Source organism: Mchenga conophoros, linkage group LG7, assembly GCF_057382185.1.
Source record: "Mchenga conophoros isolate Kocher_MC1m ecotype Shallow Benthic linkage group LG7, M_conophoros_male_GT1.1, whole genome shotgun sequence".
In the NCBI taxonomy this organism is placed as follows: domain Eukaryota; kingdom Metazoa; phylum Chordata; class Actinopteri; order Cichliformes; family Cichlidae; genus Mchenga; species Mchenga conophoros.
The window spans coordinates 6949056-7237413 of NC_140532.1; the positions used below are offsets into that span (position 1 = coordinate 6949056).

At 38.4% G+C, this 288358-nt stretch overlaps 1 protein-coding gene and 2 long non-coding RNA genes across 5 annotated transcripts; 1 reads left to right on the forward strand and 2 right to left on the reverse strand.

Annotated features, from left to right (window-relative positions):
• Positions 1–65605: 65605 nt before the first annotated feature.
• Positions 65606–68382, reverse strand: LOC146569452 (uncharacterized). The gene is made up of 3 exons (XR_014893311.1): positions 68234–68382; positions 67691–67783; positions 65606–67401 (listed from the first exon to the last, which is right to left on the reverse strand). It is a non-coding gene; the product is annotated as an uncharacterized LOC146569452 (long non-coding RNA).
• Positions 68383–76468: 8086 nt separating this feature from the next.
• On the forward strand, positions 76469–225687 carry lrrc4ca (leucine rich repeat containing 4C, genome duplicate a). Of its 3 annotated transcripts, none has more exons than XM_085281770.1 (3): positions 76469–77140; positions 209277–209349; positions 220151–225687. In XM_085281770.1, exon 3 carries the CDS (start codon positions 220202–220204, stop codon positions 222143–222145), a length of 1944 nt encoding a protein of 647 aa, XP_085137896.1. In that variant the 5' UTR covers positions 76469–77140; positions 209277–209349; positions 220151–220201; the 3' UTR covers positions 222146–225687. The 3 variants fall into 3 exon arrangements, with proteins under 3 accessions (XP_085137896.1, XP_085137897.1, XP_085137895.1); XM_085281771.1 differs by lacking the exon at positions 76469–77140 and adding an exon at positions 161745–161833; XM_085281769.1 differs by lacking the exon at positions 76469–77140 and adding an exon at positions 174217–174864.
• On the reverse strand, positions 133409–173977 carry LOC146569454 (uncharacterized). Its single transcript, XR_014893312.1, has 3 exons — positions 173846–173977; positions 157818–157941; positions 133409–133863 (listed from the first exon to the last, which is right to left on the reverse strand). It is a non-coding gene; the product is annotated as an uncharacterized LOC146569454 (long non-coding RNA).
• Positions 225688–288358: the final 62671 nt, after the last annotated feature.

The following is a 288358-nucleotide window of genomic DNA, read 5'->3' on the forward strand; positions in this document are numbered from 1 at the left end:
GGTGAAAGATACTCAAATGCATTCATCATTACTGGGATACTGAATGTATAATAATGGAGTTCCATTGGATAGCCTCTCATTACTTTTTAATGATGTGTCTTCAGATATGGCCTTAAAAGCTGTCTGTCTCTTTGGGGCTGCATGCTAATTGAACAGAGGTTTCAATCTGGAATGTGAAGGCCAATAGGGATATTTCTGAAAATAACCCCATTTTAATGAGCTTGTTCATTAAATATTTCCATATAAAATCTAGACAGAATTTCATACAGAGGGTGATCACATATAATGACAAATTAGAGGATGGGAAATAAGTGACTGGCATAGCAGAAAGGCATTTTACGCTTTCATATTTGGCAGACATTGTATTCAGTGTAAATACCAAAAAAATGTGTAGCTTAGTACATAATATAACTAGAGAATTAAACAATATAGGCATTGAAAAAATAACTTTTATGTACCTAATTTAAATCTCACCAACTACTACAAGTGATAACCAATATTTTGGTGGTGTTAGTTTAGTCTTTAACTGGATTAAAGCCCTCATCACATTTTATAATGCATTTAGATAGGTGTAGATATTTGAAGCACAGACACATTCGTTGTCTTGCTTTGTCTACAGCAGAGGAAAAAAAATAACAATAAAGGCCAGTTCTGGTAAGTGTCCCAGTAGAATCCAGCCATCAGTAATAAATCAGTGATGAATCAAACATATCTTCTGTCAACAAAACCCTAAGCACTTGGTTCTTAAAGTTTTTCTGCTATGTCCCACTCAGAAGATTAAAAAAAACACCTCACGACTCACAGATCTCACATTTTATTTACATAACACAATAGCATTTTCATTCAAGAATATAATATATTAAATATTCTTATTCATTCTACTTCCTTAGATTCCAAGGATTACATCTGGTCATCTGTGCCTCACCTTCAGTGGCTGCAATAAAAACACTAGGCTAATTTACTTTATGTGATGCAACAATCTGAATGGGACCTTTACTGTTATTACTTACTTTTCCTGCTATCCTGTTGACTGTTAAATGGATTGAAGAATAACTGCACGGCTCATCCTTGTAGTTGAGACAGTAAATATAAGGCAGCAAATCAAAAAAAAATCAACACGTGAAATACGTATGGCAGTCAGCTGTTCATTTGTGAATTCTTGCAGATTGCGGTTAACAACTTACCTGTAGTGTTTTGTTTTGTTCCCCCTTACTCGTTTTTCAACCCAGTATTAAGAGTACATTTTGATATGTCAATTTGAGACCAGACAGCAACTTAATCACCTCTACTCTAACTTAACATTTGAAGACATTGTACCAAATTGGAAATAAGTGCTGTCTGAAAGGCCTAATTTGAGGTAAGAAAGGAACCTTAACCAGAGAAGCATTTTTCTTCATTACTGGATCATAGAACCAGACAGTGGCGAAAATTCAAAGTGCCTGGAATATGTATAAAAAGACTGAAGATGCTATACTTTTCAGCGTCTTAAAAAACTTACTGCACAAAATTACAAATACAAAGACTTTCATTGACATAGAATCAAGGTACCAGGTGCTACTGGTTGTGGTATTCCCTGCGCATACTACACCAGCACAAAGCAAGAATGATCAAACTAACAATAATGTATAGATAATTAGGATTACTGTGGCACTGTATATGAAGTTTCAGTGATACTGGCAGTGGAAATGGCACAGAGGGTAGTTTTTATAGTTTCAAGCATCTCCTCTGATGGGACATTGTCAGTGAACTTGAGACTCAAACTCTTGGTTGGGTGGCTACCTTGGGTTTAGCCATAATCTTCAGCTTCAGCTTAGTAGATGTATCTGTCACTGTATTTGGCTGGGCGTAATTTAATTCAGTTCCACTGATTGCTTCTACCAGGCTTGATTCACTATTTCCATACTGCTCACTATTATTTCCATCCACTGCAAAAACTCAAAATCTTACCAAGTATATTTGTCTTATTTCTAGTCAAAATTATCTCATTACACTTAAAATAAGACACAATCAGCTACAGGGCAACATTTCAGTAAGCTAAAGGAACTTGTTTCAAGACAGTGAATCTTGAAACTAGAGAAAAACTAGAGATTTTTCACTTGTTCCACTGGCAGATTTTTTCACTTAATACAAGATATTTTAGCTTAAAATAAGTGAAAAAATCTGCCAGTGGAACAAGTGAAAAATCTCTAGTTTTTCTCTAGTTTCAAGATTCACTGTCTTGAAACAAGTTCCTTTAGCTTACTGAAATGTTGCCCTGTAGCTGATTGTGTCTTATTTTAAGTGTAATGAGATAATTTTGACTAGAAATAAGACAAATATACTTGGTAAGATTTTGAGTTTTTGCAGTGATACTGTGGCTTTTCAGTCTCCAGCTTCAATAGTAACTGCCTTCTATTCAAGTTATTGCACTGGGCACAAATAAGGACACTGCTAACAGCAGTTACATACAAACAGACTAACACAGTACAGAATTGTCCTGATCATAAAGGATCTCCCCAAAGGTAATACAACATAGGCCGTATCTAGCTCACCACAACATGAAAATTCCTGCCATCGTAACAACCAACCCGAGAAGGCACGATACACGAGCACAGCTTAGAAAGCACTGGAAATAACACCTGAGGGCCAAAACACTAACTCCCGATTGATAAAGCAGTACACCTGAACTCTAAGACATGGCAAACCAACCTGACCACCAATAACATTCATCAGAAACTCACTGAGACTATGGCAGACAATGCAAAGGCAACTGCACAGATAAACAGATTATACCATTAAGATGCACAAAGGTCAGTCATAAGACCTTCAGAACGTAAGACAAGTGCTGAGAAGAGATCTGAACAGTAGGGATAAGATCCAAGCTGTCAATTCAGATGCCATACTGATCATCAGATACCCAGCTCTGAACACTAGAAAGAGGGAGGGCAAGAACTAGTAAGATTGTGCCAGAGCCACAAACATGGATGAAAACTGGAGCATCTGCAAATACATCAGGACAATGGCTTCCCAAAAATGAGCTGCTAAGAAGGCCTCAGGCAGCTGAAGAGAGACACTGATGGGGAACAGGAAGAGGAAGTATCATGGATAACCAGGATTCATAATGGTTGGAGTCTACCACAACCGACAGGACCTAAACTGTAGACTGTGCAAAGGTGCCCACAAAAAAGTCCTAGTGTACCCCCAGATGTAAGATCCACAACCAAGTGGCTGGAATACTATAAAGGAACATCTGTACCACATATGGACTAGAAGTGGCGGACCACCAGGTGGATCAGAAGGTTGCGTGTTCAACTTACGTCGGAGTCACCAATGTGGAGGTATGTAATAACGACAGGAGAGGTCTCAGTGTCTCACTCCAACTTTATTAACTGACTCTCAGAACTTCACATATAGTAAGTGCCAAAATCTCCACCCCAGCACTTCCCTTCAACTTGGGTGTGAGTGGAGCCACCTGGTGGTCCGCCACAACACCATCAAAGGTGGTTGAAAGCAACAAACAGAGCTAAGTTTCTGTGGGACAGATAAACAGTTGCTGACCAACCAACCAGACAAAGTGGTGGTTCACAAGGAGCAGAAGCCTTCATTTGTGATCAACATCAGGAAAAAGGACCACATCACAATAAAGATGTTCCAGTGACTGGAGCAGATGTAGAAGATAAAGTCCAACAAGGTGTTAATGTTAAACGGAGCATTAGAAGCACATCAGACATGTCAGTATAAAAGAGTGCAGTCCTGGGAACTATATTAGAACAGGTCTAAAGTTTTGTGTCTTTCCATGTTTGTAATTGTCTGAATGGAAAAATTTTAGATGAATACAGTTACAAGCATTTTCTTTTTTTTTTGCATAAATATGACTAATAGCATGAGCTGATTTTCACTCAAATCCTAAAAGTAGAGAGATAGCCAGCATATTGAAAATATTAAACTTGCTTACTTATCAGTGAGCAAAAATTAAAAAAAAAATAATATTACAGTTTATTTCACAATCAAATCATTTTCTAATTTCTCTCTTACACCTGGTCATGTTACTCAGTATTAACATTCTCACATTATCAATACAAACACCAAAGCGATGTGTGCTAATGATGTTGGACACTGCTATTAGATCCACTGAGTGTCCCTTCCTTTTAGACACGTCACTCTATGAGCACACTTTCCCCATTCTACCCATTTCCTAGACCATTTATTCACTCCAGGTCTCTATATCTCACACAGCTAATGTGACATTTATCCGTAATTAGACTCTTACATATTTTAATAGAAAATGATATCCCTTAAGGTCTCCCTGTCATTTGCATGGGCAGCTCTGATGATAATCGGGTCCTAGAAAAAACATTCTCGATGACATGGGCTGTCATCCCAAATTAGCAGGCGTGAAATCCTTATCAGGGGAGTGACCTTCCAGAGCACTGCTCAAACTTGGGCAGCATGTGTGAAGAGAATGGTCTGTAAAGACACATTTCTTATTTGCTCTTTGAAGCCTATTATATTAGATGTCCAAGACCACTGACCACAGATGTTGTATTGCACATTATTGTACAGTGCAATTTGCTGTACAAAGAACTATTTTTACTTTGATATATTAGGCATATATTCATCATATTGCAGGGTGCTGGTTCAGCTTTTAACCAACTTTATTGTGCTCAGCTGAGTTAAGGCTCTCATTTTAGTTGCACTGTTCTTTTCTCTTCTTAAATTAGGCAGCAATTTGTTTTGTTTTTTTTTGTTGACAGTTTGTTTAGGGTTGCTCAGTATGCTTTTTCCATAAAACTATTCTTGTGAAGGCTGCATTCTTATGACCAACCACTAGTGAGATACATTAGTTGTAATGATTAAACATGTCGCTTACTTATTAGACTATGATATGGTACACAGAACATGACTTGTTACTAAGGAATGAACTGATAATGAAGCATTAGGTAGTTAATGACATTAAGCAGCAAATGGTTATAATCTACAGGCAAACAGAGGAGGAGAATAGGAAAAAGACAGAGGTCTGATTTTAGCTTTGGTATGGCTATGTTTATGCTTATTGGTGTAAGTGTGGAATGCCAACAAACACAATATGAGGCAGACTTTAGTGTGCAGTGATATTGTCTAGTTTGCTGATGTGGATGTATTGTTTCAAATTCCCTTATTTTGAGCTCCGTTTCCCTCAGATCTCAGATGTAGTGACACCATACTCAAGTTGACCATGTTCCAGTATTAGTGGGAATAACAAGATTTCTGTCATTCACACTTGTAATATCTAAATGCAACACCTGTTTTTTGGTTTTAAACACACCTCTGAAGCACATTGACAAGTACTCTGATCTGGTCAGTTTGCTGTTTATGGTTTATTAAGGGAGCACAGATAACAAAATCTAGAGTTTTTCTACGGTTTACACTCGCAGCTGACATCTTAAATTGTGAAGTTGGGGTTGGGATTTCTGACTTTCCCCTTCAAATGGAATGTAGGATAACACACTTGTCCCAATGCAACACAGGGCAAATACATGAATGCATACAGTACAAGTAACTGTGTAGTAGATTGTAGCCCAAAAAAGAAATATTTGCATCTTTCACCCAATAAGTGCACCATTATTCCAAAGAAAAATGAAGATATACATTAGTGTGCAGTGGCAAAAGCTTCTGGTCAGATGATTTTTGTCACAGTATACATTTCAAAGAAATAAAAGGAGCCATTTAACTATATTATTATCATCATCATTTACAGTAGAAATTGAGAGCCTTTATGCAAATTACACATTCATATGGTACATTTTATGTGGTCAGTGAAGGTTCTGTTTTAAAATGACTATACCTGTTATATTACAATGGCTCCCTTTAAACAGTGAAAAATTCTAACTGTGACATATTGTGATAAGTCTTTCTATTAAGTCCATCTGATAATATCCTCTGCTTCACTTCTGTACCAGCTCTTTTGTTTTCTCCTGTATGTGTCACACTACTCTCTCTCCTTCAGTTCTCATCTCCCCATGATCCTGGTCATAAAAATGATGCAAACACTATATCACTATATTCATGTGCTTTTTTTCTTTTTTCTTTTGACGGTTAAATCACAAACACACATTTTTTTTAAATCTCCGTATCAGTTATTTTATGGTGCATTATAAATGCTTTCATGACTCAGGGTACAGGTCTTTTAACCAATTTACTGATCTTAAATCCTTTGCATAAAGAAACACACACACAAGACTCAGGGCCTGCATGCATTAAATAAATATGTTGTCAGGTTCAGAATTGCTGAGGAAATGAAAGCATCAGTTTAAAACAGGACATTGGTTGTTAAGTAAGGATTAAAGGAAAGGTTTTTGTTTTCAGTATCAACTTGCACAGGAATAAAGTACAATACTAATCCAACTTTTGTGAGAATGAGCATTCCACAGATGCATGAATTAGTGTGTCTGTGTACATGTAAGGGAGACAGAACAATTCAATATCTATTATAATTTTCTGACTAACTGTGGTAATAACAAAACATTCATATTCCCGAATTGTTCATGACTGCGTCATGTCTCCAAGAGAAAGACATTTTGCTATATCTGTTCAGGTCATTTAATTAAAAGTCCCATTGTTTCGCATTGTCGGTGTTCTGCAGTCCTCTCAAATTCTTCCTTAATTCAAATCGGAATGTTTTACTTTGCCTTTTCGAGCAGAAAGTGACTTTTTTGCACAGCTAATCCATAAATATTCAGCCTCATAGCTTAGTACAAGAACAAGCTTTGACTTCTGTAGTTTATGATAATATATAATTTTCTGCTCTATGACAACTGCACAGGAGGGATTTCCTCACTACTGTAAATTTTGTAACACTTACAGTTATGCATCATTTAAGAGAGATGTGACTATGGCAGACATGATGGTGGTACTTTCTCCTGCTGAGTGTTAATTTCTGATAAAACGTGCTCTGTAAATTGGCTGTTCCACCTCTTTATTCATTTTGTTTGAAAGATGTTATTCACTTGGCAAATGTTAGCATCCCAGTAAATTATGGACACACCTTGAAAACATAGCTGACAAGTGTTAGCAAGCCAATTCCCAAGGTCTGCTTTTTCATCCAACTTTTATGGCATTTGGCTTAAAAAATAAAGAGCTATGTAAATTTGGTGAAAGCCAAATTTCAGGCTTTACAAACAAAGTGGCTATAGAGTGGCTATGGAGGCTACATCTAAAGTCTGTGTGATTTACACAACTATAGGCGAGCCATTGTGACCCTTGAAAATGTATATTTTCATAAATGATGTGCATTGTTCGAGAACCACTAAATATAACCATGGCAGCACTCTGCCATTCTTTCTCTCCCTCTCTTCTCTCTTTTTGAGTATACTTGACATCCTTGACTGAAGTATTGCCAAACTGAATTAGACATCTTCCACTGCCTCGTTTACCAACAATGATAACCCTTGTAAATTGTGCATACCCTCTCTCATTTCTTTGCATTTGAAGATGAAAGTTCTCTTACAAAATCATGATGTTGCATATTTCTAATTACTTATAATTGGATATAACTTTATCCTTGAATTTTATTATGGGGCGATCGTGGCTCAAGAGTTGGCAGTTTGTCTTGTAATCGGAAGGTTGCCAGTTCGAGCCCCAGCTTGGACAGTCTCGGTCATTGTGTCCTTGGGCAAGACACTTCACCCATCGTCTACTGGTGGTGGTCAGAGGGACCGGTGGCGCCAGTGTCCGGCAGCCTCGCCTCTGTCAGTGCGCCCCAGGGTAGCCGTGGCTACAACTGTAGCTTGCCTCCACCAGTATGTGAGAGTGAATGAATAATGGAATTGTATAGTGCTTTGAGGTTCTCGAAAAGCACTATATAAATGCAATCCATTATTATTATTGAATGTGTAAGTTATATGTTTCTGAATATTACTCAGACAACACCTCTGCTAGTATGTATTATAAATATAAAGATGGGTACTCAGATACTCAGGATTGAATGGTTAATTGTTTGTTTAATTTGCTCTCATTTAAGCAAATCCTAATATGTTTTACAGGTGTTGGTGTCACTTTTATAAGAAAACAATTATTATCAAAGCCTTCCATCCTTCCATTTTTTGCAGCAAAAAGACCCACTGCTATTACTTTTTAAAAGTCAAAGATGAAAAACAAAGTAAAGCTAAAGATTTTTTAAAGGCTAAAGAGATTGTATACAAATTCTAGATCCAAAATAGAGCTGTTAGTCTCCAGTGTTTTTATCTTACTGTATACATGCCAACTTTTTAAAAAAATTCATTCTCCACTCTGTACTATGTCTCGTTTCTCTTCAATCTGTCACTCTCTCCATATCAGGGGAACTCTTTACTCAAGAATGAGATTAGATGAGTAGGTGGCTGAGTGCAGCAGATTGGGAGTAAAAAGTGAGACAAAGCAATTGCATTTCATATTGAATTGGGAATAAGGGACAACATGGACTCCCCTTGCTCACCTCTCATTGCCTGGACTTTCTGAAGAGGCCACTGAAAGTCCATACGAAATTGAATGCCTTATCAGTTGGCCTGATAAACCAAAAGTTGTCATTTGTCTTTTAACTTTGACTTGCATTTTTGTGGAGAAATCAACGATGGGTGTAGTCCATGTGATGGCACAAATTGGTGAGACTCCCTTATTTCAAGGAGTGTTTTGGTTGCCCACATTTGTGTTTTTGTTTTTTTTTGTTTTTTTTTTAAACATATTGGGATGAGATGATGGAGTGCTGAGTTATCAGCTATAGTTGCAAGCTTGGTTAGCAAAAAAGCATTAAAAAAATTTACAGTCACACACAAACCTACAATATGGTGCTAACTGGATCATTAATGAAATACCAGAATTTCACTCGCCAACACTGAAGTGTAATACATAGCAATCCAGATTTAGTCCACATGACTTAGTAAATTTTTGAATGTGGGTTTTTTCTGGGTTTATTTATGTTTTTTGGGTTGTATTCTTGGAGTTCTTGCAGTGCAGGTCGTTGGTTATGTTTCTCCGTGTGTCATTCAGTTTTGTCTATGTAGTGCTGTCAGTGCGCCCCAGGGCAGCTGTGGCTACAATGTAGCTTGCCATCACCAGTGTGTGAATGTGTGTGTGAATGGGTGGATGACTAATTGTAGTGTAAAGCGCCTTGGGGTCCATAGGGACTAAGTAAAGCGCTATACAAATACAGACCATTTACCATTTATGTAACAGTGTAGCAGTTAGTTCCTGTTTTACTTTGGTAGTTTGCTGTCTCTGGTGTTTTTCTTTGAGCTTTACTCCCCCCCGAAGATTGTCAACATTGTCTACACCCATGTTTTATTCCCTCAGCTGTTTCCACTTCCCTGATTATCCTGTGAGTATAAATAGTCCTGTCTTCCCCTTTGTCACAGCATCTGTTAAGCCTCCCATTCTGTTTCCCTCTCTGTACACCTGTGACTGATTTGGATTTCTGTTTGCTCGCTTTTGGGGTTTTATGCATCAGCTTAAATAAAATGGCTTTCCCTTTGTTCATTTTGTCTTCTGCCTGTGTTATGCATTTTGGATGCTCTAAAAAGTAACAATCTGTCACAGTTTTTTGTGGCTTTAGATTTCTGATTGCTCTGATACTTTATTACCTTATTGTTTTAAGTGATCTATTATGGTTAGTATTATCATTTTAGTAATCATCATTTGTTGTTGAAAGTTTGTGTTTTCTGAAGCTTTTGTGCTTAACCCTTGGGTTTTTACTGTTAAAAGGTGGTTCCCTACTTACCAGGGTACTTCACCATGTTAACTTATGCTCCAGACCTCACCTGTTCTGGTGGAGATTATTTTCAGGTATTAAATCACCAACTACTGACAAATCAGTTCCACGGAAGAAGTCGTCATGATTGTGAGCAGTAAGAGGGTCAAAGGGGTTTCAAGCAGGGGTTTATTATTCTATATTTTATTTTCCTCTTGGCTGCAAATTGAAAAATGTTAATGTTTTAAAAGTTTTAATGTATGACTCTAAAACAGGCCATCTGCTTGTACCTGTTGTCCTTAGATCAAATTTGCAGACTATACCATGAAAAATGTTTTGTATTTAATCTTTACTTTATGTCCTCTCAGGCCTTCAAAAACCTCAGAAGCTGTGGCTTAAAGACTAAAAACTCAACGTATCTTACACACGTAAACATTATTTAATTCAAAACCTATTTGTAATCTGCAAGATTGCCCCTTATCTTAATGATAGGAATATGATATTGATAAATCAGTTGAAGTTTACTTAACTTCATATAGCTTAGACTCTATTAACAAAGTAGTGCTTTTCCAGTCTTAGTGACTAGACTCACATACATTCATACAGTACTTTTAATATTGCTGATTTGTTGCTTCCATTCTATATTTTATGTTTAACATTTTCATTTCTTTCTAATTGAAGTTATCTTGCTTTGTTAGTTGCTCTGCTGACAGTAGACTTACTCATGTTTGTAACTGGTCATATGCTGCCAGCACCACACCTTTCATGCAGACATGGTCAGAGCTAGATTGATCAACCCTGGGTTAACCTATTGAGCTGATAAGCACTTTCGTGTGGTTGTTTAACCTGATTGATGATGTGTAGCCAGATATGTTGAACAGATATGCTGTACAGGGCCCTAGTCACCTCATAGTCACAGTTTAAGTTGATTTCGCCATTAGAGCCAAGCTTTTACACCAGTAATCATTAAACATTAAAACAGTTCAGTAGATGTTTTTGCAGGACAAGCGGGCACACAAATATAAATAAATGGGTTCTTAAAGAGGTATTTAAAATAGCTGAGAAAGGAACGCCTGACTGATGTAAGTCTCTCACCTCTGGTGTAAGCTGATGTGACCCTTGATTCTTTTACTGCATATTGATTAGATTTGGACCTAATTTTACCCCCAGCCCAGAATTCTATAATCATCAGCTCATATTTTCTTGTAAACTTTGTTTGAAAACAATAAAACCGTTATAATTCAAATCCTGTCAATTATTAACATATCATCTCCATATGAGTAGTATTGTAATACAAGTATATACATAAAGAAATCTCTGCACACCTGAATCAATGCCAGGTGCATAGAGGAATACTATTTAAAAAAAAAAAAAATATGGACTGACGTTAAAAGAGATGCAAGCTTCATACTGCTGACCTCTGTTGTGATGTTGCCTTAGGTTGTTATCTTACAATCCGTTTCTGGCTCTTTATCCTGTAACACATCTGTCATGGGTGTCATTGGAGACTGACAAGGAATGAATACAGAAAGAGAGTTTTGCAAGATACTCTGTGCCACATCTGTGACTGATCTGGGAAAATCCCTAACATTTTTTTGTGCAGTTCAAAGATGTAGGGTCTGTAGCAAGAGCTAATTTTGTCACCGTTGCTGGCCTCACTCTGAGATCAAGAGTGTAGCCTACAGGTCTGTCTGCATTGTCCCACTGCACTATAAGGGAGCAGGAGAACTGACCATTCTCCCCCAGCAAGAGAAGCTCAGAGAACAGAAGCTGTACAGTGTGAAATCTGTGTCATGGTCAAATGTTTACACCTCTGTCAAATGACTGGCATCCTACAGTGTCAGGCTGTCAGAAGGCATGTACCAAGATATATTACATATAATACCAAGTGAGCACCAGCAGTGTATTTCAGAAACCTCCTAGGTAAGACATCACAAAAATAAAGGGTGGACATTATAGAGGTTGTGAAATTCAATTATTGTCAACAGTTTTAGAGAAATATGTCCCGTGTTTACAAGGGGATCAGAGAATCTGTGAAATAGTCAGCAGCACTGACCTGACATTAGTACTTTGTGTTGTTTTTAAATGTTGCTACAGTACAGACAACATTCAGAACAACTCAGTTTTGCACAGGAGGACCAACACTGTAAATTGGAACAAGCAGAAACATAACCACAGCAGCTTGGAGGTCTCTCCATCTCAGGACAGCCAGGCCAGTCTTTATCCCACTCTTTGCTGGAGGCCTTTTTAGCTCAAGAACATTTTTTCAGAGGAAGAAAATCTGAAATGTTGCCTCCAGCTGAATGTACTAGACTGCACTCTTCCCTTTCACTTTTCCTGTGTGGGAGATTGTGTTTCTGTAAACACAGGAAGGCCAAGGCTTCTAAGAGAGGTAATGGAATTTAAGTCATGTCACTCTGCTTTTGTGCCTCAGTTTGTTTAGTTCTTCTGCATCTTTTTCAGAACTGAAAATTTTAAAGTGGAAAGTAAGTGTGTGAAGACTGGACCATTGGATGAGTTTGTATCATGTCTTATTTTAAGGTTTTAAAGGATGGAGTCAGGGTGGAGGGTGGTCTATTCTTTATTTAAATAGCAGTGTTAAAGGGATATCAGGAAACAAATGAGACTTGATTGGGCAGGTTGCCTGTTGGCTTAATCAAGTGTCTTCCTTTCTAAAAAAATATCTCTTTCATTTATTTCCACAGAAATGCTTTTAAATGTTTCTGTTCATTTCACTTTGGCTTGTATTACTTAATTTTAATGAATACACCATAAATGTAGGAGAAATGTATGTGAAGATTCATTTTTACAGTGTCACTATTTCTACTTACTGGAAGTAAAGTAAAGAGACTGGGAAGCACTTGGGGTTCATCTTATAAAACTACTCAATGCTATCCACTGTCACAAGTAATATGTGATTTGGCTTCATTGAATCCGGTTGCTCAAAGTAATTTATATTTAATATTCAGTGACTTTTAATGCAACCATAATTCTATCACATCAGTCTTACCAGTCTTCCTCTCCTTCTTTCCTTTCTTGGCTGTCAGAGGCCTTGTTGACCTTATTATGAATAGTTTGACCTTTTCACAGGCTGACTTCCCCAGTTGTGGACAAGGGCACATTACAGGTAAATGATCAGCCGAACAGAATGGCTGACAAGGGCTCAGATGGACAGGACAGTAGGTGGTAGAGTGCTGTAGTTGGGACATGGGCATGGAAAGCTCTTGGATGTTAGAAACGAGGGCAGGGATGAGGGGAAAAAAAGATGAGATACACAGAAGAGTCAAGACACCCTGGCATGCTGTTCACTGTCCAGATGACCTCTCTCACTTTTTCACAGCAGAAGGATAAGCCTGCCAGCAACTCAGTCCATCATGTTGACTCCAACAGCTGAGCAACATCTGTTCATTAGACTTGACAGATGAAAGAGGAGCCCATGAAGATAAAAGAGAGCACATCCAACATAATATATCTCACATATAATTACGAGGACCTTGTATTACATAGCAGCCCTACTGCATTTCCAGTCTCTTGCACATGTGATCTGCACACCAAGCTGCACAGATAGGTAGTGAGAAAGGGAATTGTGAGTGGTAATCGAGGCGTTTGCTTCATCCGTCACGCTTCTTTCAGCTCTATTGTACTGTGCTGAAGGTCTTTCTCTCCATTACATTGTTTTGTTGCTTTTTTCCTCAGCCTCTGAAATGTCACAGGGAAATGGGCACAAAGCATGGACATGGATGAGAACCGATAAATAATGCAGCATACATTAATATCCCCTTCTCCTTTACCCACATCCACCTCGTTCCACCTGCAGACAAGACGGTATACACTTGCGCGCACGTTCCATACACGTGAAGAAACATGTAGAAATCATTTTTATTATTTATAATCAAAATGTTTAATATGCGTCTAAAAATGATCAGTAGAATTAATGTTCTGCTGATGTAAGAACTTTCTAATTTCTTTACTTTTTTTTCTATATTTTATAAGTCATTGAGCATCTTTCAGGTTTTTCAGGCAAATTTAGCTCTGTTGCACCTGAAGAGGACATATGTCATTGTTGCGATAAGCTTGCAATTGCGGGTAAAGCCGTATCCACACAGAAAGCTTTTCAGCTGTAATTTTCAGTTGTCCATTTGACAAAAAAAGATGCACTTCAATTTTAATTATTCCAGCTGCCTAAACTGGTGCTATAATGGCTCGAATTTTACCCACACTATACGCACTTGTACTTTTGCAATTCTATTTTCCTGCTTTCAGTGTGAGGAGCTACAGCGACTGTGTATTGGGCTCTGAGTGTTGTCAAAATGTGGGTGACCTACAGCTCAGTGTTGTGTCTGAAAAAATCCTGATACAGGTGCCTCGGCTGAATTGTTAAGGGGAGGCTCACTATGCCTTCTGCATAGTTTTTAAATATAGTTTAGTGCATTGTGTAAACAGGTTTTGCACCCATTTTATGCATAATTGTTGATACATTATATTTTGTCTAAAACACTAGTGAAAAAGTAGGTAACACAGATGTTATTAACACCTTTTAAGGAAGGATGTGCACGTTTTACTTTATGCATACAAAATACAGATGATTGTCTCTGACCATTACCCATCTGATCATCCGCATCATCTCATTTTGTCATGTGGAATACATCAAGGAACACACTCGTCAGCACAGCTTTTCTTGGCAGCCAATTCTTATAGGTCTTATGGCCATGCTTCAAACATCAGAAACACAATCCCCTGTCTTGCAAAAATTCTATTTTCTCCTTGAGTAGTTTGCTTCTCATCTTTCTACATTACTCTCACTGAGGCTCTCCTTTACAAAACAGACCATTACTTCAGAACAGTGAACATTTTGAACACTCGCCTAAGCGTGTTCTGCACAGTTGGTGTGCATAGTACTTCCCACCATGTTGACATTTTCATTTGTGATTTAAGCTGTGCATGCATTGTTTGGTTATGAAACTTGTTTGCAGAATGTTCAATCAAAGATTAGATGCGTGGTAGTTTTGGATCTAGTCACAGAATTAATTATAATGATAATATATAAAGTAACTACAGTGTAAATCATGTCGCTGGGAATGCATAACAACTTCTTCCATATTCAATGTCCAGAAACAAAAAGTGTAAAACCTGCAGTACAGGTTCAGCTTCTCATGGTTTTAAGTGTTTACGAGTAACAATAGAGGAATTAGAATTTACACTGCTGGCTTTACTTTAAAAATATGCTAATATATGCTAATGTATTCCCTTAGTAAAACCTGAAATGAAGAAGTAAGGAGTTCAATATACTGTGCCAAGGTTCTACAAAAATATTTTAATGGCTGCAGTTAGGTACATTGATTCCATGTCTATCTCCTTACTCAAATCTCAAATAAATAACTTGATAACCACCAGTGTGAAACAGTTTAGGATGACTGCAATATTTAAGCTGAGTAAAGTCACATAAGAAAGCAAATAAAATATACAACTTGCTTTATAAGACATGCCCCAGATCTACAGTGCGTGAAATTATTATTTGATTCCTTGCTGAATTTGTAAGTTTGCTCACTTATTTAGAAATGAAATGCCTTGGATTTTTATGATAGTGTCATTTTAATGGAGAGAAATAGAATATTACCAACAATTTATAAAAATATATAAATGTTCACTGGCAAACTTAAGATGGGCCTATGCATGTTCCTTCTTAAGTAGAAGGACATTCTGAAGGGCTGCAAGATTTCAGTCATTAAGGCGTAGTGTTGTGTTTTGGGGACTGTGGTCTCAGCTGCTTTCAGGTCATTAACAAGGCGTTTCCATGTAGTCTGGGGCTGATCCACCATCTTTTCATGATCATTGTCACGCTAATAGATCTTCCATGCAGCTCCAGTCCAAGGACGATTAATGGTCATTTTATATTTCTTCCATTTTGCACCAACAGTTGTCACCTTTTTCATCAAGCTTGTTGCTGGTGGTCTTGTTGCCCATTTTAGCCTTATGCAGGTTTACAGTCTTGTCCCTGATGTCATGGTGGTGGAGAGGCTAGATTGGAAGAAATGATTCTGTGGACAGGTGGGTGTTATTTACATAATACACTGAGATCAGGAGTATCGATCGGTTGGTCGGTCGTGTGCCCATGTGGCCCACATGGGCACACATCCAGTATATGGGAAAATGCAATTAAATTCATAAACTTTTTTTGTTTTTTTTTTAATAGACACTGTTAATTTCTTTGTAAGTGAGCCAACTTGCAAATTCAGCTGGGAATCAAATAATTATTACCCTCACTGTGTCACGGGTAGTACTATAATACAGCATGCTCGCTGTTCATTTAAAGAAGTGCTCATTTACAGTAAATAGATACTGTAGGAGTGAAAGTGAGTAGGGATAATACACCAGATTAAAAAAAAAGCTGTGTTATGTTTAGTTGTTTTAAAACTGGAAACAAGTTGCTGGATATATATGCATACTTCAGAAAGCTTAGAGGCATTTAAACACTTTCATCCATGACTTCTGTTGATCTTCCTTTGTATTTCTTTGCATGGCCAAATTAGATACAAAAAATTTTTCTCTCACTGTTGATGATGCATTTACCATATATGAATCAATTATTTCTAAATGTTCTCTTTAACGTTTTTTCTTTCTACTTTGTCACTCTCAAACATCATCAAGTTGTCTTTAAGTAGTGTGAATCATGTTTCTGTCAAAAATACTGTAGTTTAGTTCTAGCCCTAAATAACAAAAACAAAGAAAAAGAGATGGAAAAAGAGGAAAAGGAAGACAAATGCACTGTTTTTTGTTACCCTAGGAGGCACTGTTGTTCCTAGATTGAGGAAAGCTGATTTGCAGCCACAACTGATCGCGCCAGCCCTCTTCAATATGGAGACAGATTAAACATGAAGGAATTCAAGGATAAAATGTTGGGGAGATGTATGAGAGCCACTGGTTCATTCAAACATACATAAATTTTGTACATACCAGTGGTGGCTGGTGACACAAGAAGGATCAGCTCCTGTGGAGGACATGAGGAGTGAAAAGCTCCACAAGAGGTTTTAAGAACAATTTGGATAAACCTCCTCTTTAAATAGTCCAGAAAAAGTTAATGCACAAAAACAGCAGAACAATAATCTGAAATACTGGAAATGCTTACTGTAAGTTTATGGCCCATGATCACACTTAATATGTGGATCATTGCTGTGAACAGATGTGACAGCTCACCTGTCTGATGGTCCTGATTGATCCTGTATTTGTCTAAAATAATTATGAATATTAATAATATAAAACTATGAATGTTCTAATTAATAATAATATAAATAAATATGCTCGAAAGCATAAAAGCATCTATGAAGCAACACAATTTTGTGACAAAATAATATATGCACTTTAGGTCCTATTTTTATCGTTTGATGATTACTTTCATTGGTTTACCAATAATGCTCTGTGTGATACGTTTGGAGAAGTCTTTGTGCTAAAATGTTCAATGTTAAAAAACAAAAACTTACAAATTGATTCCAATTGATTCATTTGTTGACAAATGAAATTTAGCACCAGCAGCAATTCAGTGTTCCAGCTACACACATGAAATACGTAAAACTGTTATGAGGAAGGGAGAAGGGAGAAAAAGAAACAAAACCTCTCTGTCTCTGGGTACCCTCCATACACCCCCCCGAGCTCATGTGCCAGGCAGTGACAGGCCTTAGCTCTAACTGATCTGTGAGTATGAGTGGCAGCCACTGATCCTGCCTGGAGTGGCGCCACAGTAGAGCTAGCATTGCCCAATTTCTTTCACTGAATAGGTTAAATGTTTAGCTATTTGCAAACGGGTAACCAGCAGATCTGTTTCAAGGTCTCAAACAGGGGGTAGTGATCGGCTTGTTTCCAGGGCATGATCCTAGCTGGGTGTGATGCAACAAGCTGGAACATTTTACACAAGCTTTTATTCATCACCAGGAATGAGTCTTAAATAATCAATTCTGAAGGTAAGATGTTTTTTAGAACATATATTCTAAATGGATGTTGTATTGCTAATATAGCAATCCAAGTCAGACTAAAAAAACAAAAACATTACCTTTTTTTTTTTCATTACCGATCACTGCAGGGACGTGTATAGGCCCTGCATTTTTGTAATACATCTCTCACACAGCAATATAAATTCATTAGTTAGCAAGTTTTCCCATTTATAAATTAATATAGTGAATATAAATTTTATAACACCATCAGCCATCACCATCTTGCCAATAGTCTTTACGTGACTGCACGATCTATCCATCCAGCCTCTTCCGCTCATGCTTATCACAGTCGGGAGAGGAGGGGCTAGACCTATTACCAGCTACCATAGGGTGAGATGTGGGGTACACCCTGGACAGGTCACCAGTCTGTTGCATAACTAACACAGAGATACATTAATACACAGTTAATCTAAGGGACAAGGTGAGCAGTTCCATGTAGTAGTTAATACACACACACACATAAGCTTCATGGTTTGAGACAAGGGGGAGACTCATGCTAAGCCTTAGTGAGTTACAAGCTAATGTACTTCAAGTGATGGTCCCAAGCAAAATCAAACATCCAAATTAATCTGCTGTGGCGATCCCTTGGAAATAGAAGAGTAGCTGAAAAGTACCTAAAATACATTCACTTTAAACTCATGGCATACAATGATATACTAAAAATGTGTAGTTCCCATGTATGCATCTGTGTGTGTGTGTGTGTGTGTGTGTGTGGGGGGGGCAGGTTGGGGTGCAAAGCTATTTCTACACTGTCAGAAAAGAGGGCAGTGGTACCTGTTTTACAGTCTTGTTCTTGCTTTCACACTGTAGTGTCTTCCTAATGGTATGAGTGTGAACAGTGTCTGTCGAGGGTGGCTACTGTCCTTCTGATGACTCTACAGACTCTACAGATGTTGGTTAGGGCTGTTTCAGAGATGGGCTGCTGTCACCACCCTCTGCAGGGCCTTACTGTTCAATATTGTGCTAACAGCACGTTTAGAAATGGTACAACTTAAATAAGTAACCAGTTATAAATTAAGCAAAACTTTTCAAATCTGGAGACTGATAAACCCTTAGGTGGCATCTACATGGTGTAGATGGCATCTCAGTGGCAGATTGAAAAAATTTCTTGCTTTGCATGAATTCACTTTACTGATGTAATTGAAAATCCAATTCTGAAAGTAAACAAATAAAACAAATGATGATTTCAGTCAGCTAAATGAGCAAATTTGCACTCAAAAGACAGTTAAAGAGAATTTATATCATTCCATCTACAAAATCTTTACAGAAATAACATTTTTAAGAGCAAGATTTCTCAGAACATGATACCATATTTGTAAATGTTACAGTTTAAGTACTGCTAAATATATAGTAACTCCCCTAATGCTGAAACATGTGCCATATGTTCATCTAGAAAGACATCTACCCAAAGTTCTTATTAAAAAATGGTCTAGTTTTCAAGTTATACTAAGACTATAGACATATCCTCAAAGAAGGGAAATGCCCTGATGCTTCACTTGTGTTGGTGTAGATGGTGTATGGGCATCTCTGCCGTGTGCTCCTGCACTGAACAGGAGTGTCAGTAGCATTTTGTCCAAAAATCTCCACTGAGGAGAGGTACGTGACAGGGAAACAGTGCAGCTTTGAGATTTAAGTTGGCTTATATATTTTTTAAGTGAAGGGTAGTTCTGAAACAGTTATTGGTCACTGCTCCAGTTAACACTGCATGGTTTCAAATTTTATTTTATAGTAGATCTTTAAGTAACATGAAATATGACGTGATGATAGAGTAGAGTTAGTGGCCCATCTTTTTTTTGTGTGTCTTTTTTTTTTATTGACCATCTGATGTTACAATCAAGGTCATCTTCCCTAACCTGCTCACCACCTGAGGAATTTCAAATGCTGGCTGCTCCTAATTACCTCCTTGGACAAAGAAAAGAAAATTGCAGTATTGCAGTGCACTTGGGACTTGCAGTTGATGGTGGAAAGTTTTAACCCTGTAGACGTCTTGAGCTTTTGAAGTAGCTGCATGAGGATTCACCGCATCTTCCATGTTTTCTGTGTCTGACCTGTCAGCAATAGTTCACATGAATAAAAGGTGAACTGTTTGATCTGTGTCTCTGAGCTGCGCTATTCAATCCTGTTTTGTTTTGTTTTTTTTAGTTGCGATACTGAGAGCTTACTTTGATGCCTTTGTTTGCCTGCTTGAGCTCCATTCAAGGGTTCCCTTGGTCCATTACCTGCTGCCATATTCATGATACACCTTACTGTCATACCCCCCATGATCCTATTGGCACACAGATTACCCACATCTGCTCACACTTCCTCCTGGGCCTGACAACATCAACATTTGCTTTGGTGATTTAGCTAAATGCCAAGTGAGGAACTGTAGCATTTTATGTTAGCTGGCATGTGAAGCAAGACTGTCAATAATATCAGCTCTTAGGAAAAGACGAATGTTTGCAAAATATGGATCTATTTTTTTATTATTAACAACCATCTGATTGCACTTCATTTTCCATCACATGGAATAAGTAAAATTCATAACAAAATAATGAATTTGAAATTAAAGTTTGGACAAGTAAATACATTTTTTATTTTGTTGTTTTTTCACAATTTTTATCTTGGTATGCAGTTTCCTCTAGCAGTGACATCGTTATCGGTTTTCCTCATGGTTACATACTTTGTTATAGGTTAGGGAATTCCACTGTGCAACATCACTGGGATAACACAAAGAATCAACAATTAACCTGACAAGCATATCTTTGAACTACAGGAGGAAACCACAGCACCCGGATAAAATGCAGGCAAAGATAAAACATTCACACTCCATAGACAAAAGATCTGTAGCATGAGGTGACAGTGCTACACACTGAACCAAACAAGAAATATAATTAGTTTTTCTTCTGTTATCCAAGCTGTCATGGGGTGAGAGGCAGGGTATAGGGTCCTGGGCAGCATGGTAGCATGGTGGTTAGCACTGTTGCCTCACATGCAAGAAGGTCTTGGGTTTGAGTCCATCATGTGGACTATGCATGTTCTCCCCATGTCTCTGTGGGTTCCCTGCATGTACTCCAGTTTCCCCTATAGCCCAGAGACATGCAATTAGTGGGGTCAGGCTAATGGTGAATCTAAATATCCCATAGGTGTGAATGTGAATGGTCTGTCTCTTTGTGTTAACTCTGTAACAGGCTGGCGAGGGTGCACCCTGCCTCTCGCTCTATAGCAGCTGAGATAGGTTCCATTGCCCCCTCTTTGACCCTGAATTGGTATGCTGATAAGCTCCAATCAGTGCCTCTGGTTCTTAAGACATAGCTTTTAAAACTGAAAACAAAAACATAAATAAAACTCTAATAATTTTAGAATTAGTAGAATATATACAATCACATTTTACCAGGGTTTTTTTTTTCTTAATTCATAGTCCAGAAGATGCACTTTTGCATGTTGGTCAGTTGTGAGTAGCTTTGAATTACTCTGCCACATGCAACAGTATTGTCTTTCAAAATGAGCCCTTCAATATCGCTGCCTGAAAGAGTGAAAAACATATCCTCCTTGCTTGTTTCTGAATATGTTTGACTAACTGCCTCACTGTATTACTGTTCTGGGAAAAGTCAACAAAATAAATATCCACACTGCCTGAAAATATGTGATTCAGTTCAAAGATTCACAATAACCATCAGCTCATGGTTTGTCTTCCTGGTATTAAAGTGTAAGCCAATATGAATGTTTCCTGGAACTGGAACTACACACAACATATCAAATGTTCTCTGCAAGTAATCTCTTTTGGAAAAATAGTAAAACATCTTTAACTAAATGAAGGATAAGATACCTGAAGAAAGTAAGACTGCAGAGATACTACACTCGTTTAATCAGTTTGAGCTATCCAAAGATAACCACTCTTCAGAACATCTAGTTTTTCAGAGTCTGTAACTGATCATTTACCAACCGATTCATTTGCAGCCTTTTATTCTTTCTCATTTTGTTTTATCTTGGAGGCATCCACATTTTAATCATCATCACCATGATTGTAATTACCATTCACATAACTATAATCCTAAAGACATTAAACAAGCTGCTGGTAATTTCTCATGACAAAAAGCATGGGTGCATTCAGTAGCCTGATTGTCTCGCTTGCTGAAGTCCCAAATGAGGTTGGTACTAAGAACTGACAGGCCCTTTTAACCTTACTATTGCAATTAAATGCAAATATGTACTGTAATTTGGTGAGCCGTCAGTCTGACATACTGTAAAAAAACAAAACAAAAAAAAAAAACATAGAGAACTACAGTATTACACATTTGTGCCAAATAAGCGAACATGTCAGTGTGTTTGATGAATTTAAGAAATGAATATGGAAAGCAGGTCTATGCATCATGAGATTTCCTGAATATTGATGGTCACTGTCTTCTTGTCAAAATCAAGCTTGAACCAAGTGCATTGTACAATTGGACGCCAAGAATTCCACTAATGGGTTTCTGAGAAATAGCAGTACATAGCTGAATGTGCCTTTTTCTTTGTGAGCATAGTCACCACTTCATCTTATCTTTTCTCCCTGAATAAAACATTTACGCTTAAAATACTTAAATTGCTCTTTCATATCCCTTGCCATAACCCTGATCGTCTAATATGTTTTTATTATTATTATTATTATATTAAATGATTAAGTTAAGGTAAAAAACACAAAAGCAGTCATTATCGCCAATGAGAACCTTAATCACTACAACACTTGAGAAATGCCCCTTTTTGTAATAGGGACAGATGAACAACATAAAAAAATGTATATGGTGTGAGAGAAAGTGGAGGTATGTTTGCAGTATTATTTTCTAACTTACTTAGAGTTACCAAAATTGTCTTACTCATTTGCACTCTGACAAAGCACTCCAGATGACATTACATTAACCCGCATAATTTTTTAGAGCGCTGGACTAACTTTACCCCTATTTTTATCACTTGCCTTAATTCGATCTTTGCCATAATTGTAACATAAACCAAAATCTACCTTTGCCCTAACAATTAAAAAAAAACAAAGCCTTTTATCCTCCAAGACTCTCTATAAAAGATGGACAGAGATAATAATGTCTCATTTGATTGTTGACTGGTATTTTGAAGTTTAGCTTTAAGCTCAGATATGTCTTTAATTTTTGAAGCAAAGAGTGATCATATTTAGATCAGACGTTAGACAGATAAGTCCATCCATTCATCCACCCATCGATCTGTCATCCATTCATCCATCCTCTTCCCCCATCCAATTCAGGGGGGCTGTAGCCTATCCTAGCTACCATAGGGCAAGAGATGGTGTACACCGATGAGAGGTTGTCAGCCTGTCACAGGATTCATGCAAAAAGAGAACCACTCGCATTCACACCTATGCGCACTTAGGAAGCAGAAATACCCGGAGAAAACCCAGGGAGACACAGCTAGAACATGCTAACTAAACACAGTGAAGTAGAGTGATTTCTAAGTCCCTCATGTTGCTGTCATTGGTTTTATGCACACACAGCATGAGTAACACAAATGCATAGCACATCTATGCAGACAGTTTTATTTTATTTCTTGTAGTTTAAAATGTTCAGAAAATTTTGGCAGTGTTTCATAGTAATTATATAATGTGATTTGTGCGAACGTTTAAAAGGTTATTTTGAGGATGCCAGTTTGCGTATATAGCGACTTCTTGATTTTGGATTAATATCCTGTAGGTTTTCAGTGCTATGTCATTGTATAACCCAACAAATCCTTTACAGATTTCCATACCCTACAGATCAACATTATTCATATGTTTGTTCAAAAAATCTGATACTATACATCATACAAAATAGTCTGGTCCAGTACACTTTATGTCAGTACACTTTATAGTTTGTACTGTGGCAGTGCAGGCTATAAAGTCTGTAATGCAATGTAGCTTCTCAAAACGAAGAAACAACATGACAGAGATAAACAAAAAAATGTTATCTCTGAGCAATGTTTCTGTGAATTATGCAATCGCACACACTGTCAAGGAACAGCAGAAGTGCTGTGAGGTCTGCTTCTACTACCTTTGGGATGCTGAGGAGGCATCACTCCAAACTAAATGTGGCAGCTTAGATAGATGTTGATTTATGGTGCCCCTCTTGCCCTCTGCACCTCTATCTGTCTTTACCATCAGGCTGCATTTGCAAGGTTTGTACTCAATATGAAGTGCCAACCACCCATACACCCATCTTTTTCACTGTGCCAAGAGCACTGACCATGGACTGCTGCAGGTCCAGATGTAAGTGTGGTAGACTAATTAATTTAGTTTGTGAAACTCTATTTTAAAACAAATGAATTGACAACTATCCAGCTGTGCTAAAGCCATTTTAAGAATTAACTTAACTGTTATCGGGCAGAAACAGTACTTAGAGAGAATGGAGATTTTACAGTTAAAACATTCATATCAAGCTATCAAAACCATTTGTGGAAACTTTTTCTGATCTTTTCAGTCTGCTTTAAACCTGCAGTTTCTAGCAACTAGGAGAATTTTCCTATTAATAATTTTATGCAGGTTTAGCTTTACAAGGATGTTGCATCAGTGATCATTTCCAAGAATGTGACAGGAATAAAAGCTAGGGGTTTTCTAAATTAAACCTACAATTAAATATATTACAAATTTGTCAACATACACACAGCTTAGGATAATATGTTCTGGGTTAATATTTTTTCACATATACAAGGAGATTCACAAATCAGCATGCACTGCCCTTGACACTCTGCATTGCGTGATTAGTTTTAGTGCAGCATGTTCAGGGTAATGCAAATCACATTTCTTTGAATAAGACATAAAGTTGGGTTTTCTAAGTCTTTCTTTGTATATGTAGGTAAATACATGCACTTCTTACCACACCCTGAGTCTTCTTCATACAACTTGAAATTTAATTCTGGCTAACAGCATGGTTTCTTGTTTCACAAAATAAATACATTTCTTCAGCTTTCTGAACATAGACAAATACATGATGGTGGGCTGTTGAGGGAAATGTACGGTAGACTACCGAGCAATAAACCTGAGCACAAAGCTGTAGATGAGAATTTCCTTCTTTTGAATTTACTAGAGAAAAAGATACCTGCTCTATTTAGTTTTCAATATCTATTTATGTGTCCTATTGCAACAACGGAAACAAAATTATCATGAAGAGTTTACTTTCGCACAACCTCTGTTGAAGCTTTTTATTTCAGTTTGAGATCCAAACTCTCCAACTGGTGCTCTGTTACTTTTCACTCAGTCAGTACACAGGCTTGTTTGCTTTCTGTAAGGCAGTGGTTTCAAACTTTTTGCAATAAGGCACATGCCAAATAACCCATACCTACATTAATTTCTCTTCAATATAGAATTATGCTATCTGTTACGTTATGGATTTTTGTTTTGCTTCTATGGTGAGATGAAACCATTTTTGACAGCCCATTCTAAACATCTGTGCTATGAAAAATTATTCCAGATTTCTTCTTTCACAGCTAGATGTTTCAGATCATCAAAAAATATTAGACAAAGATGACCCCAAAAAATACAAAATACAGCTTTTAAATTACTTTATTTATTAATGGGAAAAAGCCATCCAAATGTACCTAGCTTTGTTTGAGAAAGTAATTGTAATCTTAATAATCCTAAAGACGTTTGGGAAAAATATTTTGTGGACTGATGAGACAAAGTTGAACTTTTAGGAATGTTTGCATCCCGTTACATCCACCGTTACATTTCATAAAAAAGATCACACGAACAAGTCAAACATGATGATGGCAGTGTGATATTCTGGGGCTGCTTTACTGCTTTAGGACCTACATGACTTGGCAAACTCTGTTCTCTAACAGAAAGTCCTGAAGTAGAATCTCCAGTCATTAGTTGATGCCCCAAAGCTCAAGTGCACTTGGGTTGTGCAGCAGGACAATGAGCTTAAACACGCCTGAAAACCAAACTCTGACTGGATCAGAAAAAACAAATGAAGGTTTTGTAGTGGCCTAGTCATAGTTCTGGGTTAAATCAGATTGAGATGAGTTGACATGGTCGTCATGATCCCTGGAAATCATCATCACTTGAATTGAAACATGCAAATGTGACAAATATAGAAAATATTGTTGTCTTGTCCTATGATTAATAACCGCCTTGCATCAGAGAAAGACTTGTTTTTTGGGGGTTTTCGTGTTTTGTATTTTTGTTGTCGTTTTTAGGGAAAATAATTATATATGAAGTGCTAATATGGTGAAATAAATGGTAATTAGTGATTCTTTGTGGAGTTATTTGTTGCAATACTGATGAATGGTTGTCACAAAATCCTAAAACCAGCAGTACTATTCTCCAGGTTTTTGATACTTAGCTACTGCAAAAACGCACTCACTTATCTGGTCCATGCATAACACAACAATTTAACTACTCAAGGTTTGAAATACGGCAGTTTGCCAGTTGTGATGTAGAAGAAAAGCTTTAACTATATTGACTGTTACCCTGGATATTTTTATGTATTTGTTTATTAATTGTATAATATTATAATAGTTGAGAGGAGAGTTTATAGCTTTGCTTGTTTTTCTATATATTTATTTTGTACTTTGCTTTTTTGTTTGTTTGGGTTTTTTTTAAGTCCCTGCTGTGAACTGGTGCTATATATATGTCATGTCTTGGAAGGTTGCAGGCTAGTGCCCAAATGCAGGACACAGACGCAGAGTTAAAAGCTAAATGCAAACCTTTAGTATGACTGGTAGACTAAATAATAAATCCAATAAGTCCAAAATACAGTGCCAGAAATCCAAGAAACGAACAAAGGAACAGGCATCAAGGGAAAAAGTACAACACGACAAGCAAATACAGGAAAACTAACACTACTTACATACACGCAAGGTAATGATGTAAGTGGAGGCAGCTGGAGCAAATTAAGAGAGGTAACAACTGACAATCAATACACTGAGGCAGGGAAAGAAGTGAAATAAACCAAAATCCACAAGAGAGAAAAGATGACCAAAATTAAAAAGGAAATGAGAATAAGTAAACCATAAATGCAGACACAGCACTAAAGGAGAATTGCAACAGGAAGAAAAGGACTAAAGACTGAAAACGTTAATGAAAACACAAAAACTTACAACAGGCAAACTAAGAATAACACAGAAAATACTAAACATACAAATACACAGAGCTTGAAAAACTCAAAATAAGACCCAGGACCATGACAACATACCTAAAAGTAAAATGAACATAATTTTTGTTGGTAGCTTTTAAATGTTTTTGCACATTCGATTCAATTTTGAAATGAAACACTCAGGCTTAAGAGGCAGAAACAATTTCTTCACACGCAGGAGATCTTATGTTCCTCAGAGAAATTAGCATTAGCTGATTGTGAATAAATTTTGATTTAGCAGGACCAAACTGAAATCATAATTGGATTTCTATTTCATTTCCTTCCCTTTCTCTGAGTTATTTAAACATTATTTTCCTATTTTGTTTCATCTTTTTTTATTAGTTGACAGCTCTTTGGCACTGTCAGCCAGAGCTCCAGAATCACCAGATTACTAAAAAGCTTGGTCATCTTTTCTCCCAGTGGGTTCAGAAGCCATGATGAGAGTCATTTTACTACACATATTGTTACCTCTGGGTAGAAATTGTAGTGAAAAACACTTTGCTAACAAGAAGCAATGTACATAGTTAAACTAAGGGTATTTTTGTCCAAATGTAAATTCCAACCTATTTACTTAAAGTGCTAATGAAAATAAAATAAAATCTGGCTTGGTACAATATGTTGTGTTAATTATACACCATGCTGTGACTGTGTTCTGCATTTCCCTGAACCTCTTCAGTCTTCACTGTGGCATGGTGGCCTGTGTGTGCCCTCCCAGCAGGTGGGCATGTGTCCTGTCTGTGTTATATCTGTAGTTATTCATGGCAGCAGGTGCTGTCTCTGACATTTGTGGGGCGGGTCTCCAGCCTTTGTCTTCCAAGCCCTGGGGGAGAGCAGCAACCCTGACTTCCTAGCACCTGATTCCCTCTATGGCATACGCATTGCCCCATTACTCTCCCACACTCCCACACCACTGCAGGACAATGACTGTAATCTGGAGGCTGTATTATTAGCATGCCGAGAGGCATAGGGACTTCTTGTGTATTTTCATAGGAAATAAAGTTTCTGGAACAAAATGTAACATCAGACTGCTCGATTAATGTAATTTCCGCTTTGATGTTTATGCTCAACATTCCAAGGAGACAAACTGTGGTGGAGGCAGAAGGGACTCAGGAGACAAAATGCTATTTGGTCTATCCCACTGCTAGCAATGCATTTCATTAATGCACTACATCTAGGCTGAAGAGTAGGGTAGGTGTTACATTTATCCATAAGAAAGCTTATGTTATTTATATTTTTAAGTTGGCATCTATTCACACTAGTTATAGTTGTCCTATACCATACCGGTGGATGACGGCCCCACAGGCCTTCACTCACACTGTACTAACTATCCATGCACCTATATGCTCTGTTTTGTCTAAGGATTGCAACACTTTACTTTAATATATAGTTCTAGTCATTACACAAGCATTTGAAAAGCCCTCTTGCATAGAGATGTTTTTAAATGTATAATTGTATGCATTTAGTGTGTTAATTGGAGCAATTTGTGGATTTTTGCATCATAGATTTGTTAACCCACTGAGTTTTAAGGCACTGTAGGAGGTAATGCAACGCAAAACCTAACCTCCAAGCCTGCTGTAGAAAATGTTCTTTGTTCCTTGACTGCAGAAACCTGTGAGAACAATTTAATAAAAACACATTTTAAAAATTGCATACTCTGGCTGCTTAGGTTTTGATTTATGGTTGGGATTAAGCTTGAGGTCCTCACCCACAACTTAGACCTCAGAGGATTAATTAACAGTGTGATTTTAACTGAGGCCTTTGTCTTTGATAAATCTTATTAGATGAATAAGAGTCCAACTGAAATGTGCCTGGGGTCATCACTTCAAGTTGGAAAGGGCAGGGTATGCATAGCTACAGTGGCTTGCAAAAGTATTTGGCCCCCTTGAACTTTTCCACATTTTGTCACATTACAGCCACAAACATGAATCAATTTTATCGGAATTCCACGTGAAAGACCAACACAAAGTGGTGTATACGTGAGAAGTGGAATGAAAATCATACATGATTCCAAACATTTTTTACAAATAAATAACTGAAAAGTGGGGTTTGCATAATTATTCAGCCCCCTGAGTCAATACTTTGTAGAACCACCTTTTGGTCTTTTAGTGTATGTCTCTACCAGCTTTGCACATCTAGAGACTGAAATCCTTGCCCATACTTCTTTGCAAAACAGCTCCAGCTCAGTCAGATTAGATGGACAGCATTTGTGAACAGCAGTTTTCAGATCTTGCCACAGATTCTCGATTGGATTTAGACACCAGACAGGTCAGGGATAAAGTTATTGAGAAATTTAAAGCAGGCTTAGGCTACAAAAAGATTTCCCAAGCCTTGAACATCCCACAGAGCAGAACTGTAAACCTACCGAGACAAGGCTGTCCACCTAAACTCACAGGCCGAACATGCACGCACACACACACACACACACACACACACACACACACACACACACACACACACACATATATATATATATATATATATATATATATATATATATATATATATATATATATATTTATATATATATTTTACACTTAAAGAAGTGTAAAATCTTGCTGCACTATATGATCACTGCAACCGTAGACCAGCAGCGCTTTCTTATGAGGATGTTCTGGAGGATCTTCCTCTGTCTAGCATGCAGTGCAATCATGTGAGCCTGCCACCATGCTGCAGTCACCTTCTTCATTAACCCTTTCTTTTTACCTTTTTATATTACGGGCGCTCGTTGGGAGTTCGCCTTGTAATCGGAAGGTTGCCGGTTTGAGCCCCGGCTTGGACAGTCTCGGTCGTTGTGTCCTTGGGCAAGACACTTCACCTGTTGCCTACTGGTGGTGGTCAGAGGGCCCGGTGGCGCCAGTGTCTGGCAGCCTCGCCTCTGTCAGTGCGCCCCAGGGTGGCTGTGGCTACAATGTAGCTTGCCATCACCAGTGTGTGAATGTGTGTGTGAATGGGTGGATGACTGAGTGTGTAAAGCACTTTGGGGTCCTTAGGGACTAGTAAAGCGCTATACAAATACAGGCCATTTACCATTACACAACTTTAATAATGTTGCTATTTCAAGTTTTTATTAGGGTTGAGAAAATAGAAAAACATTGTATTAAGAAAAGACACAAAATAATGTAACGGCTGTTTGAGGATTGCATTGGTCTCTCTCCTCTCTCTGCCTTTATATAGCTCCTGACCCCAAGTTCAGACTCAGAATATGACATGCTCTGCATTCCTGGAATTGATTTGATGTGGATACACTCAAAGGGTTATGTCAAATGGACTACTGAATCATGTCAGACTGGTACTGGAGATGGTGACATTTTTTTACCATAAAAACTCACTTGAATGAGTATCTGCAATGAACTCATTAGTTTTTTCCCATCCTAGTTTACTTTCTATTTTCATATTCACTTTTCCTTCCCCATCAACAAAACATGCCAGCCTCAGCTGCAGTAACATATTTGCATGAAATAATATTCAAAATAAATTATTACTCCCTATGGACAGAGAAACTTACATTAGCTCCTCAGTAAAATATTCCTTGGTTTTTTTTGTTGTTGTTTGTCGCTTAGAGTTGTGTATTGTTGACTGCTGCTGGCAGGTTCTGACGAAAATGCAAAGTTTGACTCAGGCTTGGTCTCTGTAATACACTTCAGAAATGCTAAGGGGGCTAAATTATGATTTATCACTTTAAATCTCAAACTGCTATTATAGTGGGAAAAGTCAAGATGGGCATGGCAGTCAGGTAACTGAGTATAAAAGGGAAGTCTTATTGTATGTTATTTGATTGATGGGTTGTATAACGGGGCAGGAGTACACCTTTAAAAACAAAAGTATTCCACAAAAAAATATAACAAAGTTGCTGTGTCTTAATCAATGTATTTTTAATCAATTTTTCTAGACATTTCATGAAATTGCTTCTATATTATTGTCCCCCGACTATTTCAACCCAAGCTGTAACATATATAGTGGGGCAAAAAAGTATTTAGTCAGCCACCGATTGTGCAAGTTCCCCCACTTAAAATATTGACAGAGGTCAGTAATTTGCACCAGAGGTACACTTCAACTGTGAGAGACAGAATGTGAAAAAAAAATCCATGAATCCACATGGTAGGATTTGTAAAGAATTTATTCGTAAATTAGGGTGGAAAATAAGTATTTGGTCACCTCAAACAAGGAAAATCTCTGGCTCTCACAGACCTGTAACGTCTTCTGTAAGAAGCTTTTCTGTCCCCCACTCGTTACCTGTATGAATGGTACCTGTTTGAACTCATCATCTGTATAAAAGACACCTGTCCACAGCCTCAAACAGTCAGACTCCAAACGCCGCCATGGCCAAGACCAAAGAGCTTTCGAAGAACACCAGGAAAAGTATTGTAGACCTGCACCAGACTGGGAAGAGTGAATCTACAATAGGCAAGCAGCTTGGTGTGAAAAAATCAACTGTGGGAGCAATCATCAGAAAATGGAAGACATACAAGACCACTGATAATCTCCCTCGATCTGGGGCTCCACGCAAGATCTCATCCCGTGGGGTCAAAATGATCATGAGAACGGTGAGCAAAGATCCCAGAACCACATGGGGGGACCTGGTGAATGACCTGAAGAGACCTGGGACCAAAGTAACAAAGGTCACCATCAGTAACACACTACAACGGCAGGGAATCAAATCCCGCAGTGCCAGACGTGTTCCGCTGCTGAAGCCAGTGCATGTCCAGGCCCGTCTGAAGTTTGCCAGAGAGCACATGGATGATACAGCAGAGGATTGGGAGAATGTCATGTGGTCAGATGAAACCAAAGTAGAACTTTTTGGTATAAACTCAACTCGTCGTGTTTGGAGGAAGAAGAATACTGAGTTGCATCCCAAGAACACCATACCTACTGTGAAGCATGGGGGGGGGAAACATCATGCTATGGGGCTGTTTTTCTGCCAAGGGGACAGGACGACTGATCCGTGTTAAGGACAGAATGAATGGGGCCATGTATCGTGAGATTTTGAGCCAAAACCTCCTTCCATCAGTGAGAACTTTGAAGATGAAACGAGGCTGGGTCTTCCAACATGACAATGATCCAAAACACACCGCCCGGGCAACAAAGGAGTGGCTCCGTAAGAAGCATTTGAAAGTCCTGGAGTGGCCTAGCCAGTCTCCAGACCTCAACCCCATAGGAAATCTGTGGCGGGAGTTGAAAGTCCGTGTTGCTCGGCGACAGCCCCAAAACATCACTGCTCTCGAGAAGATCTGCATGGAGGAATGGGCCAAAATACCAGCTACTGTGTGTGCAAACCTGGTAAAGACCTATAGTAAACGTTTGACCTCTGTTATTGCCAACAAAGGTTATGTTACAAAGTATTGAGTTGTATTTTTGTTATTGCCCAAATACTTATTTTCCACCCTAATTTACGAATAAATTCTTTACAAATTCTACCATGTGGATTCATGGATTTTTTCACATTCTGTCTCTCACAGTTGAAGTGTACCTCTGGTGCAAATTACTGACCTCTGTCATCATTTTAGGTGGGGGAACTTGCACAATCGGTGGCTGACTAAATACTTTTTTGCCCCACTGTACCATAACAGAATTCTGAAGGCAGCACATTCACCTAAAATCTGAACATGAAAAATAATTGGTCAGTGAAGACGTCACTCTCCCTTGCAGTTTAACTCAGCTTCTTTTCAAACTAACTTATAGCCCTTATCTGCTCTATGCTACATTCCATCCCTCTTATTCCTTCCCATATGCCTCTTTTCTCCTCTGCTGATCCAGCATCTGAGCTCCTCCTCTGTCTGTTCACCCCAGTCCCTCCATACCTTGTCCCTCCATCCATGCTAGCTCCTCTGACACCCAACATTACTCTAGCAGCAATGGGCACTGCTCCTGGACTGCTTCCCAGCATACAACGTCTCCAAGGGGAGAGTCTATGTGTCACAGCAGATTAATGCCTTGCCCACTGACTGATCAAGTCCCGCTGGTCTGGAACCTGAGTGTACTCTGGCATGGCCCAGATAGGGAGGTGATGCTATCCCGACTCATTGCCACTGAGGTGGTCCGGCCTGGGAAACTGTGATCCATACATTTAATCATCCCGACAGTGTCACGATGAAGTGGTCAGATGCTGTTGTGCAAAAGCCTTTGGCAGGTCTGCAAACACTGGAGAGTTGTGAGTAGGAGGTAATCAAGCTAAGTGGCTGTTTATGAAGAAAGAAAATGGTGAGGTCACTACTTGTGTAATTTAACTGCAAATGCAACATAAACGGTGTTCTTGTGTATGTGTAGAAACATAGAAATATATGGTGACTTTAAGCTGTGCCCTATTTTTATGTGCAAGGCTGTCTAACAATATGAGGAATATGCTTGTCTATTTAAAGCTGTTCATTTTTTACAAAGAAGCAAAGGGGGGTGGGGGGAGTGGGGGGGGGGGGGGGAGGTTGACTGGGACGGAGATATATGTTTCACCAATCATTAACTCATTAACTATATGGCACTATCCACCTGTCTCTTCCATTCAGTGTGTGGATATTACAGTTTTTTCCCCTCTTTTTTTTAAATACAAAAAATGAACACCATGTTAAAATCAGTTCTGAAATTACCACCTCAGCAGTGCCTGTCTCCTCATGCCTCTTATTAACTGTAAAGGGAAGTGACATGGAAAACATGGAAATTGTCATCTCTAAAAAGCTACTGCAATAATAAAATAATAGGGGGTCATCTATAATCGTCCCTCACCTCAAGATGATGATGTCTTTTCAAACTCAATTACACATTAGCAGGACAATTTCTTCCTTTATCTATCACACTTCATCAACTAGGTCTCAGCTGCATAATATATCCTCCTCATTAGCAGTCACTCCATCACTCACTAATAATGGCCTATCAACACTGTCTCAATGACCAAAGTTACAGCACGACAGAATGAAACATTAACTTATAATGTTAACCCAGGGTCGTGTTTTAACATTGTGGAATTAGATCTGATTTAGCTGAATATGCCCATGAATCAAACATGAAGGGGAATTTTAAACAGTCAAATTTGATTAGTAGAATAAAATTAAAAGAACAAAATCATGAGTACAGAGTGATTAAAAGTCACACAAACCCAGCACTCTAGTATATCTAAAAAACTCAACCATTTGTTTCTCAGCAGAGGAAAAAAAACTCAAACAAATCATTTAAGAACGGTTTAACATAGAGAGAGAGAGTGTGGTGAGGAGGAAAAAGGAAATAAGCAGGACCTGAGGCAGGCACCTTGGTTTATGTGGCCCACCATTACCATAAATGGATGCTGACTGCCTGCAGTCAGGACCAATACACTATCTATAAGGGTTCATTTCTCTCAAATTTACTTTGCAGCTGGTGTGACGGATGGTCGCTAGTCTTAGCAGCCTAAATCAGTTCACTTTCACATAGCTCTTCAGGCATGTCCGCACAGCCAGAGGTGCATGCAATGAGTGTCACATCTCCACCCTCTCTTGTCCACTCCTATTACCTACACAGATGCCATGGCAAATGGCTGGCTCGAGGTTACGGACAAGGGGTCTGTTGTTTTATATTCACATCAGGATAGGGGAGTATTGGGAGCATTCATTCAATAGAACTGTGTAAGAAACATTTCCTTAGGCTGGTGTAATGACGACTATAAAATGAGATGGGAACTTATATCTGTCTCTCTTGCACTGTGAAACACACACATACACACTCACACACACATAATAAATGTCTGCCAAGAAAGCACTTAAGCAAGACTGGCATGGTGAATTTTGATACTACTTGATTAGTACTTTGCATAAGTATTGCATTTTGCTCTTAAGGGCCACAACCAATGTCAAACAGACACTTGAGAATCAACAGCCATTACCGTGTCTCCTCACATAAACCTAGTTTTCATCACACACCAATTTATCCTCATGGGACCGTCTTGTTTTAGAGCAACTTAATCTATGCCTTGGATTAATTTTATGATGTACAGTAAAATGTGACACCATCTTGTTGTGCATTTTCTTCAACTGAGTCATTATCTCTCTGACGAAGCACATATATTTTCTTGCAGAGTGGTCTGATGCTCGATAATGCAAATGAGTTTTTTAATCTAAGCCTCCCTTAAACTGGTAATTAAATGCATGATTTATAGTCGTATGAGAGGCAATAACACTTTGTATGCAAAATATAACCCGATTGCTTGGATGTGATGTGTTTCTTCAATATTTTATATCAAACTGATAATAGCTCAAGCTGGAGTGTGCTGTGGAATTAGCGTTAGTTCTCCCTTACAGGGTTACAGTGTTTGTTGCTTACATAGCTGACCAGAAAAGCAATTTTTTTTACCTGAAATGCACACAGGTACCCACTCCTACCTGTAATAGGCATTATCTACTATTCAACAAGACCTTGTTCTCCATTATGAGGTCAAGGCCCCACACCTGCTTCTCCAGGTGTGCAAGAAGACCCTGATGATGGACTCGTAATGACTTGCCAGACGGAGAGGGCACTACATGCTGCTGCATACTTTACAACCACGTAAAGGCTGATTATTATCATCCATCTTGCTATATGTCAGGATTTAGAGAACTCTAGTCTAGCCTTTCTTTTTAGGAAAAACTGCTTGATATTTTTGATGATAACTAAACATGAGTGATGTATTTTAATTCCGTATAGCCAGAGCTCCAAGGAGGCATTGTTAAGGTCCCTGTGTAAGTTGTAGTTAGTTTCTATATTTTGCTGCTTTTTCTACACATTTTGGTCGTTTAAAGTTTTGTCATCTACTTCTGGTCTGGCTTTCTGCTTGTATTGAATTCCTGCCTGTCCTTCCAGTCGTGGCCCCCTGTATCTTCTGCCCTAGTCTTCCCTCTTTAGGACCCTTGTAGAAATCAGTCATGCCTCCCGGTTTGTTTACTTTTCTGTCTCTGCGTCAATCTGTATTCTATCTCTGTGGCCTCTCTCCCCAGTCTGTCAGGTCTTAGTGTTTGTTTACCTTTTCCCTGTGTTAAGTTGTCTGGGCACCATTGTCTGTGTCTTGTTCCTGCTTTTATTTTGGCAGTCCTTCATCTCATTCATGTTCTGCTTTGCTTCCTGTCTCTCATCACTTAGATTGCTTTCAGCCATCTCCCCCTGGTGTGTCTCTGCTCTGATTCCCTCTTGTGTATTTGTTGTCGGAGTCTTCCTCTGGTTTTTGCCACCTTGTTTATCTCTCCTCATGTATGTTTCCTGTTCCTTCAGCTACATATCCAGTAAGTAACCAGTTAAGACTGCGTTCGGTTTTTGTCTCCGTGCCTGGAATTTGGTTCCACACAAATTGATATATAAGAGATATTGCATCCTGATAATACGAATTAATTATTTTATATTATTATATCATTATTATTTTTTATACTATTATATTATATTTATATTATTATATTATTCAGTGAAGCAGGAAAATATATATATATATATTTAATATATATATTTAATATATAAGGATACTGTTTAGGATACAAGCAGAGTAATTGATAAAAACTTACCAGAGTATGGAAAAAGATATAGCTGGAAGCCAGGTTTGTGCAACTGATAGAATCCTACAGGTTAGGACTTAACACCAACTGCTACAGGTGGTCCAGTTTTATATAATATATTTTCAGTCCTTGTGGCCTAATTTCTCAGGAATAGACCAGGATGCTGAAAATGTCTTTGTAATAAAAAACAGTAATCCCATTCCTGCTTACAGCTACCTATCCACTGATGTTTTCCATCAGTGTTTGTCAACTGTAGCAACAGTTGTGAACATAGTTTCCCCATTTCAACATCTGCTCAGTCTGCCCTTCAGTTCAGTCACTCTGATTCTGTTGAACATTCCCTGACCTCGATGTCCTCTATGTTCAACTTGTCAGTGAACAAAGTTTGCTCCAGGCTCGAGGCACCACTGCTTTTCAAAAAGTCTGCAGCTGTTCTTATCCCAAGCAGAAAATCAATTCATGAATTAATTGTCAAGCATGTCTTGCCGATCAATCTTTTACTATAACTATTGTACTTTTACAAGGTCAGTGAACAAAATAAAACAGATGAATAAAAGAGACACTGTGAAGGAGGTTTTTTCCCTTGCAATTTTCACAATTAAGGTTATACACACTACAATGGCTGGATGTAGCTTTGAAACCCGGTTTAAAGGGACAGTGTATCCGAAAATTAATTTACATGTTGTTCCTCTGGCCTGTAGTGTTATTAATCCATGTAGACTCTTTGTTGCTGGTGGAGTTGCCCAGTTTGTGTAAGGGAACTGAGGGACACTTGTGTCATAGTGCTTGGCCCATAAAAATAATACATTTGAAAAGCAATGTCTCTTTCCAGACATCATAACACGGTCTCTTAAAAATATATGTAAAACACTATAGTGAGCATTTTTGCTTATTAACTATCTTCTCAATTACTCCTGCCTGTCTCAGCACCGTACAAAAGGAATATCCATCTATCTTAATTAAAGAGGCTTGTGCATGTAAAATTGTGGCAGGGTGTAAATATAAACGACATTCCCCGAGGCTCATTTGAAATGAGTGAGTTTGTAATGTAATTTAAGGTTCCAAAGCTTTAATTTTACACTCTTTCCATAATACCTGGAAGGTGGTTGAGGGCCGAGGGCATTTTTTGTTTGTTTGTTTATTTTTTCTAAATCGTTGGACTTACTGAGGCTGATGCTATTCTCGACATGGCAGTGTAGACCACATATATAATACTTAACATAATTTTCCCAGCACTTTATTCTGCATATTTATAATTATAAAAAAATATGCTTGCCCCAAGAGTTTCTAAATGTAATAGTCTTGTTTTGCTATGTTGTCTACAGTGACTTCCTTACTGTGTACAATTAACTATGTTTTAATGCAATGCATGTGACCTTTGACATTTTAAAATTTGAAATGCCTCAAAGGAAAAGAAAAAGTCTTTGAAGCCATGCAATCTGATATGCATATAACACACAGTTAAACATTTTATGCACTATTACCTTTTTCTTTAATGTACGTCATAAAGCTCTGATTTCTTTAATGGCAGGTCTGCACAATTGTGAAGCATTTACATTCTTATCAGCCAGCACCCCCCCCCCCCCCCCATCAGCCAGAAATGACTGAAGAAGTTGCCAAACATTTCAATCGGGTGGCTTAAAAAGAGCCATTAACTTTGTCTGCCCTACTTCATAGTGATATAAAAGAGAACAAGACCATGGCATTTTAGATGCTTCTGGAGCAGGTGTTTTCCCTAATCTGTTTTCTCTGTCATGTTATGAAACAAGTTTTTCTCATCAAAATGCAGGTCATACATTCAGCAAGCATTTAGCCCTGCTTGTGGCTACCACAGGGAAGCAGCATGAATTTTAGAGTCAAAAATAAATAAATAAATAACATCTCACAAACTCCTTTTTTCCATCTTTTATTCACACATGGCCAAAGTACAGCTTACCCTTCCTCTGCTTTGACCTTCAACACCCCTCTTTCTGACTTACCGTTCTCTCATCTGAGTGACCCTCATGACTCCTTCGCACTGCTCCTCTCTCCATTTGCACCCTGACCCTGTTCTCTTCTTCAGCAATGCTCATCTCTGGTGACAGCATCCTTTTGACATTAATGACACCACAGAATAGAAAGGCTAATTAAGACCAAATGTTCCCTGCCAACTCCTCATCACCATCTGCTAGGCAGCAGTCAGGTGACTACAAAAAGTTGACAGCGGAAAAATCTGAACTGTTCGGTGAGAAAGTACGTATTTGGTGAATATCTAAAGGTTTTAGATGAGTAGATATACAGTTAAATCTAGTAGAGCATCAGTTCACATTGCACATTGAGAAAAAACCATTAGCTTTGATAATAATAAAAAGTGTTTCTATTCAAAAGGCATAACTTATTTATTATTTTTTCAACCAACAAAGTTTGTTACTCAATTTGCGATTAAAAAGAAATTACACTTGGATGCAGGTAAACATTTGATAATTCTCTGCTGTGCACCAAATATGTCCAAAAAAGGCAACTGAGTGAAAAACCATGGCAAGCTGAGAAGAATCTAAGGTTTCTGTAAAATATATAAACAAAGTGATGACAAACCACTAAATATGGTGACTGGAGGGGATTTCAAGCTCTCTTTATCTTTTCTTTCATTTTCTCTCTGTCTTTATCTCCACTGGAATTCTCCACTTTGATCTTTGAACCTGTAAAATTCACACAGAAAGGCACTCTTGACAGTAAAAGAAGAAGCAAGTGTTGTGAGAAGACAAAGTGAGGGGGTGAGTGAAGGATTAGATATGCAGAACATGGACGTCAAGGGCAGAGGAGGCAGATACAGCTGGAGGCAGCCGGAGGCAGCCTATCTGAATATGTAGCTTTGGAACTGCTAAACTAAACAACCATGTTCTAACTGATGAAAGGATAGAGTAAACACTTGTAAACGCATCAGAAACAATTCTCTTCCTCTCATCCACAGCACAACATGATTTAAGAATCTATTAAAAAAAATGTTCAGAGTTAAAAGGTTAAAACTTTGTTAAACCAACCCAAAAAATTCATATCAAGTCTCAAGCAAGGTATCATTCTTAGTGAATTACACTAATGACATTTCCCTGAGTTTCATATAGATACTATCTACTATTAGGGTTTAGTTTACTGAGATTGTTGCAAAGTAAAATTCCCACTATATGCTTTTATCTTTGCAGCTATGAGGGGAATTTAAATTTAAGTAGCAGCCTTTGCAATTGTGAAGTTTTCATGTGTCTTAGTCTATTGTCTTTATGATCATCTTTGTTTCCTACGTAGGATGTAACAAAAAGATACTTTTTTTTTTACTATTTTTGATGTTTTTTTAATCAAGAAGAGTTTACATTATATATAAGTTACTAATAGCTGTGTTACGTGCAATGTTTTTACATGAATCAATACAAGTCCTGTTATGTCTCCTTTTATTTTGAGAAATTGTACAAATCTGTCAAAGTGGTGCTGCTTCAACTTGTTTGCCATTTGTCATTTGGAAATCTGGCTAACGTATGGTGAATGAAGTGTTGGTGTAGCAATTAAACTGTTGAGTTTTTAAGGGGCTTTGATATGCACCACAGTTCAAGGTGCTTTCACTAAATGCTCTGCATCAGTAGAAGTGTCCCTCAGTATTGTTTTAGAGAAGATATTTAAAATGCACAAGCTTGTTAATGTCCAAAAGATGATTAGCTTGCCCTTGATCTTGTTCCTCAACTTGATGCATTCCTTGGAAACTGCAGACTAATAGCTGTTGATAGCGGCTCATTTGTACCTGGAAACTAAGCTGGAATGATCAACAATGCCTGCATGTAATTCAGGTCAGTGTGAAGGAGAAGTTGCTCTCTGTGCATGTTTTGAATTCTGTGGTGACATTTCAGAACACACAGTAAAAGGCTGTAGCTGTTGTCATTAAGGTTGTCTGGACAAACCAAAGAAGGTGACCTTAAATCAACCTTAAAAGCAAGAACATCCACGTTTGAATCTGTTGTAAAAGTTTCTTCTCCTAGAATAAAAAAAAAAACTTCTCCTGTATGTTGGCATTCAAAAATTGAACACTTTCATAGTGTAATGTATCATTAAGTATGTTGTTTAGATACACTCAACAAAAATATAAACGCAACACCTTTGTTACTGCTCCCATTCCCCATAGGATGGACGTAGAGACCTAACATTCATTCCAGATACACAATATAACCATCCCTCCCAAACAGTGGTCACAAATCAGTCCAAATGTGTGGTAGTGGGCATATCTGCTATATTGAGATAATCCATCCCACCTCACAGGTGTGCCACATCAGGATGCTGATCTGACATCATGAGTAGTGCACAGGTGTACCTCAGACTGCCCACAACAAAAGGCCACCCTGGAATGTGCAGTTTTTTGCGCTATTGGGGGTCTGGGGACCCAGAACCGGTCAGTATCTGGTGTGACCACCATTTGCCTCATGCAGTGCAACACATCGTCGCATGGAGTCTATCAGATTGTCAATTGTGGCCTGTGGAATGTTGGTCCACTCCACTTCAATGGCTGTGCGAGGTTGTTGGATATTCGTGGGAACTGGTACACGCTGTCGTATACGCCGGTCAAGCACATCCCGAACATGCTCAATGGGTGACATGTCCGGTGAGTATGCTGGCCATGCAAGAACTGGGACATTCTCAGCTGCCATCTGCCCTGAACAATGTGAACCATGATTCATCCGTGAAGCGCACACCTCTCCAACGTGCCAGACGCCATCGAATGTGAGCATTTGCCCACACAAGTCTGTTACGGCGACGAGCTGGAGTCAGGTCAAGACCCCGATGAGGACGACGGGCATGCAGTTGAGCGTCCCTGAGACGGTTTCTGACAGTTTGTGCAGAAATTGTTTGGTTGTGCAAACCAATTGTTCCAGCAGCTGTCTGGGTGGCTGGTCTCAGACGATCTTGGAGGTGAACCTGCTGGATGTGGAGGTCCTGGGCTGGCGTGGTTACACGAGGTCTGCGGTTGTGAGGCCGTTGGATGTGCCGCCATATTCTCTGAAACGCCTGTGGAGACGGCTTATGGTTGAGAAATGAACATTCAATGCACAGGCGACAGATCTGGTTGACATTCCTGCTGTCAGCATGCCAGTTGCACGCTCCCTCATTGCTTGTGGCATCTGTGGCATTTTGCTGTGAGACAAAACTGCACATTCCAGGGTGGCCTTTTGTTGTGGGCAGTCTGAGGTACACCTGTGCACTACTCATGATGTCAGATCAGCATCCTGATGTGGCACACCTGTGAGGTGGGATGGATTATCTCAATATGGCAGATGTGCCCACTACCACACATTTGGACTGATTTGTGACCACTGTTTGGGAGGGATGGTTATATTGTGTATCTGGAATGAATTTTAGGTCTCTACGTCCATCCCATGGGGAATGGGAGCAGTAACAAAGGTGTTGCGTTTATATTTTTGTTGAGTGTATTTTTATATTAGCTCGCTGAATTTCTTTCATTTTCCCACTAAACAAACATTATAAACCCAAAACCCATTAAAGAAACGCACACTTCTTTTGAAAGCTTGCATCCAAACAAGTTTATAGACATGTTTAAAATGAGACACTCATTCTTGTATGATTCTGCAATACTGTTAATGAGTCAAAGATTTTCATTGCACATATACAACAGGAACTGACACGCCATCCGGATGCTCTCCCACCATTTTCAAGTTGAACCACAAATGATTGCCACAAATAATTAAAGAGTTATCTAAAATGTAGTCTTACTCAGGAGAACTAGCTTTTAGTTACAGCATAATAAAGTCCCTTCTATATTAGAAAAGTTACTGCATCAAGTAGTATTATAGTGGAATATGCATGTGAGCATCTTCACCTAAATGATAATTCAGTACATGCTGAAATGTGACAAAGACATTTTATTTCAGTCACATTTTAACATTGTTTATCTTTATGTTCACAGAACAGCATACATCATTCAAGAAAAATTTAAATGACACATTTTGCCAGTTCACTTGGTTGCTTTTGGCAGGAACTGATGCATACAGTATAACCATAAAATCCATTGAGCACGCTGTGCCAGAATATGCCGGCATGATCACCATTGAGAAGCATCATTGCTTGCCTATTCTGCCATGTCTTCACATTGTTTCTTATCCTTTCTTTCTTATTGCCAGCGGATTAAGTGGTGCCTTATACCCCATGCCAAGGCCTTTCTACAAACAAACCATTGACAAACAGAAAAAGCAATCAGGCAAATGCAGTTAGAATACAAAGAGAATGCATGTCTATAGACAGTGAAAAAGAATTTTAAGAATCACAGAGCTTGTGAGCATGATCCAGGACATGAATATTCATTCAGTGTTCCTACAGTGTGTGTTTAATTTGTTTTTCATATTATATTTTGCAGAGACAATGGAGGAACGCCATCCCTCACATTGTTATCAATACGTTTTTTAAATATATGTTGTAGTCATTATTTATCCAAGATTTGATCAAATAAATGGGCCAAAGTAATGGACCATGAGCTTAATGAATGGACAAGTTTTTTGGACACAACTGTTGAACTTGTTTCAAAACAGTCCTCTGAGGTCCTAAGAGCTACATTATTGTCTCTATTCGCTACCAGATATTCAGTTTTAAACCATTGACAGTATTGTGAATGTTGCTGTAAACTGACACATGCACTTGCACATGAAAACACACAATCACATTTCATGTCCAAACACAGTCCATCTCCACAGGGGTTTATGTATTGAGTTTTTTGTTGCACTATCACTAGACAGTCAGACCTCACACCACCTAGACATAGAAGAGCTCAGCTTGGACTGTCCAATCTAAGTGGCTCTCCAAGGTGTCTTGTTGAATTTCATTCATTTCGTAGCTTGATAAATTCTTCTTTTTTTTTTAAAATGTTTTAAGCAACAGTTGTTTAACTGTCATGTCACCTGCAGCCAAGTATATGATGCAGTGAACCAGGAGGGAATGAAAGCAGATCTGAAAAAGAGCCTGGCCAACAGATCACAAAATATAACAAATATAACACTTAGATGGAAATGTATATCTAATAGCCAGAGGGCAGCAGCAAGACCTTGGCAACACACTTGCTTTGAAGTTGTAGACAGTTACTGTCAGCTCAACAAAAATCCAGTATCTGTTGAACTGACAGTATGTGTCCTTGCTAAAGGCAAGAATACACCTTTGTGCAGATTGCTCAAAAACTCAGTGGCTGTTTGAGGGTTTTACTCTCATATTTGGTTAAAATTAAACTACTTTCTAGTGTCTTGAGGTTTGCCATTAAGCACTGAAGCAGACTGGATATAATCTACACACATTTCCATATTGCAAGTGTAGAACAGTTAAGCTTGTTTTCTAATTTGGTCAATAGGCCCCATTTGGTGACTGACCAAGCTTCTGCGCAGGTACAAGTCAGCAATAATACAAATATCAATATAATGCCAGTTTTATTTATATGTCAGGCCTTTTGTGTTTACACTTCTACGATAAGGTTTTTGGTCCCAGATGTTCTGCTTCTGGATATTGAACAAAAGTGCAATAGCAGTCCAGACAGCTTTGACCAACTTACTTTACAAATGCAGCGACAGAAGAATTTTAAATTTTGGCTTGTGTCAGGAATGCAATACACATGCACATGCATGGTCAAGCTCACACAGCTCTTCTGAAACTCCCTGCCTTTTACCACTTTGATTGTGATTTATTTTCTCCTACTAGAAACTTGGATACATTTAGCACTACATCTGTGTCAGCTAAGGTTAATACTAATTATTACCAAACACATCATCAACCTTTTGCAGTAATTAGATTGTTCTTTTTTAGTAAAATAAATGCTTGTACACACAGAGTGATTAATAGGTTTTCCAAAATTTGAGCAGTTGCTGTTAAGCACTGGTCAAACAGCATAGCTAGATTAACTAATTTGTAATGTTTTAAAACATAGATTTAATAAAACACGTAAATGACCTTCTCTACTTTTAATGCATTGCAAAGGCAACTTATAATTCATAGGATTTTCGATTTATCCCTTGAATCGGGATAATATGTTTTGAGCTTGATCAAAGCTCTTAAGACATTTCTTAAACTAAATAAATCCACACACCATTCCCCGTGCATAATCAAAAGCACAATTTCTGTTCTAAGCAGAATTATTATGGGGGACTGTCAGTTTATTCAATCACATAAGCAGTTTAAAAAGATGCCTGCTATTTTCTGTTTTGCAGCATGATTGTGAAAGTTTCTCAGATATGACAGATGGCAATGCTGTAATCACTTCCATAACTAAACTATGTGGAAGACAGTTTTAGTAGAGACACTATTTAATGTCAACTGTGTTCCGCTGAAATTTCAGAAATGTAGATCATGTTGACAACTAATACTGCACCCAGCTTGGGTTCAGACCTTGTTAAATTCATTTCACATTAAAAAAGAAGGAAGGCCATACATACAGCTTAACAACAAGAACATCTTTTCTGAGAAGGAAAATAATAATCCCAATGAGGTTAAGCATATATAAACAGACAACTGGTATAAAAGTAAATAAAAACATTAAAAAAAGTTTTACATGAAATTTAAAATATTTAAATTTTATTCATTCATTCATTCATTCACTGTATTTGTTAATAATTAAATGCTACAATTAGTGTCAGTTACAAACCTTTAAAAAAAGATCCCAAATGTTGTCTTTTTCATATGGTTTATGGCAACATCCTATGTTTCATGTCTTATTCAAATGTTTGACTCACTTAACTGCTTTGGTTTGTCTGTAGCAGTAAAAGACAGATTAGACATTTAGACAAAAAACCTCAAAAACAACCTCAAAAATTCAATTCATTTCCATTCTTTGAGTCTCTGCTGTCAAGTTGTAGGTTAATGAAATCTTAAATGTGGTCAAGGAAGTAAAGGTACTGCTTCTTCAAAATGCAGAAAAAGACGGAATAATTGTGTGGCGGGGTGTGGTTTGCGATGCTGCTGCAGGTTCGATTGACACCACCTGCACGGCATTGCAATCACGCCTTGCAGGCGTCCACACGTACATAGGTATTTTTGAAAACAGGGATTTTCCGTTTTCGTTAAAAAAAAAAAAAACCCGTCCACACGTAAGTCCACCATTGTAGAAATCTATTTCACTACCCGATCCGTACCAGAAACCCGATCGGTACCACGCTTGTGCGAAAGGCTTCTACTTCCGGTCAAAGGATAGTTACAGGTCAGAGTATCTGTTAAGATGTTAAGAATAATAAGTACCTCTTAAAATTTTTGCAATAATGAAACATTTCAATATAATGAAGACAAAAACGAAAAATAAAAAGATAGTTACGGATCAGGACTCCATAATCCTTACTGCGCATGTGCAAAGTCGGACCGTACAAATCGGGTCTGTCACTACCTGATCCGTACCGGAAACCCGATCGGTACCCCGCATGCGCGAAAGGTGTCTACTTCTGGTCGAAGCATTTTACGATAGTTACGGGTCAGAGTATCTGTTAAGGTGTTAAGAATAATAAGTATCTCTTAAAACGTTTCCGATAATGAAACATTTAATATAATGTGGACAAAAACAAAAAAATAAAAAGATAGTGACAGACCAGGGCTCCACGATCCTTACTGCGCATGTGCAGGGGTTTTCTTCTTCTTCTGTTCGTTTAATGGCAGTTTACACCCCAGTGTTCGAGGATACGGCCACCTGCTGACTGAGCGAATGAACTCTATTGTAAACTGAATTAGCGTCATTACAAACGTGTGTTAAATTTGATTTAGTGATAGTCGAGTGTGTTTATGCTTGTCTGTGTGGAGAGGATTGATTGGAATAGTGATGATGTCCGCTATCACTGTCAATTGCCAGTAAACACTTCATCTGGCTGCTGAATCTTCACGTGACATATTACAAAGTCTGTATTATTAACTCTGTAATTAGGCATCATTCTTCTTATTTTACGGCGCTGTTGTTCGGGGAACGCTCTCTGTTAAGGAGAAAAGCGTGAATTTGTTTGTATATGGATTATCCATAGTTTAAATGTCCCGGTAGTCGAAAAGGAGGCAGAGTTGTTGAAAAATGCTAGGAGCTAACTGGGCGCTAACCGTATCATTCAAATATATTGAATGTTGCAATGCTGGCAAAGAGAGGAAGTGACGTAAGATTTGCGCATGCGGGGTACCGATCGGGTTTCCGGTACGGATCTACCCGATCCGTACCACACATGTGCAGATGTTTTCTTCTTCTTCTGTTTCGTTTACTGGCAGTTTATTCTCCAGTGTACGAGGATACCGCCACCTGCTGACCGAGCGAATGAACCCTATTATAAACTGAATTAGTGTCATTTCAACTGCTTGTTAAATTAGATTTAGCGATAGTCGGGTGTGTTTATGCTTGTCTGTGAGGAGAGGATTGTTGGAATAGTGATGATGATGTCCGCTATCACTGTCAATTGTCAGTAAACACTTAATCTGGCTGATGAATCTTTACTTGACACATTACTAAGTCAGTATTATTAAGTCTGTAATTAGGCGCCATTCTTATTATTTTAAGGAGCTTTTGTTCAATCGGGGGACGCTCTCTGTTGAGGAGAAAAGCATGAATTTGTTTGTATACGGATCCATTGTTTAAATGTCCCGAGCAGTCGAAAAGGAGGCAGAGCTGTTGAGAAATAATATTAGCTAACTGGGCGCTAACCGTGTCATTCAAATATATTGAATGTCGCAATGTTGGCAAAGAGAGGAAGTGATGTAAGATTTGCGCATGCGGGGTACCGATCGGGTTTCCGGTACGGATCAGGTAGTGACACACTGAAATAATAACGTGGCGCACAGTGTGACGTCAAAAAAGGCGCACACCTTTGACGCTGCGTTTTCTCAGTTTTCCTCATCCACACGTAAATGCAAAAACTGAGTTTTTGAAATCTCCACCCTGGCAGGAGTTTTTAAAAATCTCTGTTTTCAGTGACTGAAAACGCCGTTTACATGTGGACGAAAGGTGCAAACGCATAGAAAAATCTGTCTTTTCAAAAATACCCGGGTACGTGTGGACGTAGACTAAAGTTTGGAGTTTTGGTGGCATAGAGGCATTCCATCCACATCCCAAAAATCAACTATGTGAGCAGCAAAAGCGTAATAAATTCCAAGAATTAAACTAATTCAGACTTGCATTAATTAATTTAAGTCAACACAAGTATGCACATATTATTATTTTTTTACAATAGTCCATGACTCACTTTCTGTTTTTTACTTTTTAAAAAGATTTTGAGTAAGCGTGTCTCTTGATATCATGAAAATCCAGTGTGTTCATATTGGGCACTTCTGAAATAAAAAAGGAAACGACACATAAAACTGAACCCTGGGTTGCATAGCTTTAGTACAACTATTAAAGAAAATAGCAGATGCACAGTACTCATTTTCAGGAACTGGGCTGTCAATCTTTGTAGAATCATTCCTCAGGGGACATGCTCTCTGTTTTGCAAAAAAAGAGAGACACTGGGGTAAATTCACATACCAGTATCGTCATGTATGCAGTCTTCACTGCCTATGCAGTAGGGATTTCTCTTGTCACCACTGACATCAGAAGTCAGCTTATGTACTGCAGGTGTGCCATAATACTCAACAGATCTTCAGCGTCTTACACCAGGATTAGAAGTTGTTTTGATTAAGTGAGCTTTAGGTAACTCAAGGGATAATAGTCTGCAGATGCCCTTTGCTTACTTCTTAAGATTAGAAGTTGAGTGACTTGGGGAACATTAAACATTGCCATAGTTTGAAGGTCTCTTACATCCTTTAAAGCTGCACTGTGCTAAATCTTCTTTGCCATTTCTTACAGAACTTTCATTGCCACTTTTAGGTACAAGTGTCTCATTATATTACAGTTTATTGCACTGTTGGTTGCAGGGAAGTATTTGTGACAGAAACTAAAACCCTGTTTTGCTGTTTAAAGTAGACAAAACTTTATATTTTTCACAAACGTTTTGCGAGGATGATTTTAAATGGTGGTTTATCACATTGACAAGTATTTCAGGATTACTCAAACATTCCATTACCAGCATTCACTACTTGGGTTTGGTTAGCTCTGCCCTGCATTTATCCATTTAAATCTCCCCACTAGGTCACTTGCTCTTACCTTTGCATTTCCTCTTTGTGATCATGCTATGAACAAAAATAAAGTTAAAAAAAGAAGAGAGCAAGGACATGGACGCAAATGGAATTAATGACACACAAACTAAAGAGTAAGTAATAAAGCAGTAATCATTCACAGACACTATTTGAGCTGCTATTGCAGTTCTCACTAAAGTTATTCTAAAGTTCTTGCTAAAGATCCATTGTACTGCAAACAAAATGAATATTTAAAATGAGGTATGTTGATCTTAAAGTTTTCAGTGTGACAGTAGTGGTTCTCTTTTACATGTCCAGATTATCATCATAACTTTAACCTTGTCTGTACTTTGTTGCAAACACAGACGTGAACAAGTGGAAACACAATGGTCAACTAGTCATTACGGTTATAATTCTTTGAAGTCCAGTTATACTTGTTTGAAGTCCATCACATGAGGCGCATGCACAGTTGGGGCATTCCCATATGGAAAAGAAATAGTAAAAACTTATATGATTTACTCATGAAAGTGGCCACTTTCTCATTACTTTCATATATTGTTTTAATAAGTATCCAAAACATACAAGTTTCATTATATAATTTTTCAAGGGATCTTATATCTGTTTTCACTCTTGTATGCTTTTCATACAAGTTTCACACAAGACAGATACAAACTTTATAAGATTTATATATATCTTTTCCGTATGGGTTGTAGTGGACAAGTCTGCAGTCTCAAAAACTTGTCAAACTCAGAAATTTCTACATGGACTCTCGTGCTCACCGTCTGATGATAAAAGTCTCTCTCTCTCTCTCTCTCTCTCTCTCTCTACACACACACACACACATACATATGCTAGCCATTAGTGTGAATGTGAGTATGAATGGTTGCCTGTCTCTCTGTGTTAGCCCTAAACAGATTAGGGACCTGTTTCGTTGACTCACTGACCCATGACGGATTCTTCTCAAGAATAAATAGATGTGAACGCTTGACACTGAGGTAAGCACTGGGCTGACAGCCTACACTAAAGAGCTAAAAATATAATACAACATAATACTTAATTGACACTGTGATAATATAGAAAACACACACACCACATTACACATTGAGTGTTTGTTTTTATTTTCAATCAGTTTCTAATGGAGCTTTCCAGCTACCCTCCTCCGGCTTCACACCACACACAGTTCTCTTTTCTGGTCCCAGCGACATACTCAGATGGGATGACATGATCAGATGATGGCGGTCAGGTGTGTGAGTCAGTCTTCTCTGATACCACACCCTGAATCCACTGCTCCATCTCTTATCTGCAGCTGAGCCACAAAACCCCATCGCCCAGCTTAGGCTGGGGAGACATCCGGTCTACACCCGCCCCAAACACATACATACACGCACACACACAAAACCCTGATGAAATCAACCATGACCATCTGTGCCCCTGGCCTTTGGACCACCTTGAACTTAAAAGGCTGGAGAGCCAGATGCCACCAGGTGATACGGGCGTTGGTATCCCTCTGCAGAGGGGCATGATACGACCACAGAGTGAAAAGGTGGCCCAGAAGGTAATAACAGAGAGAGTCGACTGCCCACCAGATGGCCAGGCACTGTTTTTCTACTGTGCTGTACCTTGCATCCCACTCCAAAAAGTTTCCTGCTAATGTAAAAAATTGCGCGGTCGTCATCCCTTACCTGCCAGGACAAAATGGCCCCCAGCCCTCTGTCCGAGGCGTTAGTTTGCAGAGAGCCTTCTTCCCCTGCATAAACTTGTACGAATGCCGCCTGAGACGGCTCTGTCCATTGGACCTCTGTTTTGGTTTTGGGAGGCAGGATGTGATGGCTGCTGTTTTATCTATCTGTGGATGCACCTGCTCACCTCCCAAGTGGTACCCCAGATACTGTACCTCCCTCTGTCCAGCTGCACACTTCTTCAGGTTGGCCGTGAGCCCCACCTAACTCAGGAACTTCAGGACCACAGCCACCTGCTGCACATGCTCTGCCCAGGTGTCGCTGTGGATAAGGACATCTTAATAATAATAATAATAATAATAATAATAATAATAATAATAATGGATTGCATTTATATAGCGCTTTTCGAGACCCTCAAAGCGCTTTACAATTCCAATATTCATTCACTCTCACATTCACACACTGGCAGAGGTAAGCTACAGTTGTAGCCACTGCTGCCCTGGGGCAGACTGACAGAAGCGAGGCTGCCATATTGCGCCATCGGCCCCCCTGGCCATCACCAGTAGGCGGTGGGTGAAGTGTCTTGCCAACGACAAAGACAGACAAAGCTGGGGATCGACCTGGCAACCTTCCGGTTACAAGATGAGCTTCCCAACTCCCTGAACCACGGTTGTCCCCCATTTTCCAAGTAGGCAGCAGGGACGAGACTGCTGTAGTGGGTAATTACTGGGGGCGTCAGGCCTCACAAGAAGGCTGAGTGCAGCACAGACACTACAGACACACACTGCAACAACAGGTTATTAAACCCTGGCCAATCTGTCCCCAGAATAACAGGATAATTGTGAAGATCCCCATGAGGTCCAGGTGGTCCACTACTGCTGGTGGACATCTTCAAAGCTGCTGCTCGCTGCTGTGGGCAAGCTGAGAGTCACCGGCTGGGCTTCACTTGACAGCAGCGGGAGCAGCCTCAGTGTCCACGCCTCCTCCTCAGCCCAACGGCACGCTTCTGCCATGGCCTGAAAGATGTCCAGGAAGGACCAGGGGTCCTCTCCCTTCCCCATACATAGAGGGACATGCTGGGGCCAGCCGATCGTTGGTCGACATACTTAAATGAGGAGACATGATCAGATGCTGGAGATCAGGCTTGTGAGTCAGCCTCCCTTAAGACCACACCCCAAACACACTGCTCCACCCTCCCCCCTGCAGCTGAGCCACAATCCACACTCCCACCATAGACATATATGTATATTTTTATTCCTGATTTATTTTTATGTGTTTCTTTTACACACATGTTAAAAGTGTGTACAAAAATATACAGAGATTAATTAAGAGGTTAATTCCAGATTAATGCAGAGATTAATTCCATTCTTTAAGAGACATAATGTCAGACCTCTATCAGCAATACAAATGAATACTTTTTCTAAATTATGCAAAAAGTTTTATTTATCTTTAGTCAGATGCATGCATGCTTACATTTTGTCATGAAATACTAACATACTACAAAACATGAGGTCCTGGCTGAAAAATCCTTCTTCATCATCATTCTAAAATAGTCAGATGTCTATTCATGTCTATTCATATTAATGTACAGAATTCACCTGCTTGCTGCTACTACTGCACATTCACCCAGTGTATATACTATATGTAGATATATATAATGTTCTTCCTCTACACCCCCCCCCCCAATTTTTGCACATGTCGAGGAGCGTGTCAGGCTACATTTCACTGTGTGTTATACTTGTATAACTATGCATGTGACAAATAAAGAACCTTGAACCTTGAACCTTCTACTGAGCACTTCCTCTCAAGTGTGAGAATACTGGGCAATCGGGTTCAGGGTGTTATACTTTGCATTTTAGTAAGCACATCAAATACTGTAATTCTCAGTAAGGTTACACGATGGCAACCCTTTTGGGGTACCCAGGTGAGTGCAGAAGATTAGGAAAACACAAAGAGGGTTGGAGAAATGGCGCCGCTGAGGGGGTGCTAAAACAATTAGGCCACAGGTGAAAATCCGGTGAAAAATGTGTACAGGTTTCCTCACTGTTGTTTCAAACAGATGAAAAATATATAATATATAAACAAAATATATGATTGTTAAAAATTATTTCTTTAAATGTACAGTATCAAACACTAACACTGGATAGTTTTTTTGTTTCGGGCTGTTTGTTTTCAGGCTGTTCTCTTTTTGGGGCGATCGTGGCTCAAGAGTTGGCAGTTCGTCTTGTTGCCGGTTCGAGCCCCGGCTCGGACAGTCTCGGTCGTTGTGTCCTTGGGCAAGACACTTCACCTACTGGTGATGGCCAGAGGGGCCGATGGCAAGATATGGGGCAGCTGTGGCTACAACTGTAGCTTGCCTCCACCAGTGTGTGTGCGTGTGAGTGAATAGTGGAATTGTGCTATATAAATGCAATCCATTATTGTTATTATTATGTGTTTCTTTGTAGTTGCAAATAAAATTGGCTTACCTAGAATTACCTACATTATCTCACTTTTTATGAAATTTTTGAGATACAGTTAATTTTCAAATTCCAGTGTCTTTTTCCATTTTCTATTGTATTTATTGGAAATTTATTGTAGCCAATGTAGAAAGAGGAACTTGTGGCTCAAGGTGTTGAGTCTCTCAAGAATGATAAATGATGATTCACATATGTAAGTGATAAAAACTCAGAACTGAGTTCAGTATGCTGGGCCAAAACTCAGTGTGAGACTTTTCTTTAGGTTTGCACCACCTGCATGGATATTTCCAGCAGCTGCTCTCATGCCCTAAATCTTGAAACTCTTCAGTTAGTTGGTGCAAAGGGATCTTGGACACGGTCATAACCATTACTGTTCACTTCAGAAGTAGGAGATGAAGTGGTGGCTTAGTGCGGCAAGGTTTGTATGAAGAGATCTATCCTGAGCAAAGTCTCAGACAAGTAACTAGTCAATAGTTCAAGTCATAGAAATTGTGATGTTAATGGGGAAAAGTTTAGAGCTGATGTGTTGCTTTTGTTCTTGTTTTTCCTAACAGTTTGCTTTAAGAAAAAACATTTTAACAGAAGACCGCTTGCCTCAGTAGTTTTCTGATTATTATACGTTTTTCCATGTTTTGTGTAGTATGCAGTAGTATTTTGAAAACCCCTTGGTAAAAAGATATAGAATAATACCATACAAATCTAAGAGCGGAAAATATTTATTCAGTGATATATTACAATATGTAAATAAAAAGTTGCAATTCATTTTCCAACAGCAAGGCAGACCTGAATAACTTCAGTAAATTTAAGTTAGAAACTGTGGCAGCAACAAACCAAGCCATGTCTGGGTATGTTTATCATCTTCTATTGTCTTCTGGGGAAAGTTACTTTCTAACTGTTTTTACTGCAGATTGTCTGAGTTATACTTCCAAAAACAAGATGTGCGGAAAATCCCAATTCCCTTTCGCCATCTTCTTTCTCTGTGTACTGAAAGCTCTGATTACTTGTGCATTTCACCCTATATTATATTTTTACGTTGAAAATGTGTAAAATGTGATCCACGTTCAGTGTCAGATTACTCTGGAAGAATGTGTTGATGCTTTTCTGCTTAATAGCACAAGTGTCTTCCATTCTGTGCCAATAAAGTGTGAACATACCTGCTTCAACTCATGCATGGCCAGCGTTTATAATGACTGCCTTGTCTGATGTGATTGTGTATACTCCAGATGTTGGAAATATGCAGCTCAGGGGAGCATTTAATTTTAAAATGCAGCTCTAGTTTCATCATCCAACTAATAGTTTGGTCCAGAAGCTCTTGCAAACAACAGCTGCCACTTCACATACCACAATGAGGTGACAGGTGCCACCTAACATTGCAGTTTTATGTTAATAGTTAAGCTTCTAATCAGTTCATCAAAACAGGTAGTCTTCATACGCTGGGTTGGTTGAAGATAAGGGCCAAAGAGCTAGCTGTTCAATGTCAACTGTTATTGGTTGGTGTGCAGTTTCAAGGAAGACTGCATTCAGTGCACTGTTGTGCTTTTTATAGCTTTAGTCCGGATAATTAGTATTGCCATTGTTTAGCAGACTTGTCTCACTACATTACCCCATTGTTCGCATGTATTATCAGTTTGAAATCAGAGTGTAGATTACTTCTCTAAATCTAAAGGGAGTGTTCATAAGCAGACTTGGATTTGTATATTCAGTCTATTTTTGCATACTCCCAAAGAGGCGCAACAAACCATCTGCTGTTTAGATAGACTATGACCTCTATGTCTCTCCATGCCCAAGCACACCACCAGACCATATCCATCAATACAGTCTGCCCGGTTGTTAATCTCTGAGCAAAAGACAAGGAGGTTATCATCACATGCCATTTGAAGGGATGGGCCCACTGGCAAATTCCCAATGTAGGCGTTGTCTCACTTGGTGAACCCTTTCACTGTCACTTGCAGGACACAGCATGCGATTAATACATTGCCATGCTTTAGCAGTGTGACAGTCCTGATGTCTGCACAGTAAGGACCTTTAGTATATTTAATATGTTTAAACAATTTAAAAACAGCTTTTGTTTTGTCTTTGTGACAGGATAACACTGGTGACCCGAGCTGTATTCAGTATTCAGTGGGCATTCTCGGACCGTGCGTGGTTGGTGGCCCTTTCAAGAGGCAAATGAAAAAATAATAAAGAAAGAAACTTACAAGGATTGTTTTCTCTTAAACTTTAGATCCAGAAACAGTGTGTTGTACACTTGGATACAAAGACACTTTCAGGCGTGCATGAGTTTATTATAGTTTCCCCTAAATTTTTTTTTGCTCTGGAGATACAGAAACATAAACATTTCAATTCAGCATTGCTTCACTCTGCAAGCCATCTGTGCACTTAATGACATACATGATAAGGCTTCATGTTACTCCTGAACGTATGTTAACAATATATATATATTACACATTATCATTGTCACATTTTCAATATTGTGCACATTCACATAACTGCTAATTTAGATAACTGCTGGTACTTATAGTTTTATACACGTATTCCCTGAAACACTGTTTATGTACATTAACTGCAAACTCTGACATTAATGTTGTTTACATTCACTACTCTTTAGCATGTTTCTTAACATCTGTGCTGCTTTGCCTCTACATCCTTACATGACATTTGCATACCTGCAAATACAGGAACACAAGCACTCCAGTCTGGCTGCAGTCTGCGGCATGTCCGTGCATAAAACAACACAGGACCCCTGCAGCCTTCTCTAAGGGCTCCCGAGCTGACCCCCCAGTGCCTGTGTGAGCTCCACTCATGATGATTATAATTAGCCTACTAAAATATTACAATTGAATTGCCTGTGAGCATTTTGTAAGTCAGCGTGAGGATAAATGAACATAGTACCACCAACAATACTGTCGGTCCCACACATTTTTATTGAAACACACATATACATATTTGTATTGGAACAAAATGATATCATGGGTAGAAAAAAGTAGAGGGCTGTTTTATAAAAAAAATTGTATTATTTAATTATATTAAAACATTGCATTTGCACTACCTGCAAGTTGTTGAGATAAAAAAATGACATGAAATCCAGCCTGAAGGTTACCTGTGTCAGGAGCTCACAATAGCAGTGAATTTATGACCTGAAACTATGCTTGGATATAAATGAAGGAGTGAGTTTACTGTCATCAGTAGAGGAGCTGTTGCCCTTTACAACTGAAGAAGTGAGTATCCAGGGAGGTAAATTATGCCCTTTCACTTGATCTGTTGTCTTCTTAACAGTGAATAAGGTTCACAATTATATACAGAAATGAACCTTTCACAGGGAATTGTTTTTTTTTTTTTTAATTGAGTCACATTACTTTTCATTTACACATTCAGGTATGCCATGTTTAACTGCTAATAAAAACAGACTGATCATAAAGCAAGTTGACAATCCACACCAAAGTATTTGTACTCAGGAGTCTGTAACTTGATGATTTTTAGTGACGCATACCCAGTGCTGGGAAGGTTACTTTTAAAATGTATTCCATTACAGAATACAGAATACATGCCCCAAAATGTATTCTGTAACGTATTCCGTTACGTTACTCAATGACAGTAACGTATTCTGAATACTTTGGATTACTTAATATATTATCATGCTTTTTACAACAACGTGAATGTACTATTGCTGTGTGATTTATTACTATTACTGAAGGTCCGCGACTCCGAACTGTAGTAAAGGGACCTCTGACTAATACGCCGGGGTCCCTGTCGGCTCGTAGCCGAAAAATAGCTTTACTTTGTTGTGTGGGTCAACTTTTCTTGCGAGAGACAGAGAGAGGCGTTGAAAGACTGCTCCAACGGAACTTATTGTATTCGGAGGAAAACACGAACACAGTGTACAGTCGAGTCTTAATAGCTTACTTACAACTGGGCTCGTCAGGCACTCTTCTTGGCTGCAGTGGTTATTATTATATTTACATGCTTCCAGCTCCCGTTTTTCCTCGATGACAACTCGTACCTTTCCACTCCCCTTTTTCTCCCTCCTCGCGCTCACAGACCCATAACGTGTATGGCAGTCCATTCTCCCTGCAACACGGACTACACTGCCCATGATGCTACATTCTTTAGAGCTATGCTTGTAGCATTCTGCCTGTTAGCTTAGCACAACAACAACAACGAAAAGGCGCTCTCTCACCCAGGAAACACACAGTCGCAGAGAGAGAGAGAGAGAGAGAGAGCGTCGCCCTGTAACCATGGCAACCGTAACTAGGGATGGGTATCGTTTAGGTTTTATCTGATACCGGTGCCAAATCGGTACTTTTGAAACTGTGCCGGTGCTCAAACGGTGCTCAAACCGGTGCTTAAAGAATGGAGAACACAAAATTGGTCCAAAAACCTCTCATATTCAGCTGATAACAATGTTAGCCTTTTCTGCAGCTATGGGGCATATATGGTATCACTCTTGGCTGGAAGCAGTGCTTAAACAATGGAAAAAACACAAACTTTGTCCAAAAACCTCTCATGTTTAGCTGTTTCCCTCTTTTTCTTTGGTCATTTTAGCCTTTTTGGCCAGGGTGAAGGGAGTATCTGCCATCAAACAAGAAGACAGCCGCATGTAGCTATGATGATGTTTGCTAGTTCACCTTACATGCATTAATGTAATAACGTGGTTAGCCTACTCAACGTAAATTACACACGAACAACATGAAGCTACTCACGCAGAGAAGAACGGCTGCTGCTGCCATCAAATACGGCGCATTTCTCGGCTTTTAAAAAAAAAACGCTATGCGTCGCCAGGTGTTTCATCGGATTCGAGGTGTTACTTCCTTTGACAGTATCACAGTATCAGCTTAAAGCACTTGTTGCAGGCTGCTGATTTTGCATATTTTGCTGTGAAGTACAGCCAGACTTTTGACCGCTTCGCCTTGGGCATTTTTAGTCTGTAGCTCTGCATAAAAGAACGTACGTACCTGGCCCCGCCTACTATCCTCGGAAACGTAAAATGATTGGCTAGAAGTGTATCACAGCTCAGGAAAAAAAAGCACCGAAATAAAGCACCGAAATGTGCGCTGCTTTTCGGTCTGGTTACTACCGTTTATGTCATCCCTAACCGTAACGCTGCCGCCTGGAACAGCAGAACATAGCTGTCAAACAAAACCCAAACAGTCCTGACCCGCGACAAAATGAAACAGGAAAGTACCGCAGTGTAATCCATTTATTTCAACAAAGTAACTGTATTCTGAATACCACCTTTTTAAACGGTAACTGTAACGGAATACAGTTACTCATATTTTGTATTTTAAATACGTAACGGCGGTACATGTATTCCGTTACTCCCCAACACTGCGCATACCTGGATATGTTGACGTTACATACTTATCACTTGAGCTTGGTCTTCCTTCTAGCTCCCCACATATGGATACTTGGTGAGGCTCATTACTTTACGTTTAAGACATGTGAGTGAAGTTTTTATTTTACGTCATTATGTGCCTTCAATTGCCAAACTAAATGGAGGGAACAGTAAAACATCCAGTATTAGACAATCATATGGACCTAGAGCAAATAGCAAAGATGATGAAAAAGGTCAAAACATAAATTTAAATATTATTTATAGCTCTACACACAGGGTTAAAGTGGACCGGAACAAGCCAGAATAGGGTTATTGGTGCAGATGTCCATCGGTTGTGGTGGCGGTACGTCTGCATCTAGCTAACTCTACAGAAGAGGAGCGAGCTTTAAGGGTGTAAGACGTTTTTATGTGGCAGGTAAGTTCAAATGCAACTGTTGAGATATTCAGTTTGTGTACTCAAGTTGTGAAATGTGCCGGACTGCATTATTGTTATTGTTGTTTAACTGAGACTCAATATTTTAGTTGTCACCACAAGGGGGCACAGTTTCACAGTAAAGGGAGGTGTGCTCATCGGATGATCTGATATCGTGGTGTTGGTGTTGTTCCCAGATCATCATGAAAATGTTGTTCCAGGTTCAACATTGCAAGTGACCAATCACATTGTTCTGACATTATTCTTTTGCGCGCCAAGCCATTCGTGCATTTATGCAATTCCAATGTTGCAAGGACAATATCAGTTCTGCTTACCGTTTATTAAAGGGTTAGGGTTTGGGTCAGGGTTAGGGTTAGGGTCCGTTGATCAGCGGACAGAGGCTGTTTCTCGCAGCTTGAGTACAGTTTTTTGTTTTACGGCGGTTTTTCCCGAAGTAGTAAAAGTATGACGTCACAACATTCTGATTGGTCACTTGCAATGTTGATCCTGGAACAACATTTAGTATGATGATCTGGGAACAACACCAACACCACGATATCAGATCGTGCCTCTCGTCACACTACTGACCAAGTGAGTTGGCTGCACACAGGGAAATAAAGTTTCCAAAGAACTTAAGGATATTTTTTGTTCCATTATCATTTCATTGCTGTTGATGCTGCACAACAGCAACGTCAGCTCCAGGGGTGTAATTTCCTGGGGGGTTAGGGGAGCCAACCAATCTACCCCCCCCCCCCCCTCATAAAATTATGTATTATCTTGCATAAATAGGGTGTTGATTTTCTTTACTCATTTCAGGTATTACCAAGAAAATATTTGCATGTCTAAATTTATCAACTTAGACAGAGATCTTGATAACCCCCCCCCCCCCCCAAATTCAACGTTTATACAAACTTTATACTGTCTAGCACAGAGACGGTATAAACAGTAAACTGGCAGTTTAAGGAAAGGAAATCAGCCAAGACAGTTTGTGAAACATGGGCATATATCTTGTTGAATCCACAAAGAGCAATACACATCAGACGCAGCAGGACCGGATAGCTGATCACAGGATTTGCACAAGAAAAATCCACTGGAGTTCACAATAGAAATTTTTGAGGTTCTTGAAATTATTTTGAGGTGTGTTTTTTTCCCCTTGGTAAGACATTACAACCACAAAAAATTTTTTTAATCTTTAATTCCCACATGATAATATAATTTTATTATCATATTAATATAGCACTACCTGCAGTTACCTTTGCACAAATGTCCTCCGAAGAGCTGCTTTTTACTCTCTTACATATAATTAAAAGCCTGTTCATTTCACACTTTGTGACTCAGCAGTCCATCTGCATCTTAAGGATAAAGGACACTCTTTTGAGGATGCCAATGTTCACATTTTAGACAGAGAGGACAGATGGTTTGAAAGAGGAGTGAAAGAAGCCATCTATGTCCACTGTGAGCAACAATCTTTGAACAGAGGCGGTGGTTTACGACACCAACTGTCCGCCATCTATAATTCAGTTTTGAGTTCCCTCCCCAGACGCCTTAACACCCACTCACATCCTGGGCCATCTGACCTCAGGAATTCGCATGATAAGGTGGGGCCAGGTTTCACAATGAGCTCACCCGAAACCCTGGCTGATTGGGACCCACACCCAGTTTCACACCTTGGCTCAGGCAATTAGAGGATCATCAGGGGGTCCTTTTGTCCCTCTTTGGGGGGTCACTCCCACTAGGTTTAAATCTGGGACTCCCCACCTTTTGACCTTAGAACTGAAGAAGCTTCTCGGATGAGAGGTGAAACGTCTTCAAGCAGCTTAAAGAAGTCCAGACGCTTTTCTTTGCAAACTCCTTTGACTACGATGACCTGGATGACTGAGAACCTTTACAGACATCTTAGTTTAATGTATGGGAACACTTACTGCGTGTACTATTGTGCAGATAAATGTATGCTTCACTCACACGTCAACTGAATAAATAATTCAGCCAAAATTGGTTTTCTTATGTTTGTTTTTTGATGACCCCTTCATCTAATACTATTCCCTTTTATTTATTCTTAATCAAGTTTCAATTCAGCTTGTGAAACTTGTGTTTCCTTAAAGGGCAACCACAGCCTCCCAGACACTGTTCAGAGAGGTGTACTGTTTTCCCTCCTTGTAAATCTCACATTTGATGATGGACCACAGGTTCTCAATGGGGTTCCGATCAGGTGAACAAGGAGGCCATGTCATTAGTTTTTCTTCTTTTATACCCTTTCTTGCAGCCACGCTGTGGAGTACTTGGACGCGTGTGATGGAGCATTGTCCTGCATGAAAATCATGTTTTTCTTGAAGGATGCAGACTTCTTCCTGTACCACTGCTTGAAGAAGGTGTCTTCCAGAAACTGGCAGTAGGACTGGGAGTTGAGCTTGACTCCATCCTCAACCCGAAAAGGCCCCACAAGCTCATCTTTGATGATACCAGCCCAAGCCAGTACTCCACCTCCACCTTGCTGGCGTCTGAGTCGGACTGGAGCTCTCTGCCCTTTACCAATCCAGCCACGGGCCCATCAAGACTCACTCTCATTTCATCAGTCCATAAAACCTTAGAAAAACCAGTCTTGAGATATTTCTTGGCCCAGTCTTGACGTTTCAGCTTGTGTGTCTTGTTCAGTGGTGGTCGTCTTTCAGCCTTTCTTACCTTGGCCATGTCTCTGAGTATTGCACACCTTGTGCTTTTGGGCACTCCAGTGATGTTGCTGCTCTGAAATATGGCCAAACTGGTGGCAAGTGGCATCTTGGCAGCTGCACGCTTGACTTTTCTCAGTTCATGGGCAGTTATTTTGCGCCTTGGTTTTTCCACATGCTTCTTGCGACCCTGTTGACTATTTTGAATGAAACGCTTGATTGTTCGATGATCACGCTTCAGAAGCTTTGCAATTTTGAGACTGCTGCATCCCTCTGCAAGATATCTCACTATTTTTGACTTTTCTGAGCCTGTCAAGTCCTTCTTTTGACCCGTTTTGCCAAAGGAAAGGACGTTGCCTAATAATTATGCACACCTGATATAGGGTGTTGATGTCATTAGACCACACCCCTTCTCATTACAGAGATGCACATCACCTAATATGCTTAATTGGTAGTAGGCTTTCGAGCCTATACAGCTTGGAGTAAGACAACATGCATGAAGAGGATGATGTGGACAAAATACTCATTTGCCTAATAATTCTGCACTCCCTGTAAAAACTAATGAAATGATCCTAGAAACAGTATTTCTACTACACAATGAATTTATTCGTGTTGCTTAATTTGATTATAATAACTGTCAAACAACTGAAACTACTTAGCTTATAACTCACTAAAGAAACACAAAGTTCTAAAACTCCATTTTAGACACGAGCCCTGGTACTGACCATTAAAAATGTGAAGTAATGAGGGCATTTTGCCTAGATTGCAAAATGGCCGTAACAATTTTGTGATAATGATCTAAAAACATCTGGCTCTGTATAAGCTTTTTTCTTAAGTTATACTACTCGCAGAGAGACTCTGGGTCCTGCGTTGTGCCTAAAGAACTATTGCTCTTCTCTGACCTGAATTCTCTCACTCCTGCAGCAGTGGTGTTAGTGGGCCACATTTGCATTTCCACTGTTTCTTTGAACCTCTGATGTAATTAATTTAGAAAATGGGGGGGGAATGATGTATAAACCACTTAAGGGAAACATATGTGTCCTACTAATAAGTAATTACCACACAGAGCAAATTTATAAAAGACAAAAAAAAAACATCTATTCTGCCAACAAAGAGGTTTTAACAATAGTTCTGATGGTAGCACATTGAGAAATAACACTTGCAACTGCAGCGTGCCTCACAGGCTGTTTGTAAAATCCTTTGAGAACAGAAAAATGATGAATTAAAAATAGAGTTGTCTCTTAAAGCTGCGAGTGACAGGTGTCTGGGTTTGACTTATGTTTGTGTCTGTACTGAGAGAAAGACATCTAAAAAAAGTAAAAAAATAATAGATAACTAAATTGCATCATCTAAGAAACTTTATTTAGTAGTGAATGGGCTGCAGAATGTCTTTTATGAATCTATTGTATGGTCTGTTTTAGCTCATTCCCCTTTGTAGTGTTTATTATGTTTAAAAAAGAGGATTCAGATGTCTAATCAAAAATGTCCAGTACACTGTTATAAATACTTTTTGGAAAATCAAACAACACATTTCATGTTTTGAAAAATACAAAACATTTAATTGAATTTGTTCCAGCTTCTCTGGTAAATTGTACAATTGCAGCTTAATTCAGCACCATAAAGCCATTTGTTCGTCCGATCAGTAATATTATGTTTGTCTTTCTCTCTCTGTTCGCAGTTTGGAAAGGTACTCATATGAGTACCAGTGATATCTCCCAAAAGTTATACCTGAACTCTTTCAAGGTCTCCTTGTTTGGTACTGTGGTGCTTCCAGGGCTTGCTACTTTCAGATCTCTCCCTGAAAGTCTCATTCTAACCGCTTGACTTGTGAAACTTTCAATGCATGCTGTGTCAGAACAGCAACTTTCAATGTGATTTTACTCTCCAGGAAGGGATGCAAATGTCAAATGAATGCAAATATGGCACGTAGGGTTGGTGGCTATGCAGTTCACATTGCCAAAAAATGTTTGTTTTTCAGTTGTTTGGATTAAGTGCATGATGAGGTTCAAGTTGTTGTCGCTACAGACTTGATGTGTCACCTCCAGGCAGACTCTTCCATTTAAGACCAGGGGCGATTCTAGGATCAGAGCTTTGGGGGTGCTGAGCACCCAGAGAGCTGCCCATCCAGGCAAGGTAAACTTTACTCATCACGATGAGAGTTCTTCCCTGTCTCTGTCAGTCCCTGCATCCTTAAATGTCTCCCGTTGTCCCGTGTTCCCTCTGACTGTCTCTTTGGTGCATTTAAACCCCTGTTCCTCCCTGTCCTCATCCTCTGTTGTCTTCATCTCCATTACCACACAGCAAATTCAAAAGTGTTAAATTTTTTGGTGTTTTAATAGTTAATAGTAATTTTACTCTAAGCAGAGTCACATTCTTTTAATGTAACTCTGAGGTGTAAAATGATAGTAGTTAAAATCGAGTGTTAAAAATGAGTGTTTCTATGTCAAATCTGGAGGTGTTACAATGGAAACATTTACTCTTGACCTCTTAACTCTGAACTCCTACAGGGGCTATGACACCAATAGAGTAAATTCACAGACTCCGCCCCCAGCACCATAGGCTCCAATCGAAGCTGAAGTGAAGCCGTTTCAGAACATATTTGAGTTGTTTGCCATGCTTGGTAAGTCATTTTTTCAAAGATTGTTTAAATTATTATTAGCTTTTACTTCTGTGGCTCTTTGGAGTTGAGACAAAGCTGTGTGGAAGGCATTAGCCATGTTGCTCGCTGATAGCATAATATTCTGTTTTAGCTAGCTGAAAGGTATTGTTTGCGGGCAAATACCACAGCCTTGAAAAAAAGCTTGCATGTGAATTTTCAGTCAAACTTTTGGTCAAATACACCTAAAACAATGTCTAGAATGTGAAATGTTGGTATAATGGTGCTACTTGAAGCCTGAAAACGATCGCCCATAAAAAAAAAAGCGAGCAAACAGCAGTAGCAGACGTCCTGACTGGGTTCTACGTTAGCATAGATCCCTCCAGAGTTTTGTGCACACGGTTTAGGTAAAAATGAAAAAGGTTGAGGTTTTACATTTAGTTCAGTATTACCTGTTGCCTGTGTCCTTGTCTTTTGGGAAAATACTTTACACAAGTAATGGCTCAAAGAGGATTCCTTTTTTTTTTACTGTGCTGCAATTGTTTACTGGATTATTTGTGCCATTAATTAGTGTCAGCTAATTTTTATTCAATCTCCGCACAGGATATGCTTGTGAAGATGGAATATGGGGGAGAGCAGAAGTGCGTTGAAGTTCCACAAAGGGATGAATGAAGGACATGCATATTGTATTGAAGAAATAAGTGATGAGAATGCTGTTATTTGCATTTACCAGCTCACCTATGTCAGACCTTTTGATAAACAAAATTCTTTTTTTTTTTTTTTTTCTTTTTCTTCTAAATGACATCAGAAACAGCAGTATGCGACATTACGTGATGGCAGAGCTTCAGTTCATCCTTTGTCATTTTTTTTTTTTTTTTTTTTTTTTAATAAATAGGACAGGGGGAATGAATGAGAGAAAGAGGGGGAGAGAAAGAAAGAAAACCAAAGGGGAGAAGAGACGGTGAGAAGGGGGGGGAAGAGAGAGAAAAAAAAAAAGAACTCCTGGGTCACCTGTATGGAGAAAAAAAAACAAACAAACAGAGGAGACAGCAAACAACAAAGAGCAACATAATAATAGAGAAAACAAAGCACCATCACAATAAACTAGCTAGTCATAGATATCAATATTTAATAAATAATAAACGATATTGTGCAGCACGCAAGATAGACAGCGCACAGTGTGCTTTGAGGCAGCAGCCAAGAAAGCTTTAGTCCGCGTCTGTGAATACCCATGTGTGCATACCTGTGTGGATCAGCATGCTTGCATTCCAAAGGTTTCTCCATGTAATGATCTGCTAGGGAGTGTGGGGGGGCCACAGCCCCGTCCTCCAGGGTGTGAAGTGGGTATGGAGGAGATCAAAACTCCAGACATCCAGAGGCCCCCAGAACACAAGAGACCATGGAAGACCAACAGAGGGGCAGCCGCGCCACTGTTCCAGTAAGAGCTGAGGAGAGTCCCAGATGAGGGCTTGCCCAGCAGCCGCGGAGCAGAAGTCAGGGGGAGTTGCAGTGACGCGCCCGTGAGCTCCGCCGGCCCCCAGCTGCGCCTGAGTGACCGAGCCCCAGGCCGAGAGGCCGGGGGCACCCCACCTCCAAAGGGGCCCGAGCGAGCCCCAGGCCCCAGGCCCCGACAAGCGGCCGCCAAGGAGTGAGCCGGTGTGTACCCGGACGCCCACCCCCAGACACAAAGAACCACCAACACACCGACACCTGAGGGAGTCCGCCACCGGCAGGGGAAGTGGTGGTGGGTGGAGATAGGCCTCCAAACCTTGGAGGGCCTGAGGTGTCCCCACACTCAAAAAAATGAAACGTTGACTTTAATTAAAATTATTTTGTCAACAGGTTCCACGAAATTGAATTATGTTAGTTTAAAGCAAAAATCTTTAGTTCATCTAATTTAAAAAAACTACTTAAGATTAGCAAGACATATTTAAGACTAACTAAATCAAGTTATGTTGTATGAACAAAGATGATATATTTTCAGGTTAGATAGTTTAGATTAGTTACTTCAACACATTTCTTATTTGTGGCAGTAAAATGTTAAATTTAAGTTAGATTAATTCAAATATTATATTTTCAGCCACCTTGTGCTTTATTAATTAGTTTTACATAAATCTATTTTGTCAACAGGTTCCACACCAATGAATTAAGTACATCCAACTTATTTTTTAAAATTTATTTTATTGCCAACACATTCAGTGAGCATTTGTGTAAACCCAGTCCAAAATAAAACACAACAGCTCATTAGGGTTAGTAATTAACAGTATGTAGACAGATGCAACATCAAGACTTTAAATTAAATGTCTGTATCTACCAGAAATAGAAGAGAGAGAAAAAAACGCATTGAAGATCACATAACACATTGATAAGATGACACTTGAGTTATGCACATGTGATGCTAGTAAGGTCTGTGAGTGTTTTTTTCTTTTAGTGTCTAAAATGGATAGCAAAGTTGCTATTTGCAATGATTGCTTAGGGTCAGTCCAGTAACACAATGCCAATGAAGTGCTTTCCTTTAACAATGCAAAGTGAAGTGTCCACCTCAACAGCCACAATTTAAAAAAAATTTATGTAACAACAACAACAACAATCATAATAATAATAATAATAATAATAATAATAAAAAATAGTCCACTGATATTAGCAATCAAAGAAAATTACATCACCATCCCAAATAAAACTTTAACAAAACATGCCAACATTATGGTCTAACAATAAAACAGCTTGTCAGCGTTCAGTTTTTTTGCAACAGCACAGCAGTAACCATTTAACACTTGCCACTGTCAACATTTATTTTACTAGTGTTTGGGCAAAAAACTTCAGATGTAAACATTTTAACATGGAAACAATTGTTCGTCTTTAAAAGTCCACAAAATATACATTCATCCTGCATTCCCAACTTGGATGATCTGATATCCTCGTGTTGGTGTTGTTCCCAGACCATCATGAAAATGTTGTCACATTGTTGTGACGTTATTCTTTTGCGCGCCAAGCCATTCGTGCATTTATGAAATTCCAATGTTGCAAGGACAATATCAATTCTGCTTACTGTTTATTAAAGGGTTACGGTTAGGGTTAGGGTCAGTTGATCGGCGGACAGAGGCGGTTTCACGCAGCTTAAGTACAGTTTTTTGTTTTACGCCGGTTTTTCCCGAAGTCGCAAAAGTATGACGTCACAACATTCTGATTGGTCACTTGCAATGTTGATCCTGGAACAACAGTTAGTATGATGATCTGGGAACAACACCAACACGAGGATATCAGATCAACCTCCTAACTTACCCTTATTTTTAGTATGTATTGCAATTACCTTTACAATGCACACAATGTAACACAAACTGAATATGAACATATTTCCACCTCATAACAATATGCCTTGAACGCTAATATACACACCACCCTTCAACATTTCTGGTGCAGTATCATCTCTCAATTAAATCCTTTAAATCTCAATACTTTTGATTGTCTCTTACTAGCCCCCCACAACAGTAAAATCTCTCAAATTGTAGTAGTTTACAAACTTTTCAAAATGTTCTAAATTTCTCTTAAATGTAATTTTCCCGTTATCTGTCATTTACAAATTACCATTTTATTCTCATTCAGCCTCCGAAAAACTTCTGTCCATCTGACAGAACATTCATCATCCAAATTAAAGGTTGGCTTATTCATTCAGTGTATTCTTGAGCAACTGTACCTTGGTCAAGAGTATGCTGACATACAGATGAAGGAAGAGCTTCTGAAGTACTTCAAAGAAAGCTTTCAGTCTTGAGGTTAACTGAGATTCAGTGCATATATCCCACCCATTAAGAGTGCACATGCAGAGGCCAGGTCTTCCAGGTCATGCAGGACACACTAGATGGTTATACCCACATCGGCTGGAGGAGTGCTGGCATCAGCTCTTTCGATGGTAAAGATAGCAAGGGTAATTTGTTCCAGCTCCCTCTGAACAGCTGTAGCTTAGACACAAAAACATAGAAAAATGGCATCCAGTTTTAAAAAAAGAAAGAAAAAGGGCCAAAGCTACCCTTTAATGACGTAAACACAATATTAGGAACATGCACCCCAGTGTGCCACTATTTCAGACTACAGATTCAACGATAAATATAAATAGTTTGGGTATACAAGAAGATTTCCCAAAACATTTAAACAGGTTCCATGCAAATTACAACAACAACAACATGCAACAACATTAGTTATTCAAAATTTGGTTTAATACAGATAAAAAACTAAACTAAAATTACCAACCAATTATTCTTTGAAGAGGATGCTTGGGTCTTCATTCAGGTAAAAAGGTAGTGCCCTGAGGACACACTCCCTCCCCTTTTCAATACTTTCCTTCTGTAGAGAGTGGCAGAGATACAGGAAGAGAAAACAGATATACTTTAGGATGACAGAAACTCACATTATACACAAAATGAATGACATATCCACTGCACAGATAGACGTACACAAGACCAACTAATCATCACATGGACATGAATAGTTAACCTGTTGGGCAGGGTTTCCACCACATTATATATGTCCATAATGGAGGTAAAGACAAACTAATACATCATCTTTTTTGCATTCAAAACATAACATAAAAACATTCACTTCTGGTTTAACCTAAATCAAGGGATCAGATTTTACATATGTTTAGGTAATTTAAATTTTCCAACGTTTTGAGTACCAAACTTTGTCTTGCTTAATATAAATGTAAGTGCACTGTGCAGCTACCATACACTAGCTGTTTAAATTTGAAAATGATCTTATTAGCCATAATATTTTGCTACCAACAGAATAACGCACCTGTGTGGCTGGGGCCAAAGTTTGTCTAATTTTCTTCCCTGCAACGCCTCCTTTTTTCTTGAAGACTTTTATGAGCTGGTCAGTGTATTGGTCAAGTTGTGTAAAAAGCCTTGGAACATGTGCAGCAGTAGTAATCCTCACATATTCTGCTTCCAACTGAAAATATGTCAACAAACACAACATACTGTACTGTAAATATACATACTATATGTACACATATACAAACTAAAACTAATGTAGTAAGACCTCATTAAAGCTATAATTTTAACACAAACATTTACACAAAATGCTAATAGAGCCATTACAGCTTTTATTGTTATTTATCAAGTTCCAAAAAATATTGATCACAGCTGATCTGAAAAGAATTTCATGCCTCAGGCCCTTGAACTGCAACCTTTACCATGGTTCAGATGTGGAGACGAAATAACAGGGGCATGGGATGGGTCACAAAAGAAAACTTAACTTATAAAACAGTTTTGTTTTTAAAAGTATAACAGTTCACATACCACATACAAGCTCAGCAATACCACATACACCACATCAGTATAGGAGGGAGCAGGTAAAGGCAGGATCTGAGATTTATAAAGTAAAACAAGAAATTCATTACTTAATTTCAAGAAGCAAATTATTGTTTGAATTACAACTAAATAAAATACTACTCAGAAGAAAAGCAAGAGATTGACACTGCCATGTGCTAACTTTCTATAGAAGCAATTATCACCAGGTCTGTCGACCTCCATTGTCTGTCCACTCATATGTCTTGAATAATTTTATTAAAAAAATTAAGTGTGTACTTTCACAAACTGTAATTTATAACTACATTGATATGTATAACTCCGCTAGGAAACATGCTGTATTTACAGACCATTTTTACATAATACAGATTACTGATAGAGCAGAACAATGGTGTCACAGTGGCTTTCGCCCTTGACTTTTTGGATTTTAAATGTCACTTTATGCTATCCTTGCTATCCTATTCGATATTTCCGACTCTCGGATTACAGAAAAGGAATCCCAAGAAAGCAAATGGAAAAATAACCCCTTGAAAGAATAACCCCATGAACCCCTGTAGCTAATCCCTTAATAAAACAATAAAAATGTTTCTTACACAGTCCACAAAATAAGCATGTCCAGGACCCAGTAAAACTAATGTAAAACAAGCGCACGCAAACGATATAACATGTCTTGTAAGACAAACGCAAAATATAACCATGCTGGACATATAGATACTACACTACATAGTCAAAGAAAAAAGTGGTCTTACCTCTCAAAGAAACAGCAGCTTGGCGCCAAAACAGCCTTTTTCAGTTAAATTTGAAGTCTTGCGCATGAGCAGGCACAAGCCGTGAAACCTTCTTGTTCTGCGCGGTTTCATTACAACTGTTTTTGCATTACTGCCACCTTGTGGATATACAAGGTATATCGATCCTAATTGACTTAACTTAAATGTTATGCGATCAAGTAACACATTAGTATTATGTACGTTGAATAATAGACACAATTACGTAGACTTGATTAGAAAAACATATGTTAACTTAACAAAAACATATATTTTAAGTAAAATGAAAATAAATAATTAATATACACTGAACAATCCACCTCATTCATTTTTTTGAGTGCAGAGAGGTGGCGTCTGATACCCAACCTGACATATAGACACAGATATACAGGCACACACAGACACAAACATCCATTCCCACCCTCATGCTCTCATATGCACTTACTCCACACTCAACCAACGTGGAGACAGACATAAAGAGACGCTGTACACACAATCACACTCCCCAAGCGTACTCTACAAACCGGGTCTAGGTACCCTTGTCCCTGGAGGGGGGAATTGCACCCAGACCCAGGTGGTGTTACCCTTTTCCCTGCGGTGGGGAGAGGCAGACCACCCCGACTCCGCAGCAGCAGGGAGGCCCCACACCCCAGACCGCAGTCGGACGGCCAACTCCTCCTACTAGCCCTCCCGCTCCAGCAGGCCGCAGAGAATGGGGGTGGGAGAAGACTCCAAACCTCCCTCCACCCGCTCATTGTAGTGTTGATGCATATGTGTTCTAAGGTGCATTTAAAACCCAGGAGGGCATGGAGCTACCTGCCAAGGAGCAGCAGGTAAGCGCATAGTCCCTCCTGCTAGCCCTCAATGACTAAGTGTATTTAAAATTGAGAGGTGGGCAACGACGTCAGGGGTGAGGTATACACCCTGATGGTAATTTGGACTCCGTGATTGTGCCCACCCCCAAGATCCTATATGTATGTGTAATGAGAGTGTGAATAATGTGAATGTCTAAGTTGTGGGATAAAATTGAGGCAGAGGCAGCCAGAAGGGGACAGGGGGGGGGTAGCCTCCTCTGCACCCTGGTGACATACCCCCACTCCAAGGCCCTGCATGTGTGGGTGGTTGTGGAGGAGCGGGAAGAGGGAGGCAGCTGGAGATGGGGAGGGAAGGAAGGGAGGGGCAGGTAACCCCTCCCTGGGGCCAGCTCCCCCGCTGACCCCAGTAGGCACTCCCACCCTTCGCGACCCGCCAGGGAAGGGGGGCCCAGGCCCATCAGACCGGGGCCCAGTGCAGTAGCGCCCTCCGGCTCCACAGAGCCCTGGACAGTCCACCCAACCCCACCACAGAGAAAACTGCACCCACCCCACCATCCACACATCTTCCAGACTACATAAGACGGTAAACGCCCAGGCTGAGATCTTCCTCCACCTCTCCTGTATCTCCCCCTCCTGCAGAGAGTTCCTGAAGAGAAGAAAGCTCCTGCAAGATGTGACCATCCCCCCCACCAGTTGAAGAGCCCCCCAGGCGGCTCGACGCACCCTGCTCCAGGGCCGGGCCCCCATGCACCCACCCGCCCACAACCCCGGCAACACACCAACCAGGACCCAAGCCCCCGAGGCCCGGCCCGGCCCCCAGCCCAGAGACGGAACGCCCCCAGAACCTCACGCCCATCCCGGATAAACAAAATTCTAATGAAAGTGAGAACATGTACACTGTTACATCTTTCAGAAAATGTTTTGAAATTGTGGTGCACAATTCAGAATAAATGTTTTTCAAAAACCATTGCATCTTTTTAGTAAATGTTTATTTCCAAAATAAATTTCTAGAAGTTCAGAACAGTAAAATTCCCGCTTTTTAGAATAAATTAGAAGATAACTCTTACGTAGTTAAACTAAAATACTCTTTGAGAGTTAATATATAAACTCTTAACACCAAGTGTTAAATTATCAACTCCAGACAGATTTGGTGTTTAACACTAAATCAGAGTTAACGTACCAACTCTCCAAAAAGAGTTAAATTAACACTCTCTGGTGTGGACCCATATAGACACTTTAATAGTGTTGAAATCAAATCCGACAGTGTTAATTTGGACATGCTGGATTTGCTGTGCAGTCATCATAATTTTACCATCTCTGTGCAAGTCTGCAAATTTCTTTATTAAATCATAAGATTCTTAAATTCATCAAGTCTCTCTGTGCCTGGGTCCTCGTCACAAAACATGACATCACTGTTTTGTACATTTTAACACAATTTAATCCCCACATTTGTAAAAGAAAAGCAAAACACTTTTTTGAAAAGTCTGTAACAAAACCAGATAAAGGTTATTTAAACGCTGCTAAAGACTACTACTGCCAAAGAAGAATGGATTGGAATTTAAAAAAAAATACATATCCTAACCTTAATTATGGGGGGAGAATAATGAATGATGCTCACAATGAGTAAAAAGTAAACTCAGTGCATTTTTGGACAGAGATTCACTTTTAAAGTGTATATATAATACAATACAGATACATAAAAAATACACTCCAAAAATAGAAGAGTCCTTGAAATGTTAGAAAACTGAGACACCGTGGCCTATGGTACAATGTATACAATGTATGAAAAGATCTTTACTGCAGATACTACTATGGCTTTGCAGATTTTTTCTTTTCTTTTATCCTATGTCGCCTCACCTTGAGGTTGGCAAATCTGTCTATCACATTTTGGTGGTCAAGTCTCTCAAGCATCTCTTTCTCAACTGACATCACAGCCAGGTGCTGGAGTCTGCTTTGACCCATGGTCCTTCTCAGCCAGGTATGGAGCTGACTCAAGACACTAAAAGACCTCTCACAGCTACAGCTGCTAACTGGGTTTGTCAGGGCAACCTGAATAATAGTTTTCAGTTTGGGAAAGATCTGATTATCCAGAAGATTGTACAATGTTAACATATCTGGAATGGCACCAGCCTCACTCTTGAGTTTCAACTTCCAGATTGTATGAGTAAAATTAATTGGGGTTTTTTTCTTTGCCAGTTTAACAGTTTCTGTTTTGTCTGTTAGTACTCCCTGTCTGTTTTCTTACCTGGTTCTTCCTGACCTTGTACTTTCTCCTCATGTTCCCCTCTTTCCTCTTTCTTTCTTTGGACCGACAATCATACACAAATAGATTGTATTCAATTAGATTAAAAAATACTATTACGATCACTAATAAAAAAAGTCCTCTCTCAGTGTACTTTCAACCCAAAGGCAAATAACCAAACCACATGTACATCTAATAAAGGATATATATATTGAAACACTGATCCAACATTATCCTTTATTGATGGATCATTTGATCTTACACTTTTACCTGAATGTGGCTCCTTTTTTTGAAAAAACTTCCTCATATCCATTATGAATCTGGCTGTCTCTCCGTACACACACACGCACACAACAGGAGTTATAAGGTTAATGGGCATCCAGCCAGTTAGCTAGTTAGTACCTTGGGTTCAATATCGGCACATACACATAGGACAAAATAACCAGTTTCTCTCATTACATTTCAAACAGGACGGTGATAACAACAGCAGGCTACGGACAATGTTAAGTTTTAGATTTTAAATAGGCTATATGCATTTAAATGGGAGCAACAGGACGTTCAAATGTCGCTGATGTTACTACAGAGCAGGACGGATTGAAGGGTAGCAGTCGGAAACACTTTTTCAGTATAGCAGGTTACCTGGTGTAATGTTTTTCATCTAAAAAGAAACATGGCCTGACTCCTATCTATCTATATAAAGAGTAACTGAAGGTTAAATGCAGCTAACATGTCCTGTTTTAAGCCCGGCACTTACACCTCTTCTCCACTGTGTCTCAGCCACCATCGCTCTGGCAGCAGGGGAGAGGCGAGCTGGAACGAACCACTTTGGGAGGGGGGAGGGGTTATCTATACTTTTGTTGTTAAAATGTTCCATCTTAATTAAGTACTGTATGCTTTTTATATTTTAGTAGTGTATCCCACAAACAGCAAATATTGTGAAAAAAAGTAAGAAATCTTTGGGGGTGCTTTGATTCATTCAGCAACCCCAAAAATGGGCTAAAATCACCCCTGTTTAAGACTATTATTTTCTGTTTTTAACTCCTCAGCTCTTAAACAGATTATCATCGTGAAGGTTTAGTAGTTTAGTTTAACACAAAATTGAACACTGGTCAGCATGGGACAATCGAAGCGATCCAAAAATAGAGTGATGAGGTTGGAGGCTAGCGTTTGCAGAGCTGTGCTTAAAACAAGAGCTTAATGATGGTGCAGCATGAGGGTGGCGGCTGTACACAGCTGTCTTCCTCCCACCTGCGTCAATGAACAGTGACTTTAATTGAATGATTAACTTGTGTTTTGTTTAGCTTGGCTGTCCAAAGGAAAATGCTCCCTTTAATTCTCCTACTGCTGCTCCAAAGCACACGTGGTTAACGTGCTTTGGGATTTGACTCTGGTTTCTGAAGCTGCTTGTTTTAGTAATGATGATGGACAATCAGCTACTTTGTGTCACGGAAAACTAGAATATCTTATTTAATGTGTTTTTAAAGGCACAGACATTATAAGGAAGAATCATACACACAAAAGTCCCAAATGTGTAACATGACACATCAGTTAAATTATATGTGTCAGTTAATGGTTCTGTGGCTGTTACGTGTGGGAAACTGGGGAAGTAGGCTGGACTATGCTGTGATTACATCAGGAAATCACCTTAGTTGTTTTTAAACATGCACACAGGCATGTTTATAGCATCTCTCATTTATAATGGAAATGAGAAAAGGTTTTACATTTTTAAAACATGATTTTAAATTTCTTAAGCTCTATCAATCTGTAGTATGTCAATCAGTTTCAACCAGTATATATTCAAAGTTAAAATTGCACTCATTTTTCTTAGGCTTTTCATCAGCTGGAAATTTATTTGTTTCAGTTTTCAGTTTTATTTGTCATATGCAAGTCATATGCAAGAAATGTGTTTGACGAGCAGCAGTCACTCAGCAGCATGATACAGTAGGAGAAAATATAATAAAAGAAAAGAAAATAATAAAGAAAATAGAAAAATAGTAAGGCGCAAAATATTAGAGAGACATGGTAAAAGAGAAAAGATGACTAAATATATGAATATATGTACACTAGTGATTAAATAAGAAAATCTTGAAAAGAAATATGACGGGAGGGCAGATGGGATATTGCACAGGAATGAGCAGCAGAAAATTACAGTATTGCACTTTTAAATACAAATATCAATGACAATAAAGTGGAGTGACCAGTGCAGATTCAACAGAGTACTTGTGAAGCTGCAGGGTAGCTTCTGTGTGCTGTGTTGTGTGTGTTTAAGTGTTGTGGTTGAGGTGTCGTATGGCTTGGTGATAAAAACTGTTTTTGAGTCTTGTAGTCCGAGCAGACAGGCTCCTGTAACGTCTGCCAGATAGTAACAAGGAGAACAGCTGATGTGCTGGGTGGCTGTGGTCCTTGATGATGCTGTGTGCTTTACGGAGGCATCGCTGGAGATAAATGTCCTGAATGGCAGGAAGCCCCGTGCCAGTGATGTGCTCTGCTGCCTTCACCACCCTCTGTAGTGATTTCGGCTGCTGGCAGAGCAGCTTCCGTACCAAACTGTGATGCAGCTCGTCAGCAAGCTCTCATTTGCACACCTGTAAAAATTTGAAGTGATGTTGGCATTCATGCTAAACTTCCTCAGCCTCCTCAGGAAGTAAAGCCGCTGGCGAGCTTTCCTGATAGCAGTGTCTGTGTGAAGGGTCCAGGAGAAGTCCTCAGTGATGTTGACTCCAAGGAACTTGAAGCTGCTGACCCTTTCGACCTTGACACCGTTGATGTGGAGGTTTGGAGGTTTTAAATTCTTATTTTCCTATTATTTTATTGTACTTTGGCTTTACTCTGGCCCATTTCACACTGGGCTGTTCATGGCACATCCCTGTTTTAGACTGTTATTAGCTGAGCTATTTATTAATTCAGTTTACATTGTGAGATTTACTCCCCTTCCCTGGGAAAATGAGAAAAGACCAGAGTATTTAACACCAGAACTGCCTAGATTCCAAAAACCCTGGAACTGCCACTGAGGATATTTTTACCCTCTTTCACAACAAGAAATTTCTCGAAACAAATCAGAAATCTAAAGATGATGCCATTTAATAGAATCAGATCTCAGGCAAATTTTAATGAGTAGAAAGTATATTCAATAAGTTCTGCACCAATAAGGCGGTACCATAACCCCATGTGTTACATCACTGATGTAAGATATAACTACGACTACAAGGAGCTTTGACAAAACAGCAGTGTCTAATGCTCTAGGAATGAGTTATACAATAAACTTATTATCAGGTTCATAAACACATCAAAATAATGTGATTACTTTTAAACGTATCTATTCTTTCTGTTTCATAAGTCACAGTAAGAATCTTATAAAAATGAATGGCTAGATTTGGCTGATTTCATGCTCTTGCGGCTTTGTTCAGCTTATTGTAACACATTTGTAAAGGTCTTTTCTAGCAGTGCAAATAATGCAGTTTCAACTAACATTTATTTTTAACTGAAATGGATGATACCAGTTTATGATCGGTAACCTGCAAGATTTATGCAAGACCAAGCAAAAAACCCAACAAAAACAAAACGTGGACCAGGATAAAAACAACGCTCGGTAACAGCCCAGTCCACTGAAAATCTGAATCTTGCCATCTCAAGATCACTTCTACTTTATTCACCACACTCATTCACTGTGACTTTAAAAAAAGTCATCAAATTGAAGAAGCACAATCACGTCTTTAAGAAAGACATCTTATTTGTATTCCAGACTCTCACTGTGTCTCCTCACGTGTGACTGAGGCAAGTGAACGAACAAGAGTGAGCGAGGAGGGAAGAGGGCAGAAAGAGGGAGGGAGTGCATGAATCTAATGCATTGCAGCAAAGAACTGTGACAGACCAGGCATTTATTTGAGCAGAGACTGCTGGTGTAGAAGGAAGGACGCAGGAGCAGCAGCGGCGGCAGCAGCACTCAGAACTGCTCTATCACTCAGTGCCTCTATCACAGCTGGAGACAAGGTGGACACAAAGAGGCGGAGACACAGGGATTACACACTGGGAGCACAACACCTCTCTAATGCCACCACCAGTATGATTTCTGGATTACTATATTGGCTTCTCGAGCTTTGCCTTGCAGCATATGAGTTCTCTTTTCCTTCTGACACTCTTCAGTCCATTTACTTCTTGCCTTTGGTTTGATTTCAAGGAATATTCATACCAACAGAAAGCATGGCTTAAATGAGAATTAGTGCCTGCCTATTTACTGGTCAGACATTAGTACCAGCAGAAGACTGAAGATATATAAATCTCCTGACCAATCCTCTGCGATCTGTCTTGAGTTTATCATATCACTGTGTCTCGTCCAATGGAAAAAAGTCAAGGGATATCAGTCATTAAATATATAACAGGTTCTGCTCCAAATAGGCCTTAGCCTTTCTTTTTTCACTTATTTTTTCTATACCTATATTTTATTTTTCATTTTTTGTCAAAGTTTGGTCACACAAAAGACAACAAACAGCTCCACTATTGGCTTCACAGTTCCAGTGTTGCTCAATTTTGTGCATTGCGGGGTGCCCAGGACTTTGATCTAAAACACACTGGTAAGTAATACAAGTTTCTAATGTTCATGTAAACCTTTTCTGGCTGTTGACAGACATCTGTTGAGTCTTACTCTTTGTTTCTGACATGACACTGCATAACTGTGTAATATGTTCAGTGAAATGTAATCATTTTGATATTTACTGGGTAAGGTTTGTAATATTTAATATAATTTAGATGTTCTCTGTAATTCTGGAATATTTTAATTATTATTATAATTGTATTAAAAAAGAAAATCTAGGTTTTTTGTCATGTTTGTAGCCTGCCTGCAGAGTTTCATGCATTATGCTAACAACACTGACTGGCTAACCGTTGGGTGGTCAGACTTCTTCTAAATCATCTTCTTGTAATTTTGTTGCTAGGCTACAGTTCCCTGCTGTGAGAGTAATCATCCAGGCTGTCAACAGTGACATGATTTAGTATGTTTGGATATCAGCATAACTTATTACTTTGGATCTTAAAGCTTATGCTGAATTGTTCTGTCCAGATGCACAGTGGAAACATCCATTTAGCTGTTTATGCTATACATATAGATGACAAATTAAAGGAAAAACATAAACCATTGAGACAATCTAGTAGCTGTCTTAAGTTAAGCTATCGGTCGAGTAGTACTCTAGGGAAACATGATGAAACATTCCTATGACACATTAGGCGGTTATCTAAACACCAACTTATGGAATATTGTTTTAGAAGACTAGTTGTCCATCTCGCCGGTAGAATTTTAGAGACTTGTAAATTCAATGTCAAGGTGGACTGAAGTTCTTCTAGTGGGATGAAGTGATCATATTTCCTTGTATTTCTTAGTTGTTTGTTGCTTTCTGAATTGTAATGCTGAACTGTCAAGGTTGTTTATGCTATAACAATACTGTAAGCACATATCACAGTTCATGAAAAAACAGATCTAAGCGTAACTAAGGCTATTCACCACTTAAAACATAATCACTAAATGCAGCAAAATCTGCATCGTTGTCTGTTGTAAAAGATAAATTGTCACTTTCCTGTGTGAATCCACAGGCTTCTCTGTAAGAGATTTGCAGCTCTGTTTACAGCATAAATTACTGCTTTGCCTTGACACCGTCTCGGGATGAAACAAACAAAAAAAAAAACAAGCCTCCCTTTGCATCTTATCAGGTTCATAAAGAAGCCATGTGGTTCATTTTCAAGGAACTTGATGTCAACTACGGATCCCTGCCGCTTGTTCAGTCTTCTCTAACCTCTTACTATATCAACTATAATAACACATTCTTGTAATTGTGAAGTACTAAGCAGTCTGAGAATCAAGTTCACCATACACCGGCGGCCTGTGTCCTACAGGATTTGAGTATTGGTGGTGGGCGGTTTCTATTTACTGCAATCACGCTACTCTGTTACCCATAGGCATGTTGAGATAAGAGGAGCTTTGCACACACATTTAGATTACGGAATCACTTGTTTGTATGCAATCAGGGCCTCTGAGATGCCGGACAAGTGGCGTACCCTTGAGAGAGCATGTGATGATGAGCCAATGTGCACAACCCTTGATGCCACTTGTGATTCTCGAAGCAGTAAGGTGATGATGAAAGGCTGGTAATTGCCGCTGATTAAGATATTAGAAAAGCATTCACCCATGATTAATGAAATTATATGTGTCATCAAAATCAGAGCAAACATAGTTCAATTGATACAGTCCTTTCATCAAAACAGGATCACTTAAAAAAGTGAACAGAATTTGATTTATTTACTCACAATTCAATATAAAAGGATATAGGTTAGGTCTTGTTAAACAATACTTTCGGCCTGAGCTGAATACATGAATCATTGTGGCAGCATAGCTCAATATTGCTATTGTCAAGCATGGGTTGTTATTCTTACTTTTTACTCTTTACCCATCAGCCAGTATTCATCCGACTGCATATACTCTACATATTATGGCTGGAAAAAAAAAGAAAACAAGATTGCATAATATTGGTTCTATTTTCTTCTTACAAATCCAAACTGCTCTAAACCAGCAGCCCTGTGGGGAACGGAGCATGCCAGCTCCGAACAACAGACTATCAGCCATTCTTTTGAAGCTTAATCCAGCACAAATCCCATACCAAAAACATTAGTCTCAGTAGCAAGCATATGTGCCATATATTATTGAACAAGGAAAACAATAGGAACAGCATCAAAAACAAGTGAGAAACAGAAGCACACTGGTGGACCTCAAGAGTGATCTGCAGCTGGCTTTTACCTACATAAATCTATTAATGTGTGCTGATGTGTTGCAACACTGATGACTACAAACCACATATTTTGCATGTATTTGCTGAAGTTGCTGGTTTTGTTATTCTCTGTTTAGCTTTATCTCGTCACGATTACCTGATATAATATGTGGTGTTTTTTGGAATAAAGTAGATTTATGAAATATTAACAGAATGGTTACAAACTGCTTTATTTCCATTGGCACTATTTCATCACACTCTCTAATATAACATGCTACAATAAATTCAGTTTGTGTGTCATGTAAACCCCTATTTAAAAATACTTTAATGCCAATTATGCCTTTTGTTTTGTTTAATCTTTAGCATCATTATATTCGGCTTTTTTTCAAGTCAAGAGGCATTTTTATGTCCAAAGGCCTATCAAGTTTTAAGTCAGTTCATAATTAGAATTTTAGACTCTCACCTGTGCATTTTTTCACTGTCATATTCTCACCAAAGCATTATTATTTGCCAGTAAACACTGAATTAAGAACACACGCAACATCACATCAGTATGTGATGAATAATTAGTCAATAATTAGTCCCAAAAAAAGACACTTTTTTGAACTGATGATCAAATGTTATCACAAAGCAAATTAATGCAAATACCCATATGACTTTTTGTTGTATCATTAAAGTGAAAATTTTTTGTTAGAGACAAACTGAGAATAAACTGTGCGTGAAAGACGTTTAATGGGGTCACTGGAGATCCTTCATGAGCTATGAATTCATCCAGTGACTTTCCTTTTAAACCAGACTTGTGTGTATATCAGTGGTTATCTATGCACTTCACTGACGTCTCTTACAGCAGAGTGGCAGTATGAGTGAAAGAGGAACACAACCTCACTGATCTATGCCTTGTTCATATTGTAGATCTTGGCAGTTAGAGATCAGATGCAGAGAAGTTTAGGCAGTTTAAACTGGAAGGTTTGACCAGCTGTCACTGACTTTCTAAAATACTTGTTGCAACCTTATGTGTCACCTCATAGACAGATCAACATTACTATGTATTTTAACTGTGTATGTGTTAAATCAGTGACCTCCAATAATTGAGATGAGAATAAAAATGTTTTACCTTATAAAACCTTAAAAATTATTTTGCAGGTTGATGATTTATAAACTTTTTATAAAGACATTACATTATGACACAAAGCACGTAAAATGAAGAGGAAATATTAACGATTCTGTACTATAACTCATTCAAACAAATATTGACACTTTTAACTCCCTTTTAAAAACAATATGTCCTTGATTTGTACCTTCCTTGGATGCATCTGTTCAGATAATATAATCAACTCAACTTGATCTTCAAATAAATCTTCTTCAATACATTTTTCAGCTTTTAAAATATTATGCCTCAAATTTATGCATGAAATTAATAGTGAGAAAATACATAATCTTTTGGTAAACTGACCAAATTAGTAACAAAAGATTGGTAGGACAGGTCTCGCCTATGCTAATGGATAAAAATGTCCCTTCCCCCAAAATCCTTTGTACCTGCTGACATCTTCAGTAGACATTTGAAAGCGTGGGCATGTCTGAACAGGTTGCTTCTGCCCTCATTAGTATTTTATCATAATTACAGTGAGACTACAGACTGACAGCTCTATTTAATCTGGTACAATGCTGCAGGTAGATAGTCACTAAATTAATAGAAATATCACCCTACCATTCTAGGAGATATAATAATGATAATACCTGTATTTGTATCAAAACACAAAGTTAGAAATGCTTCAGAGTGTGAACAAAATCATACAGTAAAGATAAGCATACATGTTCCAACAAACAGACACGTAATCAACTATACAGTCTGATATTTATTCCAACATACACACAGGCTTAAGAATGTTGTTACCAAGTCTGGTTGCTGCAACTTCAAAGATGTGATGGCCTCTGGTTTTAAAGTAAAAGCATGGAACAATTAAGACCCCTTGATCTGACGATATGAGAAGTCGGCTGCAGTGATACGGTCTCAGCGCCTCTGATATGGATACGTTTTAAGGAAAGTCCAAATCAGGTTAGAGATTTGAGATTCAAAATTCAGATGTTGTTCAAAGACGAAACCAAGCATTTGCTGTATTCACTAAGACCAGAGGGGTTGTTGGGCTTAACAGAAAAGTACAAATGTGCATAGTGATTTTCAGGTAGAACTTCACAAAGGTGGCTTACATAAATACAAATTGAGTATTGTTCACTGTCTTATATACATATAATGCACAGGAATGCGTGACAAGGGAATATAGACATCTAATTTTGGTAGCCCAAGTTAAGTAAAATACTGCCACAGCAAGGCACAATTTGGAAAAGAAATGAAACAAGATGAATACATTGGTAGAGGGGGGAATATATTATTGAGTTTGGGTAGGCTTTCAGAGTGTCCAATTACATTAAATCTTCTCAAAGCCATTAAAAGCAACTGACAGATTCTTAATGGACAAGGCACCGAGTCCATAATATTCAACTAGGACAGAAATAGTTTATATTCCGGTAGGTGCAACGAACAGAATTACAGACCTACATATTCATGTGTCCTTTCCATCACTGAATTAAACTGGGAGTATATTTTTCCAATTAATTCAGCATAAAACTGCATAAGTCTTTGCTTATTTGTGGACTTCTGAGATTTAATAATAAACATCACTATTATCATTAATATTATATTACTGTTTCATTATGCTGTTGTTATGTTATGCTATTGTTGTTGTTGTCTAATTGGTCATTTTTAATTGTTTTTCAAGACCTGGCTCATACTTGCAGCTTGAAAAATTACCAAACCAAACTCATCCTCCTATTATACAAATGCTGATTATATTCTAGCACTGCTTGATCAGATAATTAATGAACCAGAACCTAATTGGATAAAGTGGTGTCACACCGCAGCAGTATTTATAAAATCTCTGGCAGCCTGTCATCTACAGCTCTTGGCACAGCTGCCTTTCTGCCTTCTGTCACTTGCAGCATTAGAAGTGGCCATATATGTTTGGTTTTAATTATATAGGTTATAGTGAATGTTAAATTGTAAAGAAGGTATCCCTCAGCATTACAGCAAAGCATTACACCTGCGTTAGCGTTGATCTTATAAAGAAAAGGCAAAAAAAGGGCTAATTTTTAAGATTCAGGAGTTCCAAAAAGGACAGTTTTATTTTGATCAAAATACTGCTGACATAATAATACTGTTACGTAGCTACTCTCAAATGTGTTATATTGGTACTGTTGCAGAAAGTCACAGATATTGCCAGTTTGTCTTATTTTAGGGTCAGACTGCCAGCCAATAGCCATGTGTACTGTAAGATATTGTAATGAGGCTTAGAAAGTCATTCATTTCTCAGTAGAGGACTGCTAACAGCTTGAAACATATGGAGGGAAAACCGCAAACCAGTGTTGCTGGCAATTCAGCAGTGATTATTAAGGAACACCTGTTTAGCTGGCTGGCAAGGCGACTCAGGGTCCTGCTGAATAGCAGCAGGCTAATGAAGGTCTTCTCAGCTTAATTGTTTGGGCTATAAATAGTGACCGATAGAGGAATAGGGTGCTTCACCATTCTCATCCATTTTTTCCCCATACATACAGAGAATGCGCTATTAGAGGTTTGTTGTTGTGGGTTGTGAGTAGAGGAGGCACTCACTGTCAACATTACCAATTACAAAAAAGCCATTAACAGTAAACTGTGAAATTAAACATTGGTGCAAGGACGCATGCATAAACTAAAGGGTTAGTTTTCCAAGTGTGGGCGAGACTAATAATTTCCAATAAACACTTTAGATGTAAGCTATGTTAAAACACAACTACACCATTAATATGAATTTGATTATGAAGGTTAATAGCTGCTTTTTAGCTTGTGGCCAAAGCCTAATAAAGGTCTTTATCATCAGCAATTCAAATCATGGTGAAAATGTCTTGAGTTGGCCCACAGAGCCACCAACATTCATACTGCTTTTGCTCTTACAGAACCTAATTTTAGAGGAAATGAAATGCAGAACACACTAATTGCAACATTAGCCTGAACTATGTCTTTAAATTACTTTTTGATGGACGAACTCAATGAGAATAAAGCAGGATCATCTGATTTTCTGTTAAATACTGTTTGAAGCATTGCCAGTGCAGTGTGTGCCCTGCTGTTCAGGGGTCACCTTTGTTGATGTTGTTCAAATAAGTTTGGTTGGCAGTGTTTTCCAGGTCAACTGTTTTTGAGAGAGGGAGTGATAACTTTCACAAGCCTTAAAGTTTCACAGCTAGGACTGAAAAAAACATTCTTTTGAGCAGTCAATGAGAGAACAATTAGGTTAAAACCTGTTTTGCACTCTAAATTTTTGCAGCAAAATAAAATGACACAAAACACGTTTTCCTTGGTAATAATTAGTGTACAGATAAAAAATACTGTTGATGACATATGACGGGCTCACTGTTTCTTGCTCTTTACTCTTGCTCTTTATCACAAGACTGCCAAAACAAGATTGCCAAATTAACTTTTCCATCACAGTACTGCATCTCTATTTTAAAGAAGGTTTTCAAATTGATGGGAGTAAACCTTTATTTGACAGTGCACATTTTGGATATTAGACATAATTTTTCTTTGTCCCATGGAGGAAACTAATACATGTTGCAGTGTCTACTGATAACCGTTGATGTTTTCAAACTCACCATATTCTCTAAAGATATTTGAGAAATGACAGCAGTATTGGATTATGCAAAGTTAAAACTCTGTTAAAGTTAAAAATCTAACAAAGACTGTATTAACTAAAATATGAAACACATGAGTATACAAATAAATGTGGCTTAGTTAAAAATAACATGTGGTAAGAACAGAAATGTATATGTTTCTGATTTTTTTTTACAGTGATGAATTTTTGCTGTTGTTCAACCTTTTTGTGTTCACAGGGAAGATTTGATCAAGTAAAACTAAACTTTTTGGTCGTGCTTCAGTAAAAAACAGTTATGGTTGTCGTGTGATGTGAATATAGTAGCCTGTTGTGTTGTAAACTGTTTGGATGTGCTTGAGGAAAAAGAGACTATTTTATTGTATTTTGCAAACATATGCTTTGTCAGCTGATTGCGTGGTAATGTCCACCCTGCCTGGGGACGAAAATCTTCTCTTGTTGGTCTGGTGACTCAAACAGGCTCTAATCCACACTTTATCATCTATAAAATGTAGTAACCCCAACATTATAGCTAACAGGACCAGTAAAAAAGTAACAGCTTAAACTGATTTTTAGTTTTAGCCTACTTATATTCCACTGAGCTGTTGGTTCTAGTTAGCTAACATAAAATAATTTCAGGCTGCCATGTTCTGTATTGACACAAGATGGCGCTAAACATGTTCTATAAACTTTAAGTGCTTATTTCTTAATCCAGTTTCACAGACAGTGTTAATCTATGTCCGTTTTTGAGAGCATGGCTCTATGGTAAATTTGCCTTTATAGATGTAGTGTTACATGTCCACTCTAAAAAAATGAACATAAAAGAATCACCATCTTTTATCATCAACTTAAGAGCAGCAGGAAATTACGGAGCCCTCGCAAAAGTTTCATACATCTCCGAAAACGTCGGAGCACTTTTGCAAATATGTGATGTCTTGTAAAGCGAGCAGATATCTGACGTTTACACAACTACATTCACGTCTCAAAATATCTTAAAAGTGTATTTTGTGACCCAGAAAGAGTAATATTACAACTAAGTAGCTGCAGCCATTGTTGGAATTCAACTTTTGCAAGATCTCACAAAAGTCTGTCTTAATTTTTTTTCTCCCATGTCCCCTGCGAGGCTCCGTAGGAAATACTAGAAACACCCTTTAAAAATATGCTGCAGCAAACATCAACAACACTTAACAACAACCGCACTCCAATTTACATCAAAAGGCAGAAGGACCTGACCTATTTGATAGGACTAATGCAAAGTTTTATTCCAGATAACATTCACAAACATCTTTTTCTCTCCTCCATCGTTCCAGTAAATCATGATTTAACTTTAGCTTGACATTTAGAAATCGTAAGAGTAAATCACCTTAGGTGTTGTGGATATCATCCACTGCTTGTTGTCCCTGCACCATTGTCTTTGATACTCCAGACAGTACAAGAGTGATTTTGACATCATGCTGTATGTACCTCTACTTGCAGAAAAGCCTTCAAGGCCAAGTGATGAAGGGTTGCACAAAGTCTGGCTGGCAAGCTTTCTCCCTGTCTGTAATACTAAGTCTATTTCTTTCAGCTGAAATAGAACCATATGACATGATGACCCGCACCTATTTTTCACAGAATCCTCTGACATTCCAAATAGAGTAATGTGTGGATGAAACACTCTGTCCCATTCTTGCTTCCTTTTCTGTCTTTTCTTGCAGACTTAACTTGCCATGTTAGTGCTTTTTTACAACAGGCTTGGTGTGTAATGGCCTTCAGACTGACACAAGTGTTCTAATGTGTATCAAGGTACAGAACAATGACAGAGGTTCAGTCATGTTTTATTAACACTTTTTCTAATTATTTAATAAATTATTTACTAATTCAGTGACATTCCACCAATGCAAGCAAAGCAAAAGGTGCTATTTAGTAAAATCTAAAAATAGATGTCAATTTAAAAGATGAAAGTGAAAGCATTTTGTAAGAAAGCTTTTCTCATTTAAGTCATCCTTTAAATTAATGTGATCTTGTAGAATATTGTCTCTGGAATCACGATTAATGCTGCTTCACTACAATCCCAGTGAAATCTATATTGGCCCAGTGTTTTGAGGTTGTGCCTGTGTCCTGTTAACAATGTCTTGAGCTTGTCAAGCTAAAAGCCCAGCAGCCTTTTTCTGGTTGTTTGTGCATGCATATTGTAGATAAACATCTAGGTTTTGACAAGAATGTGATGGGTTTCCCATTATACATAGCATTAGTAGAGATAGCATTAGCAAGAAAACAAGCTTTGGTGTTTCTTCATTGTAACAGATACGTTTCCTCTTACTAACCACTGTAGTGTGAAAAAGCTCCTTTTTTAACTCCTTCGGCACATTCTTTGTTTTGATAATTTTTTTTGAGACTGTGTAAATATTGGACAATTTTAGTGTTTAGTGTCTTTTATTGTTGTACTTTTAATATGTTTTTCTGAAACAATCCTTTGTAAATGAGACATTGAGTTTCAGTGGGAAAACCTGTATAAATAGAGGTTAAATTAAGAAATAAAAACATTAACAAAGAAACCCCTGATGATGGAGAGCAGACATCAACCCCTGCCCTGTCTGGTTAAATAAGACAGGCAAGTTGAATAGGTGCAGACTCCATCAGCACTTTTAGAGTGACATATATGAGAAAATCATTTGGTTGAACAAACAAAATTTAATCGGCTCTTTTGCAAAGAAACTGTCTTAATTTTTCATTAATATTTTGAATGCCCCTGTAGATTATTGACAGTGAACCCTGTCAGATTGTACTCAAGCCTTTTAATTAGGTTCTGATTTTTAATTTGTAAACAGATATTTAATTTAAACTTTTCTAAATGAAGATGTAGGCTAGGGTTTCTGAGTTTATTAAAAGCTATTTATTCAGTGATTTGTATACATTATTATATAATATGAAAAATTATTGTACATTAACCTCCTATGACCTGAACTCTTCCATGGCATGCATTTTTAATTTCTCTTTGATATTTGGGCATATTTGGACACGATGAATATAAAAACAAAGAATTACCAGATTTGTATTTCTTTTTTTTACCAGATTTGTTTCTAAGAAAAATGAGAGCCACATATAAGGATATTTGTTTAAAATTTTGATAGAACAGTAGCAGTATAATGTCCTTGTAAGTGGATATCAAGCCCTTGTATAGCAAAATTGAGTATTTTGGTCTAAATAACCCAAATTGTGATGTCCACATATGTGGACGCCAGGTCCTAGGAGGTTAAACAGACTGTAAAGTATAAATAAGCTCAAGCTTAAACATCTGCTATGATTCCATATAAGACTGGTTAGAAACATTGTTTCTGCAAAATAAGTATGGTTACTTTTGATGATGTCTTTATAATTTGCCAATAATATGTGTAGGTGTTTTCACAGTGTTTTATTGCTTCTCTTACTAAAGGAACATTTCTTCACTACTCGCTATCGGCAGCTAATAGTAAATATTTTGAAGTAACAACTACTGAAGTAATAATATTTTACAAAGGGAGTGCAGAAAAACAAAGATCCCTAGGAAACACTGGAGAAGCATGAAGGAGTCTATCTATAGATAGATTGATAAAGCAGTTTTATACAGTATGATAATGAGCGGTGATCAGTAACTCTGAAAACTTGCAATACATTCTGCGTGTTCTTGCTCATTCAGTCTGCCTTGTGTCTGTCTGTTTATTATTTTGTGCATGACATATGTACTGTGGAATTCATCATTTAATGCCACCGAGATCTCATAAAGCACACATGGCTCTGAGTCTAATGAATTTTGAAATACAACAAAAAAGGACCACACTGGCAAAAGAATAACATACATTTTGTATTCAACATTGGCAAGCTAAAATCCGTGCTCATTAAGCTTGTCACTACCCCATAAATAGTTTTTTAAAAAAGCCACACTGCCTATAAAGTAGTTCAGAGAACACGACAGAGGTATGCCCAACACTGTTGCAAACTATTCCAAATTTCATGCATATCAAATTTAATTAGCAGCTATTTTATTCACTCTAACAAAAGGATCACTCTTCATTTCACACTAGAGATTGCAAGATGATTATTTTTTTCACTTTGGGACACAGTAATGTTAAGACAGGTATATGTGTTTCTAAGCCTTCCCACATATCTTTATATTTTACTTCCAAGGATACAGAATTTCTTCTAAGTTTTTGGTGGTCTTTGGGAATAGTTCTCTAGCATTTTCTTTGAATAGTAGTTGCTTTTTCAATCACTTTTCGCCCAGTCACTCTACCTGATCATTTTTGGAACCACGTAACACTGACCTATGAATTATGTAAGAATAAAAATGGCACCTCACTCAAGGGATGAACCAGTGTTGTGTCTATAGATGACAGAAAACTCCGTAAAAAATAATTTAAAATTGTATCAGTAAATACTGCAGCTTTTACCTGAAAAGTTGACACATGTCATTGTGGTGTGCAGTTTGAGAAAAATGAACAAAACTAACAGCAGATAAACAGTAACCTAAAGCCATGTCTTTAAGAAATAGGAAGAAGAATCCAGTAAAGGGTTGACACAGGACCTGAGAGATGCATCTAGCCCTTCAGCTAATCCAGTTACTGTTCACTGAAGCCTCATAAGAAATGGTCTCAGTGGAAGGCTGGCTGTCAAGAAGCCATTCTTAACACATCCACACATGTGCAATAACACTAAGTGCAATAATCTTTTCTGGCATCGTTGTATTTTTACTCAGTTGTATATAGCATTCGTATTCTATTTTTATCTTATTGTATATTTTTATTCTATTTTATTCTACTGTATATAGTATATTATTTTATTCTATTCTGTACAGCTGTGTACTGTATTTATTCTTATTGTATTCTAATTTTTGCGTCATAACTTTTGCACTGTCCACTTCCTGCTGTGACAAAACAAATTTCCCACGTGTGGGACTAATAAAGGTTATCTTATCTTATCTTAAGAAAGACAAACTGGAAAAATAGGCTAAGGTATGTCAAATTGCACAAGAACTGGACTGAAAATCAATGGGAACAAGTACTATATAATATACTATAATAAGAAGAAAATACTATAGAATAATGAATTAAAATTTGAAATTGTCATCAGTGTACATGGAGGAAGTTGTGGGGCTGCATTTAAGCAAGTGATGTTGGGGATCTTCATAATTCCATCTAAAACTGATGGAATTATGAACACAGAAAATTTACAGAAAAGATCTACCATGCAATGCTATGTGGTAATGTCTTCATTTTTTCAGCATTACAATTATCCCAAATACACACAATGCAGTAATACCATACTTCAATTAAATTGTATTCATATAGTGTCGAATCATAACAACAGTCGCCTCAGTGTGCTTTATATTGTAAGGTAAAGACCCTATAAGTATTACAAAGTAATACCCAACAAATGATCCTCCTTTGACAAGCACTTGGTGACAGTGGGAAGGAAAAACTCCCTTTTAGCTTGTAGAAATCTCTGGCAGTGGAGGAATTTGTTTATCTTTAGCCTGCAATTTCAGGGTTCCTTCAGTGTTGCACACTGGCCCCCGTAAGATAATTCACTATGGTGTCTCTAGCTTCACATCTCAAAAAAGAGTTGCTAATAACCAGAGCTTGCTTCTAGGTGGGTGTGTCGTCGAGTAGCAAAAAACTATTTGACACGTAAATGGGTTGGAGGTGTACCGCGGGCTTCTATTTAGGGCTACACCAACTTTTCACCATCAAGCTCCCTACCTGCTTTCCGGGCCAATCTGCTGGGGAGAGTTAATGGTGGCTAAACTACCTTCGCCCACGCTGACTACAGGGGCCTGGCCAGCAAAGGATTTTCCAGGATGTGGAGATAGATTTCTAGTTCAGTAAGCCTAGCCTCCTACAAAACAGGCTATATTTCTTACAAGTATACTAAAAGAGGCTTAAGAGTAGCTAAACATCTGACACGAATCAGGAAACTGCAGGAGGGACAAGTGAAAAAACCATGACTCGGCTACAAGCTAAGCTAAGCTCACATATATGTAAAGACAAATGAATGAATACTGTGAATAAGCAGGTGATTTCAACAGAGTGCGCTCTGGCTAAAGGACTATGAAATTCTTTATCTGAAGGTTTTTAATTAAACTGACTACACAGATAATCTACACAAAACACCACAGTGCTAAAACGTATTGTGGAGCAGGACAGGATACAATACTGCAGAAAGAGCCAACACCAAAACACTAAATAGAACCCTGTCAGTCATGGCAAGACAGTGTGGAGTTGTCTTGCCAGAGAAGAGAACAAAATGTAACCAACAACCAGAGAAGAAGTTTTAAATGTCCTTTAGGAAGCCTGAAGAACTATTCCCAAAGACTTAGACAAATTTCAGAAAAGGTTGTCTAAGTGAGTTCAGGCGGTGTTGAACAATAGAAGGAGAAATACCAAATATCGAGATTCAGTTTGTTAGAATTCTACACACTGTACACCTTTTATACTATATTTTCAACTTTCTTCCAAGGAAAGTAATTTAAAAATGAGGAATGGCTGCAACATATTTTTCATTATACAGCACACGGCTTCATAGGAATGAAAATCGCTTTTTCATGCATACAGTTATTGCGCTTAAAGCCGTATCACGATGCTGTTTCTGCTCTTGTAGAAAGCTAAAGAAATTCAGAAGGTGAAACAAAACTAAAGGCTCATGAAGATTTTGCATCACTCTGAGAGCACTTAGTAAAACAGTTTTGTCCCTGTCACTTGTAAAACAGCGCACATGAATTGTCATTTAATGCAGCTTCTTTTCTTTAATTCTTAAACACATTCTCTTTTGTATTTTGAATTGCTGTGCATTTAGATAGGTAATGGCAAATTAGTTAAATTAGTTAAACAAACCAGTATATTTTTAATCTTCAATGCCTATTCTATTTTGTTTTGGAAAATTGTTATTTACTCTCACAGCTAACAAAATCAGAACAAATTGGAATGGTTTGGAAAATAGGTTTTCATTAGAAGTGAACAGGAGATTGAAATTTAAATGTAATTCTACTTTAACTAAGACTGTCCTAATTAGTAACTATTCTTTTTTAGCCATCCTTCCTGATTTGTCATATAATCTTCTGTGAGGACCAAAGTGATGAGGCTGCAATGTAATGAGAGAAGTGGAAGGCATTTTAACAGCTCATGCTTGTGGACAACATGGCAGCCAGTCAAAATGTAAGCAACAGGCAATACCACAATGTTCACACATAAGACTGTGGTATTTCAAAAACATGCCAAAGAACATCAAATAACCAAGATTCACTGTTGAGACTCAATGTGTAAATGTGGTCAAGACCGTCCCTTTACCATATAATATGATGAGAGTTGTTGTTGTGAATGAGTTCTTAATTACGAACACACGTTCCTGCCTGATTTGTGTGCTCTCCATAAGGACTGAGAGTTTTTGTTCGCCTGCCTGCCAGTAACAAGACATACAAAAGCACCATGAAGAATTAAGAATATTCAGATGACAATGATGAATGGCTTGTTTAAAAGCATGAATAGCTCTTGACTCACACAATACTGGTGTGTCCACATAAAAGGCTGGATAACGTGGCATTCATCTTCTTTGTAAGAGATAGAGTTAATTGCAGCTAATTATTTTCAGAATATTGATAAAAATAAGTATTTTCAAATTTCTGTGATGATGTCCATGCAGTGTGTTTCTCCTTGGTTGGAAAGAAAACATTAAGCCGCCCTCCATTCTCATATTGCAGCTTGTTTTGGCACATATACAATTGAGCAAATATTTAATTTTGTTAGGAATATTAGGGAAGCAAGAAAGCAACCATACATGAATAGAACCTGCAGTCACCATCATTGCTTTTGCTTTCCCTGCCAACATTATTGATGGCAGACAGAATGTCTCCAAGGCTTCATGCTCCCATGTGTGACAGAATGAGAGAGACAGTGTTGTCTATGAGAAAATATTTCTGTTTATCAGTCAGCCCAGCTAGCCACAATAAAAGGCATTCTGTTACATACTGTACATAAATGGCATGCTGCAATGCCTCCCTCATCCTGATTGCTTACCCCTGCACTGTCCCCTCTTGTCCCTTTTGACAGAGGGGCTTGACAGATAGATCACAAAGATGCACAATCATTGCATGGCGGGGACCGGGATGGAGTGCACCCATTATTCTAAAGCAAAGCTGTCTGGCGGGGCAAGGCCTGCACGCCACATGGTGCCATGATAGATGGGGGCCATTAATCAAGGCAGGACGGGGCCCTGAGATTGATGTGTAGAAATTCAAATGCCCAAGCAGCATTTGGAAGATTAAGGCTGTGTGGGTAAGGTTAGGAGTCTACCTTTCTGTTATGGAGAAACAGGTTTAGCTGTGCCCAGGGGTGGCATAGGGGATAATTTGCCCCCAAACTGTGCTACTTCCAGTATTCTTTGCCTCAGAGCTCCTCTGTCTTTTATATTGATTAACAATGCCTAGATTTGTCATTTTCCCACTGATGACCGTCCTGGATCTTTTCAGCGGGAAACAAGACTCGCTGTAGTACCAAGCATTGAAATTAATATCAAAGATTACAGTTTATTTTAGTTATTTTTTTTCTATTTCTAAACAGATTAAGTAATAGTAATGGCAGACAAATTTAAAGAAGATCAGAACAGGCACAATTTAATCAGTCATGGGACAGTAATGCTAGTATTAAGGGTTTTCATTGATAACTGAACAACGTACCTGCAGATACTTGTTGTAAGAGGTGTTGTGGTACCTCTGTCCATCTGTCCGTTTGTTACTGACTTCATATTATCATTTCCTGTTTATGTTTGAATAAGTGCTTTTAATACCAAACTACTAGGCACTAAAAAGACAGGTAATCCCAGGCAAAAACACAGAATTGTCCTTGTCAATGTTAATACAGAAGGGATTCTTTAATGTGTTAATGTTTTGATATTTGTGCTAATCCCGTACAATCAAAGGAGTAAGGGGGCACAGATTAGCCCCCTTAGCGTGCTGCCTGCTGTAACCTATAATTTCCTTCAGGATTAATAAAGTATTTCTGAAATCTGATTTCTGAGATACAGCATGTGTGCGGTACTTGAGATAAAATCTTTAGTTAACTAAAGATTTTATCTCAAGTACCGCTTGGTTTGGTTGCAAACTAACCAAACTTTACAGAATAAGTATAATCTGTTTTTCATATAATAATATTTATATTATTAATAATTTTCTGACGATAAATAAGTTGTATATTGTCTTATGGTGTTAGTCATTGAGTAATTTAACTTGACAAGGTTCAGTGCTTTTGCTAACAAACTGCAATAGTTTTGATGGAGATGTGCAAATCAACAAAATCCGGTTTCTATATGTAATAGAATTTAAAAAAAAATTGTAAAAGATTCCCCCGTTGACAAAATGTTAAGTAACAGTACTGCATAAAGCCATGGAGAACTGTGTGTTGGAGTGTGCTGTAGAACTGGTTCGACAGCTTTCTGTGCTTTTTCTTCAGGCAAATGATTCATGCTGAAAAACACCTACAGCATTTTGTGTTGCTGCAAATGGAGTACTCCAAAGTTTATTTTTTTTATATCATTTCCATCTGCTGCACTATTTTTAGTCCCTGATTATATAAGACTTGAGGTGGTGCTGTGTGATTATGTTCTCGAGACATGGACATTTTTGTCAGAATTCACCAATTATTTATTTATTTATTTAGTGTTTTTTAAAACTATTATTATCATTATTTTTTCTCACTCATAGGGCCAAAGGAAGTTTGTGCCAGCAATACTGAAGACATGTAGATGAAATATATCTGACATTTTTTGGCAAAAAAACTGACTGCTATGTTTAAAAATTGAATTCAGTCATTCCAGTCCGATGTCAAGTTTGAAGGTTTACCTTGGAATTTTTCCTTGGACAATTCTCAGTTAACAGACGAAAGAAAATGTTGTTAAAATGCATGCCACTTATACTGTCACAGCAACCTGTGCTCATTATTGGATTTAGTATCATGTTTAGAGTCTGACATCTCATTTCTTATGACACTGTATATCAGCAGAGATGTCCATGGCAGTGCTGCTGCCATGATAATAATGATACTGCTGGCAAAAAGGTTATTAACGTGTAAGTAATGCCGCACATTTTTTTGTCAAAAATTCCAGAAATTAACAAAAAAAAGAGAGCAAAAAATAAATAGCAGATGTGGATCATTGGTGCGATGGATCATTGTTACAAATATCTGTCACTCCTTTATTGCCCTGATGGTTCCTATATTAAATTTCATAAAGCACTTAATTCCACATAGCTGTTCCTGAGAGTATGCTTTTGTCAAATAATATTTGCAAACAGAATATTGTCTAAGGGTACCACCTGTTATGTTAATATGTTTAGTGTCTGACTAGTGCACCCAGAGTGTAGCACATATCAGGAGGAATAAAACAAACAAGAAAGGCAATCTATAATCAGTTAGTTATCGATAAAGCAAAGATTTGCACCTCTAGGATCAAAAGGGGAAAAAAGAAAAGAAAATTACCCTCAAGGGACTTGTTGAGATTCTCATCTGAATATTCACACAAGGCTAGCGGTAATATAGTAGAGGTAGTAAAGAATACTATAACTAGGAGAGACAGCTTGTGAATATGACTCAAAGCTTAACCAGGGCTTTATCCAAGCGAAGTGGATTCATCTGGCTTTGACAAAATAAAATGCATCAAGAAATCACTATGAAAAAAGAAAAAATACATGCTTTATAATTTTTATATTGTTCCCATGACAAGAAAGACCTTCAGCAACTCTAAATCCATCTAGAGAAGTATCATCCCTGGCTATAGTTCCCCCCAGGGAAAACTTAAGCCATTAGAGAGGAAGGGAGAGAGAAAGATACAGAAGGCTTGATACGTATAGGAAGAGGTTATAAAGTGAAAGCAGCTAGCACTTCTGATGAATTTTTCCAAGGGGAAGTGCAAGTAGAGGTACAAACATTCATCTCTCAGAAAAAACACACCTGAGGGGGGAATCAAGGGGATACTGCTGTATTCAATGCAAAACTTTGGATTTGTTTTCCTGCCTATATCACTGATTTGCCATGTGCAATCTTACAAATAAGAGTTTGTTTAACAAAGAATGTGCTCAGCAAGTTTCCCGGTAATATCACTAGGTGTACATTTATTTTTTAGGTACATGATAGTAGTGCTGAAACAAATATTCAGTAATTTTCAAAATGAAAACAAAATGTAGTTTCTAGTTTCATAAAAATATTTATTGTGTTTGATATGTTGTACATTTGTAGACAAACTAAAAGATAAAGGCATTCAATACAAAGATACTTTTTAAAAAATTTGTGTGTGGTTAAAAATATTGCTCTATATACCACTTATCCATGTGCAGTTTAAGATATAACATATCTGCACTACTTACTGGACATGTAAGTGAAGAGTTTTGCTAGCATCATTTTTCTGCTCCACTACTTCAAGGATAGATGCAAAAAATCTTAATACGTGTAGTCCTTTTAGATTAGAGCTCTTATTATACAATAATTTAGAATATTGAGCTTTTCACTTATTCAGATTTTGACATTGTTGTATTTTCTATTTCATTTAAATTTATGTTTAGCATATTTTTTGCCTTCGTGCTTTCCATTTTTCCGAGATATTGTGTTTATTTTATTAAACTGCATTGTTTATAATGATCTACTTTAATATAATTTTCCAACTTTTCCTATGCTTGTTCTTATTATTATTCTTAGGCCCAGTTTTTGTGTTATTATAAATCTTTGATTTCATCGTGGTTTATCACTGCTAGTGTTTTGGTTTCTGTTTTGTAGCTCCTTATGTTCTCTAGTATTTCTTGATTTCTAGTCTTTAGGTTTTGTTTATGTGCCCCCCTGTGTTCCATGTTATGCCTACTCTGTGCCTTCCTGTCCCACGTTTCAGGTCTCTATGGCTGTGTCCCAATTCAGGGTCTGCACGCTTGAAGTACGCGCACTACGCATACTACGTACGGTGCGTACTATAAGTACGAGAAGTGCGGAAGTGAGACGCTTGTGAAATGGGACGGTATACGCTTCGTTGCGCTGTTCAGGTTGCCTAGCAACCATGATACTAACCGCGAGACACGTTACATACAGCATTGTTTGACAGAAATGAAGGAGGAAAATGTTTTGTTGGTCATTCATTTTTGTCATGACATCACTTTGATTAGTTGAGTATCTGAGGCTGAGACCACAGGAGTGTAAAACATGATAGTTGGGCTTCATTTCTGTGCTGAACAGTCATTTAAGATTAGTTAGTAAATAACAATTAGTTAATGTTGTTCATGAGACTAAAGTCAACTCACTGTGGCAATGTAAATATAATATGGCCAATATTATAGTATTGTCAGAATATTATGATATATATATATATATATATATACACACACACATATACATATATCACTGACTTTCAGCTTGTTGTGTTTGTGGATATATGACTGACTTTAATTATTAAACATTCGCACATAAATAAGTGACGTCATATTCAGTACTTTTGACAGTTCACTCTTCGGCCGCTCCATCTTATTAGGGAAATTCCATATATATAAATGTAAATTTCAAAACTCAGCCCCATCATTTAATTTGGTTTTGATTGAAATTGAATATTACTTAAACTCTCTTAAATTAACTTCCAATAAAAAAAGGTTTATCATTGATTGGAGTTCATTCAGAAATGTTTAAGGTATGAGTTGTGTACCTCAAGTACAAAGTTGTTATGAAGTCTGTCACATCCCCCCCCCCTTTTTTTCTTTTTCTATCCTTTATTCATTTATCCTTCTTATTTCATTGTACTGTATATTGTTACTCTTATTTGCCTTGTATGTCTACTGTACAAACTAAACTGGAATGACTGACTGTTCGCTTTATAAGTTCAATAAAGTTTTGAAAAAAAAAACCCTTTTCTGTCGCTCCCTTCTGCCTTATTTTGCGGCAAAATTATCCACACCCACCGCCGCGCTATGAATTGTGGGATATATGGGACCACGAAGCGTGCACCAGACCACGCTTGATATTTGGGGAAATCGACGGCACATTTGGAGTATGCATTTGAAGTACACTTCGAATTGGGACAGCCGTCGTCGCGTGGCGGGGACATAACCGCACTTGATATGCGTACTTCAAGCGTGCAGACCCTGAATTGGGACACAGCTACAGTTCTCGGTCTTCCTTGTCATCATTGCCTCTGTGTTTGTGTTTCCTGTTTTACTTTGAAAGTCTGTGTCAGTGTATTCTGCTTTGCCTCCTTTGTCTCAAAACAAAGCAAAGACACTAGGAGCTACTGCTGCATGTACTATTTTGGTGAGCGTACATATATTTAATGTATATTCTGTCTAGTAATTTAATGACTTAAAGCATTTCTCCATGTATCAATGTACCAGCAAAATGCAGGCAAGCCCAAATCCACTCGCTGTTTATGCAAACATGGTTGTAAATGAATTTCATAAGGCAAGCATTTCAAAAAATCAGCATTGCAAATATTTTATGGAGAAGGAGGCACATTCAGCACATTTGTTAGACCTCAAGAAAGCACACAATGGTTATGAATGAGAGACAATGAATGCAAGCATTGCTCTGTTTGGAAGACAACTCCACAGGGTAACCATAAATTCATGATAAAAGACATTACACCCATTTGACTTGTTGATTTTACGTATTAAAAACATGATTGAACATTCTTTCCAAAAGGTGTTCAAATATATGTTTTCCAAAATATTAGGTGGATTAACCCTTTGTGTGTGTAGTTCATTGCATTTGATAAACAGTAATATTACATAATTAGCCTCACTTACCCAGAAGTGTCTAGCCTCATCATTATCTTTCTTTATGATTGTACTGATATCAAGATTACACACTTCTCTGAAGTTGTAGATGCTGCACTTTACTATAGTCATTCACTTGACCTATCTCTACCATTACCAGAAGCATAAGGTCCTCTGCTACAGAAGGCAGTCTTAGTTCTGCTTGAAAGTGGGCCACCATTCATCAGGCCTTACTGTGACCTTGTTGTGCTCTCTCAGCAATATCTAGTTAGTCCAAATTGCTTCTCTTTGTTTCACAATTTTCAGCCCACATCTGTAGAAAGTAAACAATGCAGTATTGTAATGAGAAATGGCAAGCAGGGAGAAGGGGAAGGAATGACACCTTAGAGACTGTAACCCCCTTGCTCCCTCTCTCTTTCTATCTATTTCTCTGTGCAAGTGAAAACAAGTGGACTGCCAAAGGGAGAGAGGTACCAAAAATTGCTTCTGTTGAATGCACTTCTGCGCCTTTATTGCTTCCTGTAATTGCTTCTCTGAGAGGTAACTGCTCTCCTCTTGTCCTTTTTTCACTGCTGAAGGATTGTACCCTTCGAAACATGGAGCAAACCCCACCTGAGTCATGAATCCCATTTAAAGTCAATGTTGAAGGTACACGTATCAATTTGATTGAGCCTGAATGGATACATACAGCATAGTCCAACCAAACTACATTATGTGATTTAAATATTTCTATACAGAAAGTGTTCTTTACCAAACCCACCATGCCTGATCTACCAGAGTATTTTCAGTGTATACTGGTATGGTATGCACGTGGTGTGTTGATAAAAGTAACAAAACTCTGATAGTTACAAGTTTAAGATCTTGTGGGAGTAACGGTCCAATGATATATGCGCTTGCTGCATTATCAAAATGACAATATGGAGAGTATGTGCAGCGCCATATGTTTAAAGGCTAATTTCAGATGAAACAGAGACCCAAAGAATGGCTTCGTGCTTTTCTCCAGATGTTGAAGTGTTACGACCCAGCTCGGAATGACCGTAACAAGAGCGGGGTGTCCCGCGACTTCCCATGCCCAAACAGACACAGCGTCGGACTTTTAAGAATAATTTATTCACAGCAATGGCGCTCAATACAACGGTAGTGGGAGTGTATGATTTCAGGGTGAGCCAAGGCCAACACAACAAACAAAACCCAACCTAGGCTTCAGTTCCCCTTTTACCTCTTCCAGAAAATAAAGAAAGAAATGACACAGTCTGACCTCCCTGGTCTAACAGCACAGGAGAAAACGAGCAGTTACATCAGGCCGTGCCTTCCATCCACCAATCACAGCTGAGCCCCTGCACAGGTGAATTAGCATACACACATTAAGAAACAAACCAACAACACACGCACGTAACATGAAGAATAAGATTTTTTTTACATGCTAATATTTATGGATTGGATTACTCTGAATAGAGTGGGTTTACTTTTTCGACAGAGACAAGTAGAGTACTTGTAGTAAAAACAAAAAGAAAGGTAAGCTTGTGTCACATTGTGTGGTATGATTTGTTCGCCTGTGTGTTTATTTTAAAGGTCAGAAATGCAACCAAATAATGGGGAACACATGATGATGTGATATTTGCTTGTAAAAATACCAAGCTACTCATACTCATACAGTATATGGATAAAAACATTTTTTAGAAAGCAAAGTAAAGTAAAAGTAGTATTATATAAGGTGTTTCTAGTATTTCACTCTCTATTATAATAAAACATGTATTTATTTGAAACATGTCCAAAAATCCCACAGAATAACTGCATGTAATACTGAAATACATTCTCACAATAAAGTACTTTTTAGTCCACAGGTATTTGCACAAGAACACAGTCAATCAAGATGTGATCTGAAATGTAGTCTTTCAGATGTAATACCAGGGATTAGGCAACAAATACTAAATTGACTGCAAAGTCTTACCTTTTAATAGACATTTGATATTTGACTGATAAGCTGTTTTACGTACAAGTGAGGCCTGTTCCCTCATTATTCACGACAAATTAAGCAGATGAAATATTTGGAGTTGATTCCAAGTGTTTTACTTGCATTGGTAGCTTTTTACTGGAACACTCAATGTGAGGTGATATCAGTTTCAAAGAGATGTCAATGCAAGTGATAGAGCTCATCATTATGCAGAAAAACCTAAATTAATCAGTTAACGACATAGTAAAAACTTACAGAGTGGAATATATACAGAGTGGAATATATCAGAACTCTTTCCTTGGTTAGGCTTTAGCCACACACATGCGTGCCAACCTGTGGTTAATGGAGGTGATCGACAGTCAATAGTGTGAAATACGGTTAGGGTTATATGTTAACACCACATACAAAGAGGTTTATGGTGTTGTTATCATGAGTGCATTAAAGACATTGACTATCCTGTGAACATTTGCAAACTATTCGCCAAGCAGGAGCGAAACTGTGAAAGTGTGTAATGCTTTCAGAGTAAAACATTGTGCCTTTTGAAATGTGTTGGTTGTAGTGGTAAAGCACACTGTTTAATGTCATGGCAAACATTCTCCATTTGTGCTTTGTGAAACACTTTTGCAAGTTTCACTATAGTTTGGAGAGTAAAAGCATGGAGGACACTGACTTCTCTGCAAACACTAGTCAAACTGTGGGTGATTACAGCAATCTGCTTGTAAACAAAACAGGGATATTTGTCCTCTGCATATGCAACATATTTCACCTGGTGACAGCCAGTAACCTTCAACAACCACTTGTTAACTGATTATGGCATATCTATCAGTTAGATCAGCGATGGGAGTGACTGACTAGTTTCTAAGCCGTTGTCACTGAGGTTTTAAGAGAAATTCCTTCACAATATCTAGACAAGTCAAGAGTGCTGTCAAGGAGGGAAGCATATCGCTGTCAAGGTAAAATAAAAATGCATATAAATATAGATTTAGAGCAAAGTTCTACTCAAGAATTGGTATGCCAGATTATATTTTGTCTGAAACAATGTGCCCAGTTCGAGAAAGCATCTTTGCATTGAGCAAACCAAGAGTAACTTGTACCAGAATGATATCAAAAGTTATGGAAAACATAGGAAAAGTTCCTTTAGATCATGTGCTATCAAACATGGTGGAGGCAGTGTTAGGGTTATGAATAACTGCCATTGGAACTGGGTCAATAGTGTTTATTGATTCTGGTGATGTGGACAGCCATTACTCTCTGTTCAGATGTAGCAAAATGCTGCAAAAGACCCAAAGCACACAACAAAACCAGCCAAAGAGTTTTTCAAGACAATCTCAATCCAACCAAGAATGCTTTTAACTTAGAGAAGAGGTAAGGTAGAGGGACCCACAAACAATCATAGCATTTGGTGATGTCTGTGGGTTCCTGACTTCAAGGTTCAAGGTTCAAGGTTCTTTATTTGTCACATGCATAGTTATACAAGTATAACACACAGTGAAATGTAGCCTGACACGCTCCTCGACATGTGCAAAAATTGGGGGGGGGGGGGGGGGGGGGGGTAGAGGAAGAACATTATATGTATATATATATATATATATATAGTATATACACTGGGTGAATGTGCAGTAGTAGCAGCAAGCAGGTGAATTCTGTACATTAATATGAATAGACATCTGACTATTTTACAGGATAGACAATATAAACATATTTAAAATTAAAGGAATTGAAATGTACATTGTGCCTTGGTTTAGAGTGTCTGGAAGAGAGTCCTGTCTCAGGGTTCTACACTAGTATTAAAGATATTTATTTCAAATTATTATTATTGTTTTTTTAATTTTGTCTAATTCACTTTGGGCCTCTAAGAAGGATTCTATGTGTAGAAATGCTGGTAGTCCTAAATGGTTAACACAATGCTTTTATGAAATCCCCCAAAGATGAAGCACGTAAATTACATATTGACTGATTGATTTAAAACACACTGTCGTGTTTAGTGTGTTGCAGTTTGTGGTAAAATAACCACAAACTGCAATTGTCCAAAAACAAGCGTACCTTAGCGATGCATATTAAAACATATACATATACATATAATAATAATAATAATGATAATAGTAATATAATACATACTATAACAGCTCTGTGTACTCCATCTCTCATCCTATGAAAGCTATGATGGGCTCCAGCCTCACCTTAAATTGGGTACGTGGTTAAAAATGGATGGGTGGGTAATACAAAAACACTAATCATCTGCTTGGGGGTGCTTTTTTTGTTTAAAAAAAATACTCATTGTACTATATTGCAACTTAAATGTATCTGTTCCTGTTGTTCTTCACAGTTATTCCCCAAAAGTTATTCACATGTCAATCAAGCCATACACAAGTCAGATAAAAATAGTCCAAATACACTGAAATCCCAAAGTAGCTTGAAAGGAACTGTTATTTCTTGCTTTATAAGTTGGTATTTCCTTCTATTCATGTAACCTACATTTTACACTGAAATACTAAAACTCTTTTGAATATAACCATTTTATTTCAATTCACACTGAAGCACAATTCATGTGCTCGACTTATGCAAATATTAAAGTGAAATTGGACAAGTGATGTGGAAGAGTAACCTTTTTAGCACTACATCAGGTGTGGTTTATCATTCCAGTAGTTGTTTTGTCCATGGGCAAACACTACTTTTGTGTGCATGTCTGTATATGCATGCATATAAAACTTATTTATTTTTACTTGGGTTTGTGTTTTGTTGAGATTGCAAAGTCTGGAGTGGAAACTGCTGTGCCCAAATAGTTTTCAGCAGGTGGTGTTTGCACAGTGAATACACCATGTCTCTGAGTCCCAATCCCATTTAAATGCCTGGAAGCAAAAATCTACCCCAGTTCCCTGCTCACATGCCTATCATTGTTGCATTCATTCCTGCAGTAGCCTGTCACTTGCATTTTGTGTTTTAAAGCTGTTAATTTATTCATCCTTTTTGCCAGGCACACTGCATTTAATTTGTGATGAAGGAACTGGAGCAGGAGACAAAATGTTCCTATATTACGGTTACGTAAATCAGAAGTTTTTTTGCTTTTTTTTGTTCAATGTATATACAAAGATAAGATGCCTCCTGGCATTATTCATATTCTCTGTTTCTTTATATATATATATATATATATATATATATATATATATATATATATATATATATATATATATATATATATATATATACACACACACACACATATATATTGAGTCTCAGTTTCTAAATGTATCACTTTTTTTCTTGTTTTTTTTAAACTTTGCTGTTGGATTTATATATATATATATATATATATATATATATATATATATATATACGTATATATACATATGTACATGCATCTGCCATGACGGTTATAAAAATGTAGTTATTGTATGAAGCAAAATAATTTCCACTATTTGTTTCTCTTAAATTTTGACATCTGATTGATATATGTGTATTTGTATGCCATGTCATATGTCAAATACTGAAACTACTGAATACCACTGGCTTTTTTTAGTATTATCAAATGTGTTTCTGTCCATTAGCTACAGCAATAGATACTATTAATCATAATATGTATTGATTTATCTTGTACAGAAATTATATCACACAACACAGGTTGAATAAAATTGGCTTTTCTGTTTCTGATATTGGCACTCAGTGTACTCAAAACAAAAACAGACACATATTCCCATGCACTATGACACTGTTCCCCTGTCTTTGGCTTGCAATCACTCAAGCTTTCCTCCATCTTGGTCTGCAGAATCCCATTATCTCCTCATTTGTGCTTACCCTGTGACAAAACCTCAATTAGTTTTCCAACCAAACATGCTAAACCCACACTCACCACTTTAGCCATTGCCAAGAAAATAATACTTATCAATTGGAAAAATAAACACTTACCGTCGGTTGAATCTCCTTAAGCATGACCTCCAGTCTTGACAGAAAAGGATGACACACAATATTGAAATGGGGTCTCCGAACTCATTAGATAGAACTGTAGAATCCTGATTTCGCCTGTCATCAAATTTGACGATGTATATTCCTTATTGTCCTTTCTAAGCATGTGATTATTATCGATTTGGTTGTCACTGATATTATAGATAGAAATAGAAATAGAAATTGATATTCTATTTTGCATTACAACTTCAAGATCTCGGTCAGGATTTTTTTTTTTTTTTTTGAGGCAGTTACTTATCACTGATCACACAAGGGTCCCAGCACAAGTCAATAGGATTCTTTTTTTTTAATTTGGGGGACCCTTATGTTCTGATGGGGGCTGTATGGTTGAACACCACTGTCTTGCCCATGGGGGTGCTTGGTCCGGTCTGCTCGAGTCTGGACTTTCTGGTTCTTTCTGGTGCCCTGGCTCCCCCTGGGGTTGGGTGATTTCCTGGTGGTCCTCTTGGGGTGGTCCTCAGTGCTAGGCCTGCGTATTGTTGGAGGGCTAACACTTTGATGGTTGAGCCCACTTTGTTTAGCTTGCATTGGTATGCTGATCCATCCATATTTATCATACTACACCAATGTGTTTGGCTCTTCTCTAGTTTTTCTTTTTGGATGGAAAATGTGGAGAATCAACAGTAACGTGAGAGACTCGTAACCAACACATTTTATTTTAACATATGAACCATGGCATGTTTTGGATTAAATATATGTATATCATACAAGATCAACAGAAAGTCACAAATCCATTCTTATGATTTGCTTTTCTTGTCTTTGACATTGTTTTTTTGTTTTAAAGCAACATTAAAATTCAGCAACATTGACATGCTTTCAACATTCAGTGTAGGAAAGGCCAATTTTCCCACACACATATTAACAGTGTCTGTCACATCACTGCACATTTCAGGCCCATTTTCCACTTGATGCAGTATGCGCACAGTTGGTATGGGGGCACCAGGTTAGACCTCTCAGCTTTGTGTACTGAGGTGCACTAAAAAACTTTGACAAATGGCTTTTGATGGAAGCAGTGAGTGGCAGACTATATTTCCCCTCTGCTATTTGGAGTAGCCAAGAAAGCATAGCATTAAGTGAGCTGTACATTGGTGCATGCTCATTGCTGTCTTGCAAAGACTGATGGTTGAAAGTTTGAATATGAACAACACAGAGGGGGGGCAGGAATAATATTAAAGATCAGAGAATTTTTATTTTAGATTTTTAGCCATGTGTAATTAGTGGCTTTTTAAATTGTTTAATCTTGCTTTCATATGGTGGAATACACTAGATATTCTTCCATATGCTAGAAAGCCGCAGTACACTCTACACTGAGTGGTGTCTTTTGGTGGTCAGCAAGGGTAAACCAACATGTATAAAAATGTGCAGGGCAGTGAAAAAAGCTTTTCCCTCAAGGCTGCAGTCAATTCCCCTGATACAGTTCTGCTCAGCACCATTGCTCCTAAACACCCATATGTTGCTTACACTTAGATAAAAATGGGAGCTTTCCTAAGATTAGAGACACAGATCTCACAGAAATATCTTTTTCTAGAGAGCTAAATGTTTTTTTTTTTTATTACATAAACTGAAGCTGAACATTTTAACAAACTGAATAATGTTTGGAGATGTGCTTTATATGTGTACCAAAGAGTTGCCGTTCTGTTGATACTACAAGTGGATATTGTACTTTTTAGTATATAAGCTCAGTCTCATTCTTTTGACCAAATATATAGATTCTTTAAAAACGCTGTAGTTGTTGGAATTGATATGAGACATGGTATTAAAAAGCACAGCTCCATGAATGTGTTCCCTTGCAGCAGCACTTCTATCTCATTTTCAACATCAAAAAGAGAGAAATGACGCGATAAGAAAGAGAACAAGGCTTCCCTTTCGAGAAGAGGTAGTCAGACACTTATGTTTGAGAATATATCGGGCTGTGGTGGAAAAAAATCAAATTGAAAATGTATTTTGTCCGTATAACAATGTGGGTTTTTTTTGTTTGTTTGTTTGTTTTTCACTTGTTATATCACTAATGACACCATAAACCTGACCCTAGTCCTCAGAACTTTGCATTCAAGACCACAAAATGCCAAATAAAAACTTGCAAATGATTATACACCACACACAAAAACACAAACACACACACACACAGGATTCGCCTAAAGCAGCATCCTATTTATACACTTCATGATATATGTAAATTTAAAGGCCAAATATAGTTGTGTATATATAAATAAAGCCCTCACAACCTTTGATAGAAACTGCAATCAGCCTAGGGACAAATCCACAAGGTGTATGATTTTTAAGGCACCTCTTCTGATGTGGAACATGCATACAATACATACATATTTTGCAATTCTTACAAAGTAAAAGGATGAACAGTGGAGCAAATTATATTTGTGGACTACAGTTGATATGTTTTATTTGTCTTTACAAATAAAATAAATTCTTACTGTATGATTTTACTGACAAATTCAAAGCTACCCATAGCATCCCCATGATAGACACTATAATAGCGTAGCAGCGTTCATGACAACTTTAATATTTTAGACAAGTGCATGTTTTTCTTCCTTGTCCATGATTTACAATAAATAACTAAAATAACTTAATGACATAGAGGAACACTTTTACGCATTATGAAAGAAACAAGTCAGCAAATGATACACCTATCATACAAGGATGCGTCCTCGATTATAACACTTCTGGCAAATGTCTTTTCTACTCCACATGCATTTTAAGAATTGAGACATCTTTCAGCATTGGACTTTTGAGCTTTTCTTACTCTTTTTTCTTTGTCTATTTTCATTATCACCTCCTATAACTTTTATATTTTACTTATTTACTTAACTTTAAATTACAATTTAAGTAATTCAGCTGATGTTCTCCCTTGTAAAGGAGATGTCTGTGAGGTAAAGTTTTGATGCTTGATAAATAACATTTACTGATTTAATGTTCTCAGTGTCAGATATTTCACAAATACTCTCCAATAATCATCATTTTTTGTAGCAAGGTTTTTGTCTCTGCGTCTGTTAAGGTTAGATGTTGCCATTCAAGCTTTTCTGTCCACCCATGCAAGAAAAACAATCTCCAAGGTTTCTGTTTGAGTCATGGTGCCTTCTGAGTTTTAGGTCAAATAGAAAAGGAAGCAACATGAGGACACTGATGTGTTACTTTGGATATATACCAGCAAGGAAACACCTACAAAGGGAAAAGATGATATTTCCAAGTGGAACCAGTAACGCTCTCATTTAAATATTTACTATAGTACTAACATGCTGGTTTTCAATGTGTTCCTTTAAGTGGTAGAAGTGCTTTGTTGCCTGCTTGTTGTAAATTATGTATATTAACATAATTCACACAAAAAAACCATTTACATTTACTATCTAAATTTGTGTGCACTGCATCGGATTAAATTTGACTGCACAATTCAAGCAGACTCACATATTTTATGGTGTTATGCTCTTAAGGTTAAATGGAATTCGATGGCATGCAGTATTTGAATAATTCAGCTTATAACACATGTTGGACTTTAAACAAATCTAGTGGATGAAGATGTTACTTTTAAAAAATCTACAATATATAACACAACATGATCTGAACTACATTACAGAAGTATTTTTTGAATTGTGCATCAATTCAGCCAAATTTACTTAAAGAAATTATGAATTTTTAAACTGTTTCTACAATTTTTAAAATGTTAAAATCCAGCTGTTTTATGGAGTTGTTCTGTGCATACATGTTCTGTATGTGGATTAGATTCAGCATGATCCTTTTCTTTGAAGGAGCATTTTGATTGTTGTTGCAGCAACAAACTCCAATAAATGATGAATGTAAATATGTCACTTAACTACAACTGCACCATAAGATCAGTGCATTGTTTAAGATTGTAATCAGAGCATTTCAAGTATCGTGCAAGATCATTATGAACCTTTTGTACCGTCACTGATTATTTTTAGAGAGATGTTATTTAAGATGGGAGGAAATAATGTCCTGCCACTGACCTCAAACAATTTTGAATGAAGTGAACCACAAAGATAACCAATCATCAACATCCCTGCACCCTGCAAGAAGCTCAAAGGTACTTTCCCTCCATTACTCTGTAAACTGTTAAATGTTTTCTTTTCTTCCTCATTTCTTGCTCCTGTTAAGTGAACTTTTAATTCATACAGGAATAAGGAAATTGCTTTTCAAAAAGGCCAAATGTTTACTTCAGCTATGTTAGATGCATCCATACTATTCTAGGTAGGAAAGATATTTATTACCTATAGCTTTTAATACAATAATTTGATAACCAGGAATGGTGAAAACAGGCAAAATCACCTGCCCCAGTCAAAACTAGTATTCAATAAATAGTATTTCAAAATTAAATATACGTTTGGGTGGCATATCATATCCCCGCAAAGTTGCGGGGATATGATACATTAAAAACAAAAATGTATAAAAAGAAATAATTCTAGAATCTGCTATAGCCTGTTTGCTCATTTTAATTCAGCATCTTCAGGTAAACCACTGGGTAAATACAGGGATCACAGATATCATGTGCCAGTATTGATACTTATAGCTTATGAAAGCAGCTCATGATTTGCAAAGTTTGCACCATCAATATTCTTAATCTGGATACATTTTAATATCAATTAAATGTTTGTGAATTTTGTTTTCTACTGTTAGTGTGTTTCATTGTTTTATTTAATGCAACCAATACACAGAGTTGTTCCCAAGCCAGCCACGAGATGAGATGCCTCTAGTATGCCCGGGGTCTGTCTGGCAATCTGTCTCCAGGTAGGACATGTCCAAAACACTTCACCTAAGAAGTGCCCTGAATGGAACAGATGCCTGAAGCACCCCAAGTTGCTCCTTTCATTACAAAAGAGTACCGGTTCTACTCAGAGTCTTTCTTGAATGACTAAAATCCTCACCATATTTCAGGCTGAGCACAGACACTCTATAGAGAACCTCATTTCAGCTGCCTGTATCAGTATTCTCATTCTTTCAGTTTCTATCACTAATTTATGGCTGAAAGTAAAGTAGGATCACAGATCAACATCAGTGGCTTAACTTTAATGCTAATCTCTCCCTTCACCACAGCAGGTTGTGTCCAACCTCAAGTACCCCATTAGGGTGGCCTATGGGACTGCTCTGGCCTGGGCCTGAATGAGGCCTTGTGTCTTCAGGGTGGGGCTCCTAGTGGATGGATTCCATGACATCTGGAAGGGCATCCAATATAAAACTCCAAAATCAAACATGTGGAGCTGACTGCTGTGGCAACCCTTTTTGACCACAGAGCAACCAAAAGTAGCCAGTTTTATAGTTGATGCCCCAAACTGTGTTTCACTGAAGTGAATCAGCTAGAACAGCTACTCTTTAAAGAAGTTCATAAAATTCATTTTTGTTTAATTTAGTAGATTCCTCACCTCCTCTGTCTCAGACAGAAATACTGATGTAATTATTGATCTCTCTTCTCTAGTTCCTTCTTTTCCTTCCTCGTCTGTCTGCTTGGCTCTTCTGTAATTATATTCATGGTTACTGGAACATTTGTAACATATCAGCTGTTTAAGATGAGCCACTGCTCACTACATATGATTGCCAATACATGTGTCATCATAGCATCATTTGGTCCCTTTCTCCATCCAACAACATATATAACATATAACACTTATATAATTATTATACCTACAGATATGTAGACCCTCTAAGTCCAAAATGTTTTGATAACTACACCAATTTTACTAGCATAATTATTTTGCATAGCAATGCTAAATGCTAACATAAAATTTCTATCCCAGTTTTTCTAAATGTGTTTTTTTATGACTGCATAAATCAAAGTTCCGGTGCTTGTGTTGTGGGTTTTAAGCCTGATGTGTGTGCGGGATAGTGGTAATAAAGTGTCTTGACCAAAATGCAATCTGTACAGAAAAATTACCCTACATTCAGAGGAATACATGCTTTGTGGGATTTCTTTTCACATTTTATTGCAAAGTGGGAACACATTCAAAAATTTAATTAAAATACTGATATTTAATTAGAAGTATCAAAGGACTTGGCAAAGTGAGCTTTCCTCCAAATGCTTTTACAGAAACAACTTCATAGTATTTCTTTAGAGGAAATGGTTCTTGCCAAAAGTGACATGCTAATAACTGTTTTTTTTGTTCAGCAGTAAAACAAACAAATGTCTGCATAAAAAAAAAAACATTAAAAAATTTAAATGACTTTTCACCAAAACTAAGTCTAAAAACTCAGCCATCTCACTCTCACCATGTCCTTCACACATCAGTTTGTATTTTCAAAAACATCCAACTTGTCCCTTGCATGTACAATAGCCTTGAAGTGATTCTTACAGACAGACGGCACTCACTACCCCAGTAAGACACTGCACAGCAATGACTTTTATTTACACTGACATCGCACTACGGGTATGTTTGCCAACCCCGCTCTGGGAATTCTGATAAGCTCATCTAAAAGCTAACCTAAAAACAGCACGATTAGACACACTTTTCTTTGATATGAATGAAGGGTTTCTCACCTGTTTTCTGCGTTTTCTTCTTTATCTGGCTCTGTCTTAGAAAAAGAAGAGAAAATTCAGAAAAAGGAGGAGAGTGTAAATACATTCTGTGAAATATTAAACTGCACAAACGCTCGCTTTGCCACATGTAATGCCAGTTGACCGTGAGAGACACTGAGTGCATATATTGCATTTTTCCAAAAACATTCCTGTTTGCAGTGAATGTTATAGAAAACACAATATAAGGTTTATATTAACACACAGTTATTATGAGATAATGTTAATTGAAGAATTTGTGCCTAAGAATACAATTATTTGTTTAATGAATTAGGCAGCTACTATAATTTATTTTGTTCCACACCTGTGTTGGTAATCTTTATCTCATCAAAGGCTCATGCAGTTCAGAAAGGTGTGAAATGCATTAAGCAATAACCTTGTAAACTTTTTTATTTACCTGCATTCAATGTCAAAATAACAGGCAAAAAGATGGTTGTGAAAAATAAAGGTTTCACACGTGTCTGCAGTCTTGTGAGATTTGAGAAGCTTTGGCTTCGGCTCATGCAATGTTACCCAAAGTACAGCAGAATGACCACAAACAGGGCTTGTGGTCATTCTGCTGTAAAAAAAAAAAAAAAAAAAAAAGGGAATCAAAAAAACATAAAAATTGAAACTTAAAAAAATGAAGGTTTTCTGTTAATAGCAGTGTGAACTCTATTTTTAAATTAAATCGTATAAGGTAAAGAGACTTACATCTTTCAGTTTGTGTGCCCCAAAAATATAAATACAAGATGTAGAAATGGCAGTTTTGCCAGCTGTGGTCATTGACACTAATGAGTACTAATGATCGTTTTGAATATTGGAAACTATTAAATGTCTAGAATTGGGGAGTAGCTTATGGGATTCAGACAGTGCACACTTTTTATTATTATCATCATTATTATTATTATCATTATTATTTTTATTATTGTTTTTACTTTTTTATTTAAAATTTTCCATATTCCATAAACAAGACAATGTCTGATGATACAGCTTAAGAAAGTATTTGCCGTTGAGATGCTGTCAGCCCATGTATATATATATATATAAAAAATGGCATCATTTTCTTACTTGAAAAATGCAGTACATGGCAAAGTGTCTGGGTTATGCTAAAAAAAAGATAAACACATCACAGTGTTTTCCTCAAGTACAGTGGTGAGGCAAATTCAATTACAGGCAGGCTTATCCACTGGAGCTGAGGGTGGCTCTTACCCATGTGTCTGCAGGTGAAGTCTAGGGAGAGTTGAGCTCATTTTGTAGGTACCCTCAGGAGGACAGGTACTGAAAACCTACCCCACACTGCCTATTAAAAGAAGGCCCAAAACTTTGAAATAAACAGTTCTATTCCTTATAGCACTTTCTTCTATTTTTTTCAAGATACAAAAATATAAAAGGAAAATAATCAGCATGTTATTATTTGGAGTATCCATTCGGAGCTTTAAATATAGCAAGTATAGAGGTCATGAAGAATACTACTTAAGGGGTTTAAACCAATAGCAGTTTGAGCTTTAGCACCAAATATATCGAAACAGCCCAGCCCCATTCAGTTAGATTCCCAACATAAACTGCAATCACATTGTAATGAAAAGGCACAGACTGGTGAGAAGACTAGAGAAACAACCTAAGGAGTGTGAAAGTACAAGGTCAGGAATAGCATTAGGATAAAGATTTGTGTTGGTATGCAGGACTGTAGCATAAGGTTTATATTGTTAGCTGATAATGCGAATACATTTCAGTTTATAAAGACCCCTAACACAAAGGTAATGTAATATGTAGTGTAGCAAAGTTCTTTCGCTTTGAGTAATTAAATAACATACTGTATTGCTTTCAAGTTAAGTAATAAGTAATGTGTAATGATCCAAATATGTTGTAAATACTTATCTATATACAGTGTTGGGAAGGTTACTTTTAAAATGTATTCCATTACAGAATACAGAATACATGCCCCAAAATGTATTCTGTAACCTATTCCGTTACGTTACTCAATGACAGTAACGTATTCTGAATACTTTGGATTACTTAATATATTGTGGCGAGTTCAGACAAGGAGGAGACGGAGGTATCGTTTGGTCTTGCTTCCCGTGAGCTAGCCAGGGAGCACAGCCGTTTATAACATTTGCAGAAGAACACACTGCCACTAGCTAACTGCTCAGCGTGGCAACCACAACACACATAGGGCGCCCTCTGACCCCGGAAGGACACACCGTCGCAGCGAGAGGGCGTCACCCGTCACCATGGCAACATACACAAAACATAACTGTACAAGCAGAACCCCGAACAGCCCTGACCCGCTACAATATTATCATGCTTTTTACAACAACGTGAATGTACTATTGCTGTGTGATTTATTACTATTACTGAAGGTCCGCGACTCCGAACTGTAGTAAAGGGACCTCTGACTAATGCTGGGCTCACACTGTGCGATTTTTGGCCCATTTTGAGCCGATTTTTGAGTCGTGCGATCGTTTTGGCGATCGGCCCGATTTTGGCCTTCATCGTGCGTCGTGCATCGTGTAGTATACGTGGGGTAACGAGAAGCGATTGACACCTCACGACCAGCTCCCGATCATCAATCGCTTGGTCGTGAGGGTGTCACCGCAGTTTGCCACACTGCGCACGCGCAAACACAAATGTCAGCGAAAAAGACGGCGTAGCAAGGCAGTGCAGCGTGTGATCTGGACACAAGCGAGGGAGGCACAACCTGTAGAACCATCCGAGCCCTTTCGATGTGGCCTCACAAAATTATCACGACCACAACAACCGTGAAAATAGTTGGATCGACACTGCTGCTCAATCACAGCTGCCTGACCAATGTTTTTCATTAGCAATTTAGCAAAGTTGATGGTGGTGGTGTGTCTGTGTGAGTGAAAGACGGAGAGGGAGAGCGAGCGACAGAATTTCTGTTATAACCTTCATTTTTATGGACGCACAGTGTGAGCACTCAGGTCGCATCAGAGCATCGGGCCGTATAGTGTGAGACCCTGCATCGTGACCTATGAACTTCTAACCCCTGCGAGTCAATCGTACAGTTTGAGCAGGAGCTGAATCGCGCGACTGAAAAAATCGCACAGTGTAAGCCCAGCATAATACGGCGGGGTCCCTGTCGGCTGGTAGCCGAAAAATAGCTCTACTTTGTTGTGTGGGTCAACTTTTCTTGCGACAGACAGAGAGAGGCGTTGAAAGGCTGCTCCAACGGAACTTGTTGTTTTCGGAGGAAAACACGAACACAGTGTACAGTCGAGTCTTAATAGCTTACTTACAACTGGGCTCGTCAGGCTCTCTTCTTGGCTGCAGTGGTTATTATTATATTTACATGCTTCCAGCTCCCGTTTTTGCTCGATGACTGCTCGTACCTTTCCACTCCCCTTTTTCTCCCTCCTAGCGCTCACAGACACATAACGTGTATGGCAGTCCATTCTCCCAGCAGCACGGACTACACTGAACATGATGCTACATTCTTTAGAGCTATGCTTGTAGCATTCTGCCTGTTAGCTTAGCACAACAACAACAACAACGAAAAGGCCTCTCTCACCCAGGAAACACACAGTCGCAGAGAGAGAGAGCGTCGCCCTGTAACCATGGCAACCGTAACGCTGCCGCCTGGAACAAAAGAACGTAGCTGTCAAACAAAACCCAAACAGTCCTGACCCGCGACAAAATGAAACAGGAAAGTACCCCAGTGTATTCCATTTATTTCAACAAAGTAACTGTATTCTGAATACCACCTTTTTAAACGGTAACTGTAACGGAATACAGTTACTCATATTTTGTATTCTAAATACGTAACGGCGGTACATGTATTCCGTTACTCCCCAACACTGTCTATATACACCAATTCTATTGTTTCATATTTATGAATATATTATTCATGTTCAGGGAGGTTGTTGTGGTCTGTTCTTAGATCTACTAGCCATTGACCATTGCTGTTAAGGGCTGTGTCCTTCTCCTATATGCTCTTCCAGTACTGTTCTGTCTTCAGCCTTGGTGGTGCTGTTCTCATATTGTTCCCCTGCCACTGAGAGTACACCTTGGTTGTTCTGTGGAGAACGGTTGGCTTATACTCCTGCCTTCTATCTCTGGTGTACCTCTTCAAGCAGCTGGCCAAGGCCGTGAGTCTTTGCTTGGCAGTTTTCTAGGCCTCAGGTATGGACAGCCTGTTGTATTTCTCAGGCACCTTCTTCATCACACCTTTCTGCAGCTCCGATAGTTGGCTTACCTTCCACCATGCTACCGTGATCGTGGCCTCTAGTCTCCTTGTCCATGGAGGGTACTGCTCCTAGTGGCTGTTCAACTTGTAGCCAAGCTTCTCACTGATCACTGCTGCTGTACTGTAGATCAGCTAGTTAATCTTGGTAATGGTTGTGGAAGATTGTATCCGTAGTGGTGCATTCACATCACCTAGTATATCTTCTGAGGGTACTTCACATAGCCTTGGTAACTGGCCATTGAGGATCCAGGTTTCAAGCTTTGCCATGATCCTGTCTCTCAGGTCAGTTCCACTCGCACTCAACAAACTTTCTTCCATCGCACTTGGGGCTTGGTACCCAATCTCGGGTGGTGGTGATGATATCGTCTCCTTGGCCTGTCGTCCTAACTCCCCCTTACAAGAGCATTTGTGTTGTACCCCTCAATCTCTAGGCATAAGAGCAGTTCCTTCTTCCAAATGTTGGAACACTGAGCTACTAGTTGTTTCGCTGTCAATGCAGATGCTGGGTATCAAAGATTCCATAGGTCCCTCATCCTACTCATGTAACTCCATCGACTGGGGCCACTTGTGTAGTAGCATTCCGACAGTGGCCTATTTTCATCTCTTGCCCACCGATGCCGTCTTGTTCCAGTAGCCCACTCATCAGGGTGTCCTGGTTCCTCAACACCTTGTTATGGCTTCATATTTGTGTCTCTCACTCAAAGTCAGTCACTGAACTTTATCCTTACAAGTTCTATTCAAATTATATTAAGGAAAAGCAACTCCTTAAAGTAGAGTATTGCATTGGTTGGTGTTATATAAAACTGTTCTGTTTGTAGGAGATAACACACACAGCATTGTTGTTTGTCATATTAAATGTGAGACATCATGCTCCATGTATTGTTCAAGCAGTAATGCACATTTTAATGATGTGTGCATTTGTCTTACAAACCATTATTTGGCTTTTTATATTTTATGTGGGTCACGGGGTGCCAAAAACATAAACTGACACAATGAAAACATGATCTGCTTTTTTCTTTTCTCCAGTATTTCCCTCTTTATTAGCAAAGAGGTCTACCTAAATAAAGTATTCTCATTTGTTGCTGATTTTGTTTTAGGAGTAGTAGTTATTTTCTTTCTGAGAAACCTGCTACTGTATCTTCTGTATCTTCTCAACCTAGTGTAGAGATTGTTACACATGAACCTAATACAGGTGCACAGGGGTGACTTTGACAGAGATATCTCAGAGGTTAGGTAGGAATTGAGGCTACAGAGAATGAGATGCCAGCTGCAGATTTACACGCCTCCACTGGCTCACTGCACATCATTAAAGTCAGAGGCTGCTTGCAGTGGCTCCATCTCTGTCCCAGCCCACACAGGCTACATCAGGGCCCCACACACTGATTTATCTCAGCTGTCTTTCTGAACGGCTTTTCCCGCCAAGAGAGAGATGGGGGCTGACGAGATTTACGCTTGTATATGAGATGAAATTAATTTTGGGAAGAGCACATGCTTCCTCTGACAAAAAAAGAACCTTTTTTGTTTCCTTTCTCTCTCCCACCACATCTGTGACACACACCACCAGCATTTCCACAGCGAGAATCAGTGATGGATGATCACATACACAATGCCTCTAGAAATTGTGCACTAAAAATATGCAATTTAAATCACAGTTAACTTACTCTATTCTTTATTTTTTAATTGATTACTTTTGGCTTCTGATCTTACCTTATATTGCTTTTTCTACTTTTGGTAATTTTACTCAGCTGTACTATAAATGAGTTGAAATGGTCATTTGTTTTAATTGCACACAAAGTAATCAAAGTTTTACAAAAAAAAAAAGTAAAACCTTTTAATAATCTCTCAGTAGTGGCCACAATATTCTATGTGGAGCAGTATATTGGATTTGTCTAAATAACTCCCTCATCTCTAGTGCCAAATATACAATATACATGGGAATCCATCTCAACATCTGCTATATTAATATGATAATTTGGAGAAAATTCAATGCCTGAAGGAAGAAATGGTGCATTCATGTGCCCAGTAGTAAATGAAACACCTTCTTCTTCTTCTTCTACAAACTAGGTAGCACATATTTTACACACATTTCAATTTTTCTTTTTTTTCTTCTGACTATACACGTGCTTCAACACATTTAATTGAATTTCCCTCAGTGAACTAACTCTATATGCATACATATATGCAACTTACCTATTTGATGTAGTTTGACATGTTTATAGGTGTTGAATTCTATACTGCATCTACTTTTTTGTTTTAGATAAAAAAGGTTCTCTAAAGGTTTAAACTGCAGTTGTGTCATCACTAAACTTCACTGAGATCAAATCTGCATTAAAGAGGCAGGAAGTAGTGACATACACGAACTAGTCCTCTATGTCATACAGAACTAGTTAGCAGTAACTTTAAAACCGAACTTTTTATGGCACATTTCAAACAGTCTTAGAGGTCCTACATATATTATCTACATGTCTGAAGTAATGCTCAAAATTTTTTCTTGATGTTTACTGATGTTTTGATGTTTGAAGATTTCTTGCTCTGGGAAAGTTAAATGACTCTAAAACAAGTAGCAAATCTTTTTTTTTTTTTCAAACTTCAATTATGATAAAATCAGTCTGTAATCTGTTCAAATATATGTTACACACGTCTCAAATTTCTAATCTAGCTCGAGTCATTAGACTGAGGGATGGAATTACCATATACAGAATCAATTATTCACAAGAATCATTTAACATGACATTTATAAAATTAAGTAACCTCATCTTTAGAAGGAAATTTTTGTTGATTCATTTGAAGGGATTTTTCTCCAGGCCTTTTTTTTTTTTTTTTTTTACCTATGAAAGCTACCTAGTTTAGCTACCAAATCTTTTTTATCTTGAATGTACATAAAATTTCTATTAATATTGTGATAGGTAGTAGCATCTCCAGACACATCATTTGACCTTAATATAATGGCAAATGATAGGGATAGTTACCAATAACCTTAACCTGTGTGCAGCACACAGGTTAAGGTTTTGTGGACAATTCTGGATGAATAACTCTTTAACAAGTTAAAAGACAGATAGTTGATGTTAACAAAGAAGAAATCATGTGCGTCTGCTCCACAAAGCAAAACAACCTGAAAATACACTAAAAAGTGTAGTTTAATTAATTTATGGAGTCCAAGAAAAACAATACAATGTTTGCAAGCCTGTACAGAGCATCAGTGTGTCAATCAAGCTTACAAGGATGCATTGAAATCATCAATGCAATCTCATGTGGCATTTGGCCAAAGATGTATGCAGACATTGTTGGAAAGAAATGTTTCACGTACGTGATGATCCACATACTGAACAAAAGGTTATTGCGTCATACGACAATTTTTCTAAAGTTTCCAAAATACCATTATACAAAACATAGCAAGTGGAAAAAAGATGCATCTCACAACTGTCAAGTACTTTGCTATACCTGAGGTGAGTTTCATTCACCTAAGGTACAATAAGCAGAGTGAAAAACTGAACATTATTTGTTACAGTTAACATTAACCCTCTCAAGGCAGGCGTTGCCGATTTGCAACAGTTAAAGACTAACAACCTGATTACCCCACATACATATTTTATGAGTTTTTTTTACTCAGAAGTACCACTGCAGGACTTGGTTGTGCATTAGCAACACAAAGTTTAATTTGAGCCTGAGAGGGTTAAAGGTTCATTTATAGGCTAATGAACTACATGATCTTTAATAATAATGATAATTTAATTTTGTATTAGGTTTTGATATTTTTTCTTATAAGAATTGCACTGAATTTAGATAAATGAGGATGATGCATTTTATTTTGATGCAAAGCTTTGTACAGTGAAGATATGAAAGCAATGTTATGTTTAAATGGCAGAGGAATAAAAATATTTCTTTCAATAAATTCAATAATTGTAACAAATAATCATAATTATCATTATGAATAAAATTGCATAGCCCTAGCAACCAATATAACTGTTTAGGCTGGAGGATGCCATTCTAGATTCAGTAACTTGATAACACTGATAACTTCATAACGTCATGTTATTAAGTTAAAGTGAATATGTGTGATTACCTTGTGGAAAAAAAAAAAAAACAGGATTGCATTAGAATGCTTGCTCCCTCTCTGTCTGTCTTTGGCTAAGTGCATTGGAAAAATTAGATTGAAGTCTGAGCAACTGTCAGTTTAATTTACATACTACTATGTATAAGTTTCATAAGCATATAGAATTATGATAACTTATCAGGCCGTCAGGTACCAACAGATACAGATTTTGTATCCTGAACACAGACATGAGCACTTCCTATCTTGTACTTGTTCAGCAAGGGTAACCACAACACTGCTGTTTCTACATTAATTACTCCCTGAGTCTTGATAGAGCTGACAAATTACTTTTTTCCCCTTACTGCTAGAGACTTTCTGCATTCATGGTGGATAATACTACTGTCAGGGAAGTGTCCTGTGCAGTGTCTCTACCCAAACACTTTTTTCACTCTTCAATTTTCACTTTATCAGCTGAAAATACAATTTGGGGCTTAGTGGCTTGATTGTAAATTGAAATTCATTGAAGCATTTACATGACATTTAGCAATGGTTGCATAATTCAGGAATAATAAAACGTGTCAAATTGAAAGGATTCCCTTTCTGCTTGTGCCGTCTCATCATTAAGCCTACACACATAGTAATAAAAAATGTTTGTACATATTGTATGTGTTTGTACACGTGTGAGACTGTGTTATTGAGCAGAATTATATATGCATGGGTGGGGATCTGCTTGGAAGAATATTAATGCTACTGTCATGCAATGTATGCTTCACAGTAACACGAATGCATACATGGAATTCTTAATATATAGTAGACATCAAGGAAAATTCAAGTTAGGCATCAATCACACAGTCGTAGAAACTGCCTGGTAACCTCTGGTCACTAAGGGAAAATGTCTATTGCTGGTTGTTGCTGGTTGTTGCTAGTTGAAAAAAATGTAGCAAGAAAAAAGCCTTCTTGTGCTTGCTTTGGGCTCTAACAGATTGCTGTGGTTGTCTTTATGTTGCATGGAAGATGCTGACTTGTCTGCAAACACTAGCCAAATACTCACCAAGTGGTAATCAAAGTTGAAAAATTGTGACCAAATCTGGACATATTTGCTTTCATATTAAAAGTCGTGCCTTGCTGCACTTCAGTAAACATGTTTCAAAAGCCCCAGCTTTTAATTGAGATCTATGGTTCCTTGAAAGGAAGGGGGGAGGAGGAGGGAGGGGGAGTCTTTAGTCCTGCATGTCTGGGGATTTAGCAGTTGATTTCACAGCGATTTCCAGCAACCACTCGCCAACCATTTGGGGAATTTACATTTTACCATAGCAAGTAGTTTTCACCAACAAGTCCCTAAGCCTGTGTGACTAGAGTCTTAGCGTTTTATACAGCAGGATTCACCATTATAAGAAATATTGCAAGGACACTTGTACTTGGTTTTTCCTATGAAGATTGGACATCCTTAATAATGACAGCAAAGTAATACCTGAAACAAAAGGCTACTCTTACAAGCCAGGTATGTTAATAACTTTAATTGTTTTGCTGATAGTTTCCTGGCTGACCGACAGTTATTTAAATGATCAACATGCAGTCCATTGCATTTCAGTTGTGCATAACCTTTAGAAATGTGTCATGATGACTTGATCCTCCATGTGTACAGTGTATTTTGTATAGTATGTTTAGGGGACGTGTATTGTTACTAGAGCTAATATATGTTCAATCCACAAACTGTACAGCACCCAGGAACTATTTTTGAACAGTTTTACATTACACATTGTTACGTCCCTCTGCAGCCTCTAATCTGCTCAGTGTGTTTAGCTGGTGCTAATTGGCCACACCTAGTCAGGTGTGGATAAAAGCATACCTGAGGCAAGCTTCCCAGGGAGCTCACTTGTCTTTGACTTGGTGGCATCAACCATTTTAGCCAACCTGGTTTTCCATTTTAAGATGAAACCTCTTCTCACCCACACCCTGTTATTCATCTCCGTTTGTATGTTGCGGCTTTTGAGCCGGGTCCTAACACATGTACACATTTTTTAGAGCTTTTTAAAGGGACTTGGCATTTCATTTCCAAAGCCTGTATGTACAGTGGGGCAAAAAAGTATTTAGTCAGCCACCGATTGTGCAAGTTCCCCCACTTAAAATGATGACAGAGGTCAGTAATTTGCACCAGAGGTACACTTCAACTGTGAGAGACAGAATGTGAAAAAAAAATCCATGAATCCACATGGTAGGATTTGTAAAGAATTTATTCGTAAATCAGGGTGGAAAATAAGTATTTGGTCAATAACAGAAATACAACTCAATACTTTGTAACATAACCTTTGTTGGCAATAACAGAGGTCAAACGTTTACTATAGGTCTTTACCAGGTTTGCACACACAGTAGCTGGTATTTTGGCCCATTCCTCCATGCAGATCTTCTCGAGAGCAGTGATGTTTTGGGGCTGTCGCCGAGCAACACGGACTTTCAACTCCCGCCACAGATTTTCTATGGGGTTGAGGTCTGGAGACTGGCTAGGCCACTCCAGGACTTTCAAATGCTTCTTACGGAGCCACTCCTTTGTTGCCCGGGCGGTGTGTTTTGGATCATTGTCATGTTGGAAGACCCAGCCTCGTTTCATCTTCAAAGTTCTCACTGATGGAAGGAGGTTTTGGCTCAAAATCTCACGATACATGGCCCCATTCATTCTGTCCTTAACACGGATCAGTCGTCCTGTCCCCTTGGCAGAAAAACAGCCCCATAGCATGATGTTTCCACCCCCATGCTTCACAGTAGGTATGGTGTTCTTGGGATGCAACTCAGTATTCTTCTTCCTCCAAACACCACGAGTTGAGTTTATACCAAAAAGTTCTACTTTGGTTTCATCTGACCACATGACATTCTCCCAATCCTCTGCTGTATCATCCATGTGCTTTCTGGCAAACTTCAGACGGGCCTGGACATGCACTGGCTTCAGCAGCAGAACACGTCTGGCACTGCGGGATTTGATTCCCTGCCGTTGTAGTGTGTTACTGATGGTGACCTTTGTTACTTTGGTCCCAGCTCTCTGCAGGTCATTCACCAGGTCCCCCCGTGTGGTTCTGGGATCTTTGCTCACCGTTCTCATGATCATTTTGACCCCACGGGATGAGATCTTGCGTGGAGCCCCAGATCGAGGGAGATTATCAGTGGTCTTGTATGTCTTCCATTTTCTGATGATTGCTCCCACAGTTGATTTTTTCACACCAAGCTGCTTGCCTATTGTAGATTCACTCTTCCCAGTCTGGTGCAGGTCTACAATACTTTTCCTGGTGTCCTTCGAAAGCTCTTTGGTCTTGGCCATGGCGGAGTTTGGAGTCTGACTGTTTGAGGCTGCGGACAGGTGTCTTTTATACAGATGATGAGTTCAAACAGGTGCCATTCATACAGGTAACGAGTGGGGGACAGAAAAGCTTCTTACAGAAGATGTTACAGGTCTGTGAGAGCCAGAGATTTTCCTTGTTTGAGGTGACCAAATACTTATTTTCCACCCTAATTTACGAATAAATTCTTTACAAATCCTACCATGTGGATTCATGGATTTTTTTTTCACATTCTGTCTCTCACAGTTGAAGTGTACCTCTGGTGCAAATTACTGACCTCTGTCATCATTTTAAGTGGGGGAACTTGCACAATCGGTGGCTGACTAAATACTTTTTTGCCCCACTGTAGATGCTTTTTGTGTGTGTGAAATTTTAAAATAATACTAACCATTTCACTTATTTCCAGTGAAATTTGCCTACTGGTTATCACTTGTTTAGGGAATACCTCCATGCATCATTCATAAGAGTAATTTGACTATACCTTTAAATAGTTTTTCAGAGAATACTGATAATTGAGTATTTTTCCCTCAGGAATTGTGAATTTCTCTGTTGCAATGCTTAACCTACAAGGTAAAGCAAACCAGTAGCTAACATACATGCACAGTTTGTTCTGCAGTTTGTATATGCTATTTTGCATCAGTATAAGGGAAAAAAAGGGCAAGATTGAGGTGAAAAACAGAGAGTAGAGCAATCCAAGCCAAATATAAAGGGCTCTCGAAGCAGCTACAGAAAAAGCAGGTGTTTGTGCTCTTATCGGGCTGGAGACATGCCATATCAGCCACAGTCTTTGAAATATGAGATAGCATTGCATGATAAAGAACATTTGATGTTGAAATAGACTGATAGATGCACACTGTGTGAAGCAAAGGAAGAGCCTTTAAATTTGCATGTCACATCCTGAAGATCAGATTTAAGGCTTTCAACCATCTGTGATAATTCAGGGCTGAGGATGCTGAAAATTGTTATCTGTGGAATCATATGCTGTGAGTAGATTGCTTTATGAATTATTTGTATACTTGAATTATACATAACAGCATGTCTCTTTGCTAAGTTTCAACTGCCAGATTTTCCCCTTTTTTTCTGAATTTTATAAATGTTACAATAAAACAATTTTGTTAGGGGTAAAAAAAAAAAGGTTACTTACAAAAATGCATTCTCATTTAAAAAATGGTCTGGATGGGCTAGATCTACCAGTTAGATGTGATATTTCTTAAACTTGCACTTTGTTGATGACATGCACACTTTAAGCATCTTATAAAACAGAATGTCAGAAAGCATGCTGCTGATTTGAACCGAGGAGAGTTCTGTAACTCCATTTAGCTCAGTTCTGTAGCTGTCATTCTACATCTGTTAAACTCCTTTACTCAGTGTGTTCTTTCCCTCTCTCTGTGTGTATTCTGAATGAAAGGACACTGAGTACATTAAGCACTTAAATGCCTGAATGTGGATAAATCTGGGGAAATAAAAATGAGTTATGAGCTTTATTACAATCTTGTGCAATCTCAAACACCTTTCTCTCTTATTTTCCAATTCTAATTACAGTTGTTCTATATGTATGTATGTGTGCGTGTGTGTGGTTTAGATGATGTATGAATACATGGTGAAAACGTGCCTTCTACTCTCAGTAATCTAAACTGTTTTGAGTGGTCAGTGACAGTAGAAAAAGGCTTTATAAATGTGGGCATGTATGGGACTGGGTTCTCTGCTTAAGTTCATGCCCATTTCTGTATCTATCAAGGCACAAAAATCTACAAATAACGCCTCATTGTGTGCAACATATGCATGCATGAGAGCATCCAGGTGTTTGGTGTATGCATGTGTGTGAGTGTAAGCTCGTTTCATTGCAGCTGGCTCACTGCTGTATGCTCCTCTACACTGAGGCACTCGGACAGACCCCTTCAGCATTAATTACTGCAGCCATTAATCAGACCAGCACAGATAGCTGTGTAATCCCTCTATAATGCAGTTTTCTGGAGGGGGCCACCAGTGTTAATTGGATTTGATTGGATGCTAGTATGATGCTGCACACAGAACATCTTAAGGTAATAATTAGAAGATAGATCAATTGGTCCTTTGTGACACTGATCCTGTAGTCGAGGCTGCACTGCAGTTCCAAGGTCTGTTTAAATCAAGAGCGTAATTTTGGCCTTAAGTCCTAGGCTGAATTGGCTAAGATGCTTATAACCTATAATAAAATGTAGTAAATTAATGTACAGAAATGTATTTGCATCTGTACACAAATACATTACAAAAGGATAACATATAATTAGTGGTATTACATAAACTGGTTTTTTTGGCATTGGTTTTGAAGATGACATTAATGACTTTAGCTTATTATTTAACTGGGTTAGAAACTTTGTGTTTAAAGTACATGAGAAATATACATAACAGCACACCTATTCCATTATAGTACATTTATTAAAGAATTATTAATGTGTGTTTTCGGTTGTTCCTCAAGGTCCTATTCTGTCCTTTTACAGAGCTGAATTTGGGGCATACGTGAGAAGCATTCCACCCACCCATAGTATTTTACCAGTGTCTGTGTGATTTTAGTCAATCCTACCTCAATATATTCAGCTTCCTGCGCTCATGTTGTACTCTGTATGTGCAGAGCATATTATTCTAATGGAGGAAAAATATATAATTTTGTGAAACATTAAATGTATCCATAATAAAAGACATGATTTAATGCTTGGCTACTGTAATATATTATTTTACTTATCCTTTCTCCACCATGTCTGCTTTCTGTACCAGTTTTGAAATGACACATCAATCATTTGTAAAAGCCTCAGGTGTCATTTTTACATGACGTGTTAAAAATAAATTCACTCTAAATGCAAAAGAACAGCTCATGAACATTTTCAGTGCTCACCTACACAAAGGTGTTACCTTTGGTTTTGTGAAATTAAGATTCTTCAGTCTTAAGTTCTCAGACACAAACGCCACATGGGACTTTTGTGTCCCGTGCCACATTTGTGTATGTTGAGTTTGGTAGTGATGTGCGGATCGATACTGAAATATCGATTCCTCCGATACCAGTCATTTATGTTCTAGAATCGATTCTCACATTAAAATATTGATATTTTAGTAATTTAGGGTAAATTTGTAGTTTATCATTAACAGGAACACGATGGAAAGAAACTATTTCATTTGGATTGTCTACAACTGGAAGGAACTACTTCCTCTTCCGCCTTTCATAGTCATGTGCGAAATACGGCTGTATAAATGTGACAGCCCTCACATCGCTAGAGTTTGGCATTTCTTGGGGCAGTCTCGATTTGGTTGCTTCACTGGTTCTCTTGGTTCTCTCGAGTAAGAACACATAGCCTCACTTCAGATTCAATGCAGAAAAAAAGTGCAAGAAAAAAAAATAGATGTGGCTATCTGGAGTTTGGTTAGATTTGTATAGAGGCCTGTATACTCCAGTGCAGTGTGCAGGGTCCTAAGTTCATCACATCTCATGATTTTTATAGACTAATCTTTAATAAATTTATATTTATTGCAACTTAACCACACTTGCACTGTGAACTGCAATGTTGTATAACCTGCTTTTTGTCACCCTTCTGTTGCAACAGTGTTTTCAGTCATTCACTCTGAGATGTAGATATGTCTTCGCCCACTTTAAGTGTCTGGCCTTGTTTCCACTAGAAGTACTATAGTTTATAGACTGCTATTCATTCTCTGACATCACTATTAGATACCCTTCTTTTTACAGTAATCTTGATTATATGAGTCCCATTGAACAAAGCTTGTGTTAATCTTCTGATGGGGTTATCACTCTTGTTCTGATTGTGCTTCAGGTTTCTGGGTAATTGATCCAGTTTCCAGAAAGAGGTTTAGCATCCTGTGCCATACACTACTCCCATAAAAACCTTCAGTATGATCATGTCAACACTGAGAAAGCCTCTCTTTGTTTAGAAAAACAACATCTGATACTTTAAGTTCTGATACCATGTCTGACACACTATCACAACGCTACAAAAGCAATTTTGTACAAGAAGAGCCAATGTTTTTGGCTTTCTTTACATTCTGTTTATCATTATTTTTTTTTATATTAGACACTGACCATAGGGGTTGATTTGCAAAGCAATATCTTCACATTGTCTGAGCCGTCACTGTCAAACATATTTCCACTACTAATACTCAGTGGCGTGTCTAGAAAATTTTTGTTGGGGGGGCCAGGTAGGGGCACAGATTTGGAGAAGGGTGGCAGATTTAATTGGCAGATAATGTTTTAAAAAAAAATTCTACCAACCCTTAACCATAATTCAATAATCCTATAAACCTAATAACCAAATGCACTTTTAACTCTTATTAGAATGAGATTTTAACCACTACGGTGCAAAGTTTTTAGATACTGCGTTGATAAAGTACAAGAGATACAATCAGTGCTTTGTCAGTGTTTACTCAGCATTCAAGGACAGCAATATTTGCATAGTATTTTTACTGACATATACTGCACATATGTTTTGGGCAAAAACATTTTTGAATATTAAAATACGAACATTTGTAGCAAACAATTGACAAATTAGCCAGTTCCAATGTAAAACTTTCTCTGCCTGTTAAAAAAAGAAGATAATCTTCTCACAAACTGGTGTTTGATTTTGAAACAGGAAAAAAGTGGAGAAACAACTGAAAAGACTAATATTTGAATAAAACCTGAAAGCAAGTAAATACTTTCTATGCTGCCTTATGGTAAACTTTGGTAATATTGATAAAGAACAACACTGGCTGATGATGAAATCCAGTCAGCTGGCATGGTGACACTGCCAGTATAACCTGCAGGGCTGGACTGGGACAGAAAATCGGGCATTTTGACTACAGACCGACCCACCAGGTATTAAAGCCATAAAGCCTTTGAATGAAAACAAACCCTGTTGTGACAGTGATGTACAGTCTTTTTGGTATATGTATGATTTCTATACATTTTACGTCAGATAAAAACTTTGGTTGTAAGATTTAGATAATTATTTAATAAAAGCTAGATATTTTAAATGAGAATAAGAAAGAAAAGTATTTCTTTGTGCCCCCTTTCCCTGTTAATGCCCTACCTGGCCCCCTGGCAAAACTTTGCTAGACCCGCCCCTGCACAGTTACCAGCTGTCAGCTACATAAAAAAGGATCCTGGTGGGTGGTCTTCACGTTTCCCTCTCACCAGATATCCAAACCGACATCATGACCAGCAGCTTTACAGCTGTGGCTCCAGCAAACATCAGCTGATACTAGAAATTAATATTAAATAAATTCTAACAACAGCCGATCAAGCTTAAACGTGCTGCTGTTGTTTAGCGCAACATCTGCTGGTTTCGTCTTTCTGGCGCAAAGTGGGCGATAAACAAACAAGAGAGAAAAGCCGATCAGCTGATCATCGATCAGTTTCATGATTGAAGTAGCAACAGGAGAGGCAGGATGAGAGAAGAGGCAGCTGTGCAGCGTAAAGACAGAATAAATCCAGCTTTGTGTCTTTTTCCATTCTAGCTGAAGTTCGGGACAAACTGCGTCTCTTCTCAGCTCAATACGAAACGTGTAATATTTTCTCTGATTGAGGGACCATTCCATTTTTTTAAGGAGCCGTTGGCAACTCTACTAACTAACCTTATGAATAAAATAAAGTTCACTATCAGTAACATCATAGCAACCGAACAGCTGTATAAAAACTCCAAGCTGGCTAGAACGCAGTATGAGTTATTGCAACTGACAGTAAAAAGTCAGCACAACGAAAATAAACTCCACCTAAACTTGGTTTATATCTGACCCAGATAGACTGCAGGTCATAACTTCTTACCTGAAGTTCAGTTCACCAGACACTCGGACTGGCGGCTGCCTCGGGGCTCTCCTCCTGCCTCCCCTTCCCTCAACCACCTGCTGCCTCTGTGGAAGCCCCGCCATAGCCACCACCAAACAACGGAGTTATTTCTACACATCGACCTGCATCTGGCCAATCCACCACCTCTCATTGTTCATGCCGTTACAAAAAAAAATAAAAAATAAGTCAAATAAGCCCGATGGCCAGTCCAGCTATGTTAACCTGCAACCAAATCTGCAGCTCCATACAGCAATGTTACGACTTAGATTACATCTTATAACTCATAACTCTTATGTTAGCTCCCCTCTGTAGCATACTGTCTGAAATATTCCACAGCTGCAATAATTCTTTAAGTGTTATTTTTTCCTTGGTATTCTAATTTCGCCGAAGTTTACTAAACTCAACAAACTTAATATTACTTACCGGGACATTTATTCTGTCCTCATTTTCTTTCACCGAAAAATTGTTTCCTGCAGTGCCGTCTTTCGTGCTTGGCTCTCCTACCTTTGCTAACGTGATGCGCATAGCGCAGAAGCGATGCTGCATTCACTTACACTCGGATATCTGAGCGTCACCGTGAAAACATAATCGGACATTTGATATTTGATTGAATTTTATTGTTTTGCCTTTGGGGTGGCACCTGGGGTGGCCAGTCTGGTTGGGGGGGGTGGCCTGTGCCCCCCAGGCCACCCCGCTGGACACGCCATTGCTAATACTTAAAAACTACTTAATACTTGAAGTTGTTTACTTGAAGTACCTGGATGTCTGTTTAATAGTGGTGCAACGGATCGCGGTTGATCCGTAATCCGAACCGATCCCACTCCACGGTTCGGCACGCACGTGATCCAAAGATTCAAAAAAGAAGAAAAAAAAGTATGTGTATGGTGGCGTGGTGGGTCTGTCAAGCGATAGTTATGGCCAGTGCTAGCGATCCAAGTGGAGGAGCAGAGGAGTTTGCGGTGTTTAAGCAGCCCTTTGCTGCCCAATCCGACCGGGCTAAAGCTATTACAAAAGCTATTGGGGTGTTTAGCTGCAGACGGGAGGCCGTATTCCGTTGTGCAAAACAAGGGGTTTAAACTATGATGAACATGCTTGAGCCACACTATGATATCCCGTTGTGCGTCCACTTTAGTGGCAAGATCGTTCCAAGCATGTATGAGCAGGAAAAGATTTAAGTTATGGCTGAACTGTCCCAGGCATCTTCTGTTGCCCTAACTACTACAAACGGGTGGACCTCCAGGGCAACGGAAAGCTACGTGACCGTGACAGCTCATTATATTACAGCGGAGTGCGATATAATGAGCGGTATGTATTATTGTAGGGTCTACCTTACAATATAAAGCACCTTGAGGCGACTGTTGTTGTGATTGGGTGCTTTATAAATAAAATTGAATTGAATTGAGTGGTAGATACACAAAGCCCTATACTGCCCTATATTCTACCATAATCTTTTTTTTTAATAACTGCGTGGAATGAGTCTAGACTTTAATGTTTTTAACAGGCAAAAAATACTTCAATAAGTAATTAATTAAATGTTCAATTTTTGTCTCTTTTTTTGCTGATCCGAAAATTGATCCGATCCGTGACTTAAAACCGTGACCCGATCCGAACCATGAGATTTTTGATCTGTTGCACCACTACTGTTTATGATTTAAGTATAGAGCATTTATAGATTGGAAAGTCGGAGGTTTGATCCCTGGCTGCCGTTTCTCTCCTGCCCATGCTTTTCTATTCTTTTTAGGCCCCCTTGAACTGTTCCACATTTTGCCACATTACAGCCACAAACATGAATCAATTTTATTGGAATTCCACGTGAAAGACCAATACAAAGTGGTGTACACGTGAGAAGTGGAACGAAAATCATACATGATTCCAAACATTTTTTATAAATAAATAACTGCAAAGTGGGGTTTGTGTAATTATTCAGCCCCCTGAGTCAATACTTTGTAGAACCACCTTTTGCTGCAATTACAGCTGCCAGTCTTTTAGGGTATGTCTCTACCAGCTTTACACATCTAGAGACTGAAATCCTTGCCCATTCTTCTTTGCAAAACAGCTCCAGCTCAGTCAGATTAGATGGACAGCATTTGTGAACAGCAGTTTTCAGATCTTGCCACAGATTCTCGATTGGATTTAGATCTGGACTTTGACTGGGCCATTCTAACACATGGATATGTTTTGTTTTAAACCATTCCATTGTTACCCTGGCTTTATGTGTAGGGTCGTTGTCCTGCTGGAAGGTGAACCTCCGCCCCAGTCTCAAGTCTTTTACAGACTCCAAGAGATTTTCTTCCAAGATTGCCCTGTATTTGGCTCCATCCATCTTCCCATCAACTCTGACCAGCTGTCCCTGCTGAAGAGAAGCGCCCCCAGAGCATGATGCTGCCACCACCATATTTGACAGTGGGGATGGTGTGTTCAGAGTGATGTGCAGTGTTAGTTTTCTGCCACATATAGCGTTTTGCATTTTGGCCAAAAAGTTCCATTTTGGTCTCATCTGACCAGAGCACCTTCTTCCAGCCTCTTTCGAGGATGCCAATGTTCACATTTTAGACAGAGAGGACACATGGTTTGAAAGAGGAGTGAAAGAAGCCATCTATGTCCACTGTGAGCGACCATCTTTGAACAGAGGCGGTGGTTTACGACACCAACTGTCTGCCATCTATAATTCAGTTTTGATACTTTTGCAAGCCACTGTATAAAGTGGCTGCAATATGTAAACAGTTAATGCTATTACAGATAGATACATAAGGTGGTTCAGGTATTAGGTTAGTATGCTTATAGGGACAAGTCATAGGTACATTTAGGTCATATTTCAAAGGGTCAAAATACACACAAGGGTTTTGCGACTGGCTTGGGAATGCCTTGTCATCACCAGGGAGAATCTGGAGGTGGCTTGGGAGAGTTGGGCATTTCTACTTAGACTGACAAATCTGTGAATCTGACGTGGAGAATTGTTGAAAAGTTCTTTCCATCACATAAACAATTAATCCAATTATTCTGTTGAACTACTTGATTTAAACTCCAGATTTAAAGTCCATGAAAGTCTACCAGTTTACTTGTGTTTTGTCGACATGGAGAAGGAATTCAACATTTGTTTTCAGGGTGTACTTTTTGGGAGTATTCAGTATCAAGCCTGTTATTATGGGGTATTTGGTCCCTGTCTATATGTTAGGCTGCCCTTCGTCATGGATTGTGTTCTGTTCATTTTTGCAACTAATTGTTGGCACAGCCAAAGGCTGAAACCTGTCCACTGGAGTGGTTAGAAGCTCGGTGCAAAGTAGTCAGGATAAAATTAGACTCTCAGAGTCTGAGGCATAGAGGTACAGAGGTTTAGAGCTGAAAAGCCATCTTTCATAAAGTTTGAGCTTATTAAATAGGTAGTTTGATAAAGGACTCTTATTGGCTTTTAACCACACAGCTTTTGATAGCAGTTACAGTAGCAGCTGGACAATCTACTTGTCCAACATATTTCATGGCCCCAGGCCGCTGGTTGTGTCAAACCCTGATAAGAGGCAGAAGTGATTCCTCTGAAGGGTTTCTGGGCTTACCCTCAAATATAGGGTGATGAACTCGGTTATTCAAGAGGTGCTCAGGCTAGATAGAGTAGGAGTTTCTTTGCAGTGAAAGTAGCAAGTGGAGGTGGCTTGAGCATCAGATTAGTATGTTCTGGGACAGCTCTGAGGTGAGATGCCATCATTGTAAAATCAAGAAAAAATTATTTCTCACTCCACCTGGGTTAGTTTCTTTGGCCTCATTGCTGCACACTGTTTGTGTGTGTCAGAAATGGGCCAGCTTCACCGATAACAGTGGCATTTTAACTGCTGTTGTGAAAAAGAAAACAGTATTTGGGTTGAATATTTTTCTCGACTTTTAGTCACAAATATTAGTGAAATGCCCACTCTGTTCAGTCCTGCGGCACCACTAAGAACTGCAGTTTTATTTCAGTAATTTATGATGCTTCATGTAATATGAAAATAGGTTACTGATATAAAAAAAATCTGTTATTGTTGTTGCATCTGCCTGCTTGCTTTGCAGGTGAAATAATGTCACTGACCAGAACAGGACAGCAGCTGGCCGGTCTACTTGTCCGACATACTTTTTTAGTGTGTCTGGGCCATAGGTGTTGATCTATGATAACAGACTGAAGTGACTCTTCTAAAGACTTTCTGGACTCATCCACAGCATAGGGTGAAGAGCTCCGTTATTCAAGAGACACTCATAGAGTAGATAGGTAATTTCTTTGCAACAAAAATAACCAGTTGAGGTGGTTCAGGCATTAGATTAGATAGTATTCTTAGGAACAACTCCCAGGTATGTTTAGGTCATATCTGAAAGACACAGAACACATAAGAGACTTGTGACTGGTTTGGGAATGCCTCGGCATCACCCAGGATAAGGTGGAGGTGGTGACTTGGTAGAGAGATGGCACAGCATTTCTGCTTAGACTGACAAATCTATGAGTCTGACATAGACAATTGTTCTTTCTTTCCACCACCAAAAAGAGTTGATAGGCATGTGATAACACAATACCTCTCGGCAGTGATCTCCTGGTAGCCGTGGTGCTTTTTGTTTTGTTTGCTGACATTTACCAAAATAATTTTCAGTCAAATTACATTAACTTCATTTTTTTTCTTAAACAATCCTTCATCACCATTAGAAAATAAAATCAAGCAATAGAGTAATAATAATGAGCTTGAATTAATCTTCACTTTAAAACCACTTGTATCTTTTCCTTCAATTCCTTTTTTAAATAAGACCTACAATAGAAATTCTAGTGGGAGAATATGCTATCGTTTTTCAAGCGCCACTAAGTCCCCAGCAGCATCAATCAATGTAGAACGCTTTCCACAACAAACACAATCTCATTAATGTGTATAGAACCTCGTGTGAGTACAATGTGCACTGAAACAGCAGCAGACAAAGGGAACACTAACCTGTTATTTGTCTCCATCTTCCTCTATTGGGCATATCGATTTTTTTTCTCCTTTGTTTTCAATGTAGTGTAAGAATGTTAAAAACACATAAAACATTAAATTAACACTAACAAACATGTATAACATAGATATATAACATTAATAACATGTTGTTTTCTGGTACTGAGAAAGTCTCATGTATTCTGTTAGATTAACCTTTTTTAATTTGTTTATTTTTGTGATTAAAAAATAGCATCAATTAAAGTGACTGCAGTTCATCCTGAGGGTATTTGATGGTATTTGATGGCTCTCACAGGCACAAATATGAACCTCATAGTACTAGTAACGAAAAGGTACCTCAGGCAACTCGGATTTGTCATCAAGAAACCATACCAGACATAGCATAACCAAACTAGTTCCACAATTTGGATGTCCAACCATTACCCACTTTGGACGTCAATGTGACGTTCAAAGTGGGTACTTTAGACTGGACAAGTTTTTGGGCTCTACCAAGTAATCTCCCTCACTGTGCCACAAAAGGCAATTTGGTTCTCATCTGAAAACTTTGTAAATGGACAAGATCCAGAATTCAGAGGTCAGGTTTACAAACAAATGAGACAAGAACATTCAACGAGCACAAAGGGCAAGGGCTATACTAAAACGGGGATATTTTATGATTTTTTTACAACATTTTTAAATGTTAAAGCATCACCTTGAAGCATTACATACTAAATTACTTATTTTATTATTTTTACACATATGTATGAAAGAGGATGAGGGCCACTGGAAAAAAAAGTGGGCACAACTTTTTTCTCAAAATTTTTCAAAAAATGAAAATAAGAATCTCTGTGTTACGCCCCTAGTCTAGGCGTGTAGAGACGCACATAAGGTTGGAGGAGAGAGAGACAAGTACCCGCCCGGGTTCCCAAGCCAAACATCTGAAACCAGTTATGAGTAAAACAAAGGTGATTTTATTGAAGTTCAGGAAGCATAGCTCCAGGGTGAACCCAGGCCAAAATAATAAACAAAACCAACTAAGTCCCGCCAGAGGAAACTAACTAAACCCTAAGAAAGAAACAAAACAAACAAATGACAATAATATCCCTCGCTCCCTGGCTCCGAAAACAGGATAAAACTGTTCAAAAGAAAAAGGGTTAGGGTTAGGGTCACCCCTTCCGCTTCAGCCTATGCGTGCCTAAGCACTACGTTAATACACCAGTGGCGGCTCACACAGATACACAGAAAAGTATAGGTTGGAAACCAGGGCCAGGTCCTCGTCTGCTGTCAAACTGCTCACTCGCTTTTCTCTCTCTCTCCCTCTGGCGGCAGCTGTCAGAGGGGCTTTTTGAACGCAGTCACGTGTTCCATGGTCCAATCAGCAGCTCACTACTCTTCATTAGGGGAGGAACCTGCAAAGAGTTTTAAGCACATTAGAGAGACACAGAAACAAAGCAGCCCACACAGAGTCCTTATGGCCACAGCCGTAACACTCTGATATACTAATTGTAAAGGTAATAGTCACTGATCAAACTTGGGTGGATTATTTCAGTAGTGGTCACTTTCAGTCACTTCGTCAGTTTTAGCTTTACACACTGCCACCTTATAATGCGCACTCTATTTTTTTGAGATAGCATATTTTCAAGTAGAATCTATTTTTATGATGCAACTCATTTTATTTCATGTAGAAAATAACAGTTATTAAGTTTAAAGTACACTCTCAAGTTTGTCTAATAAATTCAACAAAAAAACCCCAACATTTTTTGGTGGTGTTGAAGTCCCCCCAGAAAAGTCAATAAAAAAGTCTACGCCATGCATGCGTGCAACAATGAGACAGTCCCAGTCTGAGAGAGCTGTCATGTGATGATTTAGTACCTAAGAAGCAAGGCAGTTCAACCCCCCCTTCAAAAAGTATAATATTTTGTAAAATATGAACAAAAACTGTTCCTGCCAAAGTAGGAAACAACAAGCTTGTTTCACTACTTGAGGCAAAAACACAACATTCGAGTACAAGCAGGCTATGAAGGAGGAGATGCTAGCAACTAGTGATGTGCAAACCAAATTTAAACAATTGAGCATTACTGGAGCACTCACTAACTGCACTACATATGACAGGGACAGCAGACGGTGGATGGAAATTACCAATATGGTTACATGGTGGAAAAGCAGGGCTTAAAGCAGCTGGTTAAAAAGCTTGAGGCAAGATACTACATGACAGGTAGAAAACATTTTTCAGTATGACAATATGGTGTATGATTCTGAAAACGTATACTGTTATTTAAGTTATTATTAAACTAAAGGGTTAATCAGCCATTTCATAGTTTTATTATTAAAATTTAGAGGGAAAACAATCTATGTTACTTTTGTCATTACATTTGAGTTATGCTGTGTCCCTACTTTTACATGATAGTGCTGTTGCTGACAGCGTGTTACAAATGTGACAAATGGCCCAAATCATTTCATCTTCAATAAAATGATCAATGTGGCAACTCTCCTAGGTGTTAAAATAAAGTTTATTGACATCAATAGAAAAAGTTGATTTAAGAGGTTAGCATGAAGTTAGCTTGCTAGGTTTATGCCATGCTCTAAGGAATGAGTGAGGAATTTAAAAAAAATGGTTCTGGTATTACTTTGGACATGAATAAAAACAGAAAGCTAAACAGCAGAAATGTTTGTAAGGTTCTTCAATTTGGGCTAGCTGGTATATAATGATGTGCTAGGTGGATATCTACAGACCTGTGGTTAAGGTAATATAAACACATTCAGTGTTGGGAAGGTTACTTTTAAAATGTATTTCACTACAGATTACAGAATACATGCCCCAAAATGTAGTTTTCATTCCATTAAGTTACTCAATGTGAGTAACGTATTCTGAATACTTAATATATTATTTAATATATTGTCATGCTTCTTACAACTACTTGAATGTACAATTGCTGTGTGATTTATTACTGTTACTGAAGACCACTTGCCACTGGTGTTAGCTGAGGTTAGTTCATTGACTGCTTTCAGAACTGCACATGATTATTTGCAGCTAGCAGGTTGTTAATGCTATCCATCAAGTCCAACAGTCTGCAGTCTATGAACTAACCTCAGCTAACGCCAGCTAACCTCACAGCAGCTGATGATTACCATTTTCAATCACAGTTTATAGCTTCACCTGAAAAAAGGGATAAAGAAAATAAACAACATTTTTAAGTTTGTTGTTGGAACATTTTTGTATTAATGGTTGCACCAGGCTATACAGTGGGGCAAAAAAGTATTTAGTCAGCCACCGATTGTGCAAGTTCCCCCACTTAAAATGATGACAGAGGTCAGTAATTTGCACCAGAGGTACACTTCAACTGTGAGAGACAGAATGTGAAAAAAAAATCCATGAATCCACATGGTAGGATTTGTAAAGAATTTATTCGTAAATCAGGGTGGAAAATAAGTATTTGGTCACCTCAAACAAGGAAAATCTCTGGCTCTCACAGACCTGTAACGTCTTCTGTAAGAAGCTTTTCTGTCCCCCACTCGTTACCTGTATGAATGGCACCTGTTTGAACTCATCATCTGTATAAAAGACACCTGTCCACAGCCTCAAACAGTCAGACTCCAAACGCCGCCATGGCCAAGACCAAAGAGCTTTCGAAGGACACCAGGAAAAGTATTGTAGACCTGCACCAGACTGGGAAGAGTGAATCTACAATAGGCAAGCAGCTTGGTGTGAAAAAATCAACTGTGGGAGCAATCATTAGAAAATGGAAGACATACAAGACCACTGATAATCTCCCTCGATCTGGGGCTCCACGCAAGATCTCATCCCGTGGGGTCAAAATGATCATGAGAACGGTGAGCAAAGATCCCAGAACCACACGGGGGGACCTGGTGAATGACCTGCAGAGAGCTGGGACCAAAGTAACAAAGGTCACCATCAGTAACACACTACAACGGCAGGGAATCAAATCCCGCAGTGCCAGACGTGTTCCGCTGCTGAAGCCAGTGCATGTCCAGGCCCGTCTGAAGTTTGCCAGAGAGCACATGGATGATACAGCAGAGGATTGGGAGAATGTCATGTGGTCAGATGAAACCAAAGTAGAACTTTTTGGTATAAACTCAACTCGTCGTGTTTGGAGGAAGAAGAATACTGAGTTGCATCCCAAGAACACCATACCTACTGTGAAGCATGGGGGTGGAAACATCATGCTTATGGGGCTGTTTTTCTGCCAAGGGGACAGGACGACTGATCCGTGTTAAGGACAGAATGAATGGGGCCATGTATCGTGAGATTTTGAGCCAAAACCTCCTTCTATCAGTGAGAACTTTGAAGATGAAACGAGGCTGGGTCTTCCAACATGACAATGATCCAAAACACACCACCCGGGCAACAAAGGAGTGGCTCCGTAAGAAGCCTTTGAAAGTCCTGGAGTGGCCTAGCCAGTCTCCAGACCTCAACCCCATAGAAAATCTGTGGCGGGAGTTGAAAGTCCGTGTTGCTCGGCGACAGCCCCAAAACATCACTGCTCTCGAGAAGATCTGCATGGAGGAATGGGCCAAAATACCAGCTACTGTGTGTGCAAACCTGGTAAAGACCTATAGTAAACGTTTGACCTCTGTTATTGCCAACAAAGGTTATGTTACAAAGTATTGAGTTGTATTTCTGTTATTGACCAAATACTTATTTTCCACCCTGATTTACGAATAAATTCTTTACAAATCCTACCATGTGGATTCATGGATTCTTTTTTCACATTCTGTCTCTCACAGTTGAAGTGTACCTCTGGTGCAAATTACTGACCTCTGTCATCATTTTAGGTGGGGGAACTTGCACAATCGGTGGCTGACTAAATACTTTTTTGCCCCACTGTATATATAAGCGCTATGTAAATGCAGGCCATTTATATTTTAGAGTGGGATTTGGGGCAATTATCTCAGATTTGACACATTTCAGGGTGAGTAACAGTAACAGTACATAGATGTATGAACAGAATAATTATGTTTATTAACCTCTGACTGAGCAGGAGTATACTCCAGTCCAGTATACTACAATTACCACTGCAAGAAGTCAATTACAGTTTTTTTTTCTTTCTCGGCACTAATTCATGCACACATTACTTGCACCATTTGATGATTAAATTGCATTTATGTTTAATAGTGGCCACATAGAAACAGTATTCATCCATTTTTCCGTCAGTATATAGTGTATATTATACTGTATTTGTTTACTTGCACTACTCTAATTTATGTGCAGGAAACTTGGGAAACATTGAGGAAAAGTTTAAATGAAGAGGGCAACATAAAACAACTGTAAACAGGGCTCTAGACTAACTTCTTAGGTGTATCAGTGGAAAATTTACGTGCACCCAAATTTTTCAACCGCATCCCTTAACACCGCAGCTTTACATGTTCACTTTTTTTTAAAAGAAAATTGCTGTCCATACAGACAATACTGATTTGTAAATGATTAACTAACAATCTTGTCAACACAAAGTTCTTTATTTGGAGCACATTTCTACAAGAAAGATAAGCTACCCTATTTTTCAGACCATAAGGTGCACTTGATTATAAGGCGCATAAAGCAAAACCAAACAGTCAGATAGGTCTAACTTTACTCAACTCATTCTTCTTGCTTCCTCCATTTCCGTACCATTTTGGGATCCTTATAAACACACAATACGGTAATATTATGTTGAAGCACGGTACGTATTACTCTGCGAGGCTCCTGACTACGGTACCCATAATATTCCAACAATCCATCAAGTGGTGCTTACCAAAGTCATACTAAAACATTTTGACAGCTTTTTGCGCACCATGTACCACATAAAATCAGTTCGTGGTCAGTAAGCACAACCAGAATTCATACATAAGGCACACTTTTGAGAAAATGAAGGGATTTTAAGTGCACCTTATAGTCTGAAAAATATGGTATTGAATAAGTTCTTGTGCTTAAAGTGCTTCACTGAGCTGAAATTTAAACTTAAACTATCTCAAGATATATAAAATAAAAAGAAAGTCAAAATCAAAAAATGCCTCAAAAGCTTCAAACTGAACATTTCAATATCTGAACATCTTACCTTGGGCATGGGGATCTGAGAGGTTCCGCCCTTGACTATTGCTGATTGGTTTAGACCACGATATGGGCATAATGTGTGTCTGTTGTTGACCACACAGAAACTTTCAGAGCTGCTGAGACTTTTTTTTTTATTTTTTATTTTTTTTACTCGAACCGTTGGTCGACCTACGATTTTCTTTTAGTCGCACCATTGAGAGATTAGGTCGCATTTGCGACCACATTGGTCGCACTCTAGAGCCCTGGTAAATCAAGGCTCTAATCAAATCAAGTCAGCACTTGCTCTTCCAGTTGTACAAAATAAAGGCAAAATGTTTTCACTTCTTAAGCATGATCATCCATATCAATAAGTGAAATAGAGAAAGCTCAACAAAGCAAAAAGCAAAAAAAACAAAACAAAAAAAAACAACAGGAAAGCTAATGTGAAATGTCATTAGGTATGTTATTAGCTAAAAAAAATTGTCAAAAATTTAACATTTGTGAGCTAAAATCATAGTGATTGATCAATGCAGGGTACTACTACAGCAACGGTTCAGTAGACTGTTGTAGCATGCTAGATACCTTTTATCTCATGTTCATTTGGGTTTTATTCTTTACCTTTAGTGTTTGATCACCTTTTAAGTTAGTTAAATCTTAGCTCCTGCACTTGCATTTTTTCACAAATCATCTAATACATTACCGATTGACAGGAAAAAAGTGCATTACTAACACATTTGTATACAGTGCTGACACCACCCAATTACATCTGTTCAGACAGTGAAATTGGGCTATTTTTTGAATTTCTGTACCACATCTATTTAAATTAAACTTGTCATGCTCCAAATATGATGGCTGTCAAAATGCTAGAGTGAACCAGCAATAACTCAACAAGGAAATAAATAAATAATTACATAGAAGGCTGTGGTCAGCAAAAGTGCTTACTACCACAGCCTTCTGCCTCTTTCTCTACCCTCCCCAAAATATTATTGTCCCAACTCAGCAACACTGGGCTTATGTTTTTGGATTAGATGTCTCGGAATTTAGGGATAGTCACGCAAGTAAGGCAAACCAGGTAGTGTCACAGGTGTGAAGAGAATTAGACTATGAGATTAGAGCTGAGATGAGCTACTAAGGGACTCTACCTCTGGACAGCTGCAAAGTTATAGTGGTTCTAATTTCCCTTCCCGAATGAGGAATGGTATCTCACTTGGCAGAGATTCAAGCCAGAATATGGGAACAGAGAAAGGACTGAAAACAACAGAGCAGCTTTGTCCTTATGTGCCTTTACCTTCAGTGAAGCCAGTGCGTTAAAATCTATTAGTTTTTAATCCCTTTTTCATATATATAGCATAATCTGCCTGGGATTGATAAAGATTGCTAAAATACATTGCTTTAGGAGGTCTTTACTAAATGGATTTTCAATGCCACATTTGAGATCTTTCCTCAGTTGGAATACAAATTGAATATATTTGGGACTTTTTGCACAACTGTGCTTTGCCTGAGCTACAAGATGCAAAGATTTGATACAGTGTTATAATTTCACAGTTTTCTCCAGTTGTCTGACACAGAAAGTACTGATTGATTCAGGAAAAAAACAAGGCACTTTATGAAACTACTCAAGGGTACAACTTTCTCATTAAAAAGAACCTTTCTCAGAGTATTTTATCTTGTGTCTTCTGTGGAGGGTAGAGATCTGTCTAAGTCATGGACACAAAGTACACAAACCATAGAAGCATAGATCAGAGCCATCAAAATCATGCAATTAGCATGGAAGCAGCATTTCTCAGCTTCCCATGATGATATTTCAAATTGAGTTATTTTCTGTTTTTTATCATCGAAGACCAAAACACATTTTCAGACATTCCTAAAATGGCAAAATTGTTCTTCAGCCACATGTTGTTGAAGGCTCACTCTTGCATCATCTATCTGATTTAGACGTCTTCTTCGTCTTTCAACTTTGAGGCAGAAAGTGATTCCGTTTACCGTGCTTCTTTGCTTAATCTTTAGTCTCACAAAAACATGTATTTTTTACAGGGTTAAATGAGGTATCATAACCTGCAGTCAAAAAGAACTGTGCCTTAAATATAAAGAATGTAAAATCACTTTCTGAGGATAGATTGACAACAGCGAGGCTGAAAAGAAAGTGACACTATGTAATCACTTCTTCAAATTCTATTGCATTGTTATTAGAGCAGAAAATAAAAATAGAAAAACTAGACCACAGCATAAACTATTATAAAGAGTAAATAATTTTTTGATTTTATTTTTATTATTATTCATACATCAGTAAAAGATACAGTATCAGTAAGATCAATAAGTGGAGGTATGAAGAAGTAGAAGTTTGGTGTTTTGATATTCTTTACAAACTTGGGGCAACTTTTGTAAGAACTTTTCTCATATATGTGCCTTATGAGCCAAGATAGGTCGGTGTGTAATAGTAATAGATACTGTATTATGTTTTACAATAATCTTATTGAATGGAAAGGTTATTTCAGAATGCTGCAATCAATTAAATAATAATAGAAACTTTCACAGTGTTATTTAGAGACTACTACTGGTGATTTGGGACATAAACAATTTAAGTTTTCTATTAGTCCTATTCTCCCAAGTTTTGAGGCAAAAATGGTAGAGTTCATTGTATTGATTGCTGTATGGGTTTGAAATGTTTGTTTTTTTGTATTCTTGTCTAGTATAATTGTTTATCTTAGAAGAAGACAGAGAGATCACGGCCGCCTCCAAGACTATGAGCTACTGTGAGCTTTCTCAAAAATATGGTGGCAGGTCATAAAAGGCATTCCCTTTTTTGAGATTATTTTTCTCTAAAACAATGAGTAAAGAGATTCAGAGGCCAGCCTGTAGCTACTCATCACAATTCAAATGTTCAAAGCAAAGGGCATCATGCTAGTGTCCACTGAAAATAAGGATGCAAAGAACAAGGATGATACACAGAACTCAAGATTTAAGGAGAATTGTAGATTTAGACAAATTGGAAATGTCTCATTCTGGAACTTTGAATCACAGTGAAGTGATTTTTATGCCGGATTGAGAGGGTGTGAACCATGCATAAAGCCCCTGGTTCACAAACCACACCTTCAAAACTTGAATGAAATTTGCCGCTGTCCACTTGGACAGTTCACATGCCTTCTGGAGAAAACTTCTATAAATCAGAATACTTTATTAATCTCTGAGGAAGCTGACTATGGTTAGTTATGAGAAAGATTGAGCAAGTTTACACAGTGGCAAGAGATATATTTGGAGGAGCAAATGTGAGGCTTTTAAAGAACACTTTACCAAATGTCAGGCAAGGTGGTAGCATCATGCTCTGGGGCTGTTTGCTGTAAGTTGTTCTGGTGGACTGCATAAACTGGATGGACTAATGAAGAAGAGAACAACCTCCAAATTCTTCATTGTTACCTCACTCATTAGCTTAATGTTCAACCATATTGGTTACAACTGGGTGTTTCAAAAGGACAAATACACATCAAGACTGATTTTGGTCCTGATGAAGCAGGCTAGCATTAAGCTTCTGAAAAATCTTTCCCAAAGCAAATTTATAGACTACACTTAAAAGGTCTGTGCCAGGAAACCAGCCAACTTTAACTGACTCTGCCAATTCTGCCCAGAAAACTGGTCATATAGCAAAGCAAAATTATGTCAGAAGCTTGTTGGAAACTCGTGCTCACAATTCTTGTTTTCTTAAGATTTTAAAGGAGTGTGCTGTACCATCATTTCATCCTGCAAAACCAACAGTTCAAAGAGGTCATTTAAAACCCCAAATTACCATGGCATTTATGCCCATGATGAGTGTATGTAAACATCTGACCACAACTGTAAGCCGATAATGTGTGCTGAATGTACACAATAAAACATGTGCAACTCCCATAATTGTTGGTACCATCTCAGGCTGTATATTCTATCAGCAGAGTGAACGCAAATGTGTTGTGGGAACCTACTGAAATAATATACTCTGCTTAATTTTAAGTATGCAATAATTAATGAGCTAATAGTGTCATATTAAAGTCTATATGTCTGAGCTCTTCTTTTAATAAGATAGATAAAGGCAAAATGAATAAATAAATAAAAGGACTACATCATTGCTTTTCACCTTCATAGTTGGGGGCAGAAGTGGTTCTGTGTTTCCTCCTGCTGTCATAACTGGTGTTTATACTTTGACCTGTTGGCAACAAAGCTTCTAATCATCTGACCTTAAAGAGCCTGAGGTTTGGGGGTGTTTTTGTGATTGCTGTGTAGGACAGTGAATGAGTCATACTACAAGGGCTTTTTCCAAGGCCACTTTCCCAGTGGTGGCTCCTGCGGCATATTTATATTACTTCACCACCAAAGAGGTTGTGGAGAAGAAGGAGGAACAAACATAGATCACTAGTGGTTTGGCATCATGTATGCAAACTGCTACTAAAACACACAATAATTACTTTAATATTATTATTCTATCCTTTATTTGGGAAGGATAATATTTTCTGTATAATTCCTTCAGAGAAAGTAGGTGGATGCAAGATGGATGCAAAACAATCTACAGTTTTCCTTGAAAGTCTGCCCTTTGTATTCAGTGGTATCTGTGTATAACAGCATTGTTACTTGCAAGTCTCCATCTCTTCAAGACATGAATTCTCTTTTGGTCTTTGTCAGTGACAGTGTTGATGTTCTCTGGGTTTAAGGTCAGACTTCTGGCATGATGACTAGTCAGTGGAGAATGAGAAAATTATAGAAGTACAAAGAGGGAGTCTAGCTTCAGAACTGCAGACATTGCAGTTAGTTACATAGGACACAGTTCAAATGTGTTTATTCAGCCAGCCATTTTTGACACAGGGGATTTGTATTGAAGTGACATAGAACAGAAAACCTGAAATCCTTTACCCTAATGCCACATCCACCTCCCACTCATGTGAAATCCAGAGGTATTTTGAAGCCAGTCTGGCTCTGATGGAATGGCTCTATTGGGAGATGCATGGAAGGCATCCTAATCAATGCCTGATTTACCCCCAACTGGCTCGTTTCAATGCAAATGGTCAGAATTGCTTTACTGAGCCATTTAAGCATGTTTTAACACCTACTTTTTTTTTAATTGCTAATTTTAGTCATGTGTTTTTCTTGGATTTTTGTCTCATTTATTTCATTTTTATGTTATTTTTATTTATTTCATGGATTTTAAATGTTTGTGTATTCAGAGTATTTTCAGGCAACAGTTTCCACCATTTTTCTTGAGTACTATTGTGCTGTTTACAGGTTACAGTATTTCAGGTTGTCCGCAGGAATAATAATAATTCTTTATATATCAAACTGAAAATTCTAAACTTTTAATATTTGAACACAATTGTCCAGTTTGCCCATTTTACATTTGTAGTAACTTATTCCTAAGTGTGCAGTATTATTAATATTTATATTAATTGTATTTATATTAAAATATTTATAATGTAAGAAAAATTTTTTGAAGAAAAAAACCCAAAATAAACAAAAAAAATAATGATGATGATAATGTACTTATGTTTTTGTGAAAAGAAATATAATTTCTTTGCTCTTATCTCTTAATATTTTAAACAGGGTGATAGTGTTACATTATGCTAAAAATGTATCCAACGTTGTTTCTGATTTGCTATTTCAAAAACTGTTTATGGTTGCTGAAGAAGACACAACAGAGCCACTTCGATGTCTGTGGTGACTCTAGGACTTACTGTAGTACTGTTACTTTATAAATCTGCTCTTTGTTACTAAGTGAAGTTGTGACAGATAAACAATAGCAATCTTTCTGATTGTTATTTAAATCTACATGAATCCAGGAGATGGACAGAGTTAAAGCAACATAAACTTTAACTGTAGGCCTTCATTGTTAACACACCATGTTCTGCTATCTTAAAATGTGTTTAGCCTATGGACAAACAAAACTTCTTCACCTACAAATATAATACTACAACATAGCAGAACTTAGTAGAGTCAACCTCCCATCTTGAGCCATAGTCTACTCATTTTACTATTGGAGGTGTTTGTCAGTGGAAGAAACCACGGCGTGTTCTAATAGAGACGATGAATTCGACACATAGTAATTCAACCAGACAGTCATCTTCCCTTTTTGACACATCAGTCAAAGTGCATGACATGCTATTTAGCTGCCAGGCAGTAATAGGTGGAATAAAGGTCACATTCTATGTTTAAACAAATATCGACAACCTCAGAAACCCAATTTTTTTTTTTTGCTGCAAATCATGGTGACTTAATGAAACATAAATAACAAAAGGACAGATGGATAGATTTGGCTTTTATGCACAACCAAGTGCTCTTCTTCATCCTCTTTAAAACTAAACACAAGCACAAACATATTCCAGTGGTACAGTAACTTTTTTAAGTATAGTGAAAGTACAGACTCAACCCGATGTCTTATTGCTGCTTATTGATTTTTTTTTCCTAACAAACGTCCTGTAAAATGTGAAAGCAACATATCAGTGATTACTGATTTTGGCGACTCAGATCTAGAGCTACTGAGAGCCTGTCAGTTTTCCTTTCCTGCTTCATCCTTTTATTCCTGCCTGTCGGCCAGAAGACTGGACAGAAGGTCAGAGAGTTGATCTGTGCCAAAACTCTGAGGATTTTACCCCTCCCCCTTTTCTCTCGTTCTCCCTTTCATATGTGCAGATTCTGGACCTCCTAATGAGAATATGTTACTCCCCAATACCATCTGTTCCACTTGCACTCTGTATGAGAAAATAAAGAAAATGTGACATCATTCCAACGAGACTGATTAATCAAAGTCATGGGGTATTTGCACTTTGTAGAAGTATGTCACTGTCTGTCTGCAGTATACTTTTCTGTGTTTAACAGAAAACACATGTGAATAAGGATAATGAATATGGAAAATTGAGCATCCTAAGTTTATTTAAAACAAATATGACACTTTTAGTTATCTGCACATCGCCTGGACTCAAACTCTAACTCTGTTTTTTTTTTTTTTCAAATATAGCTGCATATTTATTTAACTCTGATAACATGTACAACAATCACCATAGCAGTCCACACAATGCATTTATTGTTCTTTCATTTGAAGAACAATAATATCTTGAAATGAAAGCTTAGACTTTTAATAATGAAAGACACTCATCAAGGGGCCAAAATAATGATGTAGGCAGGGCTTTGTTATTCGCCTCTGTCTTTTAACCCTGGTCATTCTGTAAATATGCAGACTTGTTTATTTTTCTCCATTAAATCGCCACACACACACACACACACACACACACACAGAGCCTGGAAATCCCCCTAAAATGTAAGCCTTCAAACTGATTAATACCATGGAAATGGCTGTTGTGAAGAAAGACATTCATATCTACAATTTTTAGTAAAAACTAGTAGAAGATGATTTGTCTTGGTGGCTGGTTTCCATTTCTGCAGCATCGCAGCAAACATACAGTGCTGTCACTGTCAAGATGGGCATTTCTGTGAGCTCAGTGCACATGTGCACTTATTATTCCAATCAAATCTAGTCCTGTCTGTGGGCATGAACTTCCTCCCTTTCCCAAATAAGAAATGACAGCCCAGAGTGCTGCTCTGGTAGACCAATCAAAGAACAGCTTCGGGATGTTACAGTGATTACCAGGACAACCTATGCTGGACCAGAAAGAGGCCACAGGCATCAGAAAGAGAAAAGTAACTTAATAACACAGTTAGTGCCAGCGGTCATACAACCTTGTGCACAGCAGACACAGCAGGGATAAAAATTATAGAGTTACAGTTAAGTTGCTACAACCATGGCTGTTAAATGTGAAAGGTTGCACAAGACAGACATGAGCTCAGAGCAGTAAAACAGTATTTAAAGATTTGGGAGGGAATTCGATTTTAATCAAGACTGGTAACATTCTTACTGACTGTTCTTTTCAATATATCTGGCATTTAATTAAGAAAAGGCACTGAAAGAGGTGAACAAGTTCAATACACTTTAATAAATTTTAGAACTCTACTGATTCAGAAATAGACATTACCAAATGATTTCAACAGCTTCACTGCATAGACTGTACTGTAGGCTTGTGACCAAACCATGAATTCTTTACCAGTTACTTATTTTTGATGGAAAAATAGTCACTCATTAATTGTTACACTGCTCTTGCTAAAAACCTTGGCCAGGCTAACGCGTGGTGAAACATAGTATATAGTATACCTTTATACTAGGTGGTACAGCCTTGCACTGGTTAGCATGTCATCCCTGTGCATCTGCCTTCTCTCTAGGTACTCCAGCTTCTCCCCACACTCCAAAGACATGCATGTTAGGTTAAGTAGTGGTTTTAAATTAGCCATATATGGGAATGTGTTACTCCTGTGTCCAGCAGGTCCCCTGGATGCTTGTCTTGGTTATTATCGGGTATCATTAAATCATGGATGATTTAAATCAATTTGAAAAACTGGATAGCATTAGTGGGACATTGGAGTGCTGTCACTGTGTTTGGCCTGAAGCACTTTCTAAATAAGTTTAAGAGAGTTAAAGTGAATGTAATATGGTGGAAAATGCCAAGAGCAATTGCTTTAAAGGCCGTAGTCACAGAAACTAATTCCATTGATTTGGATTAAGTTGGATTTTGACTCCACTCCGCAAAGAAATAAGCATCAGACAGTCCCAGACAAAAGTCATTAAAAAAAAAAACCTAAAAATGGATATGATACATTTGAGATAATAAATAAATACAAAAAATGCAAGAAGCACATTTTCACTAATATGAAGTTAACCATAGTAATTATTTTCCTAGGCAAAAGACAAATAAGACATGTGGGATTTTTAGTTGTTCTTCATGTGAAATCTGTGTAATTCATGTCAGTGCTACCACCTCCTTACTCCTATGCTGTTCCTTGACACTCCAAGTACAATTTGTGTCCATGAAGAGGAATGAATAGATTACTATTTTAAAAGCTGCCACCAGTCAGACTGTGTTAAAGCCATTCTTCAATCCGTGTACTTAAAAAATGAAAAATATAAAAAGCGTGTTGAAACCATGCATCAAAGCTTAAACGTAGTTACTGTTTCATAAACTGCCATTTTACTGTTTTGTGTAGCAAAGCCACTTGGCTCACAACACTGAGGCACAATGAATACTATAATAGTATTCAGTTTGAAATGTGAAAAAAACTAAAAAACATAGTACTTATAGAAAAAAAATGATATAACAACATCTAACGTCTTCTTCTTAGAAGTCTGAATTGCTGGTGTAAAGACCCATTGACTGAGCTCTTCCAATCAATATATGCATTCATCTATTAGCTACAGTGTTTTGCTTTAGTTTCTGATCCAGAAAGGTAAATACAAACTAAAATAGAATAAAATTTCGCGGAAGCAGCATCTTCCAGGAATTTTATTTCCTGGTGTTTTTTTATTTTTGAGTATCTTAGTAGAACAGTCCACAATGTCTTTTGGAAATACTAGTAAGTATTGCACATAATGCCTCATCAAGTGCTTATCTCCGAATGAAAATGATATAATGTGATGAAATTCAAAGGCTCCTGATATAAATGACAAAAACATCACACTTTGGTTGTTTTTGGACTAACTAAGAAATAGATTATTTGTCACTCTTCTTGTCTGATACGTAGAATAAAGTTTTCAAGAAAAGAAGATTTTTCTTTTTTTCCTTGTGTTGATTTTTTCCCAGTATTTCTAGTCCCTATTATTTATTTGTAGGAACTACACTTAACAGTAATAGTCGATACATTTATAAGCTAACAGATATATTATGTGTTTGAAATTTGAACTGATTTGAGGAGTATGAACCTGGAGCAACAGAGCTTAAGTAAAATATTTTACTTTACACAAAGTCAGAAAGGAAAGTAAGGTGGATGTGAAAGTTTGTACATTATTGCAAGGCTGTGGTTGTGATAACTTTTGAGGGATCACATCGCCCCAGTATTCAAATATGTTCATAACCAACTTCCTAAACTTGTCTTCCCCATAACAGCAGAGGTTATTTTGACCTCTGCTGAACAATCTGTACTCAGACCAAAAAGTCTTTTAATATTCTAACAAGAAAATCCTTTAAGAATTCAATCACACTCTAACCTCCTCCAGAACAAATCTTAAAGGCACTGCTTAAGAACTAGAAAAGAAAAGATTAGGATCATATTGTAAAGAACTTGGATCTGAAGAACGGAGTTAGGAATTTCTGAGTTATGGGTATTCAGAGCGATATCCTAGAAAGCTTCCAGTATCCATTGGGATTAACTATCCAAGTACTGTATCATTGGCACCATTATTCAGTGATTGAAATGCAACAAAGACGAAAGCTCACTCTCTGTACTTCATTTGATGCCATCTTCAAAGAATGTTTGATGTCTTTTGATTTTACAGTAATGCCACCCATGACCCCACCTTTGCAAATACTTACTGATATGCAATAAAGTGCTATTTTGATATTAAATCTGATATTGCACTCAGCAGTGTGTCCCACAGTAGAAACTTGGCTTTCTCTTTGAACACACAGACTGTCTCATTTTCTTCCAGCCCAGTACCATACACAAGTGTATCTCACACACAACTTGAATGTTAAAGTAATCATTGAAACAGATGGCATTACTTGGATGCAAATAGAATGCCAAGAAATTGTTTGAACATGCTGAGTGCAAACTGTTTTATCACAGACAGGAATCTGATCATTGGGCTGTTTTTTGTTTAGTTTTTTTTTTTAGAATGCTTATATGGTCAAATCACACATCAAGACACTATCCCATATTACATCAACACGTGGCAATAACATATTTCCATCCCAAGGACATGTGCTCCTTCAGATGTTCAAATCTGAAACTGCTTTCTCAAACTATAGCTAGTGTTGATGATGCGCATTATATCATTTTAATATATTCACATTTTCTTTTTGTCTTACTGCTCTCTGCATTTCCTTCTGTAAAATGTCTGTAATTTTACCTTTTCTGTCATTTTTTGACATCCACATCTTGTATGATTAAAGGCTAAAGAAATATTCTTGAAATACAGAAAGCACACTAGTCTCTTTTTCATGCTTTTACTGTACTTTGAGATAGTAAGAGAACTGTTGTTGTCAACAAAAATCAAGGACCATCTAGTGTGAATGAGAATGAAGGTAATAATGAAAGAGAGAATAATTCATGCATTAGCTGGAAACCTTCTTGACACATTTGAATCATGAAAGTCATTTACTAGAAAGGCCAATATTGTAAAGGGAGATGAAAGTCTTATATGAATGCTTGCCCAGCTTGCTTCTCTTATATGGCTTTAGTAAAGAGAGATTTATATCCTCCCTCTGAAGCTTCCAGGAGTGTCATATTTGTCTGTTTTTTTCCTCCACACTGTCATATTCAGACTATATTGACTTGCGTGTTTTCTCAGTATGAATGCTTCTCCAATGATATTGTGTCTTTAGACAAATGGATGGCCATCTATATCCATCCATCTACCCACTGTTCCATATTGCCTAACAAAGAACCTTATTAAAAGTAGATGTTAGTTTTTTTTTTAATCAGCCTGTATTGTATATTCTAGGTTAAACACAGGAAGTCATTTAAACGAAAACGAAATAAAACGAATGAATAAAAATAGAGAATTCTGGTGAGATTAAAAAAAAAAAACAGTTAATGCACTTATGTAGCCATGGTGACCAGGACCAGTCGCTAATCAACATGATGCTAAACTAATCAATAGACTGGCTCATGTAAACTCTTTTCCACATCACAGGCCTTATCCTTCTTAAGAAGAGTAAGATTAAGGCACCGTTTAAAACAGGCATTCCAGTCATAGGATAATACACATGGAAGTGCATGTTTTACCCAGTATGTAAATGAGATACATTTGTTACTCTGATTCACTGATTGCTCAAATTTTTAGATTGCTCCATATTGCACTTACTCTTTCCACAATTTACAACAGGCTGGCAGATGCTTAAAAATAATGACCAAGTGACAGAATAAACAGAAATAAATTTCAGACTTGGAAATTATTAAACTAGCAAATATTATCAGCAGTTTTACTTCTGTTTATCTTAGCAGCAGGCAAATAAGTGTATTTTATAAACATTGACATAAAACATGAACTTAAAGCTAGAGGGATTATTTTTTATTGTATTTTGTTTTGAATATTTAGGTCTGAAATACCTATTTGAATTGAATGCTTCAGCAATTATCTGTGGTAGAAATGTTAACAAAAATGTTGATTGAAGCAGTAGCAGCGGCACACACAACATAAATGATGCATTGGAAGCCTCAATTCCAAATAAATTTGATGTACTTTATACATATCAGTGCACAGTGGGGTTAAAAAAATATCTCTCTCGCGCGCGCTCTCCTTTCTCTCGCCAATTATATTCATTAAATAAATTTAGCGATTTTTTTTTTTAATGTTCATGTAAAAATGTGGAAATCTCATTTATGGCTTGATCCTTTTCCTTGGTTGTGTTAGAAAATTATTTTCCAAGGACCATTGCTATTGAAAAACTGACATAAAATCAACAGATGGCATCATGCATGAATCTCAATTTCCATATCAGAGCACTTTCTACACTCCCCGGATGGATGGCTACGCAGTATATGGAAAGCACTGATCATCAGAAGCCTTAGATTAGACATGAAACAGAACAAATATGCAGTAGTTGTACAAATTTGTCTCCAAATATGCACTAATCATAACATTAGCGGTTTTTCCCATGGTTAAAAAAAAATAAATGGAGGGAAATAAAGTCTCTGATTTGTCAATCTGGAGAAATAGAGATGCCAGGATTTCAGCAGTTAGCAAAGCTGTGACAAATTTGCAATCTCTGGAGATTTGGTTTTATCCAAAAGAAGTTATTATTGACTGCATCATCTAGAATCAAAGGAGAGGCATTTTACTAAGTTTTAACTATAGAAATAAGGCAACATGGGGAAAAAAAGCATAATTTTATACCTTTGAGTCTGTATTGTTAACATCTGCTGTCTAATTTAAAACTAAAAAAAGGACTTGTGAACATTTTGTTCCTTCTTTGGAGTGTTTTTTAAGGATGGTATACATCACATCTTATTTTCCACTTGTCTCAATATATAATGATGAATGGCATTATTAAATTTGGAACCAAATACTTGGTATTTATACTGCGTAGTCCTGTTCACTCTACAGTTACCCCACAAAAGATGAATTTTCATGTCAGCACAGACGAGTTGAAGACAGGGAAGTAACAATCTCTTAACAAAAGAACAAGTGGAAAAAAGCAGCAACAAAATAGAACAATGCAGTGAAATTCCTTGAACACTGTTATGGTGCCATGCTGATATTTGTGCAGGAAATATTTGTATATAAAATTATAAAGACCACATGTTGTAATAGTGACATTAGGTAATGAGCAATCAAAGTCAGTGCTTATTTAATTGTTTCAATGACTGATCGGTAGACTACAAAGTGCACAACTACCAGTGTTGGAAGGAAAAAGTAATTAGTTATAGTTACTTCTTCAAAAAAGTAACTGAGTTACACTATTATAAAACTACCTAATTACTAGGAAAAGTAACTATTGTGTTACTTTAAAAAAAAAAGTTTAACCCTCTGGGGCCCAGGGTATAATTGGCTGTTTTTTTTTCTCTATCATTGATTTTACCTCTGCATTTCACCTTTAAAAACTATTTATCTTGCCTTGTTTGGTATCATTCTTTTCAGCACAACCTCACACGTTTAAATTTGATGTTATTTTTTCATTTTGACATACTATATTAACACAATTCATATAAAATCAGACAAAAAAAAACAGTAGAAAAAAAGTTACATTTTTTACTGTAACAACCACAAATATGTTTAACAAATCATTTTCATAACTTGAAATGCAAATATACACTGTAAATTTTAAAAACCTATGCAAAAGTTTTGCAAACAACAAAGTTATATGCAACTATTTACCTAAAGATGCAGCCAAGGCATTTTTTTATAACCATTTCAAACTATTTACAGAGCATTGAGGTGTTCTGCATCAAATAAGAAGTTTTACAAAGGATCTGTGCCACTCCAAAAAATTATTTATGTCCACTAAGACAGAGGAGCACATCACAAGCCTGATACCTGCAGGCCTGAATGCAAGAAGCGTATAACTCCTCCTGTTTTCCACCTGGAGACAGCGTTTACACTGCCTTTGGTGGCACTTAGACAGCCACTGTGACACTGAGTCGCTGCCTCATTGTTTTGACACACAAAACAAAACTATTGACTAGACTACACACTAACTACACAATCCAAACATGCCAAACGTCACAAATCTCTCACATCTCAAAACTCACTGTCTCTCTTGTCGACGTCACTCCTAAAACTTCACCCTCTTCCTAAACAACGGCACATGTTTCCATATAATTTTTTGATTGGTCGACATGGTACATTTTCCACCAATAGTAAAGGGGTGTTTTTTGTTTTCTTAAAATTGACTAAAGTATTTATGAAAAAACATTTTGTATTTTTTTTTATCATGACTCTGGTTTCACGTGACCTATCAACACAATTTAAAAACTGGTATATCTCAGTTCAGTTTAGTTAACTAAGCTCCATAAACACACCGGTGTGCTTATGGAGTGAACCCTAACCCAAAAGCAGACACGGGAGAAGTGAACTGATGCTCAAACAAAAAGCGAGCCATTTATTTCAGGCTGGTGTCCAAAAACAGAAAAACAAGGCAAGGTGGACAAGGGCATAACTAAACTAAAACCTAAACTGGGAAAGAACTAAACTAACTATGAAAACACTGACGAGAGACAAGAACATGAAACTGAACAGGAACATGCAAAACATAAACATGAAAAAGTCTAAACATGAGCATGCAAATGAAACTGAAACTTGGCAGTAGCAAAACAAAAGGAACAGCTAGAGACAGAGGACTTAAATACACAAGAGGGTAATGAGAGAAGTGGAAACACCTGGGGAGACACAGCTGACACAAATGATCGTGACGCCAAAGGAAAAAGTAAAACAAAAAGAGAAACAAAACAGTTGCCGACATGTCTATTCCATCAGATTTGTAATCAAATTAAAGAGAAGCTTAAATGCAAAAAGATAAAATTGGTTCTGATTCTTTGATATATGTCTGCTGTTTATTGTCTTTAAGCTGCTTTGTTAAATGTCTCTTAGGTCTCTTTGCCAGTCAGTCCCCACTTTGTGTGGGATTAGCTTTGCTATTCAATATCAAGCCAATGCATGTTTGGTGGAACATGTTGAGAAACAGGCTAAAAATGCTTGTTTAAGTTCATCTGTCTGGGCCTGCAGAGCTCCCTCCCTTTGTCTCTGTCTAATTATATGAGATCTGCAAGCTGCCATTTGGTGGTATCGATTTGTGCTACCAGTTACACACAAGGCTCTGGCCCCTCTAGATAATGTCTGTGGAGTGTTTGCCCACACTGTGTAGTAATTATTGGCTTGCCAGCTCTGTTGTTCAGGATATGAATAAGTATCAACACTACAGGTAAGCCATTATCATCCATGATGTGTCTTTCTCCTGAGATTTTGCAACTCAGAGACAGAGCAGCAGAGAGAGAGAGACAAGTGTAGGAGCATGGCAAGCTCAAGGTGTTTATGTGTTTGGGAGAGACAGAGGCATATGAAAAGGCAGAGAGGGAGAAATCACAAAGTAATGTAGCATGTAATTCAGCCATATGTTAATATTCACCTGGGGGCAGAGGCAATACCAGAAGAACATATCTATGGAACTCTGATGCCATGATTTTCCATGGCAACAGGTAAATAAAAAGCAGTGCCTCCATTTTATTCCAGTGGAGCTAGAAATATTAATGCCTGTCATTGTGGACCATGACATTTATCTTAAAAACACATGAGAGGAGAGAGGAGTCAATAAGTTAACTCTATTACATTTTATTCAGCACGCTTGCCTCATTCATCATTTACCTGACTTGAATTTCCTTTAATGGATGATGATGATGATGATAAAGGAATCCTTCTGGAATCCTACCTTATATTATATTGATACTAATGTACTTTAAATGCACTTATACGGTTGTTACTTTTTCAGTTGTACGAGCTAAATGCAGGTGACAGCAACTGAATATGAAAATATGGCTCAAAAAGAGGGAGTGTTTACTCAGTCATAATAATTTTCATTTCCAGTTAGTGTTGATATGCTAGTTTACATGTAAAACTCTTTTTCAGCAGTCTTTAATGAGCAAATTTTTATCATCACATTATTTTCAACAACAAAAATTGTCGTGATGTGTGCTGTGGCAGGCAGGAGATTGGACCCAAAAGGACTCGCAGGACACAAAGGGATGAACTAAAAGAGGCAGCTTTTATTGCAGTGTGAAAAACTCAAATACAGAAAACAAAAACAAATAATAACTATAGCTAACAAACTAAGGACAAAAGGAACTGGAAAAAAAGAAACCAGAACTAGGAACTATGGAGACCAAGAACATGAAGGAAACGCACAGCACTGAGGAGATATGACGTGACAACGAGCAAGGGAAGACTGAGAACTAAAATACACAGGCAGAAACATGAGAGGATGGGGGATATGTGGAAACACAGCTGAGACAAATCAGACATAATGAGACAAAGGAAAGCAAAACTAGATACACTGACACTGGACAAGGACTATCAAAATAAAACAGGAAACACAGAGACCGAAACTCCGACTTAGGACACACAAGCTTAACACAACAACTGGGGACAATTTGCAGTATCCACCACTCAGTGACAGAATTAACATTATGCACCAATTAAGGAAGAAATTTTCTCCCAATGTGACTGATCACTAAAAAAATGAAAAATTAAAGTTTGTTCCCTTATCTGCCTCTTTATGGAGATTTGTTTTTATTTCAATTCACCTAAAGGCACTTTATATTGTAGGGTAGAGACCATACAATAATAGAATAAGTGCATGTATTAGTGTAATTGACACTCTGAGAATTACTTTAATGTTTGCAGCGTTATTTTGCCCATAATACAAAGAATAATTGATGAATCCCAGATATTCCTACCACCACCATAGTATACGGGTGAAAGACATAGCATCTTAGATCTGTAGGTTCTCACTCATCCAGGTCATGGTAGTCTAAGGAGCTTGAAAAGAAGGCGATTGAACTTCTCTAAGTTGTTTATTTTTTGTTTTGTTTTGTTTTTTTAAGATGTTTCACCTCTTGTCCAATAGACTTGCCCTAACCCTAAAAAACACAGGATCATAATTTGTTTTTAACAGCGTTGCAAGTCTGCAATGTGGACACACTGAATCTGTGTTACGTTCTAGCAAGGGAAGGACCGCAGGGCTTCTGTTGCAAAGTGACTCAGCTTGTGACTTGGCAAGTGCAAGTACATGGCTTTGCTCTATAAAAAAGTCCTGCATGGTAGTCGTTGTGGCTCTGGGAAAACAGCTAGTATTAAACAAATCTGCTTTGTTAAGTGTGTGTGTACTTTGTTTGAGTGAATCCAGTGAGAGAAACAGAGCAAGCTATTTGTTTGACTCACCAATTGGCAAAGTAGAATATTGTGTTTATTAATGTGCCACATTTGAGGTTATATTTGAGCTGTGAAAATTACACCAGACTTGACTTTCTTGTCTTGATGGCCAAAATGTGCACTGTGAGACTTCGTCGTAGTAGTAAGACAACTATACTAAAAAAAAACACTCATTCAAAGTTCCTAATAACAAATCTGAGACTTTTTCTTAATGTTTTTTTGTCTGTTTCTTTTTTGTGTGTTTTTAAGGGGCGATGCATTGGGTTGACCGGGGTCTTTGTTTGTAGTAATATTACTTTTATTATTATTATTTGTATATTTCTCTTTGCATGTTTGAGTTTCCTTTGAGGTGCTGCTGTTCCCTTCCACATTCTTTCTTTTTTTTTTTTTTAGATGGCTTAATTAACCATAATTCCTGGGTTCATAATGCTGTCAATATGGTCTTCTGAAGTGTAAGTCCTTGTTAAAGGTGCCTTTATTGACTAGCTAAAGTGATCTAACATCCACAGATACACCTATGGATCACATAACCACCACTATGGCCTTCATTTTAGACTCACCAATTGGCAAAGTAGAATATTGTGTTTATTAATGTGCCACATTTGAGGTTATATTTGAGCTGTGAAAATTACACCAGACTTGACTTTCTTGTCTTGATGGCCAAAATGTGCACTGTGAGACTTCGTCGTAGTAGTAAGACAACTATACTAAAAAAAAACACTCATTCAAAGTTCCTAATAAAAAATCTGAGACTTTTTCTTAATGTTTTTTTGTCTGTTTCTTTTTTGTGTGTTTTTAAGGGGCGATGCATTGGGTTGACCGGGGTCTTTGTTTGTAGTAATATTACTTTTATTATTATTATTTGTATATTTCTCTTTGCATGTTTGAGTTTCCTTTGAGGTGCTGCTGTTCCCTTCCACATTCTTTCTTTTTTTTTTTTTTTAGATGGCTTAATTAACCATAATTCCTGGGTTCATAATGCTGTCAATATGGTCTTCTGAAGTGTAAGTCCTTGTTAAAGGTGCCTTTATTGACTAGCTAAAGTGATCTAACATCCACAGATACACCTATGGATCACATAACCACCACTATGGCCTTCATTTTAGATTAAGATCACGTGTACATGCTGCATGGTTGTGCTCTGGCAGAGGTGGGTCGAGTACCCAAAAATTGCACTCAAGTAAGAGTAGCATTACTTTAAAATATTATTACTCAAGTAAAAGTGAAAAATAGTTGTCAAAAAAGTTACTCAAGTAAGAGTAAAAAAGTACTTGGCGAAAAGCCTACTCAAGTAGTGAGTAACTGTTTGAAATGTCCGATTTATTTTATAAATAAATGCTATCAGACAAACAAAAATAAATAAATATACAAATTGTAGTATTTTCAAATAGAATATATGTAAAAACATCAAACAATAAGGCACAAAAATCCTAATTTCCAGATTTCAGTTTTTCACAACAAAGCTTTTTTCAGCAATACCTACAGTAAATAATATAAATATATAAACAGTGCAAACAATATACAGCGACAAGATATGCTGTAAACTTTATATTCATTTTTGCTCCAAATGGCACAGCAGCCTCAGAGAAAACATTAGAACGAGGCAACTTCAACATACAAGGCAGCTCAGTTTACCATAAATTGTATAAGTGCGCATTTATTTCTGCATATTTAGCAAAAATGTGCCATTTCTTCACTCAGTGAAGTGATGGTTAAGCTTCAGCAGCAGTTTGCTGTCAAGGTTCTTGCTGTGAAGCTGTAACTGTTTAGCAGTTAACAGGAGTCCTGCATGACTGAGAAGTCCTTCACAAGCTCCAGATGCAGGAAGAGTTATACTGATTTTAATCGACAGCTTCCTGATGTGAGGAAAGCCATGCAATAGATCCACACCTCCAGTGAATGGACATGAAAGGTACCTCTCCAGCTCCCCTGCTTCTGGCTTTCCTGACCCCATGGATCCATCATCTTAGTCGGTTAGGCTGTTGTTTGCGCTGGCCTCATCCAGCTCTGAGTCTAGGTGATGGTTGATGAAGTTGAGACCTGTGGAAAGATGTATGGTTTTCAATAGAATTAGCTCTGGTCATTATAGTGCTGTACACTGGCAAACTGCAGATGTTTGGCAAGAAGATTTGATCACACTGGAGATGTTTTTTACTAACTCTTGTCCAAAAACAAAATCTTGTCATTCATATCCCACACAAACAGTTTGCAATTAATTCCGGACTGCTAGCCAATAGATCATCCTGTTTGGCTGTTACTCTGGGCATCACTGTGTTTCTCGTCTTTTCCCATAACGTGATATAGCTCTATTTTTCTTTTGCCTGGGTGGCAGCTCTACGCTTCCGTATCCGAGGCTTTTCAATGTGGCCTCACAAAATTATCACGACTACAACAACCATGAAAAGAGTTGGATGGACATTGCTGATCAATTGCACCTGTCTGGTCAATGTTTTTCATTAGTAATTTAGCAAAGTTGATGGTGGTGGTGTGTGTGTGTGCCTGTGTGAGTGAAAGACAGAGAGAGGGAGAGCGAGGGACAGATTTTGTATGATAAGCTTCATGTTATGGACACACAGTTTGAGCACTCAAGTCGCATCAGAGCACCAGGCCGTATAGTGTGAGACCCTGCATCGTGATCTATGAACTTCTAACCCCTGACATTCAATTGTACAGTTTGAGCAGGAGCTGAATAACGCGACTGAAAAAAAAATCGCAGTGTTTGTCCAGCTTAATGCAGACTGTTTAAACTAAACAAGCTGCTGTTTCACATAATAAATCATGTCACCCGCAGTATTGCCTTCTGTTTTAACAGTTAAAGCAGTAGAGACGAGCTGTTTGCATGTGCGTGGGACTCTAGCGTCATTAACCAGGCTAGCTGTTAGCGAAACATTCTTTGTATCTGAGGCCAAGGGTGTTCATCCTCTTCAGCTCTAGTGTAGACAACTAGCTCTGCCATGTTTTCATATGTTTCTTCTTTCCGTGTGTCCGCTACTTTGAAACGCTTGGGCGGCCACAGTTTGGTAAAACAGTTACCGGAAACTCCACTGGCGGCATATTATCTAGTGTGTTAAACTTTTTTTTTTTTTAAGTAACGAGTCGAATTTTGCAAATGTAGCGGAGTAAAAGTACAGTTTCTTCTTTACAAATGTACTCAAGTAAAAGTAAAAAGTAAAAGTACATTTTTTTTCAAAAACTTACTCAATAAAATGTAACTCTTTACTACCCACCTCTGTGCTCTGGACATGGTTGTATCTTTTTTATGATTAATTTTTCACTTTACACAGTGGAGTAACCAGGCCATCAATCTAAATGAAACGAAATAAGACCAGAAACATAACCAAAATGAGACCCATATATCAATACATTTTTTTTTCTTCGTGATTTTCTGTTTTTGGCAACATTTCTAATTTTTCCATAGCTATTGGATTCATCTAATGCACCATTAGTTGAGCCCACTATAGTGAGGTTTGCATGATAGTAGATGTCCAGTTTTAGGCGACTGTGCCTCCAACCTTATGGCAATGTTGGAATAATCACATATGTAAAAAAAAAAATCAGAATAAAACTTTAAAGATGAAAGACTGTAATTTAGACTGCTATAAAGTTAAAGTCACTTGAAGCAACTCAAAGTTTGGATTTGCACTTCTGACTTTGCGTGGTCTATCCTCCATCCCACTTGTGAGTAATTTGTTTTGGCAGGGGGATCTACTATCCATCCCACTTTCTTCCTCTTCCAAACAGAAATACAATATTTTAATATTGTTTTCTAGTCACATTGCAAGTGGCAGAGATCAAGTGGCTGTTTGTGCCAACAGCTTTTTGTGGTATGGTGGAACAGAAGAGTAATACCTGCAAGCAATCTTTACATTTCATAAAGAACACTACAGTACATGCCCTTCACATTTTTTGGCAACAGCTGTTAGGTATTCACTCAAGTTCTTCATATTAATTGTCTATTTGCTGAAGTAGTCAGAATTGAAGGCATTCTTCCTTTGAAATGGAAGATTGTTTATTGTATAAATGCATAGATTGCATGTATTGCAGGAATCCTTGAATATGGAGAAAACTTCTGATTGGATATCACTGAGACGTCCTCCTTTACTTTACCCACAACCTGACATGAACATTTGTCTTGATAAAAGAACAACAAGCAGTACCTTTGAATTTTACCCAAATGTTTTTTTTTTCCACAGAGAAAGTAATTGTACTTATTGTGTGTGTGTGTGTGTGTGTTTGAAAATGTAATGACCCCCAAAAACGTTGTCCTTCAGTGTGGTATAAAGTAACACTGGTTGAATATTTTTAACCATACTATAACATTTAAACCAGTCTAGGCTAGAGCTGATATAGATTTAACATATAGATTTAACAAACTTTATTTACATCATATTGCATATAACATATGATATTATCCACAAGGTTTTACAATTGCTACAAGTTTTTTTTTACCTGACAGCTGTTTTTGAACTGCTAATTTAAAACAAAAAAAAGGTATATTTCTGATCCAGACTTACTGGAATTGCTTAGAAGACATCATCTTACCCTTAGCTGATTTATTAGAGGGTTTAAAAAGGTTAAAAAGTAATCATGAAGTAGCCATTTAGTAACTAAGCCGAGTGCAGAGGTGGCAAATTATGTTCTGGTCATCCGCTGTTTAATGGTCAGAGTTTTTTATCCCGTGTCACATCTGGCTCCATATTCTATTCCTCTTCTTACTAATCACTTTAAAATATTGTTAGCCTGCCCATTAGGCATTAACACAAGCAGCTCTTTTGAATGCTGTCATTTACCAGGCATTGATTCCCATTGTCTTACTTAACCAGGCTGTAAATGACCTTTCAAGGAGAAAGATGATTAAGGTGATCAAGAGGGAGCCTCATGGTGTTGAATTATTTTCAACCTCTCAAGGTTATACCTTATAGCAGCCAAATAAAGACTACCTAATAACACCTAATGTTGCATGTTTCCTTTCCACTTGTGCTTTTTTTAAGCTTACATTGGGATTTTGGCATGTAAGAAGTCAAAGGCATAGGATTGACTTTTAATGAGAGCCTTCTGAACAGTTTTCTCTGCATCCGTATGCTTTTTAGCTCCTTTCACATATACAATTATAGATTCTTTTGAGACAGATTTATTGATTGATTGAATCACCAACCAATGTGTAGTTTAGCCTTAATGTTATAATGATGATGTACACATTATTAAAGTCAAGTATGATTAATGGTTGGATTACTTACATCAGCTAGGTGTCAATGAGAGTCTTTACAGGGGGATTTTTACCTACTAAAGCTATTAAAATCATGTTACACAGACTACATGACATACTGGATAATGTTGATTGTATTCACCCATCACTGTTTACTGCAGATGTTACAAATGTAAATGCAGCTCACTAGCAATTCATAGTACCCCCCATGCCCTGTTTTTTCATACCTTTTTATATTGGCAATAATATATACAAACCTGGCAGGTCTTCATAGACCTATACTCAGTTTAATACATTTAATACATTTTGAAATCTATTAAAAATTAAAAAAAAAAAAAAAAGACTAAACGCAAGTATGTTAAAACTGCTATGGAAAGGTTCACACAATCTACACCTCAATCACTGCACTGAGTAAATGAATGAATCATTTTTCCAAAGTGAAACCACTGAAAAATGACATGGTCTTTATCTAACCTTAAATCTTGCTAAGTAAAAAAATGCAAACACAGATGTGCACTACTTATGTTTCTTTGGGGTTTAGTGGCCATTTACTGTTTTTTTCCCCTCTGTTTATCTGCCCTATGGCAGGCAGGTTGTGAATAGATGGCCCACTCGATCCCTTATGAGCCTGAGCAGAAATACAGCCACACAGAGGATTAGAGTGAGAGAGGATCGGCCGTCAGATCCAGATGCTGCAAATCTGCTCCCAGCCTCACATGTGAATAGGTATACCATTGTTTAGAACACTGCTTGTTTTGCAAGAACAGAGACATGGCCGTGGAGATAAATAAGCTGAAACTGAGGTTACACCAAATCTAAATCTGCTATGATACAGGATTACAAGGTTTATGTCATGCTTAAATCTTTATCCTCTGATTGTCACTCAAGATTTCCTCAGTAGCAAACTTACTAAGCCTTTAATGGTTGTGCATTAGCAGATAATTCTAACAGAAATATGGGAGCTGTGAAGAGATGTATAGCATGCTGATGATAACCAGAGATGGGCAGTAACGCATTACTGTAATCCGATTACTTTTTTCAAGTAACGAGTAAAGTAAGGGATTACTATTGCAAAAAAGGTAATTAGATTACTGTTACTTTCCCGTAAGCACGCTGCGTTACTAAAACCGTGATTTTTTTGCAAGAGTGTCTCATGACAATGATGTAAGCGAGTGAGACGTTCGTGACAACAGCTGTGTACAGATCAACAATGGATGATATAAGGAGTGCGGCAGAGAGTATGCCTGTGCAGTGTTTAAAGCGTGGAAGTACTGACCTTACTTTGAATTTGATTCTGTAAAAAGTGACAAAAACATTAGCGTCCGCTGCTCACTGCGTGGGAAGAAAACTTCTTTTTACAGCAAAAAAAATCCCCCTAAACTTCCAAGCAAGCACCGACAGTACACTGCCACGGGAATGTGAAACTCCCAGATCCTTCCACTAACCGCTACGACACACCTGCACCAGGGCAAACCTCCGCCTGCCCCACTCCTGCTATACAGGTGAAAATAGAGCAACAGGAGCGCTGACTCTTTGATTTTATTCATTTTCTGCTGTAAACACAAAAAACTATTTTATTTTATATGCTGGAATATGCAGAAATTAGGTTTAAATGTTAAACAAATTTCTTCCAGTCAGAGAATGTTGCATATAATTTAATATTTGCTTGATGCGTAAAGTTAATGGATTAAAACTAATAAAACTAGTTTCAAAAATAGACTTTTTCATTTGATTACATTTTATATGATGGATTATGCAGAAAAAATAGAACTGGGCTGAAAGATCTATTGCTTTATTACCTATTCAGGTTGTAAATCATTTTTTAAAAAAAGTAACTAAGTAACTAAGTAACTAATTACTTTTGAAAATAAGTAATCGGTAAAGTAGCAGATTACTTTTCAGGGGAAGTAATCAGTAATTAGTTACTGATTACATTTTCAAGTAACTTGACCAACACTGATGATAACCTATTGTCATGTAACTGGTTTCATGGTTATGACTCAAATTGTGCTCGTTTTGGGTAATTTGATGAAGATTCTACATTGTACACTGTATTTTATTCCAAAGACACACTGTTGCACTAATGCAGCGATAGCTCTCTTACCATAATTACAACATGAAATGCCTTCAACACTCACATTAAGGTCTGTATGGAAAAATTATTGTTAATTTTTTTTCAGTGATCATCTTAATGTGACAGTCTACAGTGTCACTATTAACACTATTAACACTGTATTAACACTATCCGCTATTAAAAAAAAGTAATGTATGATTGTGCCAGAGGCACTTCACGTTTTGTGATGAGGGCATAAAAAATATTTATTCATTAGGGGATATCAAAATTATAATGGGTGATTGGGGAAACTGATGACTAATAAATTAAAGCTTAATTTCTGACATTAAAGTAGTGGGGATAGCTCAGGATTCAGCATGATAATCTGCCAAGTACAGTAAATAATATGGTTTTTATTTTAAGGATTTGAAAAACATTATTTGAAATAAATCAACACAACCAAACTTGCTAAAGAATGTGACTTTCAGATGCATAATTTGGATGGACTAAATCACATATCATCTATAACATAAATCTGTTTTTTTCCCTTATCACCTTTTTTTCCTTTCAAATTTTACACAGCATATTTCAGCTGCCTACATCATCTTTGCATCACTAAATTCTGATACTTAGCCATAATCCACAAAAGAAGTTACACACTGGTTAAAAGGAATACATAATTTCTTAATGCCCACGCATTCTGGCAACCAAACCTCACATAACCCTGAAAGTTTGTCAGACCATATTTGCTTGGGCTGTACTTTACTGCCCAAACAGTGGCAGAGAGTCAGTTGGCAATATGGTTGGCAACAACTCGTCTGCTGTCACTTATAAAATGGTCTCAAAGAGAAAACACTGAAAAAGTAAGAATGAATCTTTGATTTTGATAAGTTATTTGAGCCATAATCATGATGGGTATGGGGAGGTCAAAATGGCTAATTTTGTACATGAAAAATGATTTTGTTAATATTCACAAAAATGATGTTAGTTACTCATTTCCACTGTACATTATTTAAACTAAAAATAGAAGGTAGCTTAAGTTTACTTCTTTGCGAAAGGAGTTCATTGCTTATCAAAAAAACATATTGACTTCAATATATTCTGAACTTCTCAAACAAATTTTGGCACATGACAGTTTTATCCAGTATTTCAAAGGATGTAATATATGACTTTATTTTATTTTTTTTTATGTAATTTTTGGCACTATAACATATGGCACTGCTTAAATTATTTATATAATATGTTGGTTAAAATCCCTTTCCTTTCTTTTCTTTGCAAGCCTCCCTGAAATCAAAGAGATAGTCTGAGGAAGCTCTGCGAAAACGTGTGCTGTCCTCACTGGAAGTATGGTTGAATAGATATGCAGTGTGCATGTAGTGTTTAGCATCTTTTAAAAGACAGAAGCGCTTAGAAATATTTAATAACTTTATGTAAAATGCTTTTTATTGGGATCTCATTACAGATTTCATTAACCTCAACTGACTCAGAATTTGTAGTGTCTCTGCAATGAGAATAAGGGCTCTCATTAATTTATTTAGCCATTCATTCATTCCATAAGTACTTCTGTTCAACCAATGTTCAAAGCACATCTTGAGCCATAATAGAGGCAAAAAGTTTAAATGGTTGTCTGCTGAAGTTCAAACCAAGGGCCAGAAAGTAAGAAATGTGACTTAAATCATGGTTGTAAGTCAGGCAGATGTTTCTTAAACTGCTGATCTACAGAGTGCTTCTTTCTTTCCAAAAAAAAAGAGAGACAAAGAAAGCATGAAAGAAGGAATTGCTTCTTGCAAGGTAATAAAATGGACAGTGAGTGTATATAATTTGTGTGATAAATGTTCATGTTTTATCATTGTTAATATCAGTACACATGCTAACAGGTACCATTTGCACATGGCAACGCTCCAAGACATGATTTGTAATATATTGGTTATTTAATGATGAACTGATTTAATAACTAAGCCAGTTATTCAGTCCCTTCACTCTAGTATCACAGTTAGAACATTTTAGAGTTCATTATTTTAAACCATGGTTTAAATTTTTTTTGTTTTAATTCCAGATACATGAATGAATCAAAAACTGAGCAAAAACTGGTTAAAGATGGAAACTACAAATTCATTCTTCTAACATGAGCCTTATGGGCCAAAGGAAGCCACTGATAAGCGGTACAGTTAGAGATTAGTGAGGATCAAAGTGGACATTAAATAGGATGAGAAACACACTGATGCACTAATTATCAAGTCTGTGAAATATGATGAATTGCTTTGGATTTCAGAAACAACTTTACTGTGGCATTAGTAAAATATTTTCCATTGGCTCTACACGCTAACCCAATTCAAAACGATTTGTGACTGCAAAGGAGTAAATATGGATGTGGACAATTACACAAGTGATCAACTAGTGAAATATGCACAGGCCTGCAGTCTTGCCTTTCTGTCCTATCTCTCGCACACCTTACAACATTATTTTATTGCTGCTGAGCCCTGCAGGAAATCACTTGTGATGTCTCGTACCCTCCAAAAACATCATGAATAATGAATGGAAGATCTCAAAATAAATAACACACATTATTAATGTATTCAGAGCCTCATTTAGAGGGGGCAGCTGTAGGTGCCACAGCACCCCTTTCTCACTAAATATGTGAGCATGTAGAATCACAAAGAACACTAAACAATGGGAAGGGTATTGTGCACTTCATCAAATCTGCAATGCAACTGAAAAATAACAAAACCAAATAATGGAGAAATGGGAATTTTAGAGCGAGGAGAAGTAGGGCGAACGTTGAGTGAAGAGTGTGTTGGAGTGGTCAAAAAACTCCTGGGCTTTCAATGGGCAGATGGCACACTCAACGTTTTAGGTCACACAAACACAATTTTCACCCACCATTTATTCTTTGTCTGTCCACAGAGGACAGATTTATAGTGCATGATCCTGTAAATATCCGCAAAAACGACAAGAATCCTTCATCCTTCACTTCCTGTTTGTCATCCTTCACTTCCTGTTTGCCATTTGTTTGGAAGTTGTGTTTTGATCGTGTCCTGTGGATTTTTGAAATTTGGCCATCAATTTCTGGAGCAAAGACTACTCACATTGTTGGAACTTTTGGTACAACCCTGTCTGGATTACGACTTTGATACAGGATATTGGACTGGACTAACGGAGTTAACGAGGTAATTGCAGGCTAGCCAACGCGTTACCAGGCTAACAGCTGACTGAGGAATCAGCTGACCGAACCTGCTACCAGGGTAACCAGATAAAATGGGGCCGAAGAGGACACCGACAGCTGAGGAAGTCGAGGACATTAAAAAGTCCCTTGACTTCATAATGGAGGAAATTTCTACTATCAGGTTGCAGCAGAAAAATATCATTGAAACTGTGGAGGAGGTAAAGCTCCTCCGCATCCAAAATGCCGAAAAAGATAAAAAGATTGCATACCTGGAAAGTAAGGTCGCTGACCTGGAACAATACTCCAGGATAAACGACGTCATCATCACTGGGCTCCATATTAAACCCCGGTCATACGCTCAGGCGGTGACCGCTGACAGCAACGAGGAACCTGGAGAGCTTGACATTAGCTCCACGGAACAACAGGTGGCTGCTTTCCTGCGGTCCAAAGGGATTGCCCTGGACTGTAACTCTGTCGAAGCATGCCACCCTCTTCCCAGGAGGAACGGCAACATACCGGCTATTATATTAAGGTTTGTAAATCGAAAGCACAAGATTACGCTGCTGAAACAAGGAAGAAAATTAAAAGGATCTAATGTCTTTATCAATGAACATCTAACCAAACACAACGCTGAAATAGCCAAAAAAGCGCGACACCTTAAGAAGCTGGGAAAAATCCAAGGCACTTGGACGACGAACTGCAAAATATTCATTAAACTAAACGGATCACCAGAGGAAGCCAAAGTTCTGACCATTAAAAATATGGCGGATCTCGAAAAATATCAGTGAGCAACACGATCTGGACGGCAAACAAGGTAACAGACAACCACACACTCACTTATGACACACACTGGAAGGAAGAACTCAGATACATCTGGAAGAATCAGCTGCATCAGTCAGACAGTTGCAGAATATGATCAATTGGAACTGAAAACATTTAACTATATGGATCACAATACACACGACTTGGAATATGAAATAGATCCAGACAACAACTTTTTCTCATCTAACAATAACAATTGCTGCTACTATACAAATAAAGACTACAATCAGAGGATTAAAACTGAGAATAAATTATCAATTATCCACTTTAACTGTAGAAGTCTCTATGCTAATTTTAGTCATATCAAAGAATATCTTAACCAGTTTTCACATCCATTTAGTGTCATTGCCTTATCAGAAACTTGGATCAATATGGAAAAAGGAACAGACTTTGAACTGGAGGGTTATGAATTCACATTTATAACTAGGCGAAACAAAGGAGGAGGAGGAGTGGCCTTGTATGTGGACAAATCCTTGAAATTTAATGTGGTGGAAAAGATGACGATGGTGATTGATAATGTACTAGAATGTATTACAGTTGAAATTTGTAAAGAAAAAAGTAAAAATGTAATCATTAGCTGTATATACAGAGCTCCAGGTAGTAGTATTGAGACATTTAAAGACTGGATAGAAGAAACATTTATTGAAATAGCTCGCAAAAAAGTTTTCATTTGTGGAGACTTCAATATTGATTTGCTAAACCCAAATAAACATAAAACCACTGAGGAATTTATAAACACAATGCACTGTATGAATCTATTCCCTAAAATTACTAGACCTACCAGGATTACATCACATTGTGCAACTCTCATAGACAACATTTTTGCAAATGACATTGAAAATAAGACTGTAAGTGGACTCCTGATTAACGACATAAGTGACCATCTTCCAATTTTTACAATCTATGATAGGAATTACAAGATCAATAAAATGGACAGTAAAAAAGAGTACAGACGAGTAAGAACAGAAGAAAGAATGAATGCATTTAAAAAAGATTTATTGAAGGAAAACTGGGGTGAAGTATATCAGGAACAGGACGTTAATAGTGCTTATAATAAATTCCTTAGAATATTTACATTACTGTACAATACCAACTGTCCAATAAAGCAATATAGTAGGAAACAGAAATATATGGACTGTCCATGGATAACAAAAGGTCTGCAAAATGCATGTATAAAGAAAAATGCTCTATACAGAGAGTTCTTAAGAACGAGAACTAAAGATGCTGAAATCAGATACAAAAGATATAAAAATAGGTTAACTAATATACTTAGATTTAGTAAAAAGGAATACTATAAGAAGCAATTAGATATAAATAGAAATAATAATAAAAGATTATGGGAAATCCTGAACAGTGTTATAAAATGTGGGACTGGACAAAAGAACTATCCCAAGTATTTCATTTGTAATGACCATGAAGAATACAATATGGATGTTGTGGCAAATAGTCTCAATGAATTCTTTGTAACTGCTGGACCAAATTTAGCAAGAACAATCACTCATCCTGGGAAAGCACAGGAAAAACCCGATACACTGATTGACAGAAATCCATATTCTATGTTTCTCACAGCCGTTGATGAAAATGAAGTTCTTGAAATTGTCAAAAAATGTAAAAATCACAAATCTTTGGATTGTAATGATATTGATATGATAGTGGTTAAAAGAGTCATGGAGGCTATTATAAAACCATTTACATACATCTGTAATTTATCATTTCAAACTGGTCGATTTCCAGACAGAATGAAAATAGCAAAAGTTATACCTCTATACAAATCTGGAAACAAACACCATTTCACAAACTACAGGCCTGTCTCTTTACTACCTCAATTCTCAAAAGTTCTTGAAAAACTGTTTAAAAACAGACTGGAAAAATTTATAGATAAACATAAACTACTCACTGAGAGTCAGTACGGATTCAGATCAAGCCGATCAACATCATCGGCACTATTAGATTCAATAGAATACATCACAAATTCCATAGACAAAAAGCAATATGTGGCTGGGTTATTCATAGACTTGACAAAGGCATTTGACACTATAGATCATGATATATTAATAAGAAAACTGGAACGTTATGGTGTCAGAGGGGTCGCTTTAGATTGGGTCCGGAGTTATTTAAGTGACAGAAAGCAGTTTGTGAAAATAAATGGTGGTTGCTCCTTATGTATGGACATTGCTTGTGGTGTACCCCAAGGGTCAGTTTTGGGTCCAAAATTCTTCAACTTGTACATTAACGACATCTGTAAAGTGTCCAAAGTATTAAAAATGGTTCTCTTTGCTGACGATACAAAAATTTTTTGCTCTGGTGATGATCTGCAGAATTTATTGGAGGATATGACTAATGAAATAAGTAAAGTGAAGTTCTGGCTTGATAAAAACAAATTATCATTAAATTTGAATAAATCTAAACTTATGTTATTTGGAAATAGTAGTTTAAATACAAATGCAAAGATTCAAATAAATGGTGTTGATATTGAAAGAGTCAGTGAAAATAAATTTCTGGGGGTAATAATAGATGAAAAACTTAACTGGAGAGCTCACGTAAGATATATTCATTCCAAAGTATCACGAAGCATTGCAGTACTAAACAAGGCAAAACAGGTATTCGACAGAACATCACTTCATATTCTCTACTGTTCACTGGTTTCACCATACTTAAGCTATTGTGCAGAGGTCTGGGGCAATAACTATAAAACCACATTACATTCACTTTTTACTCTTCAAAAGAAAGCAATTCGAATCATCCACAATGCAGGTTATAGGGAACATACAAACTCACTATTTTTGCAGTCTGAAATATTGAAAATTGACGATACAGTGAAATTCCAAACAGCACAAATTCTATTCAAAGCAAAAAATAAAGAACTGCCAGGTAATATTCAGAGTATGTTTTTTTTGAAAGAAGGAAGTTATAATTTAAGGGGTTTTTGTAACTTCAAAACAATGAAGGTACGTACTACAAGAAAAGGCTTTTGTGTTTCTGTTCAAGGAGTGAAACTGTGGAACAAACTGAATATGGAATTAAAGCAATGTCCAAACATAAAACTGTTCAAAAAGAGTTATAAAAATATGATCTTCTCGATCTATAAAGAAAAGGAAAATATTTAAATTAAGTGAATGTCTCTATTTAAAAACAAACAAACAAAAAATTCATGATGTGATATTATAGTATATAGTATATCAGAAATCTGTTCACTATTTTTATTACAAATTATATCAGTAAGGAAGCTGACTAAATATTCACTGATAATTTATGGGACAGGGGTGGGATTAAATAAGTGTATACTTCTTCCCACTCCCTTTCAACATGTAAATTAATCAGAATGTTTTTTTTGTATGTAATTTGTATAGTATATATATTTTTTTTCTCTCATTTCTTTTCTAAATGTACTTGTATATTGTTCACATGTTGAAATAAATTACCAATCAATCAATCAAAGAATCTCACTGAAGATTTTTTTTGGGGGTTCTGAGTTGTACCCAGTTCTCATGACCAGTGATCATTCTAAATATGAAGGTTAGATCAGAAAAAGAAACTGAGGTTTGCTGTTTGTGCAACCGTGAAGTAGGTGGTCAAGAGGTGAATGAGGACGCAACTTAAAAAATTTAGTCAGTCAAATGATTTCTTGCTTTTGTTGCTAGAGCTGCAGAATTACACATGGCTACCAACCTCTGAGGGTGTTTTTAGTCATCTGGCCTCTGGTTGTGCAGCGTCTTTGGGTCCTCTGGGTTATTAGGAGAATTCTTGTTTCTTGTTCTGGTGCTTGTTTAGTTTAAATCTTGGAATTTGGGAGCAAAGTAAAAATTCTGGACTTTGTGTCAAGTTGTTCTTATGCACTTTTGGTGGTGAGGTACAGCACATTTTGTGCCTGGTCTGAAATTGTGTTTAGGTGGGCTATGGAATGAAGCCAACAGCTACAAAAATGCCAGGGCTCAGAGTGTCCCAGCAAAGCATTTTATTCTGATAAAATGTTGAAAAACTTTTGTCACCGGTCACTGGTTTTGATATTTTGGCTGCTGAGTGTATAATCTATATAAAATGATACAGCTGCCAACATATGCATAATGTTTGGGCAACATTATATTATAGTTACATATGTCTACATTTTGTCCAGCCTGAGAAAAAGTTCAGGATGTACAAACATTTTCTTTTGAGTGACTGAACGAGACACGAAGAAATACCCAACATGATTATAACATTATCTAATTGCATCCCAACACATGAATTATTCAGCTCCTGACAATGCAATATTGTCATGGAAAGGAAGAGATGTTTGTGTTAAGCTGCCACTGGCACTACTTTTTCCCTCTCTTCTTACAAAACAAAAACTTTTTTCCAAGGGCGTCATTGCAAAGCGATAATAAAAGGAAGAAAAATAAATAAAATAAAGGGCAATCATTTTGAAGCCTGCAACACCACTGTGTGTTTGTGTGTGTGTAATTCATATTGTTCTTGTTAGGCAATTATCATTTTTACAATGCCAATGGTGACCATTAGTCTGTAAGGGAGCATTCCTTGCCCTTGTCACTCTGAGAATGACTGGCCCCACATGTCTTACTCTGTACTAAAGCCACCTTCACCTCTTGCCTGATATAAATAATTTCCCCCAGGGATCAATAAAGTATTCTGATTCTGATCCTGATATGTGGTCTACCAGTGGTCAGCTTGAGAACAGCTGATTGGCTTGTCCAGCCATAGATATTCCAACTCAAGCAGCACTGGTGTCCTGCTGTATGATGAAACACTATAGCTAACTTTGACCACAGAGAATGTTCCTGCATACTTGTATTATAATAATAAAAAACGTTAGAAAGATCAAAAGGAGTGAAATGATATTCTCTACTTAAACAAAGAATTAATGGCAAATGCCTTTAGTTTTGTTTTTGCAATTCACATCAAATGTGCAAAAATTATATTTGCTAAATTATACTAAATTGATTGAATTTCCCACACCTTTCTGCTTTTAGACACTCGGCATTTTCACGTGGTATCATTTTTAAAATTGAATGTGCCAAAGCAAAACTAAATAAATAAATTGTGTAACTGTGCAAATAGCTACAGTTCGTTGTGATGGTTTAGTTAAGAATATGTCAAATGGCGTGCTTGAATACTCAAGCGATTTTATACATTAAAAGGTTTAATTCATGCTCTGAGGCAAATATGTAGCAAGAAGATTTTACTGAAAAGGGGGGTTTACTTAATGATGTCTCCCTCAACTGGAAAGCAAAGAGGGCGGTGCTCTTTACTACCATATGCCAGACACACAGACAGGCAGGTCGACAGTTATGAAGACAGATGAATGATGCAACGCCTTCAGCACTGAGGGAAATGAGATCAGATGTTGACAGCTAGATCGACAGATCCCTGGTCTGGCATTCAAATGTTTTCTCACATCTCTTATTGCATGGTTCATGAATGGATACACTCTACAAGATAAGACATACTGTAACTGGCCTATCTGTAAATAAATGCTTTGCTTTTTTCCCTTTGCTCTATTATACATGCTGTATAATATACCTGAGTTTAGCATATGTGCAGTACAGCAGGTTGCCTAAGATAAACGCTTCACAAGCAATAATCTTCCTGAAGACCTGAAGTCTTTGGTGTCAGCCGCCATGTTAAAAAACTGCATCGTGTAGGCCTATTTCATAATTCATGTACAACTCAGCCAGCATTTATAAATAAGTTCTAAGGTGCTGAAGCCTGTGAGGGAATATAACACATATTAATCGACCTCCAGAATTGTCAAAGGTGTTTCTTCTCTTATCTTTCATTCTCATTTACTTTGTTTTATTTGCAGTATAGCATAGGCCCCTCTCTCCTGATGATTCTTACAGCATTTTAAAATACAAATAGACATGATATAAATAACCCAATATAAACAAAATCTAGTCTGTCATGGGAGAGCAGTCCTATGCGACAATCTGCCCGAGGCCATCATCAGAATACCATACACCTAACAGCAGAAGCGAACCAGTAGGTGGCAGTGGCGTCCCATTTGCAAGATACACATGGGAGGAATCTGTCTGTCTCTGCACTTAAGCTAAATCACTCTCTCTCTTTCTTCCTCTCTGTCGCTTGCTTGCTTGCTCGCCTGCTGGATGTTTTCTGCCACGCACGCACACACTAATAAACAACTATTTGTGTTTGTTTCCCCCTTTTTTAAACTGACCAGTGAATAAAAGGGGCGATGGTAAAGAATCGGTTAATGAATGCCAGTCTTCAGGACGACATGAACGCACACGGTGAAATTTTAGAAGCTGTAGAAGTTCAAAGAGAGTACCATGAAGACTGAAAGAGAGGGAAAACAATATCTCCTGCCCTCGCTGCTCCAGTCCTGCGGTTGACGGCAGAGTCGATCCACCAGCAGTGACTGGCGGAACAGTCTCAGTTGGAGAAAGCAGCTTGTCAGTGGGAGGTAACCTACATGATGCCCCCTCCTGAACTTATCAATTCATCGTCCGTCCGTGCTGCGCCCGGCGTTTTATTTTGGTACGAAAATGCTGAGCGCACTGAGGCACAGTAAAGCGCACCGATGGATACAGCCTGCTTGCACGTCTTGGAACGGGTTATTTTGTGAAGCAGCCTAAAACACACGGCAGTCTACAAGAGAGAGAGAGGAAGCCTGGACTTGGACAACCACCCATTTGTGGATAATAACCCTAAAAAAAAATTAAACATTAAATAAAAAAAACCTTACCCCGGTGTGTGTCACATCAATGGAGAGGCGAGGGTCGAATATCCGAAATATACAGCGGGGGCGCAGAAGTGATGACAGCCTTTGATGAACCATAACTCCCGTCCAGACAAGGTGAGATCAAAGCTCCGTTCGGAAAACATGTAAGAATAGAGCTTTTGGTGTATAACGAAGGCTCTTCACACTTGGGAGCCGCTGCCTGAATTTGTGATGGGGTTTTAAAGGCTTCTGAAGGATACCGCCTGGAATTTTTTCTTCCGATGCTGCATCCCAGAATAACGAATTTCCCTCTTAAATATGGAGAACGGAGCAATCTGAAGAGAGAGATTATCTCTAATCGTGACAACTTTATCACTTCTCCAACCTACAGGATACCCTTTCAATCACTGTACTGCGGAACTTCTTTTTATCGGTAAAACCAGGAGGGGGAAGAGAAATAAGCATCTTGAAATCCGCACTGGGCTGTGCGGTGAAATTTAATCAGGGCTGATAGCTAAGAAGCAATAGGGACTTGATGAAAAGTTACATTTGACACGTAGGCGAGCAGTCGGGTTCTTAAAATAACCCCACCTTAACAGCTCAACGTATGGATGATGGTCTACCGTAAGGTCTACATGAAAGGCTTTAAGAGCATATTATTGATATCAGAGAGAAAATAAAAAGTCGTCACTTGGAGAAAATCTTGGACCACAGTGGGCATCGCTTTGCCACGAGTTGTTTCAACAATGGCACTTGTGGGTGCCTTCTGAAATGTGCGTCTTGAAAAGGGAGGAAATATCGGATGCATTATATCACTGTGAGAGTTAATTGCATTGCATCCGGACTAATGTTTGGATTACATACAAAGTCGTGTTGAGACGTGGAAGAAAATGAGTGTGAAAAGCAAAGGTAACAAAGGATTCTCCAAAACTGCCTGAGTATTGCGGATTTTTTTTTCGATGCAGTTTTTGCGGAGGCAGCGGAAGAAGAGCTGTTCTTCGCCGGCGGAGATCTTCCAGACCTTGGCATTTCTCTGTAAATAAGTAAGTTATTGTTTATAATGTACTGGGAGGGAAAGCATATTTCTAAATGTCTTACTATTCTCTATAGTATAACTATCCTATTCAGCCCTTTCGCTCTGTTGGATGTCAAAATGCGGAAGTTTATCTTCGCTGTTTGATGATTGATATGTACAAAATCAGCACGCATCGCTCCCGAGGTTTTGCCATTTATATTACTTATACTGCGACCTCTAACGAAGAGATATTTAATTGTAGGGTGATTCAGAGCATCATGGAATGACGCGCGCTTTCGCATTGGTGTGCTTGTTTTAACTGCGCGTCTTCGAGTGCGCAGTATCAAGATTAGATGTCTTAAACTCTTAAAAGAAAAAGGGAGAGACCGATTTGAGCCTCTAAATTAAACAGGTAAAGAAGAATCTTTGTGAATGGAAGTGCACTTAAAGCATCTGATTTTGGTTTTTCACACTGTAACGTGACTAAACGGGGACACGCCACCTGCAATCCCTACACCCGCCTATCAATCCATCCAGTCTGTACTTCTGTGCGCTCAACCTACTTTCAGTATAGGAAAGTCTGCCATGTTTTAGCACGTGTTCTTGTACGCTGCAGCAACCGCGAAAAATACTTAACATGACCCAAAACATGTTCAAGTTAGATTTGAAAATCCAAGCTTTGGATGACCTAGCTGACGATTGATTAATGACCAAATATTGTGTTTTCTTCCTCTCCACCCTCCCCCTTCTTTTCTCGGGGTCCCTTACACAAAAAGCACTTGTTCACCGCCCTCCGTGGTAGCCGGAGAGGGAGCTGTCCTTTCTCCTGGTGCTGAAATTAAAAGTGGCGGCAGTCACTCATCCTCTACTCAGCTGGAAAAGGCATAGATGTTATAGATAATGGCTCAAGAATCACAACCACTAAAAAGGCTGAAGAATATCCTTGACTGTGTGCAACTAAGCAACAGATGTGATATTGGCGAAGTTCATAGCATTTCATGTGGCACAACATGTTTTGTAAATCATTTTGTAATCTGACTCATTTTACCTGCTCCTCGAATTAAAGATTAAACATTTTATTAAAGTATCAACCCCAGCACATATACATACACCACACCCACAACTCATAAAATATGCAGATAAGTACATGAAGTGCCACTGGTTGTGTGTTATGTTGGTGGTGGGCTTAAAAATAGATGTTTGTCAAGAAGGTGACAAACCAGTGTTGGTGGTAAAAGCATAAATAGAGGTGGCTGTCACTCTTGAGACAAAGAATAAATTGCATCTCTCACCTGTGAAAGTGAGAAACATGGCAGACATTATTCACCCACTTGAAAGGAAAGCCCTCCATATGATGGAGTGGCATCACCTTGGGGAGACAAATTAGACTGCTGATTTTATGTTTTTGCCCTGTCAGAGGCTTATGCAAGATAAATCCCCCCTACATTTTCCCAAGTTTGCTGATGTTTGTTGGCAGCTGGTACAGAGTGATTCATAGTAATAAGCAGAGAGACTCTTCCTCCTCCCCATTTAACACTACTCAAACCTTTTTTTCATCCCTGTGGAGATTTTCTTGGAGAGGGAAATGGGTTGTAGCTATGGGTTGTAAGGATCCAGCCAAAATAAGGAGCAAATGGGTTTGAAACTGACTGATTCACTGGGCCACCCTGGATTAGTGCTTGTTTATTTCACTACACTAGATGGACAACAACTGTATCTCCAGTGTGTCCCTATTAGTCCTTCTAAACAGTAGGAAATAGCCTTAGAGCAGGTGCAACTCAGGGACCAAGTGGGACTTTCCGCTGCTCACACAAATCCAGTCTTCGGCTGATGATGTTTCTACCATAGACATCTGTTTCATGTCCAATTTCTCTAGCCATTGTTGTCTGACTTATCTATTGAAAATCATTCCAAGCAGCCGCGTCAGAAAATTAATGAACTTGTCATCTGGGAAAGGGCACCATTGCAATAAGGTGCCAGGGTCTTGCAAAGCGACAGGCTGTATACCCATGTTCCCTCCCCACACTCCCTTTGTCATTTTTCCCCTCCTCAGCTTGTGACTCAGTTCAGATCAAGGCCAGCACTGTGTGCCTTATAATAAAATGTTCATTTTTCAAATCGGATTAATCTCTGTAAAGCCTGGCTTAGGACACCATTAGCATTCATTTCTTTCACTGCCGGGGACTTGTATCAATAATGGAACTACCCCTACATTTTTCATCTTCTCTGGGTATAAAATCTCTCAGGGGGTTTCATTCAGTGAGAAAGAGAACAGTTACAGTGATCCGTTATCTACTCCCTTTTGTATTGGAAACCAGCAGTGCAATGCTGGGGGTCTTGAGTGCTAGGCTAGATAGGAGCTGAAAGCCATAATAAGATAAGATAAGATAAGATAACCTTTATTAGTCCCACACGTGGGAAATTTGTTTTGTCACAGCAGGAAGTGGACAGTGCAAAAGTTATGACGCAAAAATTAGAATACAATAAGAATAAATACAGTACACAACTGTACAGAATAGAATAAAATAATATACTATATACAGTAGAATAAAATAGAATAAAAATATACAATAAGATAAAAATAGAATACGAATGCTATATACAACTGAGTAAAAATACAACGATGCCAGAAAAGATTATTGCACTTAGTGTTATTGCACATGTGTGGATGTGTGTGTTTGTTCAGTTAAAGTCTTTGTTGTGGAGTCTGACAGCAGTGGGGAGGAAAGACCTGCGAAATCTCTCCGTCCCACACCGTGGGTGCCGCAGTCTCCCACTGAAGGAGCTGCTCAGTGCTGTCACAGTCTGCTGCATGGGGTGGAAGACGTTGCTGGAGGTGAAAGGAGCCTTCATACGAAGATGATGTTGATAGATATGGTATAATTAATTATAATAATAATGGACTCAAGCTAAAACCATATACTTGCAGTAATAATTAATTGTGCTCTTAGCTTACGGTACATTTGGATTTTAGTATTGTGAATGTATTTTTATTAAACACCCCGTTGAGCATAACTATACATAGTGGCACAGGGTTTATGGCAATATTATATCCACATAGATATTATATTAGAGAAACTTGTAAGTGTGTGGAGCTCGAGAATAGGACAGAAGCAGCAAAAATATATTTTGAAGCTGTTGGAAGTGCATGTCTAAAATCCACAGTCATGGCTGATGACTGCAGATTTTAGACATGTGGGTGTGACATGTTGATTAATCATGCATAGCTGAAGAGGTAGGCGAGAAGAGAGTCACCTTAAAGGAAACATCTGAAAGATGCTTTCATAAGCCAGCGGTGGATTACTACTAATGTGATGGCTACTGACACAGTGTTGCAAATCTGCATCTTATGCAGCTATTGTGAGTGTGATAAAGAAGCTAACCTCAGTTTCTTCTTCTGGATGACGCATGTAATCTTTTGAAGAGAGTGCTGTGGTAAAATGTGGGAATTTGTCACAGTTTTGTCACTGTAAGTGCACTATATCAGTGGCTTCCTCATGTAGTCGTTACAGTACTCTACCACTGTGTAAGATCATCTGAACCTGAGATTTCTTTTTTATCAACTAGACACAAGCAAGCATCTTGGGCACAGCACAGCACAGCACACATGCACCATGAATGGTATCTGCAGCAGCCCTGCTCATTAGTCATCCTTTCCTGCATGTCTGTCTGAATGTTCTGTCCAAAAGAAAGAACAGCTGAGCAGGGGGACGGCCACAGCACATTCCACCATCCAATGGATTAATCAATTGGTGTTCCAGCTCAGCCCATCCAGCTCAGCCCATCCAGCTCAGCCCATCCATCTCAGCGAATAATCTGGGAGACATCATAAAAGTGCCATTCTATCATTCTAGAGGTCAGAGAGCATTGCTTCTTTTTTTCTGTCCCGGCTCCCACTCACATCGTGGGAACACTAGTAGACTGAATGAAATGTAGATAAGTGTACTCAGTGTGGCAACATTGTGCGGTGTTTGCTGGTGTTTTGAATCAACATAGATTCAAACATTTTTGCTACTGTGATTCATGGCTAATAAAGAATTCTTTCAACTACATCACAATTGCTCTGATTCGTTGCTTCCCTTGTAAAATTCAGCTAAGAGTACTGACCTGAATTCAGGATGCGTCATTACTCACCGCTTGCCTTACATCACCCACCTTACCAGTCATGATGATGGTGTCTTTTCGACTTAGTAATCCTCACCTTCCTCTTCACTGCCAGTTTCTCTTTTCTTGACCTCACTGGAATGTCACATGCTACTAAAATGAGAGTGACAGCACCCGAGGTAGGAATGATGTGATGACTCGGTTAATAATATCTTGCTTAATAAGTACAGGGCAAACACAGATACATTCTTTCCCTCTTTCTTTCGCTGTCACACACATGCATGTGCACATGCACGGATACACACACTTCCACAGCAAATTAATATGTATGCACCACAGAGGAGTCATTCTTCCTGTCTTCAGGGCAACTGGGCAGTGTCTGTTTAAAGTGATACTGGCCCTGGCCTCCACATTAATTCTTGCTCTTAAATTAAAAGGTTAAATGAGGTGGGAATGGGTGCCAGGCTATCTCTTTCTCCCTCATTTTACTTTTCTCCGGAATCTGCCTTATGGAGGTATGGATATCTAAGTATTGTTTAAAAAAAAAGACAAAAATTAAATTGACAGCAGGTTACAAAAGAAGACATTTCCCCTCAAGTGCTGTTTCCTCAATCTTTTGCTGTTGACAGTGGAATCTAAGAGTGAGCTTTGTGTGCTGGGGGCTTCATACCCTGTGCTCTAAACACTCAAAGTTAAAAACATTTGAACTGGAGATATGCCCTTCAAACAGGTTTTTAGTGGTCGCATAGCAACAGATCCATGACTAGCACATCCCAAGGCAGCTTCTAAGCTGTTAACTAAAACACAGGTTGTCAGTGGACACCAGCTTTTAGTGACAAAACTAAAATCTAAATTTGATACGGTCGGATGTTTTAAAATTAAACACCACAATTCTGTCTTTCGTCACTTTCTTAACAAGGTTTTGTAATATGCAGCCTGAATCCTGTTAGCATAATCAATCTGAAAGAGGATGATGAATGGTGGAAAAGCCATGTCTATATGGTTGCAAGTGTTTAGCTTTAAACATATACTGTTTTTGAGATTAAAAAATATATATTTATTTGACGGCTCTCTGCGGATAGGAGGATTTTTTTGTCCGGATAGTGTTGTGTCCTTAGAAATAGCAAGCTTTATCTGCTGGGTAGATGCACAGATTTTGTATCTCACTCTCCAAGACAGCAAAAATAGCACTTAACTAGGGGTCCCTTATTTTTACCCTTATTGTAGTTTTTGGAGTCCCCAGGTGAAAGCATCAAAGCATAGGAAACCTGGAAAAAGAAAGCAATGACACAATAAAAGAAAAAAAAGATTCAGCTGTTGGAACATAAATGACTTATATGGAAGAGAAAAAAAATCTACAACAAAAAAGTACAACACGGTGCCCAAACAAGCAACAACATATTCTGGCCACTGAACATAAGCCTGTTGATTCACTGACTGATAAAAGGTTATATTTTTAACATTTAATAAGCTCTTTGAAGCATAAGCTGTTTGCACACCATTACATGCAAAATCTAAACTGGTTGATTTGTCCTCAATGGCCATGCATGTGAATTTTGATTATCAAATGGATTCTCTGTAGATTTTTGCTTAGCATATGTATGTGTGTGAAACCACATGCAGGTGCCTTTCAAAACTAGTGTCTTCTGCAGACCCAAGAGTGCAGAAAGAGTGCCTGGGATCTGGACATCTGGGTCTAGCTTTGCCGTCTGTCTCTCAGATCAGCTTTTTAACTCATAAGCTCAGTCGGGCTGGCAATCAGTCTGGTCATCAGTCAAAGCCCCACAATACAACACAGCATGGTCACACACCAGTTAGTCGTCTCATTGTTAGACTTTCAAGTTATACAGACATTGCATCTTTGATCATTCAAAAACAAGCTATATATATAACATGTGTTGCTGACAACTCTAGCACCTTTAAAGATACTCTTATACTCTTATCATGCGTTTTCATTCAGGTACATGTGCATGCACGCAGAATCGTGTTTTTATTTTTTAAATAAATGATATATTTTTGATTTGTGCATCAGTGTATCAGTGAGTCTCAGTATCTTTTTTTGTTGCTTTTCTCTCACTACCCACTCACCCTGTTAGACTCTGACCTTAATGTGTCACTCATCCTAGCACCTGCATGTAGGCAAGGCTGCCCTACTATGATAGTTTTGATCTGACAAGAATTGACTTACACTTGATTTAATCCAAGTTGTCTCTATAGAGTCTTCTGTGGTACCAGTCTGTTTCGCCGCTTAGGTCAAGGCCTTGTGACAGCGGCTGTCAGTCCGCTCTGCAACTGCATGTGTGAAAAGAAATAAAAGCTGCCGAAAATGCTGGATGGAAATAAGAGAACTCATGCATGCCTGGCTAATGGCTCATCTCCCTCATAGACAACAATGGGGCTCAAGAGTTGCGAGTTCGCTTTGTAATTGGAAGGTTGCCGGTTCGAGCCCCGGCTCGAACAGTCTCGGTCGTTTTGTCCTTGGGCAAGACACTTCACCTGTTGCCAGTGTTGGGAAGGTTACTTTTAAAATGTATTCCATTACAGATAAGATAAGATAACCTTTATTAGTCCCACACGTGGGAAATTTGTTTTGTCACAGCAGGAAGTGGACAGTGCAAAAGTTATGACGCAAAAATTAGAATACAATAAGAATAAATACAGTACACAGCTGTACAGAATAGAATAAAATAATATACTATATACAGTAGAATAAAATAGAATAAAAATATACAATAAGATAAAAATAGAATACGAATGCTATATACAACTGAGTAAAAATACAACGATGCCAGAAAAGATTATTGCACTTAGTGTTATTGCACATGTGTGGATGTGTGTGTTTGTTCAGTTAAAGTCTTTGTTGTGGAGTCTGACAGCAGTGGGGATTACAGATTACAGATTACAGAATACATGCCCCAAAATGTATTCTGTAACGTATTCCGTTACGTTACTCAATGAGAGTAACGTATTCTGAATACTTTGGATTACTTAATATATTATCATGCTGTTTACAACTACATGAATGTGCTATTGTTGTGATTTATTATGGTTACTGAAGGTCCGCGGCTCCGAACCGTAGTAAAGGGACCTCTGGCTAATACGGTGGGTTCTGTGTCGGGCTCGTAGCCGAAAACTAGCTTTACTTTGTTGTCTGGGTCAACTTTGCTTGCGAGAGACAGAGAGAGGCGTTGAAAGGCTGCTCCAACTTAACTTATTGTTTTTGGAGGAAAATACGAACACGGTGTACAGTCGAGTCTTAATAGCTTACTTACAACTGGGCTCGTCAGGCACTCTTCTTGGCTGCAGTGGTTATTATTATATTTACATGCTTCCAGCTCCCGTTTTTGCTCGATGACAGCTCGTACTTTTCCTTTTTCTCCCTCCCTCGCTCACAGACACATAACGTGTATGGCAGTCCATTCTCCCTGCAGCACGGACTACACTGCCTATGATGCTACATTCTTTAGAGGTATACCTGTAGCATTCTGCCTATTAGCTTAGCACAACAACAACAAAAAGGCCTCTCTCACCCAGGAAACACGCAGAGAGAGAGCGTCACCCTGTAACCATGGCAACCGTAACGCTGCCGCCTGGATCAACAGAACGTAGCTGTCAAACAAAACCGAAACAGTCCTGACCCGCCACAATATGAAACAGGAAAGTACCGCAGTGTAATCCATTTATTTCAACAAAGTAACTGTATTCTAAATATCACCTTTTTAAACGGTAACTGTAACGGAATACAGTTACTCATATTTTGTCATTTAAATACGTAACGGCGGTACATGTATTCCGTTACTCCCCAACACTGCCCGTTGCCTACTGGTGGTGGTCAGAGGGTCCGGTGGCACCAGTGTCCGGCAGCCTCGCCTCTGTCAGATGTGGATGTGTAAAGCGCAGTGTTGGGGAGTAACGGAATACATGTACCGCCGTTACATATTAAAATACAAAATATGAGTAACTGTAACTGTAATACATTTTAAAAGTAACCTTCCCAACACTGGTAAAGCGCTATACAAATACAGGCCATTTACCATTTACAAGTAGTATGTTTAATTCTAAACATATGAAACCCTTAAACATTCAAACTGTCAGTTTGTCAGGAATTAAGACTGGGAGACAATTATTTTCTTCCTGGTTACAACTCATCAATAAAGATAATTGGAAAGCTGTAAAAAACAAACAAACCAAAAAGCAACACATAACAACAACAAAGTTCTCTATGAATGACTCATGTTTATCTGTACATCAGGGTGTAATTCTAATGGATAAAAACACAAAATTAAACTGATTGGTCTAAGCAGTCATAGAGAGAAAAGCCAAAAGCAAAACTCCTTGCACAGAGTTTTTCTTTGAGCTGTTTTTAAAAAAAAGAAATGTTTGTTAAAGAGCCATTTGGCAGCTGCCAATCTGAAAAAAATATCTGCCAGTTTTAAATGCATCACGTGAGGTGGTTATGGACAGGTTGATAAATCACATTGCTACAGCGAAATCTGGAAATATTAGGGAATGTAATTTTCCTTTTGGGCACTCAGACTGAAAAATTGTACTTGTGTCCACATAACAGAAACTAAGACATAATTCCCAGCAGTAATACACCCAACTGTTTTGTGTCAGTGCTTGCAGATGGGAAGCCTATTAGGAATCACATAACAGAAGACAACAAAGTTCTTGTTAAGTGTTTGTCATATTTTTATTGCTACTGAATTGCCACTTAGCATAACTGCACAAAAGTGGGTTGGATCTCAGGAATTTTGTCTCAGATCTCTGTGAAATAGCTTAAGGAATATATTTCTTCCTTTAAACTTTAGATTTTTCTTTACACTTCTAAGCTACTAACTCCCACACTGGGCTGAATCATAAGTAATCTACTGTCAAACATCATCACGTTTTAATGGTGATACTCATTTTACAGCATACGATGTTGCATAATATGTGATATTATTTATAATGGAGGATTTTGTGTCATGTGGAACTCAGGTGTAATATTTCTAGTTTTCTAGTTTGTTTGAATATTATGAAACAGCTGTGACCTCCTCATCGAGTCGCGCTATCCATAGAAGAGTCTCTGATATTCCTTGTATGTGACTGTGGTTTGATCCTTCCCTGCTCCGAGTCTGTCGCAGTGATATAGTGATTATGTATAGTAACAGGGGAACGTTCCAGGCTCTATGTTGACTGCTAATTGGGCTCCAGTGTAACGACTGTGTCATATTAATGACCCAGATCCAGCTCATTGTAATATTCATTAGGTGTGAGGATTGCCTTTTCTCTCTGGGGCTGCATAGTACAGAGGTTTATGAGTGTGTGTCTGTTTGTGTGTGTAAACGATGGTGTTTGTATGTCTGTGTTGATGCAAGCGTGGGTGTTGGAAACAAAGGTCGATCACTGCGTACGGCTCTTCTTCACTTGATCATTTTGTGTTTCTGGAAAGCACTATCCTTGCTTCACTGATTTGGGTTTCCTCCTTTGCAACTTTATTTTTAGGAAAAAGTGATAGGGATTCAAATCTCCACCTGACTTGCAAACAAATATTGAGCCACAAGTATGTCTCTTTGTGCAAAATTACTGAAAAAGATGATGGAAAAACAGACTTGAAATCAGGTGGACTATGCTAAACCATGCGTTTCAAAACAAAATCCAGAATAAACCTTTTTTTTAGCAGAGGCTCACAAAACCCTTCGGGAGACTTACTGTTTTTAGGACAGTGTGGACAGGTTAAAAGAATATTCTGTGCTTGATGAAACAGGTGGGACGCCTATGGTCACTGGCATGCAATCATTCCTCTTCCCCACCCCCACTGATATGGTCTGGATTTGCATAACACTAAGCATGCATGAGCATAAAAGCGAGTCAGTTTCTTTCTGTTTTCATTAGCTTCATCTCTACCTCTTTCTTTAATCTATAAGGGCCCTATCATGTCCAGGCCATCATATTGCTTTTTTTTTTTTGCTCCAAGGCACAGTTCTGCTATTCTATTTCATTTTGCAATGCTTGAATTGGAATGTGGAGTTTTGTAGTTAAAAGAGGTCATATGAATGTTAGGTGCCCCTTACAGCGAAAAAGGTTAAAACCCTTCAGTAAGGAAGTGGAATAGAAACAAGCTCTTCCTATTGTACTCTGGATAAGATCACAGCAGACATGCCTGGTTGACTGCTATAACAGGACAAGGTCTTTTGAAGGACAAAGCAGTTCCGTAAATGCAGAATGTATAAGTCATGAACTGCTGTCTTGCTATTTCCTTATCACTGTCTGTACTGTGGACAATCAACCTCAAACTTCACAGCACCCTGCCCTACGTGACTCTCTCTTAATTGGAATTCTTTCTTTAGTTTCATTTCAGTGTTCATTTTTGAATGATGAACCTTAATGGCAAATTGTGTTTCCTTGTACTGACTAAAGTGATGCATAAAAACAGGGGGTGTTAAAAAGGCTTCTGTCTTCTAAAGACAAATTAGGTTTTAATGAAGAATGAAAGTGGCTCTGTGGAGTCTCTGGCATAAAGTCAGAGCACAGTAACTTTTGTGCAGTGATGAGGTATTCATTATATCCAGTTAAGAATGGCAGCTATCAATCTGTAAATGAGCTGTATAAGTCACATCAATTATACTGCAAGTGTTGGAAGGACACCCATAAATGTCAAAAATGCAAATAGTCTTCAATGGATGGCTGGGCAAACAGGAGGAAGTCTTTTTTCAACCCAAAAAGCTCGGATACTCGATCCTCTCATTTAACGTGACAATGGAGGATTTCATCATGCTGAAGAAAACGAGATTCATTGACTTAGGGGAGATACAGTGTTCTCACTAGTGAAATAGGAGAACAAATCTTCATAACACTGTTCTGCCATTTTTGTACTCATTTGTAACAACATCAAAGGATCAGCTGCATTGTGATTACAGCCTCTGTGAAGTGGACCTTAATCCAAATTAACCGATGGAAAAATGCTGGAATATGGTAACAAGGACTATATTGTTTTGAATGCTTCAATAAGAAAGTTCTGCATAAACTTTTAGAATTAAATTAAGCATTTTTTATCCAGTGTTGTCAAGCGACTGTACGTCAGGAACATTTTAATTTCTTTCTTCATATCAAGTGTCTTGTTTTCACCCTTTTTAGTGCTACAGAGGTACAGTAACATGAAGTGGGACACTGGGTCTCTCCTTATGAATTCAATGTATAACAAAAATAAAATATAGTTTGATAACGACTGAAAACACATATCAGTATGTATATTTACTGGTAGATTTATTATTGCTAATTCCAAGTGGGCATTTGCTTGCTTGTTCATCGATGGCAAACAGTAGTGTGCAGCAGTGGAAACAGCTGTTTGGTAAAACCTCATCATCAGACCATTTTCTACTGCTTATCTGGGTCTGAATCACAGGGACACCCTAAGCAAGGAAGCCCAGACCTCACTCTCCCTAGCCACTTCCTCCAGCTCACCCGGGGTACACATAATCTCTCCACCGTGTCCTGAGAGAAAACTCATTTTAGCCACTTGTACCCATGGTCTTTTTCTTTCACTTGTGACCATAGGTGGGTAAATCGACAACTACAAACTACAACTGCAGAATGATAAATAGTCCCCATTGATACAGGTGCTATACCAATCCATGTTTCAATATCATGCTTTCCTCTCCCCTCACTCATAAAGGCCCCTATACTTAAACTCTTCCACTTGGGACAGCCACTCATCCCTGATCTGGGCTCAGACTTGGAGAGACTCATTTTTAATCCTGCCAAAACAACCATGTCATCTCTCCAAAAAACAGAGACAAGATTCTGAGGCCACCAAGGTGGAAGCTTCCTGCCCCTTAGCGCCACCTAGAAATTCTGGTTGGATGCCTGCTCCATGCATCAGTGTGATTGCAGATTGCCTTGAAGTAATGCTTCCACTCCATGAACATATCCTCAGTGAAGTCAGAAGCACCCCACCCACACTGTAAACCGGGTGTGTCGAGTACCACTTTCACCTGATAGTTTGCCAGAATCGCTTTGAGGCTGACTGAAAGTCTTGTTCCATCAAACCCCTCCCACATTTGAGTTTTTGCCTCACCTACTCCCAGAGCTACCTGCTAGTACCTGTCAGCTGCCTACGGAGTCCCACAAGCTAACCAAGCCCAGTGGGACTCCTTCTTTGGCTCGGTGGATCCCTTCACCATCTGGATGATGGGGCTAAGACCTGGTACCTAGTGGTAAAGGTTTATAATAACCTTAACCTAAAAAACAAAACAAAAAAATACTACACATAATAACAGTTTCATTGATTGTTGAAATTTCAACCTTGCTTCTCAGATGACAGATTTTGACTAGATTTTGAGGATCTGAATTTTATAGATCCAGTGGAAATATTATCACATTTTCTTTTGAATTTACACTATAAATGACAAGTTCACTGGGAAGAACACTCCATAAGAGTGTTAGTGTCATTGTGGGAAATATGTAATTCCATATTTATATTATAAATTTAACCCATGAAGTTACAAAGGTTGAACACGTATATCTAATGGTATATTACAGTATATGAGGTCCATTATTATGGGAATGTTCAACCTGCACTCACACAAATAATTTAATTAAAAAAAATGTTGTTGCTTTTTTCTAATTGGTTAGAATTTGGCTTTAGGCACTAAAACTGCTTGACTGGATATAGGAAAATATGTTAACGTAGAACCCAATCAGTAGTGATTGAATGCATACTTTAATACAAATTGGTCAGTATATTGTACTTTGGCATAATGTCTGGATAAAATGTCCACGGGACAAAGCATTATCTATTTTATTTGACCGTAAAATATATCACACATTTAGTTTAATGCCTCACCTTGAAAATGGGTAACTGGCCAAGAAGACTGCTGTTCACTCCACATGTCATGTGTGCTGAGTGTGGTTGCTGTAGCTTTTGGTGTGTCAGACCTGCTTGTGAACTCAGACAGCAAGTTAATTCCACTCACCAGATGCCTGGCTAACTTGGTGTTGTGTTTGACATTGCTGTCCCTCCTTCTCTAGCTGTGTCTTTGGTTGTCATTCAATTTAGCAAGATCAGGCAAACCTTCTCTCCTTCTCTACCCAATCAAGGAAGTCACAGAAATAATGATGCTTCTGGATTATGCAGTAAATTTGCATTAAAATGACAGTTTAATTGCAATTTCTAAAAGAAATATACATAAGGCCATACATCTCACACATTAGTTGATATTATGTCTATGAAAACCCTAAAGATGTGGGAAAAGGAAATACAAATGGAAAAAAGAAAGAAAGAAAGCTTCAGAGAGTGTGTTAAAATGGAGAACTGCACTTTGATATACCACGGTAAAGCTCTTGCCTTTTCAGTGCAGCTAGGGTCCACAGTGATTTACCATGTTTCAAACTCAATGCCCAGAGCTGTTACAGGATTAAAGTCTTTATGAAATGTGGTGGACCACATATGCTTACATATGAAAGATTACTGAGTGTTTGAGAGGGGCATATCCTGGTTAGCATAAATATACAGTAATTGTCCTAATTAGAGAAGGTAAATAAAGAGGTGTCCCACAAAGACATTAAACTGCAGATATAAATATCAGGGAAACACATTATTAGGTTATAGTATATAGTTAGTATTCAACCGAGTTGCTGCTATAAGTAACAGCACACTGTATTTCGTATAAAATGGAAATAATACTGCAAGATTTGCAAGGCCTAATCCTACTAAGGCATCGTTATGTTATGCAGTAGTAGTAGCTTGGATTTACAGGAGGATCCCAGACTGATGTGTGAGGACAAAGAAAGTCACTGAAGGTCTATTTAAACCAGTCACTCTCTTTTAGAAAACCAGGTTACTTATAGTGAATTGTCAATTAAAGTATGCTTTAGGCAGTATTTCTATTACCCTGTAGTGAGGCTTCTCAGGCAGATAGCTGAGCATTGTCTCACTGTATGAACAAGAATGTGAACATGACAAACTTCTACTGAAATATGAAGTGAACAACCAATGAGAGCAGGTACATGTCTGTCTCTCAGTGAAAACATCAAAAAGAATCTGTGCTTTTGACTTCATATACTTGACAAACAGCCATGCGATGTATGATCGGTATAATTCAATTCAAAATGTCCCAGTATGTTTTTTTTTTACTTTATAGATTTATTATTTTGGAATGTGCTTCTTTCATTTCGTCTAAGGGAATCTATTCATTTCCACTCTTGTTGAACTCTTCCAAACTCTCTTCTTCTATTGCCAGTCTAAATACCCTAAACACTAAGTGTTATATCTTCCCCTCTTATCGTCGCTATCCTGCTCCACATTTTCTCTTTCACTAATCTCATTGTGCTTTATGCAAAGGAGCTGGTTTTGAGAACTGTTTATCCACATTTTCCTCATTTCCTGGTGCCTGTGATGGCAGATCCAGTAACCTGTGTGCCTTCAATCACACAGCTATTCCAGGAGAGCAACAATACCCGAGCTGATTTCAGCTCTACTGTTCCCTTGGTAATGGGAAAGTTAAAGATGGTTGGTTGCTGGAGCATCGTGCAAACAAGGCAGACTTGTGGGGTGCACTGTTCCTCCATAAAGCAAGCACATCAGTGCTATTGTTAGCACTTAGCAGGAGATTAGCACTGATGGCTGTATGGGAGCTAGCAGGCTTGGCTGGTGTTCTGAGTCGGATGCTAACCCAGCCCACCCCTGCTGCTTTTGCCACCATGTCAAAATTAGTCTAAAAAGCTGCAGACATGATTTCTTGCCCTGATGGCAATGCAGTCAATCCATCTCCAGTGACTGTGATACCACCACTCTGGAGATCACTATCAGCATAATGAATAGTGCACCCAATCCCATCTAGTAGATGATAAAACTCCAGAATCAAAGATTTACTTGGCCATTGTTCACTGGTCTGATTTCTTTAAGTCTAACAAACTCACAGTACATCATCAAAAGACAACTCATAGGTGCCAAGCAAAAAGTGAAGTCTGCACTGTATTTTTGCAACTTGAACCTAGCTAAGTAAATGCCAAAGCCTGATTTCATTAACATTGCAATTATAGATGAGATTACTGAAACAGCAAATGGCATTCAGTCTGTATCTTTTATTCTGTGTACCTGTTTCCTAATACATATGAACACAGACTATTTTTCACTACCTATCTGACTGATTACAGTGCATGATTAATTAGCAGACAGATTGCTAAACGGTGGTGAACATGGTATGATGTGCAGAGGTAAAGAGTAGACTCTCCAAGGAATTCAGTAATGTCCTCTTTGCCCTGCTCACTCTCTCACTCTTTCCCTCTCATCCTTCTATCCCATCTATTTCTTCCTCTCCTTCTATATTAAGCTCTTCTGGGTTAATCATTCCTAGAGGACGACAGTACCACAGTGCTGCAAAAAGTGATACACAGCTGTGTGGAGTGGGGTCTTGTGCAACTACTTCCAGTGATTACAGACCCTTTCAGGGATAACTAGATATCTTACAGCCACACTGTGCTTAGCACTATACACTTCAAAAGACGTGATGGGTTTTAATGCTGTCTTTGCTTTGTCACAGAGCCAATTTAATTGACCTTATTTGTCATTTATTCTTATATTTGCCTGAACTTTTACTCTAGCATCACAAGAGGGTTTTCTAATCTCCATCTTATTATAGGGCATTTCTTCACCTCACCTAACACCCTTGCACCCTATTCTGCTCATGGATCCGGTGGGAGGGCACATGCTCTGATTCATTTGCTTGCATATGGAGGATACGTCCAGCTCTGATGGATGGCTTTGGCTCTTGTAATCCCTCAGCAGTTCACAGTTTACATAGAATTTGTTTTCAGTGTCCCAAAGGGCCACATCCTCAAATAAAGTGAAACAAATAAAAGCTCCACATGCATGCAGTGGTACAAAACATGCCGACAAGCAATTCCACGGCTATAACTAGATCTATGTACACACATACACACAATAGCTGTTTCTTTATTAAAAAAATTACATGTGCTTATAATCCATTATTCACTAATGCCTAGACATATGACTAAAAAAGTAAAAATAAAAGCTGCACAGAAAGGGGAAAAAAAAAATATTTATGGTGATGTGAGATAATTAAAGTGTTCTAATGTCCTCACATAAAATCAGAGGTTGCCAGTAACCGTTTAGTCTGCTCCATGTCCAAATTAGTCTGCATGGTAACTCTCTTAATCAATGTGGTTGCAAACTGTGATGTGATGTGACTGCTAACATGAAGTCTCTCTCTCTTCTTTACGCACACACACATACATAAACACACACAGACACACATACACACACTCGGGGGTTCTCCAGCTAAAGTTAAATGTCTGCCAGCTGAGCGTGTCCCTCAGTTGGGCTTTTGTTCATTTCCAGCTGAAGCTCTGTAATTTGTCCGCCAGTAATTTGTCAGGAACGAAGGCCTAGGGATGCCAAGTTTGTCAGAAGTTATATAAAATATAAAAATACACAGCTGAGATTTTCAATTAATATTTTTTGCTTTTTAACATAGAGAGTGAGCCTGTGTGTGTGCAAGCATCTGCTCTTACAGGCTTCACTTCTAAACACTGTCTACTTTATGGGTGTATAGGTGTGTACGCTGTCTGTGTGCAATGATTTCTGTCATTTCTTTAGTTCATGCATTGCTAAATTGCCCTCCCAAGCATTATTGTCATAGTAAGATGTTTGTTGGGGTAATTTTGGGAAGGAACTGGGTTTAATTAATTCCACTGTAAAAACCTTGAACCACAGATCCACTGAGATTCTTATCCAGATGGCCATTTGTCATTCTAAGGTTTAGAAAACAAAAGCACTTTTGGGGATTATAGATAGACTGTGAGTTTGGTTTAATGTAAATATACACATCACATCTAGATCATGATTCTTAGCAGCAGCATAACCAAAATTAATCCTGTAGTAGCAAACGGCAGAAAAACTGGGAATTGAAATATTCTGTAGGGGAAAATGTGTTGTCAATTAACAATATTATGTTCATTGTTAACATACACACAAGTGATAAGTTAAGAGAAATTGACATTAAGTCCCTTAGTAAGGTGTGTGCTCCCAGAGTGCCTTGAATTTTGTACCTTATACTTGTATCTCATCATTCATTCCTCAAGCTTCCATAACTTTATTGGAAAGATGGAACATCCCCCTTTAAAAAGATATTCCCTGATTTGGTATTTTGAAGATGATGGAGGAAAGTAACACTTCAGCCAATAACAGCCCCCACAGCAAATGCCCTGGAATGTGATTGACATCATTTTCATCAAACCATTTTGTGAGCTTTATAACCCCTTGGATGTGAGCATTCTCATCCTGGAAGAAAATACTCCCATCACAGAAATGTTTTATCGCTAGATGAACGTGATCGCTCAGAACAAAGTGATTGTTCTGAGCGATCGGTGATTTTCTGTGATCCTGTGAACGGGCCAGTAAAATACCCCCAGCTGTCAACAAGAATCACCGGATCCCCTCACTGTGAGGGTCAAGCATTCAGGTTCTCCATTAATTTGTTTCTCTTTTGTATTCATGGCTTGTTAGACAGTTGGGTTAATAACTGACAATAATTGAAAATGAAGTCTTTGTTTAATATACTTGCTGATACGTTCATTCCCTATAATTCCTCTTGCTGTGATACGAGGATATATTTCAGTCATGTAATATGAAAAACAAAAGAAAAAAGAAAAACAGGCTAAAGATTGTTTGGTTCTGAATTTTGTGTACAGCATACTTTTTCAGTATCTACTGAAAGGGTTCACCTTGTCTTGTTTGCAGATCTGAAACAAACTGTATACGCTCTTGTTTTGATCCATGCTTTTTGATGCCAAATTGAATGCACAAGCCCTTGAAAGATTTCTACATCTGTAAAACCTCAGTGACCAAAATGCCTGAGACTCTGCAGGGTAAAAGGAAGGCATGTGGCAGGAGCCATGTACTTCTTCGGTTCATTTCATCTCTCTATGCTCTCTCTTTCTCTCATTCTGTATTTCTACAGGTCTCTGCCTGACTCAGAATAGCTCTACAAACCCAAGTACTGCTTCTTAGACAAGGAGCAGCAGTAGTATTGTGGGAGAGCATTCACACACTTGTTTTATTATTAAATCCTGGTTATGTAAACCATGAACAGACATCACTAACGCATAATGATTCACCACAGTTCAATTGTGTAACGGGCCTAATTCAAGGAATCATGAGCAATGTATGTGAGGGAGAATATGTAAGGAGGTGGCTGCGTCATTTGATTGATTTCTAGTTTTACTTCAACTGTTTCTTTCAGGACTTTGATCTTCATGTGTAATTAAGTGCCTAGAAGTGGTTGGTGGTTGAACTGTATCTGACGAACTCAAAATTGTGTCATACATTCTTTGGCAAAAAAAAGGTTTTCAGTTTGTATTATATAGCACTAGTTCTTAAGTACTGGCTATTACAATTAGTTTGTAAGAGCCAATCAAAATCTGGTTAATACTGTAAAGCAGTGGTTGATAATATCACTTCAAAGCCAGATTATTTAACTTTTGATAGACAAATGTGCCAGTCTATTATTTTATAAACTGAAAAAGTTTGAATTCATCAAAACTAAAACTTCCTTTTGTAAAGAAGTGGTTTATAGCTAGACCTACCTATGTTAGCAAATCTGTAATAAAAATATTTCTGAATTACCACAGTGCTTTTATTTATTAATCTTATTTAATTTTTTGTATTATTTTAATTTTAATAAAGAGAATCTTAGTTTTATTTATTTTTACAAATGAGCTCGAGTCATTTATCAATCAAGTAAAAATGCCACAGGCAGTCATCCTGTTTAGCACGATGTTTGACTTATTCCTGTAATTAATAAATACTCTGTTGATGCATCTTGCAAATGGTTACCATATCAAAACAAGAAATAACCGATCAACCGGTTCCCAAAAGACAAAATGAACATTAAAATACAAGACTTTGAACACTACTTTTAACCTCAGGAAAATTAGCCTTTAGCATCCTAATCACAATTGAAGACCCACCTTTTGTGTATCTTACAGCCACTACTACTAGTAGATGACATTTATTTTGTTGCTACATTCTCAAATCAAGCATGACCTAGCCATTTGGGTTATAGCTCAGACCGTAGTTTAGTAAATCATAATGGCATACCTCCTCTGACAGACAATGGGTGGAATATTTATGAAAGAAAAAATATCAACTATTACAAAACCTGTAAGAACAAACTGCATGAACAAAAATGAAAGGTATTGGAACAGCCAATAACTCCCTGCAGTGGCGTGTCTAGAAAATTTTTGTTGGGGGGGCCAGGTAGGGGCACAGATTTGGAGAAGGGTGGCAGATTTAATTGGCAGATAATGTTTAAAAAAAAAATTCTACCAACCCTTAACCATAATTCAATAATCCTATAAACCTAATAACCAAATGCACTTTTAACTCTTATTAGAATGAGATTTTAACCACTACGGTGCAAAGTTTTTAGATACTGCGTTGATAAAGTACAAGAGATACAATCAGTGCTTTGTCAGTGCTTACTCAGCATTCAAGGACATCAATATTTGCATAGTATTTTTACTGACATATAGTGCACATATGTTTTGGGCAAAAACATTTTTGAAAATTAAAATACGAACATTTGTAACAAACAATTGACAAATTAGCCAATGCCAATGCAAAACTTTATCTGCCTGTTAAAAAAAGAAGATAATCTTCTCACAAACTGGTGTTTGATTTTGAAACAGGAAAAAAGTGGGGAAACAACTGAAAAGACTAACATTTGAATAAAACCTGAAAGCAAGTAAATACTTTCTATGCTGCCTTATGGTAAACTTTGGTAATATTGATAAAGAACAACACTGGCTGATGATAAAATCCAGTCAGCTGGCATGGTGACACTGCCAGTATTAACCTGCAGGGCTGGACTGGGACAAAAAAATTGGGCATTTTTACTACAGACCGACCCACCAGGTATTAAAGCCATAAAGCCTTTGAATGAAAACAAATGCTGTTGTGACAGTGATGTACAGTCTTGTTGGTATATGTATGATTTCTATACATTTTACGTCAGATAAAAACTTTGGTTGTAAGATTTAGATAATTATTTAATAAAAACTAGGTATTTTAAATGAGAATAAGAAAGAAAAGTATTTCTTTGTGCCCCCCTTTCCCTGTTAATGCCCTACCTGGCCCCCTGGCAAAACTTTGCTAGACCCGCCCCTGCACAGTTACCAGCTGTCAGCTACATAAAAAAGGATCCTGGTGTTATTTATCTCTCAGAAACAGTTGATAACTTCAACTCACTCATGTCACCTAAAAGGTAAACCTGTTTCTCCATCACCTGTTCAGCTCTGATGGTTCAGTAAGGACATCTCCTGGTTTCATCTTCATGTTTCCCTCTCACCACATATCTAAACAGACATCATGACCAGCAGCTTTACAGCTGTGGCTCCAGCAAACATCAGCTGATACTAGAAATTAATATTAAATACATTCTAACAACAGCTGATCAAGCTTAAACGTGCTGCTGTTGTTTAGCGCAATATCCGCTGGTTTCCTCTTTCTGGCGCAAAGTGGGCGATAAACAAACAAGAGAGAAAAGCCGATCAGCTGATCATTGATCAGTTTCATGATTGAAGTAGCAACAGGAGAGGGAGGGGGAGAGAATGAGAGAAGAAGAGGCAGCTGTGCAGCATAAAGACAGAATAAATCCAGCTTTGTGTCTTTTTTCCATTCTAGCTAAAGTCCGGGACAAACTGCGTCTCTTCTCAGCTCAATACGAAACGCGTAATATTTTCTCTGAATGAGGGACCATTCCATTTTTTTAAGGAGCCGTTGGCAACTCTACTAACCTTATGAATAAAATAAAGTTCACTATCAGTAACATCATAGCACCCACCCAGCTGTATAAAAACTCCGTCAAACTGGCTAGAACGCAGTATGAGTTATTGCAACTGACAGTAAAAAGTCAGCAACATGAAAATAAACTCCACCTAAACTTAGTTTATATCTGACCCAGACAGACTGCAGGTCATAACTTCTTACCTGAAGTTCAGTTCACCTGACACTCGGACTGGCGGCTGCTTCGGGTCTCTCCTCCTGCCTCCCCTTCCCTCATCCACCTGTTGCCTCTGTGGAAGCCCCGCCATAGCCACCACCAAACAACTGAGTTATTTCTACACATCGACCTGCATCTGGCCAATCCACCACCTCTCATTGTTCATGCCATTACAAAAAAATAAATAAAAAATAAGTCACCGGGCATATGCCCGGTATGCCCGATGGCCAGTCCAGCTATGTTAACCTGCAACCAAATCTGCAGCTCCATACAGCAATGTTACGACTTAGATTATATCTTATAACTCATAACTCTTATGTTAGCTCCCCTCAGTAGCATACTGTCTGAAATATTCCACAGCTGCAATAATTCTTTAAGTGTTATTTTTTTCCTTGGTATTCTAATTTCACCGAAGTTTACTAAACTCAACAAACTTGATATTACTTACCGGGACATTTATTCTGTCCTCATTTTCTTTCACCGAAAAATTGTTTCCTGCAGTGCCGTCTTTCGCGCTTGGCTCTCCTACCTTTGCTAACGTGATGCGCATAGCGCAGAAGCGATGCTGCATTCACTTACACTCGGATATCTGAGCGTCACCGTGAAAACATAATCGGACATTTGATATTTGATTGAATTTTATTGTTTTGCCTTTGGGGTGGCACCTGGGGTGGCCAGTCTGGTTTGGGGGGTGGCCTGTGCCCCCCCAGGCCACCCCGCTGGACACGCCATTGACTCCCTGACACACAAATACACCGAGCTATACACAGCTGCCAGACACAACAGGATCAACTTTAGTTAAAATACATCTCAGTAAATATGCAACATACAAATTCAAGTTCAATTCAAGTTTATTTATATAAAGCAAAAGCACAACAGTTCCCCCAAGGCATTTTATACAGTAATATTCTACAAAAATATTAGAGAGAAAATCCCAGCAGTCAGACAATCCCCTATGAGCAAGCATTAGGTGATGGTGGGAAGAATAAAATCCCTTTTGACAGGAAGATCCAGGCTCTGGAGAGAGAAGACAAAATTAAATGATATGCAGCAAGGAGTGAAAAAGGGTGAGAGACTTAGTGTATCATCTTAGTGTAGACGTTCCCTAGCAACTTAAACCTAAATACTGAGGGATGGTTCAGGGTCACCTGATCTAACCGTAACTATGAGCTTCATCAAAAAAACACTAATTTTAAGTATAATCTTTAAAGTATAGTCTCACTCTCTCTTAATAAATTACAATTATTAATCAAAAATGTTGATGATTACAAAGAGGTCTATTCATATGTATTCAATTATTTTTTTTTTTTTTTTGAAGAATGTAAGGGCAACCATTTGGCTAATCATTGTTTTGCCAAGTATAAGTGCCTTATTTTGGAATAATTATGGACAAAGGTGAATGAAGCACCATTAAGATCGGCGGCAACATCTTCAGAGAAAACAACTTTTGTGCTGAAAATTCAACACTTCCTTCTGAAATCCTCCCTAAAATACTGGAAATAGGAAAGTTTGTCAACCAGTTGTAAAAAAGCATAGTTTTAAAAGAAATGGTGTAATCAAGTAGTTTTTGCCACTTTTTTGTCATATATTCTTAATAAATAATGTGTAATAGCCAAATGAAGACTTGTGTTCAGGGACATAATATACAAAGTTTGTGTTGAGGAACATAGTAAAAAAACAGTTCCAAAAAATTGTAAATTCATGTCCAGCAACAAAAATGAATAGATTTAAAGTTATGACAATATCACGAACTGTTGGGAGGCTGGGCTGAACCGACACAATGCACTAAAAGGATTTATCGAAAAACACATACTAAAAGATAAGACTTTTAACAGACATGACAACTGAGACAGTGGAATACTGGAGGAAGATGATCCTGAAGCTAAAAAAAAAAAGACCAAGACCTCAAAACTAGGCATAGAATAGTAAACCATCTTCAAATAGTTATTATATCGTACAAAAAAACTGAGTCTGAGCATTGCTAGAACACAAGGAGACTGCAACAGGATGGTTCCCGTTGTAGTCTCCTTTTAAACTTAACCTGCAAAACATATGAATCAAAACCAACTCAGATACACATCAACATTAAATGTCAAATATCAGGGACAGCACACAGTCCTTGGGCCATGACAATATCATCATTTTAATGGTTTTTCAGATTTGAATAGACAGCTTTATTTTACCTTTCAAGTCATATTATATCTATTCATTAAAAAATAATATGAAAATAACCCTTACTGAATCTCAGGCATTTTGGTCCTTACTGAAAAAATAACTGGAATGAAATGGCTCCTCTCATCTTATCTGTTGACGTGCAACACTGATGGCCTATTTTATCCTTTCATCTTACTCTTACCTTAATTCTCTTGCTCTTATTTGGTTGATGTCCTTGATATCCTCAAGGGCTCCATAGTGATGAAGCCAAATTACTTTAATAATGGAGTATCTAGATTAATAATCTAAAATCCCGCATCATTACCTTGATATTTGGTGCACAAGCCTGTTATTTAGCAGCCATTTTGAAATGAATTATACTTAATTAAATACTTTTTAAAAAAATCAGAATATGACTGGTGAACGTTCATTTTCTTTTTTCTGATGACTTGACAAGCTGCCATTTTTAGATTATTAAATTAGATTATTCCTGATATTTTACCACAGCAAAGAATCCGCTTAAATATAAATGAAAAGCTGACTTTCCATCGAGGTCATATGTTGATGGTACACAATCAACAATGCTCACTTAAAAAGATAAAGATAAAACATTGGCAGGTCTTGCTGTGCAGTGCCATCTGACCTGGCACCCCTCCCAAAACTGAAATAGAGGGGAATCACAGCTGCTGTCTCGCACGTTCTCTCCACTCTCTGTGTCTTGCTCCCCCACAGACACACATTACCCCATCCATCCAAGCCACGTTGTGGAAAGCACCATTTTAGTTATGTTTAATTTGTTTTCCTCTGCATTCCCAGCGTTCCTGAATTAATTATCATAGTGATCTCATGTCTTGACACAGTAGGTAAGAAGATTAAGTCATGTATATAATATAAGTAGAAGATTATTTAAAAAAAATAATGCCATGGGGTTTTCAGTGTAACATTTTAATATTATTATTATTATTATTATTATTATTATTATTATTATTATACCTATTATTTCATACATTTTAATGTAACTTACCTGTTAATTACATATGACTTCTTTCATGAATAGTGTGAACAATTAAAGGTTGTCTGGAGCAACATGGACATAGAATATCATCCGGCCAGTTCATTGGTCACACCTTGCTAGTACCGGGTTGCACCTGCTTTTGCCTACAGAACTCTTTTTTTTTATGTTATTTTTATGCTGTCAGACCCTCCCATCATAATCTCAGAGCTGATATTGAAACTGATCAGTCCGAAACTTTGCTTTCCAATTTTGGTGAGCCAGAGTGAATTGTAGCCTCAGTTTCTTTTTGCAGCTGACAGGAGTGGCACCCAATCTTTGGACACTGTAGTCCATCTGCTTCAAGGGTTGATGTGTTGTATGCAAGGCATGCAAAGATGCTCTCCTGCTTACTGTAGAAGCAAAGAGTGGTTATTTGAGAGTGCTTCCTATCAGCTCAAAGCAGTTTGGCTATTCTCCTCTGACCTTTGGAATTAACAAGGTATTTTTACCCAGAGGACTGCTGATTACTGGATATTTTAGCTTTTTTGGCCCATTCTCTGTAAACCCTAGAGATAGTTTTATTAGAAAGTTTCAGCAGATCAGCAATTTCTGAAATACTCAGCCCGCTGGCACTCAAAGTCACTTAAATCATCTTTATTCCCTGTTTTGATGCAGGGTTTAGACTTTAGCAGGTTTTCTTGACCTTGTCTACACACCAAAATGACTTGTTGTCATGTTAATAGCTGGTTATATTTTTGAATTAATGAACAGATGTATGAAAGACAGTATATGATGGACTAGCAGTGATATGTGACCAAGCGGGTTTGATTATAAAATAAGACTCATTTTGCAGAATTTACATCCCTGAGAAGATCCAAACAGTGGCTCTAAGCCAGAACGTGTGTAGTGTAGGAGCACACAGTTATGTGGAGTGTAGTGAGCAATGACCCATGCTGAGGTTCTGCTTCGATAATTAAAGTTCATTGCTTTTCCATTGCGCTTTTTTTATTTATAGTGTAATTTAATTTGGCATACGGGGACAAAAAATAAAGTGCACTTTAGAGTCTAATTGATGCTCGTTTCTTCTTAGTCTTGCCTTCTCAGCATTCTTCCTCCTCGACCAATGAAGTTAACTAGGCAGAGGATGGAGTGCAGGGGAGAGTTACAGGAGAAGGAGGAAGTCATAGAGAAGGCTAGACGAGGAAAGAAATAAGAAAATAAGAAGGTTAACAGGTGGGGGTGGGTGGTTGGGGGGTGCAAATTTGATTTCTTCTACACCCATTGTTAGCTTGTGGCTTTGAGAGGCAGTGAAAGCAGAGTCCATTTTCTTGTTACAGTCGTGAGGGAGATTAGCAGAGACTGGGCTTGTTTCTATTTGAGGAATAATGAACAGTCTCTCTTTCTATACAAGCCCCACTCTTGCAGCAGGTCCCTTATTCATCTCCCCCGTCCCTCACACCCGTCGTCTCTCTCTCCATAGAAATGTAGAAGCATTTGATGGTTCGTCATTCCTCATCATGTTTTCATCCAGCTTATGAAATCTGACAGTAGATGGGGATTGTGTTGTGCCACGACAGAGAGAAAAGCATCACACGGAAATAGCAAACTCCTGGGGTCACACACCAGCGCCAGGTGAGAATTCCTACAGGGGAGCGTCACTGCTAAGGAGCACTTTGCTGTAGCAACAATGTCAACTTAATTATGTAGTTGCTCAAAACTTGCACTGTATAAAGGCTGAAACCTTCCCTGGATGATAGAAAGGGGAAGGGGTTGTCTCAAATCACTCTCAAAGTATAAGCTGCCATGCATACTTTCTGCTGCACTTGTATTTTTAGCATCCTGACTTCTTGCAGCTATGGAGAACCTCCCAAATGACCTGAATATGAGATCGCATTTGACACCTTTGTTCATTAAGAGAAATTGGGAACAAAAAAGCATCTTTTCATTGCCTCCCATGGTAACACCAGAATGTCTGGAACGGGTCATGGAGAGGTAGCTTTATGATGCTTATGTAACCGCAGTTCTCTGCCTCCCAATAATTCACTCTGGTCCTGGTGGAGTAAAGGTGTCAGCCATTCACACTACTAGTTCATCCAAACAGAAATTGAATGATGAAAGGAGAATATCAAGGGGGATGGAGGAGGACAAGTGGCTCTTTTAATGACTGTGGTGTGTGATGGGAATGCTGTTAATGAGGAGGGCTGGGATAAGAAGCTATGCTTCCCACGTAGAGGGAGACAAACCTGGGAGGAGCCTTAAGAACAACTCAGCTCAGCTTTCTTGGTGCTTCTAGAGCAAAGCAAAGCCAAGCAAAGCTCTGCAGACCACAGGCGTGTGGGATGAATAGAGTTTGACTGTGAGGCAGGAAAAGATGGCATTGAGAATGAGCAATTTCCCTTTTTCTTCTTCTCTTCCCCCTTCTCCCAGAGAGACAGTGGCAGCTCTCTGGTGAAGATCAGAAAGGTGGGAGATGGAAAGTGAGCAGGAGTGGGAGAAAGAGGGAGAAGAGAGAGACTGTAGCCCTGGGAGGGTATATCTCCAGTCAGTAATTCCACTGGGGGGTCTCCCCTCTGCTCTTCAGCTTCCATCTCCAGATGAAACATAAATAACCTCAGACGGCCTCCCTCTCTGCTGAGAGAGAGAGAGAGAGGGTTCCCAAGAACTGTGTTCACTTTCCATACAGTTATCGCCCTGTCACCCCTCTTTAACTCAGTCTTTTTTTTTCACACACACTACCAGACATGCATGTCAGTGATTTCAGTCTAACATAGTTTTACATGACCACAGCATAGGTATGGAAAACTTTGATAAAATATTTACAATAAGACATCAAAACACACACATGGACATGGCATGATGTACCAATTCACCCAATCTGTGGACACACAGTAAGAAACCATAGTTATTTTTATTTTTTAGTCTTAGTCTTAGTTTAGGAATTATGTTACATTATGGTTGTATGTTGTGTATGCAAATACAGTAACTACAATGATTTTTGTGTTGGCTTTGTGCACTTCCAAAAGATGGAGGAATCACAACACACTCCAGCTGTGTTGGAAAACCTCTTCTGGAGACCTAACATGCTGTTCATACCATGTCGATTCTTTGTGGGCAGAAACAGTTCCCCATTACAAATCAATGCAATAATGCACCAGATGTTAAATAATCTCACTTATAAGTTTGTTCATCACCCAAAAGTAACTTGTATTACTAACAAAGTGACCACATTTAATTTTTGCCTTCATTTCTTGCCACTTAAGCACTCTCTCAAGTATTACATGCATAATAAAACTCCACAATCCAGTTTCATGGCATGTGTTAAGGTGCAACTCTAATTCTGAAAATGCTGTGGCACTGTGTAAAATTGTTAATACAAATAGAATGCAATGATTTGCAAGGGTCCTAAACCTATACTTTGATCATAATTTTTGAATTTTCTCCAAATTCTCTGACTCTCTTGACAATGTTAGCGAACATTATTCTGGAAGTGTTCCACAATATGTAGACACACAGATTTTTTTTATTTTGTTTTTGTTCTTTGCAGACTGCTGAACTTCTTCCCATCTATATTTCTGCAAAACTGCCTTTTAAAGACATTCTTTTCATATTACGTTATGTTACTGACCTGTAATATAAGTAATTAGCAGCATGTCAGTAACATAACCAATTATAACCTAATTGGTTATAACATTTTTCTCCAGGCGTTTCTTTTCTTTACCATTTACTTACATAGTATGATGCGGATTTTGTAAATAATATTTTGTGGTAAATTTCATTTACATATTGTATGGACACTTATATTGCATATACATACATTTACAACATAATACCATATTCTGGTGATTCATGCACTCACTTTACTTGGCTTCAGGAAGACACAAATTAAGTCATATTCTAATCTATAGATCCTCACTTCTTCTCTTATTCCTCTTTCACCGCCTCCGTCTACAATGAAAATGTTCAACATCATAATCTGGCACTCATATTACATCCTTTCTTTGATACTATGTCAGCATTTCCTTTCTTAACTGTATTATCAACTTCAACTCTTGATACCTGTAATGAATGCTCTGCTTGGTGTAGATATTGTACTGTAAATCCGCTTAGCATGCCTAGCGCTGAGCCCACCAGGGAAGGGTAGCTACACTTCTGCATCCTCACTCTGTTGCATGGGTTATAGCTGTAGTCTAATATCAAGTCTTTTGTGTGAAAATGTGTCCACGTGGATTTTCAGACAGGTGGGTGAAAAATTGTCTTAGTATGTGGAAACAGAGATGCATGCATTTACAGATTGTTATACTAACCTGTGGACCGGAATCTGGGATCTTTCTTACATGGCTGAAAAGTCAAGGGAAATACAAAATTCTGCACATGGACACATACCAAAGCCTTCACACTTCTCTAGAGAAGTCCACAACACCACGCAGCTTTAAAGTACTTGATGATGAAAACAGTAGCTTAATGTAAAGGTTGTTTTGAGAGTAACATAACAGAAAATATCATTGGGGTGGTGAAACAACAATATATTTAACAAAATACAGTGCAATATGCCTCACAGATTATGGTTTCTTGTTAGGAGAAATATGCATAAAAAGCTACAAGGTCAGTAAAAAATATGCTAACTAATTGGTGATGGAGTCTGATTATTTGAAATTAATATTTCCTGTGTGGAGGTAGAAATGGTTGTCTCACCGCAGCAGAAAACACCAGCTAAACAACTTCAATGTGTGCAATCATAGTCAGATCAGTCAATAAAAGAGACCCAAGAACAGAACTCATACTCTAGGGACCTTGATCATATAAACAAGATTACATTAGACAAGTCAGTGCCTTTGGAAATTTAAAACTCAGAGTTTCATATCTTCAGTGTAACGAAAATGATAGAGCAAGCAGGATCATTCTATCATAAAATAGCTTAATTAGACTGTACCGATAAGTCTGTTTTTCTACCAAATGAGACACCAATTGAAGTCCACTTTTTAATTTCTGAAAAAGAACAGATGGAGGAAATTACTCCAACTTGTCAGTTTGCCACGGAGCATGTTATTCACTTCAACAACTGCTCAAGTTTAGTTCTCAAAAAGTATGGTGTACATTTCACATGCGGTGAATTACCATCACATGTGCCACGAGTAAAGTTTGCTTTCAGGGTTTTCTGCCAAGTAGACTCACTAAGATGTGATTTATGTTGCTGAAAATTTGGATTTTAACATTGACTCTTTTCTGGCACGATGCTCGTAGGAGCAGTGGTTACGCTGTCACAGCAAGAGAATTCCTGGTTTAAACCCACTGACTGGAAATATACTGAAACAAACATGTCCATTAACCTGCTTGGGCCTTTTTGTGTGGAGTTTGCATGTTCTCTCTGGGTACTCTGGCTTCTTCCCACAGACATGCATGCAAGGCTGATTGGTGATGCTAAATTGCCCAGGTGTTCATGTGAGCACGAACGGTTGTCTCTATGTGTTAGATGTGCAATAAAGTGGTGCACACCACCTTTCCCCCTATGACAGCTCGGACGGGCTCCGGCATACCTTTACCCTTAGCTGGACAAGCAGTTTAAGACAATGGGTGGATATTATTCTTCCCTACACCTAACCAGAGTTTTGTTGACTAAACCTATTCAAACTGTAAGAGAAAACTGAATCGAATATAAAAGAATTGAAAGCTTTCTTTTAGAAAGCCTTTCTGGTGCAAAGTCATGAAAGCAAACTTCTCTCAACAGCCATCACACCACAAAATGAAATAAATAATAAGAATTCTACTGCTCTCCACTCTTCTCTTTCCCCATGTGTCTCTCACCCTCTTTGCTCATATATCACTCATTTGCCCAAAGTAATCCACATACCACTTTGCCTTTTCTTCTTAATTTGTATTCACCTTTTCTCCTGCTCGAAGGTTTTCATTTCTCTGTCTTACCTTGCATTTTATTCCTTGGCTGCGCTTTTTACCTTGATCGCTTCACTCTGTTCTTTTAAGAGTAATCTTGTCCTCTTTTTATTCTCTTTCACTTTTGCTCTCTTTTTTTTTTTGTTAATTAAGAGGGACCGCGCACAGATTCAATTTCAGTGTCAGATCAAATAGATTTGCATTGCATATGCTGTTTTGCTTACTGTTCTGTGCCTCCTCTGTTAATCAAGACGTCATCTGTTCTCATGCCTTTTTCTCCGGCTTTCACCAGAATTTCAAGTTAGACATTTTAAGGAAGAAACACCATATTGATAACTTATTTCTCTCTCTCTCCGAGGGGCGAGTCATGTTTCCTCTTTCATCTTCCATTCATCTCCTCGTACTACTTTTTCCCTCTGTTTTTCATCACCTTTTTTTTTCATAAGTGTTGGTATTGTGTCCTTATTTGCCTGTCTCTAAATACTTGTCACATTTTTTAATTCTTAATGTCTTTGTTCTCTAAGTATAACCATCTCCATGTAGTCATTCAGTTCCTAATTACTGGGTCTACATGAAAACAGATCATAGTGTCTTTGAAGGCACTAACTTTTTTGATGGGGCCAAACCAATTACCTCTCACATCATGAACAACTGACAGCTGCTTTCTGTATTGGTGAAAATCTAAGATAAGGCAACGAGTGTGAATCCATTCCGCAAGCAGATCAGGAGAAAACAAAATTCTGTTGTTGTTTTTTTATTTTTTAAAATTATTTAACGACTGATCTGAGTAAAACCAAGAGTCATAACTGTTCCTTCTATCATTTCCCTCCGTCTTGTTGTTTTAGCTACTCTATTATCCTCTATAGTGCAATCTGTCAGCCTTTCTTCTTCTCAGAACATATCTCATCCCTCCCCTCGTGTTTGAAATCTCTTTGGACTCCAAATGCTAATTTAGTCAGGCACTTAATCAGACATATTAATTCCATATCTCCCCTGATTGCACTAATTCCACTCTGCAACGAGTTCCTGTGCGGCATCCTCGGTTCAGCAGCATTTCAAACTGTTGTGCTAACCAAGGTCTGTAAAAAGTGTTTCTTTTAAACAGCAAATTATAATGCTTTTACAGTGAATCTTTTGTAGGGATAATATGTTGAGGACAATGCTACATGCTGTAGTCTGTGATGTATCCCATTTTTCTCTTAGCCTTCAGCCCTGCTATGTTTTGCATCACTCTAAAACACTACAGATGAAACTATTCTGTTACAATAGACAGACCTCATCCTGCACCGGTTTCTGAATTGCAGATAAGAAGATCTGGCAGTATGACATCATACCATCAGACACCATATTTCAAGCAAGTCTGGTTGTCAGTAGGCGTGATGATCAACTGTACTAGCACATACAGGCATTCAAACATACACAGGCACGCACACACACACTGACACACACACACATGGAGAAAAAAATCAGAATTTTCCAGAAAAGCCTGTAAGCCCTTATATTGTCTACCAACAAACTGTGCACATAGCTGAGGCATGTATTAATTAATAACATAGATTTGGTCACATTCTAATTTAATTAAGTCCCAGATCATGTAATTGAGAGAATTATGAAATGGCTTTCTTTGTTCCAGATAATTGTATTCTATCTAAATGCCTACTTTTAAGTCTGTTAATTTGTTTTATCTCGTCATCATTATCTTCCTCATTCTGTTGTTTTTAGTAGAAAATATAGCTTGGAATCCATGTGTGCTTGTACAACACATCAAAGCAAAGTTGAGAGATTTCATGGATCTTTTAAAGCTCTTGATATAATCATACCGCTTTTAGTAGTAAAATACAATATAAAAGAGGAACAGTATGCACACATTTGCTCTAACATGTCTATAGACATTAAATTTTTAACAAAGGTGTTTATTGTGTATACAACGTGTTTCTTTCTTTTTTTCCTTTTTTTCTCTTAGTGTCACTTACTGGTTGGTGAGAGCCTTCTACTAGACACACATGGATTTACCATTAGATAATGACAAATGGAAGGCTCAGCTGAGCTGATTTCAGCACTTACTGCTCCTTTGGGAGATGCATTTACCACACTGCAAACCACACGGGCCAGCCCCACCAAAGACCTTAATTGAACGAGTGGATGTGTAGTCAGTTGAATCATCCTGACATGCCTTTCTGGTCTTTTCTAGTGGGTAATGTAGTGTGACCTGCTGGTCAAAATATGCTGAGATCCTGGACAGAAAACAGTGAAGTAAGACTTTGTTAGGCTACATGGCTTGTTTTCTTTTTTTTTAAGGCTGAGTATGGGTTTAATCTGGTACAAATAAGTGTTGTTCCTTTTAATTTAACTACAACACCTTAGTGCTGCTTGTCTGTATTAGACTACATTTTTATCTTGTTTTTTTTTCTTATTAGCTATTTTTTATTTGCAAACTGTCACTATCCTTACCTGTTTAGACCATTTTTTAAAATAACACACTGCATAACGATGTTTAGAAAATAACAATGTATAATTTTGATAACATTGGGGATACATTTTCAAGGCTTGGCATTTATTCTATTATTCTAGATCATCCATGGGTTGCTATTTCTTACCTTAGTTAAATTACAAAATATAGCATACTGACTGAAGAAACACATCATACTTTCTTATCCTACAAATGTCCAAACACCATCAAAGTCACAGCTGTCTCTGACAGACCAGACTTTTTTCTTAATTAGAAAAAAACACATACGTCTTTTAAAATACAGGATCGAAACATGCTTTTTAAAAATGTAATAATGTAGATCTTTGTCAGAGGAAGAGGAAAGTCAGAAGGCGTTTTCTGTGCTCTCTTTGGAGGATAGAAGGTGGGGGTGGAAGGGTGGTTACAATATTGATGTTGTTGATAATAACAACAGTGATAATGATTATAGCACATAGTCCATATCCATCATCTCTATCATCTACTTTGTCGACATAATTGGTCATTTTTAGCAAAGTTTAAGACAGATAGCACTGAATACTTCTCCCTCAACTAATTGTGTTACAATATTTATTGATAAACTTACTTATTCCAGTAAGGGATCTTGTCATTGCTTACCAATTTTAAACACGTATGTGTTATTTACAGCTATAGACTTGGATTGAGGTATACTTTTATTATTGATGATAAATGATATTCTATTTATATTCCTACATATCATCAAGATTCATGACATGTTCATGAGTGCTAAACTATTCAGGTTCCTTTTTTCTTCCGTGAGCTACACTGTTGTGCAAAGTCACCTCTCCCCTCCTTTCGATGAGTTTATTTTGAGTCAACTACATCTGCTATAAATAGACCAACTCACCAAAGATCACCAAATCTGTGCCAATTGCCAGTTGTCAAAAAGCTCTGGGGCTAGTGGGGGAAATTATTATTATTATTGCTGTTATAATTATTAAATGTATTCAATTGTATTAAACTGTATATAACTCATTGATGTCCATTCTATTCCGCTCTAGTCTTTTCAGTTTAACTTTGCATTAAATATGAGAAAGACATATCTATGTTTGCAGTGTTTTGTGGCTATTAACTGGTATGTCTTTGGATTCAATGTAACCGTAATACAGAGACCATACTTACTGGCAATTTTGTGTAAATGAGAAATCTTTAATCAGGAATGGCTGTTATGATTGCCTGTTACTGTAGTAACAACCCACTTGATCAAACATACACTTATTTAGAGTCAGGGTTCCTGCACTATACTAATGGATGCCATGCAGGATGGAGAGCTTTATCTCCATTTGCTTTTGTCCCCCATAATTTATTCAACAGGGTCTGTCCTCTGTGTGTCCGTGTTTGTGTGTTCAGGCTCTGAGTGTTTGTGTGTGTGCTGTGTGCATATGTGTTTTGCAGTGTGTTTGTGAAGTTTTATGGCTTTGACTGTCCCGTCGTCCCTGAGGAATGAGCTCTTCCGACATACAGTAGCATACTATAAAGTCCCTCTTGTTAGATGGAGGGTCTCAGAGGTACTAAAATATCAGCATCAGCAGAGAGTGCTGAGGAAGTAGTTGAAAGGAAAACTAACAAGATGACTCAATGATTATTTAGAAACAGTAAAGAGAATTTTGAATTAGGTGTACTCTATCCTGGGGGTTTAAAAAAATTGCATTTTTGGTAGCTGAGTAGATGCATCATGATCTTTCCAAAAATGTGCATTATTCATAGACTCTATTCCATGGAGCCCGGGGAATGGAGTGGACAGAAACTGTATTGCTACAAATCTATTTTAAAGGTTGCTTACATTTATCCTCTTTTATTTGCAGGTCCAGCATTTTGGTGGATTGAAAGCTAATATGTGGATGATTAAAACCCCTTGGATCTTGACTGAGCTGGCAGGTAAGACTTAGGCAGAGCTTGGCTCAACCTTGGTGATTTTCTTTCCTGGTCAAAGAGATATGCATGGTTTGTCTGATGCTTTCAGAGAAAAAGATGCACACATAGAAATGTGTAAAAAATTATTTGTTTTGCTTGTCATGCATATTTCATTGATATGAAATAATGTATAATTTCACACCTATGTCTAAACCGCTAAACCCATTGAAAACAAGGACATTATCAAGAAAACATCTTTTTGGTTCAGAGAAAATTCTGATAATTTGCCTGGTTTTTTTTTTGGTTTTTTTTTTAAATCAAAGAACACTTTTGATAAATTTTTCAAGGTTTGGCATCAGAACACATCTAAATGTGTGGAATTAAGTCCAGTTAACACATTGGCAAATAAACTGGTCAGTTAATAACCTCATTGATGGAGATGGACAGAGAGAAACTTGATACTCCTGTAGACTTTACCCCATCACAGTGAAATGAGAAATGACTTGATTTTAGGCTGTGGATATAGTTGAAAAAGGAGCTAGAACTATTGAAGTGTAAAACTAAAAAGAAGCTTATGACTCTCAGTAGTTATTCTATGCTGGTGCCTATGTTCACAAAAAGTCTATTTTCACTAGACGTTTTACCTTTGTGTCAGGCGTTTTTTTTTTTTTTTTTCCTTTTTTCTTTTTGTATCTAAGAGCGTTGTTGGACTGCACACAGATATATGCCTCTGGAGTGAACAGCTCAACTCATGCATGTAACTTCTACTACATGTCTGTTCTACATTTGGTGTGAACTGCTGTCGCAGTGTCAGAAAGCTTTTACTGGCAAACACTATTCCTCTAGGCTGATGATACTGTTTCCCTGCATTGGCAATATGTTGTCATAATTTAATACGTCTATTATCCCTGTCACAATAAATCATCCTGGAGTTGTTGGGTTTTTTTTGACCAATGCAACCATGAACCCGGCGCTGACTCTTTGGCATCTTTGAAACTTTGAAACCCTAGTGATGTCTTAAAAGCTCACTAATAAAAGTGCTGTCTGTCAGACCTTTTTAAAAGCTACATGGCATTCAACTTATTTGATATGACTCGCATGAATAGTTGCTTTTGTGATTCACTTACTTCAAAGCTTCTTTTCATGTGGTATTTCTCTTATTTTCTCTTATTTTATCCACCCTTTATATCCATCCCTGTGGGGTAGGAGATTGAAAGTCTTCATGGAAATGATATTGAATTTGTGCAATGGAATCAATTGACATGTTTTTATTTCCTCTAAAATGCACCCTTTGCCTTTGGTGCCAAGTATCAGAAAAACAGCAGGTTACATACATGTTCCCAAACGTGTGCAGTCACAAGTGATTTTGTGTTATTGAATGAAAAATATTGTAATTAGTCTCATTACAGAACAAGTGCAAATGTACAATATGCCTTTCCAAAGAAGCCCTCTGTGTTTTCAGAATCTGTCTCTGGTGTCATTTAATTAGCAAACAACCCGATGGATCGCAAAAAATTAGGATAAAGGCAGCTTAATTTTAAAAGTGCATGTTTTTTTATCACTCCAGAAAGTGAGGATGTTGTCACTTTGTGAATATTTACAAAACCACATGTGAGGAAAAGGTTGAAAGCTACTTAAAGTAAAAAAAAAAAATCATGAATTGTTCTTTTGAATTTACTTTCAAACCATTAGAGGTTCTTCCTCAGTGTAACTATTCTAAAAACAGTTTAATCTGTGCCACATTGCCTTTATTTGACATCTGTACCTTCTAGCTAAGCTTCTTTTAGCTGATTCTTTGCCTAACTGACCTTCAGACTAGCTGATGTTAAAAAGGTAGTGACACATCAATCAAGGGGACATTACAAGACTGTGCCCTTGGACATGTTAACACTGAAATGATATTAAAGTAAGTCACATGTTCAGGAGTGTGTGTGTGTGTGTGTGTGTGTGTTCAAGCATTTTAGACTGCCTACAACACTTTTTATTTTGTCAGTGGATAATCATACATAATGATCTTAGTCCAACTGGATTATAAGTGTGTAACGATTAATCCGAAAGCTCAATAAATTAATTCTCAAATTCCGGTCTTATTTGAATATATTTTCTGACATTGCAGCTTCTAGCACTGTCTTCTGTTTTTAGATACCATCAGTGTGCTCCCGCTTATCTCTCATGTTCTCTCCATCCCAAACTCAATTACAGGGAGACCATACTGCCTGCATCACCAGGTTCACAGCCTCAGTACGACCTCTCCACAGCTCGGACAGACTCAAAGTGATGCATGCTCACCCTGACCTCAACCAGACACTAGAGTGACAGCAGTATACAGACTGACTCCTTCATTCGACATCCTTGAAAACTAGTTAGCAGCTATTTTCTGCCCACAGCCTCTCTGAAATGTTCACAGGGTGACAAATGATTTTATCAATATCTCTTGTCACCCGTGAGCCCCTACTGCCGACACAGCCCTTACTGTGAAACAAGAAAGCTGTCACCCAGTTTGTGAAAATCTGCAAATGCTAAGAGCACACATTAAAGACCCACAGTTGCACACGTACACAGCTTGTGTGTGAAAATATGCAGAGGTTTTTTATGTTTTAATTTGAGTCAAAATGTGCACATCTTTACTTGAGTGTGCATTAGTTATGAGTGAGTGCAATAGTTGTGTATGTATGCGTTTTCAATGCCAGCAGACCTAAATGAGGCCCTTGGCACTTGTAGCCAATGAGGCTAGAAAATGAGTGTGTTTCATTCATCAGGAAACAGTCCAAGGGTCATCCTCTGACAGAGAGGGATGCTGGTGCCTTTGCATTTGCTCTGCATTTATGTTAAGCTGACCCACACCTGCATGTCCAACTATGATGTAATAATGCCACATCACACACCACGCTTTGGTGTTGAGTGGACTTTAAGAAGTACCTGACCTCTAAAAAGTCACAAGTGGGGAATGTTTACCTTACAATAACGTTTGCCTTTAACAATGTAAAAGGGGAGAAAATGTAATGCTTTCCATGATGTGAAGCTTATTTCCAAGAGTCCACAGCTCCTGGCTGTGAACACAGCTGCAGCTACTCTGCCTGACTGATCCATGTGAAGATGGGGCGGGATACAGTTGTTGTTATTATGACTTCACCTGCGTCTGTGGTTAAATCCATTTTAATATGAATATGTCCAGGTGTCCTACTAGTTGAACCTGGACTGAATCTATCAGCTATATATTACCAACACACCACTGGTGTTTTGATACAGAGCCAGCAGAACAATGACTGCACCCACACGACCGCATGAAGTCAATATTTATGTGTTACAACAAGAATCCAATAACCAAAGCACGGCCATGGCCACAGCCAGAATCACAGTGGGAGCTGTATCATTGCAAGGCTGCAATTTTTGACTTAAGCGAGGCAACCGTCTGTTTCTTCAGCACCAATTTTTGCAAGACCCGATGAACCAAATTCTACAGTTGGCTTTTTCAATGCAGCAATAAAGACCTTTGTCTGAACATTAGACAGACACAACATTCAAAATTGTCTAGAAAAGAAAAAAAAACATCTTCTGTGACCTTTTTAATAGTTTTTGTAAGATACAAACTGACAGATAAGCTGTTACTTTAGATAGAATCAGACAGAAGAATGTCTGAACTCTGTGGTACATTATCCATCTTTAATCGCAAAAAAAAAAAAATTTAGTTGCCTCAGATGTTCAATTTTCATTGTGCACAATCTCATAAAGAATGTGGAAAATTTGAAGCTGAAGTATGCAACTAACGTGAGACAGCCTATTATGTGAAACCAACAGTGCATGTACAATTGTCTTTTCAACAGAAGACATCTTTTGCCTAGTAGTTAAACTGTGGAAATGAACAATATTAGCATATTTATAGACCCAGGTTTTTTTTAGTAAAGAAAGAAGTAAGTTTTTGACAAGTTAACTTATATGTCTTAAGAAATGTCTGGAAGGGATCCCATTTATTAACATCTGAGGTCCCCAGTTGCCTATATACTTAAAATGTCAAAATGTCACTTCTTTTTCTCTGCTGTCAAATCTTGGAAAAGAGAAGTCTTTACTCTCCATCTTTCTCTCTTGTTCTATATATGTGTGTGTGTGTGTGTGTGTGTGTCTGTGACACTCAAAATACTGTTGAGGTAATGTTAATATTCATATGATCACACATACAGCTCTCCTCAGACGGGCAGCAACCTCTTTGCCCTCTCCATTTCTATTTAAACATGTTTTGGTGTCGTCAGAAAGAAAAATTATGGAAACATGTACATTTTTAATGTAAATTCTTTGTTATATCAAACTATTTCTAAAGTCTTTCTCAATGCACATGTGGTTTTATGATAAGAACTGCAAAATGCATAGTGTGTTTAAAAAGGTTTGCTCGTGGTTAAGGTTAAAATTTTATAATTGCAATACATAAGCATTATTCTTGGTCTTAGTAATAGTCTTAGTATGATGGAATTATCTTTTTTAGCGTATCTTAGATCATTTCCATATGTATGTTTTCATTTTTAAGTATTTTAAGTATTTTTAAGCATTTTAACATTAACATTATTTGTGTACTGAACACATTTGATAAGCTTATTTATAAGAGCATGCTGGGTTACTCAGTTTTTGTTACATGCATCAGATTCATTTCACCATCTTGTTATAGATGACACAGACAAGCTGTGAGTGAAAGAATGTAAGGCTGTGGGCATGGGAGCAGCTGCCAGTTTGTCTCACTTGGCTAGTTAGCACCAATTCAAAGTATTTGGCTTGTCTGTTTCACTTGAGTGGTTAAAAGAAAGACACTGAAAAAGAGCTGCAGTGTGACCATTTTCTTGTTTTTTGTTTTGTTTTTTTTTTGTTTTTTGGGGGGGGAGCCAGCATCCCTCAACATTACATTTTAAAGTAGCTTAAAGTGCCCTTAACTGCAGAAATACAAGGCACAGTAATAGTGCATATGAAATCATAAATGTCGCTATATACATGTAGCATATATCAGTATTATAAATTAAAATCCATCCTGTTATACACTCTATAGTCCAACAGCTCGCACAATGTAGGATAAAATAATTATGCATGTAACCTACTGGCATTTAAAAAGCCCTTTTCTTGCCTTACTGACACACAAAGTACTTTAGACCACGAGTCACATTGTTAAAAAGCATTCATACAGCACTTCAAGTACTTTATCTGTTTCACATCTCTGGCCAATTTGTAATCTTCAGTTAACCTAACATGTTCACTGTGGGAGAAACCCAGAGTACCCATAACCAGCGCAGGCACAAGGTGCACATGCCAGCTTGGCAAAGAAATGCCCAGCTAAGATTCAAACCAGAAACCTTGCTGTTGGCAGGCAATGGTGTTAGCCACCCCTATGCCATCCTAATAATTCTAAATATTCCAGATATTGCTGTTATTTAACTGAAATTAAATCTAAATTTGGTTAAGGTTACGTTATTTATATCCATATGTAAATTTGCTTTACAGAAAAATGATAGCATTTGGCATCCCTTCACAAACACACACACACACACCTATTGAAACCTTTTGTAATTAAACAAAATGAATCAAATCAAAAACAATTCTTATGGAGTTCAGTGACAGCATCAGGGACAAAGCTGCCCTGTCTTTACCCCAGTTAGGCTCTAATATAATGTGTGTGATTAAATGTGATGAAAGACCACTGGGAAAATGTGACTCTATATCAAAACTATGATCACATGATGAAAATATAAAGACATCTAATCGGTTTATTGTGCTGGCTCGAGAGAAGGAAAAAAGAAGGCTTGTGATGCATGTGGTGGGTATCCCTCCCACACTGGAATCCTTAAAGGATTCTGATTTATATTTGGAGCTGTTGCTGGCATTATCAAGAAGTGGCCTGATTTGATTTATATCTCATTAATCCCTCCTTCTCTTTTTCTCTCTTGCACTTTCTCCTTTCTCTCTTTCTCTAGCATACATACCAACATTCCTCTCTCACAGATGCCTCACACTCTTTCATCATCTTTTCTCTTCCATGCAATGTGAAAGCTAAAGCTTCTGTCAGTCACTCTTTACAGAAAAGTTCACAATCAGCAAGCACTCGAGCATTAACTGAGTGTAGAAAGCGTCAGAGGAGTCCACTCTATTTTCCCCACCTTTCAAAGGAATTAATGCATTTGTAAGGAATGAATACAGGAAGTTCATGCTGTCCATAATAAGAAAGCAGAATAAAATAACTCAGTGGCTTGTGCCAACTAGTCACAGACTTATTTTGGGGGGCTTTAGCCCCACTTGAATTTCCTGCAGTGTAACTAAATAATTCAGCCTTTTCTACCCAATTTATAATGTAAAAATATGACAGACTTCAGAATTACAGTAGTCATAAGAAGGGCTAGACTTAAGACCATGTGGAAACTACCACTACCACTACGAATGTCCCATCCTATCTATTGGAGACATGTTTTTTAAATAAACAAAATATACCATTTTACGGATGGCAGTTAATCTAAAATACTGACCCTGATTTTTATACCCCTTTTTCTCTTGTCATAATTATTTTTATTTAAACATTTTTATATATTTTTTCTCTGATCTTTGAGGACATTGTGCATTTTTATTTGTTAATTTATTACATAACTTCATTCATTATCTGTATATTAAATAAATTTGTTACAGTTCATGTATATGTAGTGATGGCAGGGCCTGTGAGCAATACAGTAAAGAACTGGTTGTTCTAGTCTTGAAGATTTTCCTTTATGCCCTTGTGCTCCAAACAGGCCCATTAACTCCACCTCAGCATCATTTAATTACACTGACCTGATTTTTGCAGGCTCTTTTCTTCTTTTTTCTTTTTTTTATTCCAGTGGTGTCCATCATTTTGACGACTATAAATATACTAATGGTATCTCAGCTTACATTGGCCATTGCCCTATTGTGACAGTATGGTACACCAGGTTATGACCCATGAATAGAACGTGCAATAACGCTGTGAGAAAAGCTGTATTTTGGTCATTTAACATCTCTTGCCTTGTGATAGAAAAAACAGTTCTACAGCAGAGGAGTGGGATGTTAGTAATGTTACACACCATGCAGATCACTAATCCTTGATGGGATTAGAGGAATACCTCTTGGCATGTGCATAAAAGTCCCAACACGTCATTGGCTGTCTAGCACACTTAAAACTGATTGAGTCAGGGAGGACTCCAAAACATGCGCAAATAGAAATGTATGAAGCGGCATGGAGAGGCCCAAGAGGCTGATGTATCTCCATCCCTCTGATGAGGGCTGAATTTAAAGTGCTTGTGAAGTTAGCAGTTAGGAGTTAGTCCTGCAAAGGCTCTGTTGATCCTGCACTGTAGGCTTTTGTGCAATTGAATCACACAGGCAGGTAGACAAACATTATTTGCACATCTGGACTGCTTTACTGTCAGAGTATGGATGGCAAGCATCATTTGTCAAATCAGGTCTCATGATTGCTTATACTACTTGTAACAGAGGTACCATCACTGTCTGCCTTAGACAAAGGTTTCTGCTCAATGATGCAGTTCCTCCAAGCGAGCACAGGACTAGAATGGAGCAAGTAGACTGCAGAGGGAGTGCCAGTCTGAGAGCATGGAAGCAAGCATTAGACTCGGGGTGAAAGTCCAGTGGGAAATAAGCGGTCTAGTAACCACTCCACAGGTGGATGCTGCAAAAACTTTTTCATCTTTCATTATTGGCTGCTTGATGAGGCAATAATTTGGAGCAAATACTGCAGAAGCAGCCCTAAGAAGAGCCTGTGTGGACAACAGGGGCACAAAAGAAAATATTCACAACTCCACATAACAGTTTCTGTAAAAGCAAGAAATGAATTCACAAATATTGCAGGTCTGGCTGTTTAATTGTCTCCACTTCTGTTAAGCAGGGTCGCGCTTCAGTATGTCTGCAAGACAAAGAGACAGCTGGCAGTTCATAATCTGTTAGGACAAAAGTTGAAAATGCTTTCTTTTCTTAATCCTATTTTCCTTATCTCTTTTCATCTAATTCCATCACAGCACTATGTAAATCCAATTTTGCTGCTTTCATTGTCAGTGTGCAGATATATTGTTTTGCTCTGTAAATCAACTTGATCTTTTCTACTGCCACAGTTTGGATTCTGTTCTGCTGATTCATTGTTTATCTTTTTATCAAGGTTTGATCTGTTGAAAAGGAGGATGAGTAAATAGCGGAGATACAGGGAGTGAGGAAGTTTTCAGAAGTCTTAACTGAAGCATGTTTTTAGTAGGTCATTATATTCATTCATGGCATTGAAAAGACATTGTTTTCACCTAAAAAGATGTGTATAATAAAGATGTGTATACAAAAATTCAGCTTCATATATTAATATTTTCTTCTTGCAGTGTCAATAGAACATCCAAGCATAAATCTTGTATTAAACCATGTGCTGCACTAAACCCTGTTGTTTTGTGCAAGGTTTTAATTTCGAACAAATTAAAACTGCAACAGTGGAATGTGATTTTCAGCCTGGTGTGTGAGCTCTGTCACATTTGCTCAGTCCCCCTGTATGAAAACAAATTCTTTTTCCACCCCCAGGCTTTGGCTGCTTGGAATTTAAATTTTGCAATTGAAGAATTAATGGAGTCAGTAATCAAGCAATTAATCAGTAGTTACAGTAATAGCCTCCCCATTCTTAAGTGAAGAGCTTTCTATTGGAGATTAGGCTGTGTGTTGAACACACTGTATGCCTACAGAAACTATGAATATTGCATCCCAACAACACTGCAATGTTACTGCATGTCTTCATTCGCAGTGCTTTTCCAATTAACACAACAAGAGAAAATCTTCTGGGTTTTTTTTTTACAAGGAAATTGTGCTTTTCCTTCTAAATAGACAAATTGTCTTGCATAAAACATTTTTGAACACTGTAATTTGTTAATATTCTTTCTAAATTTTGATGTTGACTCAGTGACAACTAACAGAGCTGTTCATTTGTGATTAGTTTCTTTAAATATAAAATATATTTTACTTAATTAATATATAACACATCTCAAGATAACTCTTATCTCAGAGAGCTCTTTCTGTTATTGTTGAAAGATTGAAAGATTAACCTTGTTGTGTGAAAGACATTGTGTTCCGTTACAAAAATGTTTCACATTTCCTGAGCTATTCATAGCCGAACAACACATATTCCACAGTGGTTCAGTATTTATCGCTGACATTTCACTGGAGGTTGAAAATCTAACAGTATAGTTTACATCTTTTTCTTCATGTTCACATTGATTTTCTGAACATGCTCCAGTTTCCTCCCACATTCAAAAACATTCAGGTCAGGTAGATTAGAGGCTCTATAAATGTTTCCCTTTATCTGTGCTAGCTCTGTGACTCACTTCCGACCTGCCCAGAGTGGTTCCCTGTTTTTCACTTAGATAGTAGTGAGGAAAAAAATGACAATAAAAAAAAAACATATACTAATGAACTGTATAATAAGCAAAGCAATGAGAAAGTTGTATGACTCAACATAATAAGAGTGTTGTAATTATTGTATTTGAATTCGTTTTTGAACAATGGTGTTGCAATGTAGTCATTAATAATAAGCCGGTAAAGTCCAGAGATGTTATACTGAACATGAAATTAATCAATATGTCAGCGATGTGTCTTTCAGTGGGTTTATTATTCCACAGAATGGATATGATTATGTTTAACACTAAAACACACACATACATTGATTATAGAAAACCAACAGGGTTTTTTTTATTTTTGTGTGACAGACACACTTGGCTGAGATATTTGACAATGAAGGACATCAGAGCATCAGTGGCATTTATGGCATTTAACTGTACTGATCTTTCACTTATTAAGTAGCTGAATACCCATATTGTATAAAACATGTAAGAAAAAATGTATGAAGTGCTTAGTAAAAAAGAAAAAATATTTTGAATGGTCTAATGGTTTAAGGTAAAATGTCTCAGACTTTAAAAGCCAACTTGGGCCCTGGGAATACTCAAGTTCCTTGAGTAAAGTTTATTAAAAAAAAAAGAAAAAAAAATGTAAAGTGTATATTCAGCAGAAAGCAAATAAAGAGAGGCCACTGTTGTAGTGTTGACCTCACTGCTAGTCTACATTTCAGCTGCTTAATGTTCCTGCCTTAACTCACAGTGCTTTTCCAGTTAACATGAAAAGAGAAAATCTTAACCTTAATCTTTTTAAGGAAGTTGTAAATTTAAACAGAGCTTTTAATTTGTGATTTATAAAAAAAAATAAAGAAAATAAACCCAAATGGAGAGGCCACTGTTGTAGTGTTGAACTCATTGCACGTTCTCTAGATCGATATACACACACATATTATATGTGTATATATATCTATATATAGATATATATAGATATATATATATAGATATATATTTTCACTTGCTTTCATGCTTTTTGTTTGCTGATTTGTGAGTTGTAATCAGAGGTTTCTAGATATCTTGACTCGATTGAAGGACTAGTGGGTGTTGAGCTTATTATTATTTATGCTCCTCCACACTGAAATATAAATCACAACGCAGCAGTCATGGCTGCTTTTTTTCACTTTTTTTCACTCGTTCCCTTCTTCTGCAAACAAACAGCACAGAAATCATTTGTTTTTTCAGGAATTTGGATTATGTGACTGAGATACAAGGACATTGTGCCTGAAAACGCATTTCTATATAAGTTCCCAGTTTGTGTGTGGATGTGGTTAATGGTTGCCACAAGACAGTATACCTTTTTTTAAGGCTATCCTTGTGCTAATAATTCGAAATGGCATGGGATAAACTTTAGTATGCATTAGACTTGTTCACACACTTACCTAATGGGTGTCTTCTCTTTTCTCTTTCTCATTTCATTCCAGTGGGCCAAAATCCTCTTTTAAGAGAGTGAAAGACCAGTCAATGAATTATGAATGTTAAACAAGATGACCTCCTCTCAGCAGCAGCAGATGATGCGAGGTCCTAGGTGGAACCGGGCCTTGTCCGACCCTTTGTTTGTTCTGCTCCTGGCCCTCCAGCTGCTAGTGGTCGCAGGACTGGTTCGCGCTCAGACGTGTCCCTCTGTCTGTTCGTGCAGTAACCAGTTCAGCAAAGTCATCTGCACCCGCAGAGGCTTGCGGGATGTTCCTGATGGCATCTCTACCAACACACGCTACCTGAATCTGCAAGAAAATCTTATTCAAGTCATAAAAGTGGACAGCTTCAAACACCTAAGACATCTAGAGATACTACAGCTGAGCAAAAACCACATACGCAAAATTGAGCTTGGGGCCTTCAATGGACTGGCCAGCCTCAATACCTTGGAGCTATTTGATAACCGCCTCACCACCATCCCAAACGGGGCTTTTGAGTACTTGTCCAAACTAAAAGAGCTTTGGCTAAGGAATAACCCCATAGAGAGCATTACCTCCTATGCTTTCAACAGAGTGCCCTCATTACGAAGGCTGGACCTTGGGGAGCTCAAACGGCTCAACTACATATCTGATGGGGCCTTTGAAGGGCTGAGCAATCTGCGCTACTTAAATCTGGGAATGTGCAATCTGAAGGAAATTCCCAATCTTATTCCCCTAGTGAAGCTGGATGAACTGGAAATGTCAGGAAATCAGCTATCTGTCATCCGGCCTGGTTCATTTAAAGGGCTTATACACTTACAAAAGCTGTGGATGATGCATGCCCAGATCCAGACCATAGAAAGGAATGCTTTTGATGACCTGCAATCACTTGTGGAACTCAATCTGGCCCACAATAACCTTACCCTCTTGCCCCATGATCTATTCACTCCTCTACATCACCTGGAGAGAGTGCACTTACACCACAACCCTTGGAATTGTAACTGTGACATCCTCTGGCTAAGCTGGTGGCTTAAGGAGATGGTACCTGCAAACACCAGCTGCTGTGCCCGCTGCAGTTCACCTCCTCACCATAAGGGACGCTACATTGGTGAGCTGGACCAGAATTACTTTCACTGTTATGCTCCTGTTATTGTGGAGCCTCCCACAGACCTAAATGTAACAGAGGGAAGTGCTGCAGAGTTGAAATGCAGAGCCAGCTCTTTAACCTCAGTGAGCTGGATTACACCCAATGGTTCCATCATGACACACGGTGCATACAAGGTCAGAATCTCTGTGCTGAATGATGGCACACTGAACTTTACCAACGTTACCATGCAGGACACAGGTACATATACGTGCATGGTGAGTAATTCTGCAGGTAACACAACAGCGTCTGCCACACTCAATGTTTCCTCTACGGAAAGCAGTTTCAGCTACTTTACTACAGTGACAGTGGAGACAATAGAAACCCCGCATAATGAAGGCTTCACCACTACTGTCCAACAGAAGGTTGGCCCCACACCCTCTGCTGGTACATGGGAGTCTATCTCACCAACCTCTACAACAACCACCACCGTCCGAACCGCACTCTCCACACGTGCCACAGAGAAGACTTATACAATTCCCGTCACAGAGGTGGGTGGTGAGGGATTGCAGAATGGCTTGGATGAGGTAATGAAGACAACCAAGATCATCATTGGCTGCTTTGTTGCAATCACACTCATGGCAGCTGTCATGCTTATTATCTTCTATAAGATGCGCAAACAACACCACCAGCAGAATCACCATGCACCCACACGCACTATTGAGATCATCAATGTGGACGAGGATTGTGTAACTGGAGGCCCAGGCATGGAGGGCCACCTTACTCTGCCTCCTCTTGAGCACGAGCACCTCAACCACTATAACACCTATAAGACTGCATACAACCATGCCTCCACAATCAATTCTATACACAGCTCAGCGCACGAACCTTTGCTAATCCGGGCCAGCTCAAAAGACAATGTACAAGAGACCCAAATCTAATACTTTTGTGAGACATTTTAAAACTGATGAAATTACTTACAGGCATTATTGACAGAACATTACTGACCTTTGGTTGCGAGGACTGCGGCTGACGCTCGGAATAACAGACTTGTGTTTGGCAAATCAGCGACTAGCAATGTTAATTCAGTGACTTTCGGAATTAGAGTATGTCTACTGTTTCAAAAAGTGTCTTTACAAAGCAGAAGTTATTTATTTAAGAAAAAAATGTTGTGGTTAAATCACGAAAACTGTATTCTGCAATTATTTTTTCAACACTTAATTCATGTGGTTTTTTTTCTTCTTTTTTCCTCGCATATCACAAAATTGGTTTACTAATATACTTTCAACTTCTTTCAAAGATGTGTCAAAAAACATGAAACAAAGTATTGTTCCTTTATTGTTCTTTTTTTGGTATAGCTGCCGATTTTCGATCAGATGACACAGTAACCTCATTTTCCCCATTTATCAAGGAATCCTAGAGCACATTAGTGATTTTCTCAGCTGTGGATTAATTGATGAAATCTTTTGTGACCATCTCTAACTGAGATGAATTAAACACTTGTTCATCATTTTGGAGTGAGTGACAGAACTGTCAGTGATGGAATCTGATCATTATTCACCGTTTAATTATCTGTCACATACATTAGCCACTCTGCGCTGTCATCAATAGGCTGAGGACCTGAAAAGAGGGAAATGCATCCATTTCTGCTACTGTAAAAGTTGAAGCTCACTGCTAGAAGGACAGTTTTGTTAAATTAAATACTGTTGATCTATATGTCTTTGTGTTTCTATTGTATATGTAAAATTTAAAATGATCCCTGATCTCAAATTTGTCTTGACAAATCGCATTATTATAGAAAGCATATAATAAATTGCATTAAGAACCATTGAAATTCTGAAGGTCATGCTACAGAAGCAGCATTAACACGTACTTTAGAAAGAACATAATTATGACTGGAGAGGATGGGAATAATGCTTGTACAGATGTACATGACCTCAAATTCTGGCAAACACCCACTGCCTCAGAATATTTCCAGTGTATCATGGCTTCACCTTTACCTTGCAGTGCTGTGTAGTGTTGCATATGAAGATGATTGCTTTGAAGCCCCATTTTCATGCTGGGACCCCTTACCTCATCTGCAGTACTGCAGGAGTGCTGTCAGAAGTAGACTGATGAGCGGAAGAAAGAGCTTAAACCCTTTATACAGCTGTCTGAGCACATTGCCTGTCATCTTTGTGCCATATTTCCACATGGGCAGTGCCTGGCAGTCCCAGATTCACACCCTGCTCCCGCCAACCACAGAACTTGTCCCTGAGTGGCAAGGCTTAGCTGCAAGAGGCTTATGGGGTGAATGTGTGGGATCGGGCATCAACCAGATGTTTGGGTTGCACCTGACTCTATCCATCGTTAGTGACAACACAATTTACATTTTAATTGATGTGCCTGTGGGCTTTGGATGGGCACAGCTCTGCTGCCATCCATACCCTGGAAAGCATTTCAAAGTCCCAAATGTAATGAATGGTGCCAAGCACCATAAATGCAGTGGTTATGCAGACATTTGAGATGGCACAGGTTTATTTTTAGCAAGTTAACTGTGGTTTTTATTCAACAGAAAAATTTGCAAAAAAAAAGTTAGGCCACTCAAATTCTTAATTCGGTTTGGGTTTTTTTTTGTTTTTTGTTTTTTACACTTGCAGTAATGCAATCCAGAAAGGAATGCCTTTATTAAAGATGATGTCATGTGCTTTCTGTGGATTCACCACGCATATTATTTAAGTAAAAGCTGGTACTCCACTGAGAATTTGAAACATTGTCCTCTATTAGTTCAAAACATGTCTGGAAAAAAATACATGAAAACAGTCCACTGCTGTGGTCACTTTTAGATGAATGGTGGCAATAGGTGTTTTAAGTTCTGAAAGCTATTCAGAATAATGATTTAAGAAGTGAAAGATTTTCTGTGGGCTTTTCTTCAAAATCATTTACATATTTTACAGAAAATATAGCAAAAAACACAGTTTTCCTGTCAAGATAACAAGCAGCAATGTCTATAGGTCTGCACGTTACACCACCTGTTTCACAAACACATGGGCTACCACAGGTAACAATCAAACAAAAAGATCCCACTGTCTACTATACAAGTTTGTATACTATACAAGCCTCATTCAAAACTTCCACAAAGCCAAGCAAAATAAACCAATTTTTACAGAAGTTTTAAAAGAATTCACTCTCATTCAAGTGGTTATGTGTCACTATGAATAAAGGCAAATTAACAAAACGGCTTTAACCAGACATAAGTGCAAACCTTTTACAGCCAATACAGATTTTAGCTTAAATTGAAAAAAAGAATAAAATGCTGCACCCCTTAGCTTAATGCATAGAGTATGGAGATTAAATGAGATACAGTGTTAGTTTGCCTCAGAACAATATGATCTATGCTTGATTCACACCGAGTTTTTATTACCTGGGATACCTGATATATGTATTACAGTTGCACAGATTATATATTTAAATTAATTCATAATCTGTAGTGTAAAAAAACACACACACACACACACACTCCAGCACTCCACACAAACTCACACACACCCTATAATGCAGAGTATATTTAAGAATATTAATTCTATTAAAGTCATTTTATTTTCACAGCTTTTTTTCTCTGCCAGATAAGGAATTATGGAGGTTTAAGATGAGCGCCATTTGAGATGCAAGTGGTTATTGCATGTAGTGTTTCAAGGTGTTTTGATAACCAAGACGTTCTGAATGACGTTCTGAAATCAGAAGTTCTGATGTGCTGTGTACAGCACAGACGTGGGGAATACTGTAGATTCCTAAATAAAATGAGGTCACCGGGTAATATTAGTCCAGATTTAATGAATGATTCCCCTTAATTTTTTTTCAACAACTGGACAGGATTCACCCCATAATTGCCCTTATGTGGAGACTGGCACATTTGTAAACCATATTGTGCGTGTGTGTGTGTGTGTGTGTGTGTGTGTGTGTGTGTGTGTGTGTGTGTGTGTGTGTGTGTGTGTGTGTGTGTCATTCTCTGTTTCAGTTCATACTGGCAGGCAGGGGATCACGATTCTCCTCAGTTTATGTTGAGAGTGTAACCATCTTTCCCTTCTGCCTTTAGTTGGAGGTAAACTGTCTGAAAATTTCAATGGTAACTTTGTTGCATTTTAGTCAAGCTGTCTCATGTGTGTAAGATATCTAAAATATTTTTGTCAATATTCCTTTTTTTCACATCCTTTTCTTTTTCTGAGAAGGAATGCTGTTCTAGTGGTAGATTTATATAAAATACATTTTGAGAATAAAATATAACAAAAACAAAAATTTTTAAATTTTGATTTTACATGTGCCAACAATCTGTTCAAAAATTGAAAAAAAAAAAAAAGATAAATATGTTGTAAAAGAATAAGAGATCGATTTTCATGTAAGCATTCTTTCATGACCTTTAAAAGATACGGAGATCGATTATAGAGACCAGTTTGTAGTTCATACACAAAATATGGTTCAAATAAACTATTGTTGTTTTTCTGTATTGTCTGATCCTTGTTTTCAACCTCTGAATTTATTACAGATATCATAGTTGATGTGAATATTTACCTTTTTTCGTCATCAGGAAAAAAAAATTATGCATACATAGTTGTCCAGGAAAAACTCACAGGGCTAAATATACAAAATCATATATAAAATTTCTCACATCCTGTCAGTAATGTCTGAGGGAAAAAAGGAATTTCAAAGACAAAGCAAACAAACTTTTGGTAAATATCAGTGTTCTTTAGTCCTAGTTAGTTCTCAGCCATGGTACTAGCTTGCATGCTACATAAACAGGATTGATAATTAAATTTATATAATTTATTTGGCACTGGATTACTTAGTAGCTTAACATTACAAACTAAACAAATGGAGAACTAATAAAACCATATTAGTGAAAAAATATCTTATCTAAAGCAAAGCACAAGGCAAACATGATTGTATTTTTCTAATTAAATTCTCCATTATCTGCATCCACGGGACATTGTTCCAGTTGATAATCAGCCAAGTAAAGTCAGATTCTGAATCTTGATATGACTGATGGAAAGTCATATGAGGAAGTGAAAACTAATAGTCATAAATTGTTAACAAATGAAATAGCTACAACATCAAGCTGGGGCTTTCGAGCAGTTTTGCTGAGAACAAGAACATCCAATGTTATTTAAAAAATAAAAAAATAAAATAAATAAATAAATGCATCAGACTCTTGCTTGCTATTTTTGGATAGATGAAGATGCCGCTGATTGATTACAGTGAAGGACCTAGGCTAGATTCAACCCCAAACTTCCATGGTAAGGATCAGGCCCAACTGAAATGTGTGTAAAAACAAACGATAACTTAGAGGAATGTTTTTTGATTCTAAGATATAAATAGCACAATAGATTCCAGCCAGGTATGAGTATAGGAACCACAAATTGGCAGTCAAAAAAGCAGACAAAAAAATGGAAGATTCACAATAATTGAAGAATTTACATAATGCAGTAATGGCATAATGTCATTAAAAATATTTGCTATTTGCACCCAAGACTTCCAACTTAATAGAAAAATGAAAACGTCTGTGTCCTGTGGAAGTCCAAATCTATTTAAATTAATATATGAGAAATAAGCAACTAAACTGCATGAAAACTATCAATCTGAACCTTTAAAATAAATCTGTAATCATAATTGGAAACTGCTAAATGGAATTGTTCCAAAACATGTTTTTACCCCAAAGTGAAAATGTGGTTGTTGCATTATTCTCAAAAATAACATATTTCAATTTATTTACTTTTTATTTATGAGTCTGCTTTTCACGGATGATGTGGTTCTGTTGGCTTCATCGGGTGTAGGCCTCCAGCTCGCACTGGAACGGCCGAGTGTGAAGCAGCAGGAATGAGGATCAGCACCTCCAAAGCTGAGGCCATGGTTCTCAGCCGGAAAAGGGTGGAGTGCACACTCTGGGTCGGGGATGAGTTCCTGCCCCAAGTGGAGGAGTTCAAGTATCTCGGGGTCTTGTTCGCGAGTGATGGGAGAAGGGAGCCGGAGATCGACAGACGGATTGGTGCGGTGGCTGCAGGGATGCGGACGCTGCACCGGTCCGTCGTGGTGAAGAGGGAGCTGAGTGTAAAAGCGAAGCTCTCAATTTACCGGTTGAGCTACGTCCCTACCCTCACCTATGGCCACGAGCTGTGGGTAGTGACCGAAAGAACGAGATCGCGGATACAAGCAGCGGAAATGAGCTTCTGGCTGGCCTCTCCCTTAGAGATATAAGTTCGGCCATCCGGGAGGGGCTCAGAGTAGAGCCGCTGCTACTCCACATCGAAAGGAGCCAGCTGAGGTGGTTCGGGCATCTGACAAGGATGCCTCCTGGGGTTGGTGTTCCGGGCATGTCCCACCGGGAGGAGGCCCCGGGGCAGACCCAGGACACGCTGGAGAGATTATATCTCTCGGCTGGCCTGGGAACGCCTTGGTGTTCCCCCAGATAAGCTGGAGGAGGTGGCTGGGGAGAGGGAGGTCTGGGCTTCTCTGCTTAGGCTGCTGCCCCCACGATCCGGCCCCGGATGAAGATGGATGGATGGATGGATACTTTTTATTTATTTTAAAGGTTGAATATACAACCTTTCCACTTCTGTGGAACTTTCTTATCAGTAACAAGCTAAAGCCCAAAGTCTTCTTCTTGAGGAACCATTTCAATTGTAGTGCCAAGTGATCTTCTCTGGAAAGTGTGTGATAAATTGGTTTTCATAATGGTTGCCTATTGAAAACATAACCCAGGGCCTTTTCCACTGGCTCCTTACTAATGCACCATTAAACTCCTCTTTTTCTTATTTATTCTGTTCCTAAGGCTCAGATGAATTAATGGATGCTTTCTGACAGTGCATTGCTTGGTATGTTACTGGCATTTTTTTGTTTGTTTTGTTTTTGTTTTGGTTTTTTTATAATGTAATATGTCAGCATTCATATAAAACTGTGAAGAAAAATATGTCACTACAAGAAATGTTTAAAGAGGACCTATTATGCTCATTTTCAGCTCAGTATTTATGTTCTTGGACTCTACACAAGTAGTTGTTCATGATTCACAGCATAAAAAAATAATAATAATGACAATATTTTATTCTGGATCCTGATGCAGTCCCTGGGTGTTTCCACAATTCAAAACAAGCTGCTTCATTTTCTGTGTCTTTAAGATCCCCCAAAGCTTAGCACCACCCAACTCCTCTTGCCAGTATGGAAATTGCCATGACAAATAAACTGGCATTTTCTCCAGTCATTCCCTTTATGTTTGTGTACAAATGTTATCCAGATGGGACATTTCTGTTCACTAAATATTACAGTCATTACATGATAACTGAGAGACACACTGGTGGCTTTAGTGTTTTAGTCACAATGTCTGTATATGTGAGACATGTTATGCTACAGACTTTTCTAGACTGTAGCACATACATTTTATAAGATGAACTACTAATCAGTAACAAAGTGTCCATATATTTGTTGTTGGGGTGTTCTCTATATAAACCTGAAGTCTCTATAGAACAGCTGAATATGCAGAAGGACAAAAAACATTGTTCACTTTCAGGTCACAAGCCATCCCAGTTACTATGTTATTGTACCACATGCATGTATATGCGCATCAGTTTTTAATATTAATAGAACATTGGAATATTCAGGCATTAACTAACACACTAACTTTTATTTGTTACAGATTCAACAGAGAGAAGTTGCTTGCAGTGTGCAAATTGCTGCGAAAAAGAAGCTAATTTCAGTTAATTTCTGCTCTGTTTCATGAAACCAGTGTTGCTGAGGAACAATAAGTGAGGCTTGTCTCTAAACACACAGCATGAGGACTAAATGAAGAGTTTTATGACACAGCCAAAGTTTTAGCACTGAAATAACTTGCCAATTACAAACACGTTCTGACAACATCTCTCTCCTGAAAATAAATTCTCCTTGTACCGACTGTCACAACCGCAGCAGGGATAATCTGCGCTTTTTTCAACATTAGTTTTTGCAATTTGCAGTAAATTGTGTTCCACTGATTTTGTAATTCACATTTGTGTGACTCATCTCAATATTCTTCTGCTGAAAGTTCTACTGAAATATATATAGCATAAGGCCAACTGTAAAAATACTCCTGTTCACAACTGTCAGTCACAAACTGACACTGAGCCTCTTTAATAAATCCAGTAATTTTTTTTCTTATGTCAAGAGAAGGTTTTCGGCTGCTGACATTAGTAAAACTGGCCCTAAAAGTTCCTTCTTTTTTATCAAATTCTGTTAAGAAATATACTCTTTTTTTTTTTTTTTTGCCTGTCCCATTTGGTTCTTTAGCCATCAGAATTGTTGTCTGAAGACCAACAAGGATACCCAATGGATTTACTTTGCCAAATGGATCATCGTGGCATTGCCGTATTGGTCCATTTGGTCGATTTTTGTTTTTATTATTTATTATTTTTTATTTTCAGATGTTACAGACGGGACAGACATGAGTGAGGGATAGGAAAGGGAGAAAGAAAGAGGAAGGAAAGGAAAAACAGAAAGGGAGAGGGACAGTGAGAAAGGGGGGGAGAAAAAAAATAAAAATCTCCTGGATCACCTGTTGAGAGAAGAATAGAAAACAAGCAAAAAAAAAAACAAAGCAACATACTAAACGCAACACCATCGCATTAATCTAGCTAAGTGTAAACAGCAGTAAATACTAAATATTCAATGTTGTTGTGCAGCACGCAGGACAGATGTGCTTCGGAGTAGCAGTCAAGAAAGGTGTAATTTGGGTCTACGCTTGTATTCCAAAGGTTTCTCCATGTAACAATCTGCTAGGGAGTGTGGGGGGGCCACAGCCCCGTCCTCCGGGGTGTGAAGCGGGTATGGAGGAGATCAAAACTCCAGACATCCAGAGGCCCCCAGAACACAAGAGACCATGGAAGACCAACAGAGGGGCAGCCGCGCCACTGTTCCAGTAAGAGCTGAGGAGAGTCCCAGATGAGGGTTCACTCAGCAGCCGCGGAGCAGAAGCCAGGGGGAGTTGCAGTGACGCGCCCATGAGCTCCGCCGGCCCCCAGCTGTGCCTGAGTGACCGAGCCCCAGGCCGAGAGGCCGGGGGCACCCCACCTCCGAAGGGGCCCAAGCGAGCCCCAGGCTCCAGGCCCCGATAAGCGGCCGCCAAGGAGTGAGCCGGTGTGTACCTGGACGCCCACCCCCAGACACAAAGAACCACCAACGCACCGACACCTGAGGGAGTCCGCCACTGGCAGGGGAAGTGGTGGTGGGTGGAGATAGGCCTCCAAACCTTGGAGGGCCTGAGGTGTCCCCAGAGAGGTGGCGTCTGATACCCAACCTGACATATAGACACAGACATACAGGCACACACAGACACAAACATCCATCCCCCCCCCCCCCCCCCCCCCCCCATGCTCTCATATGCATTCACTCCACACTCAACCAACGTGGAGACAGACATAAAGAGACGCTGTACACACGATCACACTCCCCAAGGGTACTCTACAAACCGGATCTAGGTACCCTTGCCCCTGGAGGGGGGAACTGCACCCAGACCCAGGTGGTGTTACCCTTTTCCCTGCGGTGGGGAGAGGCAGACCACCCCGACTCCGTAGCAGCAGGGAGGCCCCACACCCCAGACCGCAGTCGGACGGCCAACTCCTCCTAGCCATCCCGCTCCAGCAGGCCGCAGAGAACGGGGGTGGGAGAAGACTCCAAACCTCACTCCACCCACTCATTGTAGTGTTGATGCATGTGTGTTCTAAGGTGCAATCCAGTAATCCAGTAATTTTTTTTCTTATGTCAAGAGAAGGTTTTTGGCTGCTGACATTAGTAAAACTGGCCCTAAAAGTTCCTCCTTTTTTATCAAATTCTGTTAAGAAATATACTCTAAAACACTTCTTCAGTAAAGACTCAGAACTTCTTGCTAGCAAGGGCAGCCTCCAGACTGAGACTCGCACTAAGAAACTGCCCTGGTCTTTATTTATACTTCAGTGAGTGTTTGTTCCTTACATTGGAATGTGGAGGTGTGTGTGTGTGTGTGTGTGTGTGTGTGTGTGTGTGTGTGTGTGTGTGCGTGTGTGTGTGTGTGTGTGTGTGTGTGTGTGTGTGTTCAGAGTGTGTGTTCAGAGTGTGGCCCCATAACCGACTTCCCTTAACCTGCTGGTCTGGAAAATCCAACAGTTCATCTATATGTAAAAAAGCACTTAGACTAAAACTAACATAGCTACGTTAATCCTACCGTAAAACAATAAGACAAGGTACGACCTCTCTCATGCTCCTAGGATGTGGGGGTGAACACCCTAGAATGTTACAGACCTCCTAGGATGAGACATTCTTTCAATATGCCACCAACTATATACTTCTACACACAAATGATTACATGCAGCATTCTACCATATGCAAACTTACTGTATATCATTAAAAGATTATACTGACTACTAAGTACTAGAGATGGCACGATACCACTTTTTTATGTCCGATACCGATACCGATATCATAAATTTGGATATCTGCCGATACCGATATGAATCCGATATAGTGTTTTTTAATCAACAAAACTGTTTTTTAAAATATCTTGCTGCATTTTGCAAGTCTGCAAGTTCATACTCAAGTTTAAAACAACAACTACACTAAAGCTATTCTGTTATACCTGTATACAAAAAAAATATTTCATAGTTCAGCAATACTGATCAATCTAATAAACTTAAACCTACACCATCCTCCCTATTCTGGTATTTTAAAGAGTACTTAGCGTAAATATTAAGCAACCTAACTAATAGGGTTCCAACTCCCAGCAACAACAAAAATAAATAAATAAAAAATAGGGAACCACCCCTCACGCTCCACCTCATGATGCTTAATCGACGTAATCAACCTTAATTTGATGCAGTGTGAAAAAAAATGCACAGAAATCAATTATTTTTCAAGAAATATTAAATAGATTCAACATCTTTCTTCAACAAAATTGCAGACTGCACAGATGGTACCTTCCCAAAGGAAAATGTACTATAGCTTACTAGGGTATATATATTAGACTTAATAGTCACTATATACAGTAATTGACTTCTATTCATTTTACATCAAATTAAAACTTTGGGTGTCAGATAATTATTTATTAAAAGCTAGACATTTTAAATGAGAATAAGAAAGAAAAGTATGTCTTTGTGCCCCCTTTTCCCAGTTAATGCCCTATCGGCCCCCCTGGCTAAACTTTGCTAGATCCGCCCCTGCACAGTTACCAGCCGTCAGCTACGTAGAAAAAGATCCTGGTGTAGAAAGTAATATTAAATAAATTGTAACAACAGCTTATCAAGCTTAAACGTGCTGCTGTTGTTCAGCCGCTGGTTTGCTCGTTCTGGCGCAAAGTGGACCAAAAACAAACAAGAGAGACTCACGACAGAAAAGCCGATCAGCTGATCATTAGCAGTTTCAGGATTGAAGTAGCAGCCGGAGAGCGAGAGGCAGTCGCTCGTTAAGCTTAACGTGGGAATGCTTTACAAACATTCAGAGATGGACTTACACACTTGCTTTACTTCTCTCGGGGATAACTTTGTAGGAGATGAAATGCCAGGTTGCTAGCGAAGCTCCAAATGCTATCCAGACCACCGACAGGTCCGGCATGCCACAGCTGCTCTATCACGTGATGCATACTGCTCCGACGTTCTGAGGCGAGTTACGGCGTGTTGCAAGTTTTGTGAGGTGCTTTCGTGATATTTAATGGATCGGATTACATTTTTTATTTTTCTCCGATATCCGATCCAGTAATTTAGGTCAGTATCGGACCGATACCGATACGTAATATCGGATCGGTCCATCTCTACTAAGTACAATTTTCTTATTAACAAATTCCATCATTTGTAATGAAGAAAAAATTTTCACAGACTCTTCTCGTTTATGTGTCCTCTGTAAAACAATGGGGTTAGAACACATCGTGGCAAAGTAATATGCACATTTTGTAGTCCATCTTCTGTCGCTGATTGTAATGTAATGACTGTAGTTTCAGCAGGGTGGACAGCTGGCGTCACATTGTTAAGGAGAGACAAATGTAATGCTGTTCCAGTTCTGAGCGCATGGTCCTTCTAAAGTCCTTAGCAATACTCCTACCCACTCTTCATTGACCTCGATGAGGCCAGGAATAGGAGATAGGAGGTACTTTTTTGAATGCGCCCTAGGTTTGGCCTGTTTACCAGGTTATCTGGGGGAACCTGCACGACACAGCTGGTCTTCTTTTACTGACATTGACAAAGAAGATGATAATTAGGTGTGCACAGCTGAAGAACGTGAAATCCAAAGCTTCACCCAAATGGGAGAAAAGTGCATGGAGGATAATTGACTTGGAGGAAAGAGAGAAACTAAAGCAAACCGACAGCCATTATGGCAAAATTATTTCAGGAGAGGGGGTTTACTATGCTTCATCTAACTAACAATGCAGTAAACCAACTGCCCAGTTGCATATACAGTACAGCAAACACAGGTGACCTGCCATGTGACCAGCCAAACTCATTCTCTCTGCCTTTCTCTCTTTTTTCTCTTAAAACCATATATATGCATTAACCACAGATGGAATAATGGTAAAGCTTCTTTCTGTGTGGGTGATCACAGGAGGTGGTGTTGCCTGATGCAGTATTCTCCGTCTGTGTTCCCGTGGAAACTGTGATAGTAGGATGCACTGAATGACTGACCCTCTTTAGCATGTCAAAAGATAGCTATGCACAATAATCACAAGTCACAATCATTTTTACATGAGTAGGTTTTCTTGGTATACATGATATGATCAGCTGACCCGCTCCTCTTTGTGGATTTGCACAAATGAATTCAAGATGTCGGCAGATTTTTCACATGTTTTTTGGCTGATACCATCCTCTACACTGCCACAATACTGTATACTGTCTTTATATTAGACTGTATACAGTTGGTATAAAGGTGTGACAAGCTAACCTTTGCATCCCATACAAACTACAAAGTATTTTCTGGTAATATTTGAATAACACAAAGTTAGTATACCTTAGTTTGTTTTTGCAGGAATATCTAATATATGATTAAAATTATGACATCACATCACATTTAAGGTTTACATTTTTTAAAGTTTATCAGGCATCACTGAGCATCCTTACCTTTAAATCTAACTTCTCAACATGTCCTGTCTTTTCTTACATTTCTAACTGAGTGAATTTATCTCACACTCTTTTCTCTCCCTGTGAAATACAGCATCTGAACCTTTAGCTAACAACACACTATGTGACAAACTGCACACAAACAGTTTGTGTGTTTGCTGATGTTTGTTGAGCTGCTAGAAACATTGAATTTGAAATTACCTGCCACTTAAAATAACCAGAAAAACCCAAAACAAAACATTGCTCTCTTCATGCTTCCTCTTCTTCTGTCACGCTACCTAGATTCTGAATTACTGCAACTACAACTTGCAGACACCTGCACTCCTTCAGCTTAATTTAACCCTAGATTATAAACGATACATGAACCTAAAGTAATGAGTCTGTTCTCAAAATGAAAGGCGTAGAAGCTACAGAAATGTGTTTTAAAATGTAGGGAGTAAAATTAAAAAGTTGTTGGTCATCTATATCACACTTAAAGTCAATTGATAATTGTATTATTATTATGTGATTGAACGTTTGCAGCTAGCTCCTTTATTCTGTCATATACATTACATACAATATAAAAATTAAATAAATAATTAATAACATGCTTTTCTGTTATACATTTTGTAGTTTTTTTGGGGGGGAAAGCAATTTGCTATTGGTTGTATGGTATTATAGCAAGTGGTTATGTTTTGCATTACCGACCAACTCACTGACTTGTCTGCTTACAGCCCTCAGGGGCAACTATCAGTTTTGGGCATGTTTGTCACCAGTGTCAAGCTTTTATGAAAAATAATTGAACTTTTTCTTTTATTCTTCACATTTACTGATGATACTGTACCTTCATCTTTTAGTTACATGCATACACCTTGGTTATTGGAAATGCCTAATCAGACAATCACATGGCAGCAACTATATTTACATGACAACATTATCGCCACCCGCCACACTTCAAACATCAGAATGGAGAAAGTCATTTAAGTAACTTAGAATGTGGCATAGTGTTTGTTGCCAGACGGGCTAACAGATCTTCTGGGATTTTTGTGCACAACCATTTCTAGGGTTTTATAGAGAATGTCCTGAAAAAGATGATCTATCCAATGAGTGTCAGTTGTCTAGGTGAAAAACACCTTGCTAATGTCAGTGGTCAGAGGAGAATGACCAGATAGCTTTGAGCTAATAGGGAGTAACCTAAAATAATTACCAGCCAAGGTATGCAGAAGAGCTTCTCTGGTCGCTATGGTAGAGCGTAAACATTTCTTTCAAAATAAGACACACAACTACAACATGGGAAAAGACCCAGGGAAACCGGAGCTTCAACTCTCGTGGCCTGGTACCAAATGACTCGATTGGGGACCGCTGCAATAGAGCAGCAGCTTTGGGATGTCCCAGAACAGGACATTTAAATAAAATCTGCAGGAACTGTGTGATGCTATCACAACAGTATGGACCAACATCTCTAAAAATCTTTCCAGCGCCTTGGTAGTTAAAATAAATAAATTCAAGGATGTGGAAAGAGAAAATGAAAAGTAGTTTTCAATGTGAGGTGTAATGAAACAGCCTTGTGCTGTCAGCCATTTAATTTTATTCCACTAAGCTAACATACCCAACATACTAATAGAGAAAGGAGCCCTGTAGGCCATCTGCTTCGAAAACACATTGCTGCCTTGCTTGTCAAACCACAATCATTTTTGGCCAGGGACAGAATGTTCCTCTTGCAAGACTATTTGCTGGGTAAGTAAAGCAATGCATTAAAGTAACAGGTAGTTACCATATAATAGTAGTTAATATGAGTGACTGCATAATACTGCTTTAACACTTCTGGCTACCTGAATTGGTGGAGCTTATGGAAATCGTACTTTTACCTTAGTTTTGATCTCTGCTATTGCTGAGAAAAACATCTGGCCTGCACTTTAAACATGATCTTTCCTCATTAAAGATCCTTTACTCTTACCATTCTTGTATTCTCACCACAGCTAACAAATCACATATTAATCTCCATTTGATATTTTGTAATTTTGCTGCATTTTCTAATGTTCTGCTTGTTGACTAATAGGGGTGCTTATCATTGTGCATTGTTCAGTTTATCACTAAACGCTCTAAATTTGTACATATAAATTACATCTCTAAATTACAAACAACCTACTTTTATAAACTCCTGTTTTATAAAAGTGAGCTTGCTGCAAGCACATATTTGAAGGTCAGGTCTTAAGAGGGAAAAATCCTCCTAACTGTGCCAATTCATTAATCTAAAGCTCAATGCAGGAACAAAATGTATTTGGATGATGAATGTCCAGATCAAAGGCTTTTGCTCCCCCAAAGGCATGAAATTACACAGAAGTAAAGCTCTAGCTCTTTTTATGAATTTAATTCGTGATACTAGACCAGGTAATTTTTTTCAGATTTATATTGTAGTGTTTTAACGATGCTTGATACACAGATTTTTCTGAAGAAGCCAAAAGCATGGGTAGAACACATGACATCAATTAATTAATAATAAGCACTATAAAAAATAACAAACAGAAACAGCCCAAATAGTAAGACATGGCATATGAAGAATTACACTGAAGCAGACATGGAACTAACAAGTATGTAATGAGTGTATGGTGGAAATCTGGTTATGTATGATCTTAATTGTCAGTTTTAAATGAAATATTGTTGTGGTGTTTTAACATATAATAGACCTTTGTGCCATCTCACCCTTTTCTTTTTCAATTTTGTTGAGTCAGAAGACCCTGACTCTGAAGTAAGAACGTTGGAGAAAGTGTGCAATGCTTACAAACTGGGACACTTTAAAACATTTTAAACCAGACATACCAATTCATCTTTCTTTGAGACTTTGACAGAAGACACAAATTAATCTCATAAAATTCAGATTAAAATATATAATACCAGCAAAGAAAGACAAGTAGCATACATATCATCAATCTATCTATCCTTTGTGTTTCCTTCTATTTGATAGAGTTGGATGTCTCGAGACATTTACGTGGTCTTGGTCTTGCCTTGGTCTCGGATCCCTCAGTCTTGCTTTCTCAGATTGACATAGTGTTCGGGAGATTTGGAGTCAACCATCGGCAGGGGTTTACTGGGCTTAAGCTCGGGTCATTTTATCAGAAGCCCGGGGACTTCTGGAGTGTAATTTGTTTTATAGTTAGATGCCTGACTGACAACTGTATAAAACAAAAACTACACACAATATTTGATGCACATAGCGCACAGTCGTAAATCCCCCCTAATTTTGGTATAATCTGAGCTCAGGCACTAGGCGACTGAGCACAGCACATACGCATGTGAGCGCCTGCGAGTTTGCTGTAGGAGAAGCGCAGCCAGGCAGACAGAGGAGGGCTTAAGTTTGACCAGGTACCAAAGCAAATCTTTCATACTGTACAAATAATGTAAATATGACGGTGTATCACAAAAGATTGATATCAAACTGATCACAACAAATGGAATGAAAAGCCGAATAACAATGTTGTTTTTTTAAAGAGTCTTAGCTTACATGTGTGTGAATGGGTGGATGACTGGATATGTAAAGCGCTTTGGGGTCCTTAGGGACTAGTAAAGCGCTATATAAATACAGGCCATTTACAGGCCAGGGCATGTGTTTATTTCATATTTTCAGTTGTTACCCTCCACGGCTAAACAAAGCACTCTTAATCGGTTTCAGTTATGTACTGATGAACACAACAATGGACATAAGGGGCTTGTCTGTGAAGGTTCTCAGTCATCCAGGTCATCGTAGTCAAAGGAGCTTGCAAAGAAAAGCGTCTGGACTTCTTTAAGTTGCTTGAAGACGTTTCACCTCTCATCCGAGAAGCTTCTTCAGTTCTAAGGTCAAATGGTGGAGAGTCCCACATATAAGCCTATTGGGAGTAACCCCCCACAGAGGGACAAAAGGACCCCCTGATGATCCTCTAATCGCCTGAGCCAAGGTGTGAAATTGGGTGTGGGTCCCAATCAGCCAGAGTTTCGGGTGAGTTCATTGTGAAACCTGGCCCCACCTTATCATGCGAATTCCTGAGGTCAGATGGCCCAGGATGTGAGTGGGCATTAAGGCGTCTGGGAAGGGATCTCAAAACTGGATTATAGATGGCAGAGAGTTGGTGTCGTAAACCCCCGCCTCTGTTCAAAGATGGTCGCTCACAGTGGACATAGATGGCTTCTTTCACTCCTCTTTCAAACCATCTGTCCTCTCTGTCCAAAATGTGAACATTGGCATCCTCGAAAGAGTGTCCTATATGGGCTCAAAATGTGGTCATAAATATTTTGTACTTGTAAAAAAGATTTGTATGTGTAAAAAAGATTTGTGTGTGCGTAAAAAAGATTTGTATGTGTAAAAAGAATTTGTGTGTGCGTAAAAAAGATTTGTATGTGTAAAAAATATTTGTATGTGTAAAAAGAATTTGTGTGTGCGTAAAAAAGATTTGTATGTGTAAAAAAGATTTGTGTGTGTAAAAAGAATTTGCGTGTGCGTAAAAAAGATTTGTATGTGTAAAAAAGATTTGTGTGTGCGTAAAAAAGATTTGTGTGTGGACTTAGAAAAAAAAACCCTGCAAGTTACAAGTACGGATTTTTGACCCTATTTTTCTTCCCTTCATCTGATTGGTCAATGTCATGTCAATCACAAATGTAACAATCCAATCAGAGAACAGATGGGTTTGGCTGTCGAGGGGCGCTTTTTTTGAACTGCAGGTCTTTGAAGGGAATAAATGCCCTTTTACATGCCAACCCAGCGTTTTCCTTCATCACCACGAAGGAAAACAGTCTGTGGTCATCCGAGTTTGGTGATTTTTATGTCACAGGACTAAGTGTTTAATACAGGGACTTCCACAGCCTTTTCAACAGCGCTGCGGACCGCGGGGTGGGGGCGGGCAGTGTTTTGGAAATGACAGTCTTTATTACAAAGCTTTCTTCGTTATGAATTAGCATACATGTTTTTATTGAACATTTGAAGAACTAGCAAAAAAAACAAACTCTTGTAGAGGACATAAAGTCAGAGATAAAAACGACAAGGAGCAGGTGCATCTAGTACAGGTAGAGCTGCTGCAAAAACCCACAGAGCCCAGCAGCCAGCGTAACAAATTCTGGATCCTTTGCTTTTAGTTAGCAGTTAGCATTAGCAGCACATCCTGCGTCCGATGTGAAAGGACTTTTATGCTGTGCACTGTGACTCACAGCAATGGTCCTGGGTCAGCCCTGACTTTTTTTTAAACTAATCCTAAAGCAATAATGTTATTTCTAACCACTGATATACCACAACCTTTTCCTTTCAACAGCTACTGAAAGTTAGGGGACCTAGCTGCTATCGGATATTTATATAGCGATCCTCCAGCTTCAAACGGTATCACCCTTCAAGGACCTGCAGTTCAAAAAAGCGCCCCTCCGACAGCCAAACCCATCTGTTCTCTGATTGGATTGTTACATTTGTGATTGACATGACATTGACCAATCAGATGAAGGGAAGAAAAATAGGGTCAAAAATCCGTACTTGTAACTTGCAGGGTTTTTTTTTCTAAGTCCACACACAAATCTTTTTTACGCACACACAAATCTTTTTTACACATACAAATCTTTTTTACACATACAAATCTTTTTTACACACACACAAATCTTTTTTACACATACACAAATTCTTTTTACACATACAAATCTTTTTTACGCACACACAAATCTTTTTTACGCACACACAAATCTTTTTTACAAGTACAAAATATTTATGACCACATTTTGAGCCCATAGTCCTTTATCCTTAAGATGCAGATGGACTGCTGAGTCTTGTCCTGTGGAGGTGGCTCTTCTGTGTTGTGCCATGCGCTTGTGAAGTGGCTGTTTGGTCTCTCCAATGTAGAGGTCTGTCCCTCTGTGGGGGGATACTCCCACTAGGTTTATATTTGGGAGTCTCCACCATTTGACCTTAGAACTGAAGAAGCTTCTCGGATGAGAGGTGAAACGTCTTCAAGTAACTTAAAGAAGTCCAGACGCTTTTCTTTGCAAGCTCCTTTGACATAAGGGGCTTCTTTCACAGAAAAAACTCATACACATACACTTTAGGGAAAAAACATAAAAACATTTTTTTTTACTGTTAAACATCAATTTAGAGTAAACTTTTTTGTTTTAGATAAACAGATATTGAAATATCTTTTGAATTAGTCAAATGTCAGAATAAAGAGAGAGAGGGCTGTCTATTTTTTATCACTTTCATCAAATTTAGGAGTACATATACACTAAGTTTATTGTTAAGTAATAATAAAACTCCAGACGATTCCATTCTGAGCTTAAGAAGCCTCTGATAGGTTAGACTAGTAGAGTCAATTTGAGTAAACTGGTGGCACACCTGTGGATGCATATAAGGCACCCCCAAAACACAGAGTCTGTTTCTTTGACATTTGAAAATCAAAAGATATCAACCAAAACCTCCATAAGTGTGGCTCAATTTTGAATACAATTTGGGTGCCATTTGCAATTAAGAAATACATACAATGTCTCTCTTTACTCTTAAATTTAACAAATATGTCTTTTTTTATTTATCAATCTAAACAAATAAACATTTAGTCTGATTTGATGTTACTATTAAAAAAGTGTTTGTGTTTTTATCTGAAGAGTATGTAAATATCTGGTTTCAACTGTATATTTGATGATGTTGGTGTTTGGCTTGCTTGTCAGCACAAAGAGGGAGAGAGAGGAACAGAGTGGGAGATGGAGAGGAGAATGAGGACAGAACAGAGATGGAACAAGAGCCAGGTGAGACACACATGTTAGTCAAACGGTTGTTTGCCAAAACTCATCAGAACATGTATCTAGTACCTAGTGTATCTTTTTAGATACCATTTGTTACTTTTCAAATTCTATATTTATTAAGTTTTGCAGGCTTGTTTGCGCAACAAGGCTAAATAATTATATAAACTTTTCTGAATCTAAATAGTGTACTTTGGTAGAATTAAAAAATAAGTGTAGTGCTGGTCTATGATGAATTTTAGTGCTACTATCATCTAATTTTGATTCTGGTTCTGTCTTGGTTAAGTTTTGAACTGATTTTGAACTCTTGTTTTAATTCCCGATCAGTTCTGGGTCTGGTTGAATTGGGGTTTAGTCCTTGTGTCTAGATACAGCCCTGATTTTGTTCTGCCTTGCTGCTTAATTAAAAAACTACTTTAAGGTGTCCTGCATATGTGATATATATATATTTTTTTTCCTATATGAAGTCATTCTTTTTTGAACAAAACTCAAAACACAGCCTAATAAATCTTTCAGTAATTTCTGCCGTGCTTAGAGACTGCTTTGTAGTGAATCAGAAGAGTCGACACCCATTGAGTGAAAGCTGGCTCCTCACTTAATTTCCTTTCGCTGCTCAGCTCTCACACAGTGGCTCAGCTGTGCTCCAATCCCCCCATATTGTGCCCAATCACATGCGAGGATATAGGATAATATCATTATGTGAAAAACAGAGAAGGTGAGAGACGCGACAGTCAAGTGGAGCATGTGTCTGTCCTCTCAGTAAGTGAGTGAGACAGTAGACAGCGTTGAGGAGGGCTGTGCGAGTGCATCGCAAAACCACATAAATATGCCTGACACCAGTCACACACACAATCTTTTTTATTTCATTTTTTGAAATGTAAGTGCTTTTTACCTAACATTCTCATGCACACATTCTGTCACGACTAGTGAAGCAGACTCAGGCACAGACCACAAACTCCTTCAAACAAGAGTGAATTTATTTACAGTGCTCTCCACAGTGAAATATATACACAAAGGTGTTTGGGAAAAGGGGCCGGGGTTCCAGGGTCTGGGAGTGAAAGGGGCAGGAGTCCAGGAAGGGAAGATTTCCACACAGCTTTCTTAAACACCAACAGCTCCTCTTCTCTCCACCACCACTCTGGCTCACACTCAGTCACAGTGCACAGGGAACGGGTCCATGGGGGAATCTACACACATACAGATAAACCGTTAGTCTCCAGGTTCAGGCATACTCACGACTTAAACTTTGCAGATTGCAGGACAACTGACGCTGATGGCTCAACGATCCAGCAACTACTTGAGCAGGTCCGCCATCTTAAGTAGCACTCTAATTCATAATCAGCAGTAGGTGTGCTGATCATCCCCAGGTGCGTGGGCCAGGGGCGGGAGCCCACACTGAGCTCTGCCCCGGCAGGAGAAAGAGAGAGCGGGAGAGAGCGAGAGAGAAAGAGAGAGCAGAGGCGAGAGAGGGAGAATAAATAAAACAAGGATGTGCATCTGGCTCAAAAAAACACACATACATACACAGAAGCAAACAACCAGTCATGATATATATGTTGTGTTTTCTCCCTGCCCTGGATCAAGGCCTGGGGAGGGTGTCCAATGGCGAGCATCTGGTGGTGAGCCTTAATCCATCAGGCCCGGCTAGGCACACCCCGAAGAAGGGACATGCTTGATTGTGTGATCGTATGATCAGATCTACGGCCATCCAAGATGGCACCGCGTGTGGATGCCCTGGTGCTTCAGTGCGTTACTTCTGTTTTGTTTTTGTGCATAACTTCTGTGTCTGGGCACTCCTCTGGATATTCTTACACCAGAGAAGAGCTTCTTAACTACAGGACTACAACACCTGTGGATTTACTTCCAATATTTGTCGCATCTGCGGCAGATTTACTGCAGACTCTGATCAGGAAAGTGAGACGCCGAAAGAGAGGAAAGCGAGCCGGCACACTCGTACGTCTGAGGAGACGCGGACTGCGAACTGCTCTTCCTGGGATCTTCCTTTCCAATGTACACGCACTCGGGAATAAGATAGACGAGCTGGCCCTGATGAGAAGCATGAACAGAGACTTTGCCTCCTCCTGTGTCTTATGTTTTATGGAGTCGTGGCTCTGTGAGGACATCCCGGACTGCGCGTTCAAGCTGGAGGGCTTTCATCTGCTGCGCGCGGACCGGCAGGCCTCTCTCTCTGGTAAGACCAAAGGTGGAGGTGTCTGCTTCTACATTAATAGTGGCTGGTGCACAGATGTAACAGTGATTGCTCAGCACTGCTCTTCCTCTCTGGAATACCTTTTTATTCACTGCAAACCGTTTTATTCTCCGCGGGAGTTTGCTTCATTCATCCTGGCCGCTGTTTACATCCCGCCAGATGCGGATGCGCAGGCAGCTCAGTGCGCACTCGCGGAGCAGATACTGCACATGGAGCGGACATTCCCGGACTCTCTCATTATTGCTCTTGGGGACTTTAACAAAGCCAATCTGAGCCATGAGCTTCCCAAATACAAGCAGTATATTAAATGCCCGACCAGAGAGGAGAGGACATTAGACCACTGTTACAGCACGATCAGCGGGGCCTATCGCGCGGTGCCCCGCGCTTCACTCTGACTTTCTGACCACGTCATGATCCACCTAATCCCCGCGTACAGACAGAGGCTGAAGCTCTCCAAATCTGTCGTGAGGACCAAAAAACTGTGGAGCAACGAGGCTGTGGAGGAGCTTCGCACGTGTTTGGAGTCTACAGACTGGGACACAATGAAGGCTGCTTCTAACAGCTTGGATGAGTTTACGGACACTGTCACCTCCTATATCCACTTCTGTGAGGACAGCATCGTGCCATCACGCACCAGGGTGTTTACTCCTAAACTCAAAAAGCTGTGGCTGGAAAAGAGTAAGGCGTTCAGAAGCGGAGACAGGGACTGCTACAGAGAGGCCAAGTACAGGTTCACTAAAGAAGTGGACATTGCTAAACATCAGCACTCTGAGAAGATGCAGCAGCAGATCTCAGAGAATGACTCGGCCTCTGTGTGGAAAGGTTTTAGGAATATCACCAACTACAAGCCTAAAACCCCCCACTCCACTGATGACTTGCTCTTGGCCAACACCCTTAACGACTTTTACTGCCGTTTTGACGAGCCACCAGGCAGCCTTCACACCTCCAACGGCCCCAACAATAGAGGCACTTTGGACACTCATTCCCCCACCTCTCCCCCCTCCATAGAGCCATCACCACCTTCAAACACTTCACCTACAACATCCCCCTCCTCACCCTACACAAAAGAGGATTTCACACCACCTCCTCCCACCACAACTCTTCATATTCATGAAGCAGGTGTGAGGAAGCAGTTTAAGAGTCTGAATGCTCGAAAAGCTCCCGGCCCAGACGGTGTGTCTCCTGCCACCCTCAGACACTGTGCAAACGAGCTGGCCCCAGTGTTTTCTGGCATTTTTAACTCCTCACTGCAGGCATGTCATGTGCCTGCCTGCTTCAAGTCCTCTACCATAATCCCTGTCCCCAAGAAACCTAGGATCACTGGACTAAATGACTACAGACCCGTGGCTCTGACATCTGTGGTCATGAAGTCATTTGAGCGCCTGGTTCTCTCCTATCTCAAGACCCTCACGGCCCCCCTCCTGGACCCCCTGCAGTTTGCATACAGAGCCAACAGGTCTGTAGATGACGCCATCAACATGGCCCTACACTTCATCCTGCAGCATCTGGACTCCCCAGGAACCTACGCCAGGATCCTGTTTGTGGACTTCAGCTCTGCCTTCAACACCATCCTTCCAGACCATCTCCAAGGCAAGCTTTCCCAGATGAATGTGCCTGATCCCATCTGCCGGTGGATCACTGACTTCCTGACGGACAGGAAGCAGCATGTGAGGCTGGGAAAGAATGTCTCTGCCTTCAACACCATCCTTCCAGACCATCTCCAAGGCAAGCTTTCCCAGATGAATGTGCCTGATCCCATCTGCCGGTGGATCACTGACTTCCTGACGGACAGGAAACAGCATGTGAGGCTGGGAAAGAATGTCTCGGACTCCCGGACCATCAGCACCGGCTCCCCTCAGGGCTGTGTTCTTTCTCCTCTGCTCTTCTCCCTGTATACCAACTGCTGCACCTCCACCCACCAGTCTGTCAAGCTAATCAAGTTTGCAGATGACACCACCATTATTGGACTCATCTCGGACGGGGATGAGTCTGCCTACAGGAGGGAGGTTGAACGTCTGGTGTCTTGGTGCAGCCACAACAACCTGGTGCTGAATACCCAGAAGACAGTGGAGATTATTGTGGACTTCAGGAAGCACACAGCCCCACTCCCCCCCATCATCCTGACTGACACCCCCATCACCTCTGTGGACTCATTCCGCTTCCTGGGTACCACCATCACCCAGGACCTGAAGTGGGAGCCCACCAACACCTCCGTCATTAAGAAAGCCCAGCAGAGGATGTACTTCCTGAGGCAGCTGAAGAAATTCAACCTGCCAACACGGACGATGATGCAATCATCGAGTCCATCCTCACCTCCTCCATCACCGTACCGCTGGAGCCACTATCAGGGACAAACAGAGACTGCAGCGTGTTGTGCACTCTGCTGAGAAGGTGATTGGCTGCAGACTCCCATCTCTGCAGAACCTGTACACCTCCAGGACACTGGGGCGTGCAGCTCGGATCTCAGCTGACCCTTCTCACCCTGGACACAGTCTGTTTGACCTGCTCCCCTCAGGCAGGAGGCTCCGGTCCATTCGCACAAGAACCTCTCGCCATAAGAACAGTTTCTTCCCCTCTGCTGTTGGACACATGAACAATAACCGTATGACTGTTCCCACCACTAACACATGACCCTACGCTGTGTTCACTGCATCATTCCATGTTTGGCACTGATCACCACCTGCACTCATGTATATATCTTTCTACGTAGCACTTTAATTCTTATTTTTATTTTTATTTTTTCATGTCTATTTAAGCGTAATTTATGACAGTATGTTTGCACTGAAGCACCGCAGCAATTTCCTAATGTTGTAAACCTGCTCAACATTTGGCAATAAAACCCTTTCTGATTCTGATTGTGTGATCATATGATCAGATCTATGGCCATACTTTCTGGACACTTGGGTGAAGAGAAACAGCATTCCACTCTCTGGACTCTGGACATCAAGTCCAAATGGACCATGTTCAGCACCTCCATTGCTAAAGCTGCTGCACTGAGTTGTGGCCACAAGGTGGTTGGTGCCTGTCATGGTGGTAAGCCCTGAACCAGATAGTGGACACCAGAGGTGAAGGAAATCATTATGCTGGAGAACGAGTCCTCTAGTGCTTGGCTAGCCTGTGGGACTTCTGAGGCAGCCAATAAGTACCCGACAGGCCGAGTGGAGCACGTTGTGGGCAATGGTTAAAGCAAAAGCTCAGGTTTGGGAGTTCGGAGAGGCCATGCAAAAAGACTTTTGGACTGCCTCGAAGAGATTCTGGCAAACCATCAGGCGAACCAGGAAGGGAAAGCAGTGGAGCACTGTTGTTTACTTTGACTGAGGGCATTGTCAGGCAGTGGAAGGAATACTTTGAGGACTTTCCATAAAGAAAGCAGAGTCTGGGGATGACTCGTCTATACCAGGGGTGAGCTCCCTGAGGCAGTTAACCAACTAATTGGTGGCAGGGCTCCTGGAGTGGATGAGGTTGGCCTTGAGTTCCTGAAGGTTCTGGATATTATATGACTGTTTTGGTTGACACGCCTCTACAATGTTATTTGGAGATTAGGGGTCTGGATTGGCAGACTGAGGTGTTGGTCATCTTCAAAAAAGGAGACCAGAGGGGACTATAGGGAATAAAACTTCTCACCCTCACAGGGAAAGTCTATGCCAAGGTGCTGGAAAAGAGAGCCGTCTATTAGTTGAACCTAGGATACAGGAGAAACAATGCACTTTTCATCTTGGCTGCAGAACGCTGGACCAGCTCTTTACCCTGTTGAGGACACTTGAGGGTGCATGAGAGTTTGCCCGTCAGTCTACATGTTTTTTGTGGACTTGGAGAAGGCATTGATTGTGTCCCTTGGGGTGTCCTGGACTATCTGCTCGACAGTCTTTGTTGATATGCACATTATGCAAACTGCTTGTGAGAATCTGGAGACAAGACTGAGTGTCCTGAGACAAAAATTCAGCCCTGACATTTCGGGTCCAGACGGCCCACCATGATCACTCTCGCTCTCTCTCTCTCCCTCTCTCTCTCTCTCTCTCTCTCTCTCTCTCTCTCTCTCTCTCTCTCATGGATACACATGTATATATTTCATTTTGTTTGATTGAAACAGGTTTTAATCAGTTATAACCAAAAGTCGTTGTTGGGTTAGTTCTCAGTTGCACTTCAGCATATGACAATAATTTAAAGTTACACAGTATCTGTTAGCAACGTGGCCATTCATTTTATCTGAATCATTGAATCCCTTCCTAATCATGTTCCTCATCTAATCTGTGACCATGCTAATTTTACCTTCTTCGTCTCTTGCGCACTTCTCCACACTAGCAACAGCAACCTCCTGTAACTGTGAGGCCTGGTCACTAGTTGTTACTATTTGTTGCTGGTACTACTGTTCACGGTGCGCAGTGCAGCAGCCTGATAGCTAACATGTCAGTTAATTTGACACATTTTGCTGCATCTATTTTTAGTTTCTTTTTATTATCTTATTTCAGCTTTTAGCTCCACCTTTTTGCCACTTCTTCCACACTAAACCTTTTCTACAATCTGCATGAACCAGTGTCATTAATGAAAAAAAGGCTTCTTTTAGTCCCTGTACAGCCAGTGTTTAGTGGTCCATCGGCTCAAAAGTGCGTCGGACCACCAGGAAAATATCAGGTGTTCCCAATTACCAGTCCAGCCCTGACTCGGGACATTTCTGCTCAAAATCCACCCTGCAGCTGCTCATTTTTGCTTTAGCATCAAGAGCCCGCTCGATCTTTAGATGTTCACTGATCACTCTGCATTCCTTCAAACATAACTGTTATGATTTAGTCCCATTTCAGAAGGTGGCATACTGTTCCAGATCATTTTCTAATAACATCATTTGATTGCCTCAGCTCAGATTGTAGCTGGAGACGCATGCAAAGGTGTAAACTAAGCTACAGAAAGATTAAGTGCTATAGAAAGCATGTCTTCCACCCTATGGAAACATATGACTACTGATTCTATAGAAGCAGCATAAAAACGTCTAAAATGAATCTAGTTTGACGTTGAAAAGAGGGAATCCTTACAGCTATCAGGCACTGACTGAAGGGAAGAACATTCTATTTCTTATATGTTAAAGATAAAAACCAAAAACAGATAAAAATACAGTGCTTATAAGTAACACTACAATAGTATTATCTAAGTAAAACCAATTAACTGATGCATTCCATTTCATCAGGAGCTTGGGAACCATCGATCAACCTAGGACGGACAAACAAAATACAGTACTCATGTAAATTAAAGTCCTGGAAAACCTCTGGCTCAGAATCAGAATCTTTTCATCCAGTTATTAATTTATTTCTTCACAACTCCTTATTGATTAACCAATGGAATGAACAAAATGAGCTTAAGGGGAAATGCTTAAACAACATCTGTTACTGAAAAAAATCAAGAATGTCACACGCAGCTTACTTGAATCTTTGAAGATGTAAAATATTTTCTGTTCACTAACTTTTAGGACACCTTAACTTGATGTGTGTTGATTCCAACTGGAACAGCAGTATAGAAAAGTCTACTCTGTATACAGTAATAGCAAACAGTCAATTTATGTTATATGTAAATTAAAACATTACTTTGTGTCACAAGAACCTCACTTCACCCTGGTATTTTCTTCAGTCAAAAACAGGATTTGCACGTTTAAGAAAGCAGAGATGAAAAATCTGGATTATACTGAGTTAAGCCTATTCCTATTGAAAGCTATAGATTTGTAATAAGATGGATAGGGTAAGCTTTACCTCCACTCTATTTCTGCCAAGTTGTAAAAGTAATCAGCAATACACTTCAGATGATTGGCGGAACAAACTAGAGGTCTTATCATACGCAGTACCATGCAGCCATAGAAAAATCCATAGTAACTCTAGCTTGCAAAATGTAGTTATTGTCTCTCCTCTGGTTGATCAATCATAGAAGCATATTTGAAAATGAAAAATATTTGGGTTTGAACATGGGGGCCTTTATTTCCCATGTTTTTTCCAAGTTTGGTCCTGGGCTTTTTGACCCAGCATTTTGTGTTTTCTTTGGACTCCTAAGTTCTATTCACCATTAATTGTCTTGCGTTTATTTTGTGTATTGTTTTTTATTCTCTGTACCAGTTACTATTGTGTTTATCATGTTCCTTTTTTCAGTTAACCCTATCTCCCTGGTGTTCCTCATGTATTGTTAAGTGAGTGATGCTTCCTCCCATATGGAAAAGATATATATAAATCTTATAAAGTTTGTATCTGTCTTGTGTGAAACTTGTATGAAAAGTATATAACAGTGAAAACAGATATAAGATCCCTTGAAAAATTATATAAATGAAACTTGTATGTTTTGGATACTTACTAAAACAATTTATGAAAGTAATGAGAAAGTGTCCACTTTCATGAGTAAGTCATATAAGTCTTATATGATTCACTATATGAAGTAGGCCACATCTTATGCAAGTCTTTTATAAGTTTTTACTATTTCCTTTCCATATGGGCTTGTTTAGTTCTGTTTGCTTTATTTTGTTAGTCATTTGTCCTTGTGCTGTATTTTTTGTTTTTAGATACTTCCTATGTCTTGTTATCAGATTTAGTTCAGCTTTCTTTTATTCCCAGGTGTGTCTTGTAAATGCTCATCACCTCATGGATTTATTCCCACCATTTGTCTTAGTTCATTGTCGCATCATCCTGTTTTCTGTTTACTGAGTACCAAGTCCCTGCTCTCAGTGTTTCCCTAGTGTCTCTGTGTATTCTTTTTTTTCCTTCAGTAATAGATAGCTTTCATTTTATCCTTGCCTGCTGTTGCATATCATTGCTTGATTTGGTAATATGACTGAAGAACAAGAATAGGTTACGACTTCTGGCAAAAACTGCCAGAAAAATCTCAGTGCACTGTAAAGACAGGCTTTTGGACATTCATAACAAGCATGTGCTGCAGAAGGTTTATTTTATTATTAATTGTTTTAACCACCCACTCCACATTGAGTTTGACTTTTGCCCACTGGCCATCATTTTAGAGTATCTGTGAGGAGGACCAAAAGACTCCAGGTCTCTTTCATTCCTATTGCAACCCATCCCCTAACAACAAATAGCCACTTTAATGGGTTTTTATCATTGTTAATTTTATTGCATTAATAGAATTGTCTTGTTTCAGGGTTTGTTGTTTATTCATTGTGACACTGTTTTATTCTTTGGAATCATTTACTCATTGGGTATGTCTCCCCATCTATGTCGTCCTTGTTGGCCCTGCTACTAAACTAATTTCCCCTTGTGGGACAACATAGTATAACACTGTGTTGCCACAACACTGAATGTAATGGAATTGAATTGAACTGAATTGCCTAAGAGTCTGCATTTGGAGTCTTTCATCACTAAATCTGACATGCTAGAATTTTTTAATGTTTTGATCTTTTAATGAGCCCAAATCAGAAATCTGCAAAAAATTATTCTCTACCGGTCTTTTTGGATATTTAATATACGTCAAATATTGTTACTGTTTTAAACTCAAAACTAGTATGTCAAGTAAGATGCATTGGCTTAGAAAATTATGTGCAAGTGTTGAGACAAACTGAGAATGTAAAGCGGATAATTTTTCTGTACTACCTTTGTAGCAGTTTAAATACTGTACTGGGGAATTCTAAGGAAACCATCAGCACAGGAAAATCATTTAACCAATATCATTTTAGAAGTAAAAATATTGGCGGTGGCCATGATTACCATTCAGCCATCTAGTAGATCCACCAGTTGTAGGAATTTCAGAATCCTGCGTTACAGTTTTCGCATTCACAAGCTTTTCAGAAAACTCGACCTCTGACCTTGACCTTGAGATCAAGGTCACTGAGCTTTAAACTTCCCCGAGATTTTTAGTAGATACATCAATGGTATTAATTTCTACCCAGTCTGGATGAAGGATTTTGTGGTGGTTAGCCCTGTTGCCTTACAGCAAAAAGGTCCTGAGTTGGACTTCATTTAGCTGGGTACTTTCTGTGTGGAGTTTACATGTTCTCCCCATGTTTGCGTGGGTTCTCTTCAGGTACTCCGGCTTCCTCCCACAATCCAAAGACATCTGTCTGTCTGTTTCAGAAAAGAACTCTTTGGCTCTTAGAGGAGGCAGACGCATCTTTCACCCTCTCCTTCCCTTATCTTCCTTGGTTGCTGCTTCTATGTCCTTGTCTGGTCTTGCCGTGTGCCAAGCGGGACTGTCTGTTGAGGACATTGAAGACATCTACCTATTCTGAACCATGATAGGGGGGTTCTTGCCGATCGGAGCTGGCATGGCCCTTGCTTAACGGAAAGTGAAGAAAGCGCTGACTGTTGTTCAAAAGCCTACAAGGCTAGCCGCTATGATTGAAAGTGTGGGAAGAGCTGTGAGTACTCAGGGTGTTCTTACCGAACGCAATATGGGAAAGATCTTTGAGGAGCTCACGGCTCTTAAAGGGGAGATACACCTGGAGACCAGTGATGGACATTAAGGCTACCGACTGTTGATCTTCGCCTAATAGGTGAAAGGACACTTTCTCAGGCTGAACACAGGACAGACATCCTGACACGCACACACACGTACACTAATACTGATACGCCCTCACCACCACCCTCCCTTCCCCGAATCCAACGCCTCGCCATGCTTACCTCCCATCCGATGTGGACAACAGCTCAGCCAGAGGCGCGATCGCGAGATTGCAGCATCCCAGATGCAGCTGTGCACAGATGTTGCTTATCTGTCCTTTCTTTATGTGCTATGGAGTTTTTGTTTTCTCCTTATACTGACTCCCTTTTGGGGACCAGTATGAGCAGAATTTCTTTTTTTCTCTTAGATTGCCCTTCTGTGTTACACATTTCACTGTTTTTCCTTTTTGCTATCTAGCCTGACCTGTCTCCCCAATGTGATGTTTGTGTATTTTATGCATGGTCGGTAAGGTCAGTAATTTCAGTTGCAGCCAACTGCAACCGACAAATAAAGGCATTTATCCAATCCAATCCGATCCAGTCCAATGGATGGATATCAGAATTTCAGTTATACTAACGTATGAAAATTGTATTATAGTATATAAATTGTGGTATATGATGATGCTCAGACTTTGTGCAAAGATAATAATAATATCTTTCACAAACTATGGGTATGGGTACTACTTCAGGCAAAGTAAGCCTGTGCCCGCCCTTACTGGGCTCTGTTTTCAGGCTTTAGAAAATCTAGCGCCTATTTGGAAACTTCTCAAAGATTAGTTTCAGACCAGACTAAGTAGTATGTGTATTCACCAGGAGGCTAGAGCCTTTCTTAGCTGCCAGACTCACAGTTATGGCAAATTGAAAATCACTAATTAACTCAACAAGTGTGTCTTGAAACTGGGGGAGGAAGCCAGAGTAGCCAGAGAGAACCCAAATGGGCAAAGGAAAACTAGACCAACTTCAACATATAAATGTCTCAACCAACTCAAAGGTTGACCATGAACCTTCATACTGTGGGGCAACAGAGATAACCACCGGACCATTATGCTATCATAAATTAACACATACATACAAGATTTTTTGCTAATACAATAAGCCGCCATGCTACTCTACAGTTGGGCTGTGAGTGATTCTGGGTTGAGAAATGCATCCAAAAACAGGTATTAGTGTTGCAGCAGGTTTGTTCAGCTGTATGAATATTCAATATATTTAGTCACATATTGAATGTGACTAAATATTCTTATATTTCTTATAATGAATTTGTGAAACATAAACAACATGAAATGTTGTGACCACTTGATATCTCAGACCTCACCATCATGGTTCAGTCTTTGTTTACACAAGGCGTTGTGTGCTTCAATTAAATATGTCAGTAATATAATCTAACCTGGTTACATTCTGTTACTGGTTTTAGTTTTGCAGTGTTCCATATTTCTTTAAGGATTTGTTGATTTTGTTTTTTTGTTGTGCCACTACAGGATGATTAAAAAAAATCTGCAATGGCAGGCTTGAACATGTATAATATTTTGCAGGGATTTTGTAAACACACCTTTGGGGGGATTATGCATGCAGGGTTTGACTACACCAGCACCAGTAGCCATTATCTCTAAAATTTTACCACGCTTTTCCCAGATGCATTAAAAATTGTGTCTGGAAGAATTATTACTGGCAGAGGCAAATGGTAGAAAGAGAGATGAAGTGGGAAGGGGAAAAAAAAACTTGTAACAAACTTTCTGAGAAGAAGTAAGCCGGAAGAGCTGACTGGGGAATAAATAATAGAGAGGGAGAAAAAGAGAAATCAGAAGCCAACCTAGAAAGTCACTCTGTCAATTGGTCAGAGGGTACTAGGAATTTTTAAGTTTCTTATTAAACATGACTTTGTGGTATAGAACAGCAAAGGAAATGCTCTTCCATAACAACAACCCATGACTTTCATCTTAATTCAGGACTAAGATAAGCAAAATAAATCACAATAACTTTCAATAAGGTTACCACAAGCAACATGTTTCTATATTTTATTTTATGAGAAAATAAAAGCACAAAAAGTTTTAACCAGTGTTGTATGAAGTGTTTGATCAATATAACCTACAAGTCTTTTCAGATGTCAGGCTTGTTGTAAAATCAAACAAGAAGGGAGAATGTGTGTGCCACAGAAGTGGTTTCCAGCATTTGTCCTGTAATGTCAAATGAGCTAAACAAGTCAATGCAAAGGTTACTATGCAGCTTACTGTAAGTACAGCAGCAAAGTCTGGACTGGCTGCTACACTAGTTGTCCTCCATATTTTGTTACTGCATTCATTACTACAGTACTTTTTCAGTGAAATTCTGTTTGCATGACACTTAACTACTTCATTTTGGTTAATTCATATTTGCTTTTTGGAAAAAAAAAATGAGTACAAAATAATATCAAAGTATGTGATAATTACAAACATACCATTTGACATCCACTTATGATTTGAGCATTTGCACTACATATGCTAAAACATGGTCATAATTTTTGTTAGGTATGAGGTTAAAGAAATGTTAATTACAAAGGATATACCATTCATTTGCTCTTATTGCTCCACAATAGAGAAGGCACCCAGTGAGTAAAGATCTGCTCTTCTTTCTTTGCTGTTAGTTCAAAATGCTTTGTGAGTGCAGTGGATTTAACCTTCTGTTATTGCTTAGCAACCATCTCAGAGGACCCTAGGTGTGGCCAGTGCCTCATGTGTGGTGCTTCCCAAATTTCTTCAAAGCACTATGTCCCATGCTAACTGCTACTAATTATCCTGCCAATGTCCTGAATGCAGGTTTAGCCGTACAGCAGAGTGAGATATCACCAGCACCGATTCTATCGGACTGCAGCGCACACTACTACAGACTAAACAGGTGGATCCCAAATGGATACATGAAGGTTATGGGAGACTCCAGCTAGACCACAGATTTTTTCACTATAATCTGAACAGGTACAATCTAGCTGCTTTACATGTTCCTTTTTGTACTGCTTCAGCACAATTGCATCCATCATAGATATACACAGTCCTTTATGGAATCCTTTAGGCATCCTTTCCTGATTCACCTTCTGATAAATCAAACTTAGTTCAGTCACTGGTGAAGTACTTGACAGAATCATTAGCTATTAAAGCTTAATCAATGTCTCTAGTCACCATGCCAATTAAGCGCCACAGAAAGCATTGATATTCAGGATTATTCACGTTGTTCTTATTGAGTCATCCCACTGCTATTTCAAACACATTATATCACCAATAGAATGTAAAAATTTAATAAAATAATTATATCAAAAGATCTCGATATATGAAAAAGCTATCCCGCAGTTTAACTGCCTCTTACTCCCCCGCATCCCCTCCCCAATTGCTGTTTGCAGCATTTAAGTATTTAAAATAAACTGATTCATATTTACAGTTCATGGCTAATCAATTTACAGCACCAGAATCATCCATATGTACAGGGTATAAATGTATTGACCATTCTGCTTGTTGCAATGAAAAATTGTTCAGTGGAAAACATGTGCTAATTAGTTCAAGCTCCATTGCAGTGTGGATATTGATCTGTTTTGGCAGCAGTTCCATTAATTGCAATTCCTGTTTATGAACAATTGTAGTGGTAAAGATCGAGAAACACTGATTTCACTTTGGTGGAAGTTGTGGCATGTTTCTAATGTTTATATTGTTGCATGCTGATTCTTTTTCTAGTCTGTAATTATTAAATGTTTGACCAAATTCATTTATTTACAGCCAGTGTGCACGTGTCTGTTATCGGTCTCCATGTGATGTGTTGTACAGCCAAAATAAGAAAAGAATGAAGTCATCAAGAGCTTCCTCCTACAATGTCAAGCTTTGATATGTTGAAATTTGATGTGTGGTTGTTAGAGGGAGTTTTAAATCCTTCATGCCAAGAATTGGGAGGGGGGCTGGGGTGGGAATACTCAGACATGTTTGAAGTGAGTGGGCCTGTTTGTTAATCATTTGTCATCATCTTTTGCTTTTCTTATGTCACTCGTTTCTACCAGTAATGTGGGGTTGAGGAGCAATTTAATTACTGCTTGCCACTAGGTTTTTTCCTGTCTCACAGTTGCCCTTTTTTTGGTGAATTACCTCCACACTTATTACAAACTCTTATTACTCAAAGTAGAGAGGAATGTGGCTGGCTGAAAGGAGCTAGTAAAGCAATGAATGTCTTGTTTTGTTGATTATTTAAGTCAAGTAGGACAGATTATTTATTTTTTGTATTGTTTTGGTAAAAAACAAAAACAAAGGAATACAATCTGAATAAATAAATGAGGCATTAATATGGAACAAATATGGCTGACTACATTACTGAGCTGTAATGTACATTACAGTGAATAAAAGTGGCTTAGTATAAATTAGACTTCCTGTCAAGGATAAACCAATTAAATTCTTTAAAAAAAGCAAAAAAAAAATGAATGCCCAATGCATGTAGATCACGGTGAGATTAAAAAAATTATTAAAAAAGCAAAACCAGTCCTGCTTACAACAAAAATAATAAATACAAGATGAGCATTTCCAATTAATGCTTGTTTATTAGGACTTAAAACTGATTATTTTTTTTGGAAAGTGATTTCATAGTAAATAAACTGACATTGCTGGTTGGCAGAGAGAATGAGTGTACTGTCGCTACACTCTGTCCTGTTCCATTAAAATATCCCATTCAGATGGTGATTTGTTTATTGATATTTTTCTAGTCTAAATGATCTGAAGGGGTTTGTTTTTGTAGCACTTCCACTAACTTGGGCATTATTTCTTACTTTCTGGAGCTGCAGTTTAGATCATTATTGAGGTTTAGCTTCTTCAACTTGGAACAAAACAAGTACAGCTGGAGACCTGTTGCTACCTGAGAAAGATTCTGGACTCTAAAGTCTTTGAATGACAAAAAAACAAAAATCCAAAACCAACCAAACACAAATAACAAAACAAACAAAAATGGGCTACCAACAGTTTTTGTAATTTTGCAAACAATTTAGTGTGTTAACTATTTGCTTACTGTGAGGAACCTGAAGTCAGATTGTCATGTTCACAAACATGTTTTTCAATTTGCTTTAGCCTTTATTTCAAAAATCAGTCAATGAGATGTGTTGTTGTTAAATCCACACCAATTACCAAAACAGCTCTCGTGCTCTTTTGGTAAGGCATGTGCAGTTTTTGATTTTGACAGTCATATGTATCCAGAATGTGTCACATTAAAACAAAAAAAAAAAAATCCTGTTTTTCCACAAGAGCCGAAAATCACTTTATGCCAGTGTTGATAACATCCACTTGTTGAGTTTCATTTTAAAGGCACAATCTCCAAAAAGACAAATGGTCCAGCTTACGTTTTTCATTAACAACATGATTTTAAAAAAAATAAATAAATAAAAAGTCCATATTATGAAGAATATCAGTCAGTATATTCTTAGTTGGGGGCGATCATGGCTCAAGATTTGGGAGTTCGTCTTGTAATTGGAAGGTTGCCAGTTCGAGCCCCGGCTCCACCAGTCTCGGTCATTGTGTCCTTGGGCAAAACACTTCACCCGTTGCCTACTGGTGGTGCTCAGAGGGCCCGGTGGCGCCCATGTCCGGCAGCCTCACCTCTGTCAATGCGCTCCAGGGCAGCTGTGGCCCCAGGCAGATGTGGCTACAATGTAGTTTGCCATCACCAGTGTGTGAATGGGTGGATGACTGAATGTAGTGTAAAGCACTTTGGGGTCCTTAGGGACCAAGTAAAGCGCTATACAAATACAGGCCATTTACCATTTAATTGTCAGTTCAACCTGATTTAATGTATTTTATATTTTAGATTCACTATTGGCTCATTATAATGAGAATATAAAAATCCTTCATATCATATCCTTCATCACTGTTATTCCCAAACAGTGATTGTGACAGAACTCAGCCATAAAAATAGAGGGGATACTGAATGCTGAAAAGGGTGAACCAAGTGTGTCCTCCAAATTCGAGCAAGAGACGGCTGCATTTCTCAGCGGCCTTTTGGAGGAGTCTTTGAAATATGACAGATCTTGTCAGCGCCTTATGACATATTCAGCCAAGAAATGTAGACTTCAGAAGATACTGTCCTCGACAGACAGAGTATCAGTGGATTCCTGCTGTGTTAGATGATGGTGCAGATGTAGTCTTTTGCTCACAAATTCCTGACATTGTTCTGCTTTGTTGCCACTTAAAGCAGCATCTACTTTCCTGATCTAAACAAGCTAAAATGACAATATTTGAGTTGAAAATGAAATGTAAGCATGAAAACAAATGAGAACATTTTCTGATTAGAACTCCACTCAGTGCAGTCCTCTTTTACACAAGAATATGAGATGAAAACATTTTTAAGAAAAAATAACTGAATACAGTAAAAAAAAAAAAAAAAATTCTGAAAAAGTACAGTATATGGGCAACAGTGGCAAGGTGGAATTCCAAGACACAATGCTAAAATAAACTTGTCCTACATACATAAATACATGGCATTGTTGTTATTAGTCAATGAATGGCAGGTGTCAAAAGGGTTCTTTATACAATATAGGATCAGACTTTAGAAGACAGACACAATGGAGGACTGATTAAAAAAATCCTCTTCTATCATCACTATCATACCTTTGTTGAACTGTAAGCAAAATTGTGTAGATTACATCAAACACTGACAAAGAAAAGTTTCCTGATTGCTTTCTATTTCTTCTGGTGTTCCAACCAAAGAAGTAATCTAATTTACCCTGTTGCAAACCGTATACATCCCAGAACTCCTTGCTATAATACAGTGGCAAGCATGGGCTCTTATTTCATATTATTGACACCCTTTCATGTGTCTCTTAACTGTTATAAGCCTGTGGCCTGTCTCCACCCGCTCAATATCACTGACCGTTTGAGTGATTGGCCTATTTATTCCCACAGTGTTCATTGATTTTGTTCTGACGCAGCTGCAACCTCTCATCTTGGAGCCCAACCTTGGACATGTGCCTTTAATAGCGGTCTCCTATGTCAGTTTTCTGTATAGACGAGATCCATAATAGTAACATATCTATGCTAGAGATTTTACAGGAGCCACCTCTCGTGAGAAACAGCTCAACACTAATTGTTGAACTGTGTCTGTATTGAAAATATAGGAATCTTTTTATCAGTTAAGAACATCAGCAACTCATGTTGTTGAACTCAATTCTGCTGTCATCACTCTGATCCAGTAATTTTCATCTCTGTGAGCCGGTCAGCCTCGATTGCCTTGTACATGTGACCAGCTTCCTCCAGGTTTTGATTATTTAAAGCTGGACAGTATTTCAATAACAGCAGCACAACTTTAGGGTCATTATTTTTTGTTTTTTTTTTTTTAGAATAAGTGCGGTTTGAGATGGACATCGATTTCACAGCTCATCCACTTTATTTTTGAATGTAAATATATATTTATACATATAAATATATGAATATATGTATGCTTTTGACCATGTGTGAATCATTTTTTTATATTATATTATCTGTATAGCACTTTAGAGCACACCTTTCACTTTATTAAAAGCACCTGTCCTGAGGACCTGTCCTGGGGCAACCATATCACCTCAGTTGTACGGAAGGCCCAACAGCGCCTCTACTACCTGAGGAGACTGCGGAGCGCACACATTCCCAGATCTCTGATGTTGAACTTCTACAACTGTGCCATTAGCAGCGTTCTGACGTATGGATTTCTAGTGTGGTTCCCCAGCTGCACCAAGGCCGATCAGCAAGCACTCCAGCGGGTGGTGAAAGAAGCTGGCAGAATTATTGGAACAAGTCTGCCAGAGATCAGTAATATCTTCCCCACTCGCTGTCTGAGGAGGGTGCACAGTATCCTGCGGGACCAACATCACCCTGCGCGCCACCTTTTCCATCTGCTGCCCTCAGGGAGAAGGTACAGGTCTATACAGGCCAGAACATCCAGACTGGCCAACAGCCTGTATCCACAGGCTGTGAGGCTCCTGAACTCTCTGCCCCCCTCTCACGGACAATAACCATATCCAACTTCTTAATAGCAATGAACTGGTCTGCATTGGTGCATCATATCTTTATTCTCTTCCCCCCCCCCCTCTTTCTTAAATAGATAACTATCATATCTGATATCATATCTCACAGTACAATAATATTGAATGGGTTGCATTGTTGTATTTTGTCATGTTTCTCAGGTCTTTGTCTGAATTTCTACGAACCTTATTGCTAAGGATTGTCTTATTGCATTGGAGTCACACTGGGTTAAATATGTACACTTGGGTTTTAAGGGGTATTTATTATTTTCTTCTTTTTTTTGGGTTGTATGGAAGCCCCAAACGCAATTTCATTGTTCTTGACAATGACAATAAATAAATAAATACTAAATACTAAATACTAAAATACTAAATACCTTATCAAGCACTTTATTTAGCATTGCACTTTAAGCATGGATTTGTACACAAGAAGTTTAAATATTTATTGACTATTTATTGGGAATTTTAAAATCAGTTGGTAGCCTTATTTCAGATCCTGCACAGCTGCTCCTCATCAAGGAATGTGGTGGTTGTCTGTCAGAAGAAAAGAATGGTGATTGAGATTTTGATTAAGGTTTACCAGTAAGGAAAACTAATGCAAATGTGTGTGTGAAATCTAGGGATAAAAGTGGTGCAAATAAGTGTTTGTAAGATAATGATTACTCACCTTTATTGCCTGTGTCCTCTTCAAGGTGTTTGGGCAAATGTTTCCCCGGGGTCCAGACACCATTTAAAGGTTCCGGGAGAGACCATTGGTAAAGAGTGTGGTGAATCTTTATTCTTATTGATATATTGTATACTGTGGTGGAAGGTTGGGATTTAAGAATTTACCTGAGAGTGGAATAATGGTTTAGTCTGTGACAGCTGAACATATTTAAGGCTGCCAATTGTCATTAGAGGGTGGATTTTTGTGCTGTGAAGAAGCGCGACAAATTAATTGTTGTAAGGAGAGCTGTATAGGAAATAAATGCTTTTTTTGTTCCACTACACATCTACCTGACCTCATCTGTTCTAAAACTTAGCTCACCAAGACTCTCACTGTCCTCATACATGTTCTGCACAGCCCTCACATACTTCTCCGCTGCTCCTCACTCACTCATACAGTACTACAGTCCCTCTCCTGACATCCTGTCATATATCCTTCTGACCTTCTCTATACTTCACCATCAAGACTCTCAAATCAAACTTTGCATTGGTTGTGATCTGTACTTCTTTCTCATATCTTCATGTTATAGCTCATCAGCTTCATCCCTTTATGAAGGGGAAGGGAGGGTGTGGACAGTAGAGAATAGCAGGCCTCCACAATTACCCCCACCAACCCTGGAGCCAACTCAGGACATAATGCAATAATCCAGTATCCTTCAAGGAAAATTAGAGAAGATGGATAAAGAAAGAGAGGTCTGGGCAACTCTGTTTAGGGTACTGTCCTAAAACCTGAATGGATCTGGAAGACTGTCCTCTCTGTCGGTCTCTCCCACAGTCCAAAGTTCTCCCATATGGATGGGGTCAGAATACTTTGTGATTCTAAACTGACTGTTCATGTGGATGTGAATGTTAATGCTTATCTTTCTCTGTCTCTGTATAGCCCTGCAACAGATCAGAGTCCTGTCCACAGTATAGCCTTCCTCTTGCTGGGATAGGCTCCAGCCATGCCGACCCTGAACTGGATAAGTGGAAGAAATGGATGGATGGAAAAAGTATATAATTTCTTAAATACACATTTAATTAATTAATTAATTAAATCCACCATTAGTTAATTAAAATATCAATTTCTTTCATTTAAAGTATATTTAATAATTTATTGGCTCCTGCAGCTCAGGAATCGTGAAATAATTAATTAAACAGTGAAATAATTAAATTTGTGTTTAAACAAAATTATATATTAATCATATATTTATTTAGTTAATTTTGCAACTCTTACTCTGCTGGCTTAATCTTTTGTCTTTCTGTGATTCAATGGCTTTGAAAAGATTGCTGTAAATGGCTGTGGAGTATCATTGACCTAACATGATCACACCTTAATTGGCCATTGTACTGTACATGGTGCTTTATTATAACTCACCTGACAACATTTTTAAAAATATAAATAAAATATAAAAACAATAATTCTTTAATAATGTTGATTCTTAGTAGCTCAAATGAACTGTATTGAGTGATTTTAATGACCTTTTACTAATAACATCCTGTTTTAATAATTCATATTCTTACTGTATTGAAAACCTATAGGAATCAACTGAATGCACATAAGGTAGTCACAGCAGGCTGGGAAATCTCAGTTGGGAACTATGTCTGAGGGATTAAGAGATATTAGCAACACTCTGTGTTAACAAAACAGACACAGCTACACAGAAGAAGACAACATATCTGAGCAGTTAATATCAATTAATTTATAATTAGAGTTTTAAATGGTTATGTGTAGATCAGGGCACGAGGTATTAGAGAGGAAGATATTGCCAAACCTCCTGTCAGTCATAGATAATATCTACCACTGGCTACAATCAGCACTTTATGCCAAGCACTACTAATGCGTGAGTATTAGTATAGTTGAACCACCTATGATATTATGTTTTAGATTCATTAAACAAAGCACAACAACCTCTCTTTTGGATTTCCCCATCTCATAATTTATGTTCAATCAATTAACTGCATAATCGTGGCTGGTCACCATGAACTATCAGTTTTCTGCAGGGAGCTTGGTTCTGGGGATTAATTGCTATATCTTATTACAGTGCTGCAAAACTTTTTCTTTTGTCTCTTTCAGTCAGTGAATAAAAAGCACAGCAACTTCTTCTGCAGTATTACAGTAGAAATAAATAACTGGTGCTTCCTGTTATTCCAACAATTAAGTAAAGGGAAAAGACACTGCTGTCTACTGCTGACGCACTAAGCATCTGGCTTGATGCAAAAAGAGAGAGAGAGAGAGAGAGAGAGAGAGAGAGAGAGAGAGAGAGAGCTTTAAAAAACAAATAATGATGCAGATTACTCTGATTGGAAAACTCATTAGTAAATTCTTCTAGATAACTCCTTATCAGTTAAATCAAAGGCAAAGCATATATATCATCTCATGTTTAAACTTTCATCCATCCACAAAGTCTGGGATACTGTGGCTGCAATATGAGCAGAGATGCCTCAATCTCTGCCTCTGCAGGCACCGTTTGGAGGAAGCTCAATTATTTATGTTGCTATCAATTAGTGCTATAGTTAAGGGTGGTAAATAGATCAATCAATCAACAGCTTCATCTTCAGGCTCACCTTTCTCGTATAACCAAATGTAGATTCGAGCAGTCATGACACTTTTTGAAGAGTGTCCCAAATGACACATGAAAAGAATTGGCTGCCTTCAGCTCAAATGAATTACTAACCTAAAATGGATTTTGGATTACTTTGTGTGTCAGTTTTCATCTGCTCAGGGATAATTATTAATACCATAGTGATTAACAGAAATGAATTGTTCATAATGACTTGTGTAATGATGTTTAATTTGATGGCAATTCTGCCGACTTGTGATTAATATTGAAAGACAAATATGGATATTCTAAATTATGTTGCATCCTGTTGCGCCCTTTGTTCCCTGTCATCATACAGGATGTGTAGCGCTAAGTGTACTGTAGTATGTGGCAGGACCCTAACTGAATGCTCCTCCTCATCTGAGTGACACCTTAGGGAAGGTCCTCAGATGACGAGGAGCCCACTCCTTTGTGTCTCACAGTGACAGCCCCGCTGACCCATGACTGTCTGTGACATTTAGGTCTCTGACTCCCCTCACTAGATCATTTCTAGCCAGCCTGAGGTTAGCCTTGGGGCACATTTGTCTAGCTCTAGTGGCCAGTTGTTTCTACTTGCACTTGGCTTTTGAGCGATGCATCAGTCACCCTTAAACTCTATCTTGATTTGGCACTTTTCACATCTCGAGGAAATCAAACTGAATTGGTTGCAATTTGTTATAAAAAAGAAGCTGTAGATGTTCTGCTAGTAGATTGATAGACTTTATCAAAGTCAAGGCTGTTTACTTTACACCTATTGTTAATACAGATTTTTCAAACATTAAACTTTCATGTAGATTTTTGTAAAGACTTCTACCCTGGCCTTCTACCCTGGCCAAAAGCTTTTGTGGCGAGATGAACACATTTTAATGTTTAGCTGTGATGAGTAATTTTATGAATGACCAACCATCTACTTTTCATGGGGTCTTATTTGACCTTGATTTTAGGTGCGTGAGATTTTTTCCATTGCCTGTTGAAGCGAGAAATCTATGGTGAAAACCGATGTGTCATTTGAACTTTCTTTCTACTACTAGACACAAAAGGCTTAAAAAAAACAATTATGATGAATTTGACTTAAAATGTGTGTTTACTTACTTATTTAACTCTTGTGATGATGTAACTGCATTCTTTTTATCCTGCTGGGAAAAAATAGCAATCATCATCAATTATCCCCTGTCAGGTTGTCTCTTAAATAGGACACAACCACTTGGGGGGTCAAAATTCTTTGTCTTTAATGTAAGCGACTGCTTGGTGAGATTGTTTGGATTGAAAGCAATAATGAAGGCAGTTGCACACTAAAAGACACACTTAACTATAACTTGTTTTTGTACTGTTCAGGAGCGTGTTGAAAAGAATACATACACTCAAATAATGGTCTTTGTAAGAGTGTACTCTTGTGGTCTGCATAGATACACAAATCGAGGACTCCCAAGAATTAACATTCAGATAGTCTATCAATTTCATGGTGTATATCTGGAATCCTTACTATAATTTGAGACAACAGAAATAAAAGTACAAAAAGACTAAACAGAGACATAATTGTTCTGCTGAAGCGTTTTGATCAGCATGAAATTATGCTCATTTGTTTGCATCTGTTGCTGTTTTTGCCTTACAAAACATAAAACTGCTGAGTGGTACTAAGCGATAGCAGATAATACAAAAAAATGAGCAAGAAAGAGCCACAAATGTGATTTCATCTTTTTAAAACAAGGTCATAAAACATCTTGTTACATGATGATCCCAGTGCAACAGGGTCTTTATTCATCCAGTAATATCGTGGGCTTGTCTGGCCTCTGCTTCAGTGCCTTGCTCCCCTGGGGAATTTCACTCTGGCTGGAGTCTGGATGTAATGAGGTGGTAGCAGTATCTGCAGAAGAGAAATACCATGGACCTGCAGAGTCTGCTCTAATAAACACCCCAAAAGGATTCTGGCCTTGGTAAACAAGAGCAGTTTGTTAACTGGTTGACTGACCAACTCATCCTGTCATATTTGAGAGATATCCTCAAACACAAAGACATGATAAAATATATTTAGAAGCTGTGGGCAGTGCTCAACTCACCTCTTTCTCTCTCTTTTTATGCTATGCCTGCTTGTACGTGTCGAAAGTGTTGACACCAATTTGAAGTGTTTTGCAGTGCATTTTGTTAACTATCAGTGTCTTTCACATGAGGGCTCTGGTTTCTCCCAAGGGGGAAAAAAAATCACATGTCAGCTGATTCTGGCTGACAAATAGGTAAAGGTGCACCGCCATTTTGACAGAATCTTCTTCTTTTGAAACATGTTTAAAACAATAGATATCCATGTTTTCAAATTACTTTTGTATTGTCTACCTGCTCCATAACAGTCAATGCATTTGCCAACTTCAGTGCAGAGGAGGGTTTGTTTGTTTTTAGCTCTGCCTACCACAAGTGGGTGGTTGATTGCTGCACAGTGCTTATGTGAGATCAACAGGAACCACTCAGGGACAACATGATAAATTCTCACAATTAACAAAAATATTTTGGCAGGTTTCTCATTTACATGCATTTATTTGATTTTTTTTTCTCACTATTATCCTGACAACATCTAGCTCTCAAGGCTTAACTCTGTGTCCTTCAGTATCACAGTGTTACTAACTCACATAAAGATATTACAATTTTTCTTCCAGATTCCAAAACTGTCTCATAACTGAGAAAAGGGTTTGTACCCAGTTCATGTAGGTAACCACTTGATTTATTTATTTCTTCCCGCTGGTTCACCATGTCCATTTCACACTTTGCCTTTCCAAAATGTGAAATGTGCATGCATGCAGAATTTGCAGTAATGTGTGCTTTGCAACAAATGTTGGAACATAATGACAGTAATGAAACTATCAACAGGATGCTAAGATGCACATATACTTTGTATACAGCAAAGTGAAAAACTGTTGAGCCACACATCATTTCATACTATAATATAATATAGCAAATAACCAATATAAATCAATAGAAAATAAATAACACAATTTGACAGGAAAAAGATAAGATAAGATAAGATAAGATAAAATACACCTCTATTAGTCTGTGGGAAATATTTTGGTCATGACAGAAAGTACAAGAGCTGTGAAAATTGAAAAAAACAAACAAACAAACAATAGAGTAGAATAAGATAAAAAAGAATAACATAGTATACAAAATAGAATAAAATACTTTGTTATATTGAGAATATTGCATTCGGTACTATTGCACATCAGGGAGACAGGGTGTAGATAATTGTGAACGGGTTGTGTTTGAATGTGTGAATAAATAGCACTGTTGTTATTTCTGCAACAACAAGGTGATTCTTAAAGAGCTATTAGCAAGACAAATTGTCACAGTGTGTCATTTAAAAAAAATGAAACTGGAAAAGTAAATATCAAAAGAAGAAAAAAATTTTCTACATCAGAAGAATCTGTACATAATTTAAACTTTCAGTATCTGAAAGCTGTGTCTTTAAAGAGGGCAGAAAATCCAGCAAAGACCTGACACAAGACCTAAAAGACTCACCTAGCCCTGAAGTACCTAGTCTATGCCAAAGACTTGGTACTGCTGTCACTGAATTAAATAAGAACTGTTTTTGATTCGAAATATTAAAGTATGTGTCACAGTGAGTTTTATATATTTACTAGGTATGTGTGTTTTTAAAGGGATGTCAAATGCTGTCATTTTTCTGTAAAGCAAATTTACCTTGCCTTTAGGTATAAATAAAGTTACCTTACCTTACCTTAGACTTGGTCTCAGTGGAAGTGTGTCAAAAGGCCATTCTTAAAGAAGTGAAGTAGGAGAAAAAGGAGATAAGTTATATCCAGTTACCCAAAAATTGCATTGAAAATCAGTGGTTTTATGGAGTGTCATCCAAATTTGATTTTTTTTTGTTCACCGTCAGGATAGAGGAGGTCAGGAAAAAGGCACAACAGTGAGCGTCTACATGTTGGAGGTTTGTAAAACATGTTGAAGGCTCTATCATGGTAAGGGGCTACTTTTTAGCCAGTGGTGCTGGAGATCTTGTTAAAACATTTCTGAAGGCAGAAATGTAGCGTCAGAGTTTGATCCAGCATGCAATATCATCTAGAAAGGGTCTGATTGGTAACAGTTCTAATTTTTATCATGACAGTTATCCGAAACACATTACTGAACCAGTGTGGAATCATTTTTAAAGATACACAGAGCAGATCAAAAGGTGTAGACATTCAAAGAAGAGCTTTTTAATGTCCTTCAAGAAGCCTTGAGAATTATTCCTGAAGACTTCTTAAAGAAATTAAAACTTCACTGTAAAAAAAAAATTGTAATATAAAAGTATTTTATTGTGCATTTGTCTGTACATATGCATATTTAGATTGTTAAAATACATTCACAAATGTATCATAATTTCACAAATATTTGTCTGTTATTTGAAAGATTGAAATGTTAAATTCAAATGTAATGCTATGGAAAAATATATAAAATGATTCTTATAAACTTTTTTTTTTACATCAAATAATGTTCTTTAGGGCGATCGTGGCTCAAGAGTTGGCAGTTCGCCTTGTAATCAGGTTGCCGGTTCGAGCCCCGGCTCGGACAGTCTCGGTCATTGTGTCCTTGGGCAAGACACTTCACCTACCACCTCCTGGTGATGGCCAGAGGGGCCGATGGTGCAATATGGCAGCCTTGCTTCTGTCAGTCTGCCCCAGGGCAGTGTGGCTACAACTGTAGCTTGCCTCCACCAGTGTGTGAATGTGAGAGCGAATGAATAGTGGAATTGTAAAGCACTTTGAGGATCTCGAAAAGCGCTATATAAATGCAATCCATTATTCTTATTTAAACCAACTGTTAACTGTATATTTCTGTAGATTTAAGTGTTATTATTCATATTGCTGCATTCATTGACCTTGTTTATAGGTAATTTCATTGTTTAATCACGTTAAAATGTTCCTAATTTAATGTTTAAAAGCACTTGAAAAAGGCAAAATCCCATGTAAAATTAGGGCTACTTTTAAGCTTGTCAGAACTATATGAACTCGGTCTTAGCATTATATTATGTATATCTGTTTAGATTTAAATCAATAAATATCCGCAAAATTACAAGCTCAAATATATTACATCAGTTGTTGTTACAAATGTTGTTAAAAAAAATACGCTGTTCTTAATAAATACAGAATTACTTTTGAAAAATCAAACTCAATCTAAATATGGACTGATGCACCTGAAAGCAGATGCTGTCACACTAAGACTCTAAAAGCATTCAAGTATTTTTACATAATCCTCAAGCAAATAAATAAGAAGGGAGAAAGTGCAGTAGAGAGGCACACGTGGAACCTAATACTGCTGCCTATGCTGAGAAAACCAGTAAGCCCATGTCATTTGACACTTTTATTTTTGGTTGAAAGCTGGGTGTTTCTATGTTAATGCAAGAACTTTTTATAAACAAGCAGTAGCAAAGTGAGGCTGTGTTTTTTTACTTCAGTGCTATCAATCAACTTAAAAGTAGGTGGAAAAAATAATGTAAATAAAATAATGAAAATAATGTTGAATTCCTCTCCAATCTTAAACAACTAAAAACAAGAAAATATACATATTTATTTAGTGCAGTTAATGACTGATTTAAATGCAACAGTACTCTGTATTAAAGCTGATGCTGCATTCTCCTACAGTGAAAGATTCTGATTCTAACATGGGCAACAACCAAAACACTACCACGTGGGGCTGCATGGCATCAATGCGTTAGCTCGTTAACGCATTAGCGCCGTCCAGCCCCATGCACGGGCGATCCGCACTAACTCGCTAACAGAGATTTACCGCTTTCATGCGATTATGGCGTTAACGTCATTTTAACAAGATTAACGCTGACAGCACTAATAAAAAGTCACTGTTGGGTTCGTCGACCCAGCTAACATTATAGAGTTCTGGAGGGTTCTGTGCTAGGACCAATGCTATTTACATTACATCCTCCTCTTAGTCAGTATTATTAAAAAGTAGTATATGATGTACTATATCATTGCTATGCAGATGATACCCAGCCTTATGTATGCATCAAGTCAGATGATGTACATCAACTAGTTAAACTGTAGAAAATTCTTAGAGACATAGAGACCTGAAAGAGCTCTAATTTTCAGTTTCTAAATTCAGATAAAACTGAGGTTACTCTACTAGGAACTAAGAATCCAACCTAAAACCAAAAGAATTACATAAAAAAAAAAAAAAAAATGGGGGACAGAACATTACGTCAAACGAAATAGTTACTCTGGATGACATTACTTTGGCCTCCAGTAACACTGTGATGAATTCTGGAATGGTTTTTGACCATGATATGTCTTTCAGTGTGCGTATTAAACTCGTATGTATGACTGCTTTCATCCAGTTCTGTTTTCTACAATACTTTTAAAATTACAAGCATCCTGTTTCAGAAGGATGTCAAAAATTTTGTTCACACATTCATTTCAGGATGATCGTAATGCTTCATTATCTATCTGGTTGTCCTAAAAACTCAGTGAAACTCCTTCAGTTGATTCAAAATGCTGCAGGGAGTATACTGACAGCAACTAGAAAGACAGAGCATATTTTCCCCATTTTGGCTTCTCTTCATTGGGTCCCTGTTGAATACAGAATCAAATTTAAAATTATTTTCCTCACAAACAAGGTGATCAAAATCTTGAATCTTCTTTTGTTCTGTGAAATCATAGCTATGAAGTAAATAGAAACTTTTGATTAAAAATATAATAAAATGTCAAGGTCTGCGTGGATGAGAGGAATGAGGACCCAAAATGCAGGACTTGATGATGAAGATTCCGACTCCCATTCCGTGTCTTCTGCCTTATCCCGTGCTCTGTCTCCGTTCCCTGTGTACTGTCCGTGTGCTGCCTCCTGGTCGCCACAATTCCTCCTGGGGAAACACGCATACAAAAGGCAGCCATGAGTACAAAACCTAACAGCAGACTTGCAATAACCTTGCACATTAAACTGAGACTGACGGGAAGTCACTCAACGATCCAGCATCGAGGAGCTCTCAGCCACACTGTTTTGAAGCTCCTCTGACGAGGCTTGATCGGCGCCAGGTGTGTGTGGAGAGTCCTGGGTGTGACCGGTCAGCTGGCAAGGCCCCACCCACCAGGCCTGAAAGAGCCTGCCACGACCGCACCCTCACACACACACACCCATACACACCTGACAGTACACAAACACGGAACACAGAACAGCAGCAGTGCAGAAGACACAACCCTCAAACAACAACCATAATAATAATAATAATAATAATAATAATAATAGTAGTCCACACTGCTCACGGACCCCGAGTCCCTGGAACTGGGTCCGTGACATAAAATTACCCTTTGACAAAAGCTCCTGGCAAACAAAGAGGTGTCCTCTGATTTTGGAAATGAAATGGAGGATGTGTTTATGTAAAATAGCTATAGACCTTGTGGATTCCAGTTCCAAGTACTCCAACTTTTGAATGATGTTTCTGACTGTATTCATCTAGCTGCCCATTCTATCTGCCAATGTTTAATGAAAAATTATTTTACTAAAATAAAAACAGATCTAACTGGTATGCACCCTATTACTCCATTCTTTACTATAATCACAATGACTTTTTTTTTTACTTTCTTGAGTTTCCTACTTCTTATATTTGTCGTCCAATTGTTCCTTACATGTTTTTCATTTTTAATATAAGCTTCCTGAGTGTGGATATTTAGGCCTACTGGTGGCAATTGTATTCTTTGCTTTTTTCCCCCTCATTTATAGTGGATTAAAATTGAAATCCTGTCTTCTAAAGTATATAAGCTGCTGCCTATTGTCGCTTTTCTGCTCATTCTGCTAATCCCTGGTTGACAGCTTCTGCTTTGCAAAGACCTTAAACATCTCTCTCGCTCTCTCTCTCTCTGTCGCTGTCTGTCTTTCACTTGCATAAAAGAAACCCACTGCATTTTTTACCCTCACAAATTGCCACTAATTTTATACAGAACCAGACCTCAAATGTGGAATGTTCAGAAAACTATATTACTCACATATTAAAATCCAAGTATGCAAATATTCTCCTATATTTTTTTGAAATATACTTTTCATTGATATTGTGACCATACCTCATCACTTAACTCTATGAAATTCACTTGACAATGAAGCTGTAGTAAAAGTAGTTTAAAAGAGGTGAAAGAACCTCTATTTTGCTGACTAATTGTTGCAATACCCAGGTCTCTACAATTTTGTCTTATGAAAAATGAATGAAACCAAGGACATATTAGGGGAGGGAGCTCACAGTTAACTCCATGTTGGCAGAGACAGGTAGGTCTTTGGTGGAAATTAAAAAAAAAATTAAAAGCATCACATCATCTAATTATCCCTGACTGTTCATTTCGACTGACTTATCTTTAGTTCCTTTAGTTGTGTAAAGTGTGATCCTGCATCGCACTACACAGTGAAACGAGACAATGTTCCTCCGAGACCATGGTCCTACGTATATCATATAACAGACAATCAACACAGGAGTACATAAAGTGCAAGTGTGCAAAAATTGCAAAAAACCAAAACAAAAACAGTAGAACACCAGACACAACAGAACTATACAGACGCAAGACAGTGAAGACACAACAGCGCAATAGAAAAGTGCAACAATGACAGTGGGTTGTACAAAAGACTGAGCATTGTGCAAAAAGTAACTTGATGTATGAAGGTATGTGTCTGTGTGTCAGGGGAAGAAACTGCTTTGCAGTCTGGGAGTGAGGGCCCAAATGCTCCGGTACCTCTTGCCAGAATGCAGCAGGGTGAAGAGTGTGTGTGAGGAGTGCGTGGGCTCAGGAAGTCCTTCTGTAAAAGGTGGTGAGAATGGGTGGTAGGAGATGGGCTTTTCTCAACTTCCACAGGAAGTAGAGATGCTGTTGGGCCTTCTTAGTTTAAGGAGCTGGCGTTGAGGGGCCAGGAGACGTTCTCTGCCAGGTAAATGCCAAGGAATTTGGTGCTCTTGACAACCTCCAAAGAGGATCTACCAATGTTAAGTGGACAGTGGGCTGAGCACACAGCCCTGATGGGCTCCAGTGCTCAGTGTGGTGGTGTTCGAGATGCTGGTAGTAAGCAATTGCCCCCTGGTTTTTTTTGTGGCTAAGCGAAACAGAGGATGAAACTGACCTACCCTTCTGCTCCTTCAAAGAGTTATGAGTACAGGAAGAGGAAACAAAACATTATTACAGGAGGTAAACTTCATCAGCAAGTTTGATGACAAATGATACTGAGTGTTTGCCTGCAATATTTATTCAAATTCAAATTCAAATTTTATTTGTCACGTACACAGACATACACAGTACGATATGCAGTGAAATGCTTAGACAACTGCTCGTGACCTAAAGAAAAAAAGAAAAGTCTATGAATAAGATAGGAAATAAATATGAAAATTAAAAAGGGTAAATTTAACTAGGAAGGAATAAAATAAAATATAAAAATTAAAGTTAAAAATGAAATAACTGTACAACACAAATTAGAATGAAGGGTAAATTTAACTGGGAAAGAATAAGATAAAATATATAAATTAAAGTTGAAAAATAAAATAACTGTACAACAAAATACACAATACACAGTATAGAACTATATAAGAATGTATGAGAAATATAAATATATATATACAATAACAGCAGCTGTACAAGTATTAACCCTTGTGTGGTGTTCGTATTTTTGTTACTCAGCCAGTGTTCATGGGTCTGGTGGACCCGCTAGAGTTTTGGCTTTCCAAATTAACACTATCAAACAATTTTATGTTAAATTACTCAACAGATGTTTACTTCATCCCAATTACAAGACATATGAACAGCAAACATGGTTAATTTTTTCCCTTTACCTTTGTTAGATCACATTTATGAATTAATGTGCTTCTCGTTTTTCTTTTATATAAAATGTTATAATAAATCAGTTATAATCAAGTGGAGTGAGTGGAAAGACACAACACATTTACACGTGAAAAAATAATTAATTGTTTAATTTTTCTTTTGAAAAAAACTGAACACGGGTCTCACAGACCCGAACACCATACAAGGGTTAACTGGAAATGAAGAATATAATGACCAGTGTTGTGCAATCCACATTATTTAGTGTCTTGTGCAGTGCAAATATGCTTAAAGTGATTAAGTGATGAAGTGAAAACAATGTCCAGAATGTCCAGTGTGTGTGTAAGAACCATATGTGTGGGTCAGTACTGTGTGGTGGTGTGATTGAGAGACCGTATCGCCTGCGGGAAGAAGCTCCTCCTCAGTCTCTCTGTGTTGGTCTTCAGGGAGCGGAATCGCTTTCCTGACCTCAACAGAGAGAACAGTCTGTTGTTGGGATGGCTGAGGTCCTTCACGATCTTCCTGGCCTTGGTCCAGCACCGCCTGCTGTAGATTGAGTTCAGGTCAGGGAGCTCGGAGCGGATGGTGCGCTCAGCTGACCGCACAACCCTCTGTAGAGCTCGTCTGTCCTGCATGGTGCTGTTCCCGAACCAGGTTAAGATGTTTCCCATCAGGATGCTCTCTATGGTGCACGAGTAAAAGTTCCTGATCACCTTGGAGGGCAGTTGGAAGTCTCTCAAGCGTGTGAGGTGGTAGAGACGCTGACGGGCCTTTTTCACCACGGTGTTGATGTGACAGGACCATGACAGGTCCTGCGTGATGTGAACTCCGAGGTATTTGAAGCTGTCCACTCTCTCCACTGGGCACTCGTTGATGACGGGGGTCTGGTAGTTCCTCTCCTGCTTAGTGCTGAAGTCCACTATCAGCTCCTTTGTCTTACTGAAGTTTAGAAGGAGGTTATTCCTCTGGCACCAGTTCTCCAGATTCCTAATCTCCTTCAGGTAGGCCGTCTCGTGGTTATCAGAGATCAGGCCCACCACGATGGTGTCGTCAGCAAACTTGATGATGGTGGTGGAGCTGGTAGTGGCCACACAGTCATATGTGTACAGAGAGTACAGCAGGGGGCTCAGAACACACCCCTGTGGGGCTCTAGTGCTGAGAGTGGTGGAGGCTGAGACATGTCCGCCCATCCTTACTGCCTGTGGTCTGCCAGTTAGGAAGTTGGAGATCCACTGACACATAGATGAGCTGAGTCCCAGATGCTCCAGCTTAGTGGTGAGTGTGGAGGGAATTATGGTATTAAATGCAGAGCTGTAGAATATGAAGAGCATTTTAACATAATTCCCCCTTCCTTCTAGTGTCCGAGTAAGTGATGTGTGGAGGAGATGAGAGATGGCATTGTCTGTGGAACGATTTGGACAGTAAGCGAACTGTAGTGGGTCCAGTGTGTCTGGTAGTGAAGAAATGATGAAGTCTTTGACCAGGCATTCAAAGCACTTCATCACTACTGAGGTGAGGGCTACAGGGCGATAGTCATTGAGAGAAGTAGGGTGGGGTTTCTTCGGGACAGGAACAATGATGGACTCTTTAAAGCATGTGGGGATCACCGACTGAGATAAAGAGATGTTGAATATCTCAGTGAACACAGGAGCTAGTTGGTATGCGCAGTCTCTTAGGATACGATCTGGGATGCCGTCTGGTCCTGCTGCTTTCCTGGTGTTCACTCTCTTGAAGGCTCTCCTTACTTCATGCTCGGAGATGACGAGCACGTTTCCGGTGCTGGCAGTATCTTCCTGTCTGCAGCCGTTAGCACCGCTAGCACTAGCATCGTTGGAGTCCTTAGCTGCAGCCTCGAAGCGAACATAGAAAGTGTTCAGCTCATCTGCCAGAGTCACGGCCGCGTTTGTCATACCGGTTGTTGGTACTTTATAATCCGTTATTGTCCTTAGTCCCCGCCACAGGCTCCTAGAGTCACTCTGTTGGAGTTGTGACTCTAGTTTCCTCCCGTAGAGCTGCTTCGCCTCTTTCACCACCTTCCGCATGTTATATGACGCGGCTTTGTACGGGTCCATGTCCCCTGTCGTGAGTCCCGTGTTGTAGGCAGCGGTGCGGGATCTCAGAGCATCGCGGATGGTTTTATCCACCCACGGCTTCTGGTTGGGAAACGTTGTGATAGTCTTTGTCTCCACGGTATCATCCGCTAGTTTCCCGATGAATCCCACAACCGCTTCCGTAAACACGTTGACATCATCATCGGAGCTGTTTCTGAACATGTCCCAGTCTGCGTCGTCGAGTGCGTCCTGTAACGCGGCCACCGATTGATCCGTCCAGCGCGTGACCCACCTCTGAACCGGAACTTCCTGTTTCAGCCTTTGTTTGTATTTTGGCATGAGGAAGATGGCGGCATGATCGGATTTGCCAAACAGAGGGCGAGATTGTGCCTTGTAGCCGTCCTTGACCGTAGTGTAGCAGTGGTCCAGTGTCCTTTCACCTCTGGTGGGGCAGGTGATGTGTTGATAAAAGTTCGGCGCTGCGCGTTTGAGGTTGGCACTATTAAAGTCCCCCGTCACAATAAGCGCAGCGTCCCGGTGTTGTATCTGGTGCTGTGTGAGTGCCTCATGCCGCTCGCATAAGGCGGTGACCGTGCCCGCTTGTGGTGGAATATAAATGGCACTTATAATGACCGATGTAAATTCTCGAGGTAGATAAAAAGGACGACACATGATGGACAGCAGTTCCAGATTTGGTGTGCAGGAGCGTGTGAGAGGAACAACGTTCGCACTGTTGCACCAATTGTTGGTCACCATTAAACACACACCGCCTCCCCTTGACTTCCCCGAGTCTCGTGTCCTGTCCATGCGATGAACCGAGAAGAACTCGGCCAGCTGGATGGCGTGGTCTGGCACCGCTGGGTTCAGCCATGTCTCGGTGAAGCAGAGGAGATTGCAGTCCAGAATGTCTCTCTGGAACTTTATCCTGGCCCTGAGGTCATCAAGCTTGTTCTCCAGTGACTGGACGTTGGCGAGCAGGATGCTAGGCAGAGGTGTGCGGTGTGCACGAGCTCTCAGCCTGTTCCTGACGCCGGCTCGCTTCCCTCTAGGCCGCCGCTTCCCTTTGTTCTCCCTCAAGATCTCACTCGGCCAGCTCGGATCCGGAGTTAAAAACTTCGAATTGTGAGTACATTGTATACCAATAAAAACAAGAGTGTCACTGTCATACCTAATGTACCCAATGGTGATGATTTTGCCAATTTAGAGACGCTGAAAACTAGCTTAAAAAAAATAGACAAAGAAAAGGTGGTCGGAGCAGTCGTGACGGCAGCCAACCTCACCGGCGCCATCTTATTTATTTATTTTTTCTTCAAGCTTCATCTTGATAACCTAACTAGGCAGTGCTTCTCTTGCTCTGTCTATGTGTTTCTTGCTTGTCAGCCACTTCCAGGCTATTTTGGCCTGCAGCTTTGTGTCTGAAAAAAAAAGAACATCAGCTATTTATTAGCTTTGATCAACTGCTAAATCATGGAACCTATCACTGTATTGGACATACATGTATTCACATACAATTGCACATGCCACATTCTAATCTCTGAGGAGAATAGTACAAACAATATATGGTTATAATGTAGATGACCATAATTTTCAAATAAAAAGAAATGGGCAACATGAATGCACAGTTCTCAGGAAACATGCTCTGTCACAAGAAACAGCCAGACTATATTATGGGCTAAGGTATCAGCATTGAGGTATCAGGTATGACACTGTTGCAAGTACAACAGCTCCTGAGTATGTCAGGAGAACTAAAACTCTGTAAACAACCTACTGAGCCACTAGTAACAGCACTTTGTGTTATTGCTAACAAAATGGCAATAAATGAGTGATAATAGTATATCTAATATTAATGAGAATTTGTCAATATAGATGTAAAAACCCAGAAATTCATACAGGCTATTTTCTGTATCGGTCACCTCTATAACGATAGAGGGAAAATGAATTTAGCCTACACTCGTGAATGACTCTTTTGGGGATGTAAAATAGGGAGAGCTAATGCTCAGAGTCAAATTTAACTAGTGGTGTAGTGTTCTCTTTTATTTGCTGTTGTTTTTGTTCTTATAGTCTCCCTTGTTTCACATGCCCTAGCCCCTAGAAAGCACTGGACAACATTAGACACTGACCTGAAGGCCCTGTCTCTAATAATCTAATATGCAGAGAAAGACATGCATTTAAGAGCACATGTTTAGCAGTATGATTATAAAGAAAGGATTTGCTTAGAAACAACAACATAATGCTCAGTACAATACTGTTTATGTTTTGGGAAAATTAAAACAAGCAGATAAGTTAAAAAAAATAAGTTATATATTTGATAACACTTTGTTAGTTTGCTGTTAATTGGTAGCTGGTGTGTGTATGTCAGTATGGATACATCATGGTCCTGATGAAATCTAGTCATTAACGTTGTTAATATTACTAACCGAATGTAGATCTTTAATTAATTTTGTCATTCTGATACCAGAGAATATTAAAACTTATAGGTAGATGAATGTAAGATTGCATTTACCTAAAAAAAAAACCACAAAAGAAACATGTTTATTTCATATTAATTAAACACTTTATTTTACAGGTTTGACGTCCTCGTCTTGTTGTCACTTTTTAGAATTCTGGCTTCTCTGGACTCCATTCAGTAAGACTGCAAATGGTATTACAGAAAAAATATCAATTGGCTTTTGTTGCTTTCCTGCTTTTCTTTGAGGCTTCCCCGCCTCAAAGAAAAGCAGAAGATGCTGGCTCAAAATAGTGCCTAGAATTGGATTATCTTAAATACTTGCATTATTGATTTACTCATTCCTCCATTAGCACTTAAGTGAAAGAGAGGGATTCATATACTAAGTAGCCTGTTTAATTGCAGAGAAAGATGTGGGAGTAAGGCTATAGTTCACTGCACAAAATTAAGCTCATTTTTTATGCTTTGGCATACTTTACTGTCTTCAATCAAAACCCAACCTACTGATTTAAATGTTAGAACTTAATCAGATGATTTATGCACTGTGTTATAGTCATAAATTATTATAAAGTTACAAATAGTGTAACATCTACATATTTTGTGTCAGTCTGTCTTTCTCTAACACCACTGCATAAAGTAGGTACCCCTTTGTTAAAGATAAGAGTTCTATTATACATAACTACTAGAGAGGTTCATGCGCAAAAAATAATTCATTTGAAATTGCTAAATGATGTGAAATGCCCCTTTGGAGGATATTTCGAGTGCAGATGTGCATAAGTTGTGGTCATGATACTTCAACATTTACAAGAAGTGTTTAGTAGAAGTAGAAGTAGAAGTGTTTCGCTCAGCTCAACAAATATCAGCAAATTCTCCAACTGTCTGTGTGCAGTTAGTCACAGTGTATCTGGTAGCTAATGGTACAGCTGCTGTATTTCCCATGAAGAGAAAAGATATCATAACTCCGGGATGTCAGGACCCGAAATTCATGTTGCCACAAGGTTTCCGGAGCCGGGAGGGGTTAGTCAGTAAGGCGATCCAGGGAGTGTTCGGTGGTGATGGGCAAGCGGGTGTGGTTGGCCAACTTGAAGTTCCAAGATCCATTTGGAGTCGTCTAGTGGAGACGGCTTGAGGAAAAGTTTCCACAAAACAAAAAACACAAATGCCCTGGTGAAAGAATGAGAGCTAACATCACTTAGAGATAGAGAAATATACTAAAGACATGGCAGGAGAGTGAGAAGAACGGTTATATATAAAGGTAAGGATTGCTCAGTGGTATTTGATAGACTGGAAATTTAAAGTTTACATGTAAGTTGTCATTTTTTTTTTTCAGAAAAGGATTAGGGCCACTGGAAAAAAAAAAGTGGTCACATCTTGTTTTTTTCTTCTTTTCCAGAATTCTGAGAAAAAAGTCTGACTTTAATCAGAATTCTGACTTTTTTTCTTTAAATTCAGATTTTTTTTTCTCAGAATTCTGGAAAAGAAGAAAAAAACAAGATGTGCCAACTTTTTTTTTCCAGTGGCCCTAATCCTTTTCTGTATTTTTAAAATCAGATATTGGATCTATATATAATGTGACGCTGTGTGTTTTCCACATTGTGAAATGTACTGCAAAAAAATTGAGGTATACTAAATTTAAATACTCTGCAGATTAGTACATGATAAACAGGCTAGTTTGCTGAACTGTGATGGATTTAAAGTAAAGAACAGTGTGTTGGACTGGTCCACAGCAGCTATGGTGTTTATGGTCAGAGTTAGGTTACATTAAGTACAGCAGAGATGACATTTTTTAAGCTGATGATGTTCAGATTTACTTGCTGAATTCCACCTCGATACCAACTTTTTACTATTTACTATAAAAACAATATAAACCATCAATGTAGAGGATGGAAATCCCCTCAGACAACTCATGAAACATCTTGTTGAATCCACATAGAGTAGTAAACCTCAGAGCAGGAGCAGAAAAGGTCAGCTGATCAAAGTTGAAATTATTTTAACTAATTTTGTGCGGCTAAGCCACTAGAACCCATTTCATGGTTCCCTCACCTGCTGAATCCCACTTTAACCACTGATTGTACTCATTTTCCTGTTTAGATGTGGAGGCAAAGTCACCCTTTGCAATATTGGCAACAGAAAATCAAGCTTTTTTTAAAAGAAAAAAATAATCCTTCTATTTCTCTGCTCATGTTCTACATAATTGATTCATAATTCAGTAAATTAATTACAATTACAATTTAGATGGAAATAAAGTTTATATTGGCATTTACTAATGTAAATTTATTATAGCACAAGATTCAGTTGGAGTTGCTCAACGATAGCTGGCAAAAACGTCCTCAAAGAGCTACTTTTCACTTTCTTAATTTGAGCATATTTCAGAGCCTGTACTTCTTCACTTAAGTTTTTCACTTTTATTAATTTATACTAAAACAAGTTTCAACACTTCTACTTAAGAAGAAAATGTCTTTGCTTGTGTTACCTCTGCCTAGACAATCTGAAAACTTTGCTCACTGAAGTTCACTGAAGCATCAGCTTGTTCCATTATTCATTGTGTACAATGAAAACTGAACAAACCAGAAATATAAACTTTTTGCCTTCAATGTAAACGCTGTGCCTTTTGAAATTTGTTCGTTGCAGTGGTAAAATTTAATACACGGATTTCCATTTTGTAACATTTTGTAACTTTGTTAAATCAAAACCTCATCATCATATATTTATAGGTAGCTAGGTGTGATTGAGAACTTAACAGAAGCAGAACAGGGAGCGTCTTACCCAATGGGTGAAAAACGGGGCAATCAGCCGTTGAATCTGTTTCACAAATAGTGCTGTTTTTATACTGCCTTTATTTTTTTTTTAAATGAAATTTAATGTAAATATCTATGTGTTGAAAAGTTTATCTTTGTGTAGTGCCATTTTTTTCACATTTAAAAATGCACAACCTTTCTTTCATATGTGCTGCTTAATTTTCATTTTACAAGTTGAATAATTGAACAAGATACTACCTGTTGTTTCTGAAATGTACGCTTGTTTTATACTCACAGGAAACTCTAGCTGTCTCCATTTTACAGTCTGTCTAAGCAAGCTAAGAAGCTAGGGTGACCAACTGTCCTCTTTTTTTCACTTGTTGACTTTTAAAAGCCTATGTGACATTTTTTTATTTCACCATTCATTAACCGCACAGAGAAGACATCATGTAAATATGTTAAAGTTTTCTTTAAACAAACAGTATTATTAAAGTTCTTCAGGACTGGGACAAAGTGTCCTGTTTTTTGGAAATCAAAATATGGTCACGCTAAAGAAGCCCGGAGCTTATTTCTGGTGGTTTGCAAATGCAGATTGTAAACATTATAAACTAGCATGCAATGAAAGCTGCCACTAACTCTGTTTTGATTGCTTTATAATCAGTTACAGTCTGCGTTTTGTGTGGAAACACAACTAGCATTTCTAAGTAAACAAGCTTCAATGATTTATCAGTGATTTAGCCAGGAAGATTGTGACTACGGTATGATGGAGAGAGGAGAGCAGCTCTAACCATGTACAGTCTAATAAAACATCTGAAAAGTATTGACCAATAACATGGAAAATCGTGTCAGGCATCGCAGTGAACAGGAAAATGACTCACTAGATGAGCATGTGCCAGAAAGGAATTGGCAGAAGGCAAAACACCGGCGACTTGTGGCAGTTACTCAAGACTATAAGACTGATCAACCTGTGCATTGCCTGGACTGACTGCATGAAAGCCTGTGACTCAATGCCTCACATTTGTATACAAGTTCACCAGGACCCTAAGAGCCTTCATCAGGAATCCGATGGGGACGTGGCGAACAACACTAGAGACCAACTTCAAGCCAATTGTATTAGTCACCATCAAGTGTGGCATTTACAAGGAGATGCCCTGTCCCCACTGCTGTGCTGTATTGGCCTAAACATCCTCAGTCAGATCAGTAACAAAACTTAAAAAGAATAGCAAATATGGAGTAGAGCAAACATCAGCCACCTTCTCTAAAAGAATATATAATTTATCATTATATTTATCAATAATAATACCTACAAAGAAGAACTGAACTCCTTCCTTGTATGCATGTCACATGCCAAAAGCTAAACAAATTCTAGAAAACCTTGTCTCTAGACACTCTAAGAAACATCTATTCTTCATCTTTTTAAGGCATATACTGGTTTGTTACCATTGTGCTTTGTTCCTTCCTCTTTTATTTTGTATTCTGTTATTGTGAACTGTTTTATTATTATTTTGTATTTTATTTCTTTTTTCATTTTTTATTAGTGGAAAATAGTAAAAATAGTTACAACATAGTTCCAAATGTACAAGTTATATTTTGGCACAAGTGATATTTTACTGTATATTGTGAGGAAAAATGAATTATTTGTGATTAAAGAAAACTATAACTCAATGGATCTAGAATTCTGATATCCATCATAATACCTGAGTAAGAAAATGGTAATTACAATTAAAATCCATCATAACTACCTGAGCAAATCTTGCTGCCAATAATCTGCATGTCCTTTTATGCTTTGTGATTTAATCACTCAGCTCATTAACTTTACAAAAAGTTGCAATAGCTTTGGTCATTTTAACCAGTTTTGTGTGTCCTCTCTGCTGTTTGTATCACTGATAGGCCTCGTCAGAAATGAGCACAGCAAGCTTTGGGAGCTTTTCAGAAGCAAACATGCACATGTACCTTTAATAGCAGTAAGCTGTGGCTGTTTCACTCAGTTTGTTTGCACTTCTTATTTGTCTTTTAGAATTGGCAAAGCTTAAAAACATTACCCCCTGTTTTAGAGGACACTGAATACTGGGAACAATAGTGTCAAAAATGAGTAAAAACAAACAAAAAAAACAGTTGATATGACAGTATTTAATATGACTCATAGCCTTCAGCATTGTGAAATAGCACTGATTACTCATTACTGGCTTTGTCTTTTATATTTATATGTATTAAACAACATTATATTTTTCCAGGCAAAGGAACTAAGTGTTAGCTAAAAATACCTCTGGAATTATGTCGACATGCCAGCTATTATTCTGATTATCAAGTGTTGAGTAAGCCATGCCCTGCCCTAAAAGGATGTTTGTTTTTATAAGGAAAAAAATGATTAGTACAAACATGATTGATATTCTTCTAAAGACCAGTTTTAAGACATCTCTTATGTGTGGCTTTGACAAATTATGTCCTTCTCTGGAGACTTACCCGCTCCAAATTGTTTCATACTAAACAATTAAATACAGTTAGCACAAAGTATACACTTTGCACAAAAATAAGGAAATTTGTGTGGTTGATAACTTCTTGGTTGATTACTTCTACTTGCATTATACTGCTGGAAAGCCTGTTTTTGTCATGGTCCCTGTGCCTCACTAGCTGATCCTGTATTAGGCAACATGTTCTCTCTCTCTCTCTCTCTCTCTCTCTCACCTGCCGGGGCGGTGCTCATTATGGGCTCCCGCCCCTGGCCCACGCACCTGCTGCCTATCGGGATGATCGCAAGGCCGATTTAAGACGGCAGCACTGTGTCACTCGTCGCTGGATCGTTGACCTATCAGCGTCAGTCTCTCAACCATTAGTGAGTTAAACTCTGTAAAGTTGTTTCCGTCTGTTCGTCGTAACCCCAGTCTCTGTGTGCAGATCTACCCCGGACCTTTCCCTGCCTGCCTGTTTCCGTGTGGACGAGTGAGTGGATTTGTGTGTCCCCATTGTGGGGAGTGAAAAGAGAGCCTTTGGAGTGCGTCTGATTCCCGTCTTTCCCCTCACAAACCCCGGAACCCTGGACCCCCCTCCCCTCCCTCCAGCACGTTGTAAATAGTATCACCTGGTGTCGTTGTGTGAATAAATTGATTGTTAACTCTGCAAAGATTCCCGGTCTGCGCCTGAGTCCATTAACTAAAACGTGACAGTTTTAAGGAATATTGATTTGTGAGTTGAGCAGCAGATTCGAGTATGTGGGTTGGGCCCATGAAACACTTGCCAAATCTTCTCTGCCAAATAGATTATTCTGCAACTGCATTCTTCTGGACAGACAGTGTTACAGTTTCTAATGCTTCACATCTATTCCAGTTGTTGTTTCAGCTCCTTCTCTGTTCTCTCATATTTCTTCTGTGTGATGTTGCTATCCACTGGGATTTCCATATTTATCACATATGGTCGTGTGCTTCTTGTCAACCACAACTATGTCTGGTTGGTTGTGCAGCAGCTGATTGTCTGTCTGGAAATTAAAGTCCCAAAGAACCTTAGCCCTGAAATTCTCGACCACCCTCGGCAGTGTTTCCCATCAAGACTGGGGTACTTCTAGTCCATATATGACACTGATATGGCACCAAGTCATAAGCTTTCCTCCAGACAATGCAGGTGGTATTTAGGTTGGTCTGTAATGTCTTGGTCCTGGTATACTGCTCTGTCAACCAATAGCTGATGATTTAGCCCTCTGTTATTATTTCCAATGCTTTTCTGAGCTATGCCCATGTATCGACTCACATGCAGATAATCGCCCAATAGTTTGATGATGTCATACTCTTTTGTTGATACTGCATGATTACGATTGATACAAGCCTCCTCATTTCTGTTACCAGGTGATCATTAAGTGCCACCACCAACTTGGCATTTGTGTTGTGTGATGCCTCTCTCTCTCTCTCTCTCTGTATTTGACTACCGATACAAACATCTAAGTGTGTGATTAGTTGCCAAGCACAGCATCAGATCATATGAACTACATCAACAAGTGCATCTATAACTGATTTCTGCAATCCAGCTTTAGTTTCTCATTTGGGAGATGGACAAAGGCACAATTTGTTTTGTGACACACTGGAAAAGCTTCTAGTGCAACCATTTCTCTACATGATCATATCGCCAAAGGTTAACGTCTCCTCTCTTTTACTAGCTCATGTCACTTACCATGTCACTACTGGCCTATTTCATCATTCCTTAAATCTTCATTAATCCCGCCCCCCTAAATTTCGTCAATGTCATAATATCTGTATACAAAAGAGAGCATTGCTATTTGAGTTAGTAGGATTGTTTAAAAAAAATAAGTTTACATTGATTATTTATTATTTAAGTATTTCAAGTGTTTGTGTTTACAGTGTGTTATTGCAAAAAAAATTGCATTTGTCAATGAAGCTTTAAATTAATGATGTCTCACTAGGTGTTTGTTTTGCTTATTGAAAATGAATTGCATCAAATGTGTTAGTAATCACTGCATTGTGTTAAAAAAAATGTAAAAATCAACAAGCCAAGAAGTACTGAACTCAGCTTGGTTCAGATTGTTTGTGAGGTGTATGTTGTCACTCAGCAGGATCACCATTCAGTCTAACTAAAACTGCACTTACGGATGCATCATTACATTAGTTTGATTAAATCTTACAGGAAAGCAAATCATTTAATGCTTTATTTAAAGCCTTTTATAGTTTTCATAAAATATGATCATTCAGTTAAAAAGGATATGAAAACAAACATTAAAATTATCATTTAAAAAAATAATATAATATAATTATATAATAATATATATTTTTTGCATCTACAACAACAGTACTGATAAATATCTGAGTGCAAGTATCCTTAAAAAAATAAAACAGTAAAACAATTAATGAATTTGACCCTTAGGGTATTTTGAAATTCATGGTTGCTCCTTAAGCAAGAGTCAAGGAGCTCATTCTCATCTTTGGTCTAGGCAGTTATGTAGTGTCAGTGTCCATTTATCAGCAATTTGTAATTTTCATCTTTCCCTTTTAAATTGTACCTTGTGAGCATTTTGTTTCTGTAGTTATTGTTACCTTGGTTACATGCTTCTTTTTGGAAAAATTTATGAAAATGTCTTTGAGCCTCATTCTGTAATATACAAATAGAAATGTTGGTACCAGCAAAACTACATTAATGACACCGAACCCTAAAACAGTGTTTAGTTTTCATCCATCCACCCATCTTTCATTTGTTTAGTTTTTTTTCCTTAACAATAAAAGAAAGGCGGTGCTTTTCTTGGTCACAGGTACAGAAGGTGAGAACATTTGTACACATTAAACATTAAAAACCAACAGATCATGCCAGCATCATAAGAACACTTCCAAGCTTGAAATAGAAGATTATTAAAATGTATCCTGCTGTCTCAGGTGTGACTTTATGCTTTAGCCGTTGATGGATACAGGTCAAGAATTCTTAAACTAAAACTAATGTTGGAATTGCATCTGTAAATTTAAACACTAGCATACTCACAAATAATTCCTTTTTTAACTATTATCTATTATCACTTCAATATTTATCTGAATTAAATAAATGTGTATTCTGTTTCAGATAAAATCTACAAAAATATATTTCTTATAATTCTTATAATTTAACTAGATGTGAAAATGCCTAAACCTAAAAACTTAATTTATCCAGAAGTCAATATTCTCAGGCAAGTGTTTTTGTCTTTCAGAGACCCCTGTTCTTGAATGCTATATTCATCTTTCCATGAGAAGCAATTGTGTGCTTTCCCCAGCACAATTACCAAACCATGACAGCCCATTTCAGCTTTGTCTAACTCCTCACTTACCATTCCAAATATATCCATTACCATGCAGATTGGTCCATTATCCTCTGCAATAGGACACTTATTTTCAAGTGAGATGTTGTGATTTTCTGCACCGACGTGGGTGGCTTTGAAACTTTTTGTCAAGTATCTATTTGTTCCCGCTAACAAAGTCTCTCCAGACTTTATTTCAATTAATTCAGTTACATGAAAAAAGTTTGGTTGCACACTGTAAGATTATAATATGACTTTACAGGACCTTGAGCGCTTACCTACTCGTGCTTTGTCTTTCAAGCTAGCACACTGATAAATTGCCATTTCAACCGACATAGCATGTGGTCTTTATGCCACAGTGAATATTACAGTCATGCTTCCACTGTGGTACCATTTTAAGCCACTGGTGTCCCTCCTCTAGGCGTGGTCCCCTGATCCCAGTCCTGACAAAGACCTGCCAAACTATACCTACTTCTGATCCCCCGGTTGACAAGCCAATCCATCTTCAACTGCAGAGAGTAACTTTACTCCGTTTGTCATCATTACCTGTCCTCTACCAAGGAGAACTGAAATAGATGCTAAAATGTTCACTGCTTCCTCAGTGATCATGACATAAAAAAAATTCTTCATTATATAAATGTATAATTTATAATTTGTTATTCTACAATCATTCTTAAATTGATGTGATAGTTGTTCAAGTTCAAAAATGTACAGTTAAGTCCATATTATGTTTGGACACTAACACAAGTTTTTTTCATTTTTTAACTGTTTACATGTTCCAAATATAGTTATATGATGGCCACGGGCATAATCTGTAGACTCTCAGCTTTCATTTGAGGGTATCCACATTCAAATTGGATGAAGGGTTTAGGAGTTTCAGCTCTTTAACATGTGACATGATTTGGGCGTGCATGGCTGCCAGTGGCACTGAGACACTAGTGCCACTGGCATGATGTGATGATGTGACAAAGGACAGAAGCAGCTGAATGAATTCAGACATACTGTCTGCTCAAATCCAGCTAAATGCAGTCAAATTGATTGGGCAGCATTTCATAATACAGATGGACAATCACCCAAAACATACAGCTAAAGCAAGCCAGGAGTGTAATATTCTTGAATGATCAAGTCAGTCACCCGATCTTAACCCAACTGAGCATCCATGTCACTTGTTGAAGACTAAACTTTGGATGGAAAGGCCTGCAAACAAACATCAACTGAAAGCTGCTGCAGTAAAGGGCTTGCAGAGCATTACAAAGGAGGAAACCCAGCATCTGGTGATGTCCATGAATTCAAGACTTCAGGCTGTCACTGCCAGCAAAAGGTTTTTGACAAAGTATTATTTAATTTGTCCAATTACTTTTGACCCCCTGTAATGAAGGGGTTGCTTTAGTTCCTCACATTTTTATGCAATATTTTTGCTCAACCCAGTAAGCTGAAAGGGTGCTCTTCAACTGAATCAGAGTTGTGTCATTTAAAATGCATTGTGGTATTGTAGATGACCAAAATTAGAAAAAAAAAGTTGTCTCAGAAATATGTATATATTTAGCAAACTATTTTTTTCTTTTACAGAAAATAGTACATATCAGTGCAAAGGCAGCAAAGTCTAACTGTAATAATTTAATTCTGTACAGTATATTTAGAGGGCAAACTGTTAGGTCCTGAATGTTCACACACTACCACAGAGCCAATAAGCATTGTCAGGTTTGCAGCACTAACAGGATTAAGCACCAAGACTTTATGTCTTTTACAGCCGCTGCCAGGCACAGGCCTGGGAATAATGGGATCAGTTTTAAAGCAGTTCATCATGGAAGAAACCACCTCTTCTCATATTAGCTCAGTGTAAAGGGCTACCATTGCATATGAGCACACAGAAACATGGCAATCAATTGTAAACAAATAATGGCATCATTAGAAAAAATACATGAATGCATGCAGACAAAATTTACATGTGTGCTAAGAATCACAAGTCTAATTGCAATAAGAGCAAAGGTTTGTAAATAGGGGTGCCAGTCAATCACCCACGCACTGTTAATGACAGTATTAGCTAAATGAAGTTCACAAAGTCTTTAATAATTGGAATAGTTTCCTAATCAGGGGGCCTGCACTTTAAACCAGATCTGTCTGTCATCCTCCATAACTTATGATCCTAGGTACTTTACACCATAATACATTCATAACAAAGTGTTTTCTTATGCTCATATTGTCAACATGTATGTCAACACTAAGCAGTTACTTATTGAACCCACGGCAGCAGAATTGGAGAAATTTTTTATCCATTTAGTGTACGTTTAATGGCAGTGAAACAAATGTACATTAGGTATCAACCTCTTTATACTTGTATTTTGATTCATTCACAGATTAACTATTCTCTAAGTTGTGCCACAACTGACGCTATTTACAGCTGGACAAGTATGTATTTATCAGCGCATACAGTTCATCAGAGGTGGGCGATGAATCCTTACATGTTTATCATCCTATATTTGTCCTTTGATCTGTTGTTAGTGAAACCATAAAGCAGCTGTTTGGACCTGCAGAGTACATCACATAGAATATATAAGTATGTAACATCTGTAGTACTGACATAATGGCTTAACAAAGTTACAGTGAAGCATAATGTGGCCAGTTCAGTGAATGTGAAATGATGACAAAGGTACACAGAACACTACTCTGAACATATTTCAGTAATTATGCTTGATTGGTAATAATGATGCTTCATAAGAGCTCA

Excerpts from the sequence above, each read along its gene's own strand:
- lrrc4ca (XM_085281770.1), top strand. The coding sequence starts at position 220,202 with ATGTTAAACAAGATGACCTCCTCTCAGCAGCAGCAGATGATGCGAGGT.